A 288,358-nucleotide genomic window follows, 5' to 3' on the forward strand; every position below is an offset into this window, starting at 1 on the left:
TACATCTTCTTATGTAAACTACAAAAATATCAAGACAAGAATATTGTGGACCAGAATATCATCCTAAAGCAGGTGTGACAGGCCCCCCCGGAGGAGAGTCCCAGGAGCCCCAAGGGTACCGTGAGGACCTGGCTGACATCCTCAACTGGGTGGGGCCGACAACCGCTTCCGGCTCCGGATGTATGTGAGGAGCTGCCAGCAGTTTGAGAGAATGTGGAGTGCCGACTCCGTAACCGAGGCTCCCGAGTGACAACGCGATGACAGAGAACGAGACCCAGACCGATCAAGAGAAGAGACAAAGTGGAGCAGAGGTGCCGACCACCTGAGGCAAAGGCCAAACGGACAAGGCGGCCATGGCTCCGTTATCGGGCCATGGCTTCGTTATCGGGCCATGGCTTCGTTATCGGGCCATGGCTTCAGGCAAGTAACCCGGTCAACCGGTCATTTCGTAAGTGGGTGGTTCTTTACTCGCGCCTATCACACGGGGCTGTAGAAGACAAGCCAGAGGCCTTGGGAGGGGGTCCGCTTTTAAGGGGGTGGGGGATATGGTCTGCTAGGGTGAAAGGAAACCCAGAGTAGCGTAACGTATGGGCCCAGGACACTAAGGGAGGGTATCCACCCGGTTTGGTTGCTTCTGTTTAAACCCCTCACTTTGGAGCCACATCCTTTGATTGAGTCCTCACTTACTCCTAGGGAACCCCTATCCTACCCTCTTGTTCACACATCCCGGGGTATATTGGTGAAGGAACCAACACTAGTCGTGTGGGCCTGATAGTAATCACCTGTCCAGTTTTCGATTTTTACCGAGGGTGCTCCGGTACAGGTGAGGATCCATAGAAGATGGACAGCTACGTCGGACAGCCCTCGAGGCCAGGGGATGAAGAGAAAAAGAGAGGGACAGCAGTACTGCAGAGAGAGAGAGAGAGAGAGTCGGGCCGAAAGGAGTAAAAGATTCCTGGACTCTTGTATACTTGGGGACACTTACTTTCAATAAAAACCCGCTGTTTAAGCATCCCTTACGAAGTCCTGTGTCTTGTCCTGTAACAGCAGGTAAATATATTGATTTTATTATATATTGCATTTGGCCCAGAATAACATAAAACAGGTAAATATATTGCCATTACTCTTTAAATAAGTGCAAAATAATTTAATAAAAAATATAGTATTAAGAAAATTTAGCATACATCTAAAAAATACCAGTATGTACTGTCAAAATGTAAAACATTATTTAAACAATTATTTAATTAATTTAAGAAGAAATGACATTAAAAGTATTAAAAATAATTATAACAAAACACACTAGACATATATAAAAAAGATTGCAAATTATACATAAAAAAGAATAAACAAAAAATAAAAATAAAAATTATAATTACAATTTATTTTCATAAATAATAATAAAAAAGAATTAGGAAAAATAATATTACCACTTCTTACTGAGCAACAGTAGGGAAAGTGTTGGACTTTGCAAGGGGCAGATTTAGTAGTCCCACTTCAGTCTTAGTAAGAGAAGGGAAAGTGTTAGACTTTGGAGGGATTAGATTTACTATGTTCACTTCAACGTAAGCAGAAGGGCTCAGATTTACTATTCCCACTCCAATCGGAGTAACAGTAGGAAAAGTGTTGGATTTGAGAGGGGTCAGATTTGCCATTCCCACTTCAACATAAGCTAATGTAGGGAAAGGATTGGACATTGGAGGGGTCAGGTTTACTATTTCCATACCAATCTAAGCAACAGCAGGGAAAAGTTTGGACCTTGGAGGGGTAAGATTTCCCACTCCCACAACTAATTTTTCATTAAAACATATAAATAGAGAGCTAATATCTCAGTGAATAACTTAGAATTGATGCTCAACAGGGAGATGAGTCTGTATGAGGCACAGAACTGTGGATCTTTACCCAGGTAGGGCAGTACTGTGATGGAGTCTCCCTGCATCATTTTTATTGTTATTCCTGCATCCTCCAGCACAGGGTTCTCCAAAGTCTTTCTTGGAGGGCTTTTTTGCATATTCCCATTTAGATAAATGTAGTTATCTTAAAAATCTGGCATGGATCCGGCCCTCCAGGACCGACTTTGGAGAACCCAGCTCTAGAACAATGAATAGCTGTGTGCTTATAGGTGCCGGAAGTGTGCAGTAAGTCTTATAAAAAATGGAGGGCCTTCATCGGGCCCCAATGCTTTCTGTGATTTGGGTCTTGCTATACCTCACCTCCTCTGTTGTGATCGGACATCCAAGGGATTCTATCTGAGCTATAGTGAGCTTAGATAAAAGGGAATAGGATCAGGGAGTTCCTGAATGATATCCCTCTGTGTATTTTGCTCTGTATAGCGTTTTACAAAATTCTTGAAAGTATTATTAAAGCATAGACCAATCAGTTGTGACTACTCTTGCCATAGTTTTGATTGCTGAGACCTAACCATCTTGGCATTACATTTGCAAGACTTTTATAATTGTTTGTTTTATTCTGAATAAAGTATACTTTGCCCTGCCGATATCTATATACTTGAACTGCACTCTCTGACTGTTGTGAGTTTATGCCACTTCTTCAAGGCTCCCGTCTGTTTATAAGCTTCTTCTAACTGTTTTATAGGTGCCTCCAGTTTAAGGCACATTTCTTTCCTATCTTTGCTAGCCTTGGCCACCAAGGAGATGAGGTTTATCCTAATTGTGGTGGTTTTGAGTGTGTCCCATAGGGTGTGATGTTTACTTCATCTTTGTCATTTTACTGTAGAGAGTGTGTAGTTGCTGTTTTAATATGCTCTCTTTTGTTTTCACTATGCAAGAAGCGATTCCTCATTAGTCATGGGCTTACTGGTTTTCCGAGCTGCTGGGAGTTGCTCATTGACATTTATTGGTGCTTGGTCAGAAATAAATTGTCCTGCAGGTGCCACAATGCATCTGGTCAATTATTTGCTGGTATGATGGGCAGTGAGCTCCCTCCCGTGTATTTGTCATTGGCTCCATGCTGAATTTTTGTGCTTACGAGCACTGAGATGCATTGGCGCTCTATAAAGTGGTACAGAAACCTGCAAAGACTGTTAGCAGCATTGCCAGCACCCCAAAATTGTACTTGCTCCTCTCTACTGAAGAAGGACAAATATCTGGAAATACATGTCTGGAGATACACAAGACAGTACCAACAATGGTAAATACTAAAGCCTTTCAACTAAAGTGAGTGTTATTGCACATTGAATTTACCACAATACATTTAGGCAAGCTGTGTGCTAGTATACAAGGCAGTGCTCTCCCTCCCATATTAGATATTGATTGAACACCTATTTATGTGGCCTTTGTTCTACCCATATCTGGTAGGTGCTTAAGAAGTGGTCAAGGCATGCATGTGTTTTATGCACTGTTGGAAAATATGCTAAATTACATTTTTCTGGTTATTTTAATTTTTCTGGATACTTAACCCTCCAAATGTCTGAGTCCTAACTCCCCCAGGAATCCCATTTCTCCAAACCTTTGCACAGATCTGTCAACGTAGTCCTCCATAACCAAATTGTGGTCTCCTCATAGGATACTTTCTTTGTCTGGAGTTTGCATGATGTTTGAGTTTGCCATTGTAAAATGCTTTCCTTTCCAGTGTTGGGTTCATAAACTGAGGCCACTCTGATGGAGTAGTCCCTCAGAGTCAGTCTGAGTGCCAGAATCCTGGCTCTGATAACTGCCCATAGCCATGCCCTTCTTCTATTGAGTATGGGTGAAAAGTACTGTTTGGGGAACTACCTTGATTTAAGACTTTGCCAGTCTCTCTTAATATACACAAAATTATACGTAGTTTTTGACCTAACAAAGAGATGTATATAGTAAACATGGGAACCAGGTTCACAAAATTATTGGTGCGACCAGGGTGAGATAATTCACTTTTTATTATATGTGTGAACGTGCATGTGGTGTAGTGGGCATATGCACTTGTGCACTGTATTCAATTTAATCCAATTGAAGACTATCGAGTTATTTTAAAATTAAGTAAACACTGATGGGTACACAATAGGAAAACCTATGCTCACACATCACCCTCTCTGCTCAAACACTACCCTATTTCCCCTTTCACTGCTCCATCTGCTCACATACCACCCCTTTGCTCACATACTGCCCCTATCTGCTCCTTGCCCCTTCTGCTCAAACATGTCTCTGTTGGTTATACCCTGCTGTCTGCTGCCTGTCCCTTCTGCACACACAGTACTGGGGCATAATTCAGGCTTCTGCAGCACCTGTAGTGAAGGGGGTGTGAGGGCAACCCTTCAGGAGCCCCCCAGACCTTCCCGGGGCCCCCATTCAGCCAAGATCAATGAATATTTGGAATATAGACTGGTACCTCATCACATTCTGCAGGTGGGCTCCATCATTTTGCATTACACCACTGCACACCCTCTGAACCATCTGCTCAAATGCAGGTTCCATCTGCTTTCATACTACTGCATCTCCCTGCTTCTTCCTCTCACACACTGCCCCCTTTGCTTGCAGACTTCAAATCTGTTCTCTGCTCCCTTGTCAGCTCACACATTGACTAATCGCTCACACACTGCTTCATCTGCTCCCTCCCCCTCTTGCTCACACACTTTCACGTTTGCTCACATACTACCCTTCTGCTCACTGCCCCTTCTGTTCACATACAGAAGCCCTGCTTCCTGCCCTCTCTGCTTACACCTTCCTCTTTGCTCATACAATACTCCATCACCTCCCTACCATGTCCACTACACACTGACCCTCTTGCTCAAACACTGCCCACACTGCCCTCTCTATCCCAGATACTTTTGCTCACATATTGACCCTATGCTTCATGCCCCTCTTTGGACACACTTCCCATCTGCTCTCTGCACCTTCTGCTCTCACACTCCTTCCTACCCATTCATCTTTCAAACAGCCCTATTTTTTTCTGGCCTGATAGCACATCCAACAGCAGTACCACCCCTTCCCTGTTGCCACACTCACTGATCTCATCTCTTTGGTCTCCAGAAATGAAGGGACTCAGATTACAGAGTACAGAGCTCTCTTCAAAAGCAGAATTCAAGACCAACAGAATCCCTCAGACCTTTCCCCAGCAAACGTGAAGCCCGTTGCCTGAAAATATTGTTAAGGCACACGTCCCAGGGCACCATAGAAGGAAGACTGATTGGCAGTGTGAGAATGGGTAAATACGATGCCAATCAAAACCATGATGTGAGCAGGTCCGACAATACGATAAATGCAATGCCAAGGTATTACATAACCTGCGCCCATAGTACAATATCAGTGCTCATAAATACAATGTCAATGCATGTCATAATCTATGCCTGCCCAACAGCAATGATACCGGCAGTAGCAATGTCAATGTATGCCATAATCCATGTACAAACGACAATGTTGTTACCAACTCTTTGATGCACAGAATCTTTCCTTGATGACCATGAATAATTCTTAAACAGATTATTTTAAATACTGTTTTCCTTTAATTTATTAGTAATGTGGGTGACGTGTGAGAGTCTATTAGAGACATTTGGCGTAGAAATGTTGTGTTTATGTTTCATGCAGCATCCATTAAAAAGTTTCTTTTCAATCAAAACAGGACCTCACATTTGAAAAATGGAAGCGGGTCATAGAGATCATTTATGTTAATGTTAGTGAGCTGCTGCTGTGTTACAATCTTTTAAACACATGTCACTTTCCCTGAATATGAAACGGAAACACATTTAGAATTTGTGTGAGTGAGTCTGTGCATTGTCAGTAACTTGACCAAAGAGGGCATGAAAGAGCTGAAATTGGATCATAAATTCAAAGTTGTTCTGAACAGGGACCTCCAAAATACGTTTGGCCTGGGGCCCCAAAAATCTTTGAGATGTCTTTGCCTTGATCAATCATATAGATAGATAGTTGCACCACAAACAGGTCCGCAGCAACTGGCCCCAATAAAACACATCTGGCCAAAGGCTCGTATTTACCAAAAATATCACAAAGCTATATGCCACATGTAGATTGAAATACTCAGCCAATCAGGACATGACACGCACACCACGCATAGTGATCACACGTTCCTCATGTCGGACATATGGACACATACACACTGGCCCACACTAGCGCTCCCTGAGGTCGAGAGCCAACCTTGTTAATTTACAACTGTAATACCATTTAAGAATGCACAAATCGGTGTGTGGTACTTCCCAAGATGTGTTTAAAACCAAAATAAAACTTTGTACACAGAGACACTTTCCTCAGACGCATTCTGCCAAGACTCCCCCGACTACTGAGTTTAATTAAACCAACTCTTTTTTTCCCCAAAGTTTTATATAGCGCAAACTTGACCCGAAGGTAACAGAGCGCTTTACATGAGCACCAGTTATGTTACACAAGTACACATTCATTCCTTTTTGTTAGGCATGGGGAGATTGAGTGATTTGGCCAGAATCACATGATGTTGAGCGTCATTGCCGAGACTCAAACCGGTTCCCCAGATTTGAGAACGACCGCTCTAGCCCGTTTGGCCACATCCTCTCCCCTAACTTGTTCCTGTTTTGCCAAACGCCTCTTGTGTTTTCATTTCTTTAACCTCTTCACTGCGGCGCAAATTCCACCGTAGTGCTGGACATTCCAATCGCGGGCGTGGTCATGACGTCTCCCGGCCGTCGTCCGCACACGCCCATTGTGACTCATGACGGCCGGGAGAAGTCATGAGCATGGAAGAGATTAAGCTAAATTTATATACGAGCAACAACAATATAAGATTCAATTAATCAAAGAAAAGAAGAAAAATACACTCTACATATATATGTCAATATATGTATTTGTATTCTACAAGATTGTTCTTACATTAGGATGTAACAAAAGTATGAACATGAATGTTCTAAGACCTGGTGATAGAACAACAATGGGTGTGGCTCTGATCAGTAAGGCTGAGCCCCTTTAACAACAAAAAACAACCACATGCCAATACTGATAATCAATTCTAACTCGACGTCAATGCGGCGCAAGAACAATGGATCAATGCACGCCGTCACTATTCAATAGTATTTATATTAGAACATCATTTAGTTCACTTTTATAGTTTTTTACAAAACATTACTTTATGTACCAAAATACACAAAACACCACAGAAATATTTACCAAAGAAAAATTGGAAAAAAGATTTAGGAAAATCACACAATGACCCGCCAGCAATTTGGCATGTCTCACCACTCTCATTCGTACTTGATCATTCATACACCATTCACCAGCACGTAACATACTACACACAATCACATGCCCACTCCTTGGTTATCTGAATCTATTTTCAAATTAATGGACCAAGGAACTTAGACCAAACAAAGGGGTAATTTACAGCTAGACTTGGTTGTGCATAACATCTAATCACAATAATTATGTTCAAAGCAAGTGTTGTTTGGAAATGCACAACACAGGCAACATTTTTTAACCCCTTCGCTGCTAGGCCTTTTCCCCTCCTGTGCTAAGCCTTTTTTGGGCTATTTGGGGTAGTGCGCGCTTAGGCCCCTGTAACTTTTTGACCACATTAGGTATCCACGCCAAATTTGCGTCCTTTTCTTCCAACATCATGGGGATTCTAAAGGTACCCAGGGTTTGTGGATTCTCCTAGAGGGTTCCCAGAAATTAGTCAAAATACAGCAACATTTTGTTTTTTTTGTGAAAAATGGGGAAAAGTGGCTGCAAATGAAAGCGTCTGGGTTTTTCTCTGCAAATGATATCAAAAAAGGAGTTGTGGGGCTGAAATCACAATTCCTCCAGCTTTTAGAGAATGACAGATTTTTGTCAGAAATCCAACATTTTTTACACAGTTTTGACATTTTTCTGGGACATACCCTATTTTTGCTATTTTTTGTGCTTTCAACCTCCTTCCAGATAATGGTAAAAATGGGTAGAAAAGCAATAATGGATCCTGGAAAGCTATACATTTTTAAAAAGTAGACAAAATTCTGAATTCAGCAAGGGGTCATTTGTGTAGATCCATCAAAGTTTCTTTATAGAAACTAACAGGTAAATATAGGAAAAAATAAAAATTTGTTGAAAAAAGAAGCCTTTTGAGTCAACGTTTTCACCTGTAACTTCTACGAATTATGACATCTCTTTGAAAGCAATGTACCGTTACATCCGGTGGACCTTCCTGGTTGTGGGGATATATAGGACTTGTAGGTTCACCAAGAGCCCAACGAACCCAGAGTAAAAAACTGAGCAGCATTTTGTAATGGTTTCTTTTTTTGTTCCGGGTATATAGCAGTTATTGTGGGAAAATGTATACATGGAAAAATTGGTATGAAAGACACCTATGTATTTCTGAAATGGGAACAAATTACAGAGTTTAGAAACAGTGCATATTTGGACATTTTCGAAATTGGGAATACTCATACTTGCATGACAATTATTGGTCATTTTTCAAAATGACTTTTTTTTTACACAATGTCTTTCATTTGGAAGGGAGAAATGCATCAAAAATCAATAGGTAATAACAGTTGCTTTACAAATCTGAACTACCCTAAGTCTCCCGATAAAAATGGTACCTCACTTGTGTGGGTAGGCATAGTGCCCCCGACAGGAAGTGGCTCAAAACCTAAGGTGAACACACCACATTTTCACACTGAAAATTTACACTTTTTTTGCGAAGAGTCTAGCTGTAGTTTTTGAACCCTAGCCCTGCCGGCACCTAGGGAAACCTAGCAAACCTATACATTTTTGAAAACTAGACACCCAGGGGAATCCAGGATGGGGTGACTTGAATGCCTCCCACCATGGTCTGTTACCCAGAATCCCTTGCAAACGTAAAATATTGACAAAAAAAACACATTTTCTCCACATTTCTGTGATGGAAAGTTCTGGAATCTGCGTGGATCCACAAATTTCCATCCACCCCGCGTTCCCCAAAGTCCTACGAGAAAAATGGTACCTCACTTGTGCGGGTCGGTCTAGTGCCCGCGACAGGAAACGGCGCAAAATGCAACGTGTTCACACCTCAATTTTGCAGTGAAAAATGACCCTTTTTTGGCAAAGTGACGAGCTGTAGTTTTTTAACCCTAGCCCTGCCGGCACCTAGGGAAACCTAGCAAACCTATACATTTTTGAAAACTAGACACCCAGGGGAATCCAGGATGGGGTGACTTGACTGCCTCCCACCATGGTCTGTTACCCAGAATCCCTTGGAAATCGTAAAAAATTGACAAAAAAAAACACATTTTCACCACATTTCTGTGATGGAAAGTTCTGGAATCTGCGTGGATCCACAAATTTCCACCCACCCAACGTTCCCCAAAGTCTTACGAGAAAAATGGTACCTCACTTGTGCGGGTCGGCATAGTGGCCGCGACAGGAAACGGCGCAAAACGCAACGTGGTAACACCTCAATTTTGCAGTGAAAAATGACCCTTTTTTGGCAAAGTGACTAGCTGTAGTTTTTTAACCCTAGCCCTGCGGGCACCTAGGGAAACCTAGCAAACCTATACATTTTTGAAATCTAGACACCCAGGGGAATCCAGGATGGGGTGACTTGAGTGCCTCCTACCATGGTCTGTTACCCAGAATCCCTTGCAAACGTAAAAAATTGACAAAAAAAACACATTTTCTCCACATTTCTGTGATGGAAAGTTCTGGAATCTGCGTGGATCCACAAATTTCCACCCACCCCGTGTTCCCCAAAGTCCTACGAGAAAAATGGTACCTCACTTGTGCGGGTCGGCATAGTGCCCGTGACAGGAAACGGCGCAAAACGCAACGTGGTCACACCTCAATTTTGCAGTGGAAAATGACCCTTTTTTGGCAAAGTGACGAGCTGTAGTTTTTGAACCCTAGCCCTGCCGGCACCTAGGGAAACCTAGCAAACCTATACATTTTTGAAAACTAGACACCCAGGGGAATCCAGGATGGGGTGACTTGACTGCCTCCCACCACGGTCTGCTACCCAGAATCCCTTGCAAACGTAAAAAATTGACAAAAAAAACACATTTTCCCCATATTTCTGTGATGGAAAATTCTGGAATCTGCGTGGATCCACAAATTTCCACCCACCCCGCGTTCCCCAAAGTCCTACAAGAAAAATGGTACCTCACTTGTGCGGGTCGGCATAGTGCCCGCAACAGGAAACGGCGCAAAACGCAACGTGGTCACACCTCAATTTTGCAGTGGAAAATGACCCTTTTTTGGCAAAGTGACGAGCTGTAGTTTTTGAACCCTAGCCCTGCCGGCACCTAGGGAAACCTAGCAAACCTATACATTTTTGAAAACTAGACACCCAGGGGAATCCAGGATGGGGTGACTTGACTGCCTCCCACCACGGTCTGCTACCCAGAATCCCTTGCAAACGTAAAAAATTGACAAAAAAAACACATTTTCCCCATATTTCTGTGATGGAAAATTCTGGAATCTGCGTGGATCCACAAATTTCCACCCACCCCGCGTTCCCCAAAGTCCTACAAGAAAAATGGTACCTCACTTGTGCGGGTCGGCATAGTGCCCGCAACAGGAAACGGCGCAAAACGCAACGTGGTCACACCTCAATTTTGCTGTGAAAAATGACCCTTTTTTGGCAAAGTGACTAGCTGTAGTTTTTTAACCCTAGCCCTGCCGGCACCTAGGGAAACCTAGCAAACCAATACATTTTTGAAAACTAGACACCCAGGGGAATCCAGGATGGGGTGACTTGAGTCCCTCCCACCATGGTCTGTTACCCAGAATCCCTTGCAAACGTAAAAAATTGACAAAAAAAACACATTTTCTCCACATTTCTGTGATGGAAAGTTCTGGAATCTGCGTGGATCCACAAATTTCCACCCACCCCGTGTTCCCCAAAGTCCTACGAGAAAAATGGTACCTCACTTGTGCGGGTCGGCATCGTGCCCGTGACAGGAAACGGCGCAAAACGCAACGTGGTCACACCTCAATTTTGCAGTGGAAAATGACCCTTTTTTGGCAAAGTGACGAGCTGTAGTTTTTGAACCCTAGCCCTGCCGGCACCTAGGGAAACCTAGCAAACCTATACATTTTTGAAAACTAGACACCCAGGGGAATCCAGGATGGGGTGACTTGACTGCCTCCCACCACGGTCTGCTACCCAGAATCCCTTGCAAACGTAAAAAATTGACAAAAAAAACACATTTTCCCCATATTTCTGTGATGGAAAATTCTGGAATCTGCGTGGATCCACAAATTTCCACCCACCCCGCGTTCCCCAAAGTCCTACAAGAAAAATGGTACCTCACTTGTGCGGGTCGGCATAGTGCCCGCAACAGGAAACGGCGCAAAACGCAACGTGGTCACACCTCAATTTTGCTGTGAAAAATGACCCTTTTTTGGCAAAGTGACTAGCTGTAGTTTTTTAACCCTAGCCCTGCCGGCACCTAGGGAAACCTAGCAAACCAATACATTTTTGAAAACTAGACACCCAGGGGAATCCAGGATGGGGTGACTTGAGTCCCTCCCACCATGGTCTGTTACCCAGAATCCCTTGCAAACGTAAAAAATTGACAAAAAAAACACATTTTCTCCACATTTCTGTGATGGAAAGTTCTGGAATCTGCGTGGATCCACAAATTTCCACCCACCCCGTGTTCCCCAAAGTCCTACGAGAAAAATGGTACCTCACTTGTGCGGGTCGGCATCGTGCCCGTGACAGGAAACGGCGCAAAACGCAACGTGGTCACACCTCAATTTTGCAGTGGAAAATGACCCTTTTTTGGCAAAGTGACGAGCTGTAGTTTTTGAACCCTAGCCCTGCCGGCACCTAGGGAAACCTAGCAAACCTATACATTTTTGAAAACTAGACACCCAGGGGAATCCAGGATGGGGTGACTTGACTGCCTCCCACCACGGTCTGCTACCCAGAATCCCTTGCAAACGTAAAAAATTGACAAAAAAAACAAATTTTCCCCATATTTCTGTGATGGAAAATTCTGGAATCTGCGTGGATCCACAAATTTCCACCCACCCCGCGTTCCCCAAAGTCCTACGAGAAAAATGGTACCTCACTTGTGCGGGTCGGCATAGTGCCCGCAACAGGAAACGGCGCAAAACGCAACGTGGTCACACCTCAATTTTGCTGTGAAAAATGACCCTTTTTTGGCAAAGTGACTAGCTGTAGTTTTTTAACCCTAGCCCTGCCGGCACCTAGGGAAACCTAGCAAACCAATACATTTTTGAAAACTAGACACCCAGGGGAATCCAGGATGGGGTGACTTGAGTCCCTCCCACCATGGTCTGTTACCCAGAATCCCTTGCAAACGTAAAAAATTGACCAAAAAAACACATTTTCTCCATATTTTTGTGATGGAAAGTTCTGGAATCTGCGTGGATCCACAAATTTCCACCCACCCCACGTTCCCCAAAGTCCTACGAGAAAAATGGTACCTCATGTGTGCGGGCCGGCATAGTGCCCGCAACAGGAAACGGCGCAAAACGCAACGTGGTCACACCTCAATTTTGCTGTGAAAAATGACCCTTTTTTGGCAAAGTGACTAGCTGTAGTTTTTGAACCCTAGCCCTGCCGGCACCTAGGGAAACCTAGCAAACCTATACATTTTTGAAAACTAGACACCCAGGGGAATCCAGGATGGGGTGACTTGAGTCCCTCCCACCATGGTCTGTTACCCAGAATCCCTTGCAAACGTAAAAAATTGACAAAAAAAACACATTTTCTCCACATTTCTGTGATGGAAAGTTCTGGAATCTGCGTGGATCCAAAAATTTCCACCCACCCCGCGTTCCCCAAAGTCCTACGAGAAAAATGGTACCTTACTTGTGCGGGTCGGCATAGTGCCCGCGACAGGAAACGGCGCAAAACGCAACGTGGTCACACCTCAATTTTGCAGTGAAAAATGACCCTTTTTTGGCAAAGTGACGAGCTGTAGTTTTTGAACCCTAGCTCTGCCGGCACCTAGGGAAACCTACCAAACCCACTCATTTCTGAAAACTAGACACCCGGCGGCTTCCAGGGAGGTATGGCTTGCGTGGATCTCCCAACATTTCCTTCCCCAGAATCCCCTGCAAACCTCAATTTTTGCTGAAAAAATCACTTTTTTCACACATTTTGGGGTGGAAAAGTTGTGGCATCACCGGGCTCACACAAATTTACCACCACCCAGCGTTCCCCCAGGTCTCCCGGTAAAAATGGTGCCTCACTTGTGTGGGAGGCCCAAGTACCCGCGGCAGGCAAGGGCCCAAAACGTAGTGAGGCGACATCAAAATGGCCTATCGCAAAACCACCTGGTTTTGCCTGGTGGGTCACTTTGGTTTTTGGCCCGGTGCTCGGCGGCCATCTAGGGAAACCTACCAAACCCATACATTTCTGAAAGCTAGACACCCGGCGGCTTCCAGGGAGGTATGGCTTGCATGGATCCCCCAACGTTTCCTTACCCAGAATCCCCTGCAAACCTCAATTTTAGCAGAAAAAATCACTTTTTTCACACATTTAGGGGTGGGAAAGTTGTGGCATCACCGGGCTCACACAAATTTACCACCACCCAGCGTTCCCCCAGGTCTCCCGGTAAAAATGGTGCCTCACTTGTGTGGGAGGCCCAAGTACCCGCGGCAGGCAAGGGCCCAAAACGTATTGAGGCGACATCAAAATGGCCTATCGCAAAACCACCTGGTTTTGCCTGGTGGGTCACTTTGGTTTTTGGCCCGGTGCTCGGCAGCCATCTAGGGAAACCTACCAAACCCACACATTTCTAAAAACTAGACACCCGGCGGCTTCCAGGGAGGTATAGCTTGCGTGGATCCCCCAACGTTTCCTTACCCAGAATCCCCTGCAAATCTCAATTTTTGCTGAAAAAATCACTTTTTTCACACATTTTGGGGTGGAAAAGTTGTGGCATCACCGGGCTCACACAAATTTACAACCACCCAGCGTTCCCCCAGGTCTCCTGGTAAAAATGGTGCCTCAATTGTGTGGGAGGCCCAAGTACTCGCGGCAGGCAAGGGCCCAAAACGTAGTGAGGCGACATCAAAATGGCCTATCGCAAAACCACCTGGTTTTCCCTGGTGGGTCACTTTGGTTTTTGGCCCGGTGCTCGGCGGCCATCTAGGGAAACCTACCAAACCCACACATTTCTGAAAACTAGACACCCGGCGGCTTCCAGGGAGGTATGGCTTGCGTGGATCCCCCAACGTTTCCTTACCCAGAATCCCCTGCAAACCTCAATTTTAGCAGAAAAAATCACTTTTTTCACACATTTAGGGGTGGGAAAGTTGTGGCATCACCGGGCTCACACAAATTTACCACCACCCAGCGTTCCCCCAGGTCTCCCGGTAAAAATGGTGCTTCACTTGTGTGGGAGGCTCAAGTACCCGCGGCAGGCAAGGGCCCAAAACGTAGTGAGGCGACATCAAAATGGCCTATCGCAAAACCACCTGGTTTTGCCTGGTGGGTCACTTTGGTTTTTGGCCCGGTGCTCGGCGGCCATCTAGGGAAACCTACCAAACCCACACATTTCTGAAAACTAAACACCCGGCGGCTTCCAGGGAGGTATGGCTTGCGTGGATCCCCCAACGTTTCCTTACCCAGAATCCCCTGCAAACCTCAATTTTTGCTGAAAAAATCACTTTTTTCACACATTTTGGGGTGGAAAAGTTGTGGCATCACCGGGCTCACACAAATTTACCACCACCCAGCGTTCCCCCAGGTCTCCCAGTAAAAATGGTGCCTCACTTGTGTGGGAGGCCCAAGTACCCGCGGCAGGCAAGGGCCCAAAACGTAGTGAGGCGACATCAAAATGGCCTATCGCAAAACCACCTGGTTTTGCCTGGTGGGTCACTTTGGTTTTTGGCCCGGTGCTCGGCGGCCATCTAGGGAAACCTACCAAACCCACACATTTCTGAAAACTAGACACCCGGCGGCTTCCAGGGAGGTATGGCTTGCGTGGATCCCCCAACGTTTCCTTACCCAGAATCCCCTGCAAACCTCAATTTTTGCTGAAAAAATCACTTTTTTCACACATTTTGGGGTGGAAAAGTTGTGGCATCACCGGGCTCACACAAATTTACAACCACCCAGCGTTCCCCCAGGTCTCCCGGTAAAAATGGGGCCTCAATTGTGTAGGAGGCCCAAGTACCCGCGGCAGGCAAGGGCCCAAAACGTAGTGAGGCGACATCAAAATGGCCTATCGCAAAACCACCTGGTTTTGCCTGGTGGGTCACTTTGGTTTTTGGCCCGGTGCTCGGCGGCCATCTAGGGAAACCTACCAAACCCACACATTTCTGAAAACTAGACACCCGGCGGCTTCCAGGGAGGTATGGCTTGCGTGGATCCCCCAACGTTTCCTTACCCAGAATCCCCTGCAAACCTCAATTTTAACAGAAAAAATTACTTTTTTCACACATTTAGGGGTGGGAAAGTTGTGGCATCACCGGGCTCACACAAATTTACCACCACCCAGCGTTCCCCCAGGTCTCCCGGTAAAAATGGTGCCTCACTTGTGTGGGAGGCCCAAGTACCCGCGGCAGGCAAGGGCCCAAAACGTAGCGAGGCGACAGCAAAATGGCCTATCGCAAAACCACCTGGTTTCGCCTGGTGGGTCACTTTAGTTTTTGGCTCAGTACTCGGCGGCCATCTAGGGAAATCTACCAAACCCACACATTTCTGAAAACTAGACACCCGGCGGCTTCCAGGAAGGTATGGCTTGCGTGGATCCCCCAACGTTTCCTTACCCAGAATCCCCTGCAAACCTCAATTTTAGCAGAAAAAATAACTTTTTTCACACATTTTGGGGTGGGAAAGTTGTGGCATCACTGGGCTCACACAAATTTACCACCACCCAGCGTTCCCCCAGGTCTTGCGGTAAAAATGGTGCCTCACTTGTGTGGGAGGCCCAAGTACCCGCGGCAGGCAAGGGCCTAAAACGTAGTGAGGCGACATCAACATTGCCAATCCCAAATGTCGCCTCACTACGTTTTGGGCCCTGGCCTGCCGCGGGTAGTTGGGCCTCCCACACAAGTGAGGCACCATTTTTACCGGGAGACCTGGGGGAACGCTGGGTGGTGGTAAATTTGTGTGAGCCCGGTGATGCCACTACTTTCCCACCCCAAAATGTGTGAAAAAAAGTGTTTTTTTCTGCTAAAGTTGAGGTTTGCAGGGGATTCTGGGTAAGGAAACGTTGGGGGATCCACGCAAGCCATACCTCCCTGGAAGCCGCCGGGTGTCTAGTTTTCAGAAATGCATGGGTTTGGTAGGTTTCCCTAGATGGCCGCTGAGCACCGGGTCAAAAACCAAAGAGACCCCCCTTGCAAAACCAGGTGGTTTTGCGATAGGCCATTTTGATGTCACCTCACTACGTTTTGGGCCCTTGCCTGCCGCGGGTACTTGGGCCTCCCACTCAAGTGAGGCACCATTTTTACCGGGAGACCTGGGGGAACGCTGGGTGGTGGTAAATTTGTGTAAGCCCGGGGATATCACAACTTTCCCACCCCAAAATGTGTGAAAAAAGTGTTTTTTTCAGCTGAAATTGAGGTTTGCAGGGGATTCTGGGTAAGGAAACGTTGGGAGATCCACGCAAGCCATACCTCCCTGGAAGCCGCCGGGTGTCTAGTTTTCAGAAATGTGTAGGTTTGGTAGGTTTCCCTAGATGGCCGCCGAGCACCGGGTCAAAAACCAAAGTGACCCCCCTTGCAAAAGCAGGTGGTTTTGCGATAGGCCATTTTGATGTCACCTCAGTACGTTTTGGGCCCTTGCCTGCCGCGGGTACTTGGGCCTCCCACACAAGTGAGGCACCATTTTTACCGGGAGACCTGGGGGAACGCTGGGTGGTGGTAAATTTGTGTGAGCCCGGTGATGCCACAACTTTCCCACCCCAAAATGTGTTAAAAAAGTGATTTGTTTCAGCTAAAATTGAGGTTTGCAGGGGATTCTGGGTAAGGAAACGTTGGGGGATCCACGCAAGCCATACCTCCCTGGAAGCCGCCGGGTGTCTAGTTTTCAGAAATGTGTGGGTTTGGTAGGTTTCCCTAGATGGCCGCCGAGCACCGGGTCAAAAACCAAAGTGACCCCCCCTTGCAAAACCAGGTGGTTTTGCGATAGGCCATTTTGATGTCGCCTCACTACGTTTTGGGCCCTTGCCTGCCGCGGGTACTTGGGCCTCCCACACAAGTGAGGCACCATTTTTACCAGGAGACCTGGGGGAACGCTGGGTGGTGGTAAATTTGTGTGAGCCCGGTGATGCCACAACTTTCCCACCCCAAAATGTGTGAAAAAAGTGATTTTTTCAGCTAAAATTGAGGTTTGCAGGGGATTCTGGGCAAGGAAACGTTGGAGGATCCACGCAAGCCATACCTCCCTGGAAGCCGCCGGGTGTCTAGTTTTCAGAAATGTGTGGGTTTGGTAGGTTTCCCTAAATGGCTGCCGAGCACCGGGTCAAAAACCAAAGTGACCCCCCTTGCAAAACCAGATTAACTATTGTTCCTACAGCGTGAGAATTTTGGAGTAAAATTGCAAAGAAAATGTGGCAGACATTTTGAGGTTTGCGGGACATTGGGGATAAAAAAATGTTTTTGAATTCACAAGAGAGACATCACCATGAACTCCCATGGGTTTTCAACAATATCTACAGTTGGTGGGTTATTCTTACATGGAAAGTGTACCTTGGCAGAGAAACTAAAGACAAACATTGCTGCACAACCGTCTATTCCTCAAACACACACACATACTGGTTGGATTTGGCACGAGGGCGAGTCATGGTTCAGTGTATTAAATTTTATTAACTAGAGATTTCACAAAAATGAAATGCACTGTCAATAATTAAATTCACAAAAAACCAAACCAATGACTCGCAGCTCGTGAGCTGTAAAGCCACGTCAAGGCACCAACCACTTTACAGGCCATTCACACACCTTTCATACGTGATACAAAGAAGACCATTCGCACCACCAGGTACAAAAGCAACACAGTACAAAATTCACCAAAAAGGGACAAGGTACACCCTGCTTCAGAAAGACAAACATTGCTGCACAACCGTCTATTCCTCAAACACACACACATACTGGTTGGATTTGGCACGAGGGTGAGTGATGGTTCAGTAGATACAATTGTATTAGCAAGTGATTTCACAAAACATGAAATGCACTGGTAATAATTGAAAGGGCGAGAAACTGAACAATTGACTCACAGCTCGTGAGCTGTAAAGCCACGACAAGGTACCAACCTCTTTACAGGCCATTCATACACCTTTCATACGTGTGAGACATACAAAACCATTCACACCGCCAGCCGCGGGTTCATCACATAACAAAACTCACACCAGCACACAGCGCCATTTAAGGGCCCATCACTTTCACACGCCCACAATCCAGACACAGCAACTACACATGCTGATGGATTGCGTGGAGTGGCACTCAGCTAGCAGTGTGTGTAGTGACCAACAGAAAGTCACTACTCACACACAGCCAGACGAGCTTCAGTCCACACACACTGCTAGCAGAGCGCCAGTCCACACACACCGCTAGCAGAGCGCCAGTCCACGCACACCGCTAGCCAAGCGCCAGTCCAGGCACACCGCCAGCCAAGCGCCAGTCCAGGCACGCCGTCAGCCAATCGCCAGTCCAGGCACACCGGCAGCCAATCGCCAATCCACGCACACTGCCAGCCAAGCTCCAGTCCACTGACACCTCCAGCCAAGCACCAGTCCGCACACACCACCAGTCCACGCACACCGCCAGCCAAGTACTGTCCACGCACACCGCCAGCCAAGCACCATTCCACGCACACCGCCTGCCAAGCTCCAGTCCACGCACACCACCAGCCAAGCTCCAGTCCACGGACACCTCCAGCCAAGCACCAGTCCGCACACACCACCAGTCCACGCACACCACCAGCCAAGTACCAGTCCACGCACACCGCCAGCCAAGCACCATTCCATGCACACCGCCTGCCAAGCTCCAGTCCACGCACACCACCAGCCAAGCTCCAGTCCACGGACACCACCAGCCAAGCACCAGTCCGCACACACCACCAGTCCACGCACACCACCAGCCAAGTACCAGTCCACGCACACTGCCAGCCAAGCACCATTCCACGCACACCGCCAGCCACGCTCCAGTCCACACACACCACCAGCCACGCACCAGTCCACGCACACCGCCACTCCATGCACACCGCCAGTCCACGCTCACCGCCAGCCAAGCACCATTCCACACACACCACCAACCAAGTGCCAGTCCACACACACCAACAGCCAAGCGCAAGCCTACACACACCGCCATCACATTTAGGATTTTTTTAGAAAAAAATAAAAACACAAACAAATCGCAAATAGATACAAATCTTCTAACAGAAAATCAGCAACTAAATACATTGCACTAACACCAACCTTGAAACAGAATCAAATTATCCAAAGAATACAGACCAGGCAGTTCACTTTACCACTCATGAATGCTCCCAATAATTCTTTCGCGTGTGGTACGCTCTAAAACAAGCAGGAAAACACAGTGCAGGATGAGAAGGACAGTCGGGGCAGTACATACGACTCTCCTTACGCGTACCTCTTCGCCAACAGACTATACATCTCCTACTGGGAAAATCTTTTGAGGGTGTGGGAGGAATGTGATCTGGAAAGTGGCGATCTTTCAATCTAGCAACATCCTCCACCACTCCAACTCTAGGAACACTTGCCTGTTCCACTACAACAAGGCTGCCTATTACAGACTCCTGAAACTTAGCAAAAGTCATCTTTGACTCAGGGCAAGAATCCTGGAACACAACAAAAGCATTAAACATTGCCAAGTGGAAAAGATGGATAGCCAACTTCTTGTACCAAATGTAAGCCTTACAAAGAGCAGTGTAAGGTTCCAACCTCTGATCTACTCTGTCAACACCACCCATGTGCCTATTATAGTCTAAAATGCACACAGGTTTGCGCGCTTCAGCGACCTGACCCCAAACAGTCACAGGTGCAGTGCTTTCATCATGGATGGTAGTCAGCATGTAGACATCTCTCCTGTCTGAAAACTTCACAGCAATAAGCTCCTGGCAACGCAACGCACTGCACTGTCCCCGCACAAGCTTTTGACAAACAAGTTCTTTCGGGAAACCTTTACGGTTAGAGCGGATTGTGCCACAAGCAAAAGTGTCCACTTTGGCCAATTCCCTGAACAACCGCACACCAGTGTAGAAGTTATCTACAGATAAATGGTGGCCTTTGTTGAAAAATCCTCTACCAAGTTCCCAAACAAGTTTCTCAGTCACTCCAAAAGTGGACGGACAACCAGGGAGGTTAATCCTAGATTCCTTACCGGTGTACACCCTGAAATTAGACACATATCCAGTCCTACTGTCACACAGCATATACAGCTTTATTCCATAGTGTGCCCTCTTACTAGGAATGTATTGCCTAAAAACCAAGCGGCCCTTGAACAACACCAAAGACTCATCCACTGCAATTTCTTTCCCAGGGGCATAAATCTCAGAAAATCGATCAACAAAGTGATCAAGGACAGGCCTAATCTTAAAAAGACGGTCACAATCAGGGTGATCTCGTGGCAACGCTAAACCATTATCAACAAAATGCATCATCCGAAGCAGAAGCAAATACCTGTCACGACTCATGACTGCCGGAAAAATAGACGTTGCCATCAAGGGACTGCTAGACCAATATGAAGACATTGATGGCTTCCTTAGCAAGCCCATTAACCCCTTCGACGCTCATGACGGAACGGTTCCGTCATGAGCGTCGGTTGAGCTGTGCTCATGACGGAACCGTTCCGTCATGACCACGCCCGCGCAAGCAGCGCTCAGCACAGCGGGGGAATCCGCCCCGCATGGAAGGGGTTAAAAAAGTTAAACCCAAGAACTTCTTAATCTCTTCAACATTTGTGGGAGTCCACCGGGTAGCTCTAGAGTAGGGCCTAAGTCTGGCACTGTTGTCCCTCAAAAACTGTTCGGCATACAAATTAGTCTGCTCAACAATCTCTGCCAAAAACACATCGTCCATAAACAACTGAAAAAAATGTACTGGCAAAAAGTTTTCAGTATTCACTCTAGACCCTGGAACACCAGTAAACTCTGGCAATGCCGGCTGCACCATGCCAGGGGCAACCCAGAGGTCATCACTTTCAAAGGGAAGCCTTGCAGCCCCAGCCTGCAGCCCAGATGCCTCTTGCCGCACTACACCAACGGGAAGCCTTGCAGCCGCAGGCTGCAGCCCAGAAGCCTCTTGCCGCACTACACCAACGGGAAGCCTTGCAGCCCCAGGCTGCAGCCCAGATGCCTCTTGCCGCACTATCGGCACCTCAGTCTCCTCCTCTAACACAGGCACTTCATCCGCACTAAGAGAACCTTCATCATCCGATGACTCCATACGGAGAGACAACTCACTGCCAGAATCATCCCCTGCCTCCTCTCCCTCAGATGCAGAGTCAGTCTCTGAACCATGGTCAGAGGAAGACTCAAACAGCAAACCAACAACCTGCTGAGCAGTAATCCTGCGGCTAGCCATTATACTTACTAAGATAGAAGACTGCACAAACAAGTCAACAACAACCAACAATGTGCAAACCAAGTAAGTAAAGAAATGTGTACCTTTATCACAAAGATCAATGTACTCAAAAACTATACAATCCAATTACAAGAGACAGCTGCACTCACCAGAAACCAACTCTGCAGTGACACAGCAAAAACCAACGATATCCAACTAGAAAGAAGAAAAAAAACAAATTACTCACAAGACAACAAAATACACATCGAGCACCAATGCAAAAAGTTTTTGACACTCAAAAAACAAACATACTGCTATTATTACACCATTTGCAAAAAAAATTCATGCAGAGAAATCAAACACATTTACATTGTACAAAAAAGAGTCTCTTACCAAACTACACAAACAGCAGAACCACCAGTAACAACACGGCAAACTGAAAAGAGCAAAAGCCTTCACCTAGAACAAAAAAGTAAAAAAAAAAACATTACTATTGCAATTCACAAAAAATATAACAATAAACATTATAACATGCTATGTTACTACCCAAATGGTCAATCGGGTTATGTGCCAGGTGGGGCAGAAAACAGCAGGAAAAAAAAAGGCTACTCTGTCCCGGGGCAGGTGGGCCAAATACATATTATAAAAATTGCCCCCTGGAAGCGACACTTGCCAAAGGGGTCACTTCCATTTTTATTTACACTAATTCCCTGGTGTCTAGTGGGCTTTTCTGCCCCCCCTGGGGGCAGAAACGGACCGAAAGTGGACCGATCTGCCCCCAGGGGGGGCAGAAAAGTCTGAGCATAAATGATTCCCCCAGGGAAGCGACCCTTGCCCCAGGGGTCGCTTCCCAAATGAATAAAACGACATCCCTGGTGTCTAGTGGGCTTTTCTGCCCCCCCTGGGGGCAGAAACGGACCGAAAGTGGACCGATCTGCCCCCAGGGGGGGCAGAAAAGTCTGAGCATAAATGATTCCCCCAGGGAAGCGACCCTTGCCCCAGGGGTCGCTTCCCAAATGAATAAAACGACATCCCTGGTGTCTAGTGGGCTTTTCTGCCCCCCCTGGGGGCAGAAACGGACCGAAAGTGGACCGATCTGCCCCCAGGGGGGGCAGAAAAGTCTGAGCATAAATGATTCCCCCAGGGAAGCGACCCTTGCCCAAGGGGTCGCTTCCCAAATCAATAAAACAACATCCCTGGTGTCTAGTGGGCTTTTCTGCCCCCCCCTGGAGGCAGAAACGGACCGAAAGTGGACCGATCTGGAAAAATGTTTCCCCCTGGGAAGCGACCCTTGCCCAAGGGGTCGCTTCCCATATCAATAAAACGATATCCCTGGTGTCTAGTGGGCTTTTCTGCCCCCCCTGGGGGCAGAAACGGACCGAAAGTGGACCGATCTGCCCCCGGGGGGGCAAAAAAGTCTGTGCTATAATTATTCCCCCTGGGAAGTGACCCTTGCCCAAGGGGTCGCTTCCCATATCAGTAAAACGACATCCCTGGTGTCTAGTGGGCTTTTCTGCCCCCCCTGGGGGCAGAAACGGACCGAAAGTGGACCGATCTGCCCCCGGGGGGGCAGAAAAGTCTGTGCTATAATTATTCCCCCTGGGAAGCGACCCTTGCCCAAGGGGTCACTTCTCAAATGACGAACTGGACATCCCTGGTGTCTAGTGGGGCATCCCTGCTCCACGATCGCGACGCTGTGCGCAATCGTGGGACAGGAATGCCCAGCATTGAGACATCAGGGGAGAGGAAATACTCTTTCCTCTCCCCCGATGCCTCAAGGCCTTTGAATTCCGCCGCCCCCCGCCACACCGCAGCAAAACACTCACCCTCCCCGTTGGACGCGCTGGAAGAAATGAATTCCAGCGCGTCCAACGCTTCCTGATGACGCCGACGCGCGCTGTGCGCGCTGACGTCATCAGGAAGCGTGGGGGGGCTCGGCGGTGGCAGCGGAAACTCTTCCGCTTCCATCCCCCTCTGTGGGGGCACGATCGATGCCCCAGGGGGGGAGCGCCAGCGCTTCCCCCAGGGGCTGTGCTCATGACGGAGCGGTTCTGTCATGAGCACAGCCCAACCGATGCTCATGACGGAACCGCTCCGTCATGAGCATCGAAGGGGTTAAGAAACAATTGTTTGGTACATAAAGGAAAAGGTCTACGCGTTTCGAACCCGCTAGTCTCAGGGGTTCTCTTCAGGACCAAGGCACTGTAGCACAAAAGGAAAGAGAAAGACATTTTTTTACTTTAAAAATGACTGTCTAACTCACAAGCGCAACTACCTTGTTCAAGCGCCTCAAACGGAAACATCTTACCGATTCAAAATTCACCAGTGCGTGAAGTTCAAGAATTCTCTAATGCAGAGACGCTACAGTAGAAAAACAAGAAATGAAAGAGCACTTCACTCGGTATAAGTCAACACGTTAGGCATGTAGTGTCTTACACAAAAACTCTTACTTTGTCATTGACATGACGTTTCTGTGATGTAAATAAAGATCAGGCCTTTGTTTGTTTATTTTGTCGTTCTACTATGGGCCGTTTCATGGGGCGTGCCTGGAGCTGTAACAAAAAATGCAGGTAACTATAGACTACAGCTTAGCAGCAGTTTGTAATAATTAGTGTGTCGCCTGAAACACACGCATACCTGCGGTTTGCTTTGATTGAGCCAATAGTTGAGGCAGGGCGCCCTCTCATCGACTTTTCTTTTCATGAAAAATATCTCTGTAAGAGACGCGATAGCCCAATTAATAATCAGCTTTAAGACTTACGGGTAGATGTGAAAAAACTTACGACCACATTGCACGCTACCCACCAGCTCCAGGGCGGTTCTGGCATCACTCTCCGGGACGTGCCATCAAACACAACTGAGCGCTCGTTTGTGTGGCCTCCATTAGCGCTTACGTTCAAAGCTCTCGCAATGTATTATGGTGGCCCTCATTAGAACGTCTGGGAATTGTAGTCAAATCCTGAGATTTAAGAACAAAGCACATAAAACGATGTGTCAGTGTTAGTTTCACAATTGAAGGGCACTAATAATCGTTAACTGCCACGGACTTCATCAAAAGACACACTACAATTTGTATATTTCAGATAATTTGTTCAGTCCTGAAACTGCAGTATCAAATTTCACAATAAGCATTGCTTCACGCTGGGATAATTTCAAATCAATGTTACCTCCTCTAGGATCTCGTTCAACTTTTGGAATAATTGTCCAGTGTAAATCTCTTTCTGTGTGTGATTTTTTATTCCAATGGTTGACCAGTGGAGCAGTCTCAACATTCTTTCTAATTCGAGATTTGTGTTGTGTTATTCTTTGGCAAACCTCTTGGTTCGTTTTTCCTATATATAACATCGAACACGGACATAGAATCCCATAAATGACGTTTTCAGTCTTACAATTCGGGAAAGCATCATGATTCCAATGTATTCTATTGCGGGAAAATAATGATCCTTCAATAGTTTGTTCGCAGCAAATGCATGTGCCGCATTTGTAGTGTCCTGTCACAGGTGTTAAACCCATCAGTTCTCTTACTGTTATTTTTTTTTTTTTTTACCGCTGCCCTGGCTACGTGATTAGACACACTTTTTTCTTTTTTAAAAGCGAATAGTGGTACATTTGAAAGACCTGAATCAAGGTTCTTAACCAGATGCCAGTTCTGGTCGATGACTTTTTTTAGTTGATTGGAATTCGGGCAAAAAGTAGTGACAAACACTTGTCGTTGCAAAGGGTGTTTTTCTTTTTTATTCAACAGTGTTTCCCTAGGGATCCACAGGATCTTTTCATGGCTGATCTAACCAGTTTTTTGGGTACCCTCTGTCACGTAATTTTTCTGCAAGGTTGTTAGCGTGTAAAGTGTATTCATCTTTATAAAAACAATTGCAACAATTCCTTAAAAACTGTCCATAAGCTAAGTTCTCTTTCAAACTTCTCGGGTGGTTGCTTGAAAACAATAAGGCTTTATTCCTATCTGTAGGTTTTTCATATAATGTTGTAACTAAGCCACCTTCCACTGGATAGACTTCCATATCTAGAAAAGGCATTTTATGAGATGAATGATTGATGCTGAACTTAATATCTGGTGATCTTTGATTGAGCCAATCATAGAACTGCATTAGTTGTCCCGCACTTCCTGCCTATACTAGAAAGATGTCATCGATAAAGCTCATCCAAGTCGTTATAAATTGCTTGAAAGGATTGTTGTAAAATGCAAACTTATCTTCATACATTGACATGAACAATACAGCTAGTTCTGGAGCGAAGGGACATCCCATCGCTACTCCTTTTATCTGATAAAAGAACTCACTTCCAAAAGTAAAGTAGTTTTTCTTAAGTGCAAATGCAGCCAGTTCAAGGATAAACTCTGTAGGAACTCTTACAGGTTTCGTTCTTTTTTCCCAAAAATATGATAGGACAGCCAGTGCTTCATCCTGTGGAATTTGAGTATATAATGAAGTGACATCAAGTTTCACCATTATATATGTATTAGTTTTGAAGATAACACTGTCAAATTTGTTAATGAAATCAGTGGTGTCTTGAAGATATGATGGAACTTCAACCATAAATGCCTTCAAAAAGTGATCAACAAACTTTGAAATTGGCTCAATCAAAGAATGGCAGTCAGAGACTATCGCCTTCCTGGAGGACAAGTCTCGTTCTTATGGACTTAAGGTAAAATATAAAAAACTGGAATTCTAGGGTGTTTATTTTACAAAAAGTTGTATTCTTTCGGACCTAAGAATCCTTGGTCAAAGCCAGCTTTTAAAATAGAGAACAGATTTCCTTGGAGTTCAACTGTGGGATCATTAGGAATTTGTTTATAGCAGACTGGATCACTGAGTTGTTTGAGCGCTTCTGATGTGTATTCTGGGGTCCCCAAACCACAATTGAGCCCCCTTTGTCCACCTGTTTTATGATGACTGATGGGTCATTTTTAAGTGAGACTGTAACGTCTCGTTGTGCCTTTGTGATGTTATGTTTCACAAATTTAGTCCTTTTTTCCATATTCGAGATTGCAGAAAGGATGTTTTTTTTAAAAATGACCACTTCCTTTGGTATCTTATCGGCAGGGGGACAGAACGTAGATTTTTTCCGAAGCCCTGTCACTTCATTCGAGATAGCCGATTCATTCCCAGAAAAGAACATTTTTAGACTGATTTTTGGCAGAATTCAATTGTTTCGGTTTTCATTTTTATAAAGTCAGTATTTCTTGTAGGGACAAAAGTGAGACCTTTTTCAAGAATGCTTTCCTCTGCCTTTCTAAGCACACGTCCAGATAAATAAAAAATTGGAGCTGGAGTTAATTTTTGTAATGTTGCCTCCGAGTGGTCATTTCCCAGGGCTGGTTGTTGAATCTGGTCCGTCTTCTTGGTTTTTGCTGGCCCCTCCCTAAAAAAGACGGTCCCGGCTGTCGTTGAGCATTCCATCTTCTATATGTGTTAGAACGTCCTTCACTGCTATCTGTTTCACCTCCTGACGAAGATGAGGTGTCAGTGAATGAGATTAACTGATTCTTGGACCTACCTTGATATTTTGGTCAATATCTGCGTGATTCCGCTCTTGTATAAAAGTCTGCTTGCAAATATGGATAAACAGTGTCCAAAGCGAAATTCCTTTGAACCTTTTCAAACTTATTTCCTTTTTGGTTAATGGTGTAATCTTTGAACTCCAAGATTTCTTTTTCCACTTTCTCTAACAACGTTTTTGAGTCTGTTATAAATTAGTTGTTCTTAATTTCTGTTTCCAAAACCATAAGGACCCTACTGCATTTAGATTCTAAACAACTGTATCCCTTTTTAGGTCGAGGACTACCGGTCTGCCGAAGGCAGAACCGGAAGTCGAGATTTAATGTTTCCTAGAGTGGCTCCTTAGCCCGCCTCTCTTTTTGCCTCTCCTCCATTGGCTGGCTTCCTAAACGGAGGCCCGCCATTGGAGGAGAGAGCCGTCCCTCCAAATAGGCTCCGTCTTTTTCAGATTCGGGGGCGTGTTCCTTGCTGTTCTTTCCACTTTTTAGCCACGCCCTTTTAGAACAGCAGGAACACGCCCCCGAATCCGAAAAAGTTTCGGAGCTTCCATCCGCCATTGTTTTGCTGTCCTCTGGCCGTGAGGATCTTCGTGCTGTTGTGAGTATAGTTGGCGGCGCTGCCCTTCGATGAGCAGGGATCCGCACCGTGCCTTGGACGCCTTTTTTTTTGTAGAGCTGGTGGCCCCGGGCAGCGCAGGCGCAAACTTGGACCCCATTCGAAAGAACACCTGAGAAGAGGTTAGCCTGGGAGTGAGTTAGACAGCGGCTCTCTCCCCCGCCCCAAATCCACTCCCACGGAAAACGTCAGGCGGGAGACTGCTCTTGCAACGCCGCAGCAGGAAAGCGGCGGCGAAGTTCGTTTCGGAAGTGACTGCTGTAGCAACAAAACCACACCTGTATCGTATTGTTTGCTTTACCAGCCAGATATGATCAGATCTCTTGGATATCCGTAAGTAAAGTTGCGCTCGCCGCTGGTTGCCAGTGCCTGTACCACCACTCAAGAGTGCTGTGTCGTTAAGTTGTGTGTGCACGTGGTAGGCTCCCCTACTGCTCCTAATTAGAGACTGTGCCCTCCACCCTGTTGGTTTCGTATCCACTCCAGCCCTCCCACCCTTTTACTTTCTCGTCTCCTTCTGTGTTGCTTTGGTCTCCCCCTCTCTCTTGCATGTTGCTTTGCCCTATTCCCCCCCATGTAGCTTTCGCTCCCCTGCACGCTTAGAAAACTATAGCAACAAAACCACACCTGTATCGTATTGTTCGCTTTACCAGCCAGATATGATCAGATCTCTTGGATATCCGTAAGTAAAGTTGCGCTCGCCGCTCGTTGCCAGTGCACATACCACCACTCAAGAGTGCTGTGTCGTTAAGTTGTGTGTGCACGTGGTAGGTTCCACTACTGCTCCCAATTAGAGACTGTGCCTTCCACCCTGTTGGTTTCGTATCCACTCCAGCCCTCCCACCCTTTTACTTTCTCGTCTCCTTCTGTGTTGCTTTGGTCTTCCCCTCTCTCTTGCATGTTGCTTTGCCCTATTCCCCCCCGTGTAGCTTTCGCTCCCCTGCGCGCTTAGAAAACTATAGCAACAAAACCACACCTGTATCGTATTGTTCGCGTGCGCATCAGCATTTACAAATTTACTCGGGTGGCTGCGTCTACAGCTTTTTTCTTGTAGTTTAGCCATGCTCCACAGCATCGCGGATACTGTTCAACTTGCCCGAAAGCCATTGCCAAAGCAAATAGGTCACAAAGACGAAACCTATTGGCTTTGCCAATACTCGTCTAAGATTACCGTTTTAGCTTTGCCCCATTTTACTTACCCTTATGAATTTCTAACAGTTACTCATACCCCAGGACTTTAATACTTAACTTTTATATGTATCTCCTTATCTCTCCTTTTGTACTTCAATGTTTTTGCATTTTGAGGTAAATGACCTGAAAATAAAATTTCCGATTTCGCTGGCGCACTGACTACTCAGAAAAGTACAATAAAGCCAGCAGCTGTGAAGTCTTTCCAACAGACTCACGGGATGAGTAAAGAACAGCCACCAACCGGTGCAGTGGTCACTTCCACACAGGCGAGGGTTGGTACAGAACAGCCAGGCTCAGCAGTAGAGGAGTGGCCCCAGCATGCACACGTGACAGCAGCACAGTCGGGCAGAGGCAGCAGCCCGTGCACATCACTCGGAAAATGCCACTTCCCGGGTAGGGGCAGCTTTTTAGGTCTCGGCTCGAAGGTTTGAAAACATCACTGAACAACCTCCTTTTGTAAATCCCCACAATTTACTACACTGCCCCTTTAAGGAACTCCAGAGTCATCCAGACTATCCACCATGCAGGGAAGGGTCAGTGAGGCATTTTGTTTCTGTCAGGACCATTGCATTGTAAATGCTTGTTTTGTTTGTTTACACGCTGCGACACAGAAAGGAAATAATGAAAACGAGCAACACCTGCTCCGTTTTCATAGCTATCCACTATTCCGAGAGTATACTCAAGTCACGTGTGGGCAGTCTTAAAGTATTAGTTACTCCGACGCCTACCCGCTAACCCGAATGTTGCCTCTGGAGCATTGACCGATGATGGAGGAGTAGAGCTGGCCAGGGACTACGTGAAAAGTACACTGTCTTCTTCCAAATGCCGACCCCTTCCCCCACCACTCCCCAATGTTTGAGGAACCTGTTTGGACGGAAACATGGGCCAGATATCAGTGTGATTAAACAAGCGGGCAGGCGGCACATTTGCTAAATCTATCCTGAACAAAAATAGTTTTCAACACTCAGTGATCTTTTTGATACTTCTACAAATTGTAGTTTTCCAGACCATTTCGAGGAGCTTCGTTGCTTCTATCTTCTCATTAATGGATACGTGGGTGTGTATGTCTATATATGCCCTTTTCTTCTTGTATAATAACTAGGTTATCTTTTTTAAATATCTGTTTATTGAGTTTTTGTAAAGCATTTAACAGGGAAAAAGTCAATAAAACAAAGAAACACCTTTTAATTAACGTAAATACATTTGTTTGAAAACATCACTGAACGACCTACGTTTGTAAATCCCCACAATTTACTACACTGCCCCTTTAAGGAACTCCAGAGTCATCCAGACTATCCACCATGCAGGGAAGGGTCAGTGAGGCATTTTGTTTCTGTCAGGAGGATCCACAAAGTGCTGCCTTCTAGTTTTTTTGGGCTAAAACATGCTTTTTTGGCTTCATTCCAAGTCCTACACATTCTTGCATTATTTTGCAGGAAGTGCCTTTTCCTCCTGCTTTTTCTCTTCTTTCAGCAACTTGACAGGTGCTCCTTGTGTGGAGGTAAGAAATCTTTGAATGATCCCTACTCCATCCCTACTCCATCAGAAGGTGTAAAATCTGTCCAGAGATGCCTTACAAGTGATATATAACGTTTAGCTGTTTTTTAGGTCTCGGCTAACAGCTCAGATTGGCCTGATGTCTTACATATAATGAACAATTACCGCAAAGCGGTCAATAACGCGCGCAGCAAACCAAACAATGGGGACTAGCTTATCCTAGTGACCACCAGCACAAGCACATGGGACATTACACTCACAAGCCGGCTGAGGGAGCGCAGATGGCTGTGTGTGTGTGTGGGTGGCTCTGTGTGTGTGTGGGTGGCTCTGTGTGCGTGTGGGTGGCTCTGTGTGCGTGGCTCTGTGTGCGTGTGTGTGGCTCTGTGTGCGTGTGGGTGGCTCTGTGTGCGTGTGGGAGGCTCTGTGTGCGTGTGGGAGGCTCTGTGTGGGTGGCTTTTTTTGTAGGTGGCTCTATGCGTGGTGGCTTTCTCTGTGTGGGTAACTCTGTGTGTGTAGGTGGCTATGTGAGTGGCTCTGTGTGTGTCGGTGGATTTGTGTGTGTGGCTCTGTGTGTGGGTGCAAATGCAATATGTCTCGCATTTTAGAGTGATTAAGCTATTGACATTGTAAATAACAATGCCGTTTCTTTAAATGTTTTAAAAACAAAAATAATTTCATGAGCAATGCCAATAGCTCTAACTTTAACAATGCCGAGACCATTGCATTGTAAATGCTTGTTATAAAGTGGATCATCGGTGAAAATTACTGGGATATTGCGTATTTGGAGTCCTCCAGGAATTGTACCTGCCTTCAAGTGTTCTAACAGGAAATGACCGTGTAGGTCTGTCCTGATTTGTTTTTTCTTCAATCGTAGTAATTTGTCAGATTCGTTTTGCGTTTTTGCTGTCACACTTAAAGAGGCTGAGGCAAACAATGGTGGAGCGCTCATGAGCTTTTTAATATGTTCCTCGCTATACGCAAAAGTATCATTTTCAGTCATTGTCAGTAATAGAAAAGTAGAAATAGAAATTAAATAAGGTAATGAAAAGACAGTAAACCCTACTTACTGTAAACACATCCAACATATGACAAAAAATCAAACGGATCTGCAAGAATCCGCTACCCAACGTTTCACGGGGACAACCTCGCGGGTATGCACCCGCCAATAAGCAATAGAACAACAATGGGTGTGGCTCTGATCAGTAAGGCTGAGCCCCTTTAACCACAAAAAACAACCAACTGCCAATACTGATAATCAATTCTAACTCGACGTCAACGCGGTGCAAGAACAATGGATCAATGCATTCCGTCACTATTCAATAGTATTTATTTTAGAACATCATTTAGTTCACTTTTATCATTCATTAGGCGTCTCTTACAGGGATATTTTTCATGAAAAGAAAAGTCGATGAGAGGGCGCCCTGCCTCAACTATCGGTTCAATCAAAGCAAACCGCAGGTATGCGCGTTTTTCAGGCAACACGCTAATTTTTACAAACTGCTGCTAAGCTGTAGTCTATAGTTGCCTGCATTTTTTGTTACAGCTCCGGGCACGCCCGATGAAACGGCCCATAGTATAACGAAAAAATAAAAAAACAAAGGCCTGATCTTTATTTACATCACGGAAACGTCATGTCAATGACAAAGTAAGTGTTTTTGTGTTAGACACTACATGCCTAACGTGTAGAATTCTTGAACTTCACGCACTGATGAATTTTGAATCGGTAAGATGTTTCCGTTTGAGGCGGTTGAACAAGGTAGTTGCGCTTGTGAGTTAGACAGTAATTTTTAAAGTAAAACATTTTCTTTCTCTTTCCTTTTGTCCTACAGTGCCTTGGTCCTGAAGAGAACCCCTCAGACTAGCGGGTTCGAAATGCGTAGACCTTTTCCTTTACGTACCAAACAATTGTTTCTTAAAAAATGTTGCCTGTGTTGTGCATTTCCAAACAACACTTGCTTTGAACATAATTAGTGTGATTAGATGTTATGCACAACCAAGTCTAGCTGTAAATTACCCCTTTGTTTGGTCTAAGTTCCTTGGTCCATTAATTCGAAAATAGATTCAGATAACCACGGAGTGGGCATGTGATTGTGTGTAGGATGTTACGTGCTGGTGAATGGGGAATGGTGTATGAATGATCAAGTACGAATGAGTGATACATGCAAAATTGCTGGCGGGTCATTGTGTGATTTTCCTAAATCTTTTTTCCAATTTTTCTTTGGTAAATATTTCTGTGGTGTTTTTGTGTATTTTTGTACATAAAGTAATGTTTTGTAAAAAACTATAAAAGTGAACTTAATGATGTTCTAAAATAAATACTATTGACAGCGTGCATTGATCCATTGTTCTTGCGCCGCCTTGGCTAAGACTTGGCTAGTCATCTGTTAAGAGCATGGCCCATCTTGAATAGTTATGATCTCTCTTTCTTCCTCCCAACTTTACTCTCCCCAACTCCTGCCGTGATGCCAAGGATGTTCAATACCATTAATGGAGATGAAACAACAAAGCCTCCCAGAAGAAAGTTTCTCTGTCTACACTGATCAATTGATTTTGTTCCGTTTCCTCCCATTCATCTGAATAGAAGATGTTGTTATGTATTTGCAAAAATGCTCTCTATTGTTGCTACTATAATCCTTTAAAAGCGACATCATCTGAAGAAGAGGTTTGTGGCACCTTGAAAGCTAGCGCCTTGTACCGACTCTGCATCCTATTTTCACTAAGTCCAATAAAGCATGCTGTGTTTGGATAACAGTTTGAAGAAGCTACAATGTTTTCACAGGGTGCTGTTAATAGTGTCTACAGTGCATCTGTTTTCCCCATTCACACCAGTTAAAATATAAATTATTTTGGGGATGACAGTTTCATAGTGTAAGTAAGACACTGACCCATTGGACACACTGCAGCCTCAAACTCCCAGAGCATCTTTGAGTTTGTGGATTTTTCTTATATTGTTACGTTGATGGTACTTCAAGAATCTTTATCCTCCCTCTTTGTAATTATATTGACACATAGGGACCGATCACGATGTCAGTCGGAAAGGCTCCGAATGGCATTCGGTTCGTCCGTTCATCGGTCGGACTCCTCGAATCTGATTCAGGCGGAAACATTTCCAACACCGTGTCCGTTGGAATGCTTCACGACGGACATCGTAATAAGGCCCATATTTGTGTTACTTTTTCATCTTAGCTCTTATAAAGGAGCAGAAAAACAGAATATTAAAAGACATCTTCCTTGCACTTTATATATAGCACAAAACAGAACTGTTATTGGGAGTAATGCAGCACTGGAGGCCATTGCAAATTTTGTGTACTCCACTCCATGGTTAATCATTCTGGAAGACCCAAATAGCATCAAGACAATATACACAACTGTGGGAGAAGCACACCGTAAATAGTAGGGTTACTCCGGTTTAGTCCCTTTTGCAGTTAACAAAAAACACAAAAATTGATTGTGATCAAGATGGTATTCTTTATTTTCTTATCATAATGTATATGAAGAATACAGCCAATGTGTTTCATCCCGTAGACAGCAAGACTTCTTCAGAGCTGATAATAATACATAAAGCATGATAACCAATTAATAAAATTACATATACTAACATTCTATGACCATTAAAACTTATTGACACATACAAATACATACATACAAATACAAAACAAACGTGGTACTCATGACCACTCAAAAACATGTGTCCCTAAGTACCAAAACAACATGCTTGGAGTTGGCGTTATTTTACGAGTGCACGGTGAGTGGCAATATATATTACAGTTATTACAAACTTCAGTAAATTATTGCACACTGGCATCCTCTTTATTACAATATTATATCTATTTGCCACTCTAAATTTCATCTCGAGATTCCACCTTCATTTAAGTGCAAAAGTTGTCTGCTCATACATGAAAATAAAATCATATTGGGTGAGATGGCCTAGACCCCTATGCTTTAAAAAACCATACAAAAATCACATGGAAGAACATATTGACCTGGAGTTAGAATAAGTTACTAATCAATCCCAATTTGAATGGTATTCGCAAACACTCACCAATTGGTGCAAATTAAGGGGCATATTTATCAAAGTTTGTGTCACCCTTGTGCCACGCAAGATAATAAAAGGGCGACACAAAACCTAGATGAGATTAACCCTGGGTGTAGTTCGCGAAGTAGCACTTCGCGAAGCTACGCAAAGTGCAGTTCGCACTACGCGAGCTACGCGTAGCACTTCGCGAACTGCGTAGTACCTTGTTCGCACTGTGCCAGATGTCGTTTTCAATGATTGCACAGTGCGGACAAGCAACCGGCACTGTGCAATCATTGAAAATGGCATCTTGCACAGTGCGAGCTGTAGTTTTCTGCTGCTCGAGTAAATTTTTACTCGAGCGGCAGCTGTCTCAACGCGAACTGGTAGTTTCTCATCGCGAGCACTCGCAATGAGAAACCTGACCTCCTCGCGTTGGGAATCTCGCCAGGAGGTTTATTTTCCATGCTTGCGATCGCCAACTTGATGTTGCTGATCGCGAACAAGGAAAAAGTCTCGCCGGGATGTCATTTTGCTTGCTCGCGGTCGCCAACTTGACGTTGAGGACCGCGAGCAAGCAAAAAAATGACCGCAGCACTACGCAACACTACGCTACGCGTGTTCGCACTGTGCTACGTGCAATTCGCGTAGTGCGAAGTAGCGCGAACTTCGCAAACTACGCGAGCGTAGCGTAGTGCTTTGCCCAGGCTTATTTATCATGCCATGCATGGCCAACGTTTGTGTCCCTGCGGTGCTTTGTAAACCTGGAGAATGGCAAGACAGCGCAAATTACTGCCTTGCGTTACTCTGCCCAAGGAAGGCGTCTTAAGGATGGAGCGTGGGTGTGCCCAGGCATCCACCCATGGATTTTGGCGCACTCCCAGGTTTACCATGAGTGATAGACCTGGGACTGCGTCAAAATGCAACCCCTTCCCAGGGGAGGCGTAACTAGGAGAAATATCTTTATTTCTCCTTGTTGTTTCCTCTTTCTATGTGTGCTGCGTTCTACGGCACACATGGAAAGAGGGAAACGCCTCAAAGGATTGTTTTTGTGCAAGAAGATATCCCTTCCTGCACATAACAATCCTGCTTGCAAGGGCACCCTTGCAATCCTGGTGCAAGAGTGCATGCATTGGCGCTAGCCTACCCTCAGTGCGCCAATGCTAGGAGAGAGCAGGAATGCACAATATATTGTTAAATATGGAGCATTCCTGCTCCTCTCCCTGTCTTGCAGCAGAACAAATTGTCTTGCTGTGCTGCAATGCATGACATTTTGATAAATCTACCCCTAAATATTTTAGGAAATGTAGTTGGCCACAGCAACACAACATTGTCCCAAATATGTAGTTTTGTTTTTTAATAACAAATTTTATTGATTTAATTTAAAGACCTTATGGATGTGCCGGGAAGCAATATATCATAACACGGAATTATCAGGGTACATCACTTATTATTTAAATTCCATCGAGCCCCCTTCCCCCAGGACAAGAACAAGAAAACAGTACAATTGTCCAATATCAAATATGTATTTTAGGGACAAAGAAAAACATATTCCATTCTAATTAGTTGATATTTCACATTCCTGTTAATATATAAATTAATATTTATACCAAATTCAATTTAGGTAAGGGATTCGGTGTGACTATTCCTTGCATTTTTATGACTTTGTGAGTTTCCATTGGTTAAACTACTGAGCCATTAATTTCATAACATTCGGTGTTCTGTTCTGCCTTCTTACTTTTGTGAAGGGTGTACAATGGGACCTAAAACCAGCGTTTCTTGTGCCCTTTAAGTTATGTTTTGCACCGCCACTACCTGTTTCTGCTCTGGGTAACTGTACCCCTAGTTCGGGGTAGGGTTCTAAGGGCCATGTTCAGGAATGGGCTGCAGTGAGGGGGCGATGAGAACCTCCTGTAGAAGTGACGTAGGTGCTAATTCAAAATAGATCTCAAACTTTTTCACAGAATCCCCTGGTTCCTGCTCCACCAAGAGCTGAAAGTTTCCAAAGCGGATCATACACTTCCTGGGTAGTTCCATTCTGTTCAGGTAGTTCAGCTCCACATTGTCCACCCAGAGTTTGGTCTTTCTGCTCATGTTCTTGATCTCAAAGCTGATCTCAGAGCTGTCCAAGTGTTTGAACACCTGCAGGGCAAACTGAACCCGGGAAGCGTGCTCATCCCATAGGGCATAACTGCAGGTGTTGGTGTTACGTCCAAATGTAAGGCACTCGTCTGTTTCGTGTTTCTGCTTACTCAGAAATGGAATGGCTCGAAAGACTTGCCTTTCGATATTCTGAGGATGGTACATTTTCATTGTGATGCAGGCCAGTGTCTCTTCTGTTTCTGCTTCTTCAAAAGTCGCCATGAGAAATAGTTGGTTCTAAAAGCAAACATTCAGATTAACAAGATTAAAGAATTTCCATAAATCGCAGCTATCCTATTTTTTCAGCTAATTCACGAACGAAGGTTCCTCCGAGAACAATGGCAGCTCATCTACATCTAAAGAGAGGCCATACATGTGGCTAGCCTAGTGCCTTGAAATGTGTGGGTCCACCACCACAGTAACAGAAATGGAGAAAGGACAGATGAGACAAATGTGCACAATGCGCATTTTGATGTTTATTTTTTCAGCCTACTATGAAAAATTAAATACCATACACCTTCACCACACTCACACAGATACCTCGTTTGCAAAATGTCTGTGCTTATCTATTAAAAATAGTATGCAAGGTTTGTTTCTCTACTCTTTATCCACCAGAGCACAGAGGACCTCAATGTATGGTCAATTAGAATACAGTGGAGCCATTCCTAGCCAGAGAAAATATGCTAATGCATCTTGCGCTTTTCCCCCTCCTGCTAAGTTACCCCATAATTGCGAGCTTACTTGCTTAGATTGAAGAATAACATGCGAATCTGAGTTATTGCATTCAATTTACACACATTTTCCATCTTTCTGAACAGTTTGCTTGCCGGATATGTTGTCCTTGCTTCATTTCTTTAAGGAACATTGCATTATTGTGCTCCGGCTCATTTTAGTATCCGTCAATTATCTACTAGAACCCACTCTGGTCGGATGGAACTTTTTACTTGCCCAATAGCGTGGAGGGAATAAACACAATTATCGGAGAATGCTGTCCGCAATTTGTCATAATCAAGGACTCGAGACTTAATCTCTTGGCTCTCTGGCTTTTATTATCAGCATAAAAATTTGAAGATACAAACTCCTCAATACGAGGCACAACAAGTACATAGGCACTAACACAAATGCTACTCTACGAAGAATCCGCATACGACTAAAAATAACTAAAAGCACAATTTCTAAAAGCATGAGGTAGAAAACTACCAAGCCAATGTCGATATTAGGGACACTGGACCATACCATCTCTGTCCCTACTCTGTACTTGATGTCATCCCTACTTAGCAATCCCTTGAGACCCTCAAATCGAGAAAAAGGTGTCAGAGTGAAACTTCCTAAGAAGTCTTCACTTAGAGAGCTTGATCTAAATTTGCCCCCTCTAGCTCCTCGTCTAGCTCTTCTCTGCTCTGGGCTGCTCTGTTCTGCCTCCACCCTCGGGGCGCTTTCCCTAATACAGAACCCCAAATCCCAGAACACGCCCTCTTGCACCTCCTCTTCAGCCGGGTCGTCTTTCAGTAATTTTCCATCGAGCGCTGTCCAGTTCCATCGTCCATCAGCTTGGCCTTGAGTCCCAGACACCGTCCGCACTAGGAGTTACGATTGGCACATTCCAATGCACTCCCATGTCTGGCTTTAACTACATAAGTCAATTCGTGAACAAAGAACTTCTCTACTAACGAGCAACTGTCCTTGCACCTGTAGTGAGATCATGTAATGCAGACATACTTCACATCTTTTAACTTTGCAATTTACTACAGCCTAAAACCTCTACTGGAATAAATCCTTTTGGCCTATTGCCCTCGGCTAACATAAGAAAATAACAGGCCTTTCACCTCAACGATATATGTGAATTCTGGCCACTACTTCGGTTACACAAGCATGTCTAAATCACACTATTGACATTTACGTCTTTCTTTTCATGTATGTTTAAACTAAACAGTCTACATGCACGTATTCTAGGCTACACATTTTAACCTCACATTGCGGTCATATAAACTAAACTCTATGCATTTCTCTAAACACATTCATGATATCATGGTACATTGCTAACACTTCTAAATTAAATCGATACAGCTTATACATCTCTTAATACATTTCGCACACAAATTACCTGAGTACACATTTGATTATATGCGGGTGCCGACTAACAGTGAATATAACGCACCCCTACAATTTTCAACCTTTTAAGCGCTACATCAATTGCATTTATTGTGATTTTGGTTTAATGCTAATTCCCTTGATCAACTAACTTTTGCTTTCTCTAATGATACTATTATTTGTATATATCTACAAATGCTGAGATCTGGAAACACCTTGTTGTGTAGGTGTTCCTAACGGTCTTGATTGAGCGTTAAAGTTCAGAGTTCTCCCTTTCCTGCCTATCAACAGTCCTTAATTAATTAGGGGTGGAGGGGGACAAGTATATGTAGCATTCCATAAAACAGAGTCCTACATTGTATATGTAGCTGCACAATGCATTTCTAAGGGATTATGACTTCTTGTTTCAATTCATAGACCCCTGAGCCAAAAAATACTGACATCTTTGAAACCTTTATTTGTGTAGGGGTTGGATTTTTAAATTATATGGAGTTTATCACACACAGTAATAAAGGAGTGCAATAAATTCTGCACCCCAATTAAATTTCACCATGCCCAAACTGCCAGAAGTTAGCTAGGCTAAAGGACCAGGACATGCAGTTTTGGTGCATTACTGAGATACACTTGAAATAGGTGTTCAGTGCATTATTTGCAGAAAAATAAGTGTCAGGGCTCTCATCAGAAGGCCAATGCAGCTTGCACCACATATTGCCACTGCCATGCTGCCAATGTTAGTAACAACACAACTTCCAACGATCACACTCCTGCAAGTATGACAGTTCGGACTATTTCAGGCCCCCAGATCCAGTGGCGGCTCGCGTAGGGTGTGTTGCGGGACGTTGGGGCGGGGGAGGGGGCAGGGTGGGGGGTAGTAAACTCAGACATACGACGGAACAGAGGAAAGTAGTTATTACGTTCCTCCGTTCCGTCGTATGTCCAAAGTTTACTACCCTCCCCCACCCCGCAACACGCCCTATGCGAGCCACCACTGCCCATATCTATAAAGATGGCTTGAGCAACAGGTAATAGTACTTTTTAATGTATATAAATTAGCCAGACAACGCCACCTTGTGGCAGACTGTCACAAGCCTGTGTTGACACTTAAGTGCCAGTACCAAGCACTGGAAACCACTGACTCAAATGAAGCACTGTAGGTGCTAAGTATGGCACCAATAAATTCTGATCCCTGCAGTGTTGAATTCTAACAGATGGAATAAATATGGCCGCAGCGGCTCCTCCACTGATGCGGAGGAGCGTCGCCCCACATGAAAAATAAAATGATAATAACATAATATTATTGTCTTTTTATTTTTACAGTTCTGGCCCAGTTTTTTTTCAAGTGGCGGGCTGTGTTTTCAGCCAGCAGGGGGAGGAGTGGTATGTACACTTAAGTGCTTATAACTATTTGGCTAGCTGTCTCGGGTTGGCCAAACCATCATGCGCACTTTGCATGTTTTCCACCCAGTCTGCATTATAGCCTGAGTAGAGAGCATAACCAGACTTCCAATCCTTCTCTGAGCGCCGAACCAAGGTGCTCAGACCAATCACGACGCTGCATCAGCAGCGACGTGATTGGCTTGGACAGACTGGTAGCCTGGGTGCTTCCTGTTACAGTGCCTTGACGAAGAAGAACGGAGGAGAGGCAGAGGCCAGGTAAGTGCAGTTTTCTTTCTTTTTAACCCCTCCTGCCATATTCCCCCTTCCGGCCCCAACACCATGGCCCCATAGCAGCTGCCACTGAAATATGGCACCTTCCTAAAGGGCACCCGTAACGAAGGGCCTATGGCACAGGGTTTTCTGCACGTCAACTCTCTTTCAATGTCAGTTTCTGTGTTTTTTTAGCACCAGCTGGTACATGAGGGGATGGTCGAAATTACCTTAAACTAAATTATTCCAAGGAGACATAGTTCTTCAAATTATCATGGCGTACATCTATGTGCTGCTCGATCCACCAAAGGCTATAGTGGGTCTGGTTCTCAATGCAATTTCAAAAGTGTGTCCCTCTCTCTGTCTCGCTCTGTAATGTCCTATCTTTCTATGTCTGTGTATTTCTCTTCTGCTGGTCTTCTCTCCTCTCTTCTCTCCAATGGCTTTTCCGTCCTTCTCTCTGCCTTTGAAATTTTGTGTATGCACTGAAGAGAAAGAAATAACACCAAGAGACATAATACACTAGCAGTCCCCCTCAGATGGATCTGGGGGCCAGTGGCGTAGCTAGACCATTGGCCGCCCAGTGCAGCCCCACCGTTTGCTGCCCGTGGTGGCATGTAAGAGCGTGGGGAGAGGGGGGAGAGGGGGAAGGGGGGTGCTGACAGATTTCTACGACGGCCGGGGGAGGGTGCTGGTGCAATTCCTGAGCGGCTACTGCCCCGCAACGGCCACTGGTAAGAGCTAGGGGGTGGAGGGAGACCTCCACACCCAAAGCTTGTGCCGCCCAGGGCCCTCCGCCCCCCCTTGCTACGCCACTGAGAAGAGGAACATTGAACTTAAAAATGTCAAATTAAAAAAATGAAAACTATGTATTTCCTTCTGTCTTTCTGCTTTGTATTTTGAATGTATTTAATAGATTCTGTATATTGTGGCATGCTTGAAGTTATCCTGCATGCCTCATCTGAGGTTACCTAACAACTTGCAGGACCTCTAGTTCTCATTGGAAAACTGACTTCATGGAGACCATGCAAGATAATGTAGACGTGGGATCTTCTCAAGAAAAGTTTAATTTGGAAGATATATTTTTTTTCTGAGAGATTGTAATTGTACACAAATCAGTATGAGCATTGGTGTAAAAATTGGAATCAGATAGACTAACACCATTGAGATGAGTCTCCATCCGTGTCAGGGAAGTACATTTGGGGTGTCTGCTGATTAACTGCTACAAACCAGAAGCATAAACAATATTGCTTAGCCTTGTACAGAATACAGTGTTTTTTAAAACCTGTTTGGGCTCACAGTAAGTGTTAAAGATTCTTCAGATGTGCAGATTTTTGGTGACAAGTGTAAATTAGTAACTTTAATGATACAGATGACGATAACCGATGAATTCATGATTTTGCATGAAAAAGATGATTATTTTATTTAGAAGTGTAAAAAAATAATGTAGTATAGTTATGCCATATTTTCAATGCGAGAATCTGTTTAATTGAATTGGGTGCGGTTTCTGGAGTTCGGCAAATCTTGCTCCTGCTAATTTTTCCCTCCCAATCAACAGCCTGCTGTGAGTCTTCTCTCTCCACAATTTGCGCTGAACATGGCAGTGACGTCAGTAGATTGTAGTAATAGATATAACAGAAAGCGTGTATTTTGAATGAAACTTCTCATCTTGTACCTAAAGTATAATTTTGAAGGATTTCCGTTGGAAGTTCAGATGTAAGCATGCAAAAGAACATAATTCTAAAGGCTATTGTTTAAATAATGTTTCATATTGGATTGAACATCTCGAGAAAGCAGTTGCTGGGAAAGAAAGAGAAAGAATACTCTTACCTTAAGAAAATGGTTAGCGTTAAGGACCCTTCAAATTAACAAAATTGTTTATGATTTTCCAATGCGCTCTAACCATGGTCATACTATGCTGAATTTGCAGTTTTATTAAAATGCATAAAATGTGTATAAAAACCCTGGGGGGGGGGGGCAACTTCTTATCCCCTTGAGATTCTCAGTATTCTGAGCTTTTTCTTTTTCACTAAGATTTGTTAGTACTCTTCTTGAGTTTGAATACTGGAATTTAGAGACACTTTTATGAACTGACTGGGGTTCTGCTATGATTTATTAATCTGTCTTTTTGTATTTCTGAGTCTTCATGACTAAACTCTGCACTCCTCTGTAATATTTTATTAATGATTCTGTATTAAACTTTTTTAAACTTAATTTTGATCTAGAGCTCAATTCTTGAGTGGTCCCAGTTTTTAAGATGGTTTCACTGTGCTAAATGAGTCTGATTGGCGGGCAGGGCTGTTTCTTGTCGCTAGATCAATGACAAGGGTTGCAGAGCTGAATTGCCAAAGGTAAATATTAGGGTTTTGCAATATTGGGGTTCAAGAGATTATTGTGGTTTGGCTCCCACAAAGTTTGGTAGCAGAGGATGGTTAGCATAAGAGCACCTTCTATTTGAGGAGTCCCAAAGGATATTTGTATTTTTTCAACCATTTATGCTCAAAACGGAGGGAAAAAGAGTTTTGGGATACGTGCCAATTTTCTGGTGTCGAATCCTCCTGGGACATGACTAGCCGTATTGACTGTGGGTTCCTGAAAGAACTTTGAGTCTAACTATGAATAGGGAGAATTTTAGTTTGGGAGTGTATTTTGAGGTATAAATCGTGATGATGAATTTCTGTTGCTGTGTTTGTTTGGACAAGTGATGATCATCATGGGTTCAACTGGTGGACTAATTATAGTTGTGATGATGTATTATTCATATTTGTAATCTCATTTGAAGATCAATGTGTTAATAGAAGAAATAGAGTATGTTATCGGATTTTTCATAAAACCAAGATCTGGAGATACTGATTTTGTGTCTGCACTGTGGCGTGTAGAGTAAGGTTCCACTTACACATGAGTGGGGATTTTAAATTAGCAACATTTTTTTTCAGGTTTGAGAATTTACCTGGAGTTATTTTGCTCACCCTGAGTGCACGAGCTGATGAACATTAGCTCAGAGGTGGATTTCTGCTGGTCAAAATTTAGATAGCAAGAATGTTTTAGGATTGTTCAGAATTTTTCTTTTGAATTGTTCTTATTTTAAACTTTATGGTTTGCAATTGAATACATTTACTTAGAATACTGATCTTCACTTCCTTTCTAGGGTAAACAGAAAAACATTTATTGATTTAATATGGTTTTGTAATTGTTTTCCTGTTTGCGAAGAAGGCACACTTTGATTGGTTGCTCAGTCAGAAAGCTGTGCTGGGATTGGTGAGACATCACCACAAAGCTGCCCTCTAATTCACTGGTTGTTGGCATACTCGCGCTGTGGTATCTTTGACAGAGCTGTGCTGTAATTGACTGTTGTTCGCTATGGTTGTTAATAGAGTTATTGTGACTTTGAGTTTGTTTTGAGTCTATTCAGTGTGAAAATAAGGGTGGTATATTTTCAAAACTTAAACCAAAGAAGAAGATACATAGAGAGGGGTCAGAAATTACAGAGTGAAGGAACACCAGCAAATTAAATTATGTTAAAGGTCGGGTATTACATGTGCACCTGGCTCTCTAAATGGAATAAAAACACCGCACATGATGAGGTTTTACAGTTTCAAGTGGAGGGTACCTTTAATATTAAAAAGCTAGATACCTTGGACAAACCATGTACGATTTGAAGCCAATGCCTAGAACCACACTGTTTAAGGTGCTTGATAAATGGGATCGCATGGCAACAGAAAAGGAAAGAGAGAAAAAAGATTAAAAATATGAAGAATTTATATAGGGGTTGGCTGAAAAAGCAAACTAGATCACCAAGAAAAAAGTTGGAGAGAGGATATGATAGAATGTGTAACCTTTCCTGCAATAGTAAATATCAGAGCACGACAAATAGAAAAATAAGAAAATAAAAGCTGTTGAGTCACATGAGGAGGATGATGAACAAATCATAAGTGAACTGTTGAATTCTAGACATCCTCCATATACAGACAGATTGGTGGAGGCAACCAAGACTGGGGTAAGGATGCTGGGCGACATACAGCAATGGCATAAGTCCCTACTGGGATTGTACTGAGTGCCCCAACTGTGGCGACAGCCATAATGGCAGTACCTAGTACTAGTAGAAGCGGAGTACCAGAGGATCAAACACAGGTTCCCCTGTGAGAGCAGTGGTAGTAGAGCCACAGTCTAAAGAAATGTGTATAGGAATTCTGGAAATTTTATTTGGTAAATGGCTGCAAGAAATGTGTGCATTTGAGTAGGTTATTTAATTACAATGCTAATGAAAGTAGATATTTGATTAAAAAAAAAAGCAACTAGGTGTGCCAATGAAGCTCATAACAAATTATAGGAATTAGCTGATGAGCTAGAAATTGACAGTAGCAGAATGAAAAATAAAAAAATATATAAAATGGTTTTGACCCAAGACAAAATTTAAGAGATGGGTTTGATTACTTTAAGAGCTCATATTAAAGATATATGGCCTAATTATGATGTTGGGCAGATGTGACACCATTACAGAAAGGAACCGACCGACCTTAGGTCGGAGGTTTCGACCTCAGTATTACGATGTGACCGCCCATAGGGCAGTCGCAAACCTCCATTTGTCAATGGAAGCTTGTGTCAGGCAGAAAAGGACCGCAGCCCAAGCTTCCACTGACAAATGGAGTTTTGTAAAAATCCCTGCACCACCTTGTGACAGGCAACTCACGGTGCCTGCCACATGGTGCAGGGATGTTTAGGGGGGCACCATAAGTGGGTAAGGGGGTCCTAATAGGCATCCCATATGTTGCTTTCTGACAGCCTTTCCATGTCAGAAAGGCCGACATGGGATGGCTGTCAGAAACTGACATCATAATCCTGACGACGGAGCCACTGTCATTAAGGGATTATGCGGTCTGTCCGAACCACCTGCAGGCTGCTTGAGCCCATCGGAACCACGTCGGAATCCCCCCACAAGTTTCACTCTGTCCACCGTAATCCTAATACAGTGGTCAAACAGTAATCCTACCATGTTGGGCAGAAAGCCTCTGACCGCTGGTCGAAGGCTTTCCATCCGACATTTTAATTAGGCACTTAATTGAGAAAATCACAAATTGGAATGATTTGATGAAATATTGAGAACAATTGAAGAATTGGACACTGAATAAAGGGGAAATGAAAGGAGTTTAGGCAAAGGCAAGGAGTATCACGAGTGAATCTGAAGTAGGGTCAGCCTCAGTGGTGGCATTTCCTTTAAGGGAAGCACATGGAGGGAATCTGGTACATAGTCCGTGGACAAAGGCCTGTTTGTATGCTTTTATGAATACATTTCTGTAACTGAGTGAACACCACACAAGGTGGTATGAGGAAAAACATCAGTTGACACACATTTCTCCAATGTTGTGGGCTGATTTGAGTACTTTGTTTGAGATTGCAGTCCCTGGAGAAGGTGGTTACTGGATGGCCAACACAGGAACATGCCAGCTTTGGTCCGAATAATGCTCCAGCAACTGAGATAGCAGACAAATACAGAGCTGTGACTGAATATTTGAGAAAGTGAGTTCCTGAGAAGATTATAAATTGGGAGAAGGTTTTGAGAATGACACAGGAACTCAAGGCATCAGTGCATTCCTATTTTGAGAGGATTATCCACGTATTTAAGAAATGTAGCAGAGTCAAAATGTAGTAGTAACATTTTATTTTGGAAAATTCTTTTCATAAAACTGACATTCACCAAAACAATCCTATGTAGCAGAGTAAAAAAAACAGAAAAGATGGCGCTAGTAGTTTTGTTTCTGCTTTCGTGAATGGCTTAAGGTCAGAAATTATTAATCACATTCAAGAAAGTGATTTGTGTTGGCAGATGAAGCGCATTGATGAGGTCTTGAAGTTAGCGAAAAATAGTAGTGGCAGTACTGACTGTGTAGTAGTAACAGAATAGTGCACAAAACTAAGACCAAACATAAAGGAAGTTATGTGGAACTGGCAGATATCACTTTTAAGACTAGGCAAAAGAAGTTAAAGGAAAAGATGATGATTGCTCTGACAAAACAGTTTGAAAAAGGATTGTGGAATCCAATAGGTTCAAATATGATTTTTTTACAGAATAGAGTAAATAGGATGCATCAAGGAATGCAAAGTATAAGTGATAGAGTGAATGTTGAAATGGCGTTTCATTATTATGGGAGGTTTGGACACTGGAAAAGAGAATGTAGACAACATCCTAATGGGATGCAGGTCAATTTGGAACAACTTCAGCAGAATCAGAGAGGTAATATGTTGTTGAATATGCAAAATGCAGAGCAGAATATGCAGAATCAGAAATCAGAAATCATTTTAAATGCCTATGCCAATAGCCCTGGTAATGCAGCACAGCATGAGAAATAAGTTGCCATATAATCCAATCCATCAGCAAAATACTGTGATTTTGAACGAAGAGATGGCAGGGAGTAGTTTAAAATGATGGTGGCTGAGGTAGGAGGTGGATTGCATGCTTAGTGCAGTCCTTGAGGCAAATCAGAGAAGCCCATATATTGACAGAGAAGTCAATGGCAACCCCATTTCATTTGTTATTGATGCAGGAGCTACTCGTTCTACAGTCTTTACTGTGGAATTCCCAAATCTACCTCTCTTGGGAAGAGAAGTCCAAGTTGTGGTTCTCAGTAGGAAACCAATTGTGAATCAGGTTACGGTAGATGTTCCAGTTAAAATAGGACCACTGAAAAAACAAACATCACCTTATATTATGCGATTCAAGTACTGTAAACTTTTGGAAGGGATCTTCTTTGCAAGATGAATTGAATAATATATTGAACACTGTATGGTGTTGTGATTGAAACACAAGATGAAGATTCAGTTTTCAAAATTAATTCACAAAGAATAACCTGCCAAATTGGGCTGATTAAAATAGAAGAACCAGTGAAAATAAAGATTAAATCACAAACAATATTTCCTAGAACTAGACAATACAGACTTAAGAAAGAGCGTGAGGTAAGAATGAAGCCAGTAATTGAACAAGCGATTGAGCAGGGAATTCTTCGAGATGTGCTTGGTAGTCCTTGCAATTCCCCAGTGATGGAATCAAAAAGCCGAACTGCAAAAGGAGAATCGTGCAAGATCTTCAGAAAATAAATATAAGTGTTGTTCCTGATTGTCCGGTGGTACTGAATCCAGCAATACTATTGTTTCAGTTTCCATCAGAAGCTGAATGGCATACACTCTTTGATTTATGCCAAGCATTCTTCTCATTCCCATTACATGAAGATTTACAATTCATTTTTGCATTTCAATTTTTGAATGAAATTCTCGATTGGTGCAGGATCCCACAAGGGTATACTGAAAGTCCTTCAATTTTCTCACAGATACAGAAGAAAGATTTAGAGAGTCTACAATTGCCATGTAATTCAGTCCTATTTCAAAATATAGATGATTTGTTGATAGCATCTAAGACAAAGGAGAACTGTAAATAGCATACCATTGCCTTGTTAAATCACATAGCAAAAAATGGGCTAAAAGACTCCTCAACTAAAATGCAGTATTGTGAAAAAGAAGTAATTAATCTCGGATATCGTATTGAGAAGGGATTAAGGAACGTTTTTAAAGATTACATTTCTGCTATTCTGAAGTTGAACGCACGACCACCCAGAGGGAGGTTCGGATGTTTCGTGGAATTGTTGGCTACTGTCGTCAGTAGATTCCAAACTTTTCCTTGACTACCGGACCTTTTGTAAGATTGAGATATAACAATGTACAGAACCCTGTACCATTTTATGATGAGTGCCTTGTTGCATTTAAGGAACTGAGGGGCATATTAGCAAGACCGGCGATAAAATTATCGCCGTTTTAGCGGCAGGAAGCTGCCGCTAAAATGGCGATAATAGGCTTGCTAATATGCGTTATAGAATTCCAATAGAAGCCCAGGTTAGATGTCCTGCACATCTAACCTGGGCTTCTATTGGAATTCTATAACGCATATTAGCAAGCCCATTATCGCCGTTTTAGCTGCAGTTTCCTGCCGCTAAACTGCGATAATTTTATCGCCGGTCTTGCTAATATGCCCCAGTAAGAGAGATTGTGTCTTGCACCCGCACAGGGAATGCCTGATTACAATATGGTGTTTTTTCTATTTTGTTAAGAAAAAGATGAATGTGTACTTTCTAATCTCACCCAGAAACACAGAGGACTTATGCACCTAAGGGTGTATTGGATCCAGTAGCTGTAAGTCTTCTGGGTTGTTTGAAATCAGTTGCAGCAGTTTGGCAATAGAGCAAAGTAAAGGAATTGTGATGGGTCATGCTTTTAATGCCTATGACCCACATTCATTTGAGATCCTTTTGACAAGGATGGGAACACAGCACTTAACGAACAATAGATTCAGACATTCTTGCTGCAGAAAACATTTTACTTTGGAGGTGTAATGTTCTAAATCCAGCAACATTGCTTCCGATTTCAGCCAAAGTTTGTGAAGACCAAGAAGATGAAATGGATTGTGAGTTGGATCATGACTGTATAGAAGTGACCGCATTGTGCACAAAATAAGACCAAACATAAAGGAAGTTCTGTTGGAACTGGCAGATATGACTTTATTTGTTGTGGGTTCTTGTTTAAAAGACCAATATGGAGGATTAAAGGCTGCTTATGCAGTATGGTCTATCACAGAGGCACTTGAGGCATCCTCCTTACCAAATGTGAATTAGGCGCAAGTAGCATAATTAATTGCTTTAACAAGAGCTTGTTGCTTGTCAGAATATCTTGTCACAAAGGGGATTCATGATATCTTCAGGAGCTCCAATAAGAAATGCAATGTATATTTTGGATTCGTTGAATTCAATACAGAAACCAAAAGAAGTGGCCTTTTTAATTGCATAGCCCATAAGGCTGGCAAAGATTTGGTCACTTTGGGACATACGTATACTGACCAGGTGGACCAATACTGTACCCTTCAGGAAGAGACAATTTTCCAGCAAAAAGAAAATGATGATTTTGCAAATAATAATGCACAGAGTTCAAACAATGTGAGTTGTTTTTTTATGGAGTTGATGCAGTTGTCTCTAAGTGAATTGAGAGACTTGTAGGAGGATGCTCCTGAGAATGAGAAAAGAAAATGGGAAAAGATGGGCTATGAAAAGAATGATCAAGAATATGTTTTGCCAGACTCAATGTTACAACCCTTATCAGGCTCATGCAGGAAGATATAATCTGTTCAGAGTATTTCGAATTCTGGGAACATACAGGATTTTGACATGTGGCTGAGGATGTGTGTAACCACTGTTTGACATGTTATTTAAATAGTCAGTTACAGTTATGAATCACATTGGCAAAACAGAAGGCTCATTTATAAGTATACAGTCCAGCTTTATTGAGATGCCACAATGTAATGGCTTGACGCATGTCTTGGTAATAGTCTGCCTGTTCTCTAAGTGGGTGGAAGCATTAACCACAACAAGAGCAGATAGCCCTACAGTTGCCAAATTGTTGTTGAGGATAGTAATTCCAGATTTTGGTCTCCCAACTTCTATTGAGACTGATCGTAGTGCACACTTAAAAAATTAAGTTTTGCAAATAATCAGCACAACTTTCAGGTCAAGCAGAGATTTCATTACAGTTATTGACCACAACCTTAAGGTTTAGTGGAGTGTACTAATGGCAATTTGAAGAATAAACGGGCAAATGTCTGTGCATCAAATGGTTTGAAATGTCCTGATGCTCTTCCACTTGTTTTGATGAATACGAGAAGTACTCCAGACAGAAAGACAAGCTTGACTTCTCATAAGATACTGATGAGCAGGTTAATGGAAGGAACCTGTATTTGTACCTTCAGCAGTGCTAGTTTCAATAACTGATGACATTGTTCTGTATTATTGCAAACATCTGACTGATATGGTGAAATCAGTCCCTCATCAGGTGAAAGTGTCAACTTAAAACTATAAAGATACACCCTGCCACAGTCTGAATGCAGGTGACTGGGTTTTTATAGCATGAGAGCAATGGATGCCTGAACGCAAGATGGAAGGTCCTTTCCAAATCACCCTGGTGATAAATAGCCCTGTCAAGTGTGCATGTGTGCATCAGTGGATCCACGCTTCTCACACAAAGAGGATGAAAGTAGCTGAAGCAGTGGATGAGGTGAATGATCAGAGTACACAGTTTGTTAAAAAAGTTCAGACCCAAGCTTTGGTTCTCAGCATGAATCCAGAAGTGGGGTAAGATTTCTCTGAAACTGGTGATATCAAAGTGAAAAGCAAAAATGAATGAAAATTTCTGGCAAGTGAAAGTTCAGATGAAGAACCTGAAATTGCTGAAGTCCAGTTACAGGGTGTTCAGATTGAAGAGCTACTACCATGCAAAACAGCAAAGCTTGAGTGGCAGCAAGAAGTAGTAGTCTCTGATCAAAGCAGCGACAATTTGCTGTTGAAAATGAAAGTGAAAATGACCCCTCTTGGAAGAAAGAAATTAAATGTGGAGAAAGCACAGAAAGATAACTTTGATCAAAGTACAAGCTCACGTTTGAGTCTAAGCTCAGGTTTGGGCTCTAGTCAAAGCCAAGAAGTCAAAAAATGGAAACTTTCAGTACAAAGAGAAAAAGCTGAAGAGGTTCCAAGAAAGAAATCTGTAAACAGAAGCACTGTGAGCCAGAAAAAGATTTGGCAAACTTAGTGAGACCATTGAATCCAGAAATTAGTGACAGTGATTCACCAGTTGCTAAAAGAACAAGAAGAAGAATTAAAAAATTGAAATATGCTTTGCCTGAGTTGTTGTATCTAGCTACAGTATCTGAAGAAGAGGAAGTAGATGAAAATGAGGAAGGCTACTTCAGAATGAGAAAAATCCAATATTGTTTTGAGAGTGATTCAGACACAGAGACTGAAACAGATGAAAAACCATCCTGATAAAAATCATTTCATGAAATTGAGAATTATTCATCATCAAAGTCTTTATTTCGATTTTACAGTACCATAAAAGAAACAAGCACATGCAACTTGGTTGACAGTGTTCAGGATAAAAGGTACTATGAAATGCTCCCTATAAAGACTCTTAGGAATAGAAAAGAGAGGAATAAAAATTGGCAAATTCATGATACAAATGTACAAACACCATAAGAGAACCAAGCTAAACAGATTTCAATATTTAAATGATTCTGCCTATCGGGACAAAGCTAAAGTGCTACTGCATTGATAAATATTGTTTATATCTCATTTGACTAATGAATGCAGCCTGATTATGCAACAGCCATTTTATCCCCTTCGATGCGAGTGACGGAGCGGTTACGTCATGCGCGTCGGTTGCGCTGTGCGCATGACGGAACCGCTCCGTCACGGCCCGCCCGCGCACGGAACCTTCAGCACGGCGCGGTAATCTGCGCCGCGCTGAAGGGGTTAAGACCCATGCCCCCAGTGGCCAATCAAAAGGATAAAAAGCTTAAAATAGTGGCATAAAACCAATTATTTACAGGCCAAAATACTACTGCAGAGTACACACCCGACTGGACTAATCGTTATAATTTCTATTTGAGTTATTCATACCAGTCGGGGAGGTAGATATAACCCTCCTTCTAATTGCCCAGAACTGAACCAGATATTTTGCAGTTGCACAAGCATAGAGTGGTCTTGCATCTTACTTTAAAATGCGTAGGGCATCTTTGTGGCTGTGTGTCCCAAGTTGTCTACATACCGGAGTTAGCCAGTTCCTTCTAGGTCTGGCATAGGCAGCACAGGCAAAAAAGACATGGCCTATTGTTTCATACAGGCATGGACAAGAGGGACAGCCCTTGGGGTGAGTTTTGTTTACCAGCCAGGAATTAGCCGGCACTTTAATAAAATCAAAATAGTTTTCTAGCTGGCTGATGGATTTGATGTCATTAAAAGCAGCAGCATAGGGGGCCAGGTCAGGGGTTGTGACCATTCTATGCCAAAAGAGCAGTGGGCGTAAGCTCACCTGGTCATTAATTGACTTAACACCCAGGTCAAGTTTCAAGGGGAGAAGGGGAGTGCTTTGGGGGAGTTATACCAAGCTCCTAAGGAGCTTGTTTTCCACTGTTGAAAGAATGTTAACATTTATGGATCCCCACAGTTCTGCCCCATAAAGCACACTACTCACTACCTTGCAACTATACAGCTTGAGTGCGGGGGCTGCAGGCATGGTAAAAGAAAGGCAGTGCTCCCGCCGCAAGGCCCCGGTTAGCTGGGAACATTTCAGGTGTTTCTTCCAGACCATTCCCTCGGACAGCTTGATTCCCAGGTAGTCAAAAGAACCAACTCGCTCGAGCGGAACATTATCTAGAACCAAGTTACCTTTGAACGATTTGTGGGGATTTTGCATCATCAACTTGGTTTCAGTAGTGTTGATGACCAAACCCCACACATCACAAAACGCCTTAAAATGATTTAAAAGTTTTTATTCAGAATAGATGAAGATAATCCATAAAATAATGAAAAGTACATTTTGGGCTAAGAGACTGATGTAGAAATTTAGGATCAGACTGTTTTTTTCAAAGACTGAAAAGCTGTGACGTTGCTTTTTTTCCTTTTACTTGTTTTATTTATGTTTTAACAAAATAGGAAAATATTATTGTTTTATAGAAAATGTTTGGTTGATTTTTGCCACAGAAGGCATTTTTGTTTTGATCTCAATCTAGAAGATGTGATACAGTAAAGGGGCTATAAAAGTTTAGAGATGACATTGCCAATTATAACCTTATTAGTATTAGTTGGCGTGTTGATGTGCTTACTGATCCGAGTGGGAAATGTTTCAATTTATATAAATATTGCTGAAATTGAAACTAAGTATGACAAAGTTAGACAAATGATACCAATACATGAAGAGCATTTAGCTAACATTTTTAAGGTTAATGTGTATGCTAAAATGATTAAGGGAGTTTTTGGATATCATGAACATCAATAAATGCTATGTGTGCTCTTACCTTCCTGATTCAGCTGGGGAAGTATTGATGTACACACAATTAGAAATATCATATGCACTGTCCAGCAATATTGTTTGTGGCTATTTTTTGATCATGAGGAGTTATTTCTCCTTATATGACTGATTTTAATGTGTCTTTAGAGAATTTGTTTATTGATGAGAATGATAAAAGTATTACATATGGTGAGTATTTGAGGGTGATTTCACAAAATAGACATAATACTAATTTGAAAATATATTATATTATGTTTATTGTGTAATGAGGAGCATACTTTTATTTGGGAACCTAATGAAAGAGGAGTAAAAGTAGTGAAAAATTTAGAGGAGCAAAAGATTGCCTTGGAGGAAATAAAAGAGGAAGAAGAATTTAGGCTCTCAGGTTTTTACATCCTGAATTGCAAGTAGACCAGGAAACAAAAGGTGATGTGTATGGTAAGGTGAAATCCTAAGAAAAAGGTTAAAGAAGAATTTGTAGGAGAAAACATGTGTTACAAATCTTATGAAGTGAGTGGAGATCTGTTGTCCGGGGGAGAACATATTATGAAGGAAATGTATTATGTTTGTGGAAGGAAGAAATTGGATGAGTTTGTGTTATCTGGATTTTTTCCTTATTGATGAAATAGATGAAGAATATGATAAGAAGAGAGTAAGACAAAGTCTTGGAAAAGTGGTTTTAGATATTTTAGGAGAAGTGATTCCTCCAAGGGGTGTGTCTATGAATGATATGAAAATTAGACAATGTCATAATAGTAGATAGATTTGCTATAGATACAGCAGAGTCTTTCAAATTATTAAATGTGAAAATGGTTGCAATTAGAGCAATGGTTATGCAAAACAGTCTTTTTGAATATTATCCTGGAAAAAGAAGGCAGAGTTTCTAAAGTAATTATGGCATGAAGGTGTTGTACCTATATATTTGATTATAGAGGAGAAAATGCTTGTTTTATTATTAACATAACTAATTTGAATCATTAAATTAACACATTGACAGAACCAAGATCATGGGAAGGTGTAGGATTATGGGTAAGAGATTTAGGGAATAGTTTTAGTAAGGGAGGTGAATGGTTAGGTAATATTGGTGGTGGTGTTTTTCAGTTCATTCTACTTTCTAATTTCTATAATATTTATGATGTAAGCACAGATCCCTGCTTAAATCATACTTTGGGCTCCTGTTAAATGGCATTGCTAGTTCATAGGAGATGGAATGTGGTGTCCCAGCGCCTGCATACCCTAACAGGTGACCAGAAACGCTCTAGAAATGTACCACTGATTGATTGACTGTAAGATGAACTAACAGCTAGGTTAAAAAAGGGCGGATTTCCTCCTTCTCGAGCACATGGCAATGAATATGTTGTTCCAAATTCTGTGATAACAGTGATGATTTGGAAGTCAGACATATAGTGCTTTATAGTACATTGCGCCTCACTTCTGCTATTTCTAGGATATGCAAGTAACATGTCTAGTTTCTCTTCCCCTTTTGCTCTGTGCCCATGATCTGCTCCCTACCTGCTACCCTTGGGCACTTGGTTTTCTCAAAATAAATTCTGCCAGTTACATGATGCCTTCTTGAACAGTGGCGCTCAAATCAGTGCCAAGGTTAGCCCTGCTATTGACCCAGAGTGTGGAACATCGGTATCCTATAGCACAGTGGATTGGTGCGCCTGTTGTGTACACCAAGTGGGAACTCAGGCCATGTGATCAATTTTTAGCAAGGCTACTCCTCCTTTCATCCTTCCAAGATGCCTGCTACTTTCATGCGGTTTACTTTGCTGAGAAATAACATCCCAGCATCTTCCTCGGAGCTCTAACTCTCCACAGTCCTCTCAAATTGTCTGACAGTTCAGGCGCACCGCCCATTGGGCTCAAAGGGCTTCAGCCCCCCCACCCCGCCCCCCCCGTCGTGTGTGGCAGCCCGGGCTGAAACAGCTTCCCGGCATACACACAGTATTGCTCATCATACTCCTGCTCATGTTCCCCTCCTAATCAGCAACATTCTGTAAGTCTTCTCTACTCACAGCCTCTGTGGAACATGGCAATGATGTCAATAGATTCTAGTATTAGAGAGAATAGAAAGTGTGTATTGTGAATGAAACTTTGCATCTTGTCCCTAAAGTATAATTTTGAAGGATTTCCGCAGAAGGTTCCACACTCAGGGCCACATTACAATGTCGGGCGGAGTTTCCTACATCGTCTCGGTCAAAGGACCGACCGACAGCCGGTTGGCGGTCCCGACAGACTAATTAGGATGCGACTGAACACTGTTCAAATGCAAAAACAACAGTTGATAGACAGAATGCAGAACAATCTCATACATTCACCTCAGAGATCTGGGCCTAAATCCATCGTTTTTTTGCTCACCATGCCATTCCAGTTTGAACCCAACCATATGCAAATCAGTCTTGACCCTGTGCCTCATGGGAACAGTCCAGCCCGAACTGACAAGCCAGGTCCTCCCTGGACTGGAAACAAGCATCCTAGGACCGGTTGCGGGGTTTCACCCCTCTTCAGCCAGGATAGCTTGATTCCAGTGGCATGGAGAGCACGGGACCCTCGTCTGGGCATACCCGTCCCACTCGGGGTGACAAATGCAAAAACAACAGTTGATGGACAGAATGCAGAACAATGTCATACATTCACCCCAGTACAGAGATCTGGTCCTAAATCCATCGTTTTTTTGCTCACCATGCCATTCCAGTTTGAACCCAACCATATGCAAATCAGTATTGACCCTGTGCCTCATGGGAACAGTCCAGCCCGAACTGACAAGCCAGGACCTTCCTGGACTGGTAACAAGCATCCTAGGACCGGTTTCGGGGTTTCACCCCTCTTCAGCCAGGATAGCTTGATTCCAGTGGCATGAAGAGCACGGGACCCACGTCTGGGCATACCCGTCCTACTCGGGGTGACAAATGCAAAAACAACAGTTGATGGACAGAATGCAGAACACTGTTCAGTCGCACTCCTATTCTTTACAATGGGAGCATGCATTCTGACCGGAATGCATGCTCCCATTGTAAAAATGTGAGGTGCAGTTCATCCTTCCATCCTGTGGCAGACACCTCAAGGTGCCTGCCATTGGGTGCAGGGATCAACAGGGGGGCACCATAGGTGCCCCCTCGGCCTACAAGCAGACGCCGTGCACCCATGGGGGCCTTGCTGGGGGTGCCCAAAGTCGAGTTACAACAGCCTTTCTGTGTTTGGAAAGGCTGGCACAGAAAGGCTGTCGGAATCCGACATTGTAATTCCCGGGCGGAAAGTGTCGCCCTTGGGATTACCGAAAGCATTCTTGGAGCCTGTCGGAAGCCAGTTGGAGTGACAGGTTGCATTGCTTTCTGACCGACTCCATCGCAATGGGTCGGTTGGAAAGGAATCCGACCGGCAGATTACGATGCGGTCGGTTTCCGACCGCATCATAATCAGCCCCTAAGCGTGCAAAAGAACACGATTTTATAGGCTATTGTTTAATAAATGTTTCATATTGGATTGAACATCTCCAGACGGCAGTTGCTGAGGAAGCAAGTGGAAGATTTCTCTTACCTTAAGAAATGGGTTAGTTTTAAGAACTCTTCAAATTTACAAAAATTTTGATTTGCCAATGGGAGCTAACCATGGTCATACTATGCTGAATTTGCAGTTTTATTAATTAATATGTATACAGTGTGTTCAAACACCACTGGTTTTGAAAGATTAGGGGTCACTTCTCATTTTCCTCCTGAGATTTTGTCCGAGTATTCTGAGATTTTTCTTTTTCACTAAGATTTGTTAGTACCCTTCTTGAGTTTGAAAATTTGAATTTTGAGGGTTTTTTATTAACTGACTAGAGTTCTACTATGATTTATGATTCTGTATTTCTGAGTCTTCACACCTATGATTCTGTTTTTCTTAGTCTTCACAATTAAAAGCTGCATTCCTCTATAATGTTTTATTAATTATTCTGTATTAAACCTTTTTAAACATTATTTTGATCTAGAGCACAATTTTTGAGTGGTCCTAATTTCTAAGATAGTTTTTCTAAACTGGTGGTCTGGTGCAGCTGGATCAATGTGAAGGATTGCAAAGCGTAATTGCCAAAGGTAAATATTAGGGTTTTGCGATATTGGGGTTCAAGATTTTATTGGGGTTCGGCTCCCACATTAGTTCCATGCCACCCAACTGAAGACACTAGAGAGGATAACAAGCACTATAAAATGACACAACAATGTCATGTCCAGTCTAGACTTATGCCCATATTTTTTATAATGGAAGGTATAGCCTCTCCTGTTTCCCATTTTACTTCTCACACATCATACCATGCCAGCTGCTTCATTGCATTTCTAATCAGAGCGTCATTTTAAGATTTTGGATTGCTCTACTTTTCTGTGATCTATCCAACACTGGGTCAAAGACCACATTAAAATCTCCAGCCAGTATTTATGGGTCTGCTTAATTTAGCAATTCAGAAAGTAGATTCCTAAAGGGAGCATGATCATCTGTATTTGGTCCAAAGTATCCTGCTACTGTGAACTTGTATGCAAAGCATTTAATCTTCGCTATGGCCCATCTCCCCATCTTATCCACAGTGCTAGACTCTAAAGAGGTAGCTGAATTCTTCTTAATAATAACTGCAACTCCCTTGATTGAACCTTGTTGCGTGGTACAAACCACTTCTTGAATCCACTTTTTAGATTTACATAAGGATTTTAGCTTACTTTCTGATAAATGGGTCTCTTGTAATATGAGGATCTGTTACGAAGTATCCCTCAAATATTGGAAAACTTTCTCCATCCTATACTTTGTTCTTAAGCCATTCAGTTTCCAAGACAGAACTTTTAAATAGAAAATCTGATCTTCTAATGGACGGGTCATCTCTCTGATGTCTTTTCTGATTTAAAGATTCTACACAGGTGAATTGGATATATTTTTTGTTTTTTTCCCACTGCTCCCCACCCTGTGCTCCCCCCTCCCTCTCTCTTCCCCCTCTTGTGATCCCTCCCCTGGAGAACCCCCACTTTCCTCTTACGTGGCCTCTACCTTGGCCTATGGGGCCCCCCCCCTCGAGTCAGGAGCTTAAAGTCCTAAATTACAAAAAAATTCTTACCCGAGGGAAATAGCTTATTTTCCTGTTCCCTCTGTACCCCCAGAGATGGAGTACAGGAAGTTCTCAGCATCCTCAACTCATCTAAATGATGGCATTCTGTTGTTATGCATTACTTTGAGAATTGCTGGGAACTTAAGTTGCGCTGTTGCACCCAGCTTTTTCAGGGGCTCAAGAAGCTTTCCTAACTCCCACTGCCTAGAGGCAGTGATTGCTGAGACATCTGAGCGTATTTGAAATATTACACCTTCTGCAGATAAGGAGTTTAACTTTAGGGCTTTATTGAGGATATCTTTTTTAAGCTATATGTTAGAAAATGCACTAAAGTTTTTCTAAGTCTCGTTTTATTAGGATTCAGCCTAAAGGGGTCTCTGTGTACTCTCTGTATATCAGCTATAAGAGCCTCCTCTGAGCACTCCACACAAGTAGCTTGTTTAATTAACTTTACTACATACTCTTTTAAGTTACTTCCCTCTGCCCCTTCTGGTATTTTAAGTAGGCGAAGGTTGTTCCTCCTTTGGGAGTTCTCTAGAGACTCTAGTTTGTCTTGCACTCCCATTTCTTTCTCTTTTAGTGTTACTATGTTTCTTGCATTGTCCTCCATCTGAGATACTAGTTCTGCCACTGTGAGCTCTAATGCTGTAGTCCTGACTGCAAGAGAGTCCAGTTTGGCTTCTAGTTTTTCACATGAGACCTTGATATCTGCTTGGTTGCCTTCCGAAACCAAAAATCTGCCTCTCACCTCTTTAGCTAGAGCTTGCAGTAACTCACACATTGATTGTAAAGAGGAGTGGTCTACTGTGTCCCCATTATGTACTTGTACTTACACTGCCTCAGATTCAGCCGAGGCGCCTCCGGAAAGACCCACCAGGTTTTTGCTCATATATACTTGGAATGCAGCTACTTCGGCATTAACCGCCAAAACCTCTCCGCGTGTACCCAGATATCTCTGCTTCACCATTTCCACAACTAGGGATTTATCTACTTCATCAACCATTGCTGGACGCTTTATGTCGTTTCCTTTCTGCCAGCCTGCCTGGTCCGTTAGTGGATGAAACATGTTCAAGGTTGGAATACTTTCCAGAGAGTTAGGTATCTCTCTTGGGTCGCCCACGGAGTTTACACCAGTTGGTTTTAGTGTGAACGTGCTGGGTGCCACCTTAAAATAGCTTCTTAACGAAGGAATCAATTTAGGATTTTGTCGGTTCAAAAGTGTGTTCTATTTCTTACAGGGGTTGCTATTTTTGCATGTTACCCAATCCCCGTTAGTTAATTTGTTTTGGGGAGGTAGATTCTTATTCTGTCTTTTGGTTTCTTTACCTCTTGTTTTTGTATGACTTCACCAACCTGCGGGTTCACCATAGACAAATTCAGTTTTGAGCTTCTTAGGGAATATCTAAATTGCACCTTTGGCTTCACCCCTAAGGTATTCTTTCCTAACTTTTCTAATTTACCCCCCAAAACTATCCAGGAATCCTCTGACATGCAAGCAAGTTTTTCTCCTTCTACTCCATGTAACTTTGCTTTGCCTTCAGCACTCACCCCAAGTCCTGCACGTGGACTCCCTGTTCCTGGCTTCTCTAACAATTCCACTGGGTGCTCCTGCAGTTGTTCAAGCGCAGGAGCAGCGACTGTGCTGCCCCTGCCTCTCCAACCCTGGAAGGGGAACCTTGCAACGGCCTTCCACCTGCGACCCAGCTTGCGGGCTGCATGGAACCAAAGCAGATCCCACCTCCTTTGAAGCTACGAGTTTTGTTGCTTTGCTGCTCCTGGCACCCCCGTACCGCTATTCCCCGCCAACTCCAGCCTCGATGCCCTGCGATGAGGCTCTGAACATGCAGGTATGAATCAGACAACTCCACAGCCACGTAATGCAAATGTCCAATCCAGGTAAGAAAAGAAAAACTCCCAAATGCGCTCCAAAGTCCGTGCGCGCAGTTATTAAATTAAATCTCAGACTTTAAACATCGTAGTAATCTCTAAGCTAAATTCCCTACATCCCAGGGTATGTTTAAACCAAACGAGCTCCTGACTCACGGGAGCCTCCGTGACCTGCTACTCGCCGGCCGCCATGTTCCCCTCCCTCAAACAGTAGAGATTTTAAGAATTTGGTGCAGGACATTAAGCACATGGGGGAACATCTCTCTGATCACTCAGCAGTAACACTATCACTCAAGGTGCCAGTAAAATCGATCCTCAAGAGATAGATACTTGATCGTGCTATTCTTCTGGAGGAGGGCATAATTGATAAGCTGACCCTTGAAATGAAAGCCTTTTTCTTAACAAATGTAGGTACTGCTTTGGTACAAGTTGTCTGGGATGCATACAAGGCCTTTTTAAGGGGTCTCATAATATCTTTACAAATTGCCTGACATAAAAAGTATAGAGCCAAAGTGGAGGGGATAGAGAAGGAAATACAAGAGACAGAATATGACCTCACCACACATCAGAGCAACCCTTCGGATGCAGATGTTCTATCAAACTTACAGTCTCCTAAATCAGATTTGGGTGGGGTGCTCGATTCAAGGTTAAAAAAGAGGTGGCAAGCCAGCAAATGAGCTCACTTTGAGTATGGAGAGGGATGCGGAAAGCTCCTGGCAAGGAAGACCAAACAAGATCTGGCAGGAGGTACCATCAATGAGCTAAACTCTGTTGTCCCAGGGAGCTTACTTAAGACTCCAGCTGAAATTGAAAAGGCTTTTCCAACGCATTTTGAGAATGTTTATCGTGAAGATTTATCTGTCCAGGAAGAGGAAATCAGAGACTGATTGGTTCAGGTCTCCCGAATAGAATTGCTGAGGATAAATCTCTCAACATGAACATGCCGATATCAAGTCCTGAGGTTAGAAAAGCCATAGTAACTGGCAAAGCTGGAAAAGCCGCTGGCCCAGATGAGTTACCGGCTGAACAATATAAAGCTTTAAATGAGGCCCTTATCCCTGTCATGACGACATTATTTTCTCACATTTTTGAGGAGGGCGGGGATATACCGTCATCTTGGAATGAAGCAACAGTAGCTTCAATTCTTAAACCCTCAAAATCACCACGCTCATGTGACTTGTACCGGCCTATCTCTCTGCTTAATATTGATTATAAGATATTTGCAAAAATATTGGCAGAGAGGTTGAATGGAGTGATAGAGGGCCTACTCCTTAGGGATCAAAAAGGCTTTGTCCGGGGCAGAGGAATCTGGGATCTTACTTATAATCTGATAGGGGCAATTGATATAGCAACTCTCTATAAAAAACCTCTGGCCATAATCACCCTAGATGCCACTAAGGCATTTGAGTAAATTGGGTCTATCTAAAGTATATATTAAAAGAGAGTAATCTAGGGGAAAATGTTGCAGGACAGTCTCCTTGATGTATCAAGCACCCATTGCTAGAATTCTGGTGAATGGGAACCTATCTGCACCAGTCAAAATCGAGCGAGGTACAAGGCTGGGTTGACCGTTATCCCCACTGCTTTTTAACTTATACATTGACCCTTTAGCTGAAAAGATTAGACAACATCCAAGAATACCTCCCTTTAAATTTAAGAATTGCAAAAGGAAGGTGGCGTTTTAGGCCGATGACTTAATGGTATTTACATCGGACTTGAATGCCGCAATTCCGATAATCTGCAAGGAAGCACAGAACTTTGGTATTGTTTCAGGATATGAAATAAATGCAGCAAAGACTGAATGTATGGCATGGAATCTAGACTCTAGTTCTCATTTAACAAAAAAAGTGTTGAGATATCTGGGTATACTGATCACTCCTAATATCGATAATATTACAGATACAAATCTTCAGAAAATCAAAAAAGAGATACATAATTCTTTAAGGAGCTGGGCTTATCTACCTTTGACCCTAATTGGCAGAGTCAATCTAACAAAAATGGTGGTGCTTCCTAAAAGAATCTTTTTATTACAAAATATTCCTCTGGCTTTTAATGAAGAAAGCCTGAAGAAACTCTAGGCAAAAATAAATACTTTCATTTGGGCATCGAAAGGTATTAGAATATCTTGGAAGAAATTGCGTGGAAAGAAAAATAAAGGAAGGCTATGCCTCCCAGATCTAGTTTTATACGCAAGAGTATTTCTACTAAATGCTGATGGACATACCAGACAGCTCAGGTATTGGTATCATGCTGAAAGAGATGCTGTTAGATCTTGACGGAGGACGTCAAGGCTTTTTATACAAATATGGCGACCCAAGATTCTTTAAGAAAGTTTGCTTAAAGATATTGAAAGGACTAGCCGGTACATGGTTTAAAGTAAAGAAAGCTTTAAAAATGAGTTATTTCAGTGCACTAGCACCCATCTGGAACGCTCCGGGCTCACCAGAGCGGACCAAAGACTCTCTGGTAACTCCTTTGATAAAAGCCGGAATCCTGCGTTGGGAACAAATGATACTGGAAGTTTCTTTGCTGTCTTGGGATATCCTGAGTACACTTACAGATAACGGGTTGTCCAAATTTGAGGACTGGCATATAAGAAGTTGGCATCAAGCAATTGAGATTGCCGTGGGCATGTCCAATGAACTGGAAAAGACACTGAGGAGAAAAATCTCAAAAAAGAATGAGGTGGCGATTCTTTATTGACTATTGCTGGACCAGGCGGTGGGTGAATTTAAACTGCCAACAGAGCTGTGGGGAGAGAACTTGCCTGTCGTCCACATTGAAGATTTATGGCAAGTATCTCACGACCTTTTACATACTACAGTTCAACCTGCAAATTTACGAAGAAACCATATTTGTTGTATTCACAGGGTGTACTGGTCCCCCTTAAAGCTTTCTAAATTTTCAAAATGTCCAGCGCCAAAGTGTCCAAAATGCCTCCAGACTAATGCTGATGATGTCCATATGTTTTTAACTTGTCCAAAGTTGCACCATTTCTGGTCGGCTGTAAGTGGAGGTATGGAAAGTATTTTTGGTTTAAGAACTCTGGTAAGCATTACCTTGGTGTTCTTTGGGTTGTTTCCATATTATGAGTCTATGTCTCGGTGGGAAAATAAGCTATGTTTTTATCTGATTTTACTAGCATGAAGAGAAATATGTAAATTGTGGGTTAGGGATATACCTCCGACGTTTTTAGATTGGGTGATCTCCATTAAATATACAATGAAGCTTGACAGAGTTAAATTAGAAAGAGATAAAAACAACATAAAAGATTTCTGGGCTCCATGTGAGGAATGGTTGGGCACTCTCTGACTATCAGGATGTACTTGTCCGATGATTATGCCTTTACACTGATTTACTTCAGCCCTCTGGTTTCTGTGAGGCGCCCAGTTGGACACAGAACAAGTCAGCAGAGAGGCTCTGTGTAAAGTTTATCCATCTAGAGTTCTCCAGTTGGTGCCATCTAAGAGGGGGGCCACAGGAGTTAATCGAACAGCTCTGAGTTTATTTGATGGCGAATGAGAACAAACAAAAAAAACAATATCATGTCAAATCCTTATGTTTCTTTTGGGCAGATGTTATAGATCAACTGCACAACATATGTATTCATTTAGTCATTACATATTTAATCTATTTATTTATTCATGCATTTATTTATGGTATTCATAGAGCACAGTTCTAGCTGGGGAGGCAGCGGGGTACTTTACATATAACAAGAAAGATTACAGTCAGACAACACCAAATAACTACATTCTTCATCATTAGTGCACACACACTCACCCCAGTTTCCTATTGTCCAGTGATTTTGAGTCGCTGAAGTGCTTGCTGCAGGTTTGCAGATATGTTAGCATTAGCACTCGTTCCCTAAAAGTCCTAAAAAAGATAGAAAAAGGGTTATGATTATAGTGGTAATGATTATTATGATAATTTCACCAGATCAGAAGCCCTATTGTGCCATTTTTTCCACCTTCGTTCTTTATTTTCAAGCCTACGCTATCCACAAAGGCCAAAATCTATACTTTTTCAGGGAGGTTGACTACACGGATCAGAAACACATCAAACTCCTATCTGGCTAGAACAGTGCAACCCTAAGTTGCGGCCAGAGCTCTATGATCCTAACATAATTTTTTATTTTTATTTTAATTTAAAATGTTGATTCTAACCCAGCTGAGTGTACCCTAAGATAAAGGAAATCTGGATTTACACCTAGGTAGTTTTAGTTAAATCTGGACCCCGCTTATGACCAGAACATTACTATTTTGATCTCCCTCCCTAATGAAGTTGAGACCACCATGTTAGTATCATCTTAACATAGTGGGTCGGACTGGACGATGATGAAATATGCCACAAAAGAATGGATGAGGCCTCTCCGTCCATTTTGCTTTTTGGGGCCATTATTATGTAACGCATAGCTTTTCAGATGCCTGATAAAATACTAGTTGTGTTATGATTTCAAGTGTAGGGGATGTACAGTAGGCAGACCTCCAGATCATTTCATGGTGTGATTTAATAGAAATCTGTTCCCTGCCCAGGAGAGCATTCTCCTGGACAGGGAACACAACTATGCTTGCTCGTTAACACAGTAATGGAGCCATAATGATTATGACATCACTTATTACAACACTCATGCCGTTCTGTGACATTATTGATAACATCATTGATGACAACAGAACTGACATTGACAACAACAACACTTTGCATGATGTGGGCATGAGCTAAAGTTACATTAGGGCACGAGGTATACTTACTTGAGATAATTATAACTGGTGAATTTCAATGGTTTTGTTAGTTTAAATGGTATGTTTAAACTGTCATATTTATCTAACTATAATGTCCCTTTAACATATATATATATATTTTTATTCAAATAGCAAACACTCCTATGAAACAAGACCGGAACCTGTGGGAGGTGGTGCACGCACCAGGGGAGTACCCGGTAATCCAAATAGCCAAATTCGTCTCACACCGTGAAATAAGTGCACTCTCAGGACACAATCCAATTACAGTTCAAGAAGTTTAATCCACTCTAACGCAACGCGTTTCGGCAGTTACCCCTTGCTCACACGTATAGAGACTTACAAAACAGTCCGTAATATATACCAGGAAGTAGAGTCATGAATTTACATAGACAGCAAAAAAGGACCAGCAGGTAGCGCAAATGCCTTAATCATGGTGGCCATTTTGAAATGAGCAACTATGTGATGGATTACCTACATAGTGTAGTTATTCTATGTTTCACATGCTACATACATAGCAAAAATAGGTACTGAACGTAATTGCACTTCAAATTAAACATTTGTGGAATCAAACGATAGATCGATAAATAAATTATTAACAATAAACATGATATTGGCGGCCATTTTGTAACAGTACATTCCTCGTGGTCCTACAATAACTAATGATGCCTCTAGTCATATCGATGAACCAAAGGTACCTAATGTGTGCATGTGCGTCTATTCCTGGTAACATACGTGAAGGAAAAGTGATAAATATTTAAATAAAGTGCATTTTATCTCTTTCGTGTTAAATCGATCCTCAGTATCGTAAGGAATAAATAAGGACTAAGATAGTAGCTTTTTCATATTTGTACACAGGAAAAAGAAAAGGCAGAACACTAATAAATGGCAAGTGCCAAAATAACTTAGAAATCCTGTTTTGCTAAGTGGAGAAATGTGTGTAAATACACAAATAACAGAGGAACGTGTCCTGAAAATACTCTAATACAATCAATACAACATATGATCACATGTAGGGCAAGTGCCCCAGGAGGTGGCCATGCAATGTTACTGGCTATGTCATCCAATGTCCATACAAAAGTATACCCCCACTATCATAACGGGTCAAATTTGTTCGGATAATGCCTGTACCAATTGAAAATCCATTCATAATAGAAAGTAAAAAACAGATAACGATATTCAAACCAGATCAGGTGTGCTAGACTGAAGTGATGTGACCTCGCCTTGTGCCTCTGGAAAAAAGGTTAGGAGACCCGTGACCGTGTACTACCTCAGTAGTATGGGCCACTTCCTTTCCTCCTGCAGTGAAAAAAAGGGGGGAAAGAGAAGAAAATAAAATAAAATAGATTAAAATCAATTTTCAGAAACATAATATACATGACAATATAGTACAGTTACTACATGTCCATTAAATTCCCTAGGAATACAGGACAGATGTCAAAGGGCAGAGAACTGGTTACTTCGTATAGAGGTGTATTTGGTACTCTTCATCAAGATTAAGCCCTCCTGGGCTCTTTGTCTGGAGATCTATGATGTACCTAGATTCCGTCTGTCTGAGTCTGAGTGGCCTGGTCCCTCCTCTGGGTGGTCTAGGAATATGTTCTAGAATAAAGAAGGTTAGCAGGGTGCTATCGGAAAAGTGGTGTTGTTGGAAGTGGCGTGCCACTGGATATTGTTGGTCCTGATTAGTGATAGCTCTCATATGTTCAAGTACACGTTTTTTGGCTGGATGGATGGTACTTCCAATGTACTTGAGATTACACGGGCACTCAGAAAGTATGTTACAAATGGAGTTCCACATGTGAGAAATTGGTTTATCTGTTTCTTTCTGTTATTTACAGTGGTATACTCCTTCCGCATGCGGCTATGCTTACAGGCCCTACAATGCCCGCATGGAAAGAACCCTCTCAATCCTTGGTCTTTTATGGTGTTGTAAGGAGTGATATCACTCTGGACTAGTTTGTCTCCAAGGCTCACACCCTTTCTGTAGGTGATGCTCGGCCAGTCATTGATAAGGGGACCAATGTTCGGGTCACTCTTAAGAATATTCCAGTGTCTGGTGATGATATGTCTGACATTACTAGCATTCCTATTGTATGTGAGGATGATTCTAGTATTACTCTCCTGATCTTCGGTTATTGTGGTATTGTGTACTCTTGTGTGTGGTGTGTCTTTGCGTTCAACCTGTTCTACTTTCTTGATTGCTTTGTTGAGGACCTATTGTGGGTATCCTCTTTCCCTGAATCTGGTAATCATGGTTGTTTTTTCCTCTTTGTATGCCGTCTCTGTGCTACAATTCCGTTTGGCCCTAAGTAGTTCCCCATAGGGTATGCTCAATTTCAGTGGATCAGGGTGGCTACTAAGTGCATGTAGTAGGGTGTTACCTGCTGTATCCTGACGGAAGAGTTTAGTTTGTAAAGTATTCCCACTGACCTCAATTTTGGTATCCAAAAATGTCACTGATGTTTTGCTAAGTGTGCATGTAAGACTGATGTTATATGTATTGGTGTTAAGTTTGTTGATAAATTCTTTGGCTTCGATCTCTTCTCCTTTCCACACCACAAAAATATCATCAATATAACGTACCCATAGTACCACCTGCTCTGTTTCTGGAAAGTTAGTGTTATCCAAAAAGATTTCTTCTTCCCATTTGCCCATGAACAGGTTTGCAAAACTGGGGGCAAAACAGGTCCCCATTGCGGTCCCTGTAATTTGCTTATAGAGTGTGCCATCAAATAGGAAGATGTTATTATTGAGGCAAAATTCTATCATCTCTAACAGCATGGTTGTGTGGGCCTTTAACCTGATGTGTCTGGTTCTTAAGAATTGTTTAAAAGCCTCTATGCCTTCAGTGTGTTCAATTATAGTGTAGAGTGAATTCACATCTAGTGTGATAAGGAGATAATCCTCTTCCCAGAGAATGGGATAACCACGTTTAAGAAAGCAAAATTCCTCCCATTCGAGTATGCCCATATCTTTCCAATTGGTCAGTTTTTCCCAGATGGCTTCCACACTACTGGAGTAAACATCTCTCTGCACCACAGTGTAAAAACTAGCATCCGTCAATTGTTGTAAGGCTTCTGCCACATATTTTTCTCTACTTAAAATGACCACATTACCTCCCTTATCCACAGGGCAGATGACAATACTTTGATCTTCAGCCAAAGATACAAGTGCTTGTCTTTATGTATGGGTTGTTCTCTAAACCATTTTTTCCGTCTGAATTCGATCAGGTTCATATTAACAACTTCTTTTTCCTGTGTACAAATATGAAGAAGCTACTATCTTAGTCCTTATTTATTCCTTACAACACTGAGGATCGATTTAACACGAAAACAGATGAAATGCACTCTATTTAAATATTTATCACTTTTCCTTCACGGGTGTTACCAAGAATAGCCGCACATGGATACATTAGGTAACGTCAGTTCATCTATATGACTAGAGGCATCATTAGTTATTGTAGGACTACGAGGAATGTACTGTTTCAAAATGGCCACCAATATTAACAATATAATGTTTATTGTTAATAATGTATTTATCGATCTATCATTTGATTTCACAAATGTTTAATTTGAAGTGTAATTACGTTTAGTACCTATTTTTGCTATGTATGTAGCATATGAAACGTGGAATAACTACACTATGTAGGTAATCCATCACGTAGTTGCTCATTTCAAAATGGCTACCATGATTAAGGCATTTGCGCTACCTGCTAGTCCTTTTTTGCTGTCTATGTAAATTCATGACTCTACTTCCTGCTATATATCACAGACTGTTTTGTAAGTCTCTATACGTGTGATTAAGGGGTAACTGCCGAAACGCGTTGCATTAGAGTGTATTAAACTACTTGAACTGTAATTGGATTGTGTCCTCAGAGTGCACTTATTTCGCGGTGCGATACGAATTTGGATATATATATATATATATATATATATATATATATATATATATATATATATATATATATATATATATATTATCTACTGGCGGTCGCCAGTAGATAGTTATAGTTACAATCTAGTTTCCATAGGAAATCTCAAAATTCTATTTTGAATAACTTTGGCGCCGGTTGACGAATCCTCGCGAAATTTTCAAAACTAATGGGGCGCTCCGTTCAGCTCCTACCCTGAAAGTCTCGGGGTGATTCGTCAAGCGGGGGCCGAGAAAAAGGGGGGGTCCCAAAACGCAAGGAAGTGCCTTTTGCAGGTCTTGTGTAAATCTGTTCAGTATTTTCTGAGAAAATAGCATTTAAAAGCATATCAATATCTATACGCTCGCACCGTGCGCGCACTGTGCGCGCACCCTGCCGTGCGCGAGCGCAATTCTGATTGGTTGTTAGATGTCGGTAAACATTCGAATCGGCCCAAACCAGGAAGTGTCGGCCGCCATTTTGTCTCTCGCAGTCTGAGGGGGTGAAAAAAAAAGGTGGAGAACGTGAAAAGGGGGCAGAGTGGACAGTTCCTGACCCCCTAGCCTTGGTCAGGGGGTCACAGAAGGACCCCCAAGGGCGAAAAAAACATTTTTTTTTTTTTAAATAAAAATCGCGAGGTGCGTGCACGTTGCGCGCATGGCGAACCGTTGGCGCTCGATGCCCAAAGCGCAACGAGCGCCCACAGCGCGCGCACGGTGCGCGCACGGTGAAAAACCTGAAAAAAAATTAAATAATTAAATACATAACTTAGCATTTAAAAAAACGTACAAATTCACTGAAAAAACCATAGGTTTCACACACGTTATAGTTACGAATTAGCATTTAAAAAACCCTGCAAATTCACTTAAAAAACCATAGGTTTCACACATGTTATAGTTAGCTGGACATTTAACTCGTAAAAAACCAATGAAATTCCCCCGTTATAGTTAGTGCAGGCAACTATAACTCACGCGACCGCAATCCTCTGCTGATGACGTCAGATATTACATCACTGATGACATATGTGTCTTTATGAAAAATAAATATTTGTAATATATGTATAGCTAAAGATTAATGGAAGAAGACATGGGTAAATAAGTGTCTAAATACAGTGATGTAATATCTGACGTCATCAGCAGAGGATTGCGGTCGCGTGAGTTATAGTTGCCTGCACTAACTATAACGGGGGAATTTCATTGGTTTTTTACGAGTGAAATGTCCAGCTAACTATAACATGTGTGAAACCTATGGTTTTTTAAGTGTATATATATATATATATATATATATATATATATATATGTAAACATATACACACACAAATGTATTACTCAGTGGCAGTCGTCACTGGGTAGTTATAGTTAGGTCAGCTGTTCCATAGAAAAATCTTTTTTTGTGTTGCTAATAACTTTCGGCCCAGCTTGATGAATCGCCACAAAACTTTCCAAAAATATGGTACTTTTCGACTTGTTTGAGCATGGAATGTTTCAGGGTGATCCGTCAAGCAGGGGCTGAGAAAAAAAGGGGGTCTCAAACACAAAATCCCCATGCATTTTTCATAGACTTCTTTAGACAAGGCAACAGCAAAAATTGCTGAACGGAATTACACCATATTTGAAAGTAAGCTAGCTCTTGGTATGCAGATTGTGCTTTTTGTGATGTGGTGTAAATCAGTTCAGTAGATTTTGAGAAACTATGGTTCTAATAAATATAGATGTCGGGAAAGTTGGTGTCCAAATATGCTCTAATTGGCCAATTTAAATGGTATTAGTCAATCCTGATTGGTTGGTTTCAACCTGAACCATATGTTTTGGCAGCCATTACAAGACCCAGGGACATGGCCCCGGTGTTCTGGAAATGAGCAAAAATAAATTGAGGGGGCAGAGTGAGCACACCCAGACCCCAAATGGGATCTCCTGGGGACCCAATGGGAACCCATCTTTATTGACTGGACATGCTGTGGTAGCTGTTACAGGACTCTGGTACAAAGACCCCATCGAAATGTGTTGCAGTTAATAGCAAGTTTTGAGGGTCACAAAAGGAGCACGCATAAAGGGTGATACATAGCAGACAAGTTTTCAGATTGCTCATGTGTGACATTTCAATGGTTTCAGTGTGCAAATGAGTGACATTCTAATGTCAAATGAGTAATACTTAGAGTGACACTTGTGCGTAGATCGAAAGGTAAACCGGCACTTCGGTGACTGTGAATTTTCTGTTGCTGTTTCCAGGCATGTCACACTGCAATGAACATATGCCTAAAACTAGCCAAACCAATCGGCCTTGCTAATGCTAGTTAACAGAATAAGATCAATGAGAAGTGATTATAATTTTCTTGTGAATAATTAGAATTGAAAAGGTTTCAGATCTGAGAATATTTGTCTGGGAATTGAAAATTGCATGGTCTGTAGGGTGGGATAGTGGTCTTCACAGTGTCTCAATCACGCTAATTCTGCCCTTCATACCAATTTCCTCAGCAGTTTCTCATGCTGTAAACCACTTACGCCCTTTTTTCCCTACACGTATTGGAAATCCTCCATCTGTATATCTAACATGTCATGTTCTTCATCATCACCACTGTATTCACCTTATCTTTCTGCATTACTTCCTTGTGTCACGCCCTTTGGTATTCTCACTCCCTCTTCTCCCTCTCTGGCTCTCTCCTCACCTATAAATACAGCAGTATTTAGACACCTTTATTTCTCCTTCACATAAAGTAATAATAATTACAATAGTCAGTCAGTCTATGCACTCTGCAGGGAAGCTACAGTTTGCATGAGGGTGTAGGCCAAATAACTTTATGACCTACCGAGAGGCACTGTGAGAAAAGTTCACTAGCTTTAGCCTCAGCTCCAGAGTTGTAACCCACCTATAATCCGAACTCTTCGAGATACCCAGAGGCAACTCCATTCATAGTATGCACTATAAAAGTATCAGACGTCGCATAAGAAACAAACATTGGTAAATGCATTAGGTTTCGCCTATGTGATTATCAAATATAAGTTACTGAAGCTTAAAAACCACTTGACGGTGTTTACTGCCTCTCCAGTTGTTTGTAACAGTGAAATTTTGTATGTGCTGTGCGTCTATGATTCCCCCTTTAAAATAAAGAATTATAGAGGAGGGTGAGTGAGTTAAATGAGACAGTAGAATAATATTGGGAGATTAGCATTAGGTTACCTGCATCAGGCAGAAGTGTATAAACATCAATTATGGGGGTCGGGATGCACACCTATCTTTTTATATTTGTCCAAACATTATCCTATGTTCAAAGAGTGCGTGCAAACTGGTATGGGTGCCTTTGCCCAAACGACACCAAGTAAACACGGTTATAGGGATGAGGCATTCTCTGCGCCCCTGCCAGCTGCACAGCTGAAAGCACCATGGTGGAAGTTTTGTTTTTGGTCCTTTTTCATCGCTTAATCATCATAAGCCATTTATAGAAGTGTATAAATACATTTTTTAATTTGCAGGTAGATTCACCTCAGCAAGAGTGAACATGCTCTCCTTCTCCAGACACAGCATCGAGCTGGCTCACTAACAGGACAGCTACAGCATCACTGACTCCGAGACCTGACAAGGACAGAAGTGACATCACACACCACAGACACACATTCATTGTCCTGGGACCACACACCTCAATTCACAGAAGCCGAGTACAAGGTGTGTGTATTTCAGCATTAGCAGATAGCCCATACCCACACGATAAAGGCAACATCCAAAGCAGACTAAGAAGCTCTAGCTGTTACTAGCTCAGACAACGCTATTAAGTACAATGCTGCAGGAAAGAGTTAACAAGCATTTGCAATGCAATAGGTCTTGCATTTACTAGAGTTTGAGCTATTGGCATTGTATTGGACTGACTGACTAACATTCTCAGAAATGCCTGATGATACAGAATCTCTTTTGCATACTTTATACATCGCAAGCTGGAGGAATTAATCAGCCAGCCATGTACACCATTTGACCTATCAAATGGTACCTACAGAGCTTAAGACCTCCTGCTTCCCAGCCATATCAAGAAAGGTAGAGCTCACTTTGTTCTTGCCCTTGAAAAAAGCAGATTTTATGCCACCTATTTACACAATCACATCACAAAAGAGTGACCTATGCACATATTTATTTGGCAGAATCACTCCTTATGCTTTTTTCTGAATTACCTGTAGATATACCTTTTGGTTATCCACTCAAATATTTGTGGTAAATAGTTGATGAATAAGCTGCCCACTTTCCCTTGCTGTTTGACGTGTAAATAGTACACCATGAGGGTACTTGATTTGGGTGAGTTGTCCTATGTCTATCTTTGCGGATGGTGCATTTCTTCTTTCTCACTCATGTTAAGATCGCTGTGGGCTGCAAAATCTTTTATCTTTATTTAATACAATTGATTTTTAAAATAGGCCCGACGTCAAGCTGTCGAATCAAAAACAGTGATGTAGATACCCGAAAAGCCATTGCTCAAATGAGGTTTGTTGGCTCACAATGAGATGAGATAGCTTGGTATGACAATATGGGCATCAGATGTATTAGTTCTGCTTTATGTACTGACCAGACACAGCAATATCTGAAACATTCACATGTAGATGGGGGACGACATTAACTTTTAATTCGAAGTTGGTGAGAGTGGAGTATGTTGATCTTTTATAAAGCCCAAGTTATTTTTTCTTTGGAGCAGAGTTATATGGTCACTGCCAAATAAGAGAAATCGTTGTTGGAACAACTTCTGGCCCTTCCCAAGATGACACTGGTTATTCCTCTCAAATGTGAACAATAAATAAGATTATTTGAACTAGAGATGGTATTGAGGCCATTACTTTTGAGGACCAGGATATTGTGAAGCAAAAATCTTGGACTTTATAAGAGGGAATTAAAGGGGAAGTGGAGTTTTGAGGTGCTGATCATTAAAATTGTTAAAGTATGTAAAACAAACTCTAATCTTGGTCAGGGCAAGTACTGTAAAGCCTATAAGGGAAGGGGGGTCATTGATTGCTAAGACCCAAGTTTGGGAATGTACTGAGAGGAGATGACCGGAAAATTGCATAGATGCAAAATTATAGAATTTGAGATAGAAGTTGTGAGTCAGAAAGAGAATCCTATTTCAATTGGACATATGTCCTTCCATAACTCAAACTTCATGTAAAACTCAAAAATGGGTTGTTGTCAGTGCCTTTGACTGCTGTTAGGAGGGCAATTGGTTATGGGATCTCAGATAAATGTTTACATTGTGAGAACCATCTAGAAATAATTACACATTTTTGTTTACATGTCCCCTAAACTAAGAACTTAGAAAATACTGTTACAAAACATTTCTTGTGATAGCTCAGGTTATAATTTTGAAGAGTGTGCTGAAGTTTTGTAATACTTTGGTACTTTAGGCCAGAAAGTGGTAAAGGCAGTTTCTAAATTCAAAAGCAAAGCAGTGTTTCACCGAGATAGGTTTGAGAGTTGCTACTGCACAATGGTTGCACTAGGCACATTCTAGAGGAAGAACTTATTGTTATGATTGCACCAAGAATTGGCTTTTAATTCTTTTAAAACTTGATGTATTCATTGTGGAATGCCTGTTTTGTAGGTTTATACAATTGTTATGATATACTTTTTATATTGTGTACATTCAATTAAATACTGTGATCTGAATAAATGTATTTTTCGCTTTTTTGACATTTACATGGAGGTAAAGGAAAGGGAACACCCATAATTCTGGAGCAGGATGAAGAGGAAGGAGGTTTCCACAGACAAGAGTATATTTCCTGTGGAAAAAGTGCCAGCAAACGTAATTGTACATGATGTACAGTTACAGCAACAAAAATGCCAATTCACAAAACATTCTTGAAATACACCTGGAAAACTGGCACTGTCTTTTGTGAATCAAGCTCTATATTTCTCCTAAGAGGCAAAGCAGATGTATAATAATCTCAATTAACGTTTCTTCCGATTATATGTACTTTTGAATAAGCACAACAAAAATAGAAAAAATATTCTAAAATAGTAGTACATTAATCCTAATTTTACCTGTGTCTGTAAAAATGTAATAATTGTGTGATATGACATTTCTATATCCAATGCGTTTTCATGTAGGTCATGGATGTGAAGATTCCTCAACTAACATCAGTCCTAACTACAAGATAGATATTAATGTTCAATTCCTATTTAAAAATAAGATTCAAGATATTTCTAGACCATTTCATATAGTTTATCCTTTATTATCAGACCTAAAATAACTTGATCTCGAATAACTAAGGGGAGCACAAAGGCATGACAACTTCCTTAGCTGAGGCCAGTCCAGTACATGTTAATGGTTATGTGGGGATCTGCAGAAAAAACTGAATTCCATGAAGTGTGTGGTTCTATCCCTGGGGAAATCCCTTAATCTCGTGGCTTGATCAATAAAAACTGGGCACGTTTAAAAACAAGTTAGTCACACAATGCTGAATGTAAACCCCACAAAGAGAAAATTGCTCCTCTCAATCTGACCTTCCCATCAAGAGGCCGCGGTGCTGCCACCAGCGCTGTCTCCCTATCTCTCCACGAGGCTGTGAGTTCAATGTTGCTTGTGTTTGTGACAGTGAAATTGAGTTTGAAAAACGAAGCAGCGATGAAAACTCCTGCTGAACCTGTTCTGTTTGCTGTTTTGATGCCTGGCGCGGGCATGGACTAGGCCTTCACTTCAAAGCTCGCTGCCCTGTCTCCCACTGTATACAGAGCATCACTGCCAGCCAGTGTGGCTGATAAGAGATGGAGGGGACTCGGGCCCGGGGAAGGCTGGGGATTTGTAGGACCCTCATGTGAAGAAGCAGTGGACAGGCGCGTTCTCTTTCATCTCTCTAATGCATTTTCTGCACGAGGGAATCGAATAAAAGCGAAGACCATTAAAAAAAAAAAGGGAAAGCGCAGGCACGCCAAGCGCGCGTTGTGCTGAACGCGTGAGCCGTACGGGTGCACATCGCCTGTCCGGGTGCGTGCGTGCACGCCTGTCCGGGCGCGTGCACATCTCCTGTACCCCTTCGCTAACAAAACCGACGACAATAGATCTCGTCAAGACGACAGCGCATGCGCTGCGTCGCTAGGCGAGACCTAAAAAGAAGTACAGAGGCACAGACAGCAAATGAGAAGGGTGCTGTTGAGGATGTGTTTAACAGACTGGATAGGTGGGATGCTGTTAGACAACTCTGTGAATGGTGCAACAGAAGGGAAAGGTGGGCAGGTGAATGTCCAAGCATACCAAGTGTTTCTGCCATGCCATGGCGTCACAAGGAGTGAGTTATATCCAGAAATCTTTTTCATGTTCTGGGGATTGGCAAGTAACAAACAGTCATAGGATTTTAGACAATTCTTCATCATTCACTTGACTACATTCTGAAAGTGAAACCAGTTGTTACCTAGCAACAAGGGGAAGACATGTAAACAACGAGTGGCTCCACATCTGAGTGGCGCCCTGCCAGCAAGGCATGGAGGGACTCGAGGTGGGTTTGGAAAGAGACTTGGCCTTTGAAAGTAGAATTGTGGTCAGAGGCCTGACAGATGAAGACATTAGGGCGAGGAGAGAAGGTGAGGTGGGGAGAGAAGGGGAGAGAAAAGGGGCAGCAGCAGGAAGAAAAAGGTAAGGTATGGTTGAGGCAATGAAGTGAAAGAAATGGATCTCAAAAGATGGGACAGCCTGGGTGAGGGAAGGCAGAGACATGCAGGGGGTGTGTTGATGTACCTCTCCCCTGAATCAGTACCCAATTGGCTGTCACACGCTGTTTAGATAAGGCCGCTGCGCCATCAGTTACTAAACTATAACTAACTGCGCATGCCCATATTAAAAATAATCACAAAATGAAACATGTCCAGAAGGAGTTCCCCGTTTTTTCTGCCTTCACTTGCGCCATCGTGCAGTGTGGGCTCAGATTGGGTCATGTTTGCTCTGCTCCCATTAGACGCAAGTCTGGCATGCTTTCTTTCTCTTGGGAGGCAGGCCCTGATTGGCTGCAGTTCTGACAGCTCATAGGGGCATATTATCAAGCACGGCGTTAAAATTATCGCCGCTTTAGCGGCAGAAAACTGCCGCTAAAGCGGCGATAATGGGCTTGATAATATGCTGCAGAGAATTCCAATAGAAGCCCAGGTTGACACCAGAACATGGGCTTCTATGGGAATTCTCAAGGGCATATTATCAAGCCCATTATCGCCGCTTTAGCGGCAGTTTTCTGCCTCTAAATTTAGCGCTGTTTCTTGATAATATGCCCCATAGTGCTTTAGTTTAGAGAAACTGAAGCTCCGTTTTAGATAGCACTTATAGAGATCCTACGGAAACTTTGAGTACACATGGTGGGGGACGGCCAGGGAATCAAATGGAAAGAAAAGGGATGTAGAGGGTTACGTAGAATACATTATTTCATTCACCGTCTGGGACGAAGCAACGAAGGATAGAGCTCCCTGACAAGTATCACGGGAGAGGAGAGGATGTGGAGCAGCGACCATAGCTGCTGACTCGATAGCAGGGGATCCCGGTCCAAGTCTTGGCGGCGCAACATCCTGTGATTCTGGACAAATAACTTACTCTCTCAGGGTGATAAGTTGGCCAATATAAATTTGCTATTTTGATCAAAAGTATCATGCAAGCCGAAAAGCTAAAAGATGCAAAACTATCAGAAAAATTAGGTCGGGACGAAGGAAAGAGCTCCCCGACAAGTATGAGGGAAGAGGAGAGGATGTGGCGAAGTGGCCAGAGCTGCTGACTCGGGAGCTGAGGATCACGGTTTGAGTCTCAGTGGCACCACATCCTGTGATTCTGAGCAAATTACTCAATCTCTGGTTGATAAATTGCCGTAAATAAATCTGCTAATTTAAAGTACCACACAAGACGAAAAAGCAGAAAGAGGCAAAACCTTATGAAAAAATAGTTCCACCAAAGTGGATGTTGACAATATTTGGCTACGGGGAAACTGAGAAGAGAAGCTGAGGAGGAACAAGCATTGGTAAATGCAGGAAAATATGCTACAGCCAATAGAAATGGAGGAAAGGTTAAGTGGCAAGCACAGTAACCAATGAAAAGCCAGGAAAGCAAGGGGGCTGGATGTAAGCCCCTTTTAAGATTTATATTAAAAACAATAGATTTCACAAGCACAGCGCAAGCGCTGTGCAGGCGAGAACTACAAACTACAGAAACACATCTGGAAAAAGGATGTTTTCATAGGAAAGATAATGTGAAATGTAAACAGGAACCGTATCACTTATGTGGATTACACTAAGGGAAGGCTTTACCATCATTCTGTGCGCTCTATAGAGACGACAATAATTGGATGACCATTTGATGTAGTAGGAACACCTTTATGAGCCACCAACAGGTACTGTGAGAATCTCTGACTGCCTTAATCCTCACTGCAGAACTTTCAGTCATGCTTCATAATTAATACAACCAGCCATAAAGTGAACGTACTCAGACTCTTGGGGGAACCTCAGTTCTCTTTTCATGCACTGTACAAGAGTCCTGTGTTAATGGAAATACGCTATAGAAACAGCGCTGGTATATAAGTATGTGTTAATATTTAATGCAAGATTAAGTAAAGCAGGGTTGGACAGGGACAGGTAATAGGCTGAGCACCAAAATAAATGTGGCACCCATTGGAGAGTCAGATAGCATAAAAAGTGCCTATGATTGCAAATCATTGTAGTTTTGAACATGCAAAGACAAGCTGTATGTTTGGTTTGCAATCTATGTGAGACTGCATGCCTCTGTGCTTGTTGCAGGCAAAGTTTGTGGTTATATGAGGGTAATAAACAGTAACAAAACGGACCTCCAGTCCATAAAAGAGACCCACATGCATCTAAAACAAGGGCCCACAACACTGACCTGTCAACCCAGTCCTAGCGCTGCCAGATTGTCCTGTGGACGGTCTGTTCCTTGATTGGAGATGTGAACAGAGCACAGATAACTTGCTCAGAGTCTGCGTGTGTGTATCTCTCACCAGACACAGGCCAATTATAGTTTACGGACGTGCACAGGGGAAGCAATGCACATTCATTGTAGCAAGCTGGGAGGTTTCCATAGCAATCCTCCCAGTCACCTATTCTCTGGGCCAGCTCAAGCAGCAGTGAGAGTAAACAAATGAGTGCTGCCAATACCCAATCCTCCCTGACAACAAAGCGCTTCGATCAGTGAATTTTCAGAGGAGCTATATATGAGTGACAAATGTATTTTAGTGCAGGAATGTAGAAGCGCTGTACAAGTGGGTACCTTATTACCTATCAGGATTAATTTTCTTTACATTATATACATTTTATACATACGCACCTACAGAATCCTGACCTTAACATCAAGGAACTCTACCCCTTGGTCGATGGACCAATTAGTTGGACTGGTTGATGGTGAATTAGAACCACCTAAATCACAATTAAAGCCTAGGAAACATTTAATTATTTTCTGAAATCAATTAAAGAACCACAAACTCATTTCTTATTAATTCAATTTTGTTTATCTGATAATAATTCTAAGGGTTAGCATTTATTCACTACAGTTCATAATATAAATTCAATTTATGTAGAAAGAGAACACAAACATTTAGTAAATAAGCATGAATTCAGAAAGCGCAGATAATGAAGTACCAATTAGCAAGCGTCTGCGACTTTCTGAGTAAACAGAGAGTTATCCGCATTCTCTGGTACAATCTCCAGGATAGATTGTCCAACCCACAGCAAAGATCAAACTGTCAGACAAAATAACTTTCCAAAAATCAAAGAAACCCAAGGCAAACCATGGAAATTGTCACCAGCTCAATGCAGACCCAACGCCATGAAAGATCAACCCGATGTGCACCCCCCTTTGTAAGATGATGGTTTTATATACCCTTTTTCCCTATTACTTCATTCTAACATGCAACAATTTAGGGGTAGAGAAATGTTCTGATTGGACAGTTTGGGGTTATCTGTAAATTTTCTAAAGTTTCCCAGGGTAAACTGGTTCTCCATGAAGACTTGCCATAGGAAAGCGTAAATTGTTTATTGTTCATTTTGCTCCCAGGTGAAAGTTGTGAATGTTACATTTAGAAGAAGAGAAGACATTTCTCCACAGGTTCTGTATTGTCCTTTCCGCTGTTCTCACACCGTTGTCAGTTGGCAGGCAAACACGTTCCTAACCTTGACAAGGAACACGATATCACAGCTCTGGGGTCATTTGGAGATCTCCATGGTCATCCGATTCTGTGCAGAAACCATCGTGCTCTCATGGTGGCGTTTTCGGTAGAGACTCCGTCTTGGGTACTGCGGCCTAGTAGGCCCGAATGCCAACTTAAGCAAAAACAGACATAACAGTAATTAAAATATAGAAATGGAGATTCTAATGTTTAAACCCACACCAATCCCAATATATTTTAGTATTTCCCTAGCTGTAGCAACATTTAAAGCGGTAATACTCATCATTTTGTAGTCTTGGAAGCACAAACAATCACAAAGCAACATAAATCATGCAATTTTCTATTTCACCACAATCTAAGGTTAGTTTGCGTACCATAATTAATTAATTAATTATTCTGCCATGCAATTAGCATTTTAGTCCCACGTGTATCTCGTGTTTATCAAGGTGCAAAAGTTGATTAGTAAAATTTAACTGCAAACCAGTTAGTGCAAGTTAGATTTAGAATGATTACGTAATTAATTTCATGCAATTTAGAGGAGGTATACAAAATGTTGTTTTACCTGCTCCATCAGGGTGAGATACACCAAAATACATTACAACAACCCTCGATGCCTGGTACCTGGCAGGGCAGACTCTACCCCACTCCACTCTACCCTATTCCACTCCATTCTACTATTTGTCTTTCCACTATACGTTATTAGATTCTACGCCACTCCACTCTGCGCTACTTCTCTCTACTCTATTTTACTCTATGCCACTACACTCTACCAAATTCCACTCTATACCACTACACTCCACGCTATTCCAATCTCTGCTACTCCACTCTATGCCACTTCATTCTATGCTAAAACACTGTATGCCACTGCACTATACACCATTCTACTCTACCCCAATCCACTCTACAACACTCCACTGTATACTATTCCACTCTGCGCCACTTCAGTCTTTGCCGCTCCAGTTTACGCCACTCAGCTCCATGCTATTCCACTCTATGCCACTGTACGCCACTCCACTGTACACTATTCCATTGTATGCTATTCCATTGTACGCTACTCTACTCTACACCACTCCACTGTATGTATGTATAATGCATTTCTAAAGCGCACTGTGACCAGACTGGTATACTGGTGCTGAAAACGCCAGAGTCATGGTAAGAGACAGAAGAGGAAAATTGGGTGGGGGGGAGAGGAGTGGCTATCGTCAGAACTGTATAATCTTGGTAAAAGCCAGATCTTAAGGGTTTTCTTAAACTTGAGCAAGTCAGCCTAAGATCTCAGTTGAAGGGGGAGCTTGTTCCAGACCTGAGAAACTTAGATGACGCATCCCCCTTGATGCACCATACTGAACCTAACAATCTTCCTGGAGCATATTTCCTTAGTCTGGTCTGCAGTGGCTTTGGGCCATTGTTCTGAACGGCTTTAGATGCAATGCAGACCGATTTAAAAAGAATCCTCTGTTCAATGGCTGGCCATTTAAGGTCTCTGAAAGCACTGGAGGCAGAGGAACTCGGCAATCTATTTAGAGTCAGTTTAGCTCTAGCAACCTGAACTCTGTCCAATTTCCTAATCAGAAAATTAGGAGCTCCCAATAGAAGGGCATTACAATAGTCCAGTCTGCTAAGCACTACACACCTAGCGATTAGAGATTTAGCTTGAGCAGGTAACATTTGAAAAAGCTTTTTAAGACTCTGTATAAGTGCAAAGCAAACCCCTGCTACTCCATTGACATGCCTTTCGAGAGAAAGATGATTGTCTAAGATGAATTCAAGGTTTCGGACCTTCTCTGAATAACCCAGAGGAGCCTTCGTGGGGAGAGGCCAAAGATTCAAGGACAGAGGTATCGGAACCTTACTGGGAGTAGACAGCAGAGGAGCTCTATTTTACCTCCATTTAGTTTCAGTGAATTTACACTTATCCAATTTGAAACGTCCATTATACAGAACTGAAAGTTACTAATAGTGTAAAACTGATTGTTATTAAGTGGCAGAATCAGCTGAGTATCGTCTGCATAATTGATTACAGTGATCTTATAGGTTTTAATAAGTGAAATCAATGGCTTGATATAGACATTGACCAAAATTGGACTGAGTGACGATCCCTGTGGGACTCCATGTGAGATATTCCTGAAACTAGAGCAGAAGGGAGGCAGAGCAACAGCCTGGCATGGATCTTGTAGGTATGATTTTAGCCATTTTGAAATGAGACCACCAACACCTACTGAGGCTAATCTAGTGAGCAGGCTGTGGTAGCCCATGTGGCAAAGGCTGCTGACAGGTCGAGGAGGACAAGCACCATAGAGTGACCGCTGTCAACCATCCTATGAATTTCATAGGTGGCACAGAGTAAGGCAGTCTCCACCCTACTTCAACCTGCACCATTCCATTCCACGCCACTCCAGTCTATGCCACTTGTCTTTACGGCACTTCACTCTACACTACTGCACTCTTGCTATTCCACTGTATGCAACTCCAATTTATTCCACTCCACTCTACACCACTCTACTGTACTCTGTTCCACTCTACCGTCACTCCACTGTACAATCACTCTAGTCTACTCTACTCCACTGTACCCCACTCCAGTATGGACTAGTTGACTGTACGCAACTACACTCTACGCCACTCACCGTACACTATTGCACTCTATGCCCCTCCACTCTACTGCACTCCACTCTACGTTATTCCACTGTATGTAACTTCCCTTTATGCCACTCCATTGTACGTCACTCAAATCTACATCCACTCCAGTCTACACCACAGCACTCTACGCTACTCCACTTTCTGCTTTCACTTTCTGCTATTTCCCTGTATGCCCGGCGCGATACTGTACAGTATTCCACTGTATGCTACTCCACTCCACACAAATACTCTGCATGCCACTCCACTGTACGCTTTTCCACTGTACGCCACTCCAGTCAACACCACTCCACTGTATGCCGCTCCTCTCTACTCTACGGTATTCCACTGTACGCATCTCTACTCTACTCCACTCCACTGTACGCTATTCCACTGTATGCCATTCCACTCTAAGCTACTCCTCTATACGCTAATCCACTCTATGCTGCTCCACTTTACGCTTTTCCAGTATATGCCACTCCACTCCACTCTACTCAACTCCACTCCATGCCACTCCACTGTACTCCACTTAATGACATTGTACTCCACTCAACAACAGTCTATGCTCCTCACTCTCCCTCACTATACTCTACTCTATAGCACTCCACTGTACAACAATGTACTCCTGTCAATGCGAGTCTACAGCACTCTTCTTTACTCTATGCCACTGCATGACACTCTGCTCCATTGTGCGTTACTCTATGCAACTCCCACAATACCGCTCCACCCCACTACACTATATTGTACTCTGAGACACTACCCCCACTCTGCTTCTGTGTACTCCAATACTGCACTCTATGCCACCCCACTGTATGCTATTCTATGTCACTTAACTCTAAGACACTCTATGTCACTCCACTCTACCATACTGTGCCACACTCTACTCTACTCCACACCACTCCACTGTACAACACTGTAATCCACTCTGTGGCCCTCAAAACTACTCCACTCTATGACACTTTCAGACACTCTACAACATGCCACCCCACTGTACTGTACAAGACTCCAATTTATGTCAGTTTACTCGACTCTCCGCTACGCCTCACCACAATACTGCACTCCATGTGATGCCAGTCTACTACACAACACACCACTCCACTCTGACACTTCACTCCATTGTACATTATGCAACTCCACTCTACTCTACTATACGTCACTACACTATATGGCACTACACTGTAGGACACTCTCCTCCACTGTACCATACTACACTCCACTCAACGGCACTGGACTCCACGATTTGAATAACCTTTTTATTAAAATAAAAATCCATTAAAATTAAATGAAACTACAAAAGGTTAAACCTTAGCTATAGTTAGGAAAACTTTAGTTATTCTTTCTATAGAAACCAAACTTAAACTGCACAAACAAAAAGTCTAAAGTTATAGTTATATCTTAAATGTATAATTTATAATTTATGCACCACCTTCAAATTATCATAACTCACACTCCTGTATACACAGTGTAGTGAACTAGGCAGTCACACTGCATTTACTATACCCAGTGCCTTCTCCCTGCACCGCTTATATCCTTTCATATTACATCATTTATACCATCTGAAATCATAGCATTCATAGCAAAATGTATGACATTGCGAATCACATAAGTGAGAACACAGGGCATGGGAGAGTAGCAAGAATTAGTTAATGTAGCGTGGCTACTTAGTTCACTACACTGTGTATATAGGTGCACAAGTTATAAATATTTGAAGATGGTGAGTAAATTATAAATTTAAGGTATTGAATGTTTGCCAGTCGTTTCGAGGCTCGTCTTTCAGAAAAAAGAAGTCCTAACTGCGAATTATTTCCCAGAAATCTAACAGCCATATAATTGATACCCCTGCATGAACACAGGGAAACCACCTCTCCCTATTCAGAATCCCACATCGTCCCAGATCTTACTTCCTTGCCTCCTAACATATCTCACCTTCAGGCAGCAATTCATAACATTTGGAACAAGATAGAATACATAGTCAGTGTTATTGACTCTGTCAGTAAATATGAAATCCAGAAGGCCTCTGCTCTAAGGATCAAAAATCTACTCTCTTTCCTCATGTCATGGCGACATAAACTAAGCAACAGTTGCCCTTGGCTATCTGCACCTAGCAACAATAAGGAACTCTTCCCTAAGAGAGTTCCTAATTGTATCTCTAAAGGTTATATTGATGTTGGATCAGTTTCTGCCAGAGCATGCAGAACATCCGGTGGCAGAAAGCATGCTCTCCCTCGATTAGTGAAGAGACCTAATACCAACATTCTGATTTGTGTTTCATTGACCCCTACACAAGGAATTGATACAAACCAATATGAAGTGCTTCTTACATAATTGCAAATCTGTGGCTACGCACTGCAAGGAGATTATTGAGACAATCCAAACTGTCACATTGACATCATATTTCTCTCTGAACCATGGCTCACTGATCAATCCACTCCTCTAATCAACATACTAATTCCCCCTAACTATGTGCTCAAACATCTGGACCGGGAAGGCCTTTCTGAGGGGGTGGGGGGATCTAATGCCCATTCATAGAAACTTGATTAAACTCAATTGTGTCAAAGTTGGAAAAAAAAATCATGCCTGGGATTGAAATTCTAGAGAGCAGATAAAAATGAATACAGGTTGCACATTATTTACTAACCTCTAGGAGATAACCAAATGTCATTGAACAATTTATGGAGCTAATCACAGAACAGGCCTTATCGTCTATTTCGGTGAATTCGGTCTACAACAGATTGACTCTGCCGACTCTCAGGTTTTCCAACTGAACGCCTTTCTAATTGCCAACAATCTTACACAACTCTGTAAAAATATGACCCATGCACAGGGAGCAACCCCGGATCCTCTGATTGTCAATGAAGATGCTGTTTTTATTGATTCCATACTACCGGCCTACTGGTCTGATCTCTACATTCTCTTCTTCTCCCTCCATTCAGTTATGATGCAAACAAAAGATCTTGCAATCAAACCAAAACAGTGGGTGAGATATAATAGACAAATTAGTACGGTCGAGCTTGTCGTGATAATTAAATTACAATTGATACTCCCAAATGAGAATAAGTCAGTTGTACATTTCACTAATTATACAATGAAACTATGAGCAGCGTCATGGAAGGACTAGCGCCACTGAAACTGATGTATCAACAATAATAGGATCTCCCACCAATGGTAAAATAAAGAACTTAATGAGGAGAGAAGACAACTTAGATTAGTGGAACGAACATGAGTACAAAATCCTTCTACTATGAATCTCTCCATGCTTCATACTGAAACAAGAAAGTACAAAACAATGTGTTTGAATCTAGAGCTGCTTTTTTCAGAACACAATTAAACCTAGCATAAAACTTGTCCCAGGAAACTATTTGAGTTTATTAAACAACAATCCGTCCAACAATGAAAATGGACATTAACTCCAATAAAGAAGATGTGATGAACTGTCAGATTTCTTCACTTAGATCAAAAGATTAAACTTTTGCTTCAAAGGGAGCCGTTAGACATTCATTCATTTTTTCTCAACTCTAAGAACAATGCTAACTGGAAGGTGATCAGGGAAGTTAGTGAAACCATAGTTATCAGAACAATAGCCATTGCCAAACCAGATTTACACATTGCAGACTTGTTCTCCTCCACACTGATTAAAGAGGATAGCACTTACATTGAGCTTCGCCAGACTCAGTTGAATAATTCTTCATTAGTACTGGATGAAGCCCCAAACTGTTTGAAAATAAGGCAGGTAATACCAAGGCTGTATAAAAATGGATGCTGACCTAGGGGACCTGAACAACTTACACCCTGTCACGAGTCTCCTATTTCTGACTAAACTTCTAGAATGCTGTGTCGCACTACAGCGGAAACAATTTTTCAAAGGCCACAATCTTATAGATGTTTTTTCAGTCTGGTTTAAGAACATGGTGCAGTACTGAAACAGCGATAGCACAGATCCTGGACGATGCTCTTTGTCTCCAGGACAAAGAAGACTTGTGCCTACTTATACTCCTCGACTTGTCTGCAGCATTCCCCACAGTAAATCATAATGTTCACCTCAACACTCTCTAAGAAAGAATGGGAATAAACAGCTGGTTCTGCTCTTACTTGAAAATCACTCCCAAAAACCATAATAGATAGATTGCTATCCAGTTTAGTCCCTGTCTTGCAGGAGGTCCCAAAACACTCGGGGCCCGATTCACAGAACAAACTTAAGACTAAATCCTAAACTTAGTACCAATCTGGTATTCACAGAATGCACCTAGTACTTCTGGTATTCACAGAATGAACTTACTACTTTAGCGATTCACAAAATGAACTTAGGACTTTTGCTATTCACAGAATCCATTTACGACCACTAAACTTACGTCCGCACCCGGGCCGAAATTTCCGCCTCCGGAGCGGAGTTTCCGTGCCCGGAGCGGGAAGTCCGCATGCGGGCCGGAAAGTCCGCTTTAAGGGCGGAATACCCGCTCTCGGGCCGGAAACTCCGGCCTCGGGCCGGAAACTCCGGCCTCGGGCCGGAAATTCCGCTTTCGGGCCGGAACATCAGAATTGGGACCAGACTACATTACTGTTGCCATTGATCATTTGAGCCAAGGGGAAACACCTGTCCAAGTCCCTACCATCCCCCACCATGCATCAGCTGACGCACTCCAGCCAATCCCAGCTCAGCAGCACGTATAACTGCAGAGCAGACACACACAAACCCTTTCAACATGTCACTGAATGTGTTTGTTGCACTGCCCCTTGCCATGCAGCAAAACCACTTGAGGAGGAGGAGGAGGAGAGCCAGAGCAGAGAGGATCTTCAGACAGAGGATCAACTTATTTGGAATGTCCAGTCAAGATATAAGGGCCAGGTACCGTTTCCCTCCAGAAATCATCTTGGATATGGTATGTGAGTGGGGGCAGGAACTTGACTCCGTGACCTGCTGCTCACATGCAATACCAGCATACCTCAAGATCCTATCAGCACTCCATTTCTTCGCCACTGGCTCATTCCAAAGGGTCTCCAGTGACCATGTGGGCATATCCCAGGCGAGCCAGTCGCGGTGCCTGCATCAGGTACTGCGATGCATCACTGCAAGATCCCACCTCCACATACATATGCCACCGACACTGGCCCTGAGACAAAGGGCAGTACGAGATTTCTTTCGCATTGCACAATTTCCACGTGTGCTGGGTGCAATTGACTGTACCCATGTGGCCCTTCAGCCACCCCGCCACATTGCACACATCTTCTGCAATAGACACCGATGGCATTCCATCAACGTGCAAGCTGTCTGTGATGCCAGAGGGAGGTTCATTGATGTGCATGCGGTGTTCCCCGGCAGTACCCATGACAGCTTCATATTCCGCATGTCACCTCTTGCCCGGCGGATAGCTGCGGGAGAATTTGGCAACATGTGGCTACTGGGTAAGTACCAAGCGTTAGAAAGGAGGATTATGTGTTTTGAAATGTCTGAATGCCCCCCAAAATTAACCATAGTACTTTAAGAATCATAAAGCTAGATACAGGGCCCACCTGACAATGCATGTAATACAGTATAGATCATGTCCTGTGCAAGTCAAAGAGGGAAATCTAACCAACTGCCCTTTCCCCTCTACTCAGGTGACGCTGGGTATGCACTCACCCCACATCTCCTCACCCCTTACAGGCGTGCAGACACTGTACCACAGCGTAGGTACAATAGGGCACACATACGGACTCGAGCCATCATAGAGCGCACTTTTGGTCTGTTGAAGTCGCGATTCAGATGTCTCGACCGTACAGGGGGGGTGCTGCAGTACTCCCCAGAAGTAGTGTGCAAGATCATTTTAGCCTGTTGTGTCTTGCACAACATTGCCTTAACGCATGGCTTACAGATACCGCTGGAACCTCGGCTACCTATGAATCTGGGAAACCGGGCCATGGCACATAACCGAGGTCAGGGCATGCAAGTCCGTGAGCAGCTTGTTGCCACGTTCTTCACATGAGCAACCTGTAGTGGAATGGACCAAATGTGGATTGCTGTCTGTTGCCAATGATGAAACTTGGATATACACGACTGTGTCAATAAATTCCTTCCTGAGGCTACTTTGCAAGCCACACTAACTGCATGTTAATCACAGCTCTTGACAGTAGTCAAAACGTTGAGCCTGCATCAGCACATGTGCCCATGTCAGCGATCAGTGTAGTGGATGTCCCGAAAGAATCTATAGCCACAGATGCAAGATGATACATGTACTGAGAGACACAGCCGGACCTCATGAGGATGGGTCTCTTAATCAGAAAAGGCCATAACCATAGCATTGTCGGCCCTGTGCCATCAACAGATGTGACTCCCCCACAAATGATGCGCCCACGATGTGAGTGATGCAATGGGTCAATCAGACACCATGGGGCAGATTAATGTGGGACTTGCGGCCCTTTCACGCTGCCGTTGCGTCACTTTTGTGACGCTGCGGTGGTGCAAAGCCAGCCCCATGCTGCGGGGAATGTACTATATGACGCATCTGGGAGATGCGTCACGTTGTAAAGGCCTGCGCCACATGTAGGCGTACTGGTGCAGGGGGGGGGCCTTCCGTGCGCAGAAACGCCTCCTAAAAATCTACTATATTTCACTCAGTCACTTTTAAGGCCATGCTGCGTCAAAACCCTGCGCCTGCTTGAAGCAGGCGTAAGGATTGACGCAGCATCATAGGGATAGGGCACCCCCGAGCCTTGCTGGAGCTGCGTTGTGCATGCGACGCAACTCCAGCAATGCGCCGCCTTTCCAACGGGGGATGCGTCACGCATCTGCACATCCGAGCTGCACGGTGCACCGAAATTTCAATGCCGCGCATCTGTGTTGGCGCACGGGTGGGCAGATGCATCGCAACTCTTCTGACGCATCTCTGCTGATTAGCAGAGATGCGTCCGAAGCCGTAACTCTGCCCCCCTGTGTCTGTGATATATCCACACTTCTCAAACACAATGTTCCGGAACACATCACACAACTCTGCAAATGAGCACCTAATATGGACTACATGTACCATAATGCAAAGCATGAGAAACTGAAACAGAAACTGCAGACATGTCTTGAAATGGTCACTTCACCCTCTTGTCACATTTAATTAATTCTCACATGCACTGTCTTTTCTTTTTTATCTACAACAGAACAGCAGGATGGCAGTAGATGTGATTCCAGATTGTGGATGGATCTGGATGACTACAAAATGGCAGGCAACTACTTCCTGTGATGTATTTGCTGCCTCCCACTCCCTGTCAAACATTTCTTGTATGGAATTATATGTTCCGGGTCATTTTCGGAATTTGCGGCCAAAAAGCGGAAGCTCCGATTACGGAGCGTACGGCCCGTGTGCGGAAACGCCGATTACGGAGCGTACGGCCCGTGTGCGGACCTCACGCTCCGGAACCGGAAACTGCGTTTACGGGCCGTAAACTCCGAAAATGACCCGGAACACATAATTTCATTCAGGAAATGTTTTACAGGAAGTGGGAGGCAGGAAATACATCACAGGAAATAGTTTGCTGCCATTTTGTGTTCATTCTGAGTCATCCTCTATCACAGACAGATCCTCTGACATCCTGCTGCTCTCATCCTTCTTATTATCCCCATAATGGCTGAGCGTTACGAAGAGAAGGCACCCCCTTTCACTGAAAGTGAGTTGGACATCTTGGCTGAGGGGGTGCTGGCCAAATTTTCTCAGCTATATGGGGACCCTGAACACCAGCTGAGCAATGCAGCCCGGGCCAGGCTGTGGGCCAACATCGCCGAGCGCTGCAGTGCAGTGGGAGTCCACACCAGGAGTGCGAGGGCATGCCGCAAGCGCTGGGAGGACCTAAAACGGTGGGCCCGGCACAAGGCTGAGGAGCTGGTGGGCCAGTCTTCCCAGCACCATGTGCATCGTCCTCGCCTATCCCCACTGTACAGGAGGGTCCTGCGATCAGCTTGGCCGACCCTCCATGCTCAGCTGGAGGAGCATGAGCAGCAGGGACATGGTAAGTGCATCATATGCTAAATGTGTCTGGGAGTATGATGTGAGTGAAACAGTGCTGTACCATTGTGTGTCCGATGCCTCCATTCACAGATTCCGTGTCCATGCAGCAGTAACCAAGCTTAAAAAGGCACACTGTGGCATATGGACTGTACAGGGCAGAGTGCATTTTGGGAGTTGGAGTCTCGCCATGACAACTGGCTAAATGAGCCATATTTGTGCATTTGTACTGAAATCAGCTCTTCCCGCACCACTACAATTGGCACTAGGAAATCATGTGTGCATTGGATGAGCAATGGTACAGACACTGTCCTGTGTGCGCATGGCAGGCCAAAGGGTATTGGATGCTATGACTTGCATAGCATTTTTAGAGTGTGGGTTCCAATTGTGACAAAACATCATGTGCCATGGAGTCAAGACAGACTTTGACATCCTTTCATCACTCTTAAGCGCTTCTAAATTTACAAGGGGTGTTCACTGACAGACGTCTCAGCCTCAGTGGCCTGTTTCACATTTCACATGTACAGGTAGCTGTCACAAAATTACCCCAGTGTTCAGCGGTGTACAGCATTACCATATCAGTCACCAAAGCCAATATGTGCCACTGGATTGTCAGTACATGTGTGGGGACAGCCAAAGGCTAGACTCACAATTTAGCTACAGAAATAGGCCAGAGCCTCAGTGCATGTGTGACCCACATTCGCCAATTGTCGTGTCCCATACAATGCTACAAAGCAGATGACACTTGTCCAGACCTTCAACAGCTGCGACTCCCTATGAATGGCCATAATCTGAGATTCGGGACTTCATGTTCTCCATTGGTGGACTGCTTGTGGAACCTGCACATGTAGCTGTGGCAGGACACACAGATCCCCAGAATGCCAGGTTGAGGGTTGGCCAATACAGTCGTGTAAGCCACACACATCCATGTGAGATGGCCATGTCAGACTCAATCCAGGAACTGACGGTGAACATACACGTAATGTCAGCTCATAGACACTGACAACTATTGAGTGTGATCAGAGGAAAATAAGTCTGACCTTGGCTCCTATGAATGTGTCTCGTCCTGCATGACACAAACATAACATTCGGATTTTGCTTACATTTCAGCAGGCACAGCTGGCGAAACAGAAGGGCAGCAGGACCTGGTCCGGAGCAAGAGGCCACCAGTGCGGCGGCGGCTACACCCACTTTCCACCAGCGAGGAAGAGGAGGATGAGGAGGGACCCTCAACATCAAGAGGCAAGGGGATTGCGCCCACCCAGACTGACAAGGGACACCCTGATGCTGGTGCCACATCCCGGGTGGAGGCTGCAGACATTGAATCGGGGGGGGTGAACACGACACCTCGGACCATGAGGTGTTGGAGAGCTACTCTCCTCAGGATTCTTCACCTGTGGTCCCTGAAAAGGTGTCCTCGGGGCAGGCCAACAAACAATCTGGGCCTGCCATCAGCCCCTCCCTACCTCTAGAGTTCCCCATTCCATCGGGGGACCCAGCTGCATCCTCTGCAACCAGTCCCCCTCATCGTAGCCGCCAGCTCCCCAACATCATTGGCTCCGGACCTCAGGCACCACATCCCTCCTTTTCCCCCCAGGCCCCTCCCGGTGTTGTTCCTCCTGTGGCTGTGCCAGTGGACTTGATGTGGATGTGTGAGGGTCAGCCAGACATGTCCGCTCGCATCCAGCTACAAGTGTGTATGGAGGTACGCATGATGCGAGAGGACATGCTCCGATGTATGGCCACCCTCACCACCGCCATCAATTCACTGCCCACAGCCATGTCGTCTGTCGTCTCCCCAATCCCTTCCCATACCACTGTCAATGTCTCCCACTGTCCGTTGCCCCACACTGTTTCCCCCCGTACTCCTCGTGTGGCACGAACCCAAGTGGTGCCTGTTCCTGCACCCGCCAGACGTGTGCCTGCATCGGACTCTGAGGATCTGGACATTGTGGTCCTAGAGGATGACCAGAAGGACACTTGACTTTAGACGTGAACAACTATTTCATTTTCCCCTTGTAAATAGACTGTTTTCCCTGACGCTCCCTGACGTGTTATATTTTTTTTGCCCCACCCCAATCCAGGTTCCCATCTCCCTCTGCATTAAGATCATCATTTGTTTTCCTTTCTCCCTTCCAAACGGACGGTTGTTCTTTTGTACCTTCTCAAAATACAATTCGGAATACTCATAACTTCCACTTGTTTTACTTCATTCTGAATGTCTGGTTCTGAATATGGACACATATTTGGTGGGTCATCTGCTATGCACATAATGGCTGGTTGCAACGATGGGTCACACTTGTAACTGTGTCACACACACACATACCTTCTCACATCTCCAGGCCACCTGCAACGTTACACAGGACATGATACACAACAGATTATTAGTTTTGGTAGGTGTTTATTTGGTGCACACACAAACACGTGATCACATTGTCCCGGGTTCCTGTCACTGGTGAGTGCGACGCCGCAATTTGGGGGGGGATGACCGCTCCGAGTGCTCAGGTCTGGCTCGCCGCCTACGTGGAGGTGGGTACTGTCCAAGGGACTGTCCAGGGTCATCCACATGTGCTGTGGCAGATGGTGTTTGCACACTTGATGGCTGTACAGGTGGTGGTGGTGGTTGTGCAGGTGGCGGGAGTGACTGTACAGGTGGTGGTGGTGGTGGTTGTGCAGGTGGCGGGAGTGACTGTACAGGTGGTGGTGGTTGTGCAGGTGGCGGGAGTGATTGTACAGGTGGTGGTGGTTGGGCAGGTGGCGGGAGTGACTGTACAGGTGGTGGTGGTGGTGGTTGTGCAGGTGGCGGGAGTGACTGTACAGGTGGTGGTGGTTGTGCAGGTGGCGGGAGTGACTGTACAGGGGGTGGTGGTTGTGCAGGTGGCGGGAGTGACTGTACAGGTGGTGGTGGTTGTGCAGGTGGCAGGAGTGACTGTACAGGGGGTGGTGTTGGGAGTGCCAGTTCAGCCCGCTGGTGTGGATGTCTCCCTTTGCTGTGTTGGTGTGCAGTTGGTACAGATGTGGGGATGTGCTGTCCTGTGGGCAGATATGATGGCTCCCCTCCCTGCGTTGACCGTGAAGGGAAAGGTTGGCTCACTCTCAAAATGCCCTCCATCATCTTCATGGCCAAGGCATGGTGTCTTGCACTCTCTTCCCTCTGGATGGATAGCATGTCTCGCATATTTCTGGACATGTCCTGCCAAGTCCTATCCATCCTATCCAACACTTGGCTCAGCCTCTCCACCGCCTGAGGGAAGTGGACCATGTCCTGCAGGGAGTCCGACATGGTGGACAGGGTAGCCCCTATGGCACTAATGTCCTGCCTCACATCGCTCTGCTGTTGGAAGAAGTCCTGCTCCCACTGGTCATCACAGCCAGGTGCAGGCCCTCTCTGCAGCTGTCTGCCATGGATGGGATGTGCAGGTCCTACGGCAGGGGGTGGGGTGGGAGGTGGGAGCCTGTGGGCAGGTGAATGGTGCCCAGGGGATTCCAGCAGCACAACAGGGCTGGTACTACCCCCAGATGGTGGAGAGGCTGGCAGGGATACACTGTCTAGGGAAGAGTGGGTAGGGGAACCACCATGTTGGTCCTGGACGTGAGGACTGTGAGGGAGTGATGTCTGTGTTGTGATGCGTGTGTGCTGTGGCTGGTTTGCTCGAGTCTGGGGACAGGCCATGGTATGCCTGGGAGGAGGCGGAAGGACGTTGCTTGGCAGAGGAGTTGATGCCCTGACCGATTTAGCCAGTCTGGCACGATATCGCGCATTGGCATCTTCATCGTCAGACATGTAGTCCTCATCATCCACCAAGCAGAGGTCCTCAGGATATTCTTCCTCCTCCTCCTGAGCAGTGCTTGCAGCCGACATCACAGCTTGGAGGATCAGGGGATTCTCCCCTCTGATTCCCCGTCGGCCCGCACTGGTCATAGGCCTGTCATCCTCGTCATCAGCATCCCCTGGAACAGAGGTTGCAACCGTATTAGGGATTGACCTGGTATGACATGTGGTGCAAAACAAGGGTTTGTATCAACTGTACTTTGCATCAACAGATGAGGATCATGTGACCTGTGTAGGGTACCACCACAAAGTACAGCTCACACCATAGCACTGAGGTGTTACACAGATACAGGCAAACTCACCAGCTCCAGCCACAACTCTCTGTCCCTTGGTGTTCCCCCCTAGTGTCACCTGCTGGACCTGTCTCCTCACGGGCCTAGCTGTCCCTGAACCATCAGCTGTAGAGGGAAGTGACAACATTCTCAATTATCTGCATCACCAATTGTCAGACAGGCACATGACACTCCTGATTTGTAATCCACTTTGTACACAACTGCTGATTACATGCAGAGGGGAATCAGGATCTCTGTCATGGCTTTGGAGTCGAAGCCAGTGACACACCTCATGCTAGAATTACCTGGAGGACGGCTGCGCGAGGGTTGGATGTCATACAGTCCCCGGGATGGTGCATGCTGCTGGGGTGTAATCCGGTCAGCATCTGTGATAAGACATACAGGTCTATATTTTGCAACAAGAGATGGTAGCTCTGAGCCAACATGTCATTCTCAATGACCATTTGTGGGTAATCCAGAACTATGTGCAGCATGTTTAGCTCCTGAACTTTACATTTAGGCACCTGCTCACATGCAGCAGTTGCCAGCCGTTCCCTCCACACAGCAGTGACATCAATCAGATGACACATCAACAGACACCTCATGCTAGAATTACCTGAAGGACGGCTGCGCGAGGGTTGGATGTCGTACAGTCCCCGGGATGGTGCATGCTGCTGGGGTGTAATCCGGTCAGCAGCTGTGATAAGACATACAGGTCTATATTTTGCAACAAGAGATGGTAGCTCTGAGCCAACATGTCATTCTCAATGACCATTTGTGGGTAATCCAGAACTATGTGCAGCATGTTTAGCTCCTGAACTTTACATTTAGGCACCTGCTCACATGCAGCAGTTGCCAGCCGTTCCCTCCACACAGCAGTGACATCAATCAGATGACACATCAACAGACACCTCATGCTAGAATTACCTGGAGGACGGCTGCGCGAGGGTTGGATGTTATACAGTCCCCGGGATGGTGCATGCTGCTGGGGTGTAATCCGGTCAGCAGCTGTGATAAGACATACAGGTCTATATTTTGCAACAAGAGATGGTAGCTCTGAGCCAACATGTCATTCTCAATGACCATTTATGGGTAATCCAGAACTATGTGCAGCATGTTTAGCTCCTGAACTTTACATTTAGGCACCTGCTCACATGCAGCAGGTGCCAGCCGTTCCCTCCACACAGCAGTGACATCAATCAGATGACACATCAACAGACACCTCATGCTAGAATTACCTGAGGGACGGCTGCGCGAGGGGTGAACAGCTGCAGCCAGGATGTCATTGAGTGCCCGGGATGGTGCACGCTGCTGGGGTGTAATCCGGTCAGCATCTGTGATAAGACATACAGGTCTATATTTTGCAACAACAGATGGTAGTTCTAAGCCAACATGTCATTCTCAAAGACCATTTGTGGGTAATCCAGGACTATGTGCAGCATGTTTAGCTCCTGAACTTTCCATTTGGGCACCTGCTCACATGCAGCAGTTGCCAGCCGTTCCCTCCACACAGCAGTGACATCAATCAGATGACACATCAACAGACACACATGTATGAGAAGATTACAGATAGGAAGGGATAAATGACCCAGATTTCTCCCCATTACACTGCTATCACCTTTGCCATTCAGACTTACATATTTCCAGAGTCTCATGTTGTTTTTTGTCAAGTCAGAAAGGGTTTCATGTGTGAGATTTACAATTGTCAGGGACATGATGTTGCTCATTTGTGCTTCCCCACGCATGAAGTCACACATATTTGTATGAGAGAACACAGATGTCTTACGTCCGTCCTTTGAGTGTCCTCTCTTTGCGTACTCTATTTCCCAGATCATGGTACTACTTAGCTGACGACGATTGGTGTCTTGTACAGCAGACATCCAAACCTCTTTTGTCAAACACTAACCTATACATGTGAATACAGTAGGAGAGGAGGCAAGCAGAATGTAACATTGCGTATAGGCTGAAAGGCTTTGATGCCTTCTGCCTGCACTGGATTAGCGTGTTGCTCTTCAGCCTAGTCATTTAGCAGGTGTAACTACATGAAGATTCACCTTAGCAGCCCCTACATTCATCTCAAAGGTACACTACTGGCATAAGTGTTGGCCTCAGCCATGCTATTTTCATCGTGGTGTTTCCTATCATTGAATTGCAAGCCGGTTGTGTTTTGGTCACTTCATATGACTCATGGTACTATTGAATGTCCATTCTGCACTCACTTGGCATACATTTTGTGTCATCCTTTCATTAGCCACCAGGGTCTGATCTTGCATGGGTTCAAATGCCATATGTGAGCATATTGTGATGCAGGACAACAGTGTTGTAATACACATGCAACATACGGCGGACGTGAAAGGCACATTTCTTGAGCAGTCAGCCTGATATATTCTTGGGTTCCCCTCCCTTGGCCCAGCACCGGAACAGTGTGTGGGCCCTGAACAGATGTCACAGCCAACCTTGTAACAGAAGTCAGTATGTGTCTTTGATTCTGGGAGGACCTCGTTGTACCTACAATGATAAGTGTGTTTTGCTACTTCACATTCCGGCAGCCACATGTGATGCACTAGATTTCTGGCACAAAGGATGAGCACAAGCAGTTGTGGGCACCAGCGTTGCATTAGTGTGTTATACGTAATATCATGATTGCTCCCACATTACTTCGAAGGGGCCCACTACCTGGATGCAACCTATATCACAATGACATGTCTACGGATCCTGATGTGCGGTCCACTATCGTGTTTTGTTGATGGGCAACACAGAAGCCAGACAATGTAAGTGGTACATGACCAGCTGTGTGGACTGGGCATTTGATCTATATTGGAAACATTCAAAGTTGGAAAGTGTATGCATTGTCAATACTAATGACCCTGGGATCTCACTTGTTCATCATTGCCATATTTCAGTCAATTACTTTGATTGATTACGTCTACAGACACCATTACAACATAGTGGGGACACCCTTTTGAGTAGTTGTGGCACTCGATAACAGGATTGGATTCCCAGGTCTGGGCCTGTTGCTGTAAAACATGTCATGTTCCGCAATTACGAAGGTTTGATGAGCCAAGACATGTAATATATTGTCTTCAGCTGTTCACAATTATAATTATCTAAAGGTGGATGTCCATTGACTACTCCAATAGTAATGCAGCGATTTGTACATCTCTGGTTGACTTTCATATGTGGGCACTACATGTCCCTCGGTCACTCCTGGCAATGTATGCATTTTGACCATCTCCTGGCCACTTTGACTTACCAGTCGGTGAGGGTGTACGGTGGCGATGCCTCCCAGTAGATGCAGGGACCTCCGCTACGGCAGTTGTCTGTGCTCTGGCTGAATGTGTCAATGGGTGAGAAGAGAGAAAACTAAACATCTGGAATATGTGCTTGTGGAACATTTCTGTGATTTCCCCATTTCTTCTGCATGCTAACAGTGTTTTGCAGTACTGCTGCTGACTGGGCAGGTAGGAGCAGTGGTGCATTGGGGTCGTAGTGGCGTGGCAGGGTGGGAAATTTACAACAGAATAGGTGTCTGACTTTTGGACCAGATGGTTCTCTCACCTTCTGCTTTGTGCTTTCAGCTTGCACGGGGTGATTTACTTCTTAGAGATTTAGTGGCATGTTTCCACGCCCCTTGTAATACATTAACACCGCAGTTGCGTCACTTCTGTGACACAGCGGTGGGGTAATACAGGTGACACATTTAGACTTATTCCCAATGTTATGCATCTATGTTGATGCCTCACGGTGTGCGGGCCTGCGCAACATTAAACATGCATCAGCTGTGATGTAGGCAGGGTGTGTGTTTATTTGGTTATGCCTCGTACAAGTGATGCATTGTAATCGACGGCATTTCACGTAGTCAGTTTTCATAGGGTGTTGCCATGCAAACTTAAACCAGCTTGAGGCACCTGTAATGAGTTGCCCTGAGCGTTAGGTGTAGGCGGTCCATGGACATAGTTGGAGTTGCGTCACACTTGCGACACTACTCCAGCAGAGCATCCCCCTAATGCCATCAGTTGCGACACCCATCTGTCTATCCCAGCGCCACAGTGCACCGCATTGTCAATGTGACGCATCCGCGGTTGCACAAGAGTTGGATTGGGTGTGGCATTGTTACTGGCGCATCTCTGCTGTTATTTGTCAATTGCTACTTAGCATGCTGGTGTATTAATGCAACTGGACAGTGGCCATGTTTTCAGAAGTGGAGGAGGGATTTGCCATTTCCATCCCTAAGGATTGTGGGACTTGTAGTGCTACATACAGAGGGTGACACAGGAGTCTCTGACTTACGGATTAATTAATACACTTTGGACTACTTCCTTATTCACACTGACAGTGCAACACAGACCTTCTATTCATGCACTTTCACTTTTCATCCCACTTACCTGGTACCACGTAGCGGACGTCACTGACAGGCAGCCCATGGACCAAGTGGGGGTGTATGGTCGTCAGGATGTCCTCCTCCTGTGTGGTGAGGCGGATGCGTGGTCCAGAGTGTGCGGCTGGGAGGATCCGTTGTAATTCCATCCTGGAGTATTTATCCTTTACCCTCAGCCGCTCATCCTGCCATTTCTTTTTAACGTCCTGCACAGTGCGCCTGTCCTCCCCCAATGCTGTGACAGCAGTGGCTAATTGCTGCCACAGGGCTGCCTTCTGGCTCCCACTGGTGCAGTAGGGTGTGAGTCCATAGAGGCGTTTATGGTGCCTCACAATGAACTCCACAAGCATGGTGGTCTCCTCTGCTGTAAAGTTCCTCTTTCTCTTCATGAGCTCCATTTTCTTGGCCGGTCTCTGCTTGGAAATACAAACTGCGTGTGGCCAAACCGGTGCCTTCACTGTGTGCTGCTTTTAAATGTTTTTTGCTGCTGGTCAATCAGTGTTAATTGGCTTCAGCTGGATCATGGTGGGGGATGGTAGGCACTAGCAACATGATGGCTAACTGGAGCTGTTGGCTGGGATTGGCTGGAGTGCGTCAGCTGATGCATGGTGGGGGATGGTAGGGACTTGAACAGGTGTTTCCCCTTGGCTCAAATGATCAATGGCAACAGTAATGTAGTCTGGTCCCAATTCTGATGTTCCGGCCCGAAAGCGGGATTTCCGGCCCGAGGCCGGAGTTTCCGGCCCGAGAGCGGGTATTCCGCCCTCAAAGCGGACTTTCCGGCCCGCATGCGGACTTCCCGCTCCGGGCCCGGAAACTCCGCTCCGGAGGCGGAAATTTCGGCCCGGGTGCGGACGTAAGTTTAGTGGTCGTAAATGGATTCTGTGAATAGCAAAAGTCCTAAGTTCATTTTGTGAATCGCTAAAGTAGTAAGTTCATTCTGTGAATACCAGAAGTACTAGGTGCATTCTGTGAATACCAGATTGGTACTAAGTTTAGGATTTAGTCTTAAGTTTGTTCTGTGAATCGGGCCCTCAGTACATTCTCTCACTCTTTCTAACTTATTCATAGAATCTCTGCCATCTATCCTAAAACAATCAAACTTCTTCTCCCACCTATATGCTGATGATTCTTAAATATATCTATAAGAGCCATTGGAAGAAGTTTCAAAGTTTAAGTTATTGTCTGATTAATTAAAAATATTACAATTTAAAAAAAAATATGAAATGATCTGCTAAACAGTTATATATATATATATATATGATAACTCAAGATTAGGCATATGCAAATCATTCTCAAATTTATGTGCAAAAGATGCTAAAGTGCTTAGTAGTAATTGACCGAAAGTTGTTTTACACTAGGCTTATGCAGCTCAATTCTCTCAAAAGTAAATTACCACTTGAAATTAAGCAAATACACATAATTCAAAGCTTATAGAGGAAAGAAATTGCTAAAATACTCATGTTAATACTCATTCAATCAATCATTAATAGACAATATTTATGAACTGTTCACTACAGGACCTGTCCAAATGGTTACTAAAGTCCTTAACATTTATTAGTTATCTTTCAACTTCTTATCTGTTTCTTGTTATCAATAAGGCATAGATAAAACAATCTGCTTAAAGAATGCTTAAAGTGCTGGGCATTAAGATAAGGTTGTAAACATTCTTTCCAACTTTGTCAAGAATTTAACAAACCGGCAAATAAGGTGAATTGTCTTGCTGTATACGCATAACATAAGTGCTAGGGGACATTCTATTACTCCTGCTTTTAAAAATAAAGTTTTTTAAAGAATTCAGTGAGCATATCACAGGTTTGGGGAGACACAAACTAAATGTAGTAGACTTTCTTGTGGATTACCACAAAGTCTGCAGCTACTAGTTGGCCATTCTTGTAGTCATTTTGGAATGCCTTCTTTAGTTGGGTATCTGCTGAGTCTTAGCTTAAAATATACATCCCTCATACGTGATATAAAGGAGATGGACATATAAGGCTATATACCCAATACCTCATAGGAGTTTATGACTGTCCAATCATGCTTTTTCTCTAATAGTACACCTTATATCGACTTTAAACAAAAGTTATTTGTTTTTTTAGTTCAAAAACCATTGAAAGCAAACAATATTCATTTCTAGAGACCTAGATACCTGTAAGTCAAAAGTTTGTAACACTCTGATAAGTCGGCCATCCATGCAACAGTATACGAGGGATTGTTGATTTCCAACCAGATCATATTCGCTAAGGAACCAGGTTCCTATAAATACAAAGAGTGTAAACATTTTTAAAAGCGGCCTGTTGCACTAGCGCCTGCCCTTGGAGACCAAACTCCAATCAAATTTCTGCATGACCAATATTCTTGGGAATCATAAAGACAGATTTTATAGCCTTAATTTGCAACAGATCAAGTAAATTAATGCCCTTCCCTCTGAAGATATCTGAGCCACAAGCTAACACTGTAATTAGTTTAGCAGTCATTATTTTCACCAGATGATCATAAGTGGGGCACTTTAGTTTTGCTCAAAGTGATTTTACAGTGCAAATGGAGGAATATGTTTTAGCTCTTAATAGGTCAAAATGTCATTTAAAAGAGATCTTGTTGCCACACAAAATGCCAAGATACTTATAACTGTTAACCAGATCAACTGGTTTTCCTCTTGCATGTCAGGATTGAGATCTGTAGATGACCCAATTGACATGATTTTGATTTTCTTAATGTTCAGTTCAAGATGATGAAATGAAATATATTCATCAAGGGGATTGATTAATTGATGTAAGCCTATGGGTGTCTGACTGAGTAGTATAGTATCATCAGCATATTGTAAATATTTTAGAGGGCTATTTGCAAATTTGGAGGAGTGAGAATTTATTGTTTCCAGATGTTGATTCAGTTCTGCTATGAAAAGGTTAAATCAATCAATCAGGGATATGTGAAGCGCACTACTCACCCGTGAGGGTCTCAAGGCGCTGTGGGCGGGGTGGGGGTTCGAGCAACTCCATCTTATCAGAAGACCCAAGTCTTGAGGCTCTTCCTGAATGCTTGCAGTGTGGAGGTTCATCTTATGCTTAAATAAACATGGTGCCAGCACACACCCTTGCTTTAAACCACTAGATGTTTCAATTCTCTGTGTGAGACAGGTTCCATCACCAAGCTTGACCTGAATCCAGGTGTTCATATAAGGGAGGACGGTAATAACAAGTAATTTCAGAGGCACACCTCATACAACACATTTTTTCCATAGCAAAGCTCGCGGAACTGTGTTGAATGCTGCTTTTTAAATCGATAAAGTAAATATGCAGATTTTAGCCTCCAAGAGATTGTACTCTTGGCCTTCAATGTTAGGGCAGTCAAATTGGTAATTGTTGACTGGTCCCTATGAAATCCAGATTGATTCATTGGAATTCAGAGCTGTGTAACTGACCATTCTTCCAGTTCCTATAAGAGATGGGAGGCGAAAACTTTTGCCTCGATGTCTGTCAAAGCTATTAGACGATAGTTTGTAAGAGCGGAGTCAGGACCACTGCCCACATATCCAGATCTGCTTTAAAGACAGAGTTAAGGAGGTTGTTTGAGTAGTGCTGAAGTTTCTTCTTTATTTAGTGGCTTAATTATTGGTGGGGTTATGTCGACCATCCTGGTTACATTGATGGAATTTTGCCTCTATTAATGGAGGGTGCTTCCCATTTTTACTCCCAGTTTCTCTGGTGAGTTATTGTCCAGAAGGGCTCTATACTGCAGAGTAGTTGCCACTTGTGTTCCATGCAAGTTAGAGATGTGGTCCACCCAGGCCCAGGCATTTTCTGTAATTTTTGCGCTGCTAGCCCCTTGCCACTATTTTCAAGACCATTAATTATTGACCAGAGCGCCTTGCTATTATTTGACTTGCTTGCAGATAACAGCTTGTTCCATTGCCCCTTGGATATTCTTTGCATACCATAATGCTTGCATGTATGATCTCCTTAGAATTGTTAGCTTTCATTTAAGCAAAGATTGTGTAAACGCTTGATTCTGTCAAAAAACTGCCCGTGTTGCTCTGTTAAGAGCCATCTTTTGTTGATACAATATGGGCGTATACCACTTATTCTTAAAATAATAAGGGGATTAGCCTTTCTTGTGCTTTTAGCTGCAAATCTTGTAATTAAGGAATTTCTTAGAGAATACCATTTTCACACCATAGAACTGTTGGTAGCGATTTCAGAGCAACCAGATTTAATTAATGACGGAGCATGTTTCATTATCTTGGCCTGTTTGGTAGACGGCCAAACCTATCTTTTAACATTGTAAGATGGTGGCACTTGATGGAGAACATTAGATTTCTGCATGCAACACACAGACAGAGCATGGGGTTATAGCATAACCACCTACATTGGCAGCCAAGCACTTTGAGATGAGGGTATAGTCTATTATGAAGAAGTGGTTGGAGTTGTTAAATGTTGAAATTGTGGTTATAGCCTTCAGTACTCATTCCTTGAGCATCAATGAGCCAAATCATCGTACTTGTTCATGACAGTATTGAACGATGTTAAAATTTGGATTACCAGATGTTTCTGTTGATAAAAGATGGATGTTAAAGTCACTGGAGATAATTACGTTTGTGTTTGGAAGAAGCCAGTGTTTTAACAATTTCCCACAAAGTCGACAACTGAGCTACTTTTTTATTTCTCCTCGTGCTCAGATAAATATTTAATAGAAGAATCGAAGATGGGAATTGTAATTTTACACATTGCAGCCATGTCAGTTGTAAGGTAAGTCGCTGGACCTTAACATATAATTCTATAGCTACACATATTGCTAGCTCTCCTTTAGCTCGTTCTTGATGTGACACACAAGTGGCATTGATAATAAATTCTTGGTAGCCAATGATTGGAGCACTCTGCTCTCTCAACATTTCTTGTAACATCAGCATTTCAAACTTTTGCAAGAATATTATTGCCTCTGGATCTATCAGCAGCCTTGCAAGGCCGTGCATGTTTTAATAGCATAGTATCGTGGGCAAATATTGTTTGTCAGAGTTGGCTACGCATCAATCCTCCCTATGAGCTTTTGATCTAGATAAGACCGATGGGAGCCAAGTCCAGTCCTCCATTAACACTTTCCTCTAAGCAAGTTGTTCACAAGTACCTAGGCCAGAGACTGTGTTTGTTATTGTGAGGCATGAGATTTTTGTTAGTTCAAGGAGTGGACCAATAGCACCTCGTAAAAGAGAGAGGGGGAGACATTTTTAAACTATTAATTGTGGGTATGGGATGCCCTTCCCTTCTTAAGGGCACAGAGGGATCAATATTGTTGGGTAGTTTGAAAGAACATATTTCTTGTCTTCGATACCCTACTCTGTGAACTGTGACCTGCAATCAAATACTTTGTTTGCAATTGCAGTGGTGGTCCATGTGATAAGGGTAGATTCCCGAGAAGTATTGGAGGGATCTTGCTTAAATTGGACTGTCTCAAGGTCAGCTGACGTAAGCTCAGATAGTTGGGATTGATGTTATTAATTTTAAGATAGTACTTTGATTAAGAGTATCATGGGGGGCCTTTAGATTCATTCATAGGGTTGAAGATAATCTTGGCATGGTTAGTGGAGTAATTGGTCTGACTCACACCTTCATGTATCCTATTGGTATGATCCATACCTGGGCACAGTCTATTAGTTGCTGGTCTACTAGGTTTTTCCTGTAAGGGTGAAGTAGGCAGGGAGTTAACAAGGTCTCCTCCACAAATAATGTTATACATTTGATAGTGATTAACTGTGTTGGGTGCCAATGTGGTAAAGCTTACATTTGGTAACTTCTCTAAACCAATATTTTGGTCTAAAGCCTTAAGTGTTTTTATTTGGCATTCCTCATCATTTGCAGAGGGAGTTAGACCTTTCGTCTTCGTATCTTCGTTTGACCATCTCGCTATTTGCTGCCCAGGTTGAGATTTAATTTCATTCGCATGATTAGTGTCAATCAGTGGATGCTGATCTGGATGATCACCCTTGGTTGTTGCAGATTTTGGCTGTGTATGGTCATTGTGCTGGGTTTTAGAATATAAAATAGGGCAGCAATCTTTGATCTTCACTTCAGTCCGTGCTGTTATCACTGATTTCTCGGATTTATTTTGAGCCTTCTAAGCCTTTGTTTGACCTTTTTTGTTAACCATCTTTGCAGGTTGGAACAATTTGATATATTTGATATATTTTGTGCATGCATTACATTCCTTTGCTGACAACTGTACTGTGGGTACCTTTTCAATCACAGAGACATGCTGAACATTAGTCATTTTTTTATTTTCTTCCACTGGGTTTCTAACGCTCTGTTAGACCTGGTACCATTGGCGTGAGTCTCCCTTCCATTTTTCACTATTGTCTCTTCTGTTTTTGCTATGTTTTGCTGGTTTTAGATGCTTTGGGCACTGTGCCACTGCTATTCAGTGCCATAGTGCAAGTGATCCATATTGTAAAGTATTGTAATGGATTAGTGACTCCATGATTGGCTTGTTTGATTTACTTGTCAGACCTTAGTATAGTACACCATGGGTGCCGATTCCGATCCTGGAAAAAATTTCCCCGTACGACACGTATCCGGTCTTTTTACCGTACGAATCGTACAAGTGCCGTACAAACTGCCAAGTACGATTCGCATGGGAAAAAGTCCATACGAATCGCATTGGGAAAAATTCCCCACATGTCCTCGGGTCGGAAAATGTGTCCGACACGTCCCCGGACGATTTACCGTACAAATGTGAAAAGTGAAGTCCGACCGCGCAAGTACGATCCATCCCGTGCGTCCAATGTTACACCCGTATGGAAAAAACACCGTCCGCACCGAACTCCCATAGCAACCATGGAGACATGTGCCCACATACGCGCCGAACCCCCCCAGCCCCCGTGAGTACGCGCCGACCCCCCCGTGTATGTACACCCGTGTACGTACGAGTCGAACCCCCGTGTATGTACACCCGTGTACGTACGAGTCGAACCCCCCGTGTATGTACACCCGTGTAGCGCTGGGCGAACGCACCGTACATACACGGGTGGGGGTACGACTCGTACGTACACGGGTGTACATACACGGGGGGTTCGACTCGTACGTACACGGGTGTACATACACGGGGGGTTCGACTCGTACGTACACGGGGGGTTCGACTCGTACGTACACGGGGCTGGGGGGGGTTCGACTCGTACGTACACAGGTGTACATACACGGGGGGTTCGACTCGTACGTATACGGGTGTACATACACGGGGGGTTCGACTCGTACGTACACGGGGGCTGGGGGGCGTTCGACTCGTACGTACACGGGTGTACATACACGGGGGTTCGACTCGTACGTACACGGGGGCTGGGGGGGTTCGACTCGTACGTACATGGGTGTACATACACGGGGGGTTCGACTCGTACGTACACGGGGGCTGGGGGAGGTTCGACTCGTACGTACACGGGTGTACATACACGGGGGGTTCGACTCGTACGTACACGGGGACTGGGGGGGTTCGACTCGTACGTACACGGGTGTACATACACGGGGGGTTCGACTCGTACGTACATGGGTGTACATACACGGGGGGGTTCGACTTGTACGTACACGGGGGCTGGGGGGGTTCGACTCGTACGTACACGGGTGTACATACACGGGGGGGGTTCGACTCGTACGTACACGGGGGCTGGGGGGGATCGGCACATACTCACGGGGGCTGGGGGGGGGTACGGCACGTACCGGGCCCCCTAATATGGTCGTTTCGCGGCGTACTTCGCTTTTCCGGCACTTTTTGGGTGCCGTAAAAATATTGCCGTCCGGACTGCTGTCTGTTCGAATCGTACTTCCTGGTTCGTGAAACGCTGCCTGAAAGCGTCCCGACGTCACGTCGGCGCTTTCCCGGATCACATTTGTATGTATATTTTCGTCGGTCGGTGTTTTGTATGACTCGTACGGAAATGGTGTTTCCGTGCGAATCGTACTTGCATGTTTGTAAAGTTTTACAACCGGGTACGAGTCGGACGGAGAAAACGCTCCGACCGACGGTTCGTACCCGGTTTTTCCAGGATCGGAATCGGCACCCATGTGTGCCCAGGGCCTGTAAATCAAATGCTGCTGGTGGGCTTGCAGCACTGGTTGTGCCACCCACAGAAGCAGCTTGTAAAGTGTGTCTTAGGCCTGCCATTGCAGAGTCTGTGTGCAGTCTAGTACTGCCATGTTGACTTGGCAAGTTCTACATATCAGACACCCCTAAAGTAGGCCTACGGGCAGGGTGCATTGTAAGTAAGAGGTAGGACATGACCTGATGTGTGTGGTATGTCCTGATAGTGAATTACAGCCAATTTCGTTTTTCACTATTGAAAGGCTACTTGTCCCCATAGGCCAGCATGGGCAGTTTGATTATAACACCTTATAATCCTAACAGACCAAGGGAACATGGTAGAAAAACAAATTTAGTATGCCTGAACTCAGAATGATAAAATACATCTTTTAGTGAAGTTGGTTTTAACATTCTGTGTTTGAAAATACCACTTTTAGAAAGTGGGTATTTTCTTGCCTAACCATCCAGCCTGCCTCTGCTATGTTGTGTATTGCATGTCTGGTTTGTGAGTGACAGGAGGGCTGGGGCTCCAGCAGTCTGATGAGTCAGGGCTGGGCTGAATAGGACCTTGGCTGAATAGAGAGTGGGGGGACGAAAATTTCCTTTCACTTCCCTGAGCCCTCATAGAATAGAGAGTACGGGGAGGAGAATTCCTATCAGCTACCTGGCCAGGTCTGCTTTCAACAATGCTGTCTCCTACTCCTGCCAGGAAGCTGCACAGAACTGGTTTTGGCTAGGTAAAGGCGCCCTCTGCCTTAAGAGGACAAAGGATTTACTAGTATAAATATTGGGGCCCAGACCCCAAGACTTTAAATCACTTCTGGGAATCAAGACGGACCTTTTGCCAAAAAGAAGAACCAGAGAATCTGCAGAAGGTTTTGACTACCCCTATGCCAGTGTGTTAGTTGCTGGGGTTGGCCTGCAGTGGTTTCTTTATTGCCAAGGAAAGGAGAAAATACTTTTATTGAAACTTTCATCATCTTGAAGAAGAATCTCCAAGGGGTTGAATTGTGCTTGCCTCCTGCTGAAGTCTCAGGGATACAAGACTTCACCACCAGCTCTCCTCTGAATTCTCTTGCTGGGGATTCTGTTTGCAGAAGCCTGCGTGTTGGGAGCTGGAAGCGCGACTCAATGAGAAGAAGCATGTCGCATCCGTAGCTGTTGCCGGTGCATCATCTGAGAAGTGTGTCGCCACCGCAAGGATTGCCGTCGCATCCTCGGAGAAGCGTGTCTCCGTCGCAGCAGTTTGTCATCGCATCACTGGAGAAGCGTGTCGCCACCGCAAGGGTCATCGTTGCATCACCGGAGAAGCGTGTCACAGGGCCTGTCGCAGCTCCAAAATTACAGAGTTTCCACACGACCGTCGGGCGTGCACGTATCATCTTCACGTTGTCGCATCGCATCAAGGGCGCCATCTAATCGCATCGCACCGGATCGTCGCATTGCATCGAGGCGCCATCTTGTCGCATCGCAACCGGAACGCACCCGAGATCGTTGCATCGCTTCCTCTCCGGTAAGGAACCGACGCATCGCCTACTTTGCCCAAGCACTGAGGAACAGACGCATCGCCTCCCCCAAAGCAAGGAACAGACGCATCGTTCTCCATGCAAACCTTATGTTTGTTTTGCGTTACGCATTCCAGGTACTTTTGTGAGAAACGTGTCGCATTTACCATCAACTTGAACTAAGGTATTTCTACCATCTAAAAGCCTATTTTTAATTACAATATTGTGGATTTTTGTCGTTTTGGTCTTGTGTTAGGTCTATATAAAGAATACTTATTTTTATAAAACCTCTGTGGTGTCCATCTGGAATGTGTTTTCACTGCATTACTGTATGTGTTCACAAATGCTTTACACACTGCCTCTGAAATAAGCCTGCCTGCTCGTGCCAAGTTACCAAGGGGGTGAGCAGGGGTTATTTAGGAGTCTAGCCCCCTACCCTGACTAGAAGCAAGGGTCCCCTCTTGGTCAAAGGTACCTACCTCTGCCAACTAGAGACCCCCAGTTCTAACACGCTCGATGCTGCATAGTCAATTTGTGGAATTGGACTGTCAAGGATTTGACAGATGCGTTTTCTCATTCTGGGGTTTAAAGATGGAATTTCTATGGGTTTTGCCCTTCGCAAGGTGGGCATATTTCTAACTTCATCCACGAGAGCTCCAACTATCATTGGGAGATTTGAGACGCAAGAAGACATTCTCCTACTTGACCAAACTCTGACAGGTATCTAAACTACCTCAATCATATGAAGCTGAGCCCACTGAAGACAGAATTCCACCTTATCTCTCCGCCCCCTAGTTAGTCCTTGGTGCAACAATGACTGCACAAAGCCAGTCGTTATCATGTTGCACAAAATCTTTATCCTGCAATTAATTGCAAATGCATCTGCAAAAAAGTGCTCAATGCTATTTCAAACTTCTCAGAAATCTTAAACCCTTCATTCCAGATTTAGACTTTTAATCTGTGGTGCAATCGCTCATCATCCCTAGACTTGACTATGGGAATACACTGATCACAGGAATCCCTAAAACTCATCTAGCTCCATTAAAAGCTACTCTCAATGTGGCAGCTAGATTGGCCTCTGGAGTAGAATGCTTTGACCATATCACCCCTGTGCTGATTCAGCAAAACCGGCTTGTGATAAAAGCCAGAAGCATTCTCAAAGTGGCTTGCATCATCCACAAAGCACTGCTTCCTGCCCCCAACTGAAATACCAGGCTCGTTAACTGGTCCTACCTGGGGAGTACCTTTCTCTCAGAAGTGCAGAATCCATTCTCCTGAAACCACCCAGGTTCAAGAAAGAAAGAACTGTATCCAGGTCTTTCTCTGGGTGTGCCCCACAATTTGGAACTCAAAGACTCCAGACATATGCACTGATCTTTCGTTCAAAATCTTTGAGAAGAAGTTAAAACTCCTATTGACTCAGAAGTACTTATCAAACTAATCTTTACTTATTGTTGCAGCTGTGTGAAGAAGACAATGTTTTTTTGATCTCTTATGGATACCTAAGAGTATATATTAATCTTGCTTGTTCACCTGCCAATATTACATATGCTGTTCTTACTAAAGCACTCTGACACACCAAGGTCAGGTTTGCGTCATATAAAACTGTCTCTTTGCTTCTCTGTGAGGAAGAACATGTTTTTTGATCTCTTATGGACACTTTTGGTATATGTTAATCTCCCTTGCCCACCTGATGCTATTATATTTAGAGTGTTTACTGTAATGTGCCCTAATACATCCAGATACAGAACCAGATAAAACTAAATAAATAATTATATATATTCACTGAAAACCTTAGGTTAGCAAATGCTACTTTGTCTACTAGGTCAGCAACTGACTAGCATTATAAAAAACAAAAGCATTCCTTTAAAAAAATTATTTTGAAGTGTCATTATGGTTACAATCATAAACCGAAAAACCTCTGAACTCGGGGTTTTGAGTGACACCAGAGACAACTGGAGCTCCGCGCTCATTGTCTATTTGATGTCAATCAGAAACCCAGGGTGAAAAACATTCCTGCATCGCACAGTTATCCATCTATAATTATATATGTTATGTATGGCTCTGGTAGAGAGCCACTGACGTGAATAGCTGTATTCTAAATCCAGTAATGTATTGCTATCACGTAGCAACAGTTCTTAACAAAACATGTTACCCACTGTTGCTACCTCATATAGGAATTGCAGACTGCTCTGACAGGCCTGAGGTTCAGAGAGTCTGTCTGAGCTGCACAGCAGAGCTGGAAGCACAGCTTCTGGATGAAAGTGAAAGGAAGGCACAGAGAGTGGTGAGGAAGGGTGGCAGGAGGCCACGTTAGGTATGACTGCCTCATTACTTCTCTGTACCTATGTAGCAGCTTAAAAGCAGGGGAAGATGATTGTGGGGGCCACATAGAACATAAAATTATAGATGGGTAAAAGGTGAATTACGGAGATGGTTTTCACCTCAGGGTAATGAGCGGCATCGTAGCCAATTCAAGCCTCACTCTTGTCGATTTGATATCACTCAGAACCCATTGGTGAAAATCATCCCCTTAATCCACTGCTTCCTATCTAAAATTCTGTGGGGCAGATTTACAATAACTGGCGCATCCCTGCATATTAGCAGGGATGCACCAGTTATTTTGCGTGACACTAGTAACCCCTTGCGGCACCATGGATGCGCTGCATTTACAAGGCAGCGCATCGTGGCGCAAGGATAGACAGATGCGTCACGCTTCTGTCATCGTAAGGGTGATGCAGTGCTGGAGTTGTGTCGCAAGCGCGACGCAACTCCAGCACTGCTCAGGGGTGCCCTATACATAATATGCTGCATCACTCCTTACGCCTGCTACAAGCAGGCGTAAGGATTTGACGCAGCGGGGACGTAAAAGTGACTTAGTGAAATCTTGTAGATTTCACTGCATCACTTTTACGGGGCTTCCTTGCGACGGAATGCCCACCCTGCATACATTATACCTGACGCAGGTATAATGTAGCGCATGGCTTAACAACGTGACGCATCTCACTAAATGCGTCATGTTGTAAATATGTCGCATAGTGGCGCATTGTTTACGCCGCCGCTGCGTCACACAAGTGACGCAACGGCGGCATACAAATGTTGCAAGGGGCTTGTAAATCTGCCCTTGTATGTGAATGGTGGGTGCTTGGTTGATAACTGAGGATCCAGCGATCGGCAGTAGCACAATCCCAGAGCACTCTGTTGCACCTGGATGTTTTTACCACAGACAGCCAAACGGTTTATTATTGTGCCTTATTGAATCAGTCAACCTTCGTTTGTATTATTTATCAATGATTAAACTGTATATTGATTTAGTTGTCTTCTCTTTGAGGTCACCTAAATTATCTTGAAAATATAATACTCCCCAGGCTCAGAAATGTACGTCACTCGCCGCATCTCCATGGCTGTGCAGGTTCCTTCAGCAACCACAATCCTATTGACGTCTAGCAAAAGGGCAAGGAGCTTTGCCTCATTCAGAAAACACCCCTCTGTCATTCCAGTAGCCAAATCCGCCTCACATCACAGAAGGGCGTGAGTTGTGGGTGGGAAGTAATTAAACCCGAGATCACTATCAGTGGCGTAACAAAACTTCAGGGGGTCCACCTGCAATGTGCATGAAGGGGACCCCCTCCGACCACACTCAGGAGCTCTGCTGACAGGGTACTGGGCTGAAGGGACCCCCTGGAGCTCAGGGCCCCCCCGCACCGCTGGGACTGCGGGGGCCTTTGTTACGCCCCTGATCACTATAACCACAATAGGGCAATCCATAAAGTTTGTGGGGGGAAGTCAATTATTGGGTTGTTGCGTGGTGTTGTCTCAGATTGGAGAAAGTAGGGTATCCAGCGGCTGGGTTAGAGTGGGCTGACCTCCCTTTATGACCTCATTCATTGATGGAACACTCAACGAGTTATATGGTAAACTGGCCTAGGGAAACCATCAGATCTCCCATGTCTCTGAAAAGTTTTTGGGGCTGAGGCGGAGCCTGTCACATTCAATCAATCACTTGTGAATATTATAGAGTGACATGTTAATAGTCTATTAAAATGTTTCTTACTTAACGTGCATTATGTCATCTTGTCTTTGACATATTCGGCAGCAGTGGACTATGGTGAAGGAATTCCCCTATTATCGGGCACACTTTCTTCTAGAGGCCAGGGCAATACTCTTACAGAACAAGTATTGCAAAGCCAGTCAATTTCGCCTTTGAGAGCTATTGGCTTTGGCAATACCTCAGTGCAGAAGCTTTGCAGTGTAGCTAAGACTAATTTTAAAAAGCGCTATGATGCAGCCATGGCTAACGGACTTTTTTAAAATAAAAGTACATTAGCGCTGGATACATCATAGTCCAGTTTTTAATTGTTATTTTTATCCATGCTGTACAGCAGCCACGCTGCTATACAGCATGGCTACAAATCATTGCCAAAATTGCCAATCCTGATGCTGTACAGCATGAACAAAAGGCAATGGCAGAGCCAATAGTCTCAAAGATGCAACCTATTGGCTTTGTCAATGCTTATTAGGTCTCGGCACAACACCCCAGTGATTCTGAGCAGGTCAGTTAATCTCCCTATGTGTACAAAACAAAAATTAATTCACTTGGCAAAAAATCCTATCACAGAAAAAAGCAATTGTCCATGTCTTAGTGAAAATACATTTGGAAGCAAATAACATCTGTTTTCATAATAACAGCAGATAACATCTGTTGTCACAACTTCCATTTCAAAGGAGAAATGGGCTTCTTTGAAGTGGGTATGGCATAGTAAATCACAGCTTCAAATCGCAAAAGGTTCAACAAGGTGACAGGGAAGACAAGCATTGGCAAAGCCAATAGGTTTCGCTTTTGCAAGTGTTAGAGTTATTGGTGTTGTAAATGACAATGTCTTTTACCCATGTGTTATGAAGAAGAGTGGATGTATGTGGTGTGCAGTGAATTATGTGGATAGTAATTATGTGTTATTGAGTGTACTGGAATTATGTGGAATGTAGTGGAGTTTAATTATGTGGTGTGCTGTTGAATTTTGTAGCATGATGTTGAATTCTGTGGTGTGGATTGGATGTATGTGGTGTGTTGTGAATTGTTTTGTGTTGAATTATGTAGTTTGGTGTTGAATTATGAGGTTTGGAATGGAAATGTGTGGAGTTGAATTGTGTGGGGTGGATCTGTGTGCCATTGAGTGAAAGTTTGCTGATTGGAATTATGGGGCATGGTCTAGAATGTATTTATGTGGATTGTTGCTATGTGGAATAGCGAGATTTTATGTGGGGTGTAAATATGTGGTATTGAGTAGAGTGTAATTATGTGGAGTTTAATCATGTTGGGTTGAATGGTATTGTGTTTAGTGTTATTATGTTGGGTGGTGTTGAATTGTGTAGGAGCACAATTCAATTGTGTGTCTTTTAGTGGCCACAAAATCATAAGGGGAAACACGCTGCCATTCTAACACAAGCAGGAAAGAAAGAAAAAAATAGTCCCCAAAAACGAACACACAAGCCTCAAAGTGGAAAGGAGGGACAAAGAGCAAAGACTAACCACTAGCAAGTAAGCCTTTTTAAAGGACAATCGAAGTAATGAAGAAAAAGGCAATGGGAGGACTGCAAGCCCACAAAGAGTATACAACCTGCCTTGTAGAGACAGTGCAAGCGCTGCCGAGGCTCAACCTAAAAATCACTTTCTGAAGTTTTTTCAGGTCTAAAAGATGACCTTTTGTAGTCTACGATGTTGCCTGGCAGCAGTAAGACACTCTTTAATTATCACTTACTATTCCAGCATTTGAGTTACATGCCCCATGTACACCTGGTGCACTGTACTAGGGACTTACTACTAGTAAATCAAATATGCCAAATGCTACTTAGCCTACTAGGTCAGCAACTGACTAGCATTATAAAATACAAAAGCATCCCTTTAACAAAATTAATTTGAAGTGTCATTATGGTTACAATCATAAACCGAAAAACCTCTGAACTCGGGGTTTTGAGTGACACCAGAGACAACAGCAGCTTTCCATCAGGTCCCTTGGGAGAGGGGCAGTGGGTGAGATATGCAAAAAAAAGATAAGGGGTAAAGTTAAACTCAATTTACTGCATACATCATATAATGAAAGATAAGGAAGAAAGCTTGGAATGAAGTCATCCATTTCTCTGCATTGGTTCACAGTTGAGAATCATTGGACTCCTCTGCTGTGGATGATACAGTTGAGGATCCCTTCACTTTCCTTTCCCTCTTTAATGTCTTTTAGTAATCTATCCGGGCTCTCCCTGATTCTGATTCATCATAATCAAAAACTCTGATTCATCATAATCAAAAACACAAAATAATGCCTGAAAAGAAAACAAATATACAGAATCCGGTTAGAGTCTGCGGCACAGTCCCCCTTGTGTTCCTCTGATCAAGTGTTTTCCTCCTATCCCCTTCCCACAAAAGAGCTGCCTTTTTACACCAGAGAGTGTGATTGACACCTCATTAAGATTAGACACTTGCAGGCAAGCCTCTGCTCCTGCTACTGGGCTTGTGCGGCACAGGAAAGAGAACAAAGATCCTTTTGGAGTCTCCCCCCCAAAAAAAACAAGCAGCAAAGTAGGAGGGGTTTAGGGATAGGGAAAATCCTCTTACTTTGGTGTTAGAGAAAGAAAATTAAAGAGGCACCCTCGAAAACAGAGTCTGACATTTGATTTCAGTCACAGCAAATGGAGGAGATAACAAGAATCAGAGCCCTGTTTACAGAAGCGGAAGTCGGAGCTTAGAGCGACTGAAAACTTTGAAGGCTCGTGTGAAGTGCTCTTAGACAGTTGCTAAAATGGGACAAGTGGAAGGTTGCAAGTAATAGGGCGCTGCTCCATGGGAGTGAACAACGGATGAAAAGGAGGTACAAATAGGAAAGATTAACCACTTGGAAGCAAGAATTGTTAAAGGACACTGAAAGAAACAAATGAAAAGCAATTGGCGGGCTTTAGACCCTCAAAGTATATACAACATGTCTCGAAGACACAACGCAAGCGCTGTCTAGGCTCGACCTAAAAAAATAAAAGTAGTGCCTCAATTACAGCATAATCATCGGATGGACAACAATCAAGCTAAAGCAATCAGTACTTGGTCCATACTTCAGCCAAAAGAAGAGGAAGTGATGCCGGCACGTGCTGGCCAATTAGAAGGCAGCAAATAAGAGTGACAATGAAGCCAAAGGTGTTATGCAATGGTTGGGCTGCAAGCCCTTTGTTGTATACAATATCTCTTGCACGCAAGAGACAAGACCTTAAAAGGGGATAATTTACTCTGATCAACAGTTTCAGCACATGATGAAGAAACTAAGATTCATGAAATGGTCTGATTCAAATTAATTCAGAACATCTTTTTTTCATAATGGATATGTTATGCAACAGGAAATTGCTATTCTAATTTCATTTCCACAACAGCTAGTTTGGAATAAACTCTATCTTTGTTTTACTTGTTTTGTTTGCTGCTACAGTACAGTGGCATCATGGTGCTGCACCTAACAATTACTAGCATTACACATCTTGATGAGGGATTTATGACGGAACCACACATGCATTTGCAATACATGCCTTTAACATACATCCTTTACTATGCAATGCCTTTACCATACATAAGCCTTTGCCACGCATGCCTTAACAAGAAAAATGTACGCATATCACAGGTAAGTTAAACCCCTTCTTTTCTTTCTCTCTCTCTCTCTCTCTAGCTCTCTCTCTCTCTCTCTCTCTCTCTCACACACACACACCCACTCATACATGTATAGGTGCATATATATTTACATACATACACATATAAATATATATATTTCCTATTTGACCCCTAATCTCAACCACCCCTAAACCCAAAATATACTCTTACCACCCAATACCCCTACCCACCCCATAACTCTAAAAATTCCCTATCCACCCAATACCCTTGCCCACCCCTAAATACACCTTTACCACCCAATACCCCTACCCACCCCTAAACCCTAAATCGAATTTACCACCGGATATCCTTACCCACCCATAAACCCTTAAAACGTTCTTACCACTGAATAACTTTGCCAGCTCCTAAACCCTTAAAACACCCTTACCACCAAATACCACTATCCACCCCTAAACCCTAGCAATGCCCTTACCACCCAGTACCCTTATATAAAAATAAAACAGTTTCACTCACCTCCAATACACTTACATTTTTTTTTTTATTCGTCATTGCAAAAGAAAATCAATTCATACGTTTCATTAGGCCGATTCCATTTAGCCAGTTATACAATAAAAAAAAAACAGCAGAGAGAGCGGAATGGCAGATACAAAAATAAACGGGGTGGAAGCATAGTCAAATCTCTATATAGATTATTTCAGTCGTTTTCAAGTCTATTTCTCCACTCGGAAATTGGTGTCCATATCCGTTTCCCCATCTGTTGTGTCTTCCATCCTTTTTTGTCATACAAAGCTTTTTCTAATACATATATTGCTAATAGTCGTGCCATCCATTGTTGAAATGTTGGCGGGTTAGGGTCTTTCCACATAGCTGCCACACATAGTCTACATAGGATCATGGCTAGATAGATGAACTCATGATGAGATGATTTTATGCCATCCCTGGTTACTCCCAGAATCATAACTTCATTGGTTATACTTATTTTAATCCTGAGAGCATGATTCAAGAATTGCTCTATTGTGTTCTTGAATAGATCCAAGGCGGGACAAGCGGAGAACATATGAATGGTATCCGCCTGTGCGTCTCGGCATCTAGGACAAACCACTCCCGTTGTTCCCCCCCACTGAGCAATTCTATGCGGTGTATAATATAGCTCATACAAGGTCTTATATTGCTGAGTTTGCAGAGTAGCAGCTCTTAACACAGAGTTTGATAATTTAATTGCTTTTTCAACCTCATTGCCAGTTAGATTCAACTTATTATTCCATTTATCAATCACTTTTCGACAATCATCCTCCTTATATCTCGTCAATTCTTCATAAACCTGTGAGATTGAACAGCCTTTATTAGCCCCTAGGATTTCAATAATTTCTACCCTTTTATAATTAGTGTCCCCTCCCTGTTTCTTTGCCAGGACCGATCTTATTTGTAGATATTTAAAAAAATCCCTACGGTCTAAGTTATATAGTTGGCATGCTTGTTTGAATGTTATTAGTCCCGTGGTTCCCACCAAGTCTCCTATTGTTTTTATCCCCTTCATATCCCAGCACTTCAAAACCGGATCATGGAATACCGTTGGTAACGACTGATTATTAAATAACGGAGTATAATAGTTCGTCCTCCCAATTTGTGTTCTCTTCCTTACGATTGACCATACTGCCATTGCTGCACCCACAGTCTTGAACTTGACTTTCTTATAGTAACTGCCTTCGTTGAATGTAAGGAGCCATTTGTCAGAGTCCTTGATCAATAGCTCATATATATCAGGGATGCTCTCCCCCACTCTCCATCGATCCTCTGTGTTTCCCCCCACTAACCCCTTGATGTATTGTAGGACGGTTGCCCAATAGTAAGTCCTGTAGTCCGGTGCCGCTAGGCCCCCTCGCTCTCTTGGTAATGACAGAAATTTCAGTGCTCGCCGTGTTTTACCTTTAGCCCATATAAAATGATTTGTAAGCCCCTCTATTTCTCGGAACCAGTTATTGTTAAATTTAAGCGGAATCGTACGGAACAAATATAATATTTTAGGCAAGAAAATCATTTTTATTAGATTACATCGACCTATTGTTGTTAAATATAGGTTGTTTAATCTATCTAGATCCCGCTTAGCCTTTTTAATTACCGGTCCCAAGTTCATTTCCACTATCTTTGAAAGGTCGGCGGTTATCGTTATCCCTAAATAGGTTGCTGATTCTGTTATTCTTTTATCTACCAGCCTTACCTTTTTATTGACTACTATTTGAGTTTTACTCTCATTTAATTTATACCCTGAGAGCGCCCCATAGGCTGTAGCTTCTTGTTCTATCTCTAATAGAGCTGTCGCCGGATCCACAGATATTACCGCTAAGTCATCTGCGTACCCTAAGATTTTCGTTTCATGTCCATTCAGGACAACCGGCATAATATTTCTATTTGCCTCTATCTTTCTTATAAACCCATCTATGTAAAATGCGAAGAGTAGTGGAGAACATGGGCATCCTTGTCTGGTACCCCGTCCGACTTTTATAGCCCCGCTCTGCTCCCCCATAATCCGCAATCTTATCGTTGGGTTCAGATATAGAGCTCTCAGTGCCCCGATACAGACATCCCCTATATTTACTTTTCCTAGAGCCGCCCAGAGGAAGCCCCACGAGACCCTATCAAATGCTTTTTCTGCGTCTAATAAAATTAAAGCCATAGGGTCTCGTGAAGCTGCCGTCCCATCAAACAGAGTGCAGACTCTGCGGATATGGTCCGCTGTGCCCCTCCCGGGGATGAACCCATGCTGGCGAGGGGAGATGATCTTGCCAATAAAAGCACTTAGACGGTTAGCCAGCATCTTAGAATATATCTTAGTGTCGCTATTCATCAAGCTTATGGGCCTGTATGACCCAGGATCGGTTGGGTTTTTGTTCTTTTTGAGAAATACAACCATGGTTGCATCTCTCCAGGACTCAGGAGGAATCCCCCCTCCTTGCGTCTCGACCATCAATCGATAAAGATCCTCTTCAATACTGGGTAAACATTTTTTATAGATTTCGAGAGGTATAGAATCAGGACCCACCGCTTTCCCGGCTGGCAGATCTTTGATTGCCCCTCTTAGTTCTTCTAATGAAAAGTTGGAGTCCGTCATCGCTCTGTCCGCATTTGTCAGTTTCTCTGTTTGCACAGTCTCTAGGTAGCTCTCAATTTCACCGTCTGCGGCGCCATTTTCTGAGTTATACAGATTTTGATAGAATTCTTGAAAGATAGCGCAGATCTCTTTTGGCGTTGTGGCAACAGCTCCCATTGCAGAGTTTATCTGTGAGATATCCCCTTTTGTGACTGCCTGTCGAGTCCTGATGGCTAAAATACGCCCTATCTGTTCGCTATATTCATATTGGTCCTGTTTCCATGCCATATATTTCCCTGCCGCTTTATTTGCTAGTAACTCAACCACAGCTGCCTTTGCCATAGCTAACCGTTGTGATACTTCTTCCGTCTCATGTTTGGCTTCTATTATTTTAATAAATTCCTCTTCGATAGCGGCGACTGTACTATGCCTATTCTCCCTTTCCTCTTTCTCTATCTTGTTTCGTTTTAACGCATAACTAATTGTCTCTCCCCTTATGCCAGCCTTCATAGCATCCCATACAATTCTTAGGGGCGCAGAGCCTCTATTAATGTTTAGGTAATCTTTTAGCCAGCTATCCATCCAGGTTATGTACTTTGGGTCATACAACAAGGCTCTCTCAAAAGTCCAGCTGGTCCTCTCCTTTTGTTGATTTGGAATATCTATATCAAGTATCAACGGGCTGTGGTCTGACACTACCCGGGGTAATTTTTTAATCTTGGAGATTGACAACAATACAGAAGATACCAAAAAATAGTCCAGTCTAGCCAAGGATTTGTGTGGTGCAGAGTAGTAAGTGCTCCCCCTTCCCCCTCCCCCGTCCCATTGTTGTTCCCATATATCAGTCAGCCCGTTATCCTGCATCATCTGTATTAATGCTTTATGAAGCTTCTTCTTTCGGCCTGTGAACCGGGCTGGATCATTTTTCCATAGTCCGTTTAAACCATTTATATTTAGGTCCCCACAGACTATGATGGGCAAGGGCCAGTTTGTTATTTGTTCGTTAATATGGTTAAGAACCTCTGAGTCGTCGATTATTGGAGCGTAAATGGAGCAAAGCGTAAAATCAAAACCCCGCACCCTACATTCCAGTATAATCCATCGGCCATAAGAGTCTGCTTTCTGCTTTTTAACTGTCACCAGGCCACCCCGTGCTAACACAGCCACTCCCCGCGTCCTAGACCCTTGTGTTGTATATATTAAGAGCTGATAACCAAGTTGTTCTAGCAGATATTTTCGGGATGCCTCTATATGGGTCTCTTGTATACATACAATATCAGCTTGTGTTAGCTTTAAATACTCTGTGAACTCTCTCCGCTTTCTGGCATCGTTCAGACCACATATATTAATTGTAATTATCCGCATAAAAGCTTATTGTATCCTCCTTTTGCCCCTCCACCTTCCTGCTGAATCCCTTCTCTTTCCTTTTCTTCCTCTTTGCTCCTGTATGTTTTCTTTGCAATGATGACGTTTTTTTCTTTTCCCCCCCCCAGTGTCCTTCCCCCAACCCCAACCCCCCCAGCCCCCCTCCCATCCCTGCCCCCCCCCCCCCCTACTGAGGCAAGTAGACCGATGGTCTCTGTGATGGAGTCTGACCCTCAGCCTCCCTATGCGTACTTTTTTTTTTTTAACCGGTATATTATTTCACATCATATCATAGTGGCATCCACACGTTCAATTATTGTGCCCCACGTATCCCTATATCAATACCAATGCGTGTAGCCAGTATCTATAAGTTTCTAATTATCTTTGCTTGTTGACGGTTCCAAAGAAAAAAGAGGCAGAGAGTTGACACAGGCTGTTATTCATGAAGTGGTGCTGTCCTTTTTCAGAATTTCCAGATAGGCTTTTGCCTGTATTTCGGAAGTGAACACTCTGACAGTGTCTTTATGTATAATCTTCAATTTTGCTGGATTCATCAAATAAGCCTGCAACCCCATCTGATGGCAGGGGTCTATCAGCTCTCTTAATCTCCATCTCCTTTCCACTGTTATATGACAATAGTCTGGAGTTGTGAAGAAGGACTGGCCTTCAAACTGACATTTAGAATTGGGGCGAGCTTTAGCATACACTTCTTCCCTCAATAAGAAGTTTCCAAAGTATATCAATATAGCCCTGGGTCTTTGTATTCTCTGCTTACGTCCCCCTTGATCCTTTTCCTGATTCTGACCCAGATTTTCTTTCTTTTTCATCATTAGCGGGAATCGATGTACTCTCTGAACTTCTTTCTCCCAATCCCAATGGCTTAACTCGGGGAAAGCTCCTTTCAGCAACTTTATTACATAAGCTCTCACAGCATCCCCTTCCTTTCCTTCTTCTATGCCCAGGACTCTGAGGGCCCGATTCACAGAACTAACTTAAGACAAAATCCTAAACTTACTACCATTTTGGTATTCACAGAAGGCACTTACTCATTTTGGTATTCACAGAAGGCACTTACTCATTTCGGTATTCACAGAAGTTAGGAGTCCTAACTTTAGGACTCCTAAATGCCTTCTGTGAATACCGAAAGTCTTAAAATTAGGATTTTTCTCAGTTTAGTAGTAGTATAGTTAGGACTCCTAACTTTAGGGCTCCTAAATGCCTTCTGTGAATACCGAAAGTCTTAAAATAAGGATTTTTCTCAATTTAGTAGTCCTAAGTTTAGGACTCCTAACTTTAGGACTCCTAAATGCCTTCTGTGAATACCGAAAGCCTTAAAATTAGGATTTTTCTCAGTTTAGTAGTAGTATAGTTAGGACTCCTAACTTTAGGGCTCCTAAATGCCTTCTGTGAATACCGAAAGTCTTAAAATTAGGATTTTTCTCAATTTAGTAGTCCTAAATTTAGATTTAGGACTACTAAATTGAGAAAAATCCTAATTTTAAGACTTTCGGTATTCACAGAAGGCATTTAGGAGTCCTAAAGTTAGGAGTCCTAACTATACTACTACTAAACTGAGAAAAATCCTAATTTTAAGACTTTCGGTATTCACAGAAGGCATTTAGGAGTCCTAAAGTTAGGACTCCTAACTTCTGTGAATACTGAAATGAGTAAGTGCCTTCTGTGAATACCAAAATGAGTAAGTGCCTTCTGTGAATACCAAAATGGTAGTAAGTTTAGGATTTTGTCTTAAGTTAGTTCTGTGATTCGGGCCCTGAGATTGTTCCGTCGCTGGCGATTCTCTAAGTCCTCCAGCTTCCATTGGATGTCTGACAGTCGATGCTCGTGTTCTTTTGTCTTAGTTATTTCTTTCAGTTGTTGATCCTCCAGATTACTGGTGCGCTCCTCTAAATGTGATACCCTCATCTTTGTGTCTGTGCAGACTTTAGCAATTTTTTTTATCGATTTTTCTAAGTTCCTAGTTACTAGTCGATTCTTTCTCCCCTCGGTTTTTGTTGCTTCTTGGAGGTCTTTTATCGAATTCAGTATTAGCTGAAGAGGAGGCGTTCCCAATTCTAATTCTCCGAGAGCCATCTGCGCCCCCGGCTCCGAATAATTCCCTTGGGTGTCTGAATAATCCCATTTTAGATTAGTTGCGCTGTCTCCACCACTGCATCGACTTTGAGCACCTAGTGATTTTTCCTGTGATCGCGTGGCTCTCTGTCGTCTTGACAGCCTCTTCCTTCTAATGGCTGTGTCTCTTTCCTTGAGAGAATCTTTGCTACTTGGTGAACTGAGACCGGAGCTAGCATCTATGGAGGTCACTTCTTCGCTTCCTTCTGCCTCAGAGGGAGTATCCTCAGACCCGTCAGTAACGGAAAAGAAGTTATCGGTTACATCTGGGTTCTCCTCGATACCGCAGGGGTCGCTGTGTGTAGCAGTCTCGTGAGCTAAAGCCACAGTTAAGGTGGGATCAAGGCACGCATTCCCTGGTATGTTTTTCAAACTAGTTGTTTTTGAACCTTTTGCCCCGACCTCAGCCTCTGAGTGTCTGCTTTGCTCCTTTGACTGGTCTATGGGAGTCGCAAGACTATTCTCTGTACTCCCCTCAACGCGAACTACTTCAGGTTCCTCAACGGCCTCGACCTCAACCTCAGACCTCGTAGTCTCCCCCCTCTGTGGCTCAGAGTTAATGTCCTGTACCACGGGAATCCTACTTGGACTCTCCTGTGTGCTGCCCTTCTTCCTGCAGGCAACAATGTTTTTTTCCTTCTTCTTCTCCCGTTCTGATGCTGTTTTAACCATTTTATCTGTTGCTCTCTCTGGATTAACTACTTCCGACATTTTATTCACTGGATCTTGACTGACAGGGGAAAAATATCCCGTTATAGATTTAACCCCCCCTGTATTTCCTCCGTTATTGACCACATTAATAGCACTTGTCGGGATCTCTGGACCGAGCACTCTAGTTTTCTTCCCCCTGACGTTGCTACGAGTCCCCATGATAGCTTCCACAACCCCACTCTCACCTGAGAAATTCTGAACGTCTTCCATAGCCTTAGTTTTCTCAGTGTCCTTCTGGGAAGCGGGGTGTTTGATATGTGTTGGCTCTGTCTCGGGAGTTTTACCCTTTCCTCCTCGCGTTATTTTCGGTGCCATCCTATGTGTGCTGTTTGTCGCAGCTCTTAGTTCAAGCAAATCCAAGGTGGGAATAGACAGAGCGTCCTGTCCGATGTATCTGTCTGCGAGCCCCTCTCTCGATGACCCACTCCACCAACAGCTCTGCTGATCTCCTCCTGCTCCGTTTACAGCCCTGCAGCTTTCAGCGATACTTTGTTTCTTGCGATCTTCGCTAGCATAGCAGGCTCCGCCTTTCGCGGGCGTCCGATTTCCTCCTGCTCTGTTTACGATAGTGCTCTGTCTCTTGCCATTGCATACCTCGCTATCGTGGCGGGCTCTGCCTCCCACGCACGTCCAATTGATGGCGTCTCCCAGGCTCGAGCTCAAGCCGTCTCTCCGTCTGACCTCCCGGTCTCGTAACTCTGCCAAGATTGCCGCCGCCGTCGCTAACAACCGACGAACCAGCTCCTCGGCGATGAATCCCAAGTCACTGCTGCAAGCCTCAGTCCCGATCTCCATCAGGTATTTAGCCCGTTACACCACCCCTGTCTCCAGTTACACCGATTTCCTTTCTCACGGCATAGGGAGCGTTCTCGGGTGCTGCTTAGTCAGGCGCCATCTTGCCTCCCCTACACTTACATTTTCAATGTAAAGGCATGTGTGGTAAAGGCATATGCGTGTTAAAGACTTGAGTGCTACAGGCAATGCTTGGTGAAGACTGAGTGGTAAAGGTTGTTTCCCCTTGATTAATAAATACTTTATGTAGGAAGGTGGATATCTGACTATGGTTACCCCCAACTTTTTGCCTAGTGTCTAGCTGGTTTTTCGACTTAATTGGCCTGAGATCCTGCCATTCAGGGTCTCAGGCTGTCTGCTCTCTCTTTAAAATGGACTCCATGTACCCTAGGTACATTCCCAATTGGTAAGGATCACCTTATTGGACCCTGTACAGTGTACCCTAGGTACCCAGGGCATAGGTGTACCCTAGGCCTCCCAGGGGCTGCAGCATGTATTATGCCACCCCTGGTCTGGCCTTCCAATCAGACACAACTGGCTGATCACTCAGCTGGGGCAAGGTTGTATAATCACCCCTTGCTTAGATATAGTATGCCTATATCTACCCTTATATATAGACACATGTGTACCTATCAGTCACTCCTATGGCAGGCCTTAACAATCCTGGAGGCAGAGTGCTTGGTAACATGTGAGATGGTGCTCTAGCATGAGCTGAGCCTGTCTGCAGCTTTCGGAACCATGTCCTTATAGCTGTTCTATGATATAGCCTACCATATACTCTTAAAGTGCCTTATAATCTTAAACGGTTATGGTAACTATGGTTTGGCTTTATCAAAACATGTCGTGTAAGGTGTCTAACACTTTGGAATAATACCCCCATACCATTCCTGGTGATGAGGATATTATTCCTCCCTTCTAGAGGGAGAGACATGCTAAAATCCTACTTTGCTGTTTAACACTAACCAAAGCCTCAGCATCACAAAATGGATGCTGCTGCCACAGACACGAGTCTGACCTCCTGCTGCTGGGAGTGATCCCGGCAAGGGAGGCTTGGACAATAGGTTTCCTGCTTGGGGAGGTGCTAGCACCTCCCCAGACAGACTTTAGTGTATTGGGGCAGGGAGGGCTGAAAGGAATGAGACATGCCTGGGGCACACAAGGTGTCCCATGCATAGTCCAGTTCAAACCGGTGCTGGGGCACTCCAGCCCCAGTCCTGGCGCGAAACTGGACAAAGGGAAGGGGGTGTAACCACCCCCCTCCCAGGTCCCACCCATAAGGCGTGACCTAGCAGGTAACCCAGCCCCCCAGATTAGTATAAGAGTGGTAGCTGGGCCCCAGGAGATTAGATTATCCAGAACCTGCAACTTGAACAGAAACTCTGGACCTTCGACATTCGACGAAAGAAGAAGACTGAAGAATCTCCCTTGTGGCCAAGGAGTGGCTACCCTGTGCAAACAGGCACCATCAAGAGACTACCCTTTGCTTTGCTGAAGTTCTACGAGGGACCGACTGCAGAGCCCGACCAGAGCCTTGACTTCCAGACTTCACCGACCCTGATCCACATCCACAGCCGAGCTGAGATCCGTGGAGGCGACGAGAGACGTGGGACCGGCTACCTGGGAAAAGTGGCTAGTATCTTCCAGCGCAGCTTCTGAGGCACCCTCGAAGTTGTGCACCGGGGATTGAGAAGCCCCAACCCCAAGCACCATCTGCACTGAAGATCAGCCCCCCACACTCCACGAGTCCTGCGTGGGGCCCTTCTGCATTTTCCTGGTTGCCGCGTCTGTCCGGTTGCTTGCCCGTTGGCTAGTGGCCTTTGTGACGACGCATCCAGAAATCTTCACCGCTGGTTTGGCTCCTCCAGACTGGCTCCCGCTTCCTTGCAAAAGAGAAGCACCCCAGACCTTCCTGGTCTGCACCAGAAGCAAGTCCTCCGTTCTTCGTGGGTTCCGCTTGCCAAGGCTTGGTGAGTCCTAGTCCAACTTCGCCGCCGCCGACAGCAAGAGCCTTCGTGGGACAGCTCGCCTCCTGGTCCTGGTCGTCCTCGACGTTCCCTGGTCCTCGTGGCTGCAGCGACAAGCTTCACCTTCACCTGCAATCTTCACGACATCGCCTGGTTCCTTCCTGGTTCCACGTGGTCACTGGCTAGTGACCTTGACTCTGTCCCTTCTGCTTGCAGGTCTCCTTTCTTCTTGATCCCAGCCTTGGGATCCACCGGACACTCTTCACTGACTGCCTGTCAGCAACTTTCCTTCAGGCATCCATAGAAGTCCACGACGAGACCCGACGCAAGTTCACACCTATGCACCCGCAGCCTGTGGGCTAGGTAACTTGGGTACTTCGGTGCTCACAAGGGTAGTGACTATCCTAGGGTCTAGTTTCCGAGTCTCGACTCTCTAGCTGCTTCAGAAGTGTCCTTAAACTGTTAATTGCTAACAACTACTATTTCTATCGACTTTTACGCATTACGCGTGAGTGTTTCCACTCTGCACCTGAATCCCGTGGGCCTCCCACTTCCTAACTGTTGCTAGTGTAGTGTAGCCCCAGCGATTCCCTAGGCCTATCCTATTTCCGTGACAGTGGTCCTTATACCACTTACTTAGTATATGGTTTGCGTGGCCCCTAGGGCCTAACTGTATTACTTACCTGTGTGACTTAATGTATGCTTAAATAAGACTGTGTTGTACTTACCTCTAATCTCATAAAGAGTGCTGAGGGTTTGACTAGAATAAATACACTTTATTTTATATATATATCTGTTGTGGTGTCCTTTCATTTGGTATTCAAGGGATTATATATGGTATCACAGCTGGTTTCACATGCCATTCAGAGTTTAGCCTAAGACTGCTCTTGTCCATGCTACCACTAGGATAGCTGGTCTATAAGGTTGACTTTACAAGCAATCACCATAAGGGTATTTGGACTGATATAAGGTGTACACTAGAACTAGTGACATCATACATCAGGCCAACTTCTCACATTGGTGAGCAGCGGTTGGGATCTGAGCTTGCTGTTGTAATACCATTGTAATCTTGAGATACTAAATTGAAAGATCACACAGATATTGTTTAGGTACATATAACATAGATTATAATACTTAAGTCCTACTGGACTTAGTGGTTGTAGGTTGAAGGGAGTAACACACCCTGACTACAACTACTAGAGAGGTTTAGTAGATACAACTAGTGTAGGTAGGTGCACACACCACACCCTCACTAGAACCATGTCCCTGAATGGAGATCACACTGATACCCCCTCAGGAGAGGAGAATCCTGGACAGATTCCCTCTAGATATGATGCATTCACTTTCCAGGAGATGAGACAACTGTGTACCTCCAGGAGATTAAAACAGGGTTCCAACCCTACCCTTAGACAGCTAGTGGAGCTTCTGGAGGCCTATGATGCTGAAAGAGCTGCCAAGTATGGTGCCATAGCTGTAGATAAGGGTCTACCCACCACAGATGAGTCAGATGGGACTTCAGATGAAGAGGTAGACAGCCAGGGCCAAGTAGGAAGATTTAGCCAGCCTAAACTAAGCTTACATGGGAGTTTGCATGGGGTCCCCTCATACAGACCCCCAAGTAGGCTTAACCAGAGAAGCAGGAGAGACAGATCCCCTTCAAGGGAATCCATCCACTCCCATGTCTCTAGCATCTCTAATGCTTCCTCTCACAGGGGTATGACTTCCCCTGAGAGAAAGGAGCATGAAGCCAGAATGAGGGAAGCTAATCTGAGGATTCAGAGGGAAGAACTTGCCCTTGCCAAGGAGAAGCTTGCTCTGGCTAGAGAGCAAAAATTGTGTGGGTCAGAACCCACTGGTGGCAGCAACATTCCTCAGATTTGGTCTATTGAGGGCGCCTGCAACTGGTCTAAATAAATAAATAAATAAATAAAGAATTTTATTAAGCGCAAAGCTACGCCCAGCGGGGTGTCCCGGCGCTGAAGCAGACAGGAGCAGAGCAAGTGGTCAGCAAAGCTAAATGGAGCGACCAAATAACCAGGTTTTTAGAGACTTACGGAACTCCAAATCAGACTGAATCAGACGAAGCTCAAAAGGTAAGTTATTCCAGTATTGGGTAGCACCCACCTCAAAGGATTTACCTCCAATTCTGGATTTTGAGAATCGGGGGATGACAAGAAAATGCTTGTTATTTGAGCAAAGAAGTCTGGCTTGATGGTAGGGCCGGAGTCTCTTCCTTAAATAGAGCGGCCCTTTACCTTTACTTGCTCGAAAAGCTAAGGTCAAAACCTTAAATTCTATTTGCTTAGCAATGGGCAACCAGTGAAGTTGTTGTAAATACGGGGTAATGTGGTGACGCAGCAGTGCCCCGCAGGTCAGCCGTGCCGCCGCATTTTGTACTGTCTGAACTCTACGGATCAAGCTAAGTAAAAGACCCAGATATAGTCCATTAGCATAATCCAGATGGGAGGTTATCAGTGCATAAACCACTGTTTTACGGGTTGCATTGGGCAGATAATTGATGAATTTTCTAATGACTTTAATTTTGCCAAAACTGGCGGCCGACACCGTTTGAACCTGTGTAGACAGGGACAAATGTTTGTCCCATCTAACACCTAGATTCTTTATTGAATCCTTAGGTAGGGGAGCAGAGCCCAATTCATCAGGCCACCACAGATTCGAAGAGAGGGGAGAAGGTTGATTAAAAAACAAGATCTCAGTCTTGTCCGCATTACGTTTTAAAAAGTTATGATCCATCCAGGCCGCAATATTCTTCAGGCACTCTTTTAGCGGATCAAAAGTGGAGGTGAGTACATCCCGGAAGGTGAACAGTAGCTGGGTATCATCCGCATAGGATATGAGTTTTATCCCAGTTTTTGCAATCAGATCAGCCAGAGGGGTCAGATAAATATTAAAAAGGAGCGGGCTCAAAGCAGAGCCCTGAGGCACACCCCACATAAGTGGTTTGATAGGAGAAGTAAAAGGGTGCGTCCCGACTTGTTGTTTGCGATCAGATAAAAAGGATGATATCCAATTCAGCACTGTGCCCTGGATGCCAATAAGAAGATTCAGGAGGATAAAGTGGGAGACGGTGTCAAATGCTGCAGATAAATCTATGTATATTGAAAGTAGTTTAAGGTGTGTGAGACGGTGCTGACAGGAGGGTGAAACACCCAGGACCCCCCAAATTTGGACCAAGGTCCAGTGGGATTGCTGCAAGCCTGTGCATACATCAACATAAGGAAATAGAGTAAGTACTCCTTCTTTCAAAATTCTATAATACCACAAACAATCTATGTTTAAATAAAGACAAAGTGAACAATCTTGTGTGTTGTGTTCTTCTTTTACTGTTGATCCATTGCCCAGACAACACATGTTTCGTCCGGGGAGGTACCCCAAGACTTCTTTTGCCAGGCCCAGACCGTCCCTTTTTATACATATAAATCACCACTAATTTAGGCCCTGGGCAGCCCAGGGAGGAGGGTGCAATGTATTTAAAAGGCAGGACATGTTCTTTTAAGTTTTACATGTCCTAGCAGTGAAAAACTGCATGGCCCATCTCTCCCACAGGATAACATTGGGATTACTTTATTACATTTTATAAGTGTAATTTCCAATTGGGAAGAGATAACTCTCTAGTCTGGGGTCTCTGGAATCCTACTTTAAAATCCTAAATTATGGTGAGGTCGGATTTTAAATTACAATCTAGGAAATGCCTCTTTTAGTAAGTTGCCATTTTCTTACTTTAGCCATTTGGTGCCTGCTGCCTGTCTCTGATCAGTCTGGGGTTGGTGGCAGTTGGGTTTTGTTTATTCCTCCCAGACAGCTACACACAATGGAAGCTTAGATGTGACTTGATGGGCCTTCCTAGGGAGATGGAAGGGAGGAGGTGGATCCAGCCTGACTTACACCTGAATAGGTTGTGTCCTGTTCCTGTCCCCACTCAAAGTGTGACATTCCCCCCTGTAGTGAGTCTGTAGACAGGGCCGCAAGGAGGGGACCTCTATGCACTGCAAAGACCTGTCTTTGAAGTCTTCCCCACTTCAAAGCCACAACTGGGTATAAGTACTGGAGCTCAGACACCACCACTCCAGTACACTTCTGGACCTATGAAGACTCTGCCAGGAAGAACTACTGTGCTGCTAAAGGACTGCCACTCTGATGGCCTGCTATTTGCTGGACTCCTGCCTTGCCATGTTGCCCTGCTGCTCTCTCTTGTCTGGTTGAGAAGGGTTGGCCCTGCATCACTTGAACCCAGAGTGACTCCAAGGGATAACTGACTGGCCTCCTAACCTGAAGTCTCAGGGACATAAAAGACTTCCAACCAGCCTGATCCTACACTTGAACTCTGCAATCTGTGAGTCTGTCCAGGTGGTGCCACCCCAGTCTTGAACCCTTTGAAGTGGGCCTAAGGCCTTTGCTCCAACGGAACTGATACATCAACTGTTGTGAGAGCAGAATTGATGCATCCCCCCTGTTGCAGGATTAGGACTGGTGCATCGCCCTCGGAACCAGCGCATCACTTCCGGAACCACCACTTCGGAAACAACTTATCGCTGCCACTGAGTGGAGAAGATCAAATTATCCCTTCTACTGCATGGGGAACTTGGTGCATCGCCTTTGGAATGTCGCATCTCGGAACTGGTGCATTGCCCTCTGAAACAACGCATTCTTCTGTTGCATGGAGAAAATTGACGCATTACACCTGCTGCATGCGGAACACCAAACACATCACTCTGTTGCACCACACATCTTCATAGATGCAACCAGGATTACAGTACTTTTGTTCAGCAGGTCTAGATGGGTCCCTGTATCCGGCCTGTCCTCCACCGCGGTCGGCCTGAACTCATGACTTTGTCCCGGTCCAGCGCGACTAGATAGCCCAAGTAAATGCTTATTGCTTCTAAGAGCTATTTTACAGTTTATTCTTTAAAAAGTCATAGCTCAAGTTGTACTTATTGGACTTTTGGTTTTGTTTTATTTATTAAATTAAGTTCAATTGTTTTATAACATGGTGTTTTCATTGTTTTACTGTTTGAAGTGGTGCACAAATACTTTGAATATTACCTCTAAAGTTCAACCTGACAATGCTGTGCCAGGCTATCACAGGGTGAGCACAGGTTAATTTAGGGGTTGCCTGCCTCTTACCCTGACTAGGATTGTGGTTGCTGCTTGACTAGGGCTCATACTCCAGTCAACCTACAACCCAATTTCTAATAGCTGGTAACAGCTGTTACCAGCCCATTAAAAATTGAAAGGGATGTGCTAATGAGGCCCATAGTTCTCAGTAGCGGCTCCTGGAGGGAGTGCTGCCGGTGGTGTTGAAGGGCAGGGGAGGGGCAGGGTGGGGGGTAGTAAACTCCGGATTATGGTCCAACGGCGGTAATTATACACATAAATAAATAAAACGAATTTCATTGCGCGCGCTACATTGCACATGGCGATGCAGCGCGCGCGCAACTAAATTTGTTTTAGTTATTTATTTGTATACTTACCTACGTTCTGCCATAATCCGGAGTTTACTACCCCCCACCCTGCCCCTCCCCCGCCCTGCGTCATCGCCCGGCAGACTCCCTCCAGGAGCCACTACTGATAGTTTATAACCATTGTTTCAAGTCCCCGTAAGAGGTCAATTAGATTTCCTAACTTAGGGTTTGCAAATGAGTAGTATAATATAGATCCGTAAAGACATAGAAAGTAACATTTGAGACTCTACTGACGAGCATACTCTCAAGCTTATGTCCCAAGCAGTTATGTCCCAGCAGCAACTCAATCCTCTTAAGTGGTAAAGCATTTGAGCACAGGCAGGCTCAAATGCTGTGATGGTGGTTTTGGTGTAATCGGGGTAGAGTTGTAATGATGGTGAAAACGGAGTTGGTGGCAGTGGTGGTACTAATCGTGTTGTAGTATGCAGCTATGGTGGTGGGTGTCATTAGAGGTGATGGTGGTGGTGATTAAAATCCACTAATTAACAAAACCTCATAAACAACGACAACTCTGGCATTATATAGCAGAATTGGATAACAACAAAGTAGTCCGGAGTAATGCCGTACATGCCGACGCATGTGTGAGACATGCGGACGCAATATACGTGGACAAGGAAGCTCCACAGCATACATAGAGAGCATAAATAACGACGCGGAACCCACAAACCCCATAAACCTAGCTATGCTCAAAGACCAGGACGTAAGAGCTGTTGAAAAAGTGATCAAAAACATAAGGAAAGATGGGGCACCAGGACCTAACGGCCTGCCGGCTGCGATGTTCAGGGAAGATCCAACTAATTGGGGGAGAATCTTATCCGCCTTATTCACCGAATGCCGATTACAGGGCAAGGTGCCAGACTCGTGGCGCAGGTCAATCTTACAACCCATATTTAAGAAGGGTGATAATACAGAACCGAAGAATTATAGATTAATAGCCCTTCTGGACATTGAGGGGAAAGCCTATGCAAATACCCTGCTAACAGAATTAACCAGATGGGTTGAAGAAAACGAAATTCTTCCCTTCTATCAAACAGGGTTCCGCAAAGGCTGCTTGACAATTGACAATATCACGGCAATATCATATCTGGGTCACCAAGCCAACAGTATGGATAATAAACCAGTCTATGCCTGTTTTATAGACTACTCAGCAGCGTTTGACGGAGTGCCACGTTGCAAGCTTTGGTCCAAATTGTGCAACTGGCAAATTCCATCTGGCCTCCTCAATGCCATTATTTCGCCAAATAGTAACATCTGGATCAGAGTCAAACTGTTAAATAACATTACAACAAAAAAGTGTTTCACAAACCGGGGCTTAAAACAGGGATGCGTATTTGCCTCAACACTTTTTAACTTATATACAGCGGACTTGGGAAAGTCGATCCAAAATGCTAACCTAGCAGTTCCAAAAATAGGTGCTAACAAAATTCAAATTTTACAATATGCGGATGACTTAGTGGTGATGGACCACACGAAAACAGGCTTACAAAGGGGCCTCAACGCTCTAAATGATTACAACCTGAATAATGAATTAATGATAAACCCGGAAAAGACCAAAGTTCTGATCTTTGGGAACTGTATAAAAAAACATTCCTAAAATGGCATGTGGGAAAAGAGACAATAACCGTCTCAAAGTTTTATAATTATCTTGGGTGCTGGTTGAGTGATAGAGGAAAAGCTACTATGCATTTACATAAAATGAAATCTAAGGTGGAGTCCACAATATATGCTCTGTGCAAGTTACAAGAGAAAATGCAGAGCCCCACCACCATCCCAATTAGAAAGGTGCTACAATCAAAAATAAGGGCAGTCGCGGGATACGCCCAGCAGGCTTTCCCAAGAATAATGAGCACAATGATGGACAAAGCGCAGTGTCAGGCGTATAAATGTATCTTCAAACTACCGAAATACACTCGCAATAGCGGGATTCGCCTGGAATTCGGCTTGGTGCACCAGAGCAAAGAATGCTTAGGAACGCATGCAAACTACTACTATTCAGTACTCAAGGCGCCAAACTGGAGCTTGAAGAGCAGGCTGAAACCCATTTCTGATGGCTTACCCAATCCATGGCAGGCTTATCTGCAGGAAGCAGTAGAAGTTTTGGCCTTGGCAACACAAAACTGGAGCCAGGAAGGCATAACATACCCGATTATTAAAATGGCAATAAGCAAACAATGTTATCGACTGTCAAGAGAAATCGACTTAATAAATCTTGAAAAAGGAAGAGGTCAATCTAGGGTGATAACAACTTACAAGGACCACAAATCAGAGCCTTATCTTGATCAAGCACTGGGGAGAAAGGCCCTAAAAAAATTCAATGGGCAAGACTTGTACCTCTCCCAATAAAAGAACTAAATCTGGGATGGAAAACCTTGGAAAATAAAATCTGCTGCAGAATATGTTACTTCAAAACAGAATCATTGCTACATCTGATGTGCTGCTGTACGGGGCTCTTAGAATCCCGTCGGAAGTTGCTAAGGCCAATATGGCTACGAAAAGGTGTCCGAACAACAAAAGAAGCAGTTACAGACATATTTTCTTGTACAGTAACAACGGATCTGGCCAGAATCGGGAGATACATGCAGGACGTTCGCTCCAGACTTGACAAAGACAATGGACTCGGATAATTCCAGAAAAATAGTCTCGAGGTGCACAAACGAAGTTGATACTATGGTGATAATGTCTTTTTAAATTTAACTAATTTTTAACTTTTATATTATGCTCATATTGTTTTATGTTTTTTTATGGAAAGAAAAAAGCCATAATTGTTATTGAATCGCCTTCTTTCTAACTTTGTTATATTGCAAATGGTTTTAAGTAACTGTGCAATAAATACATTTTTGACAAAAAAAAAAACATTTTGGTGGTGTTTGTAGTTGTAGTGGTGATGCTAGTGGGGTAATGATGGCAATGGTGGTGTTTTGATAGTTGTGCTATTATTGGTGATGGTAGTGGCAGTAGTGGTACTAATGGTGATAAAGGTAAAGTAAATTATAGTGATAGTAAAGAGTATTTTGGAGATGAAAATGGATGTAATTGTAATGATAAAGGTGAGGTTTGTAATGGTGAAGGTGCAAATGGTGATGTAATGGTGTAATGGTGGTTAGAGTGTTAATGGTGGTGCTGATACTACAGAGACTGTAATAACAAAGATGGTAGGGTTGACTAGGAACCGTGACCTCGCTAATTAGCGAGCCCATTTTGCAGTCAAGCCACCCCTAAGTGTGAAGATGAAAACCAGTAAGGACCCATCTGAAGATCAAACTTGCACTAGAGGCCTTACAAAAACATGAACAATCATATGGCAGTAAAATAAAAAAAATAAAAAATTGCTTCCTGTGTAAAATTCGTGCATGAGATAAAGAATCGAATATGTGATATGTGAGTGTATCCTAACAAGCTCCATTAAAGCCAAAAGATTTGTTTTTAAAGTGCTAACACATGCAGAAACTGGCATTAAAAAAAGGTTTTGTGTGTTTACTGCATTAAAGCCAGTCATTCTCACTTTGCCTGGACTTGCTATTTATTACGGTCTGACGTACAGCGTTATGGATGTAGCATAATAGAGGGGCTAACCTGTAAATAAAAAGTGTGCCTAAGACTATTACAGGGAATAATAAATGAAAACAAATGTACGGACAATCAACGAAAGGCTTCGATACATTTGTTATTTCTCTGCATCTGGAGAAGCCAAATTCTAAACATTTAATAACAGAATTCAAGCCTAGTGCTAGGGCAAAGTAATTCAAGGGGTTCGTTTAGGGTGCCACCAACAAAGAGCTGCCAGTTTGCCCTTATGAGCATCTAATGCAGCAAAATGATATTTTGCTTTCGGTGCCAACCTCCTACTACTTACTGGCCCTGTCAGAACCAATGGGGAGCACCATTAAACTATTTATAAAAGATCTTACATTGCTTTGCAAAGTTGTGGCATGTGCTTATCTGTGAAATGATATTTTATACGGTTTTTATACAAACTTACATAGAGATTAGGCCCTCGTTTTGAGTGGGCATTTCAAATTCCCGTTATATCCCTCCCTAAAATAATTGTTATTGTTTCCCAGTACTTCTGGGGCAGGGAAATAACTGGTATTATATGATTTTGGAGAATAGCATGTGGAAATTAGTGTTCCCCTGTCGATTGCTGCATGTTTTGCCACGAGTTTCACATGGACAGTAATCTGTGCGTGAAATACACTTAGGGTTGATTTACTATACGTTTGCGCAACGCAGCAAGAAAAATTGGTGCGCTGAGTTTTGTGAATGGAAGCGAGTGCAATAGCATCATATTACAAAGATATGGCGCTGGCCAGCTCTCTCCCTGTGCAGGTGCACTTCAGGCAGCCTAGTGCCAGTGCAGGCACCCTTGTTCAATGGAACAAGGATGCCTAAATTACGGAATGCAGCACGCATGGAAGGAGGAAGTAAGGAGGAGAAAGAAGAGATTTCTTCTTGTTACGCCTCTCTTGGATAGGCACACAGTTTTGGTGCAAACCCAAGTTTACTGTCTTTAATAGATCTCAGTTTGCGTCAAAATACTGGGGTGGATGCATGGAACAGCCATGCTCCACTAATTTAACGCCTACCTGATGCGCTGTAATGCAGCGCAAAGTGCTGCGTTGCTTTCTCTTTTTCTACTTAGCCCTTGCGTGGCTTTGTAAATCCCAACTAGTATTTTGCATTATAGCTGCTCCAAAAATGTGGCGCAACCACAATGCAAAATGTTAGTTCATCAGGCCCTAATGTATAATTCTGATGGGACCAGTAACTTCTGGCCCAGCTGAATTTACCAGCCTCTCATGAGGACGTCCTTGGCATTCTAAAGTAGAACAAAATCTTATTTAAAATTGTCTTATTTAAAGACAAAGTAATTCAAATAGCAACTCTGCCTAATTTGTAACTTTCTAAAAGAATTGATATGAGTAAATCAATCACGAAGGATGGCTATCATTCGTAAGGTGCCACGATATCCTTTGCCTGCAGGAAACTTTGGGCACTTTCTCCTATTCATCGAAATGGTTATAGAACCTTTTTTTCTCCCGCGCTCCCTTCATTCTCAGGACGAGCTAAGGGAGGATCAGTGACATATGTCTCCAACTTAATCTTTGGACAAACTATCAGCGTACTAAAAAATGAGTCTAACTACCAGATCATAGTTATAAAATTCAATAAACTTACTCCTGTGCTGATAGTGAATTTCTATAACAACTTGCAAGACTGCCAACTGATAGGTACATTGAAGGAAATCCGCCATTTTCTCCTACAGTATTACAATCATCCCCAAGGGAAAAATTCCATCCTCATTTGGGGAGGAGATTTTAATCTATCATTATGTGAGAAAAACAATATCACCTGTGGCTTTATGGACCACAAAGAAAATACCACCACCCATTTCTCTCACTCTTCTAAAGGTTCGCTTATGAATGAAACCATGTCTTTGCTCCAACTGACCTTTTCTAACGAGTTATTAACACCCACCGTCAAGTTAAGCCCTACATATAATGGCAGAGGAGCCTCGACCTGTATTGACTCATGGCGCTTAGCGCCGTCAACTTAATTACCAACTTTATCACTCATGACTGCGCTTACAGCGATCATTTCCCTATCTCCATCACGCTGGAAATAGCTAGTTCTACAAAACACGCAAAAAAAATTCTACAACAAGATAATCTGATTATGAATAGGCCAAATGGCTACACCCTAAAGTGGTCATGTATCGATCCAGAAATAACCCTGGAAAAGATCATAAAAGGGAACATGGCAGCATTCACAACATGTCTGGCAGAGACTTCCTCACCCCATGAGATTGTAGCAAATTTTAAAATCAAAATTACTGAGATAAATAAGGCTCTGACCATTTTTCCTAAAACGAAAAGAAAAATGATAGACAGTTGGTTCAATTCTTCTTGCTCCAAGGCACATCAAGCACTTAAATTAGCTTTAAAGAAAGTCCCCAGAGACAGAACAGAGGTTACCCAACGGAGGAAACTCTATAACAAGACTCTCACGAATCGTAGAAATGAACTAAAAGAAGAGCATTGGATCGCCCTACACAAGAGCTGTAAATCAAAGGACTCCTCAGCTTTTTGGGAGGTCATAAACTCTTCATTTCTCTCAGGCTCAAAAGAACGTGGTACCATAGAGGTCACTATTACTGAGAACGAATAGACCAACTATTTTTCGCACATGTTTAGTCTTACAGATCCACCCTTGCCACTCCCAGGTCCCGTCGCACAGGCCACCTCAATTACAAGCTATGCCTCAAATTATCCCCCTTTAGACTTCACCTTGGCAGAAATAAAATCAGCTCTTTAAGCTAGCCGGGGAGGGAAGGCTCCTGGCCCGGATGGACCTATATAAATCAAATATCGATCTATGGGTCCCCCTTTTACATAGAGTCCTGGAAGCAACTGGTAAGGTTGGACTCTTGGACTCTTGGTCGGAGTCCATTTTGGTTGCGATTTTCAAAAAGAGGGACCGCAATAACCCGACTTGTTACCGACGCATCTCATTACTTGATTCATTAGGTAAAGTGGTGGGTCGTATCTTACTTGAACGGCTGCAATGATGGACGGAGGAGAATAACATCATTTCTGACCTCCAATATGGTTTTAGGGAGGGCCTGGGCACTATTGAGCAGGTTCTTAACTTGGTCCTAATAAGAGGAAAATATGTAAATGCAAAGGGAGGCAGACTTTGCATGGCATATGTCGACCTCTCTGCAGCGTTTGACTGCGATTCTCACGCCAAATTATGGACCATCTTGCTAGACATAGGGGTGAATAAAACCCAGAGTCAGGTTCGGCACAGGGGGCCAGTTATCCGCATCGTTCAGTGTGGAGCGGGGAGTTAGACAGGGCTGCGTCCTGGCTCCCTTCCTCTTTACCATATACACCAACGGCCTAGAGGCAGCTATGTTGGAGGGGAGCCAGGACCTACCACAGATCAACAATCGTCCAATTCCCGCACTACTATACGTGGACGACGCGGTAATCCTTGCTCGTATCCCATTAGAATTACAACGCTCCCTAAACCGTTACTATAAATTTATGTCCAACTTAGATCTAAAAATCAACACAAAAAAGACCTTTACAATGACCTCTGAAAAAAAATCACTAAAGGGACATGGTACCTACATTACAAACACAAAGATTGACCATACTACAACCTACCCTTACCTGGGAGTGGTGATAGACGAAAAGGGGACTTGGATAAGGGCAATTGAGTCTAGAAAACTCCAGTTGTTGAAAGCAACGATGGCTCTAGTCACTTTCACGCAGAGACTCGGAAAGAGACCCCCTAAAGAGATTCTTGAAGTCTTTCGTCCAACGTGCATTACCACCGCCACTTATGGCGCTGGCATATGGGGATACGCTAAAGTAGATTCTATTCAAAAAATCGAAAAAAGCTTTCTCAGATATCTACTAGCAGTCCCCCAATCTTCATCTACCTATTGTTGCCACCAAGAACTGGGCTTGCCATATATTTCCGATACCATCCGGATGCAACCAATTCTGTTGTGGCATCGCATTTGGACATCAGACAAGTTGCTTTTCACTCAAGCAATCATAAAGGACTGTCAAAAATTAGAATATACCCAAAAAATTTCCTGGTTACATTATGTACAGAAATTTTTTATTGATCTGGGCCATCCAAATTTTTACTCAGCTCCCCAGGACATGGCAACGATCCCACGCAAGTCACTAAAGGCTGAGTGTCTAAAACATCTAGGCGATCTTCGTCTTGCTGTCGAAGCCAATAAACTTTCCGTCCAGCATTCCCTACAAATTCAAACTTCGTGTAAAATCGAGCCCTACTTAACCCTAAATTTGCCAACCTATGATGTTTTCTTACTCACCAGATTCAGACTTAATATTTTTCATTGTTTTATCACTTTCCCTAACATCAATGATTGGTCAAAGGAGCTTTCTAGTTGCCCTTGTGATGATACTTCCACACAGTCTCTTTTACATGTTACTTTCTTTTGCAAATTTTATCTCGAACCTAGAAAACAATGGTTGAAACCTCTTCTGCAACAAATGGCCCTGCGTGAATGTCGCCCGGCCTTGTTGGCATAACAAATGTTGGACTCACCCTTGACATCTTTCAACATTGCAAAGTTTCTAAAATGTTGTATAAGGCATCGAACAAATTTATAATTACCAACCTTGATTCCATGACTGTCAGCTGTATTTTAATTAATCTATAAAAAAATAAAATTCTCTTTTCTTTTTTTAAACTATCTTTTTAATTGAAACTACAAATGAATTATGTAAACTCGGATAAATTAGATAAACAAATGCACTCTTTTGCTACCCTGCACTTGAAATTTGCCGCTATTATCGTACTTACATATTTCCACACAGAACTAATAGTTTTTACGAACATGTCCGTCGGTCAGAAACCTAAGTGCCATATCTTTATTGTGTAAATATTGACAAAAATCTTTCTATTATGTGTATTTGTATTTTGCTTTTATAGTTCTGCTTTGCATTCCGAATAAAGCTTTTATTGGAATGAGTAACAGTGCTTTATTCTCTGTTAATACATTGACTGTATTCACTTCGCATAATTTATGGTATTAAGACATAATTTCTTGTGACACCTTTACTTTGAATACTTTTACTTCCCTGGTTCTGTTTTGTTCAACTCAACATTTCCTTCTGTATTTTTCTGTAGTATAAAATTCTGTTTCTGAAACCTGCTAAAGCACATAGGCTGCCAATGGCAATCCAGCTTTAGAGAAGTGCAGTCGTCTCGTCATGCTTTGAGAGTGACAGTGAGTGAAAATGAATGAGCATAAGGGAACATAAGAGAGCGAGTATGAGTAAAAGAGTGAATGTGAGCATGAGTGAGAGTGTGCAACTGTATGTGAATGACGGAGTGAGCGTTATAATTGAGAATGTATGCAAGTGAATGAAATTGTGAGTGCGAATGAGTGAGTCAGAGTAAGAATAAGTGAGACCGAGTGAAAGTGACACTGAGAGACTGAGAAAGTGAGAGTAAAAGTGAGGGCAAGTGAGAGTCAGTGAGAATAAGTGCGAGTGAGTGTGAATGAGTAAATGTAAGTAATCCTGAATGAGAGAGTGTACGCATTTGTGTTACTCATGCAAGTCTGCTGCTGGAACTGGCATGCTAGATGTATTTCTTTGGCATATGGTGTATACATGCCATATTGATCCTTTTTCGAGAAGGTTGAAGGGAGCATTTGACACCAAATTTGTAATCTGAATTTTTCAGCCATGCCTTCTAGCATGAATTTGGGCTCCTCTCCAAGAATGTGTTTGCCATGGCAGCTATTTTAAGGTGGGAGAAAAACATATTGAATAGTGACTAGGGCACTATCCGGTCTGCATTAAAACATGAAACCTTTTATCGCATGAAAGGAAGAAGTGCCTCAAATTACATAAAAAAACCATGGAAATTTTCAGGGCCGGCTTTAGGCTTTTGGCGCCTGGTGAGACAATGTTTGTTAACCTTCTTCACTACTGATTCCCTCACTACCTAACAGTGCCCGTCAAGTCTCCATAACCACTCTCTCCCTTGTGCATTTCTTTTGTTTTATAGCGCCCCTCATAGCAGTGTAACATGTCAGAGCACTTTACACCACACACACAATGCACATAGACAACAGATCATACGTGTGTTTAAATCAGTGTGTAGGAATTGTTACATCAGACAGAGGACTACAAGGTGTAGGAGTCACATATCATCAATACTGGTAGACACTATAGTGTAGGAGTGCTTGATCTGGAGAAGCACGAACTCAGAATTTAAAACGTAACACCATTGTTAGGGGGTTCTCTTTAATAATAAGAATTGATTTCTACCCTAAAGAATCACTTTTGTGAGATTAGGATAATGAAAGACTGGGTAAGAAAGCATAACGTTCTAACCCATACCTTGCAGTCTGCATGCAGCTCTTTGATGGCAGTTAATAAGTCACTGTTCTACATTCGATTTCACAGAAAGTACCAGCCAATCACCAAGATACCATGATAACAAAGGATTATTTGCATTAATCTGGACAACCCAAAGACCAAAGACATACAAATTCAAACGGGCGGATATTGGAGCATCCCTATCGAAATCAGACCATGCCCCCCAACCACTTCCCCCAGACCCTACGATATTTCTTGGGGCAGCCACGTGCTATGTACATTGTCTTCTCTTGTGTGGCACACCAGTCCACCCTGGCCTGCCAGTTCCTCACGGTGGGAGGATCAGGACATTTCCAGGCGGAATTTATGTCCCTTTTGGCCACTACCATTGTCGTAGTGTAAAAATATTTTTCATTCGTGGTCCCATCCAACTCGTCTGTGATGCCCAACAATGCATGGCTTGGGTCGTGCGGGATCACCCACCCCAACACCTCAGTGAGTTCCTCTTCAATGTCTCCCCAGAATCGCGCCAAGCGTGGGCATGTCCATACCATGTGAAAAAAGTCGGCTGGTTCATGACCACACCTATCACAGGTGGGGGTCGGTCGGAGCCCCACGTGATGTAAGCGTGCCGGCATCAAGTAGGCAGCATGCAGGAAATAAAGCTGTGTCAAACGCAGTCTGGCAGAAGCAGTGACTGTCCTGGGGGCCATAAGGGCATCGCGCCAGTCCTCCTCCTCCAAGGAACCCACCCATTCCTCCCATTGGGCCCGTAGTCGATCAAGTGATGTTGGGGTGTTGTTAATTAGCGACCGATAAATGCGGGAGATGCCCCCTCTCCCGAGGTCCCCCAGCATGATTTGTGCCTCGGGAGGGCTATGATGCGGGAGTCGTGTACCAGTCGCGAGGTGTACTTGAAGGGCTTGGCGGAGCTGCAAGTATCTATAAAACTGTGAGTGGTGCATAGAATGTCTAGTCTGGAGGTCCTGGAAGGAGCGCATGTGGTCACCCACCCAAATGTCGCCTAGCTGGAAAATGCCTATGAGGTCCCATGACCGTAAGCCTTGTAGCCTGTTGACTTCTCTAAGCCAGGTACCCTGCCACAGGGTTGTGCATTGGGTCAGCGTGCGGGTCCACCCGGTGTGGCGCAGCGCTGCTCGCAAAGCCAGGAACACCGAACGCGTCACCTCCGGCAGGCGAGACAGGACAGATGCCCCATACATCATCGACTGGAGGTTAGACAAGCCCAATTCGCTGAGTTCCAGTCTTTAAGCCGGACTCGACCATCCTCCGTTGAGCCAGTCGTGCAGGGAGAGCAGGTGTGTGGCCAGATAATACAAGTAAAGATGGGTCATCCCTAAGCCCCCATTAAAGGAAGGGATCCGACAAACGCCTAGGCCAGTCGGGACCTGCCCTTCCCCCAGAGGAATTTGGAAGACAGGCTGTTGAGCTCCTGGAACCACGCTCTCGGAAAGTAAAGGGGGGTGTTTAGGAGCATATAAAGGAATCTGGGAAGAATCATCATTTTGAATAGAGTGACTCTTCCCATGGGATTCAGAGGCAGTGTCTGCCATTTCGACAGGTCCGCCTTAGCCCGCTTCACCAGGGGAGTGACGTTAAGGGCCCAGCTGAGTTCAGGGAGTAAAGTTACCCATATCCCTAGGTACTTAAAGGATTGGCGACGGAGCGGTATGGTGGATTGCCAGTCAAAGCATTCCCTGGACATGTGGAGGGGAACCAAGACCGACTTCTCAGGATTGAGCCTGAGGCCCGAAGCCTGCTCAAAGGACCGAAGGATCTGGAGGCAATGAGGGCCCGAACTAGCGGGGTCCGCCAAATAAATCAGGACATCGTCCACATAGAGGGCGATTTTATCTACTTCCGTGTTGGGCCATTCCCAACCCTGCACCTGCCCGCTTGAACGTATCAGGGCCGCCAGGGGTTCCATCACCAGAGTAAAGAGCAGGGGGGAGAGGGGGCATCCCTGCCTCGTTTCCTTGCAGATTGAAAAGGGTTCTGACAGGACCCCATTCACTAAGACCCGTGCCCTCGGTCGAACGTACAATAGTCGGATGAAACCACGGAAGCGGGGTCCGATATCCATCTCCGTCAGAACGTCATCCAGGAACCCCCAGTCTACCGAATCAAAGGCTTTCTCAAAATCTACCAGGAGGAGTGAGAGATAGGGGGTGAGCAAGCTACGGTGGGCCAGAGCTGTATGGAGCCTCCGCAGACAGTGACAGGAACCACGCGATGGCATGAACTCACATTGGTCTGAATGGACCACCGTACGTAAGTGGGGTTTAAAACACTGGGCGAGTATGGTGGCGTATAACTTCAGCTCCGTATTAATGAGGGAGATGGAACGATAGTACACGCACCGATGCGAGGGTGGTTGGGATTTAAGAAGGACCACAATGGTGGCCATATCAGTCTTGAAAGGGAAGGAACCTTTCTCCATCGCCTCCCTAAATAACTGTGCGAGATATGGAATCAACGTCTCACGGTACAGAGCATAAAATTCTTGGGGACGGCCGTTCGGACCCAGCGTCTTGCCGGACGAGACGAGGGTAATCGCGTCTCCAATTTCTGCAGGGGTGATAGGATGATCCAGGTCGCCCTGAACTTCTGAGTCCAATTCAGGGAGACGACAGGCCCCATTTCACAACAGATCTGAAAGGGACAGGGAGGGAGTCCCGGCTGTGTATAACCGGCGATAATACATCGCGAAAGCCCGGGCCATGTTGGCCGAGGAATTACACACCGAGCTGTCCCGGTCTCTAATTTCGGGAATTATGCGATTCGCTCTGGGGTAGGTGGCTAGTCTGTGGAGGAGAGAACCGTTCTTGTCTCCCCAACCATACACCCTGGCGACGGATGAACGCCAGAGGAGTTTGGCCGCGTCAAGCGACAATTGGCGAATCTCTTCATGGATGTGGGGAAGGAGCCTCACTTCGGAGGCTTCCGGGTTCAGAGCGGTGGACCGCTCAAGGCGTAGGACCTGCGCTTCACGTGAGGTGAGCTCCTCCAGCTGCACGCGCCGCTGGGTTTTGAGTTGCCCCTTGGCGACTCCACGTATCGTGGCCTTGCCAGCCTCCCACAAGACGCCCGGAGATGACACCGACCCCTCGTTGATCTGGAAGTATTGTTTGTGCTCCCGCCCTACCACCTCGCGGAAGTCTTTGTCTTGGAGAAACCACGTGTTCATTCTCCATGTCTGACGCATGGAGGCAGGAGGGGCACCCACAGTGAGTAGCACTGGGGAGTGGTCAGATATACCCCTAGGCAGGATAGCGACATCTTGGAGCAAAAGGCAGTCAGTCGAGAAAATGTAAAAGGCACCTATGTGTGTGTGTGTGTGTGTGGTGTGCAGCCGAAGTGTGGGTGAATTGTTTAGACCGCAGGTGCCACACACGCCATGCATCGCAAAGACCCAGGGATTCAGCCCAATCCGTTAGGTGTTTCGCATGCGCCAGTCTGCCGTGAGAAGGGATCCCAGTCGTGTCGAGTGCTGGAGAGGGAACCGCGTTGAAATCACCCCCAGGGAGGTAGAGCCAGGGGGCAGGGAAACCAGGAGTCCAACGGAGGCAGCCGGTCAGTCGTGATGGGGAGAATACAATGACACCAAGTTAAGGGGCACACCATTCAGGGTGCCAGACAAGGCCAAGAAGGTGCCCTGGTCATCGTGGACGACTCGCTTTGCCACAAACGGAAGGGAGCGCTACACCAAGATCGCAACCTCACGGGACCCACGTGTGAAGCCAGAGTGCCAGACCCTGTCGTAGCCATATTTCGCTAAAAAGGGCCCGTGGTTACCCAGTAAGTGTGTTTTCTGCAGTATTAAAATCTCCACCCCCTGTCATTGCGCGTAGCGAAGAACCGCCGATCGCTTGAGGTGGTCGAGGAGACCATTGACATTCCAGGACAGGAGGCATAAGGATACACCATGCTATAACATGACTGTCATCCTAGTGGACTGTCTCTGGGAGGTGGGCGGCCTTGGATGGGAGATCGGCCCAGGGCGTTGCCGCCGGGATGCACAATTGGGGCCCAGATACCATAGATCATGTCCCTTGATGCCAGGGACGGGGCGTCCTGTGAATGCTGGTATGGTAAAACAAAAAGGCAATGAAAGACCAAAAACAAAAAACATGGGACAAAGGTCCCCCCCCCCTCACCCTACCTGCACCCTCCACCCTATACTTCAGGAACAGAAGCATCTGTCGCCCTAACAATAAAAACAATACAGAACCAAACTAAAACGCTTGGGATCGAACAAGGCATGGAGAACCCCTCTTCATGACAGGATGTCCATAATCAAGTCCAAGAAGAGAGAGAACAGAGTAAGCTGGCCCGTGGTTCTGGCCGCAGAGCCAGGCCGGGCGGGCAGAAGCAGACTCAGACTGGGTTTCTGAGAAGTGTTGGGCTACGAGAAAGATCAGTGTCCGGAAGATCGGGCATAGAGGAGGTTGGTGAGGTTGGTGAGGTCCCCCCATGACCCAGGCGGCCAGAGGAGCCGGAGCGTCGCACAGCCAGAAGGTCTTCCCCCATTTGGGAAGGATTTAACGGGGAGTCAGAGCGGGCCCTCCTATGCCCACAGTACCTACGTGAGTGGTTGCGCTGGGGCCTAGGTTCCGGCAAGCTAGTATGAGCGGGTCCACCCTCCGCACCATCTTGGAGAGGAATCTGTTCATTGGGCCGAATGGAACGCTCCTCCGTGGCCCAGGTCCATGCATCCGCCGGAGAGTCAAAGCATAGGGTTTTATTGGCGAACACCACCCATAGGTGTGCCGGGAAGAGGAGTCGATACTGGATATTGAGGGCTTTTAACTTCTGCTTGACCTCCCCAAATGAGTGGTGCCGACCCTGGACCTCTCGAGTGTAGTCCGGAAAGATCAGGATTTAGTGGTTTTCATAAGGGAGGCGTCGCTGCTTGCGGGCTTCAGCCAAGATGGAGTTGCGGTCTTTGTAGTTGAGGATTCTCATTATGACCGGACGGGGCGACGCTCCCGCCGGAGGCCTCGGGGCAAGGGATCGGTGCGCTCGTTCTATTGCGAACCAAGGAGAGAGAGAGTCCTCCGGGATCCAGGATCTCAACCATTTCTCAATGAATTCAGCGGGGCGGCCCTGCTATGCCCCCTCTGGGAGGCGGAGGTTATTGCGGCGCGATCTGTTTTCAGCACCCTCGGCCCTCGGATGCAGCTCCTGGGTGTGCGCCTGGAGGCGCGCCACCTGCCCTTTAAGTTGTTGAATGTCGTCTTCAACTGATGATATACGGGTTCAGTTTCTGTGATCCGGGCCGTGGCATTTCGGAGGTCCTGCCGGATGAGGGTCATGTCCACCTGGACCTCTGCTATCTTGCCTTCCACCGAGGACTGCGAGGTGTGGATGGCCTGCAGGATGGTGGATAGGTCTGTTGCTGGTGGTGCGTCCTTTTCGTCAGCACCCCCCGCAGCCCCACTGTCCGAGGTTGTGAAGCAGTCCATTTTGGTCTGGGTGGCCGGGGTCTTGGCAGGTCCGTTTTGGCCCATGGCGGCACTCCGTGGGGCAGGGGGGAGGACCCCTCCAAGGGACTCGAGGCGCAGACGTCACAGGAGGCCAACGGATCGCCCAGGAGGCAGTGGCCCTTCCGAGGCCATCTGCAGCCAGACCAAGGCGGCCGATGCGGAGACACCCGTTGGGAAGACAGAGGATGAGGCCCAGAGGCAAAGGCAAGCCGCCGGGGAGGAGGTCGGATTCAGTTCACCAGGGCTCTGTAAGCAAACCAGGGAGGGAGGACTCACAAGGAGGCCCTCACGCCGCTCGTTAAACGCGGCCGAACACCCCTTATCCTCGCCGCACCAACCCAGGAGGGAAGACGCAGGGCCCAGTGCCAAGGTTGGCCTGAGGAGTCTTTAGGCCCAATAAATCCAGGGCCCTATCGCCGAGAACTGGGAGGACGCACCCGTCACAGGGTCACCACCGCCACCCGAAGAAGCAGCCGACACCACCCGAGCTCCCAAGCCCCAGGACTCACGGAACCAGGGAATCCGAAGGAGAACTGCAAAAGATCAGGCCTTGTCTCCAGGGAAGGGGGCCCAGGACACAAGCGGGCCGCCAGGGAAGATGACAGTCAACAGTACCCTTCTCATAAGCTCCGCGGGTGGCCCAGGGCAGAGGAGGGCCCAGGGGAGGCCCCCCCGCCGCTCGATACATGCGGCCGATCACCCCTATCCCCAAAGCACCGCCTAGGAGGCCGAGCGGGTAATTGCAATGTCACTGGCGAATCAAGGAAAGTGGGCCAGGTGGACCCAAGATCATGGGCCTGAAGGCAGGAAGGGTGCACCTCCACTAGGATCCCCACCGCCGCTCGAAGAAGCGGCCGACACCACCTCTCTGCCCCGTGCACCAGGGCCGGGGGCTCTGCCGCAGAAATAGGGTTGCGCCCGAGTCAGGACCCAGGAGGCCCAAGGGGAGGAGGGTTCGTGAGGGTGTAGCACGGGCCCCCAGGGCCTCCCTCTGTGATGGACCGCCCTCCCTTACAGAGGGGGCCCCCTCCCTACCACCACAGGACCCCCTCCCACAGCCGGGACTTACCGCCAAAGATGATGCGATGCAGCTCTGGCCCCTCAGGTCATGGGCCCCCCCTCTGGCAGCAGACTCCAGCGGCGGTGCACACGGGCACGGTCTGGGGGCGCTTGGGGCTGGATCCGGATATTGGCCCAAGTCGGTTGCACGATTCTCTGCTGCTCAGGCTGCCACCATGCGGCCAGCCATCGCTACCGCTCGAAACAGTGATGACATCTGTTATTTTCCATACGTATTTTTTAGATGAAAGCAACTAGCACAGAGCATGTACAAAAGAAAGATCACTACATACTCTGAGGGAAAAAAGAAGGATAATGCAAGGGAAAGTAACAAGCGCTGGCAAAGCCAATAGGTTTTGCCTATGCGAGATCTATTGCCGTTGTCAATGTTTTTTATACATATTGCACAGCAGCATGAGTTGCTGTGCGATGTGTGTAATAAATAAACGAAAAGAAGAAATAGCAATAAAAGAAAGCAACACAAGTGTGAAGGAAAGTTTTGGAACTCTTAAGTGCTCCGTAGGTGCCATGCATACTCAAAATAAACACAAAACATCAGGTGCCTGGGCTTTGCTAGTGTTCACATTAGACATCAGTTATTCCCCCTTTATAAAGTGAGATCAACACAGGCTACCGAGAAAACTAACAGTCACCGTTAGCAGGGAATAAGTAATTTTTACTTTCATTAGAACCTACCTAGGTGGCATTGAATTATGTAATTTACAGCAAGCACTGCTACTGAGTAAGTATTTTACAACTTAGATGTGGTAATTATGTGCAAAAGAAAAAGGTATTCAATGCTGAATGAGTAGTTCCAGGAGAGCAAACGATGCATTTTGTCTGAAAAAAAGCATATTTTAGTCCATAATTTGGTAGCTGCTGGTATGTTATATACAGTAAAATATGTTGCAGTATTTTGTGTGTGTTTCTGTGTGCACAGGATTGTGTCGCTCCTCCCAGCTCAGAGAGCAGGGCTCCTTTCCAATTTTACAGTGAAAAACAAGCAAAGCAAAAGAAGGTGACGGAACGCCCCCTCCTTTTTCATCTTAACAATAGTGAATGAGGAAGCTGTGTCGGTTTAAGAATGTTAGGTTAGAGGGAATTTTATCTCCATGGCTGCCTTTCTCCTCCCTTCACCCCCACCTGCCGCACCCTCTTCTGTCTGCTCTCTTGATGCCAGGTTTCATGTGGGAAATGAGATTCTATGAAACAAAGGGGCATATTTTCTAGAAAAGCAAAGCTAAATTTGGCAGCACCACGCTCCGACATTTTCAAAACACAGGGATGCGCTGTATCTCCTACAATACGGCGCACTTCTGAGTTTTCCCGAGCGCTGGCACTAAAATTGGCTGCCTAGCGTCAATGCAGGCACCCTTGCATAGTAGTGCAAGTGTGCCTGTGTTGCGGCAATGATTGTTTATGTGCTGGATTGTGTCCCTTACTGCACATAAACAATCCATAATGGCTATCGTTTACTTCTATGTGTGCTGCACAATGCAGCACACATGAAAGTAGCAAATGGTCATTATTTAATGATTTTTTATGTTCAGGAAACAACACTTTCCTGGGTCAAAAATGGATGCATTAGCAATAGAAATATTCGAGGGAATAGAAAAGATAGTGGAAAACCAAGGCTATCCATCAGTCTTTATAACAGGCGACTCAAACGGAAAAATATCTAACAACCTACTCGAAAAATGTGGTAATTGTGAAAAAGAAGAAGTCCGGGCAATTCCAACTCCTCTATTTCCAAAAGGAAGTAAAGCAGACAAAAGAGGGAAAATCCTAGCCTCACTTCCAATGCTGAACGGAGTAATACTAAACGGTAACGTAGAAGGAGATATTCCGGAATCATCCACAAGACAAGGTAACTTCAGTTCCTCAACCCTAGACTATAGGGTCTGTAGTTTGGATCTGTTCAGTTCAGCCTCACACACCTAAAAGCTAACTTCGCGCCAGGAAGTGATCAAACAATTCTACAATTAACAACAGAGTTGAAACCTAAACCTTCATCCTCCGGCCACAATATGTATTTTCGAAGTTCAGTTCTGGTGAACCAGGCCCAAGGGCGGCTGCTATGGAATTTGAGCACAATTAGTGAAATCATCAGTACAATCGAGAAGGCCCAACCATTACAGCTCATGTACTCAAAAAACCTGACATCAAACTTTGAAGCAGACAAAAATTTGGTACAATCTTTACAGGAAAATCTAAAACAACGAGGGCCAAGAGCGAAACAAAATAAAAGAAGGAACTTAGAAACAAAGGCAACGGAATTAAATAAATTAATAAGGTCGCAGTTCCTTCAATTCTCTGAAACAAAACAACTTGAAATTAACAAATTAAATAAATGGCGCAGAAGAGACAAAGAAAAAAATCGTAAAAAAATGCAGGACAAAAACTGGATGGACATTCAGATAGCTGCTAAACAGAATAACCAACGTGCATATTGGAATAAAATCGCCAAAGGAAAAGGCACGGAATGGGAAAAATATTTAACCAATTTATATAAATTAAATCAGACTCCAGACAGTACGAACGGAATGGCAAATAACTCAGGAGTAAACACTCTAGATAACGGAGCTCCAGCTCCTTCTCTAATCGAACTCTATATAAAAAAAGGCAAGAACGTTGGGAGCAACAGCTCCAGATCAAATTCCAATTAAGGTCCTTCAAAGCAATCCTATAGAATGGAGCAAGTTCTTAGCACCCCTCTTTCGCCATATCTTTGATACAGGGGAAGTCCCAAAAATCTTGGAAGGGGAGCATTGTAATCCCAATACATAAGAAGGGCTCAAGGATGCTCCCCTGTAATTACAGGCAGCTAGCTCTCCTGGATGCAACAGGGAAAATGTTTGCTGCAGCATTAGAGCATCTTAAAGACTGGGCATTCTCATCAGGCTTAATTCCCCTATATCAAGCTGGGTGTAGACCAAAGCATTCGGTCACAGACAACATTGCAGCGTTTGCAAACAATAATCGACAAACATGTAACCTTAAAATCTCAGGTAGTATATGCAGTTTTCGTTGACTTTACGACTGCATTTGATAGGGTGGACAGAGGAACGCTATGGAGAAAACTCTGTAAAATGGGAATCCCGGATAACCTCCTTCATTTAATAACATCATTATATTCAGGGACTTGGTGTCAAGTCCAAATGGGGAGGGAGAAGGGTCTTACAAGCCCAATAGCTACACCAAACGGCCTCAGACAAGGATGTCTTCTAGCTCCCTTACTGTTTTCCCCATATCTCAGTGATCTGCCAAAAAGCTTCAGACAAGTCTGCAATTTCCCACCGAAAATTGCATCCCATAAAATCTACACCAGGATGTATGCAGACTACGTAGTCACCCTAGATTTAACGCCATTTGGTCTACAAAGGAATCTGCAAGCACTCTATAAATACACGGAAGAGAATTATCTAATACCGAACATTACCAAAACAAAAATAGTCCCATTTTCAGGAAGGAAACGGTTTGTCAAATACAATTGGACTTTAGGGGGAAAATCGTTGGAAGTGGCAAAGGAATACACATACCTAGGGAAAGTTTTTACACAATCTCTGCAAAATCTGCTTCATATACAGAACCTGAGCCGAAAAGTTGACGTCCACGTGGGAGCACTTTCACGATTATATGCCTCGACCGGCAAAAGGCACTTTTCCTCTCTCCTTCAAGTATATTGCGCTAAGATACCGCCAGTACTATCATACACACATGAATATATTCCACTAAATCAATGGAAACATCTGGATTTGAAAGAAGGGAAAGTCCTCCGGAAACTAACTAAGATGTCACAAGCTGTACCAGTACAAGCTCTTCGTCTCGAATTCTCACTAGTTAGTTCATATGCCAGAGGAATCACTAATATTATAAGATGGACATACAATCTCATCCACGCGGGACAAGGTACCCTACGATCCCTATTAAAAATAGAGACATTTGAACAAGGATTGCCGAAATATGTATTCTGTAGGAATGTCGCATTTGCTTTTAAAATATCAAATGTCAACACCGATTTGCTGCAATCTTGGACTCCTGCTCAGCTGAAGTTCTTTTTAAAACACTTAACACCAAGGTTAAGCTTCGAACTTGACATCCAGCATTGTTCCAAATTGACACTGTGTAAAACATATACTGAAACTATAACTTACAAGAAAATACTTTATTTTATTTATTTATTTTAACTTAAAGCACGGTGTCAGGCGACTGATTATATTATTACGGCTTGGGATAATTCCTCTAAATTCATTCACCTGCAAATGGCTCCCAAAAGAAAATGCCAACAGTTCCTGCGATTTATGTAATGGTGGGGAGCAAGACTTGGAACATATGTTATTTGCTTGTCCAAACTTGACAGTGGTAAAAGCTATAAAAAGGTATTTACAACTAATTTGCACAAAATGTAAAATCCCTTCAGTTCAGAACCTGATCTCGCTTTGTAAGGTACCACCTAATGAATTTGTATGTTATAATATGTTCACATTTTTAAAATCTTTTCTAACTTTGTACTAGAACGATATTTTAACATTTTATAGGTACATTTTAAAAGAAATGTTTATGTATTAAATATGTGTTGTTCTCAGCCAAGAACTAAATCAAATAAATAAATAAACTTGAACTTGAACTTAAAAAAAACCCAAAAAAACACTTTCCTGCACATAAACAATCATTAATGGCTGTTTGCTCTTTCTATGTGTGATGTAAAATGCAGCACTCATAGAAAAAGCAAAAACGAGGAGAAATAAAAGCATTTCTCCACATGCGCCATTCTAACGCCTGCTCTTGTTTGTAAATCTGAGGCAGCATCAAAAAGCAATGGGTGTTGCGGTGTAACCCCACAGCAACACCCATTGCCTGCCCCTTTGCTGCAGAGGACTGCGGTTCAAAGGGGCATATTTACAAGGTGGCATTAAGCCATGCTAAGTGGCTTAACGCCACCTTATAAATAACGAAAATGGCACTATGCCACTAGAGTGTCAAAAAAAGTTACACTCCAGTGGCGATAGGGGCTTGTAGATATGCCCCAAATTCTTGTTAGCCACAGCAAAGAGGGAGATTACTGTACTGAGAAATTGGGGTACCGTTAAAAAAGCAGGCAGCCTGGGTCTCGGAAACTTGTGCTCCTTGTTTCTGTTTTGCAAAAATTTCTTTTTTTGTTGGGATTGGGGGCAGTGGGGCTCCCACCACAAACTATTCTACTCATGACATTATGCAGTGTTCTGAGGCCAAGTGTTAAAAAAGTTAAGCCTTGCTTGTGTTTGGCTGCAAAACTGTTTTTTCTATTGAATAAATTAATATTTTGACATTAAAATTTCATAAATGATTGGAGGGGGGCTTTATTACCGTCAAATATGCATGGTGATGAAATAAGAGGGTTAATGAAAATGAAAGCGAGCCAGGTATTTTTTTGTTTAAGTTTCATATTGCGCCAAAGGTTTTGGAACGCTTTACATGAGCGCAATTTCAAAAACACAAGGACACATTCCTTTTTAGAATTTCACCTGCACAGCGCTTGCTCTGTACTTGTGAAATCTATTGTTTTTAATATAAACTTGAAAGGGGCTTATATCCCAACCCCTCTCTTTCCTGGTTTTTCATTGGTTCCTGTTCTTGCCACTTACTTTTCCTCCATTTCTATTGGCTGGACAATAATTTCCTGTATTTACCAATGCTTGTTACTTGTCTGCTTCTCTTATCAGTTTCTCATAGCCGAAATACTGTTAACATCCGCTTTGGTGTAACAATTGTTTCATAAAGTTTTGCCTCTTTCTACTTTTTCGTCTTGCAGCAGATTTATATGCAACTTATCACCGGGAGAGATTATATGATTTGGCCAGATTCACAGGATGTTGTGCCACCGAAACTCAACCCGGGATCCTCAGCTCTAGAGTAAGCAGCTCTGGCCACTGCACCACATCCTCTCCACTCCCGTTATGATTGTCAGGGAGCTCTTTCCTTCGTCCCCGACGGTGATTGCTAAAAACAGAGTATTATTCATTACATAGGTGAAACTGATGCATTACCAATGCTTGATGCATTAAGGTACGGGGAGATTAAGTAATTTGCTCAGAATCACAAGCTATTGAGCCCATGTTGAACCCAGTTCCTCAGTTTCAAAGTCAGTAGCTTTGGCCTTTCCACCTCATCCTCTCCCTTCAGTGCACTGTAGCAGACTGACCTGCCTGTAATGTTTGGTTTTTATGGGCGCCTTGAGACACTCACGGGTGAGTAGCACGCTATAGAAGCCCCCTGATTGATTGATGGGCCAATTCAAACTCAATGTGGACAGCGTATGCAAACACCGGAAGCGGCAGCGATGATGTGCCTCCAGAGGGAGGCTCAGAATATGGCTTCAAAGACAGTTTTACCCGCATACAGCTGAAGGTGCTTTAGAAGAGCATTCCTTCCAATTTAAGGAGGGTTCACACTTAGCACCTTAGCAGATTTCCTTTATGCCTACCAGGGTCTAGAGTAACAGAACGTTTGGATGAAAAGAAGGGGGCCAACCTAACCTCTCGTCTTTCTGAGGTGCACAAAATGAATACCTCTGGGGTAAGCGTGGTCTGTATACAGAATGCCAGGCACCTAAAATCAATGAGGTTTGAATAAGGTAGGAGTGCAGTGTTCTATTTTCACAAGACAGTGTTTCCTCGTGATACTAACGCGAATAAACTGAGAAGCGAGATGAGGGCAGAATCCAAACATCAACTTCATGACAAAGGAAACAAGCAAGGGCATTTGGAGGCGACTACGAGGGAGGAAAGCAATGATGGGAAAAGCAGGGTCGGGGGAATCTGTGGACAGCAACAGGTCAGCGTGGCAAGCAGGGGCATAGCTACAGGGGGGTGTTTGGGGTGTTACACCCCCTCCCCCCAATAATTACATTTTCTTCTAAATTGTTGGGTACAAGTGCTTTCATTTAGGTATGGTGGTGTCTGTCAGATTTCACCAGAAATGCTAACCTGCACACAGACAAAAATGCACACACACTATGTTTTGAAAATCCTGAAAAAATGTTGGTTAGTTTACAAAATATTGTGTTTTCCCTCAGTACCCTACACATCTGCATTCCTCTCCCTTTCCTCTTTCCATTAAACCTCTCTCATATGACCTACTTGTCATATCATGTATTTTAACATTATATGCTTGCATGATTGTTAGAAAACCTTAAGCTCACCTTCTCCCCTCCACCCCCAAATCGTACTGACCAAGTTTCACCCCTGGTTGTGGGAACATAGGGCAACCAACAACAAATGCGGGCAGGAGGAACAGGTAGAGACAGCCTGCAAAACGGAGCACTCTGATGGAGTGCTACATTACAAAATTAAAAAAGTACCTCTGCAGGCGCGCAGGCACAGACAAGAAGAAGTACTTTGCCCATGCTCCAAGGCATGGACTCACACGGAGCCACAGGAGGAAGCTGAAGGCGAGGAGGTGGGACTGTCTGAGAAGAAGCAAGAAAACGAGAGTGACGTGGGAGCTAACCACTTGAGGAGAGGAGTTGGCCTAACGGCAAGAGTGGTCGACCTCAAATCTGGGGAACCGGGTTTGAGTTTCTGCAAGGACGTGCAACATCCTGTGATTCTGGGCAAATCACTTAATCTCCCAGTGCCTAACAAAAATGAATGTGTCCTCATGTAACGTAACTGGTGCTTGTGTAAAGCACTCTGATACCCGATACCTTCGGGTCAAGTTCGCGTTAGATAAAACTCCGTTAAAAAAAAAAAAATGATAATTAAATGCGAGTATTGGGGGGCTTTAAGCCCCTTCAAAAAAAGATTCTTTATAAGAGATTTTGCAAAAGCTGTACAGGCAAAACCGAAAAAGGTTAACAGATATAGAAAAAGATATGTAACACATACACATTCTCTCACTCTCAAAGTGTACACCTACTAAACACAGGGTCTGATAAACAAAAGTAAATTCACACATTTGTGTAAGTTTGTGCTTTTTCATTATTCACAAAATGCATTTTAATAGTAAGTTTACGAGCAAGGAGACTCCACTGTCTGCACGGAGAACTCAGCACATAAAAAGATAGCCTTGTTCTATCTTCCTGCTTTTAGTTGCCCTGACTGCGGAGTTTCCGCACTTGTAAACAATATTAAAATGTTGTTTTGTGAATACAGAAAAATCGTAAACTTACACGAACATGTAGGTTTACCTATGTGACTCAGACCCACAATTTCTGAGTTACTCAGTAGAGAAAATAAACATGTCGTGCACAGTCATGGGCGTCCGCAGGGGGGCACGGAGGGGCGCTTGCCCCCCCCCCCGGAGCGCCCCTCCTTGCCCCCCCCTCCTGTGTGTCAGCCCGGGCTGAGACAGCTTCCTGGGCTGGCGACCGTCTTTTTGCAGCCGCACCCGAGTACTTCACAGGTCTTTAAAAGAACATTTACGTGTTAACGAGGCTTTGTTGTTTTTTCACCCCTTCATCTCCACTCTGCCTATTGCTGGAAGGATTACCCCCCCATGAAATTTGTAGTAGCCTCCCTTCCCCCCCGAAATTTGGTCTCTAGTTGCGCCTCTGGTCTGAGACTAAATTTATTTTCACCTCCCCTTTTCTGCTGTGCTCAGAATCCGCTCCGAAACTGAAGCTAATTCTGATGCTTCTACCAGGCCAGAGAGTGGCGTGCGTTGTACACCACGGATCACTGGAATTTTTATGTGAGGCTAACCGGCTATAAGTATGACTGCGATTACAAGTGCAAGTAACATTACTTGAGAGGCCGAGTGGATGTACTCAGACATTTCACGATGATCTGAGACTGACTAACTATATTGTGTACTGCTTACTATTGCCAATCATTTTGTACCAAAGCTTTCTGATGAAGTGGGTGTTCTCTTTTCGTTGAATCCACTGCTCTGAGTGCTGACATAAGGGCCAAAAAACTACAGCTGCTGTCTGATTGTGAGAAAGGGGTGTCTACTTTCCAGAGTCATTCGGGGGTACTTTTCTCAGTCCTTGCACTAGATCTGGCTTAATTACTGTACAATATGCACAAACTACATAAGACTAGGAAGAATATCTTTTTATTCGATCCTCCCACTCTTCATTTCTCTTTTGGTCTTCTTAAAGTACTGTTTCCAGTGCTATTTCCAGTACTTAATTTGTAAAAAAGTAAATAAATAGGTTTAAGGACCCAATGTTTTTTTCTTAGAAGCTGCCAGCAGCACTGCTGAACACCAGGGTGGCCAAATACCAAGGCTGCTTACTCTTGATTCCAGCTCACGCCTCTTCTGTTCACCACCTTACACTTCTCTCTCTTTTTCCGAATCTTGACCATTCTTTTTCATCCCTGCTTCATGAACCCAGTTCACAAGTGGGGCCTCTTATTTTGGTATCCGTCCTTTTCTACTCCAGTCTGACACTGACTGAGTCTCCCAACACTTCCCCCCCTCCTTAGAATTCAGAGAGGAATCTCCCCTCAACTCTTAAACCTCCAATAAGTTTTGGGTTTTGTCTCTCCCTTGTCAGTTGAAAAATTAGATCTGTTCTCTGTTACTACAGATGATTCGAGTCCTGCACTTATGGTAAGTTGACACTCACTTGGGCCATGTGCCACAAAGTCCACTGTAGAACTACAGGCTGTATGGCACTAGTCACGTTAGTTGCAGAGGTAGCAGTAGATGGGCTTTTTAAACAGATTTTTGTAGCATCAGCCAGTCAAAATGTATTTATAGATGTTAAATCACGCAAACAACCACTATATGGTGGTAGATACTGGAGGTGCCTTTCTCTTTCCTCAAGGACAATTTAATAACTTACAAAGGGGTGCTTCTGAGTCACCTCTGTCGCGCATGGTCCAGATGATCCTGTCTTTCCTGAGAATGTTTCTAAAAGGCAGAGCAACACCCTGATGATCAGACAAAAAGGAACCATTAACTGAAAACAAGCTGAAAAAGATAGAACGCAATGGGGTCTTACATACAGCATAATTGCGCTGTGCAAATGTTGATGACCTAGTGTCCTTGCACTTTGCTATCAAGTGGCCCGAGTTGAGAGTCTCATCTCTGGGAGTTCTGGCGTTTTAGCCAACCGCAGTTTGGATTCTGCAAATCTGCTGTGATGCAGGCAATTTCAGAGTCTTAGGCAAAATTACATTTTATCTTTTGTCAAAGTATTTCCCATAATAACAGGACAAATTTAGGCCATTTGTTTTTCACTTCCTCCTGTTTATTTGTGATAGTGCTGTCAAGTAACTGCCAGCAACAGCCTTAATTTATATCCGGCAGCCGCAGCCTATGCAGGTAAGAGCGGGGGGGGGGGGGCGGATTTCGATGGGCAATGACGAGTGAAAAATAATTATTTATTTAATTTTCTCTCGTCATCGTCCGTCGAAATACCCCCACCCGGCTCCACCGCTTTTACCTGCACGGACCGTGGCTACATTCGGCCCATTAAACCCTGATAATCCCAGCTTTAGTCCAGAAGCCATTATCATTGCTTGCACCAGGGCCCAAGGCATCTATACTGCTTTAGTTGGATTGTACAAAATAAACATATATGGCAGTGGGAATTTCCATAGATTGAGTTGTATCTTGAGAGCAAAGACCTTGCCCAGAGAATGATGTGGTTGCCAAGTCTGCCAACATTCTGATTATTTGCTGGATCAGGCTGCACAATACTAGATGGGGTCCTGAAAGTTGGAGTTGCATGCACTGACATTTTGGCAGTTTTCACTCAAAAGAAAGTTTCCCATCAAATGGTGTTGCATGAGTTCTGTGATTTTTGGCCAGATTTACAACTCACAAATCTTAAATTTACAAAACACTGATAAAGTTGTTTCGAAATTGTGAGAATTAGTTGTCAGATAACACCTTGGGGTAAAAATCGTTGCCAAAGATGCTAAATCCCAACTTACAGAAATTTAAGTGATTGGGGGGGCCTCCACTCCTAAAAACATATTGTCAGGGGGGGTGTGGCCTAAAAAAGTTTGAAGACCTCTGATGTACACAGTGAGTATCAGAAGAGCAGGCAGCAGTTTTTAAGTAAGTTCCAGTAACTTGAATGCATTCTACAGCATCAGCATTACCTACTGACTGCATATCTAGGTTACTCTAGACTTACATGCATGGAAATGTCAACGAAGACAGTCCCCTCCGAATATGCAAATGTAGTGTAAGCTTGTAGTGTTCAGCTTTGGGCTGCCAGGTGGTAACTTTAGGGTTCAGGGTGGGTTAGTGATTGGGGTGCCAAGGGGTAATTTTAGGGTTCCAGGTGGGTATTGGGGTACCAGCTGCCAGGGGGTAATTTTAGGGTTCCAGGCGGGTGTGGGTGTTGGTGTGCCAGGGGGTAATTTTAGGGTTCATTGTGGATATGGGTTTTGAGGTGCCAGGGGGATAATTTTAGGGTTCAGGGTGGGTGTGGATTTTGAGGTACCAGGGGGGTAATTTTAGGGTTAGGGCAGGTTCAGGGCAGGTATGGGTTTTAAGGGGGCAGGAGTAGTATAAAGAAACCTTGGGGGCATATATTATTATGTTAAAATTATCGCCTCTTTAGCGGCAGAAACGGCCGCTAAAACAGCGATAATGGGCTTGATAATATACCCTGGAGAATTTCCATAGAAGCCCATGTTCTGGTGTCAACATGGGCTTCTATTGGAATTCTCTGCGGCATATTTTAACGCCGTGCTTGATAATATGCCCCCTTGACATTCCTACGAAAACATTACTTTTATCATCATTTTTTTATTTTTATGTTTACAAATTAAGCAATGCTAATAGTCCTATATATCTTCAGATGTATGTTGGAAGGTATGCTGAAAGAGTGTTCTCTGCCTCTCTCCTTACTGTTAAAGACTTTTGGGGGCATATTGGGGCATATTATCAAGCCAGGCGATAAAATTATCGCCGCTTTAGCAGCAGAAAACTGCAGCTAAAACGGCGATAAAGGGCTTGATAATATGCTCTATGGAATTCCAATTGAAGCCCATGTTAGATGTGAAGGACATCTAACATGGGCTTCAATTGGAATTCCATAGAGCTAAAGCTGCGATAATTTTATCGCCTGGCTTGATAATATGCCCCTCAAAGTCTAAAGCATGCAAGCGGGTAGTTTGTATTGTTGTGTTTGTTTGATAGTTGCTCGAGGTACTCACCTGTGATTGCGCCGGATCAATAAACACGCATTATGCTAAGGAAGTACTTCAGCTCGCGGCTTTCTCTGTTTTTGGGTCGAGGACCGCCGGTCTGCCGAAGGCAGAACCGGAAGTCGGAGATTTAATGACTTGGAGAAGAGGGGCTTGAACCCGCCCCTCTTCTCCCCTGTTCTCCATTGGCTGGCCTCTTCAATGCTGGCCAGCCATTGGAGAAGAGGTCCCGTCACTCCGATCAGGCCCCGTCCTTTTCGGATCGGGGGGCGTGTTTTTTGCAGAAAGTCTAATTATCTCCTCCAGCCAATGGCTGGAGGAGATAACAGCAAAACACGCCCCCGAATCCGAAAACGACGCTGCATTTCTCCGAGGCATTTCTGATCTGTCTCAGAGAAAGGCGGCGGTGTTCTAATTTGGGATATATTTCTTAATCTGTCGAGTTCAGCCACTGCATGATTATATTGTTGTCTCTTTTTGAAACTCAGGAGCAGTAACATTGTCGTGGTGTCACTAGGGCTTCAAGTGGATGCTTTTTCAATATTATATACAAGCCACAGTTACTGCTAATTTATCTTATGCAACTAACAACGATTGACAAAGCCAATAGTCCTAACTTGTTGTAGGTATCATGTTACTACATACTTGTTGTATCATTATGCCTGGATGCAATGACAAAAGAGACAGCAAAATACAAGTCGTATAGACCCCGCGCAACACCGCCCCCCACCCCCACCCATTTTTTTTTATCCCACTTAAAGCCCTGGGTAGGATACTCAACAACAGGGCCAAACTGGAACCCCAAAGTAGGCCTGGCAATTATGTCGGACCAGCTGGAGGGTCATGGGGGAGGTTAACTGTGAAGCACTTTTGCTACAGGAAACACCCGATGCCCGGGCAAGCTCAACAACCCCGTTCTCTCCCGCGTAAATGCGGGAGAGAGCGGGGTTGTTGAGCAGGGCCGGGCTGGCTTGCCCGGGCATCGGGCGTTTCCTGTAGCAAAAGTGCTTCACAGTTAACCTCCCCCATGACCCTCCAGCTGGTCCGACATAATTGCCAGGCCTACTTTGGGGTTCCAGTTCGGCCCTGTTGTTGAGTATCCTACCCAGGGCTTTAAGTGGGATAAAAAAAAATGGGTAGGGGTGGGGGGCGGTGTTGCGCGGGGTCTATACGACTTGTATTTTGCTGTCTCTTTTGTCATTGCATCCAGGCATAATGATACAACAAGTAACATGATACCTACAACAAGTTAGGACTATTGGCTTTGTCAATCGTTGTTAGTTGCATAAGATAAATTAGCAGTAACTGTGGCTTGTATATAATATTGAAAAAGCATCCACTTGAAGCCCTAGTGACACCACGACAATGTTACTGCTCCTGAGTTTCAAAAGGAGACAACAATATAATCATGCAGTGGCTGAACTCGACAGATTAAGAAATATATCCCAAATTATATATAACAGTCGGTAGACGCATGCCTCTACAGTGTTCTCTTATATTTTGAAACCAGAATTGGTCAAGTTCGTATCCTTTCAAAGTTCCCTTTTCAAACAATCATTATCAACGCCAAGTCTGGCCCTGGCACGGTAGTGCGATTTTTGTTTAGTATTAATAAAATTTGACACTTCAGACAGCAGTTTCAGCAGAGAGGACAAAGAAGGAATGGGCATGGAATCCAAATACTAATCATGCATATTAGTCTGGGCCACTGGCATTTTGCGATGCTGCAGCGTTTTCCTCATAATTATGGATTTGCCAAACTTCCCAAATAATGCTCGCATAATAAATCTCGCTTTTGAGAGTGATTAAGCTATTGACATTGTAAATAACAATGCCGTTTCTTTAAATGTTTTAAAAACAAAAACATAAACAAAAATAATGTCATGAGCAATGCCAATAGCTCTAACTTTAACAATGCCGAGACCGTTGCATTGTAAATGCTTGTTTCTGGTTCTTTACAGCTGAGCTAATGAGTTCGTCATGAGAGCAGCTGCTGAGGTCACACCCTGTCTTCAAACGGTTCTTCATAGTAGTGTCGTACACCCGCGCCACTCCCAAAACCTAGACACAAGCCGGCTACCATTTCCTCCTCTATTTACCGTAGCTGCCAAACCAGTCTGATTACTACTGCTTCAAAACCGGAAAGTCATTTTTATGAAGTCATTTATAACTCATGTTTTTTGTGTGAGGCACTCGCGTGGCGTTTGGGTAAAATGTAGTGATCCAAATGATAATACAGCAATGGCAATTCATTTTTAGTTCATGCCATGGCAGTGAAAATAAAAGTGGCTCAATAAAATATTATTAGGAGCACCTTACTAACAAATGCACATTCACACATTTATACTGTAGTACTCCACGAGTCATATTCCATTTTATTTATAATTATGATTTATTTTATTATCTACGTAATCAATTAAAATCATTGCACAAATATTGTTACTACATCTATGCAATATGTTAAAACATTAAGGGGGTGATTTATGGGACTGCATTTGATTATCTGTGAATAAAATTAACTGGGTCCCCCCAGATCAAAAAGAGTAGCCTGAACTTAAGAGTAGCCTGAACTTATCCTATGGCTTTAACGTCGTCCAGAGCTAGGTGTATATCGTCTGTGATCAAGGCATATAGGGCTATGGCACAGGGCAGCGCACTATATGGGGCTGAGTTATGGGGCATTGCCAACTTGTCTGCACTGTGAGTAGCCGAGAATTCCTTTCTCAGAGGCTTCTTATTTTCTTCATAGTTTTATATAGCACGAATGGTATCAAGTATCAGAGCGCTTTACATGAGCACCATCTGCATTACAAAGGTACACATTCATTTTTGTTAGGCACTGGGAGCTTAAGTGATTTGCCCAGAATCACAGGATGTTGAGCGTGATTGCCGAGACTCGAACCCGGTTCCCCAGATTTGACATCGACCGCCCTAGCCGTTAGGCTACATAGTCCTCCTAAAAATATTCCCAGGGTCCCATTAGGACATGACATGGGCATCAAACCAGTGGTCAATAAAGCTTGATTAAGACCATAACTGCACTAGTGTAGGCTTAAATATACCCCAGCCCTGGAGGACTATTACAAAGCCTTTCAAGAAGTGGTCTCATTAGACACCTCAGGGAAGATCAAATGGATAAGGCATATAAAGGACTCATGACACACCTTGGTGTGGGAGATCTTTGGCCTACTCCCCCTTCGGCAAATTATTTATCTAGGAACACCTTGAAGGAGGCTTATTGGGACATTTTTTCTGAAAATAAGTTAAGGAATTCCCAATCAAGGATCTCTGACTTATAACATTTTAGACTTTAAACCTGATACTATCTTTGAACTGTTTGTAAACTTAATTCATCTCCCCATGGCCAGACAACTTCACACAAAATTTCGTTATGGTACCTTACACTTGCTTACTGTCCAAGCCCAAATGGAGTAAGTACCCTGTTTCAAGTACTGTTTGCCCATCATGTTGTTAGGCGGAGGAATCGTTCCATTTCATGTGCTTTTGCCCTGTCTATGTACGGCCTAGAAAATCCTGGATTGTTCCTAACTGCAAACAGTTGGGTTGTAGGCACATCCACACGGCTCTTAGGCTCCTTCGCACAGAGCCTAGCCAGTCGGTCATCTGTGCGGTTGCAAAATATCTTCACTGGAGCTGATCCATTAGAAGTAGAGCTGTGGAATAGTCTTTTAACTAATTAAAGTTCATGCTTATTAGCAAGGATATGAGTTCTCTTGCCTGTTTGTCTATAGACACCAGGGAGAGACCCAAAGTAGTATTTTTTGTCCTATTATGGCCCAGGTTTAGTGATGATCTAAAACTTTTAGTTATCCCAAGAGGGCTTTTTTTGGGACAAAGACACATTGGCCCCATCTATTGTTTCTATATTTTATTATTTCATACATTTTAACTATTATTATTTGATAGGATGTTTATGAATCTATACACGTGCAATTCTTTTTATGCTTTTATCAAGTTTTTTATTGAGTAAGATTTGTTTACGTTTATGGTTGTGAAAAACCGAATAAAGGGTCTGATTAGGATGGTGGGCGGACACCCTATCGGAAACGGGACCACCCGACTAGCCGTCGGCAGGCGGTCCCACCGCTTATTCTTTGCATTGCAGCGGAAGCTGCTGGCTGCAGCACCCGCCGTATTGCAAAAGATGCACCCTATACATATCCCTCCCACATGGTGCCTCCCATTGCCCACATCGAAGGGACAGGGGGGGAAGAGGGGCCCACAACGGGGCCCCAGGGTTCCTTGCCGCCTGCTTGTTCATGGCAGGTTAACCGCCATGAACAGGCAGGTGGAAAAGGACTTCGTAATCCCTACGGCAGTGCCTGGTAGGCACCACCACTATTGTAGGGAATACGGCCCCCTCCACGGCACCGGCGGGCTCAAGGAGCCCGTCGGATGCGTGACGGACCGCCACCCATCTGCCTGCCATTTAAATATGGCGGGCGAATATGATGGGTCCCACCATCATCCTGATCGGGCCCAAAGTATTTGATGATGATGATATAAATGGAACATCAATGCTCACTGCTGAATCTGCTGTCTAAAGCGATGGGGGTCAGCAGTCTCTGTTGTGCTCGTCGCCAAGCTGTATAATAAGGAATACACAAGGATGTGGTGAAGGTAAGTGGAGCGTTTAATGGGTGTGACTCTTCCCCTCAGAGGTCGACATCACAAAACCGCTGCAACCATCTGCTTTACAATCCTATCATCTTAACGTTCTAACTGAAACCACCTATCAGGGAAAAAGAGGGGAAAGAGGCAGAGGGAAAATCAAGGAGAGGAAACGGAGAATACAAAACTTTTCACACATCTTTCATAGTCCTAATGCTGAGGGAGGGGATAATTTCAAACCTCTACCCCCATCGCCTTTTACAGGTGGCACGAAGCAGGGCTGACATGTATACTTTGCAGGGATGGGGCAGCATCACAGGAGCACTGTGACCACGCCGACAGGAAAGTGACCTCACTTATCAGTGACGTCTCTTATGCTGCGTGTGGCTGCTAGAGAGACTGTGGTTTCACTCAAGGTAATGTCTCCGAGGTCTGTAGAGAGTTCCCAGGAGGCCGATTGAAGTAAGCTGCACCTCGAGCAAATGTGGCTGACCAGGGGTGTTCTGGGTGGGCTATGCTTAGATGTAACGGCAAGACTTCTGCGCTGCCCTTAGCAGAGAGTTGAAGGTGTTTTTAACCAGACATAAAACAGAGATAATTCAGTGCTCCGTCAGTCACAGTTATCAAATCTCAAATAGAAAACTCTCAAACTAACTCACTGGAAGAGCCCCATAAGAACCCATATATTACAAAGAACATCTCAGGGCAACAGTTCTGCACTCTGCTCTTTTGTTCTCCTCTGAGATGACAAGGGTGACCTCCTCTTGAGTTAAAAATTACATTTTCCTCTTGAGTGGGTTCTGGTCACAGGAGTTCGGGCATAGGGTGTTGCCCTGGATGCATGCCCTATCCAGAATGGGCTTCAGGGGCGGAGGAAAGGTGCTGGGCATGGACGAAGGCGGCTTGCAGGTTTGACCAACCCTTGTGCAAGAACAGGTTACAGGGTCGGCATAACAAAGACCTCCTGTAATAGTGACATCGGTGCCAGCTCAAAATGTCCCACGGAATCCCCTGCTTTTATTTATACGAGGAACAAACAGTCTCAAAAGTGGACGATAGGCTTGCTTAATACTTCAATCCTATTCAGGTAGTTTAGCTCCATGTTGTCCACAAATAGTTTGGTCTTTCCACTCATGTTCTTGATCTCAAAGATGATTGCGGAGCTGGTAAAGGGGATGGACATCTGAAAAGCAAGCGGAACCCTGGAACCATGCGCATCATCACATAGGACATACTCGCAGCTATTTCAGTCTTGTGCAAATAGAACCACCCCATTGGTTTGGTTCTTCTTAGCGAAAAAGGAAATAATTGAAAGACTGCATATTGTCGCACAGGAGACCCATTTGAAGTTGCCAGTTAATATCCAACTAATAGCCAGCCTTAAAAGGGGCCAGCTCTCTTTATCCAATCCTGCATACCCAACATTAAGCATTCTAGATTGTTGCTTTCTTTGATGACGTGTGCTGTGGTTTTGGGATCTATAGTAACATCTATAGTAAAAAACTGCTGTTGCAGGTCGTGTCATTCTATAGGTGCACACATGCATCAACACACCAACACTCACCTACAGAACAACGAGGCACGTCTCCTTTTTTTAAATTTACTGATCCAACATGAAGGATGCCACGTGAATGAGTAAATAAAAAAATGTAATTTTACAGTGTGAAAGTACAAAATCATTTTTTTTAAAACATGACAGAGGGGGTTACGGGCAACAACAGAGTGGGTTGCAGGAGCAGGTGGTGGGAGTGAGGGAAAAGAAGCACATATGGGAAAGAGCAACTCAGGGCAGGAGAGAAGCTCATGATAGAGAAAACAGCATGGATGGAGCATGGGGTTGCGGGAACATTTGGTGGGGAGAGGCACACTAGATGGAGCAAGCAGCACATATGGGAGAGAGAGCAACACAGGGCAGGTGAGAAGTGGATGAGTAAGAGAGCAACAGAGAGGACAGGGACAAGGGAGTTTTCGGGAGAAACACAAGAGAGAGTGCCATTGAATAACAAGCCAAATAGTGGTAAGCAGTGAGTGGGCTGTAAGTCCACTGTGAGTTCACATTATGGGGGCATATTTATTTATCAAAACCCATGGGTGGTTGCATGGAAATACCCTCATAACACCCATGGAATGCCCCCTTGATGCAAATTAACTCAAAGTAGCACTTTCTCCCCACTTTTTATTTCTTTGGCCAACTTTCCAATGCAAATCCTGATTTGTGTGGGTAAGCAAATGCCACCACAACACTTTGCACCAGGTTTGTGTTACAAAAATACCCTGATGATCTGCTCTTTTAGGGTCACCTATGTGGTACCGCTGCGTGAGGGAAGGTTAAGCTGCTGAGACCCATGTTGTGTACATTCTTGGTGTCTTCCTGAAGCTTGAGGAAATCTTCTCCCATCCAACACTGGACTGGGAGGGAAAAAGCCATGATAGATTTACAGGGTATGCACCAGCAGTGGCACCTCCGCTATGGCAGAGGAGCATCACCCCGCTGCCAGCAGCCTCAAAAGTTGAAAAATAAAACAATAATAAAACAAGTTTATTTTCGTTTTATTTTTTAAGTTCAAAGGGCTGAGTCTTGGGGGCGGGGCCATGAAGACGACAGTCACGGAGGGGGAGAAGTTGCACTGCTGTCAGTGCGCATGTGGGTTTGGCCGGCCGTATTACGATGGTCAAACCGACATGCGTACTGAGCTGTCTTCAACCTGAGCTGCGTTGCCAGGTTGGAGACAGCAGGCACAGTTTCACCGTCTCTCTGGGAGCACACACCCAGGCCGCTCAGGCCAATCCTGACGCTGCTCTCATGCAGCATGAGAGCAGCATTAGGAGTGGCCGTAGTCTGGTCTGGGAGCCTCTGTGGAGCCAGAGAGGAGCAGAAGAGCGGCGGGTGGCTGGTAAGTTATTATTATTATTTTTTTGATGTATTTTCGTCGCCGTTGATTACGCCGTCCTCCCTGGCCCACCATGACACCAGCCGCTACTGGTATCCACACAGCACAAATTCAAAACAGTGAATCTAAATGGAACTTATTTACAGGGTCAGTGGTTATCCTGACATTCATGCATAGATTTGGACTCCTGAACCTATGCTGAACACACCTGCTGCACTGTACAAAATGCAGAATGAATGCATTAACCTCGCTGTTTCATTTATGTTTTGCCGATTACCTACACGGGTTCTCCCTTCTCTCTACCGCATGTGAATTTTATTTGTCTTCCTCAATGCCACCATGAAACTCTGGCCCATGGTACACTGTCACCGAATGTGCGAGGAGGACTGGGAAAATTGATGGGCCTAGCTGAACACATTGATGTGCTGTTTACTACTCTTTTTAAAGATCTTAAGGAAATATTTTGCTTTCATTGTCATTATCTTATTAGAGAGTCACTTTTTGATATGTGGTCATACTCGTTTCATACTCATTTTTATGGGAGCCAGTGCTCGTTTTGCTTTCCGAAATTGAAAACAAGTGTTACAGCACCTCTCTGCTTTATGCTAGGGCTTCTCGAGCCCTCTGCTTCTCTCTTGCAGCCTAGCTGCTACCAATTCATCCCTCCATCCATGCATCCGCTCATTCATCGATCCATGCACTCACTTGCCCATTCAGTCAGCCAACCCCCTTACACTTACTCCCGTTTATCTATCAATCCATCTACTTACTCATCCATCCATTACCTCACAACCCTCATTCATCCATTTACTCACTCATTTCATCCATGGGGGCACTCATTCACCCAGCCGTTGATTCATTCTAGCATTCACTTATTCATCTATCCCCACTGTCACGTACTGGAGTGTGAGTGAGGACGGCTTCATAAGGGGAGGCTTGAAGGGCTCTCTCCCTGAGAAACGTTTCTCAATATGTTTAATTTGCTAAAATGTCACGGGCTCTGGAAAGGCACTCAGAAAATATTCCAGGAATCTCAAGGCCTGGTTTGGGAGGAGAACAAGGGCACAGGTTTTTAAGGTTTGTTGTGATTTAACTTTTAGTTTACATTTTTCAAATGTTTGACAGTGGTTCAAATAAATGATTAAACTTGAACACTGTTGGGGGGAGGGGGGGCACATCTTTGGTATGTATCCCTAGCTCAGGTTCAGCTGCTAGAGTCAGTGAACTTTAAACCTGTAGAGGTTTTGCTCTTGTATAGGTTATGAGGCCCTTCAGCATGATATGACAGTGAAGTAAAACCACTCTAAAAACAGATAACAAATACAAACATCAGCTAGATGAAGAACTAATTAAAACATATATACATGCTTTGCAAAAAATGTAAGAATCACAAACGGCTGATGATCTTGTTTTACACGTCTGCAGCAACGAGTAGAAAAAGAACACATTCACGCTTGGCTACTGATGACAGATTCCTGTGGGTTTAATACTTGCAGCTCATTCACACGGTGTCACTGTTTGAACGGAGGTACCGCACATTCAACATTTCATTGATAAAGCTCTACCGCCAGCAGTGCCTAAGGACAATAAGAAAACACGCGCCAGCTCTCCGTTCAGCTGCCATTGTAGCTCAGTGGATTCTGAGTTGTGATAAAAAAATATATAAAACCAATAATAAATATTGCCGCAAAGCACAGAAGGAGCCACAGATCCACAGCTCAACCCAACACTAATTTTTGACCCATCTATAGGGGTCATTGCGATGCCGGTCGGACCGGATTCTGCTGTCCTTTCGGAGGTGGTCAGACTGCCACGGTCTCGTCGGAATCGGTCAATCCGATGACCGGATTAACCGCTGACAGACCGCCGACTCCGACTGCCTTTCGGCTGTTGGAGGAAAAACGGCAGCCATAGGCCAGTGCAGCGATTTGCGACCGCTGTCCGGATTACAATGTGGGTTTCCGACGACCCGACAGTGGCGGTCCGACCGACTGCCTCGAGTCGCCGGAAATGTAAGTTTTAGGGTACATACTCACCCAATTCCGCTTCTCCCTAGCAGTCTCCGCTCTGGATGCCTTTCTCTAGGTCCCCCTGGCAGCTGAGCAGCTGTACCACGATGTCTACAACCATGTGGAGCCAGAATCCAGGTAAGTCCTTCAGCAGTATGTATCCCCATTGACTGGACTGTGCACATTCTGCCACACTCCAGCAATGGGCAATGGGATGCATGGAGCACAAGGCATACCCCAACATACGTCATGCATGTGTGTATAATTCACATCTTTTCTGTGATTTTTTATGAACTTGCAGTGACATATTCAGGGATATGTGTACCGCAGTAGATGAGACGATAGCAGTAACAGCGGTTGCATCATAATACAGCGGAGGGAACTTTCCTGGCCTCGGCGGTCAGAATCCGATTGCAGCGGTCGGACGGTCGGTCCGACCGGAAACCTAATGACCCCCTATCTGTTGTTTAGAAAATGCTAAAAGAACAAAAGTTGTTGTAAGAAATACTATCAAAATTTTCAGTCACTGGCAATGTTTTGAGGCACCCTAAAATCCATCGTTTATATGCCCAGTGTGCCATTCCAGATGAGGAGCAACCATATGAAAATCAGTCTCCAGTAAGAACAGTTCAGTCCGAATTGCCAAACCAAGTGGCCTTTGAATTGGATGAGAACACAAACAGCCTGAGACTGGTTCAACATTGAGGTGTGGTCTGGATCTTGTGGCAGACAGCAAGGAGCCTATGTCTGACGATTCTCCTCGCACCTAAGACATCACAAAAGCACAAACTGTGATGGGTGAAATTCCTAAAAAAGCCTCTTGTGCTGGAAATCGCCCAGACTCCATTGCAGTCTATTTATTATTATTTTTTTGTTCACTGCAGCACTTCAGATGGGAAGTAACCATTTGCGAGTCAGTGTTGGTGTTGCTCCACTTGGAACAGATCAGCTCTAACTGCTAGGCCACGTCACCTCTAAACAAGAAAACAAGCATTCCCAATTTGAGAAGACTCAGTTGGAAGTGCTTGCTGAATAAATACTTATTTCAAGGAAAGAGAGGGAATAAGAAAGAGAGGGCGAGGAAACAAAGAAGCAGAGAACGGGAAGATGGCAAGTGGGCCAGTCCTATGGAACTAATTTTTTATGTTTGGCTTGACAGCACTACTGCCTAATTAACCTGTTGTTACCGTTTCTTATAGTAAACATAAAGAGGGATTTGGCTCACCTCACAGGAGCTCTTTCTCAGCTTATGCCATTGGCTGTTTGGTCTATTATTCCGCCTCCTAAAACGTGCTTACATTGCAATGCATGAAAGACTATTTTACATAAAAGTACATTGAATCGTCAAACATTAAGGCCCATATTTACAAATACTTCACACAATGCAGTGCAGCAAGTCAGGTTGCTGTGCTACGTGAACGGGAGAGAGAAGGCCTGCACCATATTTAGAAAGGGATTGCACAGTTCTGCTGTTTCAATGCGCTGTAGCCCTATGTGCTGCTGTATATCGTCAACACCAACACCCTTATGCCATGGTGCAAGGGTCACTGCATTTTGGTTAGGGTGGCTTTAGTGCAGGAAGGGATGCCTTCTTGTACGAAAACTATCCTTTGAGGCTGTTTCCTCTTTGTCTTTGTGCCCCAGATTGCAGCTTACGTGCAAAAAGGAAGTAACATAGAGAAACAAAGATATTTCTCCTCATTACACCAGCCTCAGGTAGGTGCACCATTTTGGGATGTCAAGTCTTTGTAAATATGTGTTTGCATCAAAATACGTGGGTGGATCCACAGGAACGACCGGTATCAGGTGAGACAGATAGTGCAGACACAGCAAATGTAGCAGCAATGCAAGCTTCCTACATGCACACTCTCTCAGTACAGCACAGGCAATAACAGTGGAAGTTTGCATACAAACACACACAGCACATACAGCAGCTTCCATCACACAAGTACAGTAGTTCATAACCTGTGGTCCATAGACCATGGGGGTGCACAATGCCTACTCAGGGAATCTGTGTACAAATTTAAATAATATTAGAAGATTAATTAAGTATATAGACATAAAAAGCTAAACTTAAAATTAAGATGTTTAAAATGCAATGTTAGTGTTAAGGAATTTAAAATTAGAGGCTACAAATTAAGTTGGTATCTTTAGCTTGATTTGTGGCAGTAACACAAGTACAGTAAGCAGAAAATAATAAGGACAATTCTTTGCCTCAATTGAAGCACTGGTATGCGCGGACATAGAGAGCATGCTTTATGACCACAAAAGATACCTCTGTAGGCTAGTGTTTAGCATATTACTTCTTCTTTTAGATATAAAAGCAAATTTTAAGAAACTTCTACCTTCCCATTAAAATAAAATAAAAATTGTATATTTTTTGTTTGCAAATTAAATTCAATATTTTAAGATGTGTGTATTTTTGATCTATACTTACTTTATATTTTGTGCATTGTTTTGAAGTTCAATCATAGAAGTTGCTTAGGATGGCATCCCTAGCTTCAAGTAGTGATTCAAAGTCCCTTTGAATCAGGATAGCCACTGAACAAGATTCCAGTGAAACAGTTGCTTTTGGTAGGAAAATTCTGGGTTGGAAAATTCAGATTTTCCACAGCTAGGGTGGGTAGAAAATCATGATTTTATTAAAGACACGGAGGCTGATATTATGCATATTTCTTTAATTGAAACTCACAGTGGCAACTATGTAACAATAGAAAGAACTTAAAATAGGAACCTATTAGAGTTCTGAAGGTAACTTGGCTCCCTGTGTGGCAGCCATCTTCCTTCTTTGTTGATGTGAACATGCTCAAATACTTTTGGTAGGAAAATTCAACTTTTAAACATGCAGAAGACCTCTCTTCAGGTAGATACTTTAATTTTTTGCCTGATCACAAGTTCTACCTTCAGACTTAGGGGCATATTTATGAGATTTGTCACACAGTGCATCACAGCAAGTCACCTTGTTGCACTGCAGTGCGTGACTGGGAAAGGGGAGGAATGCCCCGTATTTAAAAGAATACAGCGCATTCCTGCCTTTTCACCTGCGCCAGCACCATTTCAGTAGCCTAGCTCCAAGGTAATGAGCAGTCTCCTCTCAATCAAAAACTCTAAACTGGTTCTGGGTCATCTTGCTCCTCCACTGAGACTACAATCAAACAACACAACTGAGTTTTGGAATCAAAAGACTCTTCTTCACCAGGCTTTTCTTATCACTAAACTATAAAAGTACAGGTGTGCCCCGGGTCCACCCCTTTTAAGTTAGTAGATTTCCTGGACACCCCTAAACTGCTCTTCTTGCTTGAGTTAAGCTGGGTCACATTTCGCCCCCCCATGAGCCATCCTGTCAGGCCCAAGACATTATCTGTGCTCTGAGAGCAATATTTCACACCTCATCAAAGCAGTCTTGACAGGCACGCTGGAGGCACACCAACTCAAATTAAGCATTGTGTACTTGGGAGTCCATGTACAGTGTGTGCTTTAGAGAAGATACCTATCATTTCTGATGTTTGAGGAGTTTTGTCTTTACTGTAGAACATCACAACATATTTCCTAATATTTGAGAAAAAAGTTAAGTGTATTTTCAGGGAACTTTAGGGAGCTCTTCAGTTAAAATGAATCAGCTCAGACTTTGTACGTTTACTTAATGAACGCTGGAGACTGGGAGCTCGGGTGGAGTAAAGCTTTATTACTCTTGCGTCTAATGGGTTTTGGAACTTGATATATGGCCGTAGCCCCCATCGAGAGGATGAGGTTGCTGTTGTAGGTACAACATGCCAGCCAGCAAATTTCTGCCGATAAGCAGTACAAAAGTATCATTGGCTGTGTTGTCTGTATCCCTAAAGAACAAGGCTTCCTTTCTTTCTGGCGTGGGAACCTGGCAAATGTTATCCAATATTTTCCCACGCAGGCTCTTAACTTTGCCTTCAAGGAAAAGTACAAGCAGATCTTTGTTATACCTTGATTTCCTTTCCCTGCTGCTCAGGAAGTATGAATGTGATGTGTATGTGGAATGTTAGAATGCTGACGAGAGAGTAGAATGCTGGAGTGCCTGGTTGTGTGGACAGAGAGACAGTTGGAGACTGTGGGCTGAGCAGCAAGGATGCTGCTCCTGGTGGGACCTGAACTGCCTTAACTACTGAACTGCCAAACTTATCATCTACTGAACTGCCTGAACTACTTGTAAGTACCATCTTGTAATTTAACCAATTACTTATGTTAAACCTCTTGGCTTCGTCTGGAGTTTCCTACAATTCATCTTTGTAGCATTGGCGACGATCTGGAGAAAAAACTCTGCGTGTACTGGCTCCTAGTCTACCTGAGGTAAAATACTTGAACTGTTTTGCTGAAACTACTAAGAAAATTCGAGGCAAAAATACTGAAAATCTGAAGGAAATGAACGCCCCTGCTAGCCCCATCAGTGTCCTCCACCATCTGGACAGCCTGCACTGGGCATTTTATCTATCTGACATCTACAGATTTGAACATCAATTTGGTACTAACCAGTGTGCTTTAAAGACTGGCAAAAAGACTGGCGAACCTTCAGACATCTTTCCACCAAAATCTGGACCTGACATCATCAAAGATTAGCACTACACCAAACTACTCTCTGACTGGGCTTGAATTGAACGGAAGCGGAGTGACCCAGCAGTCTCATCATGAAAGTTCTACGATATTGACATATGTGGTGGCATTTTGGCAGACTCATTTTGCGGCATACAGTGAATCTGCTGGAGCAACTGTGGATGCTATGGATGATTTGTTTCAACTTCTAGCTAGCTTTTGGTGGAGCAGCTGTTGCCATTCATCGAGGTGTGATCTGAGGAGTACTCTGGCACTTATATTCAATATGGTGAGTCTCCTGCGAAAAACGTGCTTTTTTTAACAGCGCGTGAACCGAGTAGTCAGCGCAAAGCCAGTTAATATTATTTAAATCTTACCTGCTGTAGCACACCTTAACTTTCAAAGGAGGCATCTATGACGTCTGGATACGGTGGAGCCGCGAGCGGAGAAGCTCTCTTGAAGCCCTTATGGAGCTTGAGCTGTTCCACGATGTTGCGCTGTCCTGTGATGTCAGGTGAGCATGTCCTTGCCATGAGCCACCCGACGCTGTTCTTCCCTGCGTGCCGTCATCTTGGCTGCCCGAGGTTTCCCTTCACACTTTCCCTGCTGCTCAGCCAGTATGAATGTGATGTGTATGTGGAATGTTAGAATGCTGATGAGAGAGTAGAATGCTGGAGTGCCTGGTTGTGTGAACAGAGAGAGAGTTGGAGACCGTGGGCTGAGCAGCAAGGATGCGGCTCCTGGTGGGGCCTGAACTGCCTTAACTACTTAACTGCTGAACTTCTCATCTTCTGAACTGCCTGAACTACTTGTAACTACCATCCTGAAACTTAACCAATAAACCTCTTTCTTATGTTAAACCTCTTGGCTACGTCTGGAGTTTCCTACAATTCATCTTTGTAACAATCTTCTTGGGTGGAATAGACAAATATACACAGTTCTGCAAGTATTTTGCTGGAAAACTGGCTTCTGGAGGTGCAGCAGGAGCCTCTTCACTTTGTTTTGTTTACCCTTTGGATTTACCAAAACACGTTTGGCTTATGGTGTTGGTAAAGCTGGGGCTGACCGACAATTCAAAGGACTCGCTGACTGTCTTGTGAAAATCACGAAGTTGGATGGGCGGCGCGGATTGTATCAAGGGTGTCTGTGTCTGTGCAAGGCATCATCATCTTCAGAGCTGTATAATTTGGCGTTTATGATAAAGCAAAAGGTATGGTCCTGATCCTAAGAATACTCACATTGTGATTAGGTGGATGATTGCACAGACGGTGACTGCGGTGGCTGGCGTGATTTCTTATCCTTTTGATATTGTGAGGCATTGTATGATGATGCAGTCTGGTCATTAAGGATTTAATATAATGTACACTGAACAATCGACTGCAGGAGGAAAATTCTCAGAGATGAGGGTGGAAAAGTATTCTTCAGAGGGGCATGGTCCAACGTTCTCCGAGACAAAGGTGGAGCTTTTGTGCTTCTGTTGTATGATGATTTTTAAAAAATCATTTAAAAGCAGATTACTTAAGCCAATCATGAAGAGCCCCTCTACCATAATAGACCATTTGAGCTTTGAGAGTTGTGTTTAGTCTTATTAACAATCACCAACCCATGACTGCTGGCCACCTAAATTGCATTTGAAAGGTGTACAATTATGAAGATGGTCCTCTTGCCTTGCAAACTAGTACTGTATTTTTTTGCACATCTGAATATTTAATGTGCACTACGTTTGGGCATTCTGCTAAATAATAAAGGATAAACTTGATAAAAATCCAATCAGTAGAACTGGAGATATGCAGATTTAAAGATTTCAGTGAAAATAGTGCCAAAAAGCACAAAGCGTCAACTGTGGATATCTGATCGTGGCGGACCGAGACAAAGGCACAAGTTCAGGGCGACTGCAAAGGAGTGCAGGCCAGCTACAGGGATCCAGTTAGGCCTGCTGATCAAGAGTACCCTACATCGTGGTTTGTGGAGCATCACAATGTTCTGAGCCAAGGATGCATCGGGTAGCCAAGGTGATGCGTTGGTTCTGAGGTGATGAGGAACTGCGATGCAAGGTCTTGTGTTGTTGTTGAGGACCTGAGGATGAGGGCTTGGGATGCGAAGTCCAGTGTCGAAGATGTGTTGCGCAGTTAAAGAGACATGTCAGTTCTGATGAACTGTGAGGACCTGTGTCGTCATCCAGGCTGCCGTCAACGAGAGATGCGAAGGCCTGCAACAAGAAAACTTCACACAAGCGGTAGTTCTGATGCAGCTGTGGGCTCAAGGCAGAGTTCTTTGCATTGAATAAACCCTTGCAGCAGACGCGATGCACCAGTTTCGAAGGCGATGCGCCTGTTCTGAGAAAAGCGCCTTACCATGGAGGAAATGCAGTAGTTCTGCTGAATCCACAGAGGGGCTGGCAGAGCATCTTCAAGCCCGCTTCCAAGGGTCCAGGACTGGGGTGGATCTACTTGGCAGGGTAGGACTCACAGATGGCAGAGTCCAGGTGCTGGGTTCAAGGTTGTTGGGGCCTTCTGTTCCTAAGGAATGTATAATGTTACAACGCATACATTTACAACGCATGCCTTTGCAACGCAGTTTTTACATCGCAACATCCTTTACAACGCATACATTTACATTGCATGCCACTACAACAAATTTTTGAAAACTACATTTACAACGCATTCCATTACATCGCATTATACATTTACAACGCATACCATTACAACGCATACCATTACATTGCATTTAAGGTAAGTGTTGGATAGTGTAGGAGTAAAAATTACTATTCTAACTCCAGGGGGTGCAACAGTAGGGTAAGTGTTGGATAGTGTAGGAGTAAAAATTACTATTCTAACTCCAGGGGGTGCAACAGTAGGGTAAGTGTTGGATAGTGTAGGGGTAAAAATTACTATTCTAACTCCAGGGGATGCAACAGTAGGGTAAGTGTTGGATAGTGTAGGGGTAGTATGCATTGTAATAGTATGCGTTGTAATGACATGCGATGTAATGCCTACATTGTAGTGACATGCATTGTAGTGACATGCAATGTAATGGCTGCGTTCTAGTGACATGCGTTGTAAAGGATGTTGGGATGTAATGACTGCGTTGTAAATGTGGTGCGATGTAATGACTGCATTGTAAAGGTTGTTTCTCGTCCCTAAGGCTCTGGTCGGGAGGCCAACCAACTAGCCTTTGGAGTCATTTTGTTGTCCTGGGTTCAACAGATGCATCTCCTGTCCTTCTCACCCAGGCAAGAGGGAGCAGGCAGCTGGGCAGCAGTTCTCCAATGTTATAGAGGAGAAGGCTTTGCAGTAGTGAAAGTAGCAAAAAACGAATTTAAGAATTTTTCACTACAAGGACAGGTGAAAACGTAAAATTACATGTCCTGCTTTTTAAATACAGTGCACCCTGCCATCTGAGTGGTCCAGGGCCTACATTAAGTGTGACCGTTATGTATTAAAAAGGAAGGTTTGGATCTGGCAATAAGTTTAACTTGCCAGGCCGATGTGGCCATTTACAAACTGCACACACTGGCTGCAATGACATGCCTGTGACAGGTTTGCAAGGCTACTTAAGTGGGTGACACACCAGTGCTACAGGCTCACAAGTAACATTTCATTTACAGGTCCTGGGTACACATACTACCATTTTGCTAGGGACTTACAAGTGGATATAATGTGCCAATTGGGTACAAGCTAATTTTTCTATGTTTAGAGTAGAGAGCACAAGCAAAAGTGCACAGATTCCGAAGGCCAACAAATGTGAATTCATAAAAATAGGAGATGTGAAAGGGGATGACTCTGCAGAAACGGCTGAGTCCAACAATCTGCTACTGGTTCTGCAATATCTCTACCATGTCCTTTCTTTCATAAGAGACCAGGCTCCACTGGTCACTGATCTCTCCGTTTCTGCTTCTAACCAATGCGGCACACCGCATCCTCCAAATCGAACTACTTGCCCAAAATTAATGGAAGGCACCGAATGATTGCCAATAACGACACGTGCATGAAGGGACTGACTTACCAAGGACTCACTGGTGTACAGAGTGCAGTGTAGCAACAACGAGGATGCATGGTGTGCTTTATAAAACTGAGGAAACCAATAAATAAACAAATAACTATGGGGTTGGGTAAAATGCAAGCTGCAGCCCCAATTGCAGTGTTGCATTGCCCATGGTGAACACCATTGGCTAGCAGGCACAAAAATCAGCTGTCATGCCAAGACAATGGAACTGGTATGTGAGAACTTAAGAGATCTAAACCTGGCAAGGTTGGTTTGTGTTTCTTTTCTTGTCCATCCAAAAACCCTTAATACTCAGAACATTCACAATGTGTCCATCTATAGGGAGATTAGGGAGTACTTCTCAACTTCTGCTTGACCAGAATTCTTCTATACTTCCAAGTTCCGAAGATATGAAGCCATCCATATCCCATCCTAAAGTATCAAAAAGATTTAGACAGAACTTACCTTAGAGAGAGGCATAATAGCTCTTCCCGCCTTAAAATGGAGGTCTCTGTTTGCGTGTAGTGCATGGGTCAGCTAGATGTGAGGTCATCCATTGAGTCTACTGCTTATAACATCTCCTGGTTGCCCCCTCTTTGTTACAGATGCCCTAATTTCAGATTAACAACCAAGGGACTTGTTTATGGGAGCACTGTGTCCCTTTTTACACCACGTAAAGAAGTACATGCGTTACACAGGGCTCTCATTTTGATTTATGATGCCACATAAAGCCACCCTGCGTGTTCCATGGGCGTTGCAGTTGTTTTTGCCAAGGAATTTGACGGTGCCCCAGATTTAACAAAGCCGTGTAAACCTGGGGAAGCGCCACATCCATATGCCTAACGAGGTGAGGTGTAACGAGGAGAAATATTTATATTTCTCCCTGTTATTTCCTTTTTCTATGTGTGCTGCATCTTGCAGCACGCATAGGGCAGCTACGTCAAAATCCCATAAATAAGCCCCTGATCCTTCTGCATGTGTTTTTCTTAGTTCCTATTTTAAAATGTCCGATGTGCTTTACTCATTTTTAAAGGAAATGTTCCTTTTTTTGCAAAAAACTCTTTTTTCAACTCTCTATTGCTGGGAGCACATCCAGTGAATACAGCATTTGATTTCAGAAACTTGATTAGGCCACTTTCTACAGAAATGCGTATCAAGCCTTCATTTTATAATTTCCCTTTTTAAAATGTTTCTTTCAGTGAAAAAGACACAAACCATCTATATGACATAGTATTGAAACATATGCAACGTGCCGAGCAAATTATTACACATTGTACATGTGCCCATCACCACCTGACCATGTGAGTGGCTGATTATCAGATATGCTGGTTTCAGTCCAAAGCGTTCCATCCAGGGTCCCCAGATCTTTTGAAGCTTATTCTGCAATCCTCTGCTTTGGTATAGCCCTTTCTCAAATAATCTATCCATTCTAATTCCCTTTTAAAATGTTGCTGCAGTATTCTGGATATATGTTACAAAAAAATGTAAGATACAAGGAGTGCAGGAAATGAGGAGGAGCCAGTCAGATCCCTGATCCAGCAGCTATTAATGAGACAGATCACTTAATAACCACAAACTCTAAATGAGGGTATAGTTAGGAAAGATACTAATATTTTTGCTTTTAACTTAAGTTAAAAAATCTTTGAAATTCACTGAAAAAAACTAAGGTTAAACGGCTGATATAGTTAGGTCGTGTATCATTAATACTAACATTTAAAAACAAAAAATAACACTGAAATTCACCAGGTATAGTTTACTGATCTAACTAGAACATGCCCCCTGAAGATGAAATGAAATGTGGCATTTATAAAGCGTGAACCGTCACTCCCAAAGGAGCCTCCTGCCGCTGTACAGATAACAGCAGTGGAGAATGAAGACCTAGAGGAGGGCAAGGCAAGATTTGTCAGGTGTTCCGTAGATCCAGGTCTTTAGGGCCTTCCTAAACTGCATTTCAGATTCCATCGATCTCAATTTGTTTGGCATAAAATTCCAAGCCTTTGCACCTAACACAGTAGCAGATTTCCCTCCCCTAGTTTTAAGTTTGAAACCAGGCAATTTGAGGAGGTTTGCAGATGCAGATCTGAGTGTCCTCATTGTAGTGTATGGTGTAAATCTTGTGGAGAGATATACTGGTCCTAGTCGGCGAGTAGCTCTGAAGATGGTAATCAGGAGTTTGAATAGAATTCTCTTGTGTAACGGGAGCCAATGAAGAGTTTTCAGAGCTGCTGAGGCTGACGCCCTAAGGGGAAGTTTTAAAACCAATCTGGCTGCTGCGTGTTGCACTACCTGTATCCTTCTCAGGGTTGATTTATTGACACCTGCCAGGAGGCTATTACAGTAGTCTAGACATGAAAGTATTAATGCCACTGCCACTGTTTTACTCGCAGCAAATTGCACTGCTTATGACCACACATATTACATTACTCATGGTATGTTAAATGACATCATTGATGACATAACTGATCACATCACTGTTGACCTCATCCAAGCTACCACTACTCAAATCGAATAAGTGTGTTAGTGAAGACTTGTCTCGTTCAGTATGGCAAAACATATATTTCCACATATTAGCTCAAAGTGACTTTTTAAGTGAAAGCATTACTTTATTAATGCAAAATAGAGACTAAGCACAATTTGTGTGACTTACACATTTCCATTAGGTTGTGCCTTAATTCAAAGGCTTGTTCTCAAAAATATTTCAGAACAACTAAAGCTTCTCCTTACATTACATTATAGTCCTGTGGAAGTCTGTGTACATAGTGACGTGAAAGAGTTGTCATGTAGTACTACAGATAATTTCTATTAGAAAAGGGGATTTATAAAGTGATGATATTTATTTCCAAAAGCTCACTGCACATTTAGAGACGCACATTGTTGTAGAATGTATAAAGTATGGCAGACTCACTCACAGACAGTTCAAATCGCAGTAAGATTGTAACCGTTCTCAAAATGGTGTACACCATTCTGCTCATTTCAGCAATGTGTCTAAGGTATTTTTACATACTGCAGAGGGTTGTCCATAGGGCTTGTAGTGCATGCCTTATAATTGTCTAATGTATAGCAGTGAAGCTGTTGGCTTAAAATTCTTAGCCAGATGAGGTATTTAACACACACATCTCTTTATGGTAAATAATAACCAAACTCTTTTTTTATGGTATTGAAGGCTTAAGGAGTTGCTGATGTCATTAATTTCTTACACAGCTCAGTGTCAGTAAAACATGCATTGGCAAAGTCAATAGGTTTCACCCATGTAACTTCTTTTAGATTTGTTACTCTTTTATATGATTAAGTCTCTGCTCTAAACAGTGCATGCGCTGTCTTGAAAGAGACATGTTGTAAATACTTTGTGGGCTTCAGCCCACCCACAGGCTACCCATTTGCTGGCTCCATTGTCGATCTCCTAATCTTTCTCCCCATTTGTCCATGGCATGCATGCGTCATGCCTCTTTCTGTGTTTAGCCCTCCCCAAGAGCAAGGACCTAATACTACTATCCATCCACTCCTCCCATTCAATGACCATTTTAGGCACTACTTTTTTCTTTGTTTAAGAGCTGAACTCACAAGCGGTCATGTTGTCACTCGCTCCAAATGCTGAGCCGTTTCTTTTAAACAGGCCAGTTCAAGTTCCTATCTTGTTTCTTGTCCCATCCCACAATTACCCTCCCCCTGCTGTCACTTGCTCCCTCCTGCACCCCCATGGCTGCTTTCCCTGTGCTTCTCCGACCGTAATGGAGCAGGCCTGTAAATCATGTTCTAATCTTGTTTTTCAACCCACTGCATGCTTTTCAATTACCAGGAGAGCATTTGCGGGAGAAAGCGAGAAAGTCAGCAATCCCCCTTATGGTCTCCATTGCCTTGCAGGGTCACGTGATCGCCTTGTTTCAGCTGCCCTTCACTCACTCATTCTCACCCCCCTCCTTACCCCTGAGAAAGTTACCAAAAACAGGACCACGTCACAGCAGACTTGCTAGTAACTAATAAAACAGGCTGCTGGAAGGGCTTGTTTCAATTCAGTTGATGGTCATTGTAAAGCGACACATGCCACAAACTGCACTCCTAGGCGCTGGAGTGCATTAGTATAGTAAGGGTTTTGTGTTTTAGCACACAATACATTAGCAATGTGCTCCTTGGTCTCCATTGCTTGCAGGGTCACGTGACTGCTTTGTGCCAGCTGCCTTTCACTCACTCATTCTCAACCCCCTCCCTACCCCTGAGATAGTTATGAAAAACAGGAACACATCACAGCAGGCTCGCTGGTTACTAACAAAATAGGCGGTGGGAAGGGCTTGATTCAATTCCCTGGATGGTCATTGTAAAGTGCCACACACCACCAACTGCACTCCTAGGTGCCTGAGTGCATCTGTGTAGTAAGCGTTTTGTGGTTTAGCGTACAGCGCACAGTACTTCATCAATCTGCTCCATGGTCTCCATTGCTTGCAGGGTCACGTGACTGCTTTGTGCCAGCTGCCCTTCACTCACTCATTCTCACCCCCCTCCCCACCCCTGATATAGTTACAAAAAACAAGAACACATCATAGGTGGCTCACTGGTTAATATTAAAACAGGCTGCTGGAAGTGCTTGATTCAATTCACTGGATGGTCATTGTAAAGTACCACACGCCACCAACTGCACTCCTAGGTGCTGGAGAGCATCTGTATAGTAAGCATTTTATGGTTTACAATACAGCACACAGTACATCAGCTATCCCTTTTATGGTCTCCACTGCCTTGCAGGGTCACGTGACCGCTTTGTGACATCTACCCTTTACTCACTCATTCTCACCCCTCTTCCACCCCTGAGATAGTTACAATAAACAGGCTGCTGGAAGAGCTTGTTTCATTTTACAGGATAGTCATTGTAAAGCACCACATGCCACCAACTGCACTCCTAGGCGCTGGAGTGCATACGTATAGTAAGCATTTTGTGGTTTACAATGCAGATCACAGTACATCAGCAATTCCTTCCATGTTGTCCATTGCCTTTCAAGGTCATGAGACTGCTTTTTTTCCACTGCCCTTCACTCACTCATTTTCACCCCACTCCCCACCCCTGAGATAGTTACAAAAACAGGGATACGTCATAGTCGGCTCACTGGTTAATAATAAAATAGGCTGCTGGAAGGGCTGCTGGAAGGACTTGTTTCAATTCACTGGATGGCCATTGTAAAGCGCCACATGCTGCACTCCTAGGTGCTGGAGTGCACCTGCATAGTAAGCCTTTTGTGGTTTAGAATACAGCGCACAGTACATCAGCAAGCACATGGTTTGCTATGTTGCAGAATTACAGGTTAAAAGCAAATGATCAGTAAAAGCCTTATTGCAAGATAAAATAAATAAAGGTATTTTGAACAGATGGCACCCCGCCCTTGAGATGTAAGTTTGGTAAATGTTGATGCCAGTTCCAAGTAAATTCACATTGCTCAGATTTTGGAAACTGCAACCTACCAGGGGCACCAAAGAGGCACTTTGCTGAATGATAATCATTCAGCGACAGAAACATTAGGCCAAAACTGTGGAACTCCTTAATTTTCTGCTGATTATTGATTTATGAGAATGACGATTATGTAAATAGTCATTTCCACTATACACAGCTAATTATATCGAGGACAATTTTTTTTATTTTTTTTTTTTTAAAAGTTTTTATTGAACAATAATTCGATTACAAGCACGGGCCTACAACCACCAGGGCCGGCCGCTAAGTACAGAATAAAATATACATTTATCAAAGCTGCAGTCGGTTCCCGGGGCTCGGCCCCGTAGTGACTCCGGATAGTTCTAAAGGAACAGGAGACTTAAGTCCAACAAACACAAAAAACTAAAAGAAAAACAAAAGGCGAGGCATAAAGACAATCAGTGCAGGTCAGGCTTCCTCCGGGGAACTCCAGTTCAGACCCTTAAGCAGCACGCGAAAGGAAGGAGTACCGGGAGGCTGGGGACGGGGGGGGGGGGCCAAGGGAAACGAACGTCCATATGTAGTCATTCCAAAAGGTGCCCGGAACCGTCAAGGGTCAGGGGGACATGGCGATATCGGTGTCCACCAGGGGGGGCGTACAGATACCCCCGCGATATGCATTCCATTGCCCCCAGATTCTGCCCCATGCCCCCGGCTTACCATGGGCAACATACACAGTCTTCTCCCTGAACATACACCAGTCCATATTCTCCTTCCATACTGACACGGTGGGCGGCCGCTGGGCACCCCAAAGCTGCGCTATATCTCTCTTGGCAATCATGTTCCCCAGGGCCGCCCACCGAGTCTGAGCTGCGCTATAATCATTGGGCTCCCACACATTCAGGACACAGCGACGCACCTCCGGCAGCAGCACAACCCCAGTGACCTGTCCCATAACCGTATGTACCCGGCGCCAGTAGTCCGCCACCTCGCGGCACTCCCACAGGATATGGAGAAAGGTGGCGCTGAGCCCACAACCCCGCTTACAGAGCCCATCATCGGAATATCCCATCGAGACTAAGCGAGGACCCGTCACATACACCCGGTGAAGAATCTTAAGCTGTACCAACCGGAGACGGGCCGGAATGGCGACCTCCTTGGGGGACGACAGTGCAGACTGCCAGTCCTCGTCGTCCAATTCCACCCCATCCCCCGTCCAAGCCTCCCGAAGGCGCACCAAGAGGTCAGCCCGATGATTAATCAGTTTCTTATAAATTAAAGAAATAGTACTGTCAGGGACATGTCCGTCAAGTATGCGGTCCTCGAGGGGCGAAGAAACCGGGATCTTGGTCCCCTCTCCAAAGACTGAAAGCAGGGCGTGTCGAACTTGGGCATAGCGGAAGAACTCCCTGTCCGTAAGCTCATATTCGGCCTGAAGAGCCGCGAAAGTCTTAACCGCGCCCTTATGCCACAGGTCTCCCACTTTGCTGATACCAATCGTATCCCACTGGTCAAACCCCTTCGTAGTCCAGAGGCTCCCCAGGCGATCGGAGGCAAACAAAGGAGTAGCACATGTCAGTCGCTCACTCCAGCCCGTGGCCGCAGTGGCAGCCCTCCAGGTCCGCACCGCAATCTTAGTAGGACCCGTAAGGGTCCGGCCAGCCGAGCGGGAGTAAAGCGCCCTGTTATAGTCCCCGCCGGGAAGCAGGAACTTGTCCATCTCATACGCCGGATTCAGGCCAGGCGCATACGTGGCATGGTTGATGGCCGAAAGCTGCGCGGCCCAATAATACCTGCGAATGTCGGGAAGCGCGATGCCCCCGTCGTACCAGGGGAGAGTAAGCTTAGCAAGAGCAATACGCGCCCGCCCGTCCCACACCAATCTCCTCTGCAGGCTCTCCACCTCCCGAAAGTAGGCCACTGGGATGACGTCGAAGGAATTCTGGAGTGCATAGAGGAACCTGGGAAGGGACATCATTTTGAACAGCGCGGCCCGACCCAGCGGGGACAGGGGCAGCCTGCACCACCGGGCCGTGTCCTCTCGCAATCGCCGAAGCGGACGCAGGAGATTCTGCTCATAGCGAGCCACCGGGTCCAGCGAAACGTATATCCCCAGGTACTTAAAGCCGCTCAGAGATACCTGGATCGGAAGCCGAGGCGGCAGGAGAGGAGGACCACCGGAGATCGGATAGACGCAGGATTTAGACCAATTGATCGTGAGGCCCGAATTATTCCCAAAGGAAGTCAAAACGTCAAAGAGGACGTTGAGCGACTGCCGCGGTGAGGTGAGATATAGGAGAATATCGTCCGCATACAGCGAAACCCGATCCTCAAAGCCCGGGGCCCACCGGATCCCTCTAAGCGAGGGCTCCCAGCGGAGCCAAGCCGCGAGTGGCTCCAGGGCGAGAGCAAAGAGCAAAGGGGACAAAGGGCATCCCTGCCTCGTGCCCCTGCCGAGGGCAAAGGGCCGAGAGACCCGCCCATTCACCACCACCTGAGCCATGGGTCCCGTGTAAAGAAGCTTCACCCAGCCAATAAATCCTTCCCCAAAGCCAAACTTAGCCAAGACAGCCCAGAGGAATGGCCACTCGATGGTGTCAAAAGCCATAGTGGCATCCAAAGAAACCAGCACGGCCGGTTCGGAGAGGAGCTCCGCCCTGGCAAGGGCGCCGTGAAGACGCCGCAAGTTAAGAGCGGTGTTACGATGCGGGATGAATCCGCATTGGTCCGGATGAATAAGATCGCACACGACGCTCAACAGACGATTGGCAAGGACTTTCGCCAGGACCTTAGGCTCCGCATTTAGCAGTGAAATAGGCCGGTAAGAAGTACAGCGGTCTCGCGGCTTGTCCTCCTTGGGGATAACGACTATCGTGGCCAAACGCTGGTCGGCCGGGAGGGAACCCACCGCCAGAGACTCACGGAACATGTGACTGAGGAAGGGCGCAAGCTTGTCAGGGCGCAATTTATATAGCTCAATGGGCAGACCGTTGGGACCCATAGCCTTGCCCGAGCGAAGGGAGCGGATCGCGGTCGCTATTTCATCCGCCGACAAGGGGGCGTCCAGCCGCTCACGGTCTTCAACGGACAGGCCGGGCAAGGCGATATCCCTCAAAAGAAGGCGAGAGTCGTCCTCATCCCTGTCAGTCACTGGGGAGTACACAGCCCGGAGGTGGTCGGCAAAACATTCCACAATTTCGTCAGGCTCCGTCACACACACACCATCCGCAGCACGCAACTCCGGGACCACACGATTCACTCTCTCCTTCCTGTCCAGCCACGCGATCAACTTTCCCGCCTTGTCCCCGGCATCGTACAGTCGACCCTGCTGCTCCCTATACATAGTTTTGGCCGCGTCAGTGACCAGGGACCTATACTCAAACTGTTTCAGGCTGAGGGCATGGAGCCCGTCCGGAGTGACATTCGCCTCCAAGGCCGACTCCAGCCCCACTATGTCAGTCTCCAGCCTCACCACTGCCTCACTCTTGACCCTCTTAGCCACCACTATCTGGGAAAGGGCGTGTCCGCGGATCACGGTTTTAAAGGCTTCCCACAGGGACATTGCAGACGACACCGACCCCTCGTTATCCAGGAAGTATTGGTCCATAGCCTTGACCAGGCTGTCACGAGTCGTAGGGTCTCGCAGGTACCATGGGTTAATGGGAGCGATCCGCCCTGCAGACCGCGGCCCGGTGTCGAAAAGAAGCCACAGCGGAGAATGGTCGGAGATACCCCGCGCCAGGTGCCTGACCTCACGAATCCGACCAGTCTGCGCCGCGGGCATAAGGAAGTAGTCTAACCTAGAGAGACTCCCATGCGCCCCCGAGTGAAAGGTGAATTGACATTGGGTCGGATGCATTAATCTCCAACTATCCACCAGGCCGAAGGTATCCAGCATCCCACCCAGCCATGCCTGGGCAGCGGGGAGGGTCCTTGGTGGGTGACGATCCAGTTCACCCGAAACCACAGAATTAAAGTCCCCGCCCATGAGCAGTAGGCTGTCCGGAAGGTCAAGCAGCATTCGACCCAAGTCAGTGAAGGTGGAGTTCTGGAGGCCCGGGGGGACGTAAACTGAAACCAGGGCAAGGGGCTGCCCCTCCCACCTCCCAATCAAGCACACATAGCGCCCTCTGTCATCCGAGACTATCTTAGTGATCTCCACCGGAAGTGAGGTTCGCAGGAGAATGCCCACCCCCCTGGAACCAGTTGTGAAGCCAGAATGGGCCACGAGGCGGTATCCCCCCCTGTTCATTGCATGACAAACATTACCAACCAGATACGTCTCCTGGAGAAACACCACATCAGGAGTCAAACGACGCAAATATTGCAGTACTACACCCCGCTTGATACGGTCCCCCAACCCATTGACGTTCCATGACATAAGCCTCAACCCGTCCCCCCCCATCCCCCCCAATAGATCAAGGGTCCCCCAGCCTGCAGCACAGTTCCCAAATGTGGACAAAAATCAGTACCTCGCCCTGTAAACAAAAAACACACAGCAAAACAACCCCACCTCCCCCCCAACCCCACCCCAGGACCAACTCCCCCCACCCTGCACCCCTGCGGGCCAAAAAACCCCCCCAACTTGCAGTGTGCCTGTCGCCCCTCTAACCCCATTCTACGAAAAGACCCCGGAGGAGGTAAGAGACCCGTCCCCGCCCGCCCCCCTCACTGGTCCTGGTTTTAAACACAATATGCAAGTGAAATAAGACCCGACTGTACAGTGCAAAACGGCAAAATCAAGGACCAAAAGTCATTCTAAAGGGGACCCGTCACCCGCGGTGCCCGCAGAGGGTCCGGGACGGCCACCTCCGTCCGGCAGAGAGTCCAGCCAGTCACTTGCAGCCACGGGAGAGTCAAAAAAGGCTGTCCGATCCCCATGTTCCACTCGGAGTTTTGCAGGGTAGAGCATCGAATACTTTAGGCCTAGCTCGCGGAGACGACGCTTCACCCCTTGGAATCCCATCCGTTGTTTCTGGACCAGTTGCGTGAAGTCCGGATAAAAATTGATGGTCGAGTTCTCATGACGAACCGGGCCGTGGGTCCGTGAGGCCTGCAGAATAGCGTCGCGGTCCCTGTAGTAGAACAGTTTGGCCACGATAGGCCTCGGGGGGGCCCCCGGCCGTGGCCGACCGCCCGGAACTCGATGGGCCCGCTCCACGGCAAAGAACTTACTTAGGCCAGCCGGGGACAACTGTTTCAGGATAAGTTCCTCGACCACGAGGTCAACCGGGCGGCCGTCAGAGGACTCCGGTACACCTATGACGCGGATGTTGTTGCGTCGGGCCCGTCCCTCGAAGTCCTCAAGCCGCCGGGCCATATGATCGTTGACCACCCTGATGTCTCCAAGCGCGGCCCGCAGATCCGACACCTCCGCACCGAGGGTGGAGGTCCGTGTGTCGAGAGCCTGGACCCTCTCGTTAGTTTTGGAGAGGTCGGCCCGGATCAGGGTGACATCAATCGCGACAGTGTCAATCTTACGGGCCAGGGCCTCATATTGCGTCGCGATGGTTTCCCTAATGCCCTCAATGGCGCCCATAATGTCCTGCAGGGATAGTTCCGTAGAGACGGTCGCGCCTCCCTCCGCAGTATCCGAGGGGGGGCCAGCAGCGCCAGAGGGCCCCCTGCCCTGGGTGTATCGGTCCATGTTATTGCTCTGGACTGCTCCCCCGCGGAGGGAAGCCTTGGTCTTGCGGCCCTCGGGACCCCCTTTGCCCCCCATGTGAACACGGTCACTCAAGAGGACACCCAATCAAGAGGTGTGAGGGCACCAGCAAGAAGACCACAAAATGTCGGTAGAGGGGGTCCGAGGCGATAGGCACTCTAGTAGCAGGTGAAAGAAAACCTCATTCAGAGGCCCAGGAAGCACCTCGCCACCCCGAGCGCACCCCCCTGCCGGTCTCCTGAAGTGCAAAACCGAAACCGAAAGTGGTGGATCGGCAACTGGCACCACGCTGAAGCCGCTGTTGTTCAATTGCAGCCCGGCCCCTCGGGTCACCTTCACCCCGGTCACCTCCGTCGGGTGGGTCCCAAAAGTTCCGACGGCGACAACTCAGGATTCCCAGGTCCGATTTGAGTTTTGAAAAGAGATATATGCTCAGCTGGTCTTTATCTCCCAGATTCCATAAGCCACGTCAGGATATTCTCAGGATAGATTCCGAGGAGCAGAGAGGGTCCGGGGAGCCCTGTGCTCACGCGACCATCTTGGATGCGCGCTAGGCTCCTCCCCCGACAATTTGTTTTTAACATGTAATTAAGAAACAATTATGATTCTGTAAACAGACATTGGTACTTTACATTGGTGATTATACTGAGCCCTATTTTGCTTTTAGCATAATTAATAAACATGTTTAAGTTCAGTGCAAAAAAAAAAAAAGAGCCACTTTGCACGTGCACAGTATCTAAGCCCTGTGCAAAACATAACAACAACAGTGGTTAAAAAATAATACAATACTATTGCATAACACTTCAAGGCGGATATATCTAAATACTGCAAGAATTATTTACTGCTACACAAATTAATAGAGTTAATTTTGTCAACCTCAGAACGTCCAAAGGCTGAGTTAGCCCTACCAGGATCCAGGCACGTGATAACAGTACAGAGGCCTAATGATCTGGCATACCACTTTTGTGCAATGGCCTTGACATTTAGGTGGTCATTGTAAATCCAATTCACTCACCGTAAGGGAGGTATGGAAAGACTATACCATGTTCATGTCAAACCGGATAGACCACAGCGACCCACAAAACACCATGTAGTAGGAAGAGGGAATAGATTTAATAAAAGATTCCTAAATTTGAATCTACACATGCAATTATCTCTGCATTTTGATTATTGTTGGCTGTGAAACTTGCAGCCCGCTTGATAGCTCAGTGTGTTGAATCCCTGCAGCAGGCATATGCATGCAACATGCAAGTCACAAGTATGAATTGCACTAAGCTAGATGGTACCTACTGTTCTTGAGGGGTGAACAAAATAAGTATTGGGATTTTACTAGGTCATTTTGGTAGTACTCGCTAAAGGGAATTGACACATTTCATATTGTGTTTTGCTCTCTGTCAAATGTTTAATTTAATTTGGAATTCCTTGTTCATGTATGCCCGTGGTTACACAAAGGAGTAATGCACATCAGCTGAGGGCGCTTGGGTGCTGCATCTGCCTGGGTAACACTTACCACCTGGCCATGCAATGCTGAAAGACATTGACAAAGCCAATAGCTCTACCATTAAAGAGACCTATTGGCTTTTCCAATGCTTGTTTTTCTAATTGCAGTCTATGCTGCTACCTAACTGGATTATTTAAATTTGTAAAAGATAATTATAATGATGAATTCTTTTTGATGAAAGCTTTTGTGTTTTTGTTTAACAGCACAATAATTATATATTTCATTACAAGACCGGAGGCTATCATTATGCAAATACTTTTATTTGCTGCCCAAACATGCAGCCCTTTAAAGAATGTTATTACATCACAATAAACAGAACATTAGTAATATGACAAGTAGACTGTGCTGGTTCCAATCATCCTCTTTTGTTCGCTGCCCTGACACAGCTAAGTACCATTTGTTTTCCTTACTACTGTTTTGCCTTGATTGAATGAAATTTATCTTTCCTTTTGACTATTTTATATCTTCATATTCATATATTATCAATATTATAGCATTATATACATGTGTTGGCTCAGGATTTACAGATATGATGTATTTTTTGTACATGTACTTCTGCTTTCAGCACTTCTGCCAATTTATGGTAGGATTACCCCCTTATTGAAGCTTTAATAATTCCCCTTTTGTGATTATAACGATCACACGCTTCCGCGATATCCCATTTGCATGTTGAGCTCTCCTCGCTACACTTAGGAGGCTCTTTTCAGAAACCTATCCCACCCGTTTCTTCTAAATTAACACGCGAAGACTTTCAAACAACACTGCCACCTAGTGGATACACCGATATTCAATAGCTCCAACCAAAGAAAGCATTTAATGAGTTTTTGAATGGCACGTTACTCCTTTTCTTCGTTTTAACCCCTTCAGCGTGGCGCGGATTACCGCGCTGTGCTGAAGGGTTCGTGCGCGGGTGGGGCCGTGACGGAGCGGTTCCGTCATCCGCACAGCGCGACCGACGCGCATGACGGAACCGCTCCGTCACACGCATCGAAGGGGTTAAGAAACAAAGAAACTGCATCCTCAACAAAGTAGTCTGTTGGTAAGCCATCCCTTCAATTGATTTAATCAAATTAATTTGTTTAACCCATTATATATACCTTTGGGTATTGAATCCTTAGGGATTTCTTTATAATTCAAAACTTATTTATTCATTATAAGAATATTATATATTTACTTTATTATGGAATCTGATGTCAACGTCACCCAACACTCCTCCAGGGAAACATTGGATGACAACCTCAAGAGGTTTATTGGAGAAGAGTTAAAATCTTCAATCAGAGAGGCAGTAGATGCTGCTCTTTATAAAAGGAAAAGGACTCCCCCTCCTGAGGAGATCTATTTTTCTCTCTCCGATGGGGATTCCCCCTCCACCTCTGGAGCTCAAAAAACGAGCAAGGTTACCCAAAAAAGGAAACATATTTCGGAAGCATTCAACAATGCAATGAGATTTGGTAGCCCACACGCTACAAAAGATTTTGGTGCCCATAGCGGCATAATAGAGAGACCCCAATTCCTTGGGGCAGAGAGAAAGGGTGCCCATAGCGGCATTATAGAAAGCGGTACCCTTTACGGGACAAATGATTACTACAATGATTTTTATAATCAAACAACAGACTACGAGGATTTGGATGAATTTGTTTTTTACCCTAAAGATACATTTGAGGACCTCGATGAGGACTTAGATCAAGCCTCAACATCTTCTCTCAATGTTAAAGACCCCCTCGGAGAATAGATGTTTAATCCTACAACCATTCGTCACCCTCGCAGCACTGAATGGTGGCCTATGGACCACGTCTGTAAATATTTATCAAAATGGGTCGGAAAACCTCTTGATACAAATACACGCAATTTACTGCGAAACGAGTGCCCTAGGTCCTCCACGGAGGATAAGATCTGTAGCACACCCAACCTTGACCCAGAATTGATCACCTTCCTTTTTAAATGAGGAAGGGACCCTAGGAAAGGAATTGAAAAATGCCTCAAACAAGCTCAAGACAAGCTACTCGACGTAATGGGACCAATATCCAAAATGTTGGACATGACTGAACAAGCAAGCTCTAACAATACCCCTATAGATTCTGATTTCTTACGAGGATGGGCGCAACACGCAATATGTCTTTTTGGCAACGCCAACGCCAACCTGATTACCGAACGGAGGAAGGCAGTCCTACTTAGAATGAATCCTAAACTCGCTGACCTCTCCTCTAAAGAAGACATGTGCGACGCCAAAAGCATGCTATTCGGGGATAATTTTGTTAAATCTTTGGGCAAATACGTAGCCACCTTTAATGCCTTTAGTAAAGCACAATCTAATATTCGTAGAGTCTTTGGTGGACGACTACTTTTTGGAAGGGCTGGCAGAAGGGGACAAGCTGTCAGCCGTGGTTACTTCAGGTCCCAATTTTATCCGTATGAGACAAGAGAGAATCGCCCTTACAGAGGCTCCCGCTCAAACTTCTACCCCCAAAGAGGAAGGGGTTCAAGAGCCCGTGGTGGAAGATCAAATTTCTCCAACCAAGCTTTCCATGGTAAGTCTAAATCCCTCTTTCCCTTCCCAAGTGGCAGGAAGACAGAAACATTTTGTAAAGAATTGATTTCGAATCACCAAAGACCCATGGGTTCTAGAAACTGTGAGTGGCTTCAAGATAGACTTTTATCTAGAACCCTTCCAAAAAAAGATTCTAAAGAGATTACTCTAGACAAGGAGAACTCAAAATTAATAGAAACAGAAATTCGCCAAATGTTAGTCAAAGGAGCAATTATAAAAATTCCTTTTTCAGAAATATCAAAGAGTTTCTTAAGTACTATTTTCCTTGTAAAAAAGAAGGACAAAGGTTGGCGTCCCGTCATAAACCTCAAATACTTAAACCAATTTTTAACTTACAGACACTTCAAAATGGAAGGTATCCACCTTCTGAGGGATATCTTGCAAACAAGAGATTGGCTGGTAAAGTTAGACCTCAAGGATGCCAATTTTACCATCCCAATGCACGAGGAATATCGCAAATACCTTCGATTTACTTGGAAAGGAACTCTTTTCGAATTCCAGTGCCTTCCCTTCGGACTTTCATCAGCCCCCTGGTGTTTCACCAAGGTGCTTCGTCCGGTAGTCAGCCACCTCAGAGAGCGAGGGATTGGCCTAATAATCTATCTAGACAATATCCTCATCATGTCTCAAGGCAAGTTAGAAATCTTGAAACATTTAAAAATTACCATGGACCTCCTTCGAGATCTGGGCTTCATTATAAACTTAGAGAAATCTATTCTGACCCCTTCACAGGAATTAGAATTTCTTGGTTTCAATGTGAACACTATTCATTCAAACCTAATCCTTCCCCACAAGAAGGTTACCAAAATAAAAAAACAGGTTTCCCTTATCCTTTCAAAAGATTATATCCGATTAAAGGATCTGGCCAGAGTTTTAGGATTCCTTTCCTCCTCTATTCAGGCTATCTCACCAGGTCCACTTCACTACTGGGGTCTGCAAAGACTAAAAGCAATGGGCCTGAGAAAGGGGCTTTGGTACGAAGACTCCCTACCTCTTTCGGAAGACGCGAGAGAGGATCTTCATTGGTGGTTGACAAATCTCCAATCCTGGAACGGAAAAGCTATTTTCGGGAATGTCCCAGATTTTAGGCTAGAATCAGATGCGAGCAACCACGGTTGTGGTGCTCGCCTAAACAGTTTGGAGACAGGAGGGAGATGGTCCATAGAAGAACAATCTCTCCACATAAATTCTCTAGAAATGCTAGCAGCTCTGAATGCTCTTATGAGCTTCAAAGAGCATCTAAAGAACTCAAATACCCTAATCCGTTTGGACAACTTCTCAGCTGTCTCTTATATAAATCGCCTTGGTGGAGCGAGACCCAAAAATCTTTCAGATATTGCCAAGCGAATTTGGTACTTTTGTTGGAACCAAAAGATCACCTTGAGAGCAGAATTCATCCCCGGATCTCAAAATTAGAGGGCAGACTGGAATTCTCATTTCCTTCACAATTCAAGCGAATAGAAACTGAATCCCGAGATTTTTTCGATGATCCAAAAAATTTGGGGCCCAATCCAATTAGATCTTTTTGCCAGCAGATTGACTCACCAAGTAGAGAGATACTTCAGTTGGAGGCCGGACCTGTATGCCTCTGGAGTAGATGCCTTTATCCAATCTTGGGAAGGGATCAGAGCTTACGCCTTTGCCCCCTTCTCAATGATTCAGAGAATATTGTGGAAGGTCAGACTCGAACCTTGCTCAATTATTCTGATAACTCCTTTTTGGAAATCCCAAGTGTGGTTTCCCGGGGTAATGGAGTTATCGGTGGACTTTCCACGGATGATCCCGTCATCTTTAGGCCTACTCCTGGGTCCAGACGGAGAAGAACATCTTTAGTCCTGGAGGGGAAGATGAACCTTCTTGCTTGGAGGATATCAGGAATTCAGGAAGATATCCTGACCTTTCGGGAGAAGCTAACAGCTTATTGGAAGATTCATGGGCACCAGGAACAAGAAAGAGATACCAAGGTGTTTGGAGAAAATGGTCTGGTTGGTGCCTGGAAAGGGATCTGGATCCCGTTCAGTGTCCTCTACAACACGTAGCTAATTATCTTGCTTATCTTTTCGATCTAGGTCTCTCCTTTAATCCATCAATTGTTACAGATCAGCAATTTCTTCTGGTCATTCTCTTATTAACAATCTTGCAATTGGTAGCAACTCACGTATCAAAAGAGTTTTGAAAGGTATCCGTTTAAGGAGACCTCCCAAGGCCCGCTATCAATCCCTTTGGGATGTTAACCTTATTTTTAATCTTTTCATTTCTTGATCTATTAACAGCTCACTATCCCTTAAGAGATTATCATTGAAATTGGCTACTCTCCTATGTCTGATTTCCTTTAGAAGGGTTTCCGATATTAGAGCACTAGAACTTTCTAACAGATTTTACTCCTGCGAAGGCGTTCATTTCAATATCTGGAAAGAACAAAAACAATGTCAGAATCCATCTTCTATCCAATCTTTCATGAATGTGAAAAACTTTGTGTTGTTAATTGTATGAAATGCTATGAAAATAAGATTTCCACTTTTAGACCTGTTGGTTGCGACCAACTTCTCTTATCATATGTCAGACCTTTTAAACCTGTTTCTTCAGCTACCCTATCTAGATGGATCCGCTCGAGCATGCATGAGGCGGGAGTGGACCTGTCTAAATTCGGAGCTCATTCCTCGAGAGGTGCAATGGCTAGCAAAGTCTTTTGGGGAGGAGGATCTCTCCCCAAGATACTTAAAGCAGCAGATTGGTCTAACGCAAGTACTTTCTCTAAGTTTTACTTGAGACCAATAGAGCATGTTAGCAGTGTAGCTCTACATGGCTTTAAACATGCATAATGATAGCCTCCGGTCTTGTAATGAAATGACGATTCTCCAATTATTATGCAGAGAGAATCTTGATTTCATTAAAGACAAACGGAGGCTAGCATTGTCCCACCCTCCTCTTCCTGAGAGGTTTGGGTTGATTAAGGTTTATGCATTTAATATGTTATTAGTATTATACATTAGTGTACAATATTTATCTGAGTATGTATTCTTTTCACTACTCAATTTTCTATTTCCTTGCAGATAACAATGTTAAGGACTAACTGGATTTACTAGAAATTCAAGTTGGATAGCTGTGTCATCGCAGCCCAAGAGGATGATTGGAACCAGCACAGTCTACTTGTCATATTACTAATGTTCTGTTTATTGTGATGTAATAACATTCTTTAAAGGGCTGCATGTTTGGGCAGCAAATAAAAGTATTTGCATAATGCTAGCCTCCGTTTGTCTTTAATGAAATCAAGATTCTCTCTGCATAATAATTGGAGAATCGTCATTCCTTCTGCAGATGCAGTGGCACAGGGGCCTAAATGTCTAGCATTTCACTGAACACCGATTATTGCTATATTTTACTACTAAACAAGCAATGATGAGTACAATTACACTGCAGGAACTAGGGTTGTGGTTTGAATGGTGCAGCAGGTGCAGTGGCACAGGGGCCAAAAGGTCTAGAAAACCCACTGAACACCGATTTTTGCTATATTTTACTACTAAATAAGCGGTCACAGGTGCAGTGGAGAAGTGTAGCTCACTGGTTAGAGGAGGCATACCCTGAAGCAGAGGTCAGACCCGGGACCAGGGTTCAATTCCCGACGTGGCAGGGTCCGGAGCCCAATTGTCCACGGACTCGATAATTCTTGCTTCGGTGCCCACTCTAAGCACGAGTTCACACTATGCAGCTCTGGGCAACAAGCTTGCTTAATCTCCACAACGGCCCCCCCGCGGCGGGATGCCTGGCTTTCACCTTGGGGATGCCCAGTACGGGTTATCTCACAGGGAAAAACCAGGACGGGTTCCCAATGCAAGCGCCAAGATGCCCAAGGGTAAGTTGAGCGCTATATAAGAACACATAATAATAATAATTACCCTGCAGGCACTCAGGTCATGATTTGAGTGGTGCCGCAGGTACAGTGGCACAGGGGCCAAGCCGATAATTGTTATATTTTAATTCTAAACAAACTGTCACGTGTTCACTTACCTGGCTGGTACTATGGTCATGATTTGAATGGTGCAGCAGGTGCAGTGGCACAGGGGCCAAAAGGTCTAGGAAACCCACTGAACACCAATTATTGCTATATTTTACTACTGTACAAGCAGTCTATGTGAGATTTTATGTCTTTGTTAATTATTCTTTAGACATGTTGCGCAGCCGCGCAAGTTGCCGTGCAACATGGCTTTAAGTCAAGAAAAAAAGTGATGTGATGCAATTCAAAGTTGACTGCGTTACAGCGCTTTACTTTCTTTTCAGCATCCTACATAACAGGTCACAAGCATTAACGGAGAGCACGAATGAGCTGTAGAGTGAAAAATAAAGGCACATGGTAAACAGTGTGCCAACTGAATACCCAGACATTATGACTGTACAGTTATGCAGCTAAGTAACAGGGAGCTAGAAGCGGTTCAACGAGTTTTACCCGTCGACCATTCCAGTCAAAATTGGAATGGTTTTCTGTCTGTGCCAAATCAAACACTCTTTGAGGACTGCCATTATTTACAAACATCCAGCTGTGTCCACAACAGAAAAAATCCCAAAAACGCTTGCTAGGCCTGTTCCTCAATGGAGTCGTACTCAACATTTAAAAAGCTCAAGAGTCAGCCAATAAAAAATGTCCGGTCCTGCAGCTGTGTACATTTGATAAATAAGGTAGGGCTAACAATTCTAATATCGACCTGGAAAGAGCACGTAAGTAGGAAAAAGCCATACTAAATTGCTGTGAATAAAAGATGCTGCTTTTTGGAAATAACCCTGCTTCTAGGCGGCATAGTATAAAAAGACCACCAATCCAAACATCGGTTTACACCGAATTTCAATGACCCCACAACCCGGAAGATGCCCCAGTTCAACAATTAACCTCACACAGTCGAACATCTTCATATTACAGCACAAGCAGTGCAAGATAAAACCAAGCAGCAAGTTACAAAAATTAGCAAATCGTTTGTTGCACAAGTCCGTTCCTAATCCCAGCTGAAACCATGGGGAGAGGATGTGGCATATGGGCTAGAGAGACTTTGAAACAGTGGAACCAGGTCCAAGTCTCGGCGTCGGCTCAACATCCTGTGATTCTGGGCAAATAACTGAATCTCCCTGTGCCTATAAAAAAATGAATGTGTCCTTGTGAAACGTAAGTGACACTCATGTAAAGTGCTCCAAAATGTTTGGGTCAAGTTTGTGCAACATAAACACAAAAAAAAATCAGTAAAGCAGCACAATTCAATTCATGTGAATGATCAAGCATATCTTTGTAGCTAAGGTCCCCCGACAATAAATGATCTCACCCTCCTGCAGTAGGCACAGGGCAGCCGTGAGTCATAACTCTGCATAGTGGTTTATGCCATGCTGCTTTGAGGAATATTAGTTATACACACAATGGGGCAGATTTATGAGGTTTTGCCGTAGGGAAGCGCAGCAGGCCTTCCTGCTGCGCTTCCCTACGGCAAAAGAAAAGGGCAGGGATGCGCCGTATCTATAAAATGCGGCGCATTCCTGTCCTTTTCCCCTGCGTCGGCGCACAATGGGCTGCCTGCGCCAACGCAGGCACCTCTGCACCATGGTGCAAGGGTGCCTGCGTTGCGGAGATGAATATTTTTGTACAGGAAGGGAAAACTTTCTGTACAAAAATAATCACAAGAGGTTTTTCCTCTTTGTATGGGTGCTGCAGAATGCAGCACACATAGAAAAAGGAAAAACGAGGAGAAATAAAGATATTTATCCCCGTTGCGCCTCCCTTCCGCCTCCCCTGGGGAGGCGGAAGCTTTTGGGGCTGCCTCAGATTTACGATTTCTCGTAAATCTGGGGCAGTGTCAAAAGGCCATGGATGTTGCTGGGAACGCCCCCAGCAACACCCATTGCACGCCCGTTTAACGCAGAACACTGCGTTAAAGGGACTGATATTTATGAGGCAGCATTAAGCCAAAAAAAGTGACTCAGTGCTGCCTGATAAATATCACGCAGGCTTCTGCGCCACGGAACGTCACAAAAAGTGACGTTCCGATGGCGCAACGGGCCTCATAAATCTGCCCCCAAGTATTTACCCAGAAGCTGGATTCAACACAACAATAAAAAAGAGGTAAAAATCACACTGGATAGGGCTCATGATTTTTAGCAAGTTTTTTTCCCTTTTTGTCATTGTAACACACAATCTGAGATAATAAAAAGCATTCTCACAAGTCCATGCTATACTATTGCTCTGACCGGAGCAGCGCCAACTGCTGCCCATCTGAAAGCAGTTGTTCTTGGCACCGGGAAGGGGGCTGAGTTGGGAGGGGTAGAGGGCTTACAGTTTAAGATTGCCAGTCTGCAGCCGGGGATCCATGAAAGATCATGGGAGGTTCCTGGAAAACTGTGTTGGCGCCCCGTTAGTCCTTCGGGCGGTTGTGGACCTGAACAACCAGGGGTTTGCTATGCTACGCTCCGCCTTGAAAGGGGCGTGAGTAATAAGGTCACGTGATCCGGGAAGAGGATCACCAGTAAGGGCAGCACAGGTGGGGTTCGCCCCAGTGCTGCCTGGCTCATCAGGCAGGCAGGCGACCCAGTTGGTTGCCTGCCCTTGGATCGCCCGTAAGATAACCCACCTATTACATAACGGTGTATGTAATAAACCTGCAGCAACTTTACCCAAACAAGAAATGTGTTGTGTGTTTATTTATTTGCATGCATGTTATGTTGGAGGGGTGGGAAGGGATGCCAATGATGATACTAGATCAAATGTGAACGCTTCTCTGATGTAAATAACTAAGACAAATCTAACCGGCGTTATCAGTATCCCTTGGTCATTATGAATGAATGAGTGAATGTGCTACAGCGCTTATACCAACCAGGGAAAAATTTAAGAAAAATGGCAAATACTTTTAAAGAGTGTGTTAACAACATAATGTGCTAGTTAGATCAATAAGTTTTAGGAAAGTTGTTAAGGCCATATTGTGACTCGAAATAATGTCAGACACTACAATAGGCAATTGTTACAGCGCTTCCTTTACTCGGAATAGGACTAGAATGTTGCAGGACATGTTAATACAAACAACAAATTATTTGGAGAGCTTTAAATAAGGACAAAAATGTACATGCATAACTAAATCTCCTGACGTTTGCATTTAAACGCGATACATGCCGAAAATAACAATAACAGCTGCTAATATTGTCATAACTCTGTTTAACTCAGTGTCCAGCTTCTTCCAACCTGAGCAACAGGGGGCACATTATCAAGCCAGGCGATAATGGGCTTGATAATATGCTCCATGGAATTCCAATTGAAGCCCATGTTAGATGTGAAGGACATCTAACATGGGCTTCAATTGGTATTCCATAGAGCATATTATCAAGCCCATTATCGCCGTTTTAGCGGCAGTTTTCTGCCGCTAAAGCGGCGATAATTTTTAGCGGCTGTCTTGATAATATGCCCACAGGTGCGTCTGTAAATATCGTCATTTTCCTGCAGCACTGCATGAGTTATCCGAGACAGCAGGAGTTCCTTTCTAAAATGGCATGCTAGCCCCTCACAATACAAGCATTCTAAAGTGAAAACTATTGGCATTGTCAGCGCTCGCATTCCTAATAATATAGCGAGGCTGCTGTGATATGCCATAACTATCTTTCTACACTCTAATGTTTTCCCAGTGTCACGGTTATTAATGGAAATGTTTTTTTGTAAAGTATTTTTATTGATTTAACATCAGATGGCAATGGACATTTTGAGTAAACACATGTTGCACGAAACAATAGTAACAATTGTCTACAATACAGCACGGAAGAAAGGGGAGACAAACCAGGGAGAGGAGATGACAATGATGTCACTGTGTGGGAGGAGCGCTGAGGTTGGGATAGGGCTGAGGGGGATGCCATGGGTCTCACAGGAGAGAGGTTAGGGGGCAGTCAGAGCTCCGGCTGGATGAGGAAGGTGCAGCGAGGGGGGAGACTACAACGCGTGACTCTGGGAGCACTTTATCAACCTTTGTGAGGGTGAGGAAATGTTCAAGAAGGGCATCCCACGCCGGGGACATGGGTCGTCTGCGGATGGGCTGAACCTCCTAAAGTCGGAGCACCTCACTCTCAGCTCGCCCCCACTGCCGCACAACCCTATGCCACAATGCCAACCCAGGAGGCTGAGAGGAGCGCCAGTTGAGGGTAATAACCTGCTGAGCCAGGAGCAAAGCAAGTCTTGCAAAATACGCTCTGACCACCATACACTTCCCATGTTTAAAGATGCCTAGGGTGCAAGCTTCTCAGGGAGTGGCGTAGGAAGGGGGGTGCGGGGGGTGCGGTGGGTGCAGGCCGCCCCGGGTGTCATCACTGAGGGGAGTGACAAAATTGCAAAATATGTGTTTTAAACACATATTTTTGTCATTTTGTCAAGCCGGGGGTGACAAGTGTCATCACTGAGGGGAGTGACAAAATGGCGAAAACTATGTTTTAAACACATATTTTTGCCATTTTGTCAAGCTGGGGATGACAAGAAATTTTCCGCACCGGGTACCACCTGACCTTGCTATGCCACTGTTCTCAGGTAACGAAGTTCAGTTACTTTGGGAAGTGTGGTGTGGATGGCATGCCAGTACTGTGTAAGAGCGGGGCAGGCCCAAAGCATACGTTGAAGGTCAGCTGAGAACTCCTGGCAGCGTGAGCAGCCCAGATGAGTCATGGGGAAGAAATGGTTTAGTTGATGCGGTGTAAGGTATGCTGTGTGGAGTATAGCAAACTTTATGTTTTGAAACCGGTTGTTACGGAAGACTTTGTGTGGAAATTCAACAGCTCTAGCCCAGTCAGTGTCGTGGAGTGCCTGACCAATGTCTGCAACCCATTTGTCTCCGAGGGAAGTAAGTTGACTTCCTGTGTGGTCCTGTACGGCTCTATAGAGCCACGTAGTAAGGCGGCGTACTGCCCCATGGTAAAGTGTCTAAACAACCGTATGTGAAGGAGGCTCAGTGTCTAATATGGACCACTGCTGATGAAGAATGTCCTATCTGATGATATTGCAGAAATTGACCTCTAGGGAAGGCAAAGTCATCGACCAAGCAGTCGATTGGGGAGAAGCTGGCCATCAAGAAAGAGATCCTCCACTGTTGTGAGAGAATTATTATGCCAGGGCAGGAGGCTTCAGGCTGAGCGAAAGCCAAAAAGAGAGTTAAGGCCACACAGGGGTAAGGCGGGAGCGTATGGAACTATGCGTTGAGTAAGGACTAGCATCTGTGAAACACATTTCTGTGCAGCGTCCAACAGGCGGGGTGAATGCCAGTCAAAGGGTTCTGCCTTGGGCATCAAGAAACTCTGGATGCCGGGCAGGGTGCGGGAGCCCGTGTCAGAGTGACGTTCCGGTAGGTTGAGCTGCGCCAGGTACCTAGAGACTCACTGGAGCTGGGAAGCTCGATAATACACCTTGAAGGAGGGTGAACCCTGTTCAGTTCCCTTGATGAGTAACTGTAATTTTGGTACGGCTATCTGGTGGCGTTTGTTATTAGCTCTTGCAGTAAGATATCTAAGTTGTGAAAGAATCCGCGGGAGGAACGATTGGAAGATTAGTGAAGTGGTATAGAAGGCAGGGGAGCATGATAATTTTGGAGAGGGTGCTCTTGCCCGTAGGGGTTAGTGGGAGTGATTTCCAGAATTGGACCTGAGATTTGAGGGCGGTGTTGCCCTGTGAAGATTACCTTCAATGAGATCTTCGGGAGAGTGGTACAAGCGGATCCCTAAGTATCAAACCGCATTGCCCCTCTACTCCAGTCAATGCCCTCCCATTTGAACTTCGGTGTGTGGCTGTGAAGCATCCATGGGAAATTAGCATGATTTCGCCCAGTTAACCTGCAATCCAGAGATACACACGAAGGAGCACAGTGTGGTATTAATGGAGGTGAGGTCCATATGGAAGTTCTGGATGTAAAGTTGTACATTGTCCGCATAGAGGGAAACCATGTGGGTCACGCCCTGACGGGGATGCCCCATGCCTCGTGCTCCAAGTGGAGTCGAGAGGCCAGGGGTTCCACTGCGAGTGCAAATAGCAGTGGGAAAAGGGGCCTGTCTGGTGCCCCTCTACACGGGTGTTAGACTTGGCATCTTTTGGCGTGTTTCCCCTGAGTTTTTGCTTTCTCACCTCCCGGTTTTGACTCTGTTTGTGCTGGCTTAGTGTTTCTGTGCACTTTTCTCATTGCTGATCAGTGGTAAAGTGCAAGTGCTCCTGTGGTACAATGTGTTATGCATTGGTGTTTCCATGATTGGCCTATTTGATTTATGTGTCAGTCCCTAGTAAAGCTCACTGCGTGTGCCAGGGCCTGTAGATCAAATGCTGTTGGTGGGCTGCAGCACTGGATTGTGCCACCCACCCAAACAGCCCGCAAATGTGACTCTGGCCTGCCATTGCAGAGCCTGTGCGCAGTCTGGTACTGCCATGTCGACATGGCAAGTGCACCCACTTGTCAGGCCCTAACCTCCCCTTTTCTTACATGTCAGCCACCCCTAAGGTAGGACCAAGGTACCCCTGTGGGCAGGGTGCAGTGTATGTGAAAGGTAGGACATGCCCTGGTGTGTGTGGCATGTCCTCATAGTGAATTACTGCCAATTTCGTTTTTCACTATTGCAAGGCTACCTGTTCCCCATAGGACAGAATGGGAAGTTTGTTTATAACATCTAATAAACATAACTGGCCCTAGGAACTACGTGGGAAAATAAAGTTTAGTATGTCTGAACTCAGAATCTAAAGATGCATCTTTTAGTGAAGGTGATTTTTACACTCTGTGTTTGAAAATACCACTTTTAGAAATTAGGTATTTTCTTGCTCAGTCATCCTGTGTGCCTCTGCTGGAATGTGGATTGCCTGTCTGGGTTTGGTATTACAGAAGGATGGGGAGCAGGAGTGGCTCCAGATAGTCTAGGTGGGTCAGGAAAGGGCTGAATAGATCTGGGCTGCAATTGGGTAAGGGGTAGGAGGTTTCCTCGCACCTCAAAAGGCCTGGTCTGCCTCTGACAATGCCGTCTCCACCTCCTGTCAGGAAGTCACACCAGAGAAGGCAGAACTGGTTCTGGCTGGGCACAGACACTCTCTGCCTAAGAGATCAGAGGATTTTGGGATATAAATATTGGGGCTCAGACCCCTGAACTTTAGAACTCTTTTGGATCAAGAAGACTGCCAAGAAGAAAAGCTGGAGAAGCTGTAAGGAGGAACTACCACTTTGCTGTGTGCTTTGCTGTGTTGGCCTGCAGTGACTGTTTCTGTCTTGGGCAGTGAAAGGACTGGACTGAACTTTCTGCAATCTACTTTTGGGAGTTTCTCCAAGGGCTTGAGGTAGAGCTTGCCCCCTGTTCAAGAAATCTCAGGAACAGCCAAGACGCCGCTCCACGCTGAAATCTACGCCGCAGCTTGCACCGTGGTTCGAGGGCACCGCTTATAAAGTTACACGACACACCGCCCTCATCCTGCACCGCAGCCTTGGCCTACCGACGCCGGTGCCATCGACTCCAGTTCGTCAGCCGACGACAGCGCTTCAGCAATGAAGATGCCGCTGCTTGCACCGCGACCTGCCAGCACCGCCACGAGCACCGCATTCACTTCGCACTGCGACCCTTGTCTTACCGACGACGCCATCGGATGCTGCCACCGTGCCGCTGCTCGCACCTCGACCTGAGGGCACCGCACGCTGCACCGCTGCACTTCGCACCGCAGCACGCGATGCCTGCCGACACCCGCGCTCTTGACTTTATCAGAGAAGAGTTCGATCTGCAACCCGTGTGACTTCAAGGGCCCCGACGACTCCTGCACCGACCTCCAGAACCGACGCCTGCGAACGCCGTGCTTTCGGAAGGTGGCAGCGTCCATTTTGTGTGAGCTGAGGCTATGTCGGATTTTACCCGGGTTTCTCCCTAAACATGCTCCAGTCCATATTGTCCATCCATGCATCCAGAACGGGAGGTCTCCGAGAGCCCCACAGTCGCGCAATATCCCGCTTCGCCACCATATTTCCTAGGGTCACCCATTGAGTCTGCGCCGCGTCATAATCAGTAGGACCCCAGACATTCAAAAGACAGCGCCGTGCCTCTGGCAGCAGTGCTATACCCGTGACCTCCTGCATCACTACATGAATTTGCTTCCAGAACTCCGCGATCACACCACATTCCCATATGATATGTAGAAAGGTGCCCACCATCCCACAGCCCCTCTTACATAAACCATCATCGGAGAAACCCATATGAATCAGCCGGGGCCCAGTGACGTAGACTCTATGAAGTATCTTAAGCTGGACCAGCCTTAGTCGTGCGGGGATCGCGACCTCCTTAGGAGAGGAGATGGCGTACTGCCAGTCCTCATTATCCAGTTCAAGGCCGTCCCTAGTCCACTGATCACGCACCCCTAGAAAGAGGTCGGTCCGGACATTAACGAGCTTCTTATAAATTAAGGAGATTGTACTCTCTGGCATATGGCCATCCAGGATCCGATCCTCCAAGGGAGAGGACTCAGGCACCTTCTCCCCCTCGACGAGGACAGACCGCAGAGCATGGCGTACCTGTGCATTCCGGAAATATTCCGTACCCTCCAGAGCGTACTCTGTCCGTAGCTCGTCAAACGATTTAACTCGCCCCTTAGCCAGCAGGTCCCCCACCCTGGATATGCCGATCAGATCCCATTTCTCGAATCCCTTCGTATGCCAAAGTTTCCCCAACATATCGGAGTCAAACAGCGGAGTGGCGACGGTGAGCCTATCCTTCCAACCCAGCGAGTTCGTGACCGCCTTCCACACGTGCACCGCCACCTTGGTTGGCCCCGTGAGGGACCCCTCCGTTGACCTGGAGTAGAGTGCTCTAAAGTAATTACCCCCGCGCAGCAACCACCGGTCCATAGCGAAGCCGGGGCTCAGCGCCGGACCGTAGACTCCGTGATTGATCGCACTCAACTGAGAGGCCCAATAATATCTTCTGATGTCAGGAAGCGCGATACCCCCATCGTACCACGGAAGGGTCAGCTTTGCTATCGCTATACGCGGACGGCCATCCCACAGCAAAGGGCTCTGGAGGCTCTCAACCTCCCGAAAGTAGCTGGCCGGGACCAGCTCCATGGTATTCTGCAGGGCATAGAGAAACCGGGGAAGAGACATCATTTTGAACAGCGCAGCACGGCCAAGGAGGGAAAGCGGCAGCCGCCGCCAGCCCGCCACATCCCGCCGCAGGCGTGTCAACGGAGGGAGCAGGTTTCTCTCATATCGAACAGTTGGATCGGTGGAGATATAGATCCCCAGATACAAGAAACCCTCCTGGGCGATCTGGATTGAGCAATTCCGCGGGAGAACAGGGACGTCTCCACTCAGGGCATACAGATACGACTTCCCCCAGTTAATGGTGAGACCCGAGTTCCTACCAAAAGAAGTCAAAATGTCACAGACAACTATAAGAGACTTCCTGGGTGAAGTGAGGTATAGCAGAATGTCGTCGGCATAAAGGGAAATGCGGTCCTCATGATCTGGTGACCATCGAATCCCCCTAACATCTGGGTGCCATCGTATCCAGGCCGCCAGCGGTTCAAGAGCGAGAGCAAACAACAACGGCGACAGGGGACAGCCCTGCCTGGTGCCCCTCCCCAGCTCGAACGGACGGGACGCCCTACCATTGACCGCGACTTTAGCCAGGGGCTCTTCATACAGGAGTCTCACCCAGCCAACAAAGCCAGATCCAAAGCCGAATTTTGCGAGTGCGGCCCACAGATATGCCCACTCCACCGTGTCGAAAGCCATCGTGGCATCAAGTGCTGCCACAATGGTCGGCTCCCGCAGCGTCCCCGTCCTTACGAGCACACCGTGGATGCGCCTAAGGTACAACGCAGTGTTACGGAGCGGGATGAAACCAGATTGGTCCGGGTGGATCAGGTCCCCGATCACCCTGATCAAACGGTTGGCCAGGACTTTAGCAAGGATTTTCGGCTCGGCATTAAGTAGCGAGATCGGCCTATATGAGCTGCACTTATTCCTGGGCTTGCCATCTTTATGTATGACCACAATTGTCGCCAGGCGTTGGTCGAATGGAAGGCATCCCGTCTCCCGCGCCTCCACAAACATAGCTCGCAAATGTGGAGCGATCGTGTCAGGCCGGAGTTTATAGAACTCAATTGGCAGGCCATTTGGGCCCGAGGCCTTGCCCGGGCGCAGTGAGCGGATAGCACCCGCGACTTCGTCAGCGGTGATGTCACCATCTAGATCTTCCCTGTCTGTGTCAGAGAGGCAAGGCAAAGCGAGATCGCGCAGAAGTTCACACGAGTCCTCCACCGGCCTGTCCGACACAGAGGTATAGACCGTGCGGAAATAATCTGCGAAGCACTGGACTATGCCATCCGGCTCAGTGACAATAACGCCACTCTCTGTTACTAGGTCCGGCACCACACGATTGACCCGCTCCTTTTTATCCAGCCACGCTATTAATTTCCCGGCCTTGTCCCCGACGTCGTACAGTCGCCCCTGCTGCTCCCTACTCAGAGCTTTGGCTGCATCCGTCACCAGGGCCTTATACTCCGACTGCTTAAGGCTCAATTTATGCAGCGCTGCTGCCGTGACCTCCTCCTCCAAAACCAACTCTAGAGCCGCCATCTCCGCCTCGATCTGAGCGACCTCCGCATCCCGCCGACGTTTGGCTGCCGCTATCAAGGAGAGGGCCTCTCCTCTCAGCACAGTTTTAAACGCTTCCCACAAAGACACCGCAGACGTGACCGAGCCGAGATTTTCCTGGAAATAGCGATCGACCGCCTTCAGCACAGTCTTAGGGTCACGGAGATACCAGGGGTTAATCGGAGCCACCCTGCCCCCCACTCCTCTACCAACATCCATACAGATCCACACCGGTGAATGGTCAGAAATACCCCTAGCCATGTGCCTAGCCTCGGACACAAAGGAGGCGTGTGCGGCCAAGGTAAGCACATAATCAATTCTAGAGAGACTGCCATGCGCCCCGGGGTGGAAAGTGTACTGCCGCTGTGTGGGATGCAGCAGTCTCCAACAATCAACCAGACCAAGGGTATCTACAAAATCTGGAAGCCATTTCTGCGCCCCCCCAGAACTTCTTGGCGGGTGTCTGTCAAGTGATCCAGAGCCAACCGCATTAAAGTCACCACCCACCACCAACATTCCCTCTGGGAGATCCAACAGAGCCCTCCCCAGGTCCGCAAATGTGGAGGGCTGCAGCGCAGGAGGGACATAAACCGACACCAGGACCAACGTCCTGCCCTCCCTCCTCCCCGCCACAGCCGCAAATCGTCCCCTATCATCAACAGTGGTGGAGTCGACCTCAAACGGCAGCGAGGACCTGACAAGTATTCCAGCCCCTCTAGAGCCCGAGGAAAACCCAGAGTGTGCGACAAATTTGTAGCCCTTCCTGTTGAGTGCGTAGCACGTGTTACCTATCAAGTGTGTCTCTTGCAATAAGACTATATCAGGGGAGCATCGCTTCAGAAATTGCAGGACAATCCCTCGCTTAATACGATCCCCCAAACCATTAACATTCCAACTGAGTATCTTTAAGCCCCTACCCCCATCCCAAAATGTAAGGAGACCTCCACCCTCCCCGTAGAACCGCACTCGAGCTACAGAAGTTTGCATCACTACACCTTGCAGAACAAAAAACAACAACAACCACTTCAACAACCCCATTCCACCCCCCACCCTGCACCCCTGCATAAGCTCAAAAAGCCCCCCCAACTTGCAGTGTGCCTGTCGCCCCATTCAAAGACTAATCTACAAAAAGAACCCCAGAGGAGGAAAAAGCTCCCTTCCTACCCCCGCCACCCCCCGGACTACCACCCTCCCGGAGGAACCGAAGACTGTGAGTCACCGTCCTGAACAACCTCAAAGTGATCTAGCACCCAAGTCCTCGCTCATTGTCCACCTTCTGCTCCACCGTCATGCTCCCCGCTAGTCCGTCGTTGGGGCAATGTGTCCAGCCAGTCTCCGACCATGTCAGGTGATTCGAAAAAGAAAGTCCGCTCTTCATACACCACACGCAACCTGGCCGGGAAGAGCATGGCGTACTTCAGTCCCATCTCTCTTAGCCTTCTCTTGACCGCCAGGAAACCTTGCCGTTGCTTCTGCACCATCTGGGTAAAGTCCGGATAAAAGCTCACAGTGGTGTTCTGAAAAGTCATCGGGCCGGACACTCGTGATGCTTGTAGAATGGCGTCGCGGTCCCTGAAATTAAAGATCCTGGCGACAATCGGTCTCGGAGGGGCCCCCACCTTGGGCCTCCCACCAGGGACTCTGTGGGCCCGTTCAACAGTAAAGAACTGACTAAGGCCTTTGGGCGCCAGATGGTTCACCACCAAGTCCTCCACGAACAGGTCCACCGACTGTTCCTCCGAATTTTCCGGGACCTCAATAATGCGCACGTTATTGCGCCGTGCACGGCCTTCAAACTCCTCCAGCCGTCGGGCAAAGTGGTCATTTGCGGTCCTCAAGGTACGTACTTCCAGCTGCAGGTCAGAGACATCTCCCATGAGGCCAGAGGTTTTAAGATCCAAGGACTGAACCCGCTCATTAGTTTTCCCCAGATCTGCCCGAATCAAGTTGACATCAATCGAGATTGTGTCCACTTTATGCGCCAGGGTCTCAAATTGCTGCCCGATAGAGGACTGCATCCCCTCGATGGCCCACATTATATCCTGCAAGGTTAGTTCCGTGGCGGGGGGCAAACCGTCTTTCAAGGCTTCCAGTGCCCGTCCCGATCCGCCCGGTGACCCCTTCTGCTGGGCATAACGGTCCATGTTGTTGGTTTGGGTGTATCCTCCCCGCCTGGTACTCTTGGGCTTCTGTTTTTTGGCTTCCGATTTGGTCGACATCGTGGTCTGTTGCGGAGACAGTCTCCTTGCCCATCCAGAGAAGACGACCATACAACAAGTGACCGGCGCAACTCACTCCCAGGCCAGGGCGCGATGAGGACAGGAAAGCGAAAGCGAAAGCGAAAGTGATGACACCGTCCTCCCGACGGCTCGCCCCTCAAACGGCCGCTGTTGTTCAATTAGAGCTCGGGCACTGTGCCAGCGCAAGCCTCGGGCATCTTCCGGGGAGTAGGCCACAAACTTCCATGTAGCACAACTTCGGCCTCCGGTGAGCGATTTCAGTCCGGACAGCGACTATCACCTCAGCAACGGCTCGCCTCCAATATTCCGGGTGTTAAAAACAGGATGCTGCACAGGATATTTGCCGGAGGGAGCGAGGGTCTCAGGAGCTCTGAGCTCACGCGGCCATCTTGATCACGCGCTAGGCTCCTCCTCAGCTAGCAGTAACTTTTGAACTTTTACGCACCCATTGAAAACCTATGGGAGCCCGCGTGTAACTTTCCTCACCCCACACGCGACCCGTGGACCTCCTGGTCACTAACTAAAGTTAGCTCCTTGTAGGCCCAGCGATTCTAGAGGCCCTAGGCCTTCTCCCTTTCCTGTTCGTGGTACTTATACCACTATTTTAGTATATGGTTTGAGCGGCCACCAGGGCCTATCCATATAAAGTGCGACTTCTGTATATTGTGATACTTTCTTGTTTAACGATTTGTGCTCCTGTGCTCATAAAGAGTCTAGGGGATACTTTGAGTAATAAATACATATATATTTTGAATATATATCTGTGTGGTGTCCTTTCAATGGTATAAAGGGAGGTTACATATGGTAAAACAGCTTGCTTTACATGCCTAAACAAGTTTAGCCTCAAAGACTGCTTAGCCTACGCTACCACTAGGGCAGCTGGTCCGAAAAGGTTGACTTACAACCACACCATAAGGGTTGCTTGGCATGGTACAAGGTGGTCACTTTAATTAGTGAACATCATATACCAGGCCAACTTCTCACATTGGTGAGCAGCGGTTGGGATTTGAGCTTGCTGTGTTTTACCTCTGTAATCTCTTTGTTACCAATTGAAAGATCATACAGGTACCTTTAGGTACATATACAACAAGTTAGATATATACTTAAGTTCTACTGAACTTAGTTGTTGTAGAGCAAAGGGAGTAGCACACCCTGACTACAACTACTAGATAGGTTTAGTAGGAAAACCCAAGTGTAGGTAGTTGCAACACATCCACCCACACTTAAGAGCAATGGCTGGGGCAGAGGGGTCCAACGTACCCATCTCTGTCGAGAGTGACCCCCAGAGGGCACCATCCATCTTTGCTACCCTAAACCAGAATGAGCTCAGGCAGTTGGCTAATTCCAGGGACCTTAAACAGCCCAGGAACCCTACCTCTGCTGAACTCAGAGAACTCTTGCAAACTGATGAAGATCAGAGAGCTCTCAAGAAAGCCTCCCAGTTAGGCCCCTTAGGGACTGGAACAGGAGGCCCTCCTTCTGAAGATGCTACTGAAGCACCCCTTCCTGACAGTCGCCCCTTAGTTGAGAATCAGACTACAGATGATGAGGATCAGCATAGGGACAAGGATGACAAGGGGGATGAGTCTGATAGTAGCAGTAATTCTGATGGGAGAAATAGCCCAGTGTCAAGTGTTATACTTGGCTCAGCTAACTTAAGACTATTTGGGAATGACAATGGGTTCCCCCCATCGAATTTCCCTAGTGGACTTAACCAGGGGTTTGGGAAACAGAGGAATCACTCAGGTGACTCTAATGCCTCTCATGCCTCTAGAGGCTCTCAGGGTCATTCCAGAAGAAGGATGACCAGCCCTCAGAGGAGGGAGCATGAGGCCAGAATGCAGGAAGCCCAGCTGAGGATCAGGAAACAGGAGCTAGAAGTAGCCCTGATGGAAGAGAAACTGAGCAAGGCTAGGCAACCTAGAGAGAGTGGGTCTATACCCACTGGTGGCAGCATTGTCCCGAGGGACAAAGATAGGGTCTTTGATAATAGGAACCTGTCCAAGGTTGTGCCCCCCTACAAAAGTGGGGATGATATCCACAAGTGGATGACTGCTCTTGAGAGAGCCTGCAAAGTGCAGCAGGTTCCTGAGGACCAGTGGGCAGCAATCTTATGGCTCTCCTTTGAAGGTAGAGGCAGAGATAGACTCCTCACTGTTAGAGAGGAGGATGTCAGAAACTACAGAGCCCTGAAGAGTGTCCTGGTTGATGGGTTAGGCTTAACCACTGAACAGTACAGGTTAATGTCAGAGATACCCAGAAGACACAGACTCAGGACTGGTCTGAATATATTGAATGTGCCACTAAGGCTTTGGAGTGTTGGTTGCTGGGAAGTAAGGTTTCAGATTATACAGGATTGTACAATTTGATGATGAGAGAACAGATTTTAAATAACTGTCAAAACCAGCAACTGCATCAACACTTGGTTGACTCGGATCTGACCTCTCCCCAAGAATTGGGAAAGAAGGCAGACAAATGGGTCAGAACCAGGGTTAAGCAAAAGAACCAGAACCAGGGCCAAGGGGGTGATCAGAAGAAAACAGACCAAAAGAGTGATGACCAGAAATCCAAAGACCAGAAGTCTTCAACAGGGCCCCAAACTAGTACTAATGAGGGTGGGTCCCAACAATCTAAAGGAAAGAAGAAAGAAGGTCCAAAGAAACCCTGGTGCAAATCTTGCAAGAATACAACTCACTGGACTAGTGATTGTAAGAAGGGTGGAGCCCCCAACACTGTTGCCCCTAAGGCACCTGCTCCCAGTAGTACTGTTAGCAGTGTTGGTCCCCAGACAAAGGGTGTAGTGGGAATCACTATGGGAACTGAAGGAGATTCTGACTTAGACAGAACCCTTACACAGGCAGTCTTGATCTGTGATGGGGACATGGATTTGTCCCTGACTGTGAGCCCCAGTAATCTGGGCAAGTACAGACAGACTCCATTGATAAATACAAAAGTGGCTCAAGCCTACAGGGACACATGTGCCAGTGTAACTATGGTGACACCAGACTTTGTGGATCCTGGACAGTACATACCAGGTGAGAATTACCTGGTGACCAATGCCAGCAATACCACTACTTCCCATAGTGTGGCTATTGTTAACTTCTCATGGGGAGGGGTAACTGGCCTCAAAAGGGTTGTGGTTAGTGCAGACCTCCCAGTAGAATGTTTGTTGGGCAATGACCTAGAGAGTTCTCTATGGTCAGAAGTGGAGTACAGGACACATGCAGAGATGTTAGGTATATCACCACATGTCCTTGCTGTGACCAGGTCACAGGCCAAAAAGTGCCTTACTGAACCTCAGGTCTTGGATCCTGGAACAATGGACCAAGCACCTACCAAGAAGAAGAACAGGAGGGTTAAGGCTGTGCCTTCTCCCCTGCCTCCAATTGATGATCAGTCTTCCCAAGAGGATGATCTCGAGAACCCTGAAGGAACTGTCCCTGAAGAGCTTGAACCTGACCAGGTTGAGTTTCTGGGGACAGGGGGACCTTCCAGGGCTGACTTGGGGTAGGCTCAGTTATCCTGCCCATCTCTTGAACCCCTCAGACAGCTGGCTGCTGCTGAGGCTGCTGGGAATGCTCAAAGTACCCATAAAGTGTATTGGGATGATGGGCTCCTTTATTCAGAGGCTAGAGACCCAAAACCTGGTGCAACCAGGAGGTTGGTTATACCTCTGCAATTTAGGGGCTTCCTTCCTACCTTGGCCCATGATATTCATCTAGCAGGACACTTAGGCCAGAACAAGACTTGGGACAGGCTTGTCCCTCACTTTCACTGGCCTCACATGAATGAAGATACCAAGGAGTTGTGTCGCTCCTGTGTGACCTGCCAAGCCAGTGGCAAATCAGGTGGCACAACAAAGGCCCCCCTAATACCACTACCTGTGGTGGGGGTTCCCTTTGAAAGAGTGGGAATAGATATAGTGGGTCCCATGGATCCCCCCACTGCATCTGGGCACAGATTTATACTGGTGGTAGTGGATCATGCCACCAGGTATCCAGAGGCAATTCCCCTTAGGACCACAACAGCTCCTGTTGTGGCAAGGGCCTTACTGGGAGTATTCTCCAGAGTGGGGTTTCCTAAGGAGGTAGTTTCTGACAGAGGTACCAACTTCATGTCAGGATACTTGACAGCTATGTGGAAGGAATGTGGTGTAAACTACAAGTTCACCACTCCTTATCACCCACAATGCAATGGGCTTGTTGAGAGATTCAACAAGACCCTAAAGGGTATGATCAAAAGATTACCTGAAAAGCTCAGGCGAAGATGGGACATCCTTCTACCTGCCTTCTGTTTGCTTACAGAGAGGTCCCACAAAAAGGAGTTGGCTACAGCCCCTTTGAATTGTTGTTTGGGCACCCTGTAAGAGGCCCCCTATGTCTGGTGAGGGAAGGATGGGAGTTACCGCTCAAAAAGCCTAAGCAAGACATAGTGGACTATGTACTTGGTCTCCGCTCCAGGATGGCTGAGTACATGGAGAAGGCATCCAAAAACCTTGAGGCAAGCCAGGCTGTTGGACTTGGCCCTTCTGACAGGTTCACCCCTGAACTTTTTGCTTTTACTGGTGACCTGGTGGTAATGATTTTTGGTTTCTGCGCACTTTCCCTGTGTCCCAGAGTAAAGTGCGTGCGCACTTTGAGTGCATGTGGTGAGATAGGCCTGCCCTCCCATAGGAATGCATGGGGAATGTATGTGTCCCTGGTAGTTCCTGATGCGTGGGGTGTGCAGGCTCGAGTTTGGTATGTGCGGACTCGTGTGATCGAATGCTTTGCAATGATATATAATGCGTGATTATGTCATGTGCGGAAGTGCCACTTCTAGGAGTTGGCATATTAGTGTAAAATGTGCAGTGACTGCCTGTCGCGTGATTGGCTGGCTGAGGTCATGTGACGGGCTAGGGAATCCCCAGAGTCAGGAGGAGTCACCCAGTGGTGAATAGGGAGATCAGCACCTAGATGGGTGGGAGGAGTACACCTGGGTCCTGAATAGGGCTGGGTTTTCCCCACACAATGCTGGCTCCGGCCCCTGTGGTGCGACTGATGACCCTGGCCTGCACTCTGAATAGGGAGAGGGGCTGAGCAACACAAAGTGCTCAGGAACCAGTTGTAACTGGTTCGCCCCTTCCCTGCACCTTGAGACAAAGGGTTTTACTGTATAAAAATGGGGCTGTGTCCCCACAGAAACTGTTCTCTGCCAGGATCTTACCTGAGGGGGCTGCTGCCGCTGGACCAGAGGACCGCCACTTGGACTACCTACCTGCCTGGAGGCCCAGTGAGCTGGCTCTGGGTCCAGCCTTGCCCCCCACCCCTGCCCTGCTGCATGCAGGGGAGAACTTTGCTGGACTTGGTTGGGATCCTCCTTTAGGCGCTGGGAGCGCTTTATTTTCCCTCTCTAAGCGCCTGGAAGCGCTGGACTTGTCTTCAGCGCTGAGAGCGCTTTCACTTCTGCCCTTAGCGCTAGGAGTGCTTTATTTCTGCTAGCCGGTGCCCACCCGACGTTTGCCCTGCCTTTGCCGATTCCGGAGTCTCCTGGCAGGTGCCACCCTGCCAGGGACATTGCTGTAACTGTAAGCGGGTGCCCACCCAGCGGGATATTGCTTTATCATCACGAGGGAGCCCACCCCTCTTACGGCAGGAGAAATCACCGCTGCAGCCCGGAGCCGGGGCATCCCAGAAGTCAGGCAGGCCGAGGGCGAGCCTCCGGGACAACCAGGACCGGAAATAGGAGGGCGGGAGCCTACCCCGCCTCCCACCAAGGACTCGCGCTGGATTGAAAGCCCCGGAGCCGGCAGGAGCCTACCCTGCGCCCCGGGGCCCTGAGGAGAAGTGCTGCGAGAGACCACGCGGGAGTCCCAGGTAAGCGGGACTCCGTGTGGGTGGAAGACTCTGCCCTCTCCCCCCCAGCGGCGCAGCAGTAGCGGGCCGCCGCTCCCACGGGGGCCACACTAACGAGAGCGCTGGTGGCGCTCCAACGGAGAGGAGCACCTGCCTTCATTCCCGAGCGGCCCCGCTTGGCAGTGGGCCGCTTCGACGAGGCCCCCCTCCTTCTGACAAAGAGGCCAGCAACTCCGGGGCAGTCTTGTTCCGAGAGCCCACAAGGCTCCAACGATACCCCCTCATTGGCGCCAGAGTCCAGGATGACTCCAGCAACGGGGCGAGTATTTGTTTAGAGCCCCGAGGCTCCAGCGTTACGGGGGCATTCGTGTTTCAGAGCCCACGAGGCTCCAACGAAGGGTCGCATTATTGTTTAGAGCCTGCGAGGCTCAGGGGGCATTTCTTGTTTTAGAGCCTAGAGGGGCTCAGAAGGCCATAATTGTTCTAAGGGCCCAGAGGTGCCCAGGCCTCAGTCCCCACAGCTGCCCAGCACTTAGTGGGCAGCTGCCACGTTTAGGCCCCCCTGACATTGGGACACAGGGCGTCCTAGCCCCTACAAGGCCAGTTGGCCTAGGGACTGCCACAGGTGGTGGCTTATGTGAGTTCTTGCGCTATTGTTCCTTTCCTGCACCTCTGAATGTGTTTTTATGCGTCATGTGCCTTGTTTTACACCGCTGAATGTTTTTACGCATCATGTGTTTTCCTTCCCTACACTTCTGAATGTGATGCATCATGTGTAACGTGCTATTACCCCTACAGGTATTGTGATACTTAGGTGGTTGTTTGTTTACTCCTAGTACAGGTGGTGCTAGTGAGGTCCTAGTTCCCTGCGTGACATTTTCCTAAGGTGGTTAGGGTTGCGTAGGTGGTACCTACCTGTTACCAGTAGTTACTGGTTGTGTGCTACATGTTCTATTTTAGTGCTACAGTGATTGTATGTGCTATGTTCTAAAGTATTATTCCTATGTTCTAAGTGCTAATTTCTACAAAGTGCTAATTCCTGACAGTGGTCCATGTGGCCCTGTCCCCTGTACATATAATCCCTTGTAAACTCTGCCCGTGCCTGTTGGCACATTGTAAAGTGTGTGTTCTTATATAATGTGTTTTGGTAATACAAAGGCTATTTTTATATAATACCTTGTGTGGAGTTTCTTTTGTGGTGGGCCTTGGGTGTTGTTGCTGGGTGCGCGCGCAAACGCTTTACACATCGCCTCAGGGATAAGCCTGACTGCTCGTGCCAAGCTACCAAGGGGGTGAGCAGGGGTTATCTTTGGCCTGTAACTCCCCAGCCCTGACTAGAGTGGTGGTTTCTACCTGGCTTTGGCGCAAGCCCTAGCCAACCAGAAATCCCATTTCTAACATTGGTGATCAGCGGTGGGATTTGGACTTGCGTTTGCGCTGTACCGCAGCAGCAACTGGCTGCACCACAAAACTCTGCATTTAGATAGTCACATGGTATAGGGATTATTGTGCTAAATTGTTCTTTTGTCATTTCTTTGGAAATGTGTTTCTTGTGCACTGTGAGTTAGGTGTCCCTAGCTCGGGAGGGTAGATCATCCCCCTAAGTGCATTGTGTTTTCTGGATTCACCAGAGGGTGGGATCCAGTGGTGGCAGCATAATAGTGTCCAGTACATTTGTTCCCCTCCCTGCGCCCTGAGTTTGGTACCTGTGTCACTTGTGGTCAGGTTGAGGAATCAGGGGTGGTAGAAACTGCCTTACCAGTCCGAGGGGAGGGTTGTGTGTGGATGAAGGGTGTGTGGCACTAGGCAAGTGAGTGTGAGTTCTCTGGGATATAGAGCTTGCTGAACCCTCTTTTGTGAATTGTGTACTCCTGTCAAGCTCAGACCCCTAGGTTCCCTGTGTAATCTTTTCACCAGAACGTCCGCCAGAATGGAGCCTGCTTTTGATCTCAGTGATCTAGCCTGGTACAGTATGCAGGAGTTGGAAAGGTTCTGTAGAGAGAGAGACATAGGGGTGGATGAGTCAGACACTCAGTCCAAACTTAGAAGCAACCTGACCTGGTGGGTTAGGACTCAAAGGGATCTTGAGCGCAGTAGGGAAAGGGCCCGGGCCTCACACCTGGAGGGTGGTGGGTCTGTGGGGAGCACTGAGGAGGAAGAAGAGGAGGAAGAAGATGACAGTACCTGGACACCAGTAGAGAGTGAGGACCCCATAGGTAGGGAGTCCCTTGCTGGGTCCAGCGTAGGAGGCAGCGCCTCATCCCTTTCCCTGTCCCCAGAGGAGTGGGAAGATAGGAGGAAAGAAAGGGAGCACCAGCTGACGCTAGAGAAGCTCAGGTTAGAGCATGCACAGGCTATGGCGCAGCTGGAGGTCAAGAAGCAACAGCTAGAGGCTGAGAGGGTCTTGGCGCAGGAGAGGATAGAGGAGGCTGAGAGGGCCTCCACCAGAGGCAAAGTAGCTCTGGAGGGTAGGCTATCCCCTGCGCGCAGTTTTAATTTTCTGGACTCCCCAGGGAGGGTTGAGTCCAGTGGGGGCAGTTGTATAGAGTCCCGTGCGAGAAGTCCCACTCCCAGTTCCCCGGGTATGGTACCTGTTTCCCAAGAGGAGGAGTATAGGTTGAAATTCAGGGGCAGTAGGAAACTGTCTCACCAGTCTTGGGAGGAGTTTGTGGCTGACTGTCAGGATGCACTGGTGGAGTGGCTGATGGTTAACCCGGAAGAGGATTTGAAGGCAGTGATCAAAATGATTATCAAAGAGCAGATGCTCAGTAGTTGTTCTCCAGGGTTGCGCCAACACCTGCTGAGGTACGACTCTTTTTGTCCTTGGGAGCTTGCGGAGGAAGCAGAGCGCTGGGAAAGGGCTAGAGGTTCTCTAGAGTCATTAGGGAGTGAATCCAAAAGTAGTGGTTCAGGTATCTTCCAGCCCAGCGTGGTGGAAGAGGCTCAGTGTAGCCCAGCTAGGTCCCAGGATAGCGAGGAGGGTGTAGGGGCTTACGGCCTGGCTCAGTGGAGCGGGAGTAAGTGGGTGACCGAGGGTCCCCAGACGCACGAAACCCTGCCTCAGGACTTGGATGGTTTCATGAGGGAACACCAAGTTGGGGACCTAGGCTGTCCTGTTAGTCCATTTGAGGAAGATCACCTAGGGAGTAGAGGACCTGGAGCGCCTGTAAGCAGGGCTCCTGTGGTTCTAGAGTCTGGCAGTACCGCTCCGGTAGGGAGGGTACAGGAGTCCAGCGTGAAGAGTGATTGGGGGATGAGTTCCCCAGTGGAAGAGCCAGTGGGTCAGGGACTTCCCAGTTGGGCTAGGATCCCGTGTAGTGACCATGGTGACACCACTTCTGTTCTGGGGGATCTCTGCGCACTGTCAGGTGGACAGGGGACGGGAGATCAGCGCCAGACAGACAGTCACTCAACATATGTGTCGTTTGATAGCCTCAGGGGGATGGAGTGTAAATCCCCAGAAGTCCTGGAGTGCCAGGCGATTATTCCACCAAAGGTTCTAGGCTGGAGGTTGGGAGGCCAGGTTCAGGATCGGCCTGACCTGAAGGGTGGGACGTCTGTAACCAGCGTCTCGACCGGTTCTTCTTCCAGAGGTACCGCCCCAGTTGGTAGGGAGCAGGGCTCTGGAAGGGGGTGCAGAGGGTGGGAGAGCCCACCTCTGGCCCCGGTACAACCTGAGGGGTTAAACCCTGGGTTGGAATGGCGTTCTAGGTGTACCTCTCGCCAGAGGAGGAGGAACCCTAGGAGAAGAGGTAGGGGGAGGAGAGCCTTCCCTGAGACTCCTGGTCCGCCTGAGGTTGTAGACCCTAGGCTGAAGAACCAGTGGCAGTCTAGTCCTGTCTTGCAGACAGGAAGAGTGGAGAATGGCCGCTATGTGCCAGGGGTTACTACCCCCCACTCTGTGATTAGGCAAAGACCGGTGGCACCTGGGTAGCCTAGGGCCTGGTCTTGGCCGCGGACAACTTGGGAGTACCAGTGGGGTAGCCCAGTTGGTCCGGACAGTGGTTTTAGAAGGAATCCCATGGGTTCACCGTGGCGTATAACAGGAGGGTGTCCCTGCAGTTGCGGGCCCGCGTCCTTGTTCTATCGCCCCAAGCAGGGAAGTCCATCACAGTGGTGATTGGTCTGCCCTGCGTTTTGGCTGGAAGGGGGTTGTGTTGGACTTGGCCCTTCTGACAGGTTCACCCCTGAACTTTTTGCTTTTACTGGTGACCTGGTGGTAATGATTTTTGGTTTCTGCGCACTTTCCCTGTGTCCCAGAGTAAAGTGCGTGCGCACTCTGAGTGCATGTGGTGAGATAGGCCTGCCCTCCCATAGGAATGCATGGGGAATGTATGTGTCCCTGGTAGTTCCTGATGCGTGGGGTGTGCAGGCTCTAGTTTGGTATGTGCGGACTCGTGTGATCGAATGCTTCGCAATGATATATAATGCGTGATTATGTCATGTGCGGAAGTGCCACTTCTAGGAGTTGGCATATTAGTGTAAAATGTGCAGTGACTGCCTGTCGCGTGATTGGCTGGCTGAGGTCATGTGACGGGCTAGGGCATCCCCAGAGTCAGGAGGAGTCACCCAGGGGTGAATAGGGAGATCAGCACCTAGATGGGTGGGAGGAGTACACCTGGGTCCTGAATAGGGCTGGGTTTTCCCCACACAATGCTGGCTCCGCCCCCTGTGGTGCGACTGATGACCCTGGCCTGCACTTGTTTTGCTCAGGAACCAGTTACAACTGGTTCCTGAGCAAAACAAAGTGCTCAGGAACCAGTTGTAACTGGTTCGCCCCTTCCCTGCACCTTGAGACAAAGAGTTTTACTGTATAAAAATGGGGCTGTGTCCCCACAGAAACTGTTCTCTGCCAGGATCTTACCTGAGGGGGCTGCTGCCGCTGGACCAGAGGACCGCCACTTGGACTACCTCCCTGCCTGGAGACCCAGTGAGCTGGCTCTGGGTCCAGCCTTGCCCCCCACCCTTGCCCTGCTGCATGCAGGGGAGAACTTTGCTGGACTTGGTTGGGATCCTCCTTTAGGCGCTGGGAGCGCTTTATTTTCCCTCTCTAAGCACCTGGAAGCGCTGGACTTGTCTTCAGCGCTGAGAGCGCTTTCACTTCTGCCCTTAGCGCTAGGAGCGCTTTATTTCTGCTAGCCGGTGCCCACCCGGCGTTTGCCCCGCCTTTGCCGATTCCGGAGTCTCCTGGCAGGTGCCCACCCTGCCAGGGACATTGCTGTAACTGTAAGCGGGTGCCCACCCCGCGGGATATTGCTTTATCATCACGAGGGAGCCCACCCCTCTTACAGCAGGAGAAATCACCGCTGCAGCCCGGAGCCGGGGCATCCCGGAAGTCAGGCAGGCCGAGGGCGGGCCTCCGGGACAACCAGGACCGGAAATAAGAGGGCGGGAGCCTACCCCACCTCCCACCGAGGACTCGCGCTGGATTGAAAGCCCCGGAGCCGGCAGGAGCCTACCCTGCGCCCCGGGGCCCTGAGGAGAAGTGATGCGAGAGACCACGCGGGAGTCCCAGGTAAGCGGGACTCCGTGTGGGTGGTAGACTCTGCCCTGTCCCCCCCAGCGGCGCCGCAGTAGTTGGCCGCACCCACGGGGGCCACACTAACGAGAGCGCTGGTGGCGCTCCAACGGAGAGGAGCACCTGCCTTCATTCCCGAGCGGCCCCGCTTGCCAGTGGGCCGCTCCGACGAGGCCCCCCTCCTTCTGACAAAGAGGAAAGCAACTCGGGGGCAGTCTTGTTCCGAGAGCCCACGAGGCTCCAACGATACCCCCTCATTGGCGCCAGAGTCCAGGATGACTCCAACAACGGGGCGAGTATTTGTTTAGAGCCCCCAGGCTCCAGCGTTACGGGGGCATTTGTGTTTCAGAGCCCACGAGGCTCCAACGAAGGGTCGCATTATTGTTTAGAGCCTGCGAGGCTCAGGGGGCATTTCTTGTTTTAGAGCCTAGAGGGGCTCAGGAGGCCATAATTGTTCTAAGGGCCCAGAGGTGCCCAGGCCTCAGTCCCCACAGCTGCCCAGCACTTAGTGGGCAGCTGCCACGTTTAGGCCCCCCTGACATTGGGACACAGGGCGTCCTAGCCCCTACAAGGCCAGTTGGCCTAGGGACTGCCACAGGTGGTGGCTTATGTGAGTTCTTGCGCTATTGTTCCTTTCCTGCACCTCTGAATGTGTTTTTATGCGTCATGTGCCTTGTTTTACACCGCTGAATGTTTTTATGCATCATGTGTTTTCCTTCCCTACACCTCTGAATGTGATGCATCATGTGTAACGTGCTATTACCCCTACAGGTATTGTGATACTTAGGTGGTTGTTTGTTTACTCCTAGTACAGGTGGTGCTAGTGAGGTCCTAGTTCCCTGTGTGACATTTTCCTAAGGTGGTTAGGGTTGCGTAGGTGGTACTTACCTGTTACCAGTAGTTACTGGTTGTGTGCTACATGTTCTATTTTAGTGCTACAGTGATTGTATGTGCTATGTTCTAAAGTATTATTCCTATGTTCTAAGTGCTAATTTCTACAAAGTGCTAATTCCTGACAGTGGTCCATGTGGCCCTGTCCCCTGTACATATAATCCCTTGTAAACTCTGTCCGTGCCTGTTGGCACATTGTAAAGTGTGTGTTCTTATCTAATGTGTTTTGGTAATACAAAGGCTATTTTTATATAATACCTTGTGTGGAGTTTCTTTTGTGGTGGGCCTTGGGTGTTGTTGCTGGGTGCGCGCGCAAACGCTTTACACATCGCCTCAGGGATAAGCCTGACTGCTCGTGCCAAGCTAGCAAGGGGGTGAGCAGGGGTTATCTTTGGCGTGTAACTCCCCAGCCCTGACTAGAGTGGTGGTTTCTGCCTGGCTTTGGCGCAAGCCCTAGCCAACCAGAAATCCCATTTCTAACACAGGCCTTACAGAAAGCTTGGCATGACCAAAAGTCTTTCTTGGTTGAGTTTCAGCCAGGACAGAAGGTATGGGTGTTGGAGCCAGTGGCCCCAGCAGCACTCCAAGACAAATGGTCTGGACCCCACACAATCCTGGAAAAGAAGGGAGAGGTTACCTACTTGGTGGACCTAGGCACTCCCAGGAGTCCCCACAGGGTACTCCATGTTAACAGGTTAAAAGCATATGTTGACAGGGCAGACATGGGCTTGCTCATGGCTACAGATGAGGGACAGGAGGAAGAGAGTGACCCTCTCCCAGACCTGTTGTCTCAGAACCCTGAAGATGGTTCAGTTGAAGGAGTGACCCTTGGAGGCAACCTCACTGAGCATCAGCAAATTGAATGCAGACAAGTTCTACAATCCTTTCAGCATATGTTCTCACTGATACCTAGTCAAACTGACTGGTGTACCCATGTGGTGGACACTGGTGACAGTCTTCCTGTGAAGAACAAACTTTACAGGCAACCTGACCATGTCAGGGACTGTATAAAGGCTGAGGTACACAAAATGCTGGAACTGGGTGTCATTGAGCCTTCAGAGAGCCCCTGGGCTAGCCCAGTGGTTCTGGTCCCCAAACCTCACACCAAAGATGGGAAGAGAGAGATGAGGTTCTGTGTGGATTACAGAGGACTCAATGCTGTCACTAGGACAGACGCACATCCTATTCCAAGGGCAGATGAGCTCATAGATAAACTGGCTCCTGCTAAGTTTTTGAGCACATTTGATTTGACAGCTGGCTATTGGCAAATCAGGTTAGCTGAGGAGTCTAAGGCCAAAACAGCATTTTCAACCCCAGGAGGGCACTACCAATTCTTGGTGATGCCCTTTGGTCTGAAGAATGCACCTGCCACCTTCCAAAGGTTGGTGAATCAAGTCCTTACTGGGTTGGATGACTTTTGTGCAGCATATCTTGATGACATTGCTGTCTTTAGCTCCACCTGGGAGGATCACCTGATGCACCTGAAGAAGGAACTTGAGGCTCTGCAAAAGGCAGGCCTCACTATCAAGGCTACTAAGTGCCAGATAGGGCAGAGTAGGGTTGTGCACTTGGGCCACCTTGTAGGTGGAGGCCAAGTTCAACCACTGGCGAGTAAGATACAATCCATCAAGGACTGGTCTCCTCCCACCACCCAGACTCAAGTCTGAGCTTTCTTGGGCTTGACTGGGTACTACAGGAAGTTTGTTAAGAACTATGGATCCATTGTGACTCCTCTTAATGATCTGACATCCAAAAAGATGCCCAAAAAGGTTCAGTGGACAGTAAGCTGTCAAAAGGCATTTGATGACCTGAAGAAGGCCATGTGCTCTGCACCTATCCTGAAAAGTCCTGACTACTCCAAAGAGTTTATTGTCCAAACAGATGCTTCTGAGTTGGGTGTGGGAGCTGTGCAGTCACAACTTAATGTAGATGGTCAAGACCAACCCATTGCTTTTATTAGCAGAAGGTTGACCCCCACAGAGAAGAATTGGTCAGCTATTGAGAGGGAGGCCTTTGCTGTGGTGTGGGCCCTGAAGAAGCTGAGGCCATACTTGTTTGGCACTCACTTCAAGATTCAGACCGACCATAAGCCCCTCTTGTGGCTAAATCAGATGAAGGGTGAAAACCCCAAACTGCTTAGGTGGTCCATTTCCCTACAGGGGATGGACTTTACAGTGGAGCACCGGCCAGGTACAGACCATGGGAATGCAGATGGTCTCTCCAGGTACTTCCACTTAGGACATGAAGACGAGACTGGTCAAGGCTAGTTTAATGTCCCTGCGTTTGGGGGGGGGGGGGTTGTGTAGGAGAGTAGGGTCTGCTATCCTATGGTCACCCCAAATTTTTGCTTTTTGCTTCACTGGTTTTTGACATATTGAGGCTGTGGGCCTGCTAATCAGACCCCCAGCCTGCTGTTCTCTCTACTAAATTGACACTATGCACTTTGGGTGCATAACCAATTGGAACCGGATCACCCTGTGAGCCCCTGTACCAGTGTACACTAGGTACTCAGGGCATTGGTGTATCTAAGGCCTACCAGGGGCTGAAGCATGTATTGTGCCACCCCTGGCCTGGCCCAACAATTTGACACAACTGGCTGATCACTCAGCTGGGGTAAGTTGGTGTAACCACCTCTTACTTAGGTGTAGTATACCTATACCTAACCTTAAATGGGACACATGTTAACCTATAAGTCACTCCTATGGCAGGCCTTAACAATCCTGAAGGCAGAGTGCTTGGTTTCATGTGAGATGGTGCTCTGGCATGAGCTGAGCCTGTCTGCAGTGGTCGGAACGACTTCCTTCTACCGTTTCCAGATATCGCCATACCATATACTCTTAAGTGCATTATGAACCTCGCGGTTAAATGCTATCTTTGGTTTGGCTTTATCAAAACATGTCGAGTAAGGCGTCATACGAATTGGAATACTAACCCCTCGCCAATTCTGGCGACGGGGTTAGCATTCCACCCTTCTAGAGGGACACGACATGTACAGATCCTGAAACCCGGGTAAAATCCGACATAGCCTCAGCTCCACAAAATGGACGCTGCCACCACCGACACAAGTCTGCCCTCCTGCTGCTGGGAGTCCTTCCAGCTTGGGAGACGTGGACAAAGGGTTTCCTGCCAGGGGAGGTGCGGGCACCACCCCAGACAGGAGTTTGTGTATTGGTCAGGTAGGGCTTGAATAGAATCAGACATGCCTGAGGCTCACAAGGAGCCTCTGTGCATATGCCAGTTCAAACCGGTCCTGGGGCACACCAGCCCCAGACTTGGGACGAGCTGGACAAAGGATTGGGGGTGTAACCACCCCCCTTCCTGGTCCCACCCTTAGGGAGGGACCTAGCAGGTAGTCCGGCCCCTAGAATCCGCTTAAAGGTAGGAGCTGTGTCCTAAGACTTCAGACATCCTGGGATAAACTTGAAACTAAGAAGAAGACGGGAACTTCGACGTTCTGCTGCACAGAAGACTGAAGGAAATCTCCCCTATGGTCAGGGAGTGACCATCTTGCTAACGCAAGCACCATCCAGCAAATCGATGTCTGCTTTGCCGCCGCATCCCGCCAGAGCCCGAGCCCAGAGACCGACAAGAACTGGACCTCCAGACCTCTCACCGCCCGATCCACAGTCCCTGCAAAGAAGGAACCCGTGGAGGCACCGAGACACGTGGAGCCAGTCATCTTGGAAGACACTCGACAAGCTGCAAGCGCGACAACAGAGGCTCCCTCCAAGTTGTGCTTTGGGTCCTGAGAAGCCCAACATCCGAGTAGTATCTGCACCAAAGGTGAGCCCTCCAGCATCTCCACGATCTGCGTGGGGCCCCTCTGCACTTTGCAACTCAACGCACCTGCCCGGTCCCTGGCCCGTTGGCTAGTGGCCATCTTTGCGAACCTTTTTGAAAACTACGACACTGGTCTGGTTGCTCCAGACTGGCCCCTGCTTCCCTCCAAAGGAGCAGCCCCTCTGACCTTGCTGGTCAGAGCTAACAGCTTTCTTCGATTCCTGCGACTCCTGCTTTTGCCAAGGCTTGTTTGCTTCTTCTGAGTCGCCAACACCGCCGACAGCGAGAGCCTGCGTGGGACAGCTCGTGAACCGACTCCTGGACGTCGTCGACCTTCAGGGATCACGTGGCTGCAGAGACAAGCTACACCTCTACACCTCTTCACCTATTTGCACCCGACATCCCCTGGTACCTACCTGGTGCCACGCCGGTCACTGGCTAGTGACTGTGAACACTGTCCCCTCTGCTTACAGGTCTTCTACACTTCCGATCCATCCTTGGATCCACCGCATCTCTTCTGGACCGACCGCCTGCAGCATCTTTGTCGTCAGGCTCCATTGAACAGATAGACGAAACCCGACGCACTTCGAGACCTATGCACCCGCTTCCTGTGGGTGAGGTAAAGCTGGCACTCCGGTGCACAAGTGTAGAGTAACATCTCTAATGTCTAGGTTTGAAGTCTTGATTTCGTAGTCCAACCAGAAGACTCTTCTAGCAGTAACTTTTGAACTTTTACGCACCCATTGAAAACCTATGGGAGCCCGCGTGTAACTTTCCTCACCGCACACGCGACCCGTGGACCTCCTGGTCACTAACTAAAGTTAACTCCTTGTAGGCCCAGCGATTCTGGAGGCCCTAGGCCTTCTCCCTTTCCTGTTCGTGGTACTTATACCACTATTTTAGTATATGGTTTGAGCGGCCACCAGGGCCTATCCATATAAAGTGCAACTTCTGTATACTGTGATACTTTCTTGTTTAACGATTTGTGCTCCTGTGCTCATAAAGAGTCTAGGGGATACTTTGAGTAATAAATACATATATATTTTGAATATATATCTGTGTGTTGTCCTTTCATTGGTATAAGGGGGGTTACATATGGTAAAACAGCTTGCTTTACATGCCTAAACGAGTTTAGCCTCAAAGACTGCTTAGCCTACGCTACCACTAGGGCAGCTGGTCCGAAAAGGTTGACTTACAACCACACCATAAGGGTTGCTTGGCATGGTACAAGGTGGTCACTTTAATTAGTGAACATCATATACCAGGCCAACTTCTCACAACATGTAACTACTTTAAAGGCGTTCCATTCATCAGCATGCAAGTAATTAATGGACATGTATAGGGTGTGCTTGATCCCACCCCTTGGGAGCCCTCAGAGTCTTGCTGTTGTGCAAATAGAAAGCTAATCACCATGAAGTTCCTGGTTGGTGTTAGAAAGACCAGATCAGGCCGCCATCCGGGAGACACCTCCTTAGGAGACGCGTGTTCAATTTACAGGAAGCATGGCATATTAGCTTTACCAGCACATGAAGACACGCTTGTAGGAAGAAACTAGGATTTGCATTTTCACTGTAGGTTTTCAAACAGCTGCTTGTTGCCAGAACAAGTGTGTCAAACCATTATAAAGTGGCGATTTATAAAACAACCTTGATTACAGAGATGTCATGATGCTTTGAAGTGAAGAAGCAAGTATTAATGCCACTACGTGTAACTTTGCACAGCCATCAACTGATTTACATTTTCCATAAATTCAAGCTGGGGGCTGACAAACTGTAGAGTGCAAAAATGATTATGCAAAAGATTGGTGTTTTTGCCATGAATGGAGCAGCTTCTGCTCACACGATGAACAATGTGGCAACCCCCCTCCTGCCCCCGGCACACACACAGACCCTTATCTTCAAACCGGGTTTGAGTCTTGGCGGGACGACATACTGTGATTCTGGGCAAATCACTTAATCTCTCCGTACCTAAGAATGAATGTGTCTCTCTGTAATGCAACTGGCTTCTTATGTAAAGTGCTCTGATACCTTTAGGTCGAGTTTGCACTATATTAAAGCGTAAAATAGAAAATAAAAAAAGAGGAGACTGTGTTTAACCACAAACACTCATATGTAGTGCGAGGGCAAAGGTAAAGGATGTGTCGTAATGGCTGTAGCGGTTGTCTTTGAAGCTGGGGAACTGGGTTTGAGTCTCAGCGGGAGGCTCAACATACACAGCACCCCGTAGATGAATGAGTGCATTAAACAAACAAATAATGTGTTTGCAGTACAAAAGAAAAGATGTTTTCTGAAAAATTAAGTTGGTATGGAATGTAACAGAAGGGATGTCTTGCGAAAAAAAAACACACCTGTGCAAACAAATTAGATGCAGTGGACGAACAAGCTTGATTACTAGCTTCAGCTCACAAAAAGATGTGCAGTTGATAATCGAGCTGCATGACAAAGAAAAAAGTAGCTCGAGTACGGCGGAAGAAATCTGCAACGAGAAGAAGTACTTGGTCCATGATCCACAGAATGGGAAACACACGAAAACAAATGAAATCAAACAGAAACTAACAGGAAATAACACATCCAAACCAATAAAAAGCAAGACAAACAGAGTGGCAAGCAGCAAAGCAATGGGAAAGTTGGAGGGAGGTTGTAAACAACTCTGAAGAATCTTTTTTAATTACATAAGACATTACAGGCACAGCACAAGCGCTGTGCGCGCGAAACCTAAAAACGAGTCTAATATCAACTTAATGTGCGTGATTTCACCGTTATGCTTCATGATTGGCTTGTTCTGTTTGTTGTGAAAGGACAAACCCATACATTCTGTTGATGTTATAGAATATTGAGTCTAGATGTAAACGCTGAATACCTTCTAGTATAAAAAGCTTAAAGCAAACTGTCCTATCCATTGGATTATGTCATCAGTGATGTGATAAGTGATGTCATCAAAGATGGCATTTGCGATACCATGAGTGATGTAATATATGAGGTCAAAAGCAGTGCATAGTGAGATGCAGGTTATAGTTAGCTCATTAAACTGTAACTGGTGATTTTTAGCGTTTTCTTTTGGTTTTTAAACATTACTTTTTATCTTAAGACTTCACTATAACGTCACTTTAACCTTTGTTTTTTTCAGTAGATTTCTAGTTTTTTTTTATGTGGGCTAAATTCTTAATACGTTACCGAATTGTACCTTTACTTTACCTTTTGTTTTTTTCAGTGAAATTCAGATTTTTTTAAATGTAAAGTAAGATATTACCATACCTAACTATAACAACACTTTAATCTTTGCGTTTTTCAGTGAATTTCTGAGGAGTTTTGGTCATGTTCACCCAACCTCATCACTGAGCACAGCTTTTGGTGGCTGTCAGGGAACGGGGTGGCAGGGCGGGGGAGGGGGTGGAAAAAAAAAACATTTATCTCTTCAGCAGGCCGCATCTCTCCTCCGCTTCCCTGCCGATGTCCCAGAATGGAAGCAGGAACTAGAAGCACACAAAGGCTACCTCCCCTAAGCCAATCACAATGCTGCAATGCAGCGTTGTGATTGGTCTGAGCGCCTTGGTTCAGCACTCAGATGGGAAATGGGAGCCTGGGCATGTTCCTCACCAGGCTGTGTAATGCAGCCTGGTGGGGAACATGCAAAGTGCACATGATTGTTTGGCCAGCCCAAGACGGTCGGCCAAACAGTCATGCACACTTAAGAGTGTGCCCACCACTCCTCCTCCTCTGCCCCAGCCCCGTTTCAAACCAGCCACGCAGCTACCAAAAATAAAATAATAACAAAGTTATCATTTTCTTTTTCACTGCTTTGAAAGCAGTGAGGCGATGCTCCTCTGCCTTAGCGGAAGAGCCACCCCTGCTTTTGACTGTATGCAGCAGACGCTTGGATGCATGGCCTGGTCGCCAGACTCCCATGGGCGGCCAAACCCCTATTGCTGGCCAACCCCACATTTTCAAATTTTGTGGGTTTTTTAAATTCTTTTTTTCCCTGCACTGTAATACCGTATTGTGGGAAAGTGCAAGCTTAATTATTTAACCCTTTAACTCTAGCACAGTCCCTCTAGACCACATGGGAGGGCTGTGCGGTCCCACGAGAGTCCAGAGGGACCTCACAGTAGGCCTTGCTGGGTTCTGTGGAAGTATGACAAGTATCACTACACGACAAAAAAATATTTATCCTCAAGCACCAGGGGGTCAGTGTAACCCTAAGTGTTTTTCAAACATAGGACACGGGGACTGAGCCACCACAACCTGGAATGGCATTCATGACATTTCTCCTTTTAGTTTCGGCTAGTCAATCAAATACCTCTATCCAGCTGGACTGCTAATGTGTAAAAAAGTCCTCTCAATCAATTAGAATGTGCTATATATATATATATAAACATGTATAAAATATGGTATGTGGCCTCAGCATTTTCGTCTTTGGCCCAATGTGCTCCCCCATTTAAATTCACTTTTACAGAAGCCACTGAAATTGTCCCAATGTAATTTGCCAATACCAGGGCACATTCAGAAGTGCTCACAAATTGTATGTTTTCCCTTATGAGCAGCAACCTACAGGCGGTGGGGGGGTTTTGTTATTTTCACTTCTAGCTGGACCCAAAACAAAAGCCTGATTTAAAGGGCCAATCAACATAGTTTTGTAAGAGTACCATCCTGATTTGGAAGTACCTGAAGCCTAACACTTAATTGCCAATGCAATGGAGGGAAACAAAGACACAAACTTATTCTCACGTAACAACGACTTAAGAGAAACTATGACTTTGTTTAACCAGTGTATATAAGAGAAATGCAAGTTCAATAAGAATGTCAGATGTATTTGTTTGAGTAATTAAAGTAATAACTAAATAGCACTTATATGTGAATAGTGCATGGTTGGGAGAAACACAATTCAGGATTTAAACTATAAAGCAGTGGCTGGGTTTGACTGTCTTAATAAGACTTCATTACCATCAAAAGGAAGTTTTATTAGCAACATTAAAATGATTACAGAATGAGCTAAAAAATCTATATTTGTTTTAAGCCACACCTTGTGGTTGGCATGCAGCTCATTGATTCTGGTTCATAACTCTCTGTGCTTTTTTAGGATTGCAACTTGTGAACTGCAAGTAAATAAAGGATCTCTGGGTCAAAAAGCAGCAACCCACTCACCTATCTATAAAAAATACAAATCTGTGATCTGCGTGTTACAGGACATGCTTTGCAGCAGGCTACTGTCAGTCAAAACTGTGATTAGACAAAAACACAGATCTCTCTAGCAAGTGCATTAACCACCAGACTTACCTTACTGTTATTACCTTCCCTGATAATTGCTGGACGTAGAAAGTTATCTGCAGCAGGTGCCTTAACACTGTAAGATATTTTAAAATGCAACCTCTTTGTAACAAATTAAACCACAACAGATTTACAGTAATGTTTGTCCTTGCTGCCAATTTCTTTGCGGAAGCGTTTTTAAAAAAAATGTTATCAGTACACCATCAGACTCTGCTTGTCATGACTCCGCTGACCGGCTTCGGCTACCACACCGTGACCCCCGATTTATGGGTTCCTGGCGGCATATTATCAAGACAGGCGATAACATTATCGCCGATTTAGCGGCAGAAAACTGCAGCTAAAACGGCGATAATGGGCTTGATAATATGCTCTATGAAATTCCAATTGAAGCCCATGTTAGATGTCCTTCACATCTAACATGGGCTTCAATTGGAATTCCATAGAGCATATTATCAAGCCCATTATAGCCGTTTTAGCGGCGATAATTTTATTTGCCTGTCTTGATAATATGCCTCTTAGAGTCATTATTATTCAGTTCCAACACTGGATGCAACAGTGGCAGAATTTACAAATGAGAGTCTGCTGACAGCTGCGCTGTTTCAACAGCTGGGATATATACTCCTCGGGGCAGATTTATGAGCCCCTTGCGCCACTTTTGCGTCACTTTTCCCATGTTAAAAGTGACGCAAAACTGACGCAAGGGGCTCATAAATCTGCCCGAGGTGTTTAAGAAAGTTCCCTCTTTTTTTCTGTAAGGACTTGAAGATCCCTCAGAGGACTCTCGCCTGCTGGCAGCGGCGTGCACTTCTTACCTGCGCCCCTGTGACGTCGTGGGATTAATATATGGTTTGGTTTCTGCCTCCCCTCCTCTTCTTCAGCCTCCTGCCCTCTGCTGCTTGATCACTCACTTAGCTCTCCTCCAGCACTGCTGCGGAGTCAGTCATATATATTTATATGTTGTACAGTCATCTGTTTATAATGTAGGAATCTGAGCCCTCCCTTAGCCTCCCGCCCCGACACCCCATCTCAGTGTCCTCTTATCAGCGCTGTGACATCCCCCGCCCCTCCACCCACGCGCCTCGCCCTCCAGCCGTAAAATAGGATCAGTTTCTCCTTCTGTCAACTCCAAGTGCACGAAGAATCGTGCACAAACCCGCCAATGAACGCCTGTCTCGACCTGCGTATCCCGGGCTATGCACGTGACTCAGGACACATCTCAATGCAACCTTATTAGAGCAAAACACTTGGGTGTCAGTTAGGGGTAGGCAGGGGTAGCACCTTTACTATCCGTGCCCCTGCCATTCCTACCCCTGGCCCACGAGGTCGTAAAAGAATTGGCAGGAAAATAAGATAGGAGCCACGATTAACTCGGGTAGTTTTCACTCCGTGCCCTTCCCCTCGCTCTTTAGTAATAAACTGGAGATTACTGGGGGGAGGGAGGGGCTAAGGGCGCTCCTTGGGTGTCAGTTTGAGGTCCCTTGGTGCCTGTTGCATCGCCATGTTTGTGCCAGGTCCAAGACAGTCCTGAATGCCTACAATTCCTGTTCCAGTCACAGTACCTCTTCTGGTATCCATCAGTTGCCACAGACTGAACAAAACAGCTCCAGGCTTCCACAGCAGCAAATCTGCCCACATCACTTTGGCTCCAGTAAATTTACTGTACACGAAGATATGATCTTTCTTCAGTATCTGGCTGGTCGCCCTCTGTATGCCGCATAACTTGTTTGCCAGGGTCTTTCTTCAGAATGGCGGATCAGGCAGCCTTTTGTTCTTGTCCTATAACATTGAACGTATTGTCCCACAGTATGGTGATCACACTTGCCCAGTGCAAATATGTTTCCTTCTAAGAAATGTGTGCGGCCAGATCCAAAAACGTTTGAGAAAAAATGTCAGATAAGATTGGAAAATTCCTTTATTCGGCTAAAAGTTAAAAAAGACATGCATACAAATAAAACATTATAGAATATATACAAAAATAATTTTGTACAGATATTGAGGGGCAGATTTATGAGATTTTGGCACAGGGCAGCTCAGCAAGTCACCTTGCTGATCTGTCCTGCGTCAAAAAGAAAGGGCAGGAATGAGCCGTATCTATGGCACACGGTGCATTCCTGTCCTTTCTCCCTGCGCTGGCACCGTTTTGGCAGCATAACGCCAATGTAGGTACCCTTGTGTCATGCATGATTGTTTTTTTTGCAAGAATGGGCCCTTTCCTGCCCAAAACCAATCCCAAGAAGCTTTGTTTCTCTTTATATGTGCACTGCAGAATGCAGCACACACAGAGGGAAAAAAAGAGGAACAAGCATTGGCATAGCCAATAGGTCTCGCCTTTGGGACCCTATAAGTGTTTAGCCATGCAACAGTTGCATAACTAAATACTTATAAGGTCCCAAAAGCGAGACCTATTGGCTATGCCAATGCTTGTTTCTGTTTATTACTGCTCTGTAGTAATGGAGGCACCCATGCTTTAGCTTAAACATCTTAAGCTAAAGTCGGGTGCCGAGATTGCTTCAAAAGTAAAGAATTGTCTATTTCTTTACTTTTGAAGCAATCTCAGCACCCGACTTTAGCCTAAGATGTTTAAGCTAAAGCACGGGTGCTGCCATTACTACATAGAAGTAATAAACAGAAAAAAAAGCAAGCGCCCACTTCGAGAAATGACTGCCGTGTGCCACCAACGTGAACCGCGGGGCCAAAGTGAAAGTGATCGCGGGGATGGTGCTGAAGGCTGGCGGTTCGCACGTGCACGCTCGCGTGAACGCAAGCTTGTCGCCAGCCAGCACTTTAAAATCTCACCTACTAAAGTCTCTCCGAGCATTGCATGCACGCTGACTCAGCGAGACCTAAAAATAGCGATATTCCTCCCCGGTGAGCCACCCCTGGGGAGGCGTAAGGTTTTGGCACATCCCATGTTCACGAGGTCTTGTAAATCTGGGGATGCGTCAAAATCCATGGGTGTTGCGTTGAAACACTGTAGCGCAGAGTAAAGCAACGGAGCGATTTGCACTGCCTTGCCTTACTCCATATTTATGAGGCCATTCAAAGCCATGCAAAGTGGCTTTATGTGCCTTCATTAATATGATTTAGTGGTTTGCGCCACTGTTTCATCAGAAAAAGTGACGCAGCACAAGGGCCTTTTAAATGTGGGCCTGAGTCACTTGGGCAGAGAGCAAGATCTGATGCCCTATAAGCACCTTTTTTGACATGCTCTCGCTATCTTCTTTGACAGCTTCAACTGCTCTCTAACAGCATTGCTTTGGGCCAAAAAGAGACTTTTAAGAATCTCTTTGATTGATATTCTAACAAAATCTGGGTTATTGAAAAATTCCGGTTTACCTACCTTAATAAACCTCTCTCTAACATAAAATATCCAGTAATCTGATGTGCCTCAAGCAATCCGAGAATACAGAACAATTTAAACCGGTCTGTCTCCTTTTTCAACCAAAACAGCAAAGGGCCAAACATAACAAAATCCTCCAAGTAAGAAACGCCAGATCGGAGTGATAGATGGATGTAGCGTGACTAGTGGTAACTGCTGAAAGCCTTTTTTTAAAAAACATTCTCAATCTTCTGGAAGGAGGTTGAATCAGTGATCCCCCAAATGCGCGGACCATATGTGGCCACTGAAATACAACAAGCTTTTTATATACTAATCATAGAATCTACTGGCTTGAACCCAAACGTTTTCGAGAACCAAAAAACTGTTTCATTGAACAACTCAAACTGCAGCCATCTCACCTTCAAGAGATGATGCCAGTTCTGGTCAACATCAAAGGAACCCCATGGTACATAAAAGTTGGTACTCGTGCAAGCTTAACGCCTTTAATCATGTGCTTTTTGACCCTCGTATTCTTGGGATCATACACCACAACAAACAACTTGGAGAGTTTAGCGGTTAATCTAATCTGTCCATGAACGAGGTAAAAGAATCTAATAACACCTGCAAGCCATTGGCCGTTCTCGCCATGAGTATGGAACCATCTGCATATAGCAGGACAGGAAAAGATTTATATACTAAGGAGGCCATTTATGAGTTTGTCACGCAGTGTAGTAAGTCACCTGCGTGAAAGGGAAAGGGCAGGAATGTGCCTTATTTAAGGCAATATGGCCCATACCTGCCTTTTCCCCTGCGCTGGCGCCCTTTTGGCAGCCTAGTGCCACTGCAGGCACCCTTGCACCATGGTGGTTCCATGCAGGATTGTTGAAACAATACTGAGAGGCATATTTCTCTTTCTATGTGTGCTGCATGCTGTAGCACACATAGAAAGAAGAAGTAACAAGGAGCAATAAAGATATTTCTCCTCGTTTTGCCTCCCCTGAGAAGGCATTTCTTTATGCCACATTCCCAGGTCTACTAGTTCTGGAATGTGAAACCATGGGAGTTGCATGGGAACACTCATGCAATGCCCATGGAACGCCTTCTCAGGGCAGTGTAAGGCAAAGCAGCAATGTGTGCTTTGTTGCCTTACTACAGATTTATGGTGCCACCCAGGGCCATGCAAAGTGGCATTGCATGCCTCCATAAATTTGACTTAAGGTTTGCATTGCTCCTGCACCACATTGCACAACTCTTGTAAATAGGCCCCTCATTTCGTGTATCTGCCCAGACTTCACCAATAAATGCTCCAAGTCACTAATATACAACATGAACAGAAAGGGAGCCAGTACACACCCCTTGCCTGACCCCTCTACTGATCATAATAAGATTAGAACATTCACAGGTGGGACCGTTCCTGATTCATAATCACCCATAGCCTGGACCGATTCACACATTGAAGGCTAAGCTTATGTTTGTAAAGGTTAGACATAAACAATCCTTCCTTACCTTTGTGTATTTCTTAATGAAGAGATACAGATTCAGACAGTGTTCTCTGTTAACAACTCCCTCACGAAATCCAAACTGTACTTCGTAGAGAATGGAATTTTCATTGCCTCATTACTCACGACGATCAAGAAGGACTCTACCTACAACCTTCAGTTTGGAATTTAACAAAGATATTGGTAGGGAACGTTTGGGGGCTTACTTACAAGAGGCCTGCGACGCCGGAGTGTCACTTGTTCTGGTAGCGCAGTCCTCTCAATCAAATATATGAGGTGACGCAAAGATACCCTGCGTGACTTTGCATGACCTCATACATACGGAGAAAGGCAAGGCAGAGCAAAGTGCTGCCTTACCTTATTCTGCGTCAAGCAGGATTTTCATAGGCAATGTGGTGGGTGTTCCCATGCAACACAGCGCCAAAATCTTATGCCTCTCCAGGGCAGGCGTAATGAGAAATTTTTTTTAATTTCTCTTTCTGTTTTCCTCTTTACATGTGTGAGGCACACATAGAACGAGGAAACACCTCCCAGGATTGTTTTTAGGTAGGAAGGTGTCCCTGCCAGCACAAACTACTAGATCAGTGGCATAGGGGAGAGTCCAGCCCTGGCAGCACAAGTTTTGGAGGCGAGGTCCTCTACCCCCTCCCCCCTGGACCTGTAGCCATGGCGGGCGGCAAAACAAATGCAGGAATCGCCAGCACACCCCACTCTTACATTTGGCCACCCTGGGCAGCAAATGTAGGGACTGCCACGGGCAGCAAAAGGGCTAGGTAGGCCACTGTACTAGATTAGATCTCCCTGTGTCAATAAGCTAGTATTCTAGCAATAGATCCATGATTCAGTCATTACCTGCCAAGAACCTTCATATCAGCCCCATCAGACTTCAAACAACCAGTACCACAAAAAATATAGGAAAAATCTATTTTTAATAAAATATATTTCATTTACACTGCATTCATTAAATTCTAACCCTGAAGAATAGTGCTGAAACTTATTGGATTGGATATGGGCCCCAGGAAGGAGCTGTTTTTGATAGACGCTGGTAAGTGTAAAAGAGATATGTTGAAGGATGGCATACCTGGGGAAGTGAAAGGAGTAGGAGGATTGCAGTGTGATTACTATAGAGTACCAATAGGATGTGAGTGAAAAGGACCTTGATAGAATAGATTGAACATATCGGCGGTGGATTGAACCTTGTTTAGGATTATGAGGGGTGTTAAAGGTAGTAATGTGGAAGAGGTGATGCCAGTAGGAATGTGAGTGTGATAAATGAGAGGGCATGTGATTGGTGACTGGAACAGTACTACCACCACAGGACTGAGCACTCTGCAATCTACTGCTGCACTGTGGGGATGCAGTTAACTCTTGGAGAAATGTATTGTAGATCATGTAGAGCATTGTGTATTCTCTTGTAATATTGCACATGGAGACATATATGGTAAGTTAGACTACCTTTTTCTTTGTAGGTTCTTTACAGTTGTGTTTGTAATGTGAGGGAGATTATTTGTTGTTGTCCTAAAGAAGGTGGCTTAAACTGTGGAAGGCCACCAAAACGTTTTGATGCCTTTAAATTGCCAAACTGCTCAATATGGAGATCCACACCAATTTATAAAAAGAACACATATCTTTATATATGTTTCAGCACCAGAATCAATACGATCAGGTAAGTACGTTTTTCAAGAGAAATACTTTTGCACCTTTGGTCCTCTTCTCCACAGGCCAGGGGCGGCAGGTGCAGAGGTATCCTTAGACGTTGGGTTTTCGTCACTTGGAGCGGTCGTGGTAGATGGGGCCTGCAAATAGAGGCTGCAGCTGGCGTCTGGAAGTCCACAGAGGGGCAACCACAGGTGGGCTTAAAGTCTAGAGAGTCAGGAGACCATGTTGGCATCATTGGCCCACTTCAGAATGGGCTAGGTGGTTCGGGTGCAGTGGTGCATCCCGGTATTGGGTTTTCAAGGTCTTGGAGCCTCACAGCTCAGTCTTTGGTAGCTGGAAGGTGCAGGAGAACAGCTCCACTGTTCCACATGAGTTCCTGTGTCTTTGGAGAAGTGCTGGCAATCCTCCCAAGCTTTGGAGGATCAACAGCTTGCAGGGCGAGATGACTTTGTCCAATTGTCAAGAAAAGGCAAACAGTTGCTTTTGCGGCTCTTTGGCCCTTCATCTTCTTTTGGTCGGCAGGATCTGCTTCTCTGGTGCCAGGGGCTCCCCTAAATACAGAATTTATGGGTGTTAGGAGAATGTAGGGTAGTAGCTAATGGGCTACCTACCCGTGGGGTCACTATGCCCCCTATATGACCACTTACTGTGGGAATTGGGCATAACTCTTTCCCAAAATTCTTACCTTTGCCATCAACAAGATGGCTAAGTTTCAAAAGTCGCCTTCACTTCAAGTAACCTACCTTAGGGGTGGAACTAGTCTGAGGGTGACTATTTAATTTTCCTGCCTGTCCAGGTGACAAGAGGCTCTGGACAAAACAGGGGTGGCATCCTCTCCTTTGAGGGAAGTCAAATTCTCATACCAAAAGGTAGTGGGTTCTTTGAAGCTCCACTGCCTTGGAATGGTGATCTGCAGGTCATCCAGTGGGAGGGGGAGAAAACATCCTCTGCCCGAGCTGGCTTTGTTTCTGGCCTCCTGAGAGCAAAGGCCTTCACCCTTGGGGGCCAGAAACTCATCTCTGGTTGCAGGCTGGCGAAAACCAGTCAGTCAGCACACCAGTAGCTGGTAGGTTTACAGAGGGCACCTCTAAGGTTCATGTCTTAATAAATCCAACAATGGCATCAATGTGGGTTTATTAATATGAGATGTTTGATACCAAACATCCCTATCTTCAGTGAAGCCATCATGTAGCTGGGGAACTCTCTTTCATCAGTGTCCAGCACATGCTTTTGAAAAAGCTTCCCTGATCACTTGTACTTGTGGTAATGGAACTGACCAACACCGGGGCATATTTGCTCAGGCAGATATGTCCTCACGTGTAAAATAATGCATCCCTATTTTTATTATATGTGAATGACCTAGTCCTGCATTTACAAAAATGTTCCCATGACTCCCCAAAGTTAGGAGGGATTCACATATGTGCTCTAATGTTAGCTGAGGATTCAATTGTATTGTCCCAGACCCCCAGGGGGTTATAAAGTTTACTCGACAGCTTCAGCCATTACTGTAGACTAAAAGGCCTAGAAATAAACCCTGCCAAGATTAAATATATGGCTATTAAACCACATAAAAGTTCTGAAAACAAAATAGTCTTAGACCAAGTATCATTGGAGTGTGTTGCCAATTGTATTTATCTTAGTGTGATACGACTCAAATTTGTCTTGGAAACCACATATAAACAAGGCCAAGACAATTCTATTGCAAAATTCTATCCCCATTGTCAAGAAACAACAATCTACTGAGTCAAAGGCCATTACCCCAGCCTTGGAGGTCTACAAGTACAGAGCCCAAACTGCTGCCCTCTATGGATCCAAATTACGGGGTGGTGAAAACCTAAACCCTTTAATAACAGGGGAAAATAAAATCATGCGGATGTTCAGGTCACTCCCCCAAAATACCCCAGTGATTCCTTTATCCTAAGACATTGGCATTAAAAGATTGGAGCACTTGGTTGTACTGAGATCCTTGTCCTTTTTGGTCAGAATTTGGACCACTGAAGAATTAAAACCATACAGGCAGGCACTGAGAGAACTATTGGAACTTGATGTCCAACTTACATTCCCCTGGTTTACCCATGTGCGAAACTGGCTCTCAAAGGTGGGCCTGAATAGGTTTTGGGTAAATCCTAACCTATTGACACTAGATTCAAAGAATGAGATTAAGCATATTTATTGGAATTTTACTCTGCATAAAGTCACTTTAGATTGCACATCAATCTAGAACCGAAATGTACCCTATGCTCGTCAGACGCAAACAAAGACATTGCACATATCTTATTCTTTTATCCAGTATATGCAAACCCGAGAAGGAAGTGGATAAAGCCGCTGTGCTTGAGTCTGATAACAAGGAAATATCTGGAGGCCCTGAGAATATTAAAATCAGATAGTTCACGACTTATTGTATTTGGTGTTAGCAGATTCTTACTCGCAGCAAGCTATTTAAGCAAAATGAGAGGGTTTAAATTTGAATGTTATTTTATTATATTATATCATGTTCTATGCATCGGATCCCAAACCAGATCACATCCCAACCCAATTAATGTGATGTTGCCACCTCAGCACAATTTGAATCAAATGAAACTACATTGATGGTGAAAGTTTAGTATTTAATACATGTATTATTGCATTTTGTAGCATAACTTAAGCCAAATCAATTACTCTGACTGTGTTATCTGAGAATGCAGCTTGCACTTTATATATGTTAAATGTAAGGTGCTTACAGTAATGAAAGACTCTGGGATGAATTGAAAATGTTTTTCTCTGTAAACTCACCATGCATCCTATTTTCTGGTAAAATTAATTTTCTTTAAAAATAAATTGTTTATGTAATATTTGTTCCTTAATAAAATGTATTGTCGTGCTCTTTTATGATTCTTCGAATCAAAATAAAGACAATTGAATTGAATATAATGCACCCTGCCTTAGGGCTGTAAGGCCTGCTGTAGGGGTGACCTACAAACACTACATGCAGTGTTAAGGGACATGGCACACAGTCGTGTTTTCACTTTTGTCGGCACCAAAACACACAGCCTGCAATGGCAGTCTTTCATGAGTTTGGTGCGGTGTACCTTATGGTCGCACAATTTGTGCAGCAGCCCTTACGGACCCTCATTAACCCCTTCCATGCGCGGGGAATTCCCGCGCCGTGCGGGCGTTTTTATTAGTGGGCGGGGATTCGGACGGCCGGGAGCCGTCGTGCGCACATGCCCACCGTGACACGGGATGCCTCCCGGCCGTCCTGCGCATGGAACAGGTTAATATCTCTGGTCCTAGGTACCAAGGGCACAATTTACTAGGGACTTACAAAGGGTACTAAAGGTATTGCCAGTTGGGTTACAATTGCACAGTCTTTGGAAAAAAACACTGACACTGGGGACCTGATTAGCAAAACCCCAGTGCACTTCAGTCAAAGTTGCATCAAATACCAGGCAAAAAGTGGGGGGACTACTGCAACAAAAATCCAGTTTCCTACACCATTGGAATGATCTCTCTAGCTGTTTATGGCTTCAGAGATATCACATACTGAATTTGAGGCTAGACCCTAACCTAAATCCTAGTTGCCAAGATATCTCGTATTTTTCAAAGGTTTTTCACTAGGTTTTTCAAAAGTTAAAACAACATTACATTAGTGCAGTATTTGCTATATGAGAATAGACTCACACCCCCTGCATTGTTAACAAGGCTTTACAAGGACCATGGGGACTGCAAACAGCACAGATGGATTCATCATTTTTGGCTGCAGTCCAATCCTCTCCTGTACAATAAGAATTATCTTTATTTACTAAGATAGAAGATTGTTGCCCTTTGAACATTTCAGTTCTATCAACAGCACAATTATCAAGATGGTTGAAATAATTGTGAAAAGTACCTATCACGTGTAACTAGGGTATCCAAGGTTGATATTGTTAGTGTTTATTGTTCTGCATGTTTCTAACCATTTTTCAAATGCACCACCCCGTGAAAAGAGGGGGCCATGGCAGAGCATTTGTCAAGCCGTGAAGTGGGAGCACGCGCTTGGGATTGAAAGCAGGCGCTGTTTGTGGTGGCTCATCTATGGGCTGAAAATATTTAACAGAAATTAGTGCACCATCTGAGGTTATATTTACCGGGACTTCATTATCCACAATGCCGAGGGTCATTAGACCGGCCCATCTGGGGGCGTGATTTTGGCATTTAAGAATGGAGACCGGAGCACGCATCCATTACAGCGACTGCCTCTGAAGAAGAAAGATAGACTTTCGAAACGCGTCAGGCGAATCGCGTTCTGGCTGTTTGATTGAAACGACAAACTGAACCTGCTTGTACCCTGAATTAAAGGCTTGCCACCTTAGTGCGTGTTCGAGTGCTGCTCACCTGGTGGGATTGGCAATGGAGCATGGATATTTGGCGGCGACCCAGCCGTCGAGCTTGCACCACCCCGTGAAAAGAGGGGGCCATGGCAGAGCATTTGTCAAGCCGTGAAGTGGGAGCACGCGCTTGGGATTGAAAGCAGGCGCTGTTTGTGGTGGCTCATCTATGGGCTGAAAATATTTAACAGAAATTAGTGCACCATCTGAGGTTATATTTACCGGGACTTCATTATCCACAATGCCGAGGGTCATTAGACCGGCCCATCTGGGGGCGTGATTTTGGCATTTAAGAATGGAGACCGGAGCACGCATCCATTACAGCGACTGCCTCTGAAGAAGAAAGATAGACTTTCGAAACGCGTCAGGCGAATCGCGTTCTGGCTGTTTGATTGAAACGACAAACTGAACCTGCTTGTACCCTGAATTAAAGGCTTGCCACCTTAGTGCGTGTTTGAGTGCTGCTCACCTGGTGGGATTGGCAATAGAGCATGGATATTTGGCGGCGACCCAGCCGTCGAGCTTGCACCACCCCGTGAAAAGAGGGGGCCATGGCAGAGCATTTGTCAAGCCGTGAAGTGGGAGCACGCGCTTGGGATTGAAAGCAGGCGCTGTTTGTGGTGGCTCATCTATGGGCTGAAAATATTTAACAGAAATTAGTGCACCATCTGAGGTTATATTTACCGGGACTTCATTATCCACAATGCCGAGGGTCATTAGACCGGCCCATCTGGGGGCGTGATTTTGGCATTTAAGAATGGAGACCGGAGCACGCATCCATTACAGCGACTGCCTCTGAAGAAGAAAGATAGACTTTCGAAACGCGTCAGGCGAATCGCGTTCTGGCTGTTTGATTGAAACGACAAACTGAACCTGCTTGTACCCTGAATTAAAGGCTTGCCACCTTAGTGCGTGTTCGAGTGCTGCTCACCTGGTGGGATTGGCAATGGAGCATGGATATTTGGCGGCGACCCAGCCGTCGAGCTTGCACCTCCCCGTGAAAAGAGGGCGCCATGGCAGAGCATTTGTCAAGCCGTGAAGTGGGAGCACGCGCTTGGGATTGAAAGCAGGCGCTGTTTGTGGTGGCTCATCTATGGGCTGAAAATATTTAACAGAAATTAGTGCACCATCTGAGGTTATATTTACCGGGACTTCATTATCCACAATGCCGAGGGTCATTAGACCGGCCCATCTGGGGGCGTGATTTTGGCATTTAAGAATGGAGACCGGAGCACGCATCCATTACAGCGACTGCCTCTGAAGAAGAAAGATAGACTTTCGAAACGCGTCAGGCGAATCGCGTTCTGGCTGTTTGATTGAAACGACAAACTGAACCTGCTTGTACCCTGAATTAAAGGCTTGCCACCTTAGTGCGTGTTCGAGTGCTGCTCACCTGGTGGGATTGGCAATGGAGCATGGATATTTGGCGGCGACCCAGCCGTCGAGCTTGCACCACCCCGTGAAAAGAGGGGGCCATGGCAGAGCATTTGTCAAGCCGTGAAGTGGGAGCACGCGCTTGGGATTGAAAGCAGGCGCTGTTTGTGGTGGCTCATCTATGGGCTGAAAATATTTAACAGAAATTAGTGCACCATCTGAGGTTATATTTACCGGGACTTCATTATCCACAATGCCGAGGGTCATTAGACCGGCCCATCTGGGGGCGTGATTTTGGCATTTAAGAATGGAGACCGGAGCACGCATCCATTACAGCGACTGCCTCTGAAGAAGAAAGATAGACTTTCGAAACGCGTCAGGCGAATCGCGTTCTGGCTGTTTGATTGAAACGACAAACTGAACCTGCTTGTACCCTGAATTAAAGGCTTGCCACCTTAGTGCGTGTTCGAGTGCTGCTCACCTGGTGGGATTGGCAATGGAGCATGGATATTTGGCGGCGACCCAGCCGTCGAGCTTGCACCACCCCGTGAAAAGAGGGGGCCATGGCAGAGCATTTGTCAAGCCGTGAAGTGGGAGCACGCGCTTGGGATTGAAAGCAGGCGCTGTTTGTGGTGGCTCATCTATGGGCTGAAAATATTTAACAGAAATTAGTGCACCATCTGAGGTTATATTTACCGGGACTTCATTATCCACAATGCCGAGGGTCATTAGACCGGCCCATCTGGGGGCGTGATTTCGGCATTTAAGAATGGAGACCGGAGCACGCATCCATTACAGCGACTGCCTCTGAAGAAGAAAGATAGACTTTCGAAACGCGTCAGGCGAATCGCGTTCTGGCTGTTTGATTGAAACGACAAACTGAACCTGCTTGTACCCTGAATTAAAGGCTTGCCACCTTAGTGCGTGTTCGAGTGCTGCTCACCTGGTGGGATTGGCAATGGAGCATGGATATTTGGCGGCGACCAAGCCGTCGAGCTTGCACCACCCCGTGAAAAGAGGGGGCCATGGCAGAGCATTTGTCAAGCCGTGAAGTGGGAGCACGCGCTTGGGATTGAAAGCAGGCGCTGTTTGTGGTGGCTCATCTATGGGCTGAAAATATTTAACAGAAATTAGTGCACCATCTGAGGTTATATTTACCGGGACTTCATTATCCACAATGCCGAGGGTGATTAGACCGGCCCATCTGGGGGCGTGATTTTGGCATTTAAGAATGGAGACCAGAGCACGCATCCATTACAGCGACTGCCTCTGAAGAAGAAAGATAGACTTTCGAAACGCGTCAGGCGAATCGCGTTCTGGCTGTTTGATTGAAACGACAAACTGAACCTGCTTGTACCCTGAATTAAAGGCTTGCCACCTTAGTGCGTGTTCGAGTGCTGCTCACCTGGTGGGATTGGCAATGGAGCATGGATATTTGGCGACGACCCAGCCGTCGAGCTTGCACCACCCCGTGAAAAGAGGGGGCCATGGCAGAGCATTTGTCAAGCCGTGAAGTGGGAGCACGCGCTTGGGATTGAAAGCAGGCGCTGTTTGTGGTGGCTCATCTATGGGCTGAAAATATTTAACAGAAATTAGTGCACCATCTGAGGTTATATTTACCGGGACTTCATTATCCACAATGCCGAGGGTCATTAGACCGGCCCATCTGGGGGCGTGATTTTGGCATTTAAGAATGGAGACCGGAGCACGCATCCATTACAGCGACTGCCTCTGAAGAAGAAAGATAGACTTTCGAAACGCGTCAGGCGAATCGCGTTCTGGCTGTTTGATTGAAACGACAAACTGAACCTGCTTGTACCCTGAATTAAAGGCTTGCCACCTTAGTGCGTGTTCGAGTGCTGCTCACCTGGTGGGATTGGCAATGGAGCATGGATATTTGGCAGCGACCCAGCCGTCGAGCTTGCACCACCCCGTGAAAAGAGGGGGCCATGGCAGAGCATTTGTCAAGCCGTGAAGTGGGAGCACGCACTTGGGATTGAAAGCAGGCGCTGTTTGTGGTGGCTCATCTATGGGCTGAAAATATTTAACAGAAATTAGTGCACCATCTGAGGTTATATTTACCGGGACTTCATTATCCACAATGCCGAGGGTCATTAGACCGGCCCATCTGGGGGCGTGATTTTGGCATTTAAGAATGGAGACCGGAGCACGCATCCATTACAGCGACTGCCTCTGAAGAAGAAAGATAGACTTTCGAAACGCGTCAGGCGAATCGCGTTCTGGCTGTTTGATTGAAACGACAAACTGAACCTGCTTGTACCCTGAATTAAAGGCTTGCCACCTTAGTGCGTGTTCGAGTGCTGCTCACCTGGTGGGATTGGCAATGGAGCATGGATATTTGGCGGTGACCCAGCCGCCGAGCTTGCACCACCCCGTGAAAAGAGGGGGCCATGGCAGAGCATTTGTCAAGCCGTGAAGTGGGAGCACGCGCTTGGGATTGAAAGCAGGCGCTGTTTGTGGTGGCTCATCTATGGGCTGAAAATATTTAACAGAAATTAGTGCACCATCTGAGGTTATATTTACCGGGACTTCATTATCCACAATGCCGAGGGTCATTAGACCGGCCCATTTGGGGGCGTGATTTTGGCATTTAAGAATGGAGACCGGAGCACGCATCCATTACAGCGACTGCCTCTGAAGAAGAAAGATAGACTTTCGAAACGCGTCAGGCGAATCGCGTTCTGGCTGTTTGATTGAAACGACAAACTGAACCTGCTTGTACCCTGAATTAAAGGCTTGCCACCTTAGTGCGTGTTCGAGTGCTGCTCACCTGGTGGGATTGGCAATGGAGCATGGATATTTGGTGGCGACCCAGCCGTCGAGCTTGCACCACCCCGTGAAAAGAGGGGGCCATGGCAGAGCATTTGTCAAGCCGTGAAGTGGGAGCACACGCTTGGGATTGAAAGCAGGCGCTGTTTGTGGTGGCTCATCTATGGGCTGAAAATATTTAACAGAAATTAGTGCACCATCTGAGGTTATATTTACCGGGACTTCATTATCCACAATGCCGAGGGTCATTAGACCCGCCCATCTGGGGGCGTGATTTTGGCATTTAAGAATGGAGACCGGAGCACGCATCCATTACAGCGACTGCCTCTGAAGAAGAAAGATAGACTTTCGAAACGCGTCAGGCGAATCGCGTTCTGGCTGTTTGATTGAAACGACAAACTGAACCTGCTTGTACCCTGAATTAAAGGCTTGCCACCTTAGTGCGTGTTCGAGTGCTGCTCACCTGGTGGGATTGGCCATGGAGCATGGATATTTGGCGGCGACCCAGCCGTCGAGCTTGCACCACCCCGTGAAAAGAGGGGGCCATGGCAGAGCATTTGTCAAGCCGTGAAGTGGGAGCACGCGCTTGGGATTGAAAGCAGGTGCTGTTTGTGGTGGCTCATCTATGGGCTGAAAATATTTAACAGAAATTAGTGCACCATCTGAGGTTATATTTACCGGGACTTCATTATCCACAATGCCGAAGGTCATTAGACCGGCCCATCTGGGGGCGTGATTTTGGCATTCAAGAATGGAGACCGGAGCACGCATCCATTACAGCGACTGCCTCTGAAGAAGAAAGATAGACTTTCGAAACGCGTCAGGCGAATCGCGTTCTGGCTGTTTGATTGAAACGACAAACTGAACCTGCTTGTACCCTGAATTAAAGGCTTGCCACCTTAGTGCGTGTTCGAGTGCTGCTCACCTGGTGGGATTGGCAATGGAGCATGGATATTTGGCGGCGACCCAGCCGTCGAGCTTGCACCACCCCGTGAAAAGAGGGGGCCATGGCAGAGCATTTGTCAAGCCGTGAAGTGGGAGCACGCGCTTGGGATTGAAAGCAGGCGCTGTTTGTGGTGGCTCATCTATGGGCTGAAAATATTTAACAGAAATTAGTGCACCATCTGAGGTTATATTTACCGGGACTTCATTATCCACAATGCCGAGGGTCATTAGACCGGCCCATCTGGGGGCGTGATTTTGGCATTTAAGAATGGAGACCGGAGCACGCATCCATTACAGCGACTGCCTCTGAAGAAGAAAGATAGACTTTCGAAACGCGTCAGGCGAATCGCGTTCTGGCTGTTTGATTGAAACGACAAACTGAACCTGCTTGTACCCTGAATTAAAGGCTTGCCACCTTAGTGCGTGTTCGAGTGCTGCTCACCTGGTGGGATTGGCAATGGAGCATGGATATTTGGCGGCGACCCAGCCGTCGAGCTTGCACCACCCCGTGAAAAGAGGGGGCCATGGCAGAGCATTTGTCAAGCCGTGAAGTGGGAGCACGCGCTTGGGATTGAAAGCAGGCGCTGTTTGTGGTGGCTCATCTATGGGCTGAAAATATTTAACAGAAATTAGTGCACCATCTGAGGTTATATTTACCGGGACTTCATTATCCACAATGCCGAGGGTCATTAGACCGGCCCATCTGGGGGCGTGATTTTGGCATTTAAGAATGGAGACCGGAGCACGCATCCATTACAGCGACTGCCTCTGAAGAAGAAAGATAGACTTTCGAAACGCGTCAGGCAAATCGCGTTCTGGCTGTTTGATTAAAACGACAAACTGAACCTGCTTGTACCCTGAATTAAAGGCTTGCCACCTTGGTGCGTGTTCGAGTGCTGCTCACCTGGTGGGATTGGCAATGGAGCATGGATATTTGGCGGCGACCCAGCCGTCGAGCTTGCACCACCCCGTGAAAAGAGGGGGCCATGGCAGAGCATTTGTCAAGCCGTGAAGTGGGAGCACGCGCTTGGGATTGAAAGCAGGCGCTGTTTGTGGTGGCTCATCTATGGGCTGAAAATATTTAACAGAAATTAGTGCACCATCTGAGGTTATATTTACCGGGACTTCATTATCCACAATGCCGAGGGTCATTAGACCGGCCCATCTGGGGGCGTGATTTTGGCATTTAAGAATGGAGACCGGAGCACGCATCCATTACAGCGACTGCCTCTGAAGAAGAAAGATAGACTTTCGAAACGCGTCAGGCGAATCGCGTTCTGGCTGTTTGATTGAAACGACAAACTGAACCTGCTTGTACCCTGAATTAAAGGCTTGCCACCTTAGTGCGTGTTCGAGTGCTGCTCACCTGGTGGGATTGGCAATGGAGCATGGATATTTGGCGGCGACCCAGCCGTCGAGCTTGCACCACCCCGTGAAAAGAGGGGGCCATGGCAGAGCATTTGTCAAGCCGTGAAGTGGGAGCACGCGCTTGGGATTGAAAGCAGGCGCTGTTTGTGGTGGCTCATCTATGGGCTGAAAATATTTAACAGAAATTAGTGCACCATCTGAGGTTATATTTACCGGGACTTCATTATCCACAATGCCGAGGGTCATTAGACCGGCCCATCTGGGGGCGTGATTTCGGCATTTAAGAATGGAGACCGGAGCACGCATCCATTACAGCGACTGCCTCTGAAGAAGAAAGATAGACTTTCGAAACGCGTCAGGCGAATCGCGTTCTGGCTGTTTGATTGAAACGACAAACTGAACCTGCTTGTACCCTGAATTAAAGGCTTGCCACCTTAGTGCGTGTTCGAGTGCTGCTCACCTGGTGGGATTGGCAATGGAGCATGGATATTTGGCGGCGACCCAGCCGTCGAGCTTGCACCACCCCGTGAAAAGAGGGGGCCATGGCAGAGCATTTGTCAAGCCGTGAAGTGGGAGCACGCGCTTGGGATTGAAAGCAGGCGCTGTTTGTGGTGGCTCATCTATGGGCTGAAAATATTTAACAGAAATTAGTGCACCATCTGAGGTTATATTTACCGGGACTTCATTATCCACAATGCCGAGGGTCATTAGACCGGCCCATCTGGGGGCGTGATTTTGGCATTTAAGAATGGAGACCGGAGCACGCATCCATTACAGCGACTGCCTCTGAAGAAGAAAGATAGACTTTCGAAACGCGTCAGGCGAATCGCGTTCTGGCTGTTTGATTGAAACGACAAACTGAACCTGCTTGTACCCTGAATTAAAGGCTTGCCACCTTGGTGCGTGTTCGAGTGCTGCTCACCTGGTGGGATTGGCAATGGAGCATGGATATTTGGCGGCGACCCAGCCGTCGAGCTTGCACCACCCTGTGAAAAGAGGGGGCCATGGCAGAGCATTTGTCAAGCCGTGAAGTGGGAGCACGCGCTTGGGATTGAAAGCAGGCGCTGTTTGTGGTGGCTCATCTATGGGCTGAAAATATTTAACAGAAATTAGTGCACCATCTGAGGTTATATTTACCGGGACTTCATTATCCACAATGCCGAGGGTCATTAGACCGGCCCATCTGGGGGCGTGATTTTGGCATTTAAGAATGGAGACCGGAGCACGCATCTATTACAGCGACTGCCTCTGAAGAAGAAAGATAGACTTTCGAAACGCGTCAGGCGAATCGCGTTCTGGCTGTTTGATTGAAACGACAAACTGAACCTGCTTGTACCCTGAATTATAGGCTTGCCACCTTAGTGCGTGTTCGAGTGCTGCTCACCTGGTGGGATTGGCAATGGAGCATGGATATTTGGCGGCGACCCAGCCGTCGAGCTTGCACCACCCCGTGAAAAGAGGGGGCCATGGCAGAGCATTTGTCAAGCCGTGAAGTGGGAGCACGCGCTTGGGATTGAAAGCAGGCGCTGTTTGTGGTGGCTCATCTATGGGCTGAAAATATTTAACAGAAATTAGTGCACCATCTGAGGTTATATTTACCGGGACTTCATTATCCACAATGCCGAGGGTCATTAGACCGGCCCATCTGGGGGCGTGATTTTGGCATTTAAGAATGGAGACCGGAGCACGCATCCATTACAGCGACTGCCTCTGAAGAAGAAAGATAGACTTTCGAAACGCGTCAGGCGAATCGCGTTCTGGCTGTTTGATTGAAACGACAAACTGAACCTGCTTGTACCCTGAATTAAAGGCTTGCCACCTTAGTGCGTGTTCGAGTGCTGCTCACCTGGTGGGATTGGCAATGGAGCATGGATATTTGGCGGCGACCCAGCCGTCGAGCTTGCACCACCCCGTGAAAAGAGGGGGCCATGGCAGAGCATTTGTCAAGCCGTGAAGTGGGAGCACGCGCTTGGGATTGAAAGCAGGCGCTGTTTGTGGTGGCTCATCTATGGGCTGAAAATATTTAACAGAAATTAGTGCACCATCTGAGGTTATATTTACCGGGACTTCATTATCCACAATGCCGAGGGTCATTAGACCGGCCCATCTGGGGGCGTGATTTTGGCATTTAAGAATGGAGACCGGAGCACGCATCCATTACAGCGACTGCCTCTGAAGAAGAAAGATAGACTTTCGAAACGCGTCAGGCGAATCGCGTTCTGGCTGTTTGATTGAAACGACAAACTGAACCTGCTTGTACCCTGAATTAAAGGCTTGCCACCTTAGTGCTTGTTCGAGTGCTGCTCACCTGGTGGGATTGGCAATGGAGCATGATTATTTGGCGGCGAACCAGCCGTCGAGCTTGCACCACCCCGTGAAAAGAGGGGGCCATGGCAGAGCATTTGTCAAGCCGTGAAGTGGGAGCACGCGCTTGGGATTGAAAGCAGGCGCTGTTTGTGGTGGCTCATCTATGGGCTGAAAATATTTAACAGAAATTAGTGCACCATCTGAGGTTATATTTACCGGGACTTCATTATCCACAATGCCGAGGGTCATTACACCGGCCCATCTGGGGGCGTGATATTGGCATTTAAGAATGGAGACCGGAGCACGCATCCATTACAGCGACTGCCTCTGAAGAAGAAAGATAGACTTTCTAAACGCGTCAGGCGAATCGCGTTCTGGCTGTTTGATTGAAACGACAAACTGAACCTGCTTGTACCCTGAATTAAAGGCTTGCCACCTTAGTGCGTGTTCGAGTGCTGCTCACCTGGTGGGATTGGCAATGGAGCATGGATATTTGGCGGCGACCCAGCCGTCGAGCTTGCACCACCCCGTGAAAAGAGGGGGCCATGGCAGAGCATTTTTCAAGCCGTGAAGTGGGAGCACGCGCTTGGGATTGAAAGCAGGCGCTGTTTGTGGTGGCTCATCTATGGGCTGAAAATATTTAACAGAAATTAGTGCACCATCTGAGGTTATATTTACCGGGACTTCATTATCCACAATGCGGAGGGTCATTAGACCGGCCCATCTGGGGGCGTGATTTTGGCATTTAAGAATGGAGACCGGAGCACGCATCCATTACAGCGACTGCCTCTGAAGAAGAAAGATAGACTTTCGAAACGCGTCAGGCGAATCGCGTTCTGGCTGTTTGATTGAAACGACAAACTGAACCTGCTTGTACCCTGAATTAAAGGCTTGCCACCTTAGTGCGTGTTCGAGTGCTGCTCACCTGGTGGGATTGGCAATGGAGCATGGATATTTGGCGGCGACCCAGCCGTCGAGCTTGCACCACCCCGTGAAAAGAGGGGGCCATGGCAGAGCATTTGTCAAGCCGTGAAGTGGGAGCACGCGCTTGGGATTGAAAGCAGGCGCTGTTTGTGGTGGCTCATCTATGGGCTGAAAATATTTAACAGAAATTAGTGCACCATCTGAGGTTATATTTACCGGGACTTCATTATCCACAATACCGAGTGTCATTAGACCGGCCCATCTGGGGGCGTGATTTTGGCATTTAAGAATGGAGACCGGAGCACGCATCCATTACAGCGACTGCCTCTGAAGAAGAAAGATAGACTTTCGAAACGCGTCAGGCAAATCGCGTTCTGGCTGTTTGATTAAAACGACAAACTGAACCTGCTTGTACCCTGAATTAAAGGCTTGCCACCTTGGTGCGTGTTCGAGTGCTGCTCACCTGGTGGGATTGGCAATGGAGCATGGATATTTGGCGGCGACCCAGCCGTCGAGCTTGCACCACCCCGTGAAAAGAGGGGGCCATGGCAGAGCATTTGTCAAGCCGTGAAGTGGGAGCACGCGCTTGGGATTGAAAGCAGGCGCTGTTTGTGGTGGCTCATCTATGGGCTGAAAATATTTAACAGAAATTAGTGCACCATCTGAGGTTATATTTACCGGGACTTCATTATCCACAATGCCGAGGGTCATTAGACCGGCCCATCTGGGGGCGTGATTTTGGCATTTAAGAATGGAGACCGGAGCACGCATCCATTACAGCGACTGCCTCTGAAGAAGAAAGATAGACTTTCGAAACGCGTCAGGCGAATCGCGTTCTGGCTGTTTGATTGAAACGACAAACTGAACCTGCTTGTACCCTGAATTAAAGGCTTGCCACCTTAGTGCGTGTTCGAGTGCTGCTCACCTGGTGGGATTGGCAATGGAGCATGGATATTTGGCGGCGACCCAGCCGTCGAGCTTGCACCACCCCGTGAAAAGAGGGGGCCATGGCAGAGCATTTGTCAAGCCGTGAAGTGGGAGCACGCGCTTGGGATTGAAAGCAGGCGCTGTTTGTGGTGGCTCATCTATGGGCTGAAAATATTTAACAGAAATTAGTGCACCATCTGAGGTTATATTTACCGGGACTTCATTATCCACAATGCCGAGGGTCATTACACCGGCCCATCTGGGGGCGTGATTTTGGCATTTAAGAATGGAGACCGGAGCACGCATCCATTACAGCGACTGCCTCTGAAGAAGAAAGATAGACTTTCGAAACGCGTCAGGCGAATCGCGTTCTGGCTGTTTGATTGAAACGACAAACTGAACCTGCTTGTACCCTGAATTAAAGGCTTGCCACCTTAGTGCGTGTTCGAGTGCTGCTCACCTGGTGGGATTGGCAATGGAGCATGGATATTTGGCGGCGACCCAGCCGTCGAGCTTGCACCACCCTGTGAAAAGAGGGGGCCATGGCAGAGCATTTGTCAAGCCGTGAAGTGGGAGCACGCGCTTGGGATTGAAAGCAGGCGCTGTTTGTGGTGGCTCATCTATGGGCTGAAAATATTTAACAGAAATTAGTGCACCATCTGAGGTTATATTTACCGGGACTTCATTATCCACAATGCCGAGGGTCATTAGACCGGCCCATCTGGGGGCGTGATTTTGGCATTTAAGAATGGAGACCGGAGCACGCATCCATTACAGCGACTGCCTCTGAAGAAGAAAGATAGACTTTCGAAACGCGTCAGGCGAATCGCGTTCTGGCTGTTTGATTGAAACGACAAACTGAACCTGCTTGTACCCTGAATTAAAGGCTTGCCACCTTGGTGCGTGTTCGAGTGCTGCTCACCTGGTGGGATTGGCAATGGAGCATGGATATTTGGCGGCGACCCAGCCGTCGAGCTTGCACCACCCCGTGAAAAGAGGGGGCCATGGCAGAGCATTTGTCAAGCCGTGAAGTGGGAGCACGCGCTTGGGATTGAAAGCAGGCGCTGTTTGTGGTGGCTCATCTATGGGCTGAAAATATTTAACAGAAATTAGTGCACCATCTGAGGTTATATTTACCGGGACTTCATTATCCACAATGCCGAGGGTCATTAGACCGGCCCATCTGGGGGCGTGATTTTGGCATTTAAGAATGGAGACCGGAGCACGCATCCATTACAGCGACTGCCTCTGAAGAAGAAAGATAGACTTTCGAAACGCGTCAGGCGAATCGCGTTCTGGCTGTTTGATTGAAACGACAAACTGAACCTGCTTGTACCCTGAATTAAAGGCTTGCCACCTTAGTGCGTGTTCGAGTGCTGCTCACCTGGTGGGATTGGCAATGGAGCATGGATATTTGGCGGCGAGCCAGCCGTCGAGCTTGCACCACCCCGTGAAAAGAGGGGGCCATGGCAGAGCATTTGTCAAGCCGTGAAGTGGGAGCACGAGCTTGGGATTGAAAGCAGGCGCTGTTTGTGGTGGCTCATCTATGGGCTGAAAATATTTAACAGAAATTAGTGCACCATCTGAGGTTATATTTACCGGGACTTCATTATCCACAATGCCGAGGGTCATTAGACCGGCCCATCTGGGGGCGTGATTTTGGCATTTAAGAATGGAGACCGGAGCACGCATCCATTACAGCGACTGCCTCTGAAGAAGAAAGATAGACTTTCGAAACACGTCAGGCGAATCGCGTTCTGGCTGTTTGATTGAAACGACAAACTGAACCTGCTTGTACCCTGAATTAAAGGCTTGCCACCTTGGTGCGTGTTCGAGTGCTGCTCACCTGGTGGGATTGGCAATGGAGCATGGATATTTGGCGGCGACCCAGCCGTCGAGCTTGCACCACCCCGTGAAAAGAGGGGGCCATGGCAGAGCATTTGTCAAGCCGTGAAGTGGGAGCACGCGCTTGGGATTGAAAGCAGGCGCTGTTTGTGGTGGCTCATCTATGGGCTGAAAATATTTAACAGAAATTAGTGCACCATCTGAGGTTATATTTACCGGGACTTCATTATCCACAATGCCGAGGGTCATTAGACCGGCCCATCTGGGGGCGTGATTTTGGCATTTAAGAATGGAGACCGGAGCACGCATCCATTACAGCGACTGCCTCTGAAGAAGAAAGATAGACTTTCGAAACGCGTCAGGCGAATCGCGTTCTGGCTGTTTGATTGAAACGACAAACTGAACCTGCTTGTACCCTGAATTAAAGGCTTGCCACCTTAGTGCGTGTTCGAGTGCTGCTCACCTGGTGGGATTGGCAATGGAGCATGGATATTTGGCGGCGACCCAGCCGTCGAGCTTGCACCACCCCGTGAAAAGAGGGGGCCATGGCAGAGCATTTGTCAAGCCGTGAAGTGGGAGCACGCGCTTGGGATTGAAAGCAGGCGCTGTTTGTGGTGGCTCATCTATGGGCTGAAAATATTTAACAGAAATTAGTGCACCATCTGAGGTTATATTTACCGGGACTTCATTATCCACAATGCCGAGGGTCATTAGACCGGCCCATCTGGGGGCGTGATTTTGGCATTTAAGAATGGAGACCGGAGCACGCATCCATTACAGCGACTGCCTCTGAAGAAGAAAGATAGACTTTCTAAACGCGTCAGGCGAATCGCGTTCTGGCTGTTTGATTGAAACGACAAACTGAACCTGCTTGTACCCTGAATTAAAGGCTTGCCACCTTAGTGCGTGTTCGAGTGCTGCTCACCTGGTGGGATTGGCAATGGAGCATGGATATTTGGCGGCGACCCAGCCGTCGAGCTTGCACCACCCCGTGAAAAGAGGGGGCCATGGCAGAGCATTTGTCAAGCCGTGAAGTGGGAGCACGCGCTTGGGATTGAAAGCAGGCGCTGTTTGTGGTGGCTCATCTATGGGCTGAAAATATTTAACAGAAATTAGTGCACCATCTGAGGTTACATTTACCGGGACTTCATTATCCACAATGCCGAGGGTCATTAGACCGGCCCATCTGGGGGCGTGATTTTGGCATTTAAGAATGGAGACCGGAGCACGCATCCATTACAGCGACTGCCTCTGAAGAAGAAAGATAGACTTTCGAAACGCATCAGGCGAATCGCGTTCTGGCTGTTTGATTGAAACGACAAACTGAACCTGCTTGTACCCTGAATTAAAGGCTTGCCACCTTAGTGCGTGTTCGAGTGCTGCTCACCTGGTGGGATTGGCAATGGAGCATGGATATTTGGCGGCGACCCAGCCGTCGAGCTTGCACCACCCCGTGAAAAGAGGGGGCCATGGCAGAGCATTTGTCAAGCCGTGAAGTGGGAGCACGCGCTTGGGATTGAAAGCAGGCGCTGTTTGTGGTGGCTCATCTATGGGCTGAAAATATTTAACAGAAATTAGTGCACCATCTGAGGTTATATTTACCGGGACTTCATTATCCACAATGCCGAGGGTCATTAGACCGGCCCATCTGGGGGCGTGATTTTGGCATTTAAGAATGGAGACCGGAGCACGCATCCATTACAGCGACTGCCTCTGAAGAAGAAAGATAGACTTTCGAAACGCATCAGGCGAATCGCGTTCTGGCTGTTTGATTGAAACGACAAACTGAACCTGCTTGTACCCTGAATTAAAGGCTTGCCACCTTAGTGCTTGTTCGAGTGCTGCTCACCTGGTGGGATTGGCAATGGAGCATGATTATTTGGCGGCGAACCAGCCGTCGAGCTTGCACCACCCCGTGAAAAGAGGGGGCCATGGCAGAGCATTTGTCAAGCCGTGAAGTGGGAGCACGCGCTTGGGATTGAAAGCAGGCGCTGTTTGTGGTGGCTCATCTATGGGCTGAAAATATTTAACAGAAATTAGTGCACCATCTGAGGTTATATTTACCGGGACTTCATTATCCACAATGCCGAGGGTCATTACACCGGCCCATCTGGGGGCGTGATTTTGGCATTTAAGAATGGAGACCGGAGCACGCATCCATTACAGCGACTGCGTCTGAAGAAGAAAGATAGACTTTCTAAACGCGTCAGGCGAATCGCGTTCTGGCTGTTTGATTGAAACGACAAACTGAACCTGCTTGTACCCTGAATTAAAGGCTTGCCACCTTAGTGCGTGTTCGAGTGCTGCTCACCTGGTGGGATTGGCAATGGAGCATGGATATTTGGCGGCGACCCAGCCGTCGAGCTTGCACCACCCCGTGAAAAGAGGGGGCCATGGCAGAGCATTTGTCAAGCCGTGAAGTGGGAGCACGCGCTTGGGATTGAAAGCAGGTGCTGTTTGTGGTGGCTCATCTATGGGCTGAAAATATTTAACAGAAATTAGTGCACCATCTGAGGTTATATTTACCGGGACTTCATTATCCACAATGCCGAGGGTCATTAGACCGGCCCATCTGGGGGCGTGATTTTGGCATTTAAGAATGGAGACCGGAGCACGCATCCATTACAGCGACTGCCTCTGAAGAAGAAAGATAGACTTTCGAAACGCGTCAGGCGAATCGCGTTCTGGCTGTTTGATTGAAACGACAAACTGAACCTGCTTGTACCCTGAATTAAAGGCTTGCCACCTTAGTGCGTGTTCGAGTGCTGCTCACCTGGTGGGATTGGCAATGGAGCATGGATATTTGGCGGCGACCCAGCCGTCGAGCTTGCACCACCCCGTGAAAAGAGGGGGCCATGGCAGAGCATTTGTCAAGCCGTGAACTGGGAGCACGCGCTTGGGATTGAAAGCAGGCGCTGTTTGTGGTGGCTCATCTATGGGCTGAAAATTTTTAACAGAAATTAGTGCACCATCTGAGGTTATATTTACCGGGACTTCATTATCCACAATGCCGAGGGTCATTAGACCGGCCCATTTGGGGGCGTGATTTTGGCATTTAAGAATGGAGACCGGAGCACGCATCCATTACAGCGACTGCCTCTGAAGAAGAAAGATAGACTTTCGAAACGCGTCAGGCGAATTGCGTTCTGGCTGTTTGATTGAAACGACAAACTGAACCTGCTTGTACCCTGAATTAAAGGCTTGCCACCTTAGTGCGTGTTTGAGTGCTGCTCACCTGGTGGGATTGGCAATGGAGCATGGATATATATATATATATATATATATATATATATATATATATATATATTACCTACTGGCGGTCGCCAGTAGGTAGTTATAGTTAGGACCACGTTTCCATAGGAAAACCTCAACATTCTATTTTGAATAACTTTGGCGCCGGTCGACGAATCCTCGCGAATTTCTCAAAATAGGTGGGGCGCTACGCTCCGCTCCTACCCTGAAAGTCTCGGGGGGATTCGTCAAGCGGGGGCTGAGATAAAAGGGGGGTCCCAAAACGCGTTTTTCCCATGCATTTTTCCATAGGACCTTTAGAACGAGCTACAGCCCGAACGGCTGAACAGAATTACTAGAAATTTGGCAGAGAGGTAGTCCCTAGGTCAAGGAAGTGCCTTTTGTAGGTTTGGTGTAAATCTGTTCAGTAGATTCTGAGAAAATAGCCTTTAAATCAATATATATATCTGAGCCCGCTTACGGTACGCTTACCGTACGCTTACGGTAAGCGTACGGTGGCGTGCGCGAGCGCGATTCTGATTGGCTCTTAGATCTTAGTAAACATTCGAATCGGCAGAAACCAGGAAGCGGCGTCCGCCATTTTGTCTACCGCACTGAGTGTTATGTATCAAACATGATGGCCAAAAACATGTTACGGGGATGTTTTGACAACTCCCTCTCACATAGTCATGTTGAGGGAGTCCCCAAACATCCCCCAAGAGCAAAAACGGCATTATTTTTTTTTCGGCAATTTCGCGGGGTACGCTTACCGTACGCTTACCGTAAGCGTACGGTAAAAAAATAAAAATAAAAAAAACACTATCCACACTTTCTCCACCCCTTGTGCAAATGTTGGCCGAAGGCCACCATTTGTGCATGGCTTATCAGAGCACAGAAAATTTTCCCAAAAAATTTCAACAGATTACCTATCACAAGGAAGCGCATAATATGTCCTCCATGTGCGCACGGTGCGCGAAGCGCATCGTGCGTACATGGCCCATCTAGCGTAACGTGGGCACGGCACTAACTGCGTAAAGTGGGTGCGCGGTGCGCGAAGCGCACCGCGTGCTCACTGTGCGCGCACGGTGCGCGAAGCGCACCGTGCGCGCACGGAACGAACTGCGTTAAGTGGGCGCGCATGCCACGAATGGCGTAAAGTCACTTAGCATTTAAAAAACCGTACAAATTCACTGAAAAAACCATAGGTTTCACACACGTTATAGTTAGGAATTAGCATTTAAAAAACCTTGCAAATTCACTGAAAAAACCATAGGTTTCACACATGTTATAGTTAGCGGAAATTTTACTGATAAAAAACCAATGAAATTGCCCCGTTATAGTTAGTGCTGGCAACTATAACTCACGCGACCGCAATCTTCTGCTGATGACATATGTGTCTTTATGAAAAAAAAATATTTGTAATATATGTATAGCTAAAAATGTATGGAAGAAGACATGGGCAAATAAGTGTCTAAATACAGTATTAGCATCAGCAGAGGATTGCGGTTGCGTGAGTTATAGTTGCCAGCACTAACTATAACGGGGCAATTTCATTGGTTTTTTATCAGTAAAATTTCCGCTAACTATAACATGTGTGAAACCTATGGTTTTTTCAGTGATATATATATATATACAGCTCCCAAAACTCCCTTACTTTTCAGATAGAGTTAAGCACTCACTGGAGGGGTTGAATATCGGATTTTCATTATTTCAGCAGAAAAATCGAACAGCAAGACAGACGCGTTTCGAAATAATCTTCATCAGTGTCTCGTTAACAAGACCGCGCGCAAACATTAAATAGAATTGCGTCATGTTTGGCGCGACAGCATGATCAAAACAAATGATGGCAGTAATCCCACGCTATCTCATTATGAGTGGGGCGGCCATCTTTGAGTGATGTACTCGAAGCACAACAAAATGTGAATAAAACGTACATCTTAACCCTCGAGGAGCCATTGCAAAGAAAATTACCACACATTCAATGATTCATTCGGTATTTCTCTTATGTATAATCTAAATGTGTCACAATCCCCAAAAAAGGAATTCAAAACAGTTCATCAAAATATGTATATGACAATGATAGCCTCCGAATCTGGGGAAAATAATATACATAACCATAACTAAATGTATAGTTCTATTGCTATGTGACACGCAACCGACATAACGCCATGTATTGGCTATTCCTCTGCATGTATATGCAGAACGTGTTTCTGACATGGCTCCATATTCCACAAAGTCAATATCACAGTGCCATCTATGATATGAGGGAACAGAGGGTAAACAATCAGTGGGAGAGAGGTAAGAGGAAAAGTGCGAGAGAGACAACAAAAAGAGAAGTGAAGAAAATAGCCCTGCAAAAGGCTTAGATAAAGTGTGTGAGAAGGGAATAGAACAGATTGAGAGTTTCACGAATTTTCAAGATTCAACAGTGTCACAGAAACTGCAAAGTTCAAAGAGTTTCCGATACTTTTACCAACCATGTGTTGGCCCTACATCCACAATCACTAGTATATTCCAAATTAAACATTGTTTCTATTGAAAGTATGGATGCTACCAAATGCATCCATATAACCTTAATAGCATCTCCAAGACGGTCTACAGCATATTTATCTACCCAGGTGTACATTCAATTCTTCCCCACTGTTGAGACCGTGGGGTGCCTTCATATGCAAGTCTATAATGTAGCGGGACTCTAATCTTCGCAATCTTTGGACCCTATCACCCCCCTGATATTGACGGGCACATGGTCCAGACCAAAATACTGTAAAAGCTCCCTATTGCTGTGATGATTGAGAGCAAAGTGCCTGGCTACAGGGTAATTGGTGTCTTTCTTATTGATTGAGCGCTGATGTTCTAAAATGCGCATTTTGACGCTGTTGATTGTACTACCAATGTATTTGAGCCCACATGGGCATATTAGGCAATATACTACATGGGTGGTAGAGCAAGTGATAAATTTGTCTATGTGTCTTGGTTTACCCACACCTGGAATGCTATACGTAAATACTCTTTTACAATTTTTACAGGCCCTGCACTTTCCACATGGGAAAGATTATTTCGAAACGCGTCTGTCTTGCTGTTCGATTTTTCTGCTGAAATAAAGAAAATCCGATATTCAACCCCTCCAGTGAGTGCTTAACTCTATCTGAAAAGTAAGGGAGTTTTGGGAGCTGTATATTTACGTGGGGCACCGCCACGCTATAGCACCCGCCTGCGAGTGACCTGGCCGCTGGTGCAAGTTCGGGAGCGTACATATATATATATTCACTGAAAAAACCATAGGTTTCACACACGTTATAGTTAGGAAATAGCATTTAAAAAACCTTGCTAATTCACTGAAAAAACCATAGGTTTCACACATGTTATAGTTAGCTGGACATTTTACTGATAAAAAACCAATGAAATTCCCCCGTTATAGTTACTGTAGGCAACTATAACTCACGCGACCGCAATCCTCTGCTGATGCTAATACTGTATTTAGACACTTATTTGCCCATATCTTCTTCCATTAAATTTTAGCTATACATATATTACAAATATTTTTTTTTCATAAAGACACATATGTCATCAGCAGAGGATTACGGTCGCGTGAGTTATAGTTGCCTACAGTAACTATAACGGGGGAATTTCATTGGTTTTTTATCAGTAAAATGTCCAGCTAACTATAACATGTGTGAAACCTATGGTTTTTTCAGTGAATTAGCAAGGTTTTTTAAATGCTATTTCCTAACTATAACGTGTGTGAAACCTATGGTTTTTTCAGTGAATTTGTACGGTTTTTTAAATGCTAAGTTACTTTACGCCATTTGTGGCGTGCGCGCCCACTTAACGCAGTTCGTTCCGTGCACGGTTTTTATCAACTGTAATAAGCCCTGTACATTTGGTGGCCTTCGGCCACCAAAAGCACAGGGGGTGAGGTCAATGTGGATAGTGTTTTTTTTATTTCGATTTTATAATTTCATGTTGCCAAAATTACGTTTTTTTTCTCTATTAATAAGCCCTGCACATTTGGTGGCCTGCGGCCACCAAAAGCACAGGGGGTGGGGTAAGTGTGGATAGTGTTTTTTTTATTTTTATTTTTTTACCGTAAGCGTACGGTAAGCTTACGGTAAGCGTACGGTAAGCGTACGGTAAGCGAACCCCGCGAAATTGCCGAAAAAAAAATAAAATCGTTTTTGCTCTTGGGGGATGTTTGGGGACTCCCTCAACATGACTATGTGGGAGGGAGTTGTCAAAACAGCCCCGTAACATGTTTTTGGCCATCATGTTTGATAAACAACACTCAGTGCGAGAGACAAAATGGCGGACCCCGCTTCCTGGTTTCGGCCGATTCGAATGTTTACTAAGATCTAAGAGCCAATCAGAATCGCGCTCGCGCACGCCACCGTAAGCTTACGGTAAGCGTACGGTAAGCGTACGGTAAGCGTACCGTAAGCGGGCTCAGATATATATATTGATTTAAAGGCTATTTTCTCAGAATCTACTGAACAGATTTACACCAAACCTACAAAAGGCACTTCCTTGACCTAGGGACTACCTCTCTGCCAAATTTCTAGTAATTCTGTTCAGCCGTTCGGGCTGTAGCTCGTTCTAAAGGTCCTATGGAAAAATGCATGGGAAAAACGCGTTTTGGGACCCCCCTTTTATCTCAGCCCCCGCTTGACGAATCCCCCCGAGACTTTCAGGGTAGGAGCGGAGCGTAGCGCCCCACCTATTTTGAGAAATTCGCGAGGATTCGTCGACCGGCGCCAAAGTTATTCAAAATAGAATGTTGAGGTTTTCCTATGGAAACGTGGTCCTAACTATAACTACCTACTGGCGACCGCCAGTAGGTAATATATATATATATATATATATATATATATATATATATATATATATATATATATATATATATATATATTAAAGTGTGATTAAAGTGTTGTTATTTTAACTCCGTAACATCCCTGCGTGGACAGTCCATTTTCCTACAGTTGGAAGTTTGTATTCTGTATTTACTCTCAGCCGTCAAGCCTCCTTTGAGCTAGGATTTGATTACTTGCCATGGCTACCCAAGGCATTAAGGAAGTGTAAGAATAAAATTATACATCTAAGACACTTGGGCTTTCATGGCAGTGACTGGTCTGTGTGGTATGCCTGGGGTACAGGAAGACATTATCTGTCACCTGGGAAGACGACTAGGGCACTCATGGCATTCACAAGTCAATGGAGGTTGTCTGTGGCACATAACATTGACTGGTCTATGGGAGGAATGCTTAAAGTACATTCTGGCGTTGACTAACATGAGGGATAAAAATTAGATTTCCCGTGCACAAGGGGTATTACCCATGTTATGTTAGCATAATGTATCTTTATGTATACTTTCTGCTTGATATACATGTCTTTTTGCTAGGAAGAAACCCTCCTTTCCTTCCATGTAAATCTGCTGCTAGAAGAATAGGCCAAGAACCATACGAACGCCATTTTCAGAACATGTGCTCGAGCACGGGATGCGATCACGTGCTGTTTTCAAGCTCCCTGTTCATCTGAGTTACTGGTAGCAGCTGAAGGTAGCCTGTTTACTTTACTGTTTTAGACTCAAGGTTGCATTTGGCTTTGGGAGTGATTAGAGCATTCCTGAAGGCTCCGCCTCTTCTTTCCCAAGCACTGAGACGAAAGGGAGTCACCCCTCCTGCCCTCCCCAGTAATAGATAGCTATGCCTTTGTTCTTATCCAAGCTGTGCCATATATGGTCCTTTCCTGGAGCTCCAGGGCCAACTGGTGTTTTTCCATTTACAGTATTATATGTGTTGAACCGAAAAGTATATAACCTCATGTTTGAATATGAGCCAGCAGTCTTCTCGGCGCACCTGATGGGTGAGGTTCGCGGAGGCTCCTCTATAGAGTATTTTGCTTAATAAATGATTGAACCTTCTTCACCGCCAGCTGACTGATTATTGGGTAATGGTATTGGAACTATTGGTAAGTATAGTCCTTTAGATTAGTTTTGGTACATCAGTTGGCGACTCCGCCGTGCTAGGGTCGTCCTCCCCATAAGCGGGTGGTAAGGACAAGGGGTAATTCTGGTCGAGCAGGTGGACCGAAAAAGGATCCTTTAAAATTTAGCCATTTTTGGTATGAACTTACTCCGCTCTCACGATCAGAGTATCCAGCTGCTAGTGACCCTTCACCGGAGCCCTACGGGCGTAACCCAGGAGCTGACCGTGTTGGTCTCAAGAAGTTGGCAGTGGAGAACACGCATTCGTACCTGTGTGCACCAGGTGAGTGGATTCTTTTGGTGTTTTTTGGAACGCACAGTTGAGCAGTACTTTTGAAACAGTTAACTGTGTAGTATTTGGTGGTCAGTGTACCACGGAGAATCTTGGGGGTCTGATGGGACAGCATTGTGGCTGCACGTGTAGATGCTCCACGGACTTGTTTTGTGAACAATAGAGACGCCGATCGGACTCCTTGGTGTGGCATGTGTGATGCGCGCCCGGCCGGACTGGTCTCGGAAAGGCCTGTGGCTGTACCTGGGTAGCCTCGGGGACACATCTGAAGCGGTGCTAAGGAAGCGGGCTCCGTCAGAATAGTCCCAAGGGTGAACCAGGAAGGCTGCAGGATGGTCTGTAGGACGGTCTGTGGTTATATCTGTCTGACGGTCTCTTGGTAGTCTTTGGACTGCTTGATTTTGGTATCTGTATGGTCTTGAATCTGAATTTGATTGATTCTCCATGAACAGGAGTCGACGGGCTCTGTTCCTTGTTTGGAAAGAAAAGACGTCATTTTGAATATCTTTGTATATATATATATATATATATATGTTATTGACTTGTGTATGTTTGAATAAGTGTGAGGTGGTATGTGGTGTGAATGTGTGAACATGGCCATGTTTGGAAGTTTATTTGAATGATTGAATGAGGAACACGTGACAACAATCACTATGCCGTGTTTTAGCAGATTGAGTTGTTTTGGATGTTGTTGCCGCCCTAATGATACGCGTCTGGCTGAAAGCCAACCTGCCCCACCTGAGGGCAGCCCAAGTTATGATATGTATGGAAAGCATGGTATTACACCCCTTTTTGTTTAATGCATTGTGGCTGTGAATGTGTGAGAGAATGGGAGAAGTGAAATTGTCAAGAAGTGAGTTTAATTTGGCCTCATCGCCATCAATGCGTCGCAAAAGGTAATTGAAAGGGGTGTAGCTAGAAGAAGAGCACCCCCTGTGACTTGATGATACCCTTGATCTACAAAAAGTACTAATGAAAAGTAAATATGGACAGATCAAAAGTTCAGTGTAAGAAAAAAATGTGTGCATTTGGCATTTGCATGTTGTTCCCATCTGGGGTTGTTTCTTGGTGGCTCAGTGAGCCAGCGTGCCTGGTGCAGAGGTTTGTGTTTAACATCATGGTTGTAGGTCCTAATTCTAGCTGGACCTACTGAGACTTTCATCCATTTGAGGTTGATAAAATGAGTACCATTGCGTGGGGTAGTAATAAACATCTGTTCTATGCTGGTATGTTATGTTATTATGTTCTGTGAATTATTCACAGTAAGTGTTTTAATAATTTGAGAATAGAAATAAATTGAGGCCCCTAAAAGGAGACAGTATATAAAAAAAAAGAAAAAAATGTATTTTTAAATAGGGTTAATTATTGAAGGTTAGAAAGAATTATGAAGGCTTTTTGTCTTTGACAGCTTCAGACTGAGGAGAAGGTGGGGGCTAAAGAGCGCACAACGCAATGCATAAATTGAAGGCAGATTTTGACCTTGAAGTCTGTAAGGTGGGGGCTAGAAATAGGAGGAGTAAAACAGGAGGTGAAATCACTGTTTAGAAAGCTTCTCTGACATGAAAATGTGTAATGCTTGCAGCAGGTGAGCCGTGGAAAGAGTTGGGGGCCAGGAGTGCTCGCCTTTTCTGATAAGATAGGACAGCAGAGAATGGAAACTTACAGAGCCCTGTCTGTTCCCATATTGTTCAAGACAAATTAAAAAAAGGGTGCTGAGAAGAAAATGATACATTCCTATTTCTGCTTTTGAAAAATAATGTCCAAGTAGTTGCCTTCATTTAAAAAATGTGGCATTAGCCTTAAACAAAAAGTAAGATGAAGCTCTTTCTTAGAATTTTGTGGGCTACATGCCTAGGTAAAAACGATCAGCAAACTAAGATTCATATTTCACATGAGGAATTGTGGCGCAAGGGAACACAGAGTGTCTGTGAAACTGTTTTCCTTTTAGACAGTCATTAAGGTGGCTTAACATGCTTACATGTTTTAGTCATTGCAAAGTTGACAAGATGGTTACAGTTAAGTACCACTAGGTTTGTATTTTCTATTTTGTGTTTTGTTAATGTGTGTTATGTTTTGTCTCCTGATTAAAAGTTACAGTTGATATTTTTGTGTGTTATGTGAAGTGTTTTTCTTTTGTGTGTTGTGTATTTTTTTGCTTCTGCCCACAGATCATTCATGGATTGTTCTGGGTGGTTCTAGGGCTGACAAGACTACAGTTGGACACGTGAGTTGATTTGATGAAGACGTCATAGTTGTGAAGGGATGATGGTGAAATGAGCACCCTGAATGGCTATAGGCAGGAAATCAGGGTGAGAGAAGACTAGAACGGACTGAGAATGTTACAGTAGGTGCAGAGGAGTAGTGAAAAAGCAGGGGTCAACAGCAAACGCAACAGCGACGGTCCATATCATGAGGTGGTGGAACGAGTGTTCCATATGTACCTGTGGGACCTAATCAATATGCGAATTGCAAACAGGAGGGTGCTGTCAGCTGTGTGTTGAAACAGATGTGTTTTTGCATTACTTCTTTGGAAAGAAATGTTCGTGTTTATTTTTGTGCATTTTGTCTTTCTATGAATTGTTCCTGCTGGTCCTGTGTGTCAGAAGCGACACAGTAAGTTGTGTTGACAGCCGGTCACCACTTTGGTTACCTGCTGTCAAAGAGGGGAGTAAGGACATGGAATATTATTTTTGAGCCTGGCAAATTAAGCAGGCCAGAATATTAGTTGTTGGGTTGCAGGTTCATTGTGCATGAAGTGCATGACATAGTGTTGTTCGTCACTGCTCATTTACATATGATATATAAATTTGTCTATGCTTTCTGTGCTTGGTATACAGCAAGTGTACCTGATGGCTTAGCATGTGTGTTTTTATTTTATGCATGTTTTTTGTTTTTGCATTGTTTTTACGCTTTTGCTTTTAATACTATTACAAGCTCCCCTGTGTTGTGAGGGGATGGTCATGACAATGCCCATCGCTACGTAACAGTTGGTTGGACTTGTTCTGGTTACTGAATTTCACAGATATGATATTTCATGCTGTGAACATGACAGACAACACTTCACCAGTGCTATTTGGCTATAATGGTAAAGAAAAAGAAAAAAAAAGAGATATACAGGATTAAAAGTGTGTCACCTGCAGTTAGTCATGTTACTGCTCCTTCCTTTAAGGGCCTAGATTGATGTTCCCTGATTAGACCCTAAGGATGAACTATAAATCTGTGGCTCTTGCTAAAGGTGACCTAACTTTCCTTATGATATTGCACTTCTACATGTAGTCATAAGAGACACCAAGAGTTTCTTATTTGCTGTCCTGAGTAGCAGGACTGTGATTTTAAGTGGGTATAGTGCCCCCTCCGGACAGGTGACCAGGGAAAGGATAAATTGTAGATCAGACACCAGAGACCTGAGAATTATTAGACTAGGGTGACAGGTATTCTCAGTGATTATGAGGAGACATTGTTTAGCCTGTGTATTGCATAGCGCACTTGATGCACAATTATTAAAGGGAGGTATCTGCATGCCCCTGATAATTTGTATCATGCGTTTCCCCTTTTGAGGTGTTCTAGATAAGGAATGTAGGAACACACAGATGTAGTAATTTAAGAGCTGTTTATCCCATTAGATAATGCTGCTATGTGTGTGAGGTACAGTCAGGATACAGCCCCTGGGGAAGACCCGCCTGCAGGGGATATAAATTACCCTCATTGCACCAGGGTCGAAACGTCGACACTCTCCCCCAGTGGGCCTGTACCCGATATCATCCCAGCCTGCCTTTTCACAGATTAATGTTCTCTGTGCCCATCAGAAAATCATGAAATGAATATTTGTAAATCCATAAGGGACTGGCCTACCTGTAAAACTGGTGCCACTATGAAACACGTCCAGTTTTACTAAGGATACCAGAATGTTTAATTAATTGGTTGGTTATTGAATTTGCCTTTTGGATCCCCCTCCTTTATATCTGTCCTACCTCATGAGCACTTTCCTTTTTCACACTCCCCTTGGAGCAACCTCTTTCTCTATTTGGAGCATTTAATATGGTGATCTGTTCTAAAAGTAACTAAATAATAAATAGTCACTATTGGAGCGATATTTTGTGCCTTTGTGTCTTTTGAGGATACACTTGTTTGCATTGCAAGGAAAATGGTGGTATATTAATTCCTTTGCTAATTCTATATGTACCGGATGCCCTTTGACTAATTAATGTTTTTCATATCTGAATTTGTGGCTTTAAAGAAGTCTAGGACCGTTGTTTCCTATACCAATCTATACCCAGGTCCATGGACAATTGTGGGTTACACCATTATATCATAATGGATGGATGGATAGCACCACGGATGCCTGGACTATGCCAGTAATGCCCACTATTATACGAGGGCCACAGTTGTCCCAAGGCTGAAAACCAGAAGGATCAGGGATAAGACCACTTTTCAGTCATGACCATCAATATGCCAGGAATAGGTACATATAGGCCAGTCATGCTCAGAGTAGGTCTATGATGGCTGCCAGCATACCACAACTAGACCAGAAATACTGAAATAGTCAAGGATTACCATAATTATGCCATTGGTACTATTATGTCAGGAATGGACACAATTATGCCAGATATAACACTCTTATGATGGGGCTAGCATATATAGTTAGCGGTTCTTGCCACCAGGCATAGTTTCAGGAAGCAATCGTGTTTATTATGGGCACACACATAAATGTTGATGAATCTCTTAATTTTCTCTGGTCTGTATCATACCCTGTTCTCCTCAGGTCTTGAGCTGATCATGCATCTAACTGACACATTTTCACTCTGACTCCTGCAGTCCCGCACTTTGGTGGGTCAGCACTGATTACAGCTCAGGCTACTGCTGCCATACTTTTTTGATGGTGTAGGAGAGTAGGGTCTGCAATCCTATGATCACCCAGATTTTTTGCTTTTGCTTCATTGGTTTACGACTTTCTCCGGCTGTGGGCCTGCCAATCAGACCCACAGCCTAGCTGTTCTCTCTCGAAATTAACACACATGTACGTTAGGTGCATCCACTAATTGGAACTGGGCCACCTTGTCAGTCCCTGTCTCAGCATACCACAGGTATCCAGGGCATCGGTGTACCCAGGGCCTACCAGGGGCTGAAGCATGTATTATGCCACCCCTGGAATGGCCGCCCAAATCTGACACAACTGGCTGCACGACAGCTGGGGCCACGTGGTGTAATCACCCGTTGCTGTAGGTGTAGTATTCCTACACCTAAACCCTAAAAATGGACACATGGATTCCTATCAGTCACTCCTATAGCAGGCCTTATCAATCCTGAAGGCAGAGTGCAGGGGATCATGTGGGACGGTGCGCTGGCGCGAGCTGAGCCCGTCGACGGCTTGCGGAACCAAGCCCTAATAGCCGTTCCATGGTGACGCGGGCCAACTACTTTTAATGAATTTATATTGATTATTAAAATACAGAGTTTTTTATCTATTTCGTCTCACTAGAAGTGCTTCCTACCTACCCAACAGTGAGTGTGCGAGTAATGTATGCAATGTGAATATGTGTGATGACTAAGACGATAGTGACGGTTGATCAATAGCCAACAGGCACATATAGTTTTATACAACTACTTTTAAGGCATTATAATCCTTGCGGTTATCTGCTAACTTTGGCACCGCATCACCTATACATGTCGAGTAAGGTGTCATACGAATGGGAATACGAACCCCTCGCCAGTCCTGGTGACGGGGTTAGCATTCCCCCCTTTTAGAGGGGCACGACATGGAAGTAACCTTGAACCCCGGTTAAAGTTGACTCAAGCCTCAGCATCACAAAATGGATGCTGCCACCAGACACAAGTCTGACCTCCTGCTGCTGGGGGACCTTCCAGCAAGGGGAGCTTGGACAAAGGGTTTCCTGTCGAGGGCGGTGTTAGCACCGTCCCAGACAGGGTTGTGTATCCTAGGTAGGCAGGGCTGAAAGGAAGGTGACTGCAAGTGGCACCCCGGTGCTCACTGTGCATAGCCCGGCTCAAACCAGTTTCGGGGGCACACCAGCCCCTGAGCTGGCGCGAAGCCGGACAAAGGATAGGGGTGTAACCACCCCCCTCCTGGCTCCACCCATAGGTAGAACCTAGTCACGGGCCAGCCCCTTTCTCTTAGAATAAAGGTAGGAGCGAGTCCCCTTCCCAAATTGGATAATCGGATAATCAGATAATCCGATAACTCCGAATCACGAACCACTTTCCACGAAAGGAACTCTTGACTATTTCTGAAGACTCTCCCTTGTGGCTAAGGAGTAGCCACCCTGCACCAGCAGGCACCACCTAAGCGCTTGCGGTTTGCTGTAAGTCTCTCCTACGGATCAAGACTGCCCAGCTCGACGAGACCCGAGTCCCTGCCATCTCTGACCTTTTACCTGCCTCATCAGCCCAGCTGAGAGTCGTAGGTGTGACGAGACCTGCGGGACCGGCTATCTTCAGAACCTGCACGACGCTTATCTAGCACGCCCACCGAGGGACCCTCGAGTGAGTGCACCTAGGGTTTGAGAAGCCCTAAACCCTGAGCAGCTCCAGCATCGAAGTCTGTCTCCCCAGCATCCACGAGATCTGCGTGGGGGCCCTTCCGCTCCTTGCTGTTCACCGCGTTGTTCGACCACTTGCCGACCGGCTTGTGGCCCTCTTCACGACGCACCACGATTGTTTCATCACGAGTCTGGTTGCTCCAGACTGGCTCTTGCTCCCCTTCAACAGAGGAATACCACGGACCCTCCTGGTCCACTCCCGACGCCATCTTGACTCCCCCGCCTGGGTGGCCACTGCCAAGATCCGCTGCCCCTTCCTGGGCCCAGCATCATCGACAGCAGACACCTTCGTGGGACAGCTCGCCCTCCATCCTGGTCGCCGCCGCGCCTCCTGGTCCGAGGAACAGCCGAGTCCGACGTCACCCACTCACCTGGTCGAGGTGACTTCAGCCGGTACCCTCCTGGTACCCACACGATCGCTGGCTAGCGGTTGAGAACTGAGTCCCCTCTGCTTTCAGGTTTTCCTTCACCACCGATCCAGGCTTGGATCGCTCTGAACATCGTCACTGGTCGCCTGCCAGCAACTTCTTCTTTCAGGCTCCTGAGACTACACGAGGACTCCCGACATCTTGACGAACTTCACGCAGCCGCAGCCTCCGGGCTAGGTAACTCGAGCATCTCGGTGCTCCATCGCAGGTTCGCTCTACAAGTGTCCAGTTCCTTTTTCGTTTAGTCCCACTGATCGGATCACTCCGGGATCAGTATCTCCAGACTCTAACCATTCGCATTTCACTGTTAGTGTAGATGGTTTCTCGTGCCCCTCGGGCATTTGTGTAAATTGTGCAACTGAAGTATTTTCCTAAGAGTTTTGTAGTGTGCTTAGCTCCCTGACTCATAAAGAGCCAGGGTAGTCTTGTCATAAATAAATATCCTTTTATTTTCATAACAACTTGTGTGGTGTCCTTTCACTTGGTGTTCAAGGGGTATATGTGATGGTAAACAGCTGGCTTAACACGCCCTCTAGAGTTTAGCCTAAGACTGCTCGTATCCACGCTACTAGGATAGCTGGTCTAAAAGGTTGACTTACAACCAATCATCAATAAGGGTCGTTTGGAATGATACACAGTGATCACTAGAATAGTGAGCACTACATATCAGGCCAACTTCTCACATTGGTGAGCAGCGGTTGGGATTTGAGCTTGCTGTTGTTTTACCACACACGTATCCTAAGAATATCGCAGTGAAAGATCACATAAGTACCCAGGTACATATAACTTAACTTAGAATACTCCGAGTTCTACTGAACCGGCTGTTGTAGTGTAACAGGGCTTAGCACACCCTGACTACAACTCTTAGCAAGGGATCAGTAGGTAAACCCATAGTGTAGGTAGGTGCAACACTTACACCTCACTAGAAAAGCATGTCGGTCCACGGAGAGTCTGCAGGGACTCCCCTAGTGGTCAGTGACCCTCCACAGGTCGTGTCACGGTATGCAACTCTTAGCTTCAAGGAGATGAGACAACTGTGTGCCTCCAGGAAGCTAAACCAGGGTTCTAACCCTACCATCGCAATACTGATAGGTCTCTTAGAGGCGTACGATGCTAGGAGGTCCTCTAACCCAGGTCCCCCCAGTGCAGATGGGAACATGCCTCCCTTAGAGGGAACCCTCGGTGACCCAGACCTCGACCTCCACACAGAGGAGGAGGACGAGGACGAGTTATCGGGAGACGAGGCAGACAAAGGTCCAGTGGTAGTCGGCAGGCTTACAAGGACCAACTTAAGCAGGCATGAGAATGGAACTGGGGGAGCCCCGGGCCCACGCTCAAGCAGGCTTAACCTTGGGAACGGACGAGCTAGGTCTCTCTCCAGAGGCTCTGGCAGATCGGTTCATACACATGTCTCTCAGGCACCTTCTCAGAGAGGAATGACTTCCCCTCAGAGGAGGGAGCATGAAGCGAAGATGCGGGAGGTCAATCTGAGGATCGAGCGGGAAGAACTTGCCCTCGCCAAAGAAAGACTTGCCTTAGCCCGAGAGCAGAAATTAAGTGGGTTAGATCCCACTGGTGGCAGCGTTCTCAATAGAGAGAAAGACAGGGGTATAGACACTAGACACCTGAGTAAAATAGTGCCCCCCTTTAAACAAGGGGACGACATCCACAAGTGGATAACTGCCTTGGAGAGGGCCTGCACTGTCCAGTGCGTCCCCCCAAGTCAGTGGGCAGCTATACTGTGGCTTTCCTTTGAAGGTAAAGGAAGGGACAAGCTCCTCACTACAAGAGCTGAGGATGCTAACAACTACCAAGTCCTGAAGAACACACTGATTGATGGGTTCGGCTTAACCACGGAACAGTACCGGGTGCTGTTCCGAGACACCCAGAAAATTCAGTCTCAGGATTGGGCTGACTTTGTCGATTGTGCCACTAAGGCTTTGGAAGGCTGGTTGCTGGGTAGCAAGGTTACTGATTACACAGGATTGTACAATCTTATCATGCGAGAACAGATTCTAAACAACTGTCAGAACCAATTGTTGCATCAGCACCTTGTCGACTCGGATCTGACCTCTCCCCAAGAATTGGGAAAGAAGGCAGACAGATGGGTCAGAACAAGGGTCAAGCAGAACCAGAATCAGAACCAGGGTGGTCAGAAGAAAGCAGACCAAAAGGGTAACAAGAACGAACAAAATGACCAGAAGTCTTCGACAGGTCCCCAACAAACCAAAGAGGGTGGGGGTCAGGCTTCACAGAAGAAGAAGACTCAAGAAGGCCAGTCCAAAAGGTGGTGCCAATACTGTAAAAGTAAGACTCACTGGTTTAGTGAGTGCACCAAGAAAGGAGGGCAAACTCCTACCACTGCAGCCCCTAAGGCACCTGCGCCCCCTAGTACAGTCAGCAGTGGTAGTGCGCCTCCCAAGGCATTAGTTGGGTTAACCTTGGGAACCGAGGGGAGTGACGACTTAGTCGGCACGCTCACTCAGGCCGTCCTTGTCTGTACAGGGGATATGGATATGTCCCCTGATGCCAGTCCCAATACTTTGGGCAAATACAGACAGACACCTTTGATAAATGGAAGAGTGGCCCAGGCCTACAGGGACACGTGTGCCAGTGTCACCATGGTGACGCCTAACTTCGTGGACCCTGGACAGATCATGCTAGGTACCAGTTACCTAGTGACCAATGCCAGCAACGTCACTACCAATCACAGTATGGCAGTTGTTGATTTCTCCTGGGGAGGGGTAAGTGGCCCGAAAAAGGTTGTGGTTAGTTCAGACCTCCCCGTAGAATGTCTGTTGGGCAATGATTTGGAAACGTCACAATGGTCAGAAGTGGAGCAGAGGACTCACATGGAGATGTTAGGCTTGCCAGCACATGTCCTTGCTGTGACCAGGTCACAGGCCAAAAGATGCCCCACTGAGCAGGTGCTGGATCCTGGAAGAACGGACCAGACACCTTCCAAGAAAAGGAGCAGTAAGGGTAAGGCTTCGCCTTCCCCCTTGCCCCAGGTCGTGGATCAAGTCTCCGAGGAGGCTGACCTTAAAGAACTGAGGGAAACTGAGCCGCAAGAGCTTGAACCTGGTCAGGTTGAGTTTCTGGGCTCAGGGGGACCCTCCAGGGAAGACCTGGGGAAGGCACAGTTAGACTGCCCCTCACTTGAACCCCTCAGACAGCAGGCCGCTGCTGAGGCTGCAGGGAACGCCACGGGTACCCACAAAGTGTACTGGGACGATGGACTCCTGTACTCTGAGGCAAGAGACCCCAAACCTGGTGCGACCAGGAGGCTGGTCATCCCCTTGTCTCTGAGAGGTTTCCTTCTCACCTTGGCCCACGAGATTCCCCTTGCAGGTCACTTAGGCCAGAATAAGACTTGGGACAGAATTGTTCCACACTTTCACTGGCCCCACATGTCCGAAGATACGAAGGAGTTTTGCCGCTCCTGTGTCACTTGCCAAGCCAGTGGTAAGTCAGGTGGCACGACAAAGGCCCCCCTCATACCACTACCAGTGGTGGGGGTACCCTTTGAACGAGTGGGGATCGACATTGTCGGACCAATGGAACCCCAGACAGCATCAGGGCACAAGTTTATACTGGTGGTGGTGGACCACGCCACCAGGTATCCTGAAGCTATTCCCCTTAGGACCACTACGGCACCTGTGGTGGCACGGGCCCTACTTGGAGTGTTCTCCAGAGTGGGCTTCCCTAAGGAGGTCGTCTCAGACAGAGGTGCAAACTTCATGTCGGGATATCTGACTGCTATGTGGAAGGAATGTGGTGTCAACTACAAGTTCACCACACCCTATCACCCACAATGCAATGGGCTGGTTGAGAGATTCAACCGGACCCTAAAAGGGATGATTCACGGACTACCTGAAAAGCTTCGGCGGAGATGGGATGTCCTAATACCCTGCCTCTTGTTCGCCTACAGAGAGGTCCCGCAGAAGGGGGTTGGCTACAGCCCTTTTGAGCTTCTGTTCGGACATCCTGTAAGGGGACCCCTTTGTTTGGTAAAGGAAGGATGGGAGAGACCTCTCAGAAAGCCGGCATCAAACATTGTGGACTATGTGCTCGGTCTCCGCTCGCGGATGGCGGAGTACATGGAAAAGGCGTCTAAAAACCTTGAGGCGAGCCAAGAATTACAGAAAGCTTGGCACGACCAAAAGGCTGTCCTGACTGTGTATCAGCCTGGACAGAAGGTGTGGGTGCTGGAGCCAGTGGCCCCAGCAGCACTCAAAGACAAATGGTCTGGGCCCCACACGATCATTGAGCAAAAGGGAGAGGTCACCTACCTGGTAGACCTGGGAACTCCCCGGAGCCCCCACAGGGTGCTCCACGTAAACAGGCTCAAGGCATATGTCGACAGGGAGGGCATGGGCTTGCTCATGGCCACAGATGAGGGACAGGAGGAGGAGAGTGACCCTCTCCCGGACCTGCTCTCTCAGAACCCTGACGATGGATCAGTAGATGGTGTTGTCTTTTGTGGCAGCCTCTCTGGACATCAACAAGAGGATTGTAAACAGGTTCTTCAATCCTTTCGACATATGTTCTCTCTGACACCCAGTCAGACCAAGTGGTGTACCCACGAGGTCGACACTGGGGACAGTCTGCCCGTAAAGAGTAAAATCTATCGGCAACCTGATCATGTCAGAGACTGCATCAAGACAGAGGTGCAGAAAATGTTGGAGCTGGGAGTCATTGAACCCTCGGACAGCCCCTGGGCTAGTCCCGTAGTGCTCGTGCCGAAACCTCACACCCAGGGCGGTAAGAAAGAGATGAGGTTCTGCGTGGAGTACAGAGGTCTCAATGCGGTCACTAAGACCGACGCCCACCCGATACCAAGAGCAGACGAACTTATCGACCGGTTGGCCTCGGCCAACTACTTAAGTACGTTTGACCTGACAGCTGGGTATTGGCAAATCAGGTTAGCTGAGGAGGCCAGGCCCAAAGCAGCATTTTCTACCCCGGGTGGGCATTATCAGTTCGTGGTAATGCCCTTTGGTTTGAAAAATGCACCTGCCGCCTTCCAAAGGCTGGTGAATCGAGTTCTCACTGGGTTGGACGACTTCTGTGCGGCGTATCTGGACGATATCGCTGTCTTTAGCTCCACCTGGGAGGATCACCTGGTCCACCTGAGGAAAGTGTTAGAGGCCCTGCAGAAGGCAGGCCTCACTATCAAGGCCACCAAGTGCCAGATAGGGCAGACACAGGTTGTATACCTGGGCCACCTTGTAGGTGGAGGCCAGGTTCAACCATTGGAGAGCAAAATACAGGCCATCCAGGACTGGGCTCCTCCAACCACCCAGACTCAGGTTCGAGCTTTCTTGGGCCTGACTGGTTATTACCGGAAATTTGTCAGAAATTATGGATCCATTGTGACCCCGCTAAACGACCTGACAAGTAAAAAGATGCCAAAAAAAGTTCAGTGGACAGCAAGCTGTCAGAAGGCATTCGATGACCTAAAGCAGGCCATGTGCACAGCACCTATCCTAAAGAGTCCAGACTACTCCAAACCATTCATTGTCCAAACAGACGCTTCGGAGCTGGGTGTGGGAGCTGTTCTATCGCAACTGAATTTTGATGGTCATGACCAGCCCATAGCTTTTATTAGCAGGAGGCTGACCCCCAGAGAGAAGAATTGGTCAGCTATTGAGAGGGAGGCCTTTGCTGTGGTTTGGGCCCTGAAGAAGTTGAGGCCATACTTGTTTGGCACTCACTTCAAGATTCAGACCGACCATAAGCCCCTCTTGTGGCTAAATCAAATGAAGGGTGAAAACCCCAAACTACTTAGGTGGTCCATTTCCCTACAGGGGATGGACTTCACAGTGGAGCATAGACCTGGCACTGATCATGGCAATGCAGATGGGCTCTCCAGGTATTTCCACTTAGAGCAAGAAGACTCACCTGGTCAAGGTTAGCTTATTGTCCCAAAGTTTGGGGGGGGGGTCATGTAGGAGAGTAGGGTCTGCAATCCTATGATCACCCAGATTTTTTGCTTTTGCTTCATTGGTTTACGACTTTCTCCGGCTGTGGGCCTGCCAATCAGACCCACAGCCTAGCTGTTCTCTCTCGAAATTAACACACATGTACGTTAGGTGCATCCACTAATTGGAACTGGGCCACCTTGTCAGTCCCTGTCTCAGCATACCACAGGTATCCAGGGCATCGGTGTACCCAGGGCCTACCAGGGGCTGAAGCATGTATTATGCCACCCCTGGAATGGCCGCCCAAATCTGACACAACTGGCTGCACGACAGCTGGGGCCACGTGGTGTAATCACCCGTTGCTGTAGGTGTAGTATTCCTACACCTAAACCCTAAAAATGGACACATGGATTCCTATCAGTCACTCCTATAGCAGGCCTTATCAATCCTGAAGGCAGAGTGCAGGGGATCATGTGGGACGGTGCGCTGGCGCGAGCTGAGCCCGTCGACGGCTTGCGGAACCAAGCCCTAATAGCCGTTCCATGGTGACGCGGGCCAACTACTTTTAAGGCATTATAATCCTTGCGGTTATCTGCTAACTTTGGCACCGCATCACCTATACATGTCGAGTAAGGTGTCATACGAATGGGAATACGAACCCCTCGCCAGTCCTGGTGACGGGGTTAGCATTCCCCCCTTTTAGAGGGGCACGACATGGAAGTAACCTTGAACCCCGGTTAAAGTTGACTCAAGCCTCAGCATCACAAAATGGATGCTGCCACCAGACACAAGTCTGACCTCCTGCTGCTGGGGGACCTTCCAGCAAGGGGAGCTTGGACAAAGGGTTTCCTGTCGAGGGCGGTGTTAGCACCGTCCCAGACAGGGTTGTGTATCCCAGGTAGGCAGGGCTGAAAGGAAGGTGACTGCAAGTGGCACCCCGGTGCTCACTGTGCATAGCCCGGCTCAAACCAGTTTCGGGGGCACACCAGCCCCTGAGCTGGCGCGAAGCCGGACAAAGGATAGGGGTGTAACCACCCCCCTCCTGGCTCCACCCATAGGTAGAACCTAGTCACGGGCCAGCCCCTTTCTCTTAGAATAAAGGTAGGAGCGAGTCCCCTTCCCAAATTGGATAATCGGATAATCAGATAATCGGATAACTCCGAATCACGAACCACTTTCCACGAAAGGAACTCTTGACTATTTCTGAAGACTCTCCCTTGTGGCTAAGGAGTAGCCACCCTGCACCAGCAGGCACCACCTAAGCGCTTGCGGTTTGCTGTAAGTCTCTCCTACGGATCAAGACTGCCCAGCTCGACGAGACCCGAGTCCCTGCCATCTCTGACCTTTTACCTGCCTCATCAGCCCAGCTGAGAGTCGTAGGTGTGACGAGACCTGCGGGACCGGCTATCTTCAGAACCTGCACGACGCTTATCTAGCACGCCCACCGAGGGACCCTCGAGTGAGTGCACCTAGGGTTTGAGAAGCCCTAAACCCTGAGCAGCTCCAGCATCGAAGTCTGTCTCCCCAGCATCCACGAGATCTGCGTGGGGGCCCTTCCGCTCCTTGCTGTTCACCGCGTTGTTCGACCACTTGCCGACCGGCTTGTGGCCCTCTTCACGACGCACCACGATTGTTTCATCACGAGTCTGGTTGCTCCAGACTGGCTCTTGCTCCCCTTCAACAGAGGAATACCACGGACCCTCCTGGTCCACTCCCGACGCCATCTTGACTCCCCCGCCTGGGTGGCCACTGCCAAGATCCGCTGCCCCTTCCTGGGCCCAGCATCATCGACAGCAGACACCTTCGTGGGACAGCTCGCCCTCCATCCTGGTCGCCGCCGCGCCTCCTGGTCCGAGGAACAGCCGAGTCCGACGTCACCCACTCACCTGGTCGAGGTGACTTCAGCCGGTACCCTCCTGGTACCCACACGATCGCTGGCTAGCGGTTGAGAACTGAGTCCCCTCTGCTTTCAGGTTTTCCTTCACCACCGATCCAGGCTTGGATCGCTCTGAACATCGTCACTGGTCGCCTGCCAGCAACTTCTTCTTTCAGGCTCCTGAGACTACACGAGGACTCCCGACATCTTGACGAACTTCACGCAGCCGCAGCCTCCGGGCTAGGTAACTCGAGCATCTCGGTGCTCCATCGCAGGTTCGCTCTACAAGTGTCCAGTTCCTTTTTCGTTTAGTCCCACTGATCGGATCACTCCGGGATCAGTATCTCCAGACTCTAACCATTCGCATTTCACTGTTAGTGTAGATGGTTTCTCGTGCCCCTCGGGCATTTGTGTAAATTGTGCAACTGAAGTATTTTCCTAAGAGTTTTGTAGTGTGCTTAGCTCCCTGACTCATAAAGAGCCAGGGTAGTCTTGTCATAAATAAATATCCTTTTATTTTCATAACAACTTGTGTGGTGTCCTTTCACTTGGTGTTCAAGGGGTATATGTGATGGTAAACAGCTGGCTTAACACGCCCTCTAGAGTTTAGCCTAAGACTGCTCGTATCCACGCTACTAGGATAGCTGGTCTAAAAGGTTGACTTACAACCAATCATCAATAAGGGTCGTTTGGAATGATACACAGTGATCACTAGAATAGTGAGCACTACATATCAGGCCAACTTCTCACAGATGGTACACTGTTCACACACATATTGTGACTGATAAAGGAGGGACTGCAACATGGTCAATCTCCTTGTGGCCTAATTATATTGAGATTGGATACAGACTGTCATGTAGCAGATCCTATAAGCTGACACACTGTGTGTTTGAGTGTTAGTATGAGTTACTGTGATACGTTTGGCTGGCTGTCACTCTTAGGGTCTCGAGATGATCAGTGCTGCCTTCTTTAATAGGCACCTACTCTGAAATTGATTCTGGGCTTGACTTCACCTCGGAGAGCTACTTTGAAGGTACTGGCGAGCTACCAGTAGCTCCCGAGCTACTCGTTGGAGACCCCTGGACTAGAAGTGCTGCCTTTGCCTTTGCATCCTATGAGAGTGACAGTGCATTCTAAACCAGAGTTGTCCCATGGCTTCTGGCCACTCCCTTGAAGATTGCAGGCCACCTGCCTGCAGTCCTATTGTTAAATACAATGAATTGTTTTTGTACTATTTTGAAGGAAACTAACAACTGTGTCACGTTCTTATATCACCAGGTTCTGCAGGATCTTCCAGAGTAAAAGGAAGAGTCATAATAACCTGCAGAACGATGATTAAGATGAGTCCTAATTCCCATCAGTGTCAGCTACATATGAAGGGCGGATGTCTTGGACCTACAGTCCCAGCACCCAGAAAGTAGCAAGGCTGGACAGCGATCGCCAGCGCGCCATCAATGGCATCTCCAAAGCATCGTGCTTGCTCCACCAGACGGCGATAGACAACAGAGGAGAAGAAGGAGCTGGCTCCCTGTTTGCCACAGAACCAGAATTTCAGTGCAAAAGAGCGAAAGAGAAGGATCCCTGTTGTTGACAGCAGGGCTGGTTTGAGGCTTCAGTTTCCTACCTGTCATGTGCTGGTAACCTCTGACAGCGTGTAGAACATTGAGCCCCTTGGCCTAGGTTTGCCCCCCCCCCCCCTTTTCCTGTGCTCCAATGGAAGGGCAGTGCATCAGAGGATCGAAGATTGGCAAAAGGCACTACATTGTGGTACCCATGTTGAAAGGAAAAATAAAATAAAAGAGCAGCCCGAGTGTTCTCTGACACTGAATAACGAGTGTTGGAGCCTGAGGGTGTAGCTGGACCTGAAACTTTATTGCTTTTTCCTGTTTATGCAGTACCTGGATCTGCACGATATGATCTGTGCCCAGAACCAATGAAAAGCACAATATCTGTAGTGCCTGCCACAGAAGAGAGATACTGGTGCACTGCATTGAGGCATTGAGACTTTCGAGTGAGATGTGAGTGTTTGCCAGGAGGGCACTCCAACAGATACTAAGAAGCACTGGATCGAGAGGCCCAACGCGGAAGAAGACAATGGAAGCAAATTTGATGGACGATAGAAGCCTACCAAAGAGGCTTAGAACGGACTTTGGCCATAGTTGCACAAGTAATTCCAGTGCAATTGTATAAAGTAGGTGTTAGATATGCTCTCATTTGACTGAATTGCCATGGAAGAGGAATAGCCTCTAGTAGCTCCGCCCCTAGCATCCAAAATGATCCACCAGAAGTGAATTTGTGTGACCATTCTTACTGTTCTGCTGGCACTGTTTTAGAGTAGTGTTCTGTTTAGTAGGAAAGCATCAAGTCCGTACTCTGATAAAGAGTATCCCCATTTCACCTGTGAGCATTGATAAGGATCGCCACTGTTTTACCTGAGAATATCTATGACACGTTTGATTCCGCACAAGGACGGACACAGATGGAGTGATGATAGTATCTACTATCTGTAGGGCCCATGGATTGCTTCCCATTCTGTTTAGCAAAAGATGATCTGGTTTTGTCCCTATTCTTGCTATATGTGTGTAGGTTGAGAGGCCTAGTTATGGTGGTATATATTTATTACACTCTAAGTTAAGTAAATTAGGTTATAAAGATGTCCTGGAATACAGTGCATTGCATTAGAGTTAGATCCTGAGAGAAAGAAGGAGAAAAAGGTATCGTGCATCTAAGTGCTTGCCTGAATGTAAAGAAGGAAGCATGAATGTTTCCTGGCTAGATAAGAAAATGAAGTGTAGGGTTTCCAATGGTTCAACATCACTGAGTAATTCAGGTCTTTACATGAGCAGAGTGTTTCCCATGAGAAAAGTCATACCTGTCCTAGTAATGGATACAGCAACCCTGTTCTGTGCAGAAGGGGTTGGGAGTATTTCGGTAGGAAAAAGTCATGATAAATAGCCCATCCTTGTTCATACACCCTGAATGTATATTGTCTGAAATGCCCATGTTGATGTCTAGTTTTCAGTAGATTGGTCAGGTTGTGCTATATTTAATTTCTTCTACCCTCAGTTTATTTAGCCCCATCCAATTATCATACCTGTCATTTGCATAATTCTATTGTTGGGAGTCATCAAAGCATGTAAATGGCAAAGAGCCAGACATCAAGAACATGTCTTAAAGAAACGAGAATAGCAAATGGAAAGAATGCAGGACAGTCATTACCAGCATCTGAAAGGGTTAGAGAGATTTAGACAGGGACAGCAAGCTACATCCTCTGTTTAGGTCGGTCTGTTCTACAGGGAGAAGTACACTAAAGTAAAAGAGTGTTGGTGTTATGACACAAGTCAGTAGGAGGGGAACTGATAGAGCGCGTTCCGCACTCTATTTGTACAGGTGCCTCATATTCATGATCTTCAGGCATCTACATTTAATCATAACATGTATGCAGTGTTTTTGTGTAATAACGTGTGTATTCAGTTGAATCAATTAGACATATATAATGGGAAATGTCATTATTTGAATATGTATCCGGATATCTGCATATAATCAAACAGAACAATATTATTTCATACATGTCATCCAACAGTATAAGTTGACCTAGGCCTTAGGCCTCAATTTGTATTTTCCTCATGAAATCTCCCTGGCTTTCAGTGAAATAATTAATTAAATGAATAATGGTTTTGTGCAAGGTAGTTGTGATCTCACCCCTCTGCAGGCAATGAAACTGATAGAGAGATATTTGAAGACTGAACTGCTTTAGTTAGCTACATCATGCTAAAGGGGCCATTCTGAGGGATAAAAATTAGATTTCCTTTGCACAAGGGGTATTACCTATGTTATGTTAGCATGATGTATCTATATGTATACTTTCTGCTTGATATACATGTCTTTTTGCTAGGAAGAAACCCTCCTTTCCTTCCATGTAAATCTGCTGCTAGAAGAATAGGCCAAGAACCATACGAACGCCATTTTCAGAACATGTGCTCGAGCACGGGATGCGATCACATGCTGATCACGTGCTGATCACGTGCTGATCACGTGCTGTTTTCATGCTCCCTGTTCATCTGAGTTACTGGTGGCAGCTGAAGGTAGCCTGTTTACTTTACTGTTTTAGACTCAAGGTTGCATTTGGCTTTGGGAGTGATTAGAGCATTCCTGAAGGCTCCGCCTCTTCTTTCCCAAGCACTGAGACGAAAGGGAGTCACCCCTCCTGCCCTCCCCAGTAATAGATAGCTATGCCTTTGTTCTTATCCAAGCTGTGCCATATATGGTCCTTTCCTGGAGCTCCAGGGCCAACTGGTGTTTTTCCATTTACAGTATTATATGTGTTGAACCGAAAAGTATATAACCTCATGTTTGAATATGAGCCAGCAGTCTTCTCGGCGCACCTGATGGGTGAGGTTCGGGGAGGCTATAGAGTATTTTGCTTAATAAATGATTGAACCTTCTTCACCGCCAGCTGACTGATTATTGGGTAATGGTATTGGGACTATTAGTAAGTATAGTCCTTTAGATTAATTTTGGTACATCAAACATATGAGGGGGGTGTCCTAAGTGTGGCCTACGGAGGCACGCTATGTCCATTTCATGGCATGTACTGGCCAAAGTGTGTGTTTTAGATGGCATTAATTAGTTGGGCATGGAGCTAGTGGGTGCCCTGAGCACACAAGGCATGTGATTAGGGATACCTGGGGACATGACCTCAATGACTTTTAATACAATGGTGTCCCTGAGCACATTATAGAATGTTTTGCATAAGTTGGGCATACAAGGACCATATTACATATAGGGCCACTGTCCTTGATTGCGCCACGGCATACCTTTAAACTAGGGGCAGTGAATTCAGTGAAATACAGAGCAATTGCTTCAAAGCCCCTCCCTTGCAACCGGCCTGCAAGGGAGTACAGATTCCCCTGCAGGCGGGGCAATGTTATTGTACCTTCCTAAAGGAGGATGTGAGTGTGGGTCCATGGAAACATGTTTCAGCCTTTGAGAGGGCTGCCCCCAGGGGGCGCACTAACATGTTTGTCTCTGTGCCCACGTTGGTTATACGGTGCAGTGCAGAGGCAAAGTTATTCCTTCATTTGCATGAGGCCACGCCCCCAAGCACATGAGGGAATGCCATCTCAGGATAGTACTGGCGCTTTAAGTGTCTGTAGCCCCTTATGTAATACCATAGTGCCCCAGTGGCACAAAAGTTAATGCACGGCCCCTGACGTCATGTAATTTAGGAGATAAACTACAGCACTTTAAAAAAACGGACAAGCTGATATATATATTTTTATAATGAATATTTTCTACTAGCTGATGAACAATGTGTGTGCAATCAAAAAACAACAAGGTAATGATAAGCTGAGGGATAAAATCAGTCTCATGTCTAAAAGCAACGAGTTGATATTTTGGGCCACACATTATGTGTTTGCAAAATGTGTTAAATTTCGGTTATAACGCATTCTGGTTTGGGGACACATATATCCTATGTGATGGCATAATTTCCTTTGTCTCAGGGATGGTGTCCTTGGCCGTTATGTTATGACTCGTGGAGGCAGTAGATGCTTTTTATTGAGAGTTTTCTATGTCATTATTTTCACTATGAGTGGCTGCTGTACCGTTGTGTATCTCTGCTGTCTGTGGCCTGGAAATGTGACATTTTGCCATCCTTCCCTTTCCAAGCAGGTTCCCAATCTTGTTTTAAGACTTTGAAACGGCAGAATGGGATAAAGAAATTGAAAGACAATTTATACATTTTGAAAAAATATAGGCCGCTGTGTCAAGTGTCATACCAAGTCTTTTTGTAATAGCTATAAACACCATGCAACCTATTTCCAGTTTTATATTTTTTCATGAACGTGGCCCGGCTCCTCCACCAGATATCACATGGGAAGGCCTCTCATTGCAGACCATGAACAACTGGAACATTTAATGAATACCTCCTCAAAACTCTACTCACTTCCCTTGCTTGCTAGGTGTCAATTAGGGTGGGTATTTAAACACTTCCTGCAGTGTTTACATATTTACATAAATATATACATAAAAAATCACTTACCTTACACTGCCGCTCGATGTTCTGCAGTACGTCCTTGTTGTTCTGCAGCACGTCATCTGAGTGCGAAGCCAACAACCAACTCTCTCATCCAATCAAGACGCTGTTCTAAAACGTGTTGATAGACTGGAGCAGCCTGGCTATATGCTCCAAAAGGGACTGGAGGCCTGTGCCTGCTCTCCAACCCATCTGCCCAAGACAGTCGGGTTGAAGAGTTTTGAATTGCGCATGTCGGTTTGACCGTAGCAAGGCAGCCGGCCAAACCAACATGCGCAATGCAAACTTAAGTGGCCACTCCTCACTGCTGCCAATCGTTGGCAACATTGGCGCACTGGCCCTGCCCTCGCCCAGCAGTGTGGGGAGGCGACGCTCCTCCGCTCCCACAGAGGAACCACCGCTGCTTGACAGCCTATTAGCGACACGAGTCTCGAGGCACACAGCAAAAGGGCAGTAAGTGACCCAGTCACAGAAAGAATCATGGCTTCATGATGCATTACAGGAACACTGGAACAGTTCCAGTGAGGCTACAGGGAGGCACACCCTCAATCCTGTCCTCTAACATCAAGTCTCCTCGCTATGGGCAAACTCACAGATCTTAGGAATATCTAGGCAACCTGCAAAAGACAACCTGCAGCCTCCCCCACGCCTACATATTCAAGTACTGGGGGCCACATTCTTTGCAGCTCTTCCAATGAACCTCATCTTTCACCTGGGGAACCTCTCACATTCCACAACTTAACCTGTAGCAGAGGTCTTCCAGTCACCGCTTTCTGGTATCCCAGTATTGGGACCCGCATATAATTCTCTCTTACTACACCTCAATATTTATCTGCAACGGCCACTACTGTTCCAAGCCTGTTACTCCACACAGCTGTACTGATTTTACTTTTGCAGTTGTATATAGCAAACTTGACCTAAAGGTATTGGAGCGCTTTACATGATCACCAGTTATATTGCACATGGTCACATTCCTTTTTTAGGCACGGGGAGATCGAAGGTAAGCTTTACTAAGAAGTCACACAATGCAGCAAGGAAACTTGCTGCTCTGTATTGTACGAAAGGTAGATTGCAGAAATGTGCTATCTCTACTAAGATATGAAACATTTCTGCTCTCTTCCTGCGCTGGCGCACTGTGTGCTGCATAGCGTCAATGCAGGCACACATGGGCCATTGTTGAAGAGTGCCCTCATTGCAGCAAGGATTGTTTTTTTGCAGGAACCTATGCCTTCCTCCACGAATACAATCCTTAGAGGCATTTTCCTCTTTCTACATGTGCTGCAGACTGCAGCACAGATAGAAAATGGAAATAACAAGGAGAAATAAAGATATTTCTCCTCGTTACGCCTCACTAGGGAAGGCATACCAATTTTGAAGCAATCCCAGGTTTATTGACCTTAGTAAATCTGGGATTGCATCAAAATCCATGGGAGGATATATAGCAACGCCATTGCTCCACCCATGGAACGCCTTCTTAATGCAGAATAATGCAAGTCTGTGATTTGCGCGGCCTTGCATTAGTCTGGATTTACTAAACCACACAGAACCACACAAAGTGGCTTTGTGTGGCTCAGTAATTCCCACTTAAGGGTTTGCGTTGTCTTGTGTCACCTTATGTGCCTGGCCCAGAATCAAAGCATTTTGAGATGGTGCCAAGACTTGAATTTGGTTCTTCAGTTACATAATGTCACAGCCTTTCTCGATGCATTTCAGAGTCAGAATCATAATTCTAGAAAACTCAAATAGAGATTAGTCTCAAATCTGACCAAAACAAAAGAAATCACAAATCCAAATTCACTTACCTTTGGAGTAGGACTAGAGCACACTCAATGCTCGGCAAATTGCTACGTTGGTTACTTCATAACCGGAGTGCCAATATATTTCAGTACCCTTGCCAAACACAGATTAAAACCAACTGCTTTGGTGCTTAAATGTACCATTTGGACCTATTGTTTAAAAAAATTGGAAAGTGTAAGAAATAGGGTTATTAGTTCTGCAGGATGTGAGACCTAGGCATTTAATAGGTCCACAATTTCTCCTTACTAGGAACGAAGCATCTTATTGTAACGCTTGACTCTCTCAGGTGAAGCAGAGCAGACCAAGGCCTACTTAGGGGAGGTGGTGTGGGCTATTAACCACCATTCGCTGGCACGCAATAATAACACTCAATAATAACACTCAATAAATGATTGTCCAGTCAGTACCTTTTCATTTTTTTTATTGAAAAGTATGAATATTACACTCACACTACTTGATAATATGCATTAATTAAAAAAATATATATACATAAGGCAGAGAGAAAATACCTTAGGTTAAATTATGAAACCACATTTGACCCTAAAAGGGTCATGACCCCCAAAATCACATTATCCTCCCACCTTTACCGCAGAGAGCACATCACAATATGGGGGGGGGGGGCTGGTGGGGTATCCTTTTAAGTAAAATAGGCCTATTGGCTTTGTCAACGGTCATCACATTAAAAGACAAATAATCCACATGCTAAAACCACCATCATTTCATGTAATCAATAATAACCAGGTGTAAATGCAGTTATCACTCTCAATAAAGCATTTAAACATTGCTCAACAATCACTGTCAGCATAAATGGCGAATAAACATAATGTGTGCCTTTTTTGATATACCTTAGAACCACAGAAAATACAGCCATAAAATCAGCCCCTAGGGTTCGCTGCAATTCCAACTGAAAAGTAAAAGCTCCAGTTTTGGGAGTGCTTTACAATATTGGTGGACTGCTGTGCCTCCAACAGCCTCCCTACAACATTGTTGGTGATGTCCCTGCCTATGACGCCTTCAGGCAACTGTTGCGCTTTATAAGTCTATTTCATTCATTCATATTTTTGGGCCACCACAAAACACCATCTTAAATCAAAAACCAGCCCGCAGGGCATTATGGGGAGCTTCCTCAAGGTAGCGTGAATAAATAATGAGCGGCTCTGGATGCATTTCTTTACTGCTGCATGGTCTTGCGCTGCCCAGCTTCCTTTTGTCTTTTTTTTGTTAGGGTTGCCTGGTCCCACCCAAACACCCCAGCTTGCCAACACATTGGGGACTGCTTGGGGAGCCTACACTCGGAGGCCCCTGCCGGCTCCCCACCCAGCTGACTCCTTCACTTCCAGCATGGGAAATAGAAGTCTGCTTTTCCCCTGTCCACTTCGTGCGGGCAGGGTGTTCTTTACGTGGTGGCTGCCCTGCACTCCCTAGACACAGGCATGGGAGCGGGAGCCAGCCAGCCAAAGTTGAGGGTTGTGTGACAGCGCTCCAACTGCTACCGCCATCGCTGGGGGGCGGATATTGGGTCCCTGGGCCCTCTTCCTTCCCGGGGAAGCACAATGGTGCTCCCCTCTCCTCTTCTGTCGGGGGCCAGGAGATAGGGTCCCAGGCCCCATCTT

The 288,358-nt window shown here is 45.7% G+C and overlaps 1 protein-coding gene across 5 annotated transcripts; it reads right to left on the bottom strand.

The window, feature by feature from the left end:
- Nucleotides 1–33,640: 33,640 nt before the first annotated feature.
- LOC146862268 (TRAF-interacting protein with FHA domain-containing protein A-like) lies at nucleotides 33,641–232,265 on the bottom strand. 5 transcript variants are annotated; one of them, XR_014978111.1, is made up of 5 exons: nucleotides 232,136–232,257; nucleotides 65,843–65,956; nucleotides 63,702–63,794; nucleotides 34,798–36,586; nucleotides 33,641–34,746 (listed from the first exon to the last, which is right to left on the bottom strand). XR_014978111.1 is itself a non-coding variant. In XM_085641427.1 (4 exons), the coding sequence occupies exon 4, from the start codon at nucleotides 36,569–36,571 to the stop codon at nucleotides 36,068–36,070; it is 504 nt and encodes a 167-aa protein (XP_085497553.1). In that variant the 5' UTR covers nucleotides 36,572–36,586; nucleotides 46,675–46,766; nucleotides 63,702–63,794; nucleotides 232,136–232,265; the 3' UTR covers nucleotides 33,641–36,067. The 5 variants fall into 5 exon arrangements, 4 of the variants coding, with proteins under 4 accessions (XP_085497553.1, XP_085497554.1, XP_085497555.1 ...); XM_085641427.1 differs by lacking the exon at nucleotides 65,843–65,956 and adding an exon at nucleotides 46,675–46,766 and having other exon boundaries at nucleotides 33,641–36,586; nucleotides 232,136–232,265; XM_085641428.1 differs by lacking the exon at nucleotides 232,136–232,257 and adding an exon at nucleotides 46,675–46,766 and having other exon boundaries at nucleotides 33,641–36,586.
- Between the last annotated feature and the right edge of the window lie 56,093 nt (nucleotides 232,266–288,358).

This window comes from Triturus cristatus, chromosome 2_2 (genome assembly GCF_964204655.1).
Source record: "Triturus cristatus chromosome 2_2, aTriCri1.1, whole genome shotgun sequence".
NCBI lineage: Eukaryota > Metazoa > Chordata > Amphibia > Caudata > Salamandridae > Triturus > Triturus cristatus.

What these genes read in the sequence shown, in the direction of transcription:
- LOC146862268 (XM_085641429.1), bottom strand. Translation starts at nt 36,571, where the DNA reads ATGGCGACTTTTGAAGAAGCAGAAACAGAAGAGACACTGGCCTGCATC.